This window comes from Equus asinus, chromosome 3 (assembly GCF_041296235.1).
Source record: "Equus asinus isolate D_3611 breed Donkey chromosome 3, EquAss-T2T_v2, whole genome shotgun sequence".
Classification (NCBI taxonomy): domain Eukaryota; kingdom Metazoa; phylum Chordata; class Mammalia; order Perissodactyla; family Equidae; genus Equus; species Equus asinus.
The window spans coordinates 32,411,021-32,692,797 of NC_091792.1; the positions used below are offsets into that span (position 1 = coordinate 32,411,021).

Genomic DNA, 281,777 nt, shown 5'->3' on the forward strand with positions numbered 1-281,777 from the left:
GGTATCCATTGTGATTTCTCCTCTTTCACTTCTGATTTTATTTATTTGAGCCTTTTCTCTTTTTTTTTTTAGTGAGTCTGGCTAAGGACTTGTCAATTTTGTTTATCTTTTCAAAGAACCAGTTCTTAGTTTCATTGATCTTTTCTACTGTCTTTTTAGTCTCTGTTTCATTTATTTCCACTCTGATTTTATTATTTCCTTTCTTCCACTGATTTTGGGCTGTTTGTTCTTATTTTTCTAGTTGTTTTAGGTGTAAGATTAGATTATTTATTTGAGATTGTTCTTGTTTCTTGAATTAGGCCTGTATTGCTATAAAATTCCGTCTTAGTACCACTTTTGCTGCATTCCAAAGATTTTGTTATGTCATATTTTCATTTTCATTTGTCTCCAGGCGTATTTTTACTTTTCCTTTGATTTATTCATTGACCTAATAGTTATTCAGTAGAACACTAAGTCTCCACATATTTGTGGTTTTTCTCTCTTTCTTCTATTTAATTTCTAGTTTTATACCATTGTGGTTGGAAAAGATGCTTGATATGATTTCAATCTTCTTAAATTTATTGAAACTCATTTTGTGTCCTAACATAAGCTCTATTCTTGAGAATGTTCCATGTGCACTTGAGAAGAATGTGTATCCTGCTGCTTTGGGGTGGAATGTTCTGTATATATCTGTTAAGTCCATCTGGTCTAATGTTTCACTTAAGGCCAATGTTTCCTTGTTGACCTTCTGTCTGGATGATCTATCCAGTGATGTAAGTGGGATGTTAAAGTCCACTACTATTAGTGTGTTGCTGTCAATTTCTTGCTTTAGGTCTGCTAATAATTGCTTTATATATTTTGGTGTTGCTATGTTAGGTGCGCATATATTAATCAAAGTTATGTCTTCTTGATGGATTGTCCCCTTTATTATTATATAATGTCTGTCTTTGTCTCTTGTTACTTTTTTTGACTTGAAGTCTATTTTATCTAATATAAGCACAGCTACACTCACTTTCTTTTGGCTGCCATTTGCTTGGAGTATCATCTTCCATCCCTTCACTTTGAGCCTATGTTTGTCTTCAGAGCTGAGATGAGTCTCCTGGATGCAGCATATAGTTGGGTCTTGTTTTTTAATCAATCCAGCCACTCTGTGTCTTTTGATTGGTGAGTTCAATCCAGTTACATTTACGGTGATTATTGATATATGAAGTCTTAGTATTGTCATTTTACCTTTGTTTTTTGGTTGTTCTATATTTTCATTATTTCTTTTTCCTTGTGTTTTTGTCTGTCATTTTAGTTTTGTGGTTTCCTATGAAGTTTTTCTGTTTCCTCTTTTTTACGTTTCTTGTGTCTGCTCTAGCTTTTTGTTTTGTGGTTACATGAAGTTTATATAAAACATCTCATAGATAAAATAGTCCTTTTTCTGCTGATAGCATCTTGTCTTCATTTGCCTATATAGGTTCTGTCCTTTTCCTCTCCCCCTTTTATGTTTTTGTTGCCACAAATTATCACTTTTTGTATTGTGACTTTGTTACTAAATTGAAGTGACTATAGTTACATTTAATGGTTTTTCCCCCTTTAATCTTTATGCTATAATTAAAGGTTTAACAACCTATTCTGACATAGAGTTGCATTTTTCTGATTCTGTTTGTCTAGTTATCCCCTTACTCAAAGTTTTGTGTACTTTTGCCTTTTTGTTTCAGGCAGAAGAGCTCCTTTCAATGTGTTGTGTAAGGCAGGCCTAGTGGCAATGAGCTCCCTCAGCATTTGTTCGTTTGGGAAAGCCTTCATTTCTCCTTCACATCTGAAGGATTGCTTTGCCAGATAGAGTATCATGGGCTGACAGTTTTTATCTTTTAATATTTTGAATACGTCATTCCACTCTCTCCTGGCCTCTAGCGCTTCTGCTGAGAAATCTACTGATACCCTAATGGTAGTTCCTTTGTAGGTTACTGTCTTTTTTCCCCTGGCTGTCTTTAAAATTCTTTCTTTATCATTGACTTTTGACATTTTTAATATGATGTGTCTTGGAGAAAGGCTTTTTTTTTTTTTATTAAGGTTATGAAAGTTACCATCCTTGTGAAATTCCAGTTGTACATCATTATTAGTCATGTTGTAGGTACACCACTTCACCTCTAGTGCCCTCCCCCCACCCCCCTTTCCCCTGGCAACCACTGATCAGTTCTCTTTGTCCATATGTTAACTACCACCTATGAATGGAGTCATACAGAGTTCATCTTTCTCTGTCTGGATTGGAGAAAGGCTTTTTATGTTGAGATAATTAGGTGTTCTAATTGCTTTGTGGACTTGTATATCCAGTTCTTTCCTCATGCTTGGCAAGTTCTCAGCTATAATTTCTTTAAGCAGGTTCTCTGCTACCCTCTCACTCTTTTCTCCTTCTGTATGGATAGCCATTATCCTCATGTTGCCTTTTCTAATTGAGTTGGATAATTCTTGTAGAATTTCTTCATTTAAAAAAAAATCTTAGTTCTCTCTCCTCTTCTACCTGAATCATTTCTAGATTTCTATCTTTCAGCTCACTAATTCTCTCTTCTATCTGGTTTGCTCTATTTCCAATGCTTTCTAATGCGTTCTTCATCTCATTTATTAAGGTCTTCAGCTCCAGAATTTCTGCTTGGTTCTTTTTTAGAGATTCAGTCTCTTTGGTAAAGTATTCTTTCTGTTCATTAATTTTATGACTGAGCTCATTGAACTGCCTAAGTTTTCTTGTAGCTCATAGAGTTTATTCATGACAGCTATTTTGAATTCTGTAACAGATCACAATCTTCTGTGACTTTAAGTTTGGTTTCTGGAGAACTGTCATCTTCTTGTGATATTGTATTACATGATTTTTCATGGTGCTTGCTGAGTTGTTCCTCTGCCTATGCACTTGAAATAGCAAACAACTTCCTTAGGGAGGTATAGCTTTGTTTGTTTTGATTCAAACTTTTCAATTGCTTGGAGATTGGAAGCCTTTATTTTGTTTTTCAGTAGGTGGCGCTGTAGTGCTAATTTTTGGTTTCTCTTACCTGAGCTGGCTCTGTCTGTATTTGAGAATCAGCACTTTCTATCCTCCATCATCTCTCCCAGAGGTGTTGCTGGTGTCCTCCTTGTCACTGCTTCTGCCTCTAGGATTGCTGCTGCCTTGCTCCTGCCAGTGTTTGATAGGTAAGATTTCTTTCTAACTTTTCAAGTTTTTCTTCCTAATGTGTTTTTCATTTAATTTGTGTATTTTCTTTTCATGTATTATTGTATCTTAATGTGCTCTTTTGCTGTCTTTGTATCTCATAATATAGTACATGAATTTTTTAAACGTTAATATCTCTTTTCTCTTGGTTCTAATGTATCTTGGGTTTTTTTTACTCTTTTTCTTTTAGTCCTACTTCATTTTTGCTTTTTGACTGTCTACTTCATTCAAACAGACAGTTTTTCTCCTAATTTTCTTTAGTAATGAATAGTTTCAGGGGCTGGCCCAGTGGTGTAGTGGTTAAGTTTGCATGCTCCAGTTTGGTGGCCTGGAGTTAGCTGGTTTGGATTCTGGATGCGGCCCTAGCACCACTTGTCAAGCCATGCTGAGGTGGCATCCCACATAGAAGGACTAGAAGGACCTACAACTAGGATATACAACTATGCACTGGGGCTTTGGGGTGAAAAAAAAAAGAGGAAAATCTTCCTTACACACACGCTCACACACACAAATGAGTAGTTTTAAATGTATCCTTAAATAAGTGTTCTACAACCATCGATTCTGCACAAACTTCTTCTCTGGATAGGATGACTCTACCTCCTGGCTTGTACCTATAATTTTTGAAAACTTTCCCTTCCTCATAAGCCTCCTGATTTAGATGATAAATTACCTGGTCACTCTAATAATATTATAGGGAAGCTCTGTGTGTTATAGGCGATCTGACAGATCATATAAGAGTGAAAATCAGTGACCAAAACAAAACCATTTTTCAATTCTACAAATGGTTTTGGATGACAAGGATTACATTTATGTCTGCTATCAATGTATTTTGAGACCTTTAATGATTGCACTAATAAACACAAAAGTGAAACTGCCGCGCAAGTTCAGGTATTGTTCCTATCCTAGTCAGTTGGTTTTATGATATTGAAAATGACTAACAACTTCCCTAGAAGGTGGTTGCGTTCAGGTGAAATGTTAAAAACCAAGGTTGCCTATTTATTAACGCAGTATGAAAGAGGGGGTACCCTTCATGTTCTTAGCTAGCCTTTTTCCTCACCTTCAATTTAATGTAATAGATCAAACTTAAGAAATAGGAAAAGTAGAATTTATGGAACTCATTTAAAAGTACTCTTTAAATATTATTTAAGCAATGCATGTTTAATAATGGGATAGACTTTTTTTTTTTTTTGAGGAAGATTAGCCCTGAGCTAACATCTGCTGCCAATCCTCCTCTTTTTGCTGAGGAAGACTGGCCCTGAGCTAACATCTATGCCCATCTTCCTCTACTTTATACGTGGGATGCCTACCACAGCATGGTGTTTGCCAAGCAGTGCCATGTCCACACCCGGGATCCGAACTGGTGAACCCAGGGCCGCCGAGAAGCAGAACATGTGAACTTAACCACTGCACCACCGGGCCAGCCCCTGGGATAGACTTATTTTATAGATAGAGAAACAATGGTTTAAAACAAGTGAAAAATTTTAACTCTTCTCACTGTAACTTACATCTTTTTAAAATGTATAACCTACTTAATAAGATTTTAGATATCAGTGTGGTTGTTTTATCATACCAATAACTTTGATTTGGATAAAAGATTGAGAGGCTTTAATGAGTCTGGTGGTGCTAATTCTGAGAAACTGTCAAGTGGAGAAAAGGGAAAAAAAGACCTGGGTGGAAGAGTGCCTAGGAAATGCAAAGAAAACTACAGAACGCTGTGTGGTAAGATACTCGATGAAACTCAGCTGTGGAGTGCTTCTTTCCTTGCGTCTTTCCCTTCTCTCTCCCTCTCTTCCTCCTTTATTGCCTTCTTCCTTTCCTCTCTTCTTCCTTCCCTCTCTTCCCCTTTTCCCCTCCCCCTCTTTTTCTCTCTTCTCTTTCTTTTCCTTCTCTGCTCCTATCTTGCCTACCTGCCATCCTACCACAACCTAATGGAACTAGGAGGTGATTTTTAACTCAAATTTGAACTTACTTGGAGCCATTTTTTCTCACAATTAGTTTTCATGTGATTTAATTATAACCCACTGGATTCTACTTCTTTTTTTTTTTTTTTTTTGAGGAAGATTGGCCCTGAGCTAATATCTGTGCCCATCTTCCTCTACTTTATATGTGGGACACCTGCCACAGCAGGGCTTGACAAGCGGTGCATAGGTCCACACTCGGGATCTGAACAGGTGAACTCCGGGGCTTGCCAAGCCGAATGTGAGAACTTAACTGCTACACCACTGGGCCAGCCCCAGATTCTACTTTTTTTAAACATTGGTGAAAGGCTGACAGTCATCAAAATGCTGTTCCCTGACCTCTGAACTTTGGGTTATGACCTCTGAGCTTCAGGTTACCTGTAAGCTCATTTCCAAAGACCCAAAGTACTTGCCTATTTCCCTCCCCTCCTCTATTTTTAGTACTAGTTCCATTATTCTCGTCCTCTTCTTCAATACTTTTAATTATAATCCTAAAATAGGATTCTTACTCTTGTGCTCCCTCTTTTTTGCTTTTTGGCTATGAATTATGTTTCTAGGTACGTCTATAATAGATTCTTGAGTTCAATTTTAGTCATGTGTTAAGACCTTAAATTAATAATTTTATAAATCCAATTTATTTACTTAGTTTCCTATTGAAGTTGTGCAAGGTTGTAAATTGGAACTTTGTGTTGAATTCGTTAAGAAATGTCTTAATATATATACTTTAAAGCTTTCTTATGTTTTAAAAGCTCTGTTTACTCAGGTTGCTTACTGAATTTGATCCCCTGCTCTTCAAATCTTCCTCTCTTGATGTTCTTCAATATGGGCAGAAGTTGAGATGGTCCCAAGGTTCCCATCACCTGAGGCACACACCCTGTGTGATTCTCTCCTCTTCAGTGTGAACAGGATTGAGAATATGATGTGTTTTCCACCTGTGATTAGGTCACTATCAGTTGACTTTGAGTTAATCAAAAAGGAGATTTTCCTGGGTGGATCTGACCTAATCAGGTGAGGCTTTAAAAGAAGGTGAAGCATCAGAGAGATGCTCATCTTCTGGCCTCAGAGGAGGAGTAAATTGCAGTGAGTTCTAAAGTGAATTCTACTGTATGAGCCTAGAGGAGGACCCGCAGCTCCAGAAGAGAACCTGAGCCCTGACTGACGTTTTGATTGCAGCCTTATAAGAACTGAGCAGAGGATCCAGTTAAGCTGTGGTCAGAATCTTGACCCATGGAAATTGTGAGATAATAATTGCAAGTTGTTTAAAGCCACTATGTCTGTGGTAATTTTTTTAATATAGCTATAGAAAATGAATATATTCATTCTCTGCCCTCGTTCTCTTTTATGTCTCTGAATGCTCTTCCCCTTTTCTCTTCCTTTAATACAGCCCTATGAGTCTCTGACTTTTCTGCCCCTCCAGGGCTCTTAGCTCTTTCCCGGGATAAACTTCCAGGCTGTGCCTGTCCTAGGAAGATGTGCCCATCCAAACTCTGGCCTAAACGTTGAGATTTAGCTGACGTGGAGGAAGATAGAAGACACATCCAACTATGCATTCCAAGGCAGCCAGAGCATTCCAGGATAAAATCCTCATTTAAAAAACACAAGGAAGTAATCCCCAAGGGACTAGAGCACATGACAGTCAGTATACCACTTCGGTATAACACTTCATGCCATGGCTACTGCGAATGAGCAGACTTTCTGGCCAGCCTGGGTGTTCGGTAATTATTATGTATGTGACAGCCCTTAAAAATATGAGATGATTACGTCAAAGTAAAGCTATACTTTCTAAAATTTATAACTGTGCAAATGTATATGGAAAAGCATAGTTGTCACTAAGGGGGTTCCACTGTTGTTGGACATCATCCCTACTGAAGGGATCTCTCTTTAGTCCAAACAGCTTTTCAACACTGATGTTCAGAGTTAGGTGGAGCAGAAATAACAAGTGGTATCGTTAAATCACTGTTGTGTGATTCCTTAAAGTGTGACACCACTCGATAAATGTCATTGTTCCTACAATGTCACAAATATTTAGGAAGGTTCTCAGCAATAAACAGAAACAAATTATTGGTACACATAACAACCTGGATGAATCTCCAGAGAATTATGCTGAGTGAAATAAGCCAATCTCAAAATGTTACATACTGTATGATTCCATTTATGTAATATTCTTAAAATAACAAAACTAGAGAAATGGAGAACAGATTACGGTTGCCAGGGCATGAGGAAGGGTTGGGGTGGGAAGGAGTGGGTGTGGATATAAAAAGGCATGAGATGATCCTGTGGTGATGGGAACTTCTACATCTTGACTGTATCAATGTCAATATCCTGGTTGTGATATAGTACTATAGTCACCATTGTTCCATAGTTACCCAGTAAGGTTTTCTTTGTAATCCAAACCCCATAAAGTCATAGCAAACATGATGCTTACTATAATATGCATCACTTAGACTATAATAAACATCATAAACCAAGCACAAATCATCTTGTTAACACTACAGGAGGATTTCAGTGATTCATCAATCAAGTTTAGAATTTAAAAATCTGTGTTAACCAAGTCCAGGAGGGAAATAATAATTTAAAAAGTGAGAAGAGCAATACACTTAGAGTCCAAAGGGTTGAGTGGACCACTAACTGCCCATACAACTTTAGAAAGTTAATCTAAATTTGCACTAGATCAGAGAGGTTTTATAACTTAGAGCTCAAAAAGTGCAAACTGGAAAATAAAAGACTGAAAAACAAAATTCTTAACTTGTAGTCCATTAAAATTAGGAACACTGTTTATCAAAACATACCGTTAAGAGAACAAAAAGACATCCCAAGAGTGGGAGAAGATATTTGCAATACACCTAATTGATAGGGACTCATATCCAAACTTTAAAACGAAGTCCCACAAATCAATAAGAAAAGGCAAATGACTCAGAAAAATAGACAAAAGACTTGAATTGGCACTTAAGAGACGCAGCAACATATCTAAATTGTTCCCAGCTTCACTAGTTTTCAAGTAAAACAAATTAAAATCACATGATTTACTGCACATCTATTAGAATAAGCAAAATTAGAAAGATTGACAATATCAAGTATTGGCAAGGAGTGGAATTACTGGAATTCTCATATAATGAATGAGCTCATAAGTTAGTCCAACCATTTTGGAAAGCTGTTTGGTAGTATTTGCTAATGCTCAGCAGTCATTCCTTAAAACCCAGCAATTTTACTCCTTAGACATATACATAATAGAAATGCATACATATGTGGATCAAAAACATGGACAAAATGTTTATAACAGCATTATTCACAAGAGCCAAAAACTGGGAATAATCCAAATGTTCATACACAGTAGAATGGATTAAGAAAATCACAGTATATTAATTCAATGGAATACTATACAGAAACAAAAATGAGTGAACTGCTGCTGCATGGAATGGGATGTAGGAATCTCATAAACAATATTTTTTCCAGCTTTATTGAGATGTAACTGACATATAGCATTGTGTAAGTTCAATGTGTACAGTGTGATGGTTTTATATATGTATAGGAAATGATTATCACATTAAGGTTAGTTAGCACATCCACCACTTCACACAACTAACATTTGTGTGTGTGAGGTGAGAGCTTTCAACTATATTGTTAAGTGTATTCACCACGCTGTACATTACATCCCCTGAACTTACTCATCTTCTAACCACAAGTTTGTATCCTTTTACCACCTTGGCACCTATCCCCACCCCTGGCAAATGGGTGAGCAAGACTGACCCATGGGACCTGTGAGATAATAAATGTGTGAGGGCTGCTAGTTTTGTGGTAATTTGTTATGCAGAAATCAATAACTGATACAATCAACTTGAGAATTGTAGCGATGTAGAATGAATAAGGTAGAGAGTGGTATGAGATTATGTCCAAAGGGTAAGCAAGGCTAATCAGAACATACAGGAATTTATTCTAAATTTAAAGAAGCCATTGAAGAGGTTTAAGTAAGGAAACGACATGATCTAAGTTTTTACTTTTTTTTTTTGAGGAAGATTAGCCCTGAGCTAACATCTGCTGCCAATCCTCCCCTTTTTGCTGAGGAAGACTGGTCCTGAGCAAATATCCATGCCCATCTTCCTCTATTTTATATGTGGGATGCCTGCCACAGCATGGCTTGCCAAGTGGTGCCATGTCCGCACCCAGGATCTGAACTGGTGAACCCTGGGCCGCCAAAGTGGAACGTGCTCACTTAACCGTTGTGCCACTGGGCTGGCCCCGATGATCTAGATTTTAAATGATTGCTCTGGATATTATATGGAGAATGATTTTAAGGAGTAAGAGCAAAAGTAGGAAGACGAGTTAGGAGTTTCAGTAATCAAGGCAAGAGATGATGTTGTCTTGGCCTAGTGGAGAGATGGAGAGAAATGAATGGATTCAGGATATATTTAGGATAGCTTCGACAGAAGGTCCTGGCTGATTATACGTCAGGTGTGACTAACTGGATGGATTGTGGGGCCATTTACGAGGTGGGATATGCTTGTGGTTTGGGGACAAAGTTCTGTTTTGCCAGGTTAAGTTTGAGATACAGTTTAAACTTTCCCATAGAAAAGATAATAAGCTGTTGAATGTGATGGAGTTTGAGGGAGAGAGCAAGGATCAAGATACAGATTTGGGAGTCCTCACAATATAGGTGTATATAAAGTCCTGGCAATGGATGAGGGCTCCTCCAGAGAATGTGTAGATAGAAAAGAGAATTGGTTGCATAACCAAGTCCAACATGTAAAAATCAACCACAGGGCAAGGAGTTAGCAAATGAGACCTAGAAAGAACAGGAAGTAAAGTAGAAAGAAAACCAGGAGAGTGTGGTCTCAAGGACAAAGAGTATTTCAGGAAGAAGGGAGTAGTCAAAAGTGTGAAATCCCACTAATGTTAAAGTAAGATAAGAACATAGAAGCAGCCATTTGATTTGGCCCATGAAAATTGTTGATAGACAAGAGTACTTTTAGTACAACGCTGGAGGCAGAAGTAGTAAAGTGGTCCAGATGGTGCAGGAGGCAGGAGTAGAGACGTCAGTATAACAGCCCTTTCGAGGAGTTTTTCTAAGAAAACGTTCAGAAATATTGAGGGGGGCGTGTGATACAAGAAATGTGTGTGTCTCTTTCGTTTTTAGAGTTTTAGACACTAGACCATGTTTACGTGCTAATAGGTATGATCCAGCAGGGAAGGAAAGAATATCTATGATATAGGGAAAAGCAGAAATAACTGTAGGAGTAAACTCCTTGAAATGGCCGCAGATGGAATTCAGAGCCCAAGCAGACTTTGATAGGAGCAGGGATACCTCATGTAGACATAAAACTAGTCAAAATTTCTACTTTTGTTTCTCCTTTTGTCAATTTAGGATTTCATATTTTTCTGGGAATTTATCCATCTCAAAATTTTCAAATTTACTGGCAAAATATTCATAATATGCTTTTATCCTCTTTTTAATGCCTGTTGGTTCTGCAGTGATTTTCTTTTTTTCATTCCAGATATTTTATTTTTTTCTCTTTTCTTTTCTTGATTGGCCTTTCTAGGGATTTATCAATTTTATTAGTCTTTTCAAAGAACCAACTTCTGGCATTGCTGATATCTCTTTTTCCTTTCATTAGTTTCTAATATTACCTTCATAATATCCTTCCTTTTGGTTTATTTGGGTTTAATTTTTTGCTCTTTTTATAATTTATGGGGATGAATACATACTCGGATTATTGACTTTAGCTATAGCTGTATTCTACAATTTTGAAATGTCATATTTTTATGACCATTTAGTTCAAAATATTTTCTAATTTCCATTTTGATTTCTTCAGAATTGATTAATTTCCAAACATGACGTATTTATAGTAATATTTTACTTACTGATTTCTAGCTCTTTTCCTCCATGGTCAGAGAATATACTCTGATTTTAATAATTTGAAATTTGTTAGTGCTTGCTTTATGACTTAACATAGCATCAAATTTGGTGTTCCACGTGTTCTTGAAAAGAATGAGTAACTGCTGTTGATAGGTGCAATTTTATACATTAATTAGGTCAAGTTTGTTAATCATATCAATCTTCCATACTCATACTGATATTTCTTCCCTGCTTGTTCTATCAGTTTCTGAGAGTAATAAGAAATTTCCCATTTGATTGTAAATGTCTCTATTTCTCCTTATAACTCTGTACAGTTTTGCTCTGTGTATTTTGAGGCTTTGTCAGTAGATGCATACGAACTTAGAATTTTTGTATTTTCCTGATAAATTGAACTTATTGTCATTATGAAGCATCCTTTTTTTTATTTCTAGTCATGTTTCTTGCCATTATAACTATACCAGTTTTTTGGGGTTTTTTGCTTAGTATTTCCAAGAACTATCTTTATCTAGCTCTTTATTTTCAACCTTTGAGTACTCTTACATTTAAGGTGTGACTCTTATAAGCAGCATATAGACTAATTTTGTTATTTTATCCAGTCTGACAATGTTTTTATTGTGATTGGACTATTTAGTCTCTTTCTTGATATCTGCCTTGGCACAGAGTTGAAACGCTCCTGGCGATGTTCTTGGTTTTGAGCAATTTCTCTTCCGAGCCTGTATTTTTCCTTTCATCATTCTTGTGCTTGAATTTTTCTCTCATCAAAGAGCTGGGAACACAGCTTCTGTTTCATCAGCCCTTCCTAATTATGTGGTGTGGAGCTGGGACCATGGACCCTACAGGCTGCTTGGAGCTCTGCTTCTCAATGGGGCGGCTCAAGCTTGCTTCAGAGGACCATTCCTCTCCCAGGTTCCTGGAGGCAGATCTCCTAGTACCTTGTTAACAAACTGAAAAGAGGTTTCTTCTTTAATACTGGTCATTTAACATCCTCCCATCTTTCACTGAAGAAGTGGCTAGGGATAGTCTCAAATTCCAGCCCCCTTTTTTTGCCTCATCTCTAAACCACACAAGCCACAGGTAAACTTGAAAGCTAATATAAGCTGTTATTCTTTTTTTTTTTTTTTTTTGGTCTCCTCCAAGGCTTAAAAAATTAGTGGGTCCCAGCCATGTGCTTAGTTTCTCCCACTTATCTTAGCCTAGGAAAGTAATCCTTACTTAAACAAAATTATATATGAAAAGGAAAATAATTTGATATTTTAATACAATGTCTTAAAATTGTATTTCAGTATACTTAAGAATTACGGCTTAGCCTGGGAATGGATGAAACTTCTAATTACAAATGTATTTTAACCAAAAATGTACCTTTTTATCTGGACACGTGACATGCACATATTTATACAAAAAGCAGAAATTTTAAAAAGAAATTGATTTTCTGGGACACTTGAGAATACCAATTTTGTGTCTCGATGTCCTTTTGTTCTCCTTTGAAGGGAAGCTGCTCCATGTAGAAAACCATTTTTAAGTCTCTGTCTCTAAACTTTTTTCCCCTCGGTCTCCATTAGTTTCAAAAGAAACTATCACAGTCTGAAGACCAGAATTGTGAGCAGAAGAAAAATTAAACACTGTATTATTGAACATAGTTTCATAGCATGTAGCAGGGGCTTAAAATAACAGTGGTTTGCACAAGATAAAGTTTATTTCTCTCTTACATAAGAGAAGGATGAGTCATGTGGCTACACCTGGCTGCAAGGGAGGATGGGAAATTCTGTCTTTATTCAGCATGGCCACATGCCCAGCTAAAATGAGAGAGCTGTTAGAGAATGACTCTCAGCCTGTCATCATCACACATTTCAAAACAGACTGTCTCAGGTAAAAATAATATAGGAACTAGTAGAGGCACTAACGTTTTGGGTTTTTTTAGAATTAACCTTCTTTCACAATTTTATTTACGTATACATGTGTATATACACATATATATGTCTATCTTGTACTATTTATTTAACTTTTTACTATAGAGAACTTCATTGCATGCATATGTAGTAAGATAACCTAAATAGCATTTTATCAGCATTACCATTAAATAGAAGCAAATTATTATTAGCAGAATCAAGCTAAATTGGGTGATTTCTTTTTCCTCTTGAGAGACTGAATACACACACTGGTCATGTATGACAATGGAACTCTGACCCACAACCTCCGTATCAACTAGCATGAGAAGCAAAACCACAACCTCTACAGAAATTTTCCCAGAATGATCAGGACTCCGTAAGTGACTACCAACTTCCCTATATTTTGCCTCAAACTCAGGACCAAGCCAAATATGCTCCCCAAACCAATCATGTAAGATGCTCTGATTCTAGTTAGTTAATCCACCTCCAGCTCTTCCATGCTGACAATCTTGAATCAGAGTGTACCAATGTGAGCTTTCCCACTCCTCGACTGTGCCACTTTCCCACCCTGCCAAGAGCAAGCGATGGTGGTTAACTCCCTTGGTGTAGTAAGCTCTGAATAAATAGCCTCTGTTCTCATTCGGGCAGTCTTCATTTATTTCCACACTAATAATAAGCTACCAGCCCTGACCTATAGGTTTCATCTTTTACTCTTAAGCAATTTGGTCTAATTAATCTGTCATATCACACATTGGCTGTACAATGCTGTGCAGTCTACTCTAACTTCTGTGTCTGTTTCTGTCTCTGCAAAATGGGGACAAGTATTATCCACTTCACAAAGGCTAATGTGAGGGCCAAACAAGTCAACACACGTAAAACACCTGGACCAGTGCTTGGCACAATACGTGCAACTAACAAATAGATGTTTAGTTATTATCTAATGATAATATCATCACCATCATCATCGGCGAAGTCCAAGTCCTCTTTCATCTAAATTTTATCTTATTCTGAGTACCTGGGATCTTTGTGAGTCCAAAATAAGGGTTCAATGATAAGTTTAAGTTTTATTTTTCTACCTTGAGGATTGTGTAGTGTGTGTATGTCTGTGTGTATAAAATATTTTTAAATTAGTTATTTAAAATTAGAAGACAAATTTATTTAAAAATACATTTTTTTCTCTTTCTAAAACATGCCGTGTATGTTTGTGGCAACTGTAGGGAAGGAAAAAATTCCTTTTCCTTCTACTCTCCTAGGTTCTCCAGCTGGGGCCCTGCAAAAATAGACTGACAAAAGACAGATTAACAAGAGAAAAACCAAACAGTTTATCAACATGTGCAGCACCCATCATGCAGGAGAAACCTCACTGAAGAGTAATTCAAAGGGGTGGTTAGAATTTGGGCTTATATTAGCATCTTAACAAAGGAACAATAAATTTGTAGAGAAGTGACAGGACAAAGGAAAAAGGTTTTAGGTTTTCAAGGGCGGTGAACTGTGGGAAGGTAAACATACAGGGGAAACTAATGGAATAAGGTTTGTTTGTTCAGCTCCATCTGGGTGGTGACTTTTGGTCTTCATCACCATAAAACTTCCCTGGGAGAGGGAATTTATGGCACTCCTCATTTTTCAGAAATTTCTGCTTTTAGTCGGATAGGTGATGCTCTGCGAAGGTTTCTTTCTGCATCTGATGATTCTCATTTGACTCCAGCTCAAAATAATTCTCATACCAAAGGGACATATTTTGGAGTGGCATGTTCTAGTCTCCTACACCACCATGAAACTGTGATGCTCAGCTCAACTGTGGTAGCCCCAGCTGCTGCCTCTCTGGATCCACCTTACCAACCCCCCATCCCTTCATTACCCACCTCTCACCCCCGGGGTTCTGCTTAGGGCACACTTCTTCGAGGGTGTGCCAGCAGGCAGTGGTACTAAAACAGAAACATTACCATGGACATGGGACTCGTCTAATAGGAGACTAAGGCTTGAGGACTCCCCACCAGCCTGGGCAAACTTTCTCAGAGCTCTGCTGTCGGCTGGAAGTCTCCCTTCCCACTCCTGCATCTTTCCCCTCTTCTTTACAAGTGTTAGTTAGGCCTGCATCTTCATCTGAAGGTACTCCCTGCCTGCTCCTGCACCCTCCCTTTATCCTTAACAGGTATTTCCCCTCAGTAGATCTCTTGCATGTCTGACCCCGTCTTGGTGTCCGTTTTTGAGAGGACATGAACATATTATGTAAATAAAATGCAAACCAGCTGGAAGATACTATTACAATCACAATTTCCACTTTACGGTTCCAGTCAGAAATCAAAGCATTTAAGATTTACTAGTTTTGCAAAGGGAATTACAACATCATAAATAACTACTTCATTGTGAGTTTAACTTTAAATCCAGAATTAAAACTCAGTCTATTTCCAAATATCATGGTTGTGTTACCGAAATCAAAGTGGGCTCATCTCCTTGCTAGTTAAATCAGACTCTCCACCAGAATTAAGTTGTCTCACAAAGCAAAGTATATTTGGGGCGGGCCCAGTGGCTGAGTGGTTAAGTTCGAGCCCTCCGCTTTGGCAGCCCAGGGTTTCAACGGTTTGAATCCCGGGCGCGGCCACAGCACCGCTCATCAGACCATGCTGAGGCAGCGTCCCACATAGCACAACCAGAGGCACTGACAGCTAGAATACACAACTACGTACTGGGGGCTTTGGGGAGAAAAAGAAGTGAAAAAAAAGTAAAGCATATTTGCAGCAAATAGGAGACCAAGAGGAATCGTTTCCAGAGTCATGGCATGCCTGAACAAAGGGAAGCAGGGACCTTTTATTTCAGATGGGGAATGAATATTCAAAAGAGAGCTGTGGGTATTCGCTTGCGCAGGCTCAGTTGGAAAACATGCTTCCATATACACTGCAGGTCATGGTAATAAGGCCTAAGCTCCTCCCGGAGAGATTTTAGGATTAAAAATAAGGTGAAAGTCGGGGCTGGCCCCATGGCCAAGTGGTTAAGTTCGAGCATTTCGCTGCAGGCGGCCCAGTGTTTCGTTGGTTCGAATCCTGGGTGCGGTCGGCACTGCTCATCAAACCACACTGAGGCAGCGTCCCACAGGCCACAACTAGAGGGACCCACAACGAAGAATATACAACTATGTACTGGGGAGCTTTGGGGAGAAAAAGGAAAAAAATAAAATCTTTACAAAAAAAAAAAAAAGGCAAAAATCCTAGGCGTAGCTCCTGTGGTGAGGCTTGGTCTGGTTCAGGGTGGTTGGTGATTGCATCTGTTTAACATAACAAAAGGAGAAAAAACAATTTGAAAAAACTGTTAAATGCTTCCAATCCTAACCTGAGCTCCTCAGGGTGGTTAGTCAGGGACAGTTCATCAATTCAGGGTACTGAAAGAACTGTAGAAGAAGAAAAATCCCCTGGTAAAAGAATTTGGATTTTAAGTGTTCACCAGAAGGAGTGACGAAAATAGCAAGCAGGAGCGGCCTCAAAAGTTACAAATTCTTACAAAGTTCTTATTGTCAAGGTCCCTGTTTTACAGTTTCTGATTCTCTTACAACATAGTGAATGGAAGCCTCCTTTGACTTTCCTCCTTCTTTTTTATGTCTGACTGTGAGACTTAAAAATCTCCACTTCCTTCCACCAGCTAGGCTCTGAAGGTGCCCATCTTCCTGGGACAGAACCAAATGTTGTGCTCTTTTCTTAAGAATGCCGCTCAGTGTGTCTCCTGACTGGTAACAGAGAGTCAGAGGATTTTCCCCCTTACCTTCCCTCTGAGGCATTTACTGTAGACAAAAGATTAAGTTCAGCATTAGTGAAGAGTGTCTATTTTGAGATAAGTCCAAAACTGTAAAGAACTGTTTTATTTATTTATTTTTTGAGGAAGATTAGCCCTGAGCTAACATCTACCTCCAATCCTCCTCTTTTTTGCTGAGGAAGATTGGCCCTGAGCTAACATCAGTACCCATCTTCCTCTACTTTATATGTGAGATGTCATGGCTTGATAAGTGGTGCATAGGTCTGCACCTGGGATCTGAACTGGCAAACCCCAGGCCGCCAAAGTGGAGCACACAAACTTAACCACTACACCACTGGGCCAGCCCCTGTAAAGAATTGCTCAGAATTTGTAAGATACTAAGTTCATATTTTCTTTCATGATGAGTTATCATAGAATAACAACTACATACCTAAAAAGATAAGAATCAAATTTTCAAATGGGTGAAGTTAATCTTTAGCTCTCACAAAAACATATTTCAGATACAATTTAGCTGAATGTATTTCAAGTGCAATTGAGCTTAGAACTGACGCCTTTGAGGAAATTTAAATCATGAATGAAGTTAAAAGGATCATAGTGCTTGAACAGGAACATTAACAGATTTTTCTAGAAAAAATAGTTTACTTTCTGTGACAAACAGATTGTAGACTATGCTGGAGATGCCAGTCAAAGCTTTGCATTCATCACTCTTCTTTTTAACCTGCCTCCCATCCTGGCTTCCGCTCAGGAAGTAGACCCAGGTTACTATGTTTGTCTCCAGGGGTCCTACCCCTATTAACACCTAATGAATCTGGCTTGGGCCCCTGATCTAAACTGGGCTAATCTGTGTCCTAACAAGAAGAATTTAGAATCGAAATACTGATAGTAATCTATGAGGTACTACGATGCATAGCCAATTAGAATTGGGACAGACCAAACACAATGCACTGAATCAGGAGCAGAGAAACCAAGAGAAAGTAGAGAAAGCCATTCTAGAGGGACATACAGGAGAATGACAAGAAAACATATACTATAGTGCTTACCAGCATGGACTGGAATTGAATTTCAGTTCTTCCACAGCGTAGAATAAAGAAAAATTAACAAGTCAGAAGGCTACTTAATAGTCCAAACAAGAATTATTTACGATAATCTAGGGCAACTATGTGTAGAGAAAAATGTGCTTCAGTGAGAACTATGAACTGTCCAGAGTCTAGCAGACAATGTCTGGGCTTTCTGATTCTGTGGGAACTATTTTACAGTTCTAAATTACAAATAATTGATAGAAATGTAAAATAATTCTTGTCTATAGCAATGCAAACACTGACCTGTTCAGTAGAGAGTAAACTGACTTCCTTCTCCACTGTGGAAGAAGCTAATTTTAGCTCCGTTTGTGCGTGCTTTTCAACAATTCTTTTACTCGATAGAAATTTGTGTTTTTTTGAGTTCTCCTTTGAACTGAGTATAACACTTCATTAATTTCTTCATCAATGAGTAAAATAAAATATGCATTTAACATGCATTCTTTTTCCCGTATGTTTGAGAGTCATTTACTTTTTTGAAAATTTTCTTGAAACGGTTTCGGAAGTCCTCCACCAAGATGCCCAGTGGATTCCCCTAACAGGACCAGGTAAGTTTTGTCACTAGAGAAGAGCACCTCACGGGTAGTTTAAGCCCACGTTTGTCTTTTCTTGGCTCCCAGAGGTGAATCCAAAGCAGCAAATTTGCTCAGGCTATTTTCACAGTTTTAATTTTCCTCTCTACTAATTTCATGTTTTGTTTCTGGTTCTTTTGCATCTGATACATTATTTTCTGCTGGTGGCAGCAATGATTGGTGATTTGGTTTTATGGTCTGACTATTTGGTGATTTCTGTAAAAGAATAAGTATTTTAGAGAGACCTATTCTCTGCTGGGTTTGTTATCTTTTCTTTGTTTGCCTATTTATCTATTTGAGCTCAAATCAATTAAGAATTTCCCGCCCACCAGGAAAAATAACTCTTTCCTACCGGGACCCGAGGCTTATTGTGATGTGTTTTTACTATTGCTTGACTTGTGGCTGAAATTTCAGACTTGAAACTGTAAGTGCTTTCCACCTATGTCTGTAATTCAGAAAGAACTTTACTTCTCATTGTGTGACTGTGTAATGTTTTTCCATCGCAGGATGTTATTGATTGACTAGATTATAAACTCTTAAAGAGTCTTGATCTGATTGACTGATAGAGGTAAATAAGCACTTACATGGATTGAATATTCCCAAAATTCCCAGAAAATAATGATTTTCTAATACTTTAAATGTGTTAGAACCTAAAAGGAAAGAAAAGTATTCCTAGCGAAACTAACAAGTAATTTTTAAGGGGCTAAGTTCAGAAAATTTAGGTGAATCTTTGGCAAACAAGATTAGTTTAAAATTTTTGGTTTAGGGGCCAGCCCAGTGGTGCAGCAGTTAAGTGCGCACGTTCCGCTTCAGTGGCCCAGGGTTCGCTGGTTCGGACCCTGGGTGCGGACATGGCACAGCTTGGCAAGCCATGCTGTGGTAGGCATCCCACATATAAAGTAGAGGAAGATGTACACGGATGTTAGCTCAGGGCCAGTCTTCCTCAGCAAGAAGAGGAGGATTGGCAGCAGATGTTAGCTCAGGGCTAATCTTCCTCAAAAAAAAAAGTTGCTATTAATACAAATGATTGAGACTATACTTAGGAACAACAGTTTCAGAGAAATACAACTGTGCGCATGCTTTTGTTTTTCAGGGAAAATAGTATTTTTCTCCCTAAAGCAGCCATCATCAAGTTTTTTGGTCTACAAACTCCTTTGCACCACCTTTCTACCAGGAATGTATGAGTGATTCTGTTTCTCTGTATCCTCACCAGCATTTAGTGTTATTTTTTATTTTAGCTATTCTGTTAGGTGCGAAATGATATCTCATTGTGGTTTTAATTTGCATTTCTCTAATGGCTAATGATGTTGATCATCTTTTCATGCTCTAATTTTTCATCTGCATATCTTTTTCACGAAATGTCTCTTCATTTCTTTTCTCCATGTTCTAAAAAGACCGCTTTTTTTTTTCCTGTTGAATTTTATTTTTTTTAAAGATTGGCACCTGAGCTAACATCTGTTTGTTGCCAATCTTCTTTTTTCCTTCTTCTCCTCCTCCTTCTCCTCCTCCTCCTTCTTCTACTTCTCCCCAAAAACCCCAGCACATGGGCGTAGATTCTGATTGTAGGTCCTTCTGGTTGTGCTATGTGGGATGCCGCCTCAGCACGGTTTGGTGAGTGGTGCCACGTCCACACCAAGGATCCAAACTGGCGAAACCCTGGGCCACCGAAGCAGAGCGTGAGAACTTAACCCCTTGGCCATGGGGCAGCCCCTTCCTGTTGAATTTGGAGAGTTCTTTATATATTCTAGATACTCATCCTTTGTCTGATATATGTTTGAAAATTTTTTTCTCCCACTCTGTAACTTGTCTTCTCAGCTTCTTGGCAGTCTTTCACAGAGAAAAAGTTTTTAATTTTGTGATTCAGTTTATCAATTTTTCCTTTCATTTATCATACATTGGTGTCAAAGGTTAGGAACTCTATGCCTAGCCCTAGGGCCTTAGCGTTTTCTCTGATTTTTTTTTATAGTGTTCTGCTTTACATTAAATCTATTATCCATTTTGAGTTAATTTTGTACAAAGTGTGAGACTTGGGTCAAATTTCAATTTTTTTTGCCTATGGATATTTCTCCAGGACCATTTGTTAAAATGCCTATTTGCATTGTATTCATGTGTTCATTGTTAGTTTATAGAAATAGTTGATTCTTTTTAAGGTGAGTTTCTTTTTCAAAGATTGTCACCTGAGCTAACATCTGTTGTCAATTTTTTCTTCTTCTTCTTCTTCTCCCCAAAGGCCCCCAGCACATAGTTGTATATTCTAGTTGTAGGTCCTTCTGATTGTGCTATGTGGGACGCTGCCTCAGCATGGCCTGACAAGTGGTGCTAGGTCCATGCCCAGGATCCGAACCGGCGAAACCCTGGGCCACAGAAGGGGAGCACATGAACACAACCACTCGGCCATGGGGCTAGCCCTGAAATAGTTGATTTTTGAATGTTTATCTTGTATCCTAAAACCTTGCAGAACTCACTTATTAGGCCTTAGGATATTTTTTTGTAGATTTCCTGGGATTTTCTGTGTAGATAATCATGTTATCTGCAAATAGGGACAGTTTTATTTTTCCTTTCCAGCACTGTATTGAATATCAATGGTATGAGCAGAACCCTTGCCTGTTTCTGATCTTAAAGGGAAACCATTCAGTCTCATTAAGCATAATATTACCTGTAGGTATTGTAGCTGCTCTTTATCCACAATAGTAGAGAGTCTCCCTCTTTTTTTTTTCTGAGAGTTTTTATCACGAATGAGTGTTGGAATTTTGTCAAATGCTTTTTCTGCATCGATTGATATAGTCATGTGAGTTTTCTTCTATAACCTGTGAATATTGCAGATTTTCAAATACTGAACCAATCTTGCCTCTCTGGAGTAAATCTTATTTGGTCAGGGTATGCAATTCTTTTTTTTTTTTTTTTTTTTGAGGAAGATTAGCCCTGAGCTAACTGCTGCCAGTCCTCCTCTTTTTACTGAGGAAGACTGGCCCTGAGCTAACATCCATGCCCATCTTCCTCTATTTTATATGTGGGACGCCTGCCACAGCATGGCGTGCCAAGCTGTGCCATGTCTGCACCTGGGATCCAAACCAGCAAACCTGGGGCCGCCGAAGCAGAGTGTGCACATGCTGCGCCACTGAGCTAGCCCCGCAATTCTTTTTATATATTGCACAACTGCATTTGCTAATGTTTTTGTTAAGGATTTTTGCTTCTATATTTATCAGGGATATTGGTCTGCCATTTTCTTTTTTATACTGGCTTTGTTTGGTTTAGTATCAGGGTTATAGTAGCTTCATAAATAACTTGGGAAGTGTACTCTCTTCTGTTTCTGGAGGAGATTATGGAGAATTCATGTAGAATTGTGTGGAAATATTTGATAGAATTTGCCATTGAAACCATCTGGGCCTGCAGATTTCTTTTGGGGAGTTTTTAAGTTATCACTTTAATTTCCTAAATAATTATAGTGCTATTCAAATTATGTGTTTCATATTGTCTGAATTATTTTAGCTTCTATTTCTCAAGGAAGTGATCTATTTCATTTAAGTTGTCAAATTTATGCTTGTAGTATTTCCTTATTGTCCTTTTGATGTTTCCAGGGTCTGTAGCGATAGGTCCTGTTTCATTCCTAATATCGCTCATTTGTGTCTTCTTTCTTTCTTTGTCAGTTTTCCTAAAAGTTTATCAATTTTATCTTTTCAAAGAAACAGTTTTTTGTTTTATTTTTTCTAAGTTTTTCTGATTTTAATTTCATTGACTTATGCTCGTGCCTGAATTATTTCCTTCCTTCTGATTACTTTGGGTTTATTTTGCTCTTCCTTTTTTTGGTTTCTGAGATGGAAGCTTGGATTTAAGTCTATTCCTTTTTTTAAATGTAAGCATTTAGTGCTATAATTTCCCTTTCAGCACCGCTTTAGCTGTGTTCCACAAATTTTGATATATTGTATTTTCATTCAGTTCAATGTACTTTTTCTCTGGAGACGTCTTCTTTGACCTGTGGATTATTTAGAAATGTGTTATTTAGTTTGGAGATATTCCCTGCAACTTTTGGTTATTGACTTCTAGTTCGATTCCACTGTGGTTGAAGAATACAATCTGTATGATTTCAATTCTTTTAAATTTGTTGAGGTTTGTTTTATGGTCTCTCTTTGTACATTTTCTGTGGGTTCTTGAAAAAAGTGTGTATTCTCCTATTGTTGTGTGGAGTATTCTATAAATGTCAATTACAGTCTGTTAGTTGATGGTGTTGTTGAGTTCTTCTATATCTTTGCTGGTTTTCTGCCTAGTTGTTCTATCAATTATTGAAAGAGGCTGTAGTCTTCATCCATAATTGTGGATTTGTTATCATTTCAATTCTGTCAGTTTGTGCTTCACATATTTTGCAGCTCTGTTGTTTGATGCATACACATTTAGAATTGTTATGTCTTCTTGGTGGATTGACACTTTCATCATCATATAATGTCCCTCTTTGTAATTTTTTTGCTTGAAGTCTACTTTACCTGATAGTGATATAACCACTCCTGCTTTCTTTTGAATAATATTTGAAGTATATCTTTTTCCATCTTCTTAATTTCAATCTTTTGAGCAAAGGAACCCCAAATTTCTTGACCATAGCTTTGGCTACAGTTAATTCTTTTGAAAATATCTCAGGAGTGGTGGCAGTTAAAATTTAACTTTGGATTATAATATTTGGGTTCCCAGGAGTATTCCGCCCAGAACCAATTCAATAAAGAAGAAAACATTTTTGACAAGCAGGAAGGAAATGCACAGAGAACTTGAATTTTTAACTTGTAACTAGTAAGGAAAAGGCAACTTTAAATGATTATTTAAATATATGTATAAACACCCAACAGATAGTCATTTACTGATGTGAGTTGGTGACCTAATATAAGGGAAATGTATTTAAACATAACTTATCTTTTTTTTAAGAGCATAGTAATTGCTTTTGTTTAAGTGAAATCCTTTACATGGCAAATGACCTATGTAGGAGAATTCTGAGAAAGATACATACAATATGTGATCATTGATATCTAGTGTTGGAAATTCCCATTCTTAGTTACTCACAAACTCAATACTGTTTTACTGTTGTTACATAGTAACCAGACTTTTTCCTAGGCTTTCACGAAATAAAAAGATGAAGAGGCTCAGCATTCCTACTTTGTCCTTGATAAACTTAACTCCTTTTGTTACCACTCAAGGTCAATTGCTGAGAGAGTCCTGCCTCTTTGACATCTTTTTTCCTCTGGTAATATCTCTTTGTTCCACTCTATTCAGCACAGCACATGCTGTTCTGGCACACTAAATCTAACAGAGGGAATTTGAGGTGTAAACAATACGTATTTGTATATTTGAGATAGAACACTGACATGGTTTTATAGTTTAGCATTTTATTCCTGGGAAAATGGTTAAAGCAGTAGTTTCTTCTAGTGTTTTCTTGACACTATTTCCCTTATCTTCCTCTTTTTTAAAAAGCCATTAGATTACTCTTCCTCCAACTAGATTCTGACCCTTAGTCTTATGATTCTTCAAGATTAAATACCTAAGACCTGAACACAGAGCTCACTGTATGTCAGACACTGTATTAAATACCCTACATGCACTATCTCATTTAATTCTTATGACATCATTATAAGATTATCCAAATATAAACTTGGGATAATATACTAATAATAAGATGAAAAAATTGATTTCAAAGAAGTTAGATAACTTGCCTACATTCACACAGTTACTAAGTTGTTGAACCTGCAATGGAATCTAGTCTTGACTGACTTCCAGCCTCCTCTCTTTCCACTACACTAGTCCTATATTACGCCATCACTTCCAGAGCTAGCTGTCAGTTTTAGCCTATTAGTCTTTAAGGAAAACAGGTCTTTGTGATTTGCCCACCAGATAAGTACTATTATCTGCCTGACTAACTCAGCTAATGTTCCTATACCTCAGTTTCCAGGCATTCTGTCTTTTCTGTAGCTTCTCTCTCCTCTCCATCTCTGCTTCTAGACTCTGCTCAAAATCTGTTTCTTTGTTCCTAATGTTAGATTTGTGGATTCAAACATTCTGTCTCCCCTTTCTCCTTAGTATCTTTCATCTATAATTTTCCCCAGCAAGATTCTTACATAGCTTTCATATGCTTATATGAGAAACTCACAGTATAAATGCACATGTTAAAATACAATTACCATTTTGGAGGCAATTTTATTTATTGCTTTTCTTGCTATTTATTGCTTTCCTTAAATAGTTGTCAGAACTAAAATCGTTCCATTTATATACTTAAGTATATTTTTAGGGTTTCCAAACCAGGACCCAAGATATTTACCTATCACTATAGAATGAAGAAATATTCTGAACACCAAATGACTTATATTCTTTCTATTTAACCATGTCAATATTAAATATTTATTCAATAAGTATTTATTGAGTGTCTACATGCCAGGTACCACCCTAGATACTACCTTTTTATCCTTCCACACAATTTTTTTTGGTGGAAGAACATTTTCTAATGTTAAAAATGTCTTCTCAATATAATAATATACAAATTTATTTTAGTAAAATAAATACAGATAAGCAAAAAAGAATTAGGAAATACACACCAACAATCACTTTCAAAACTTTTATTAATATTTTTCCAAACTTTTATCTATATTTTTGAACTGTTAACATTTTTTTCAGTTAAACTTTTAACTGAAACTTTAACATTCAGTTAAAGTTTTTTTCAGAATAAAGATTCTTCTACATTAATTGTTGTTAAAGGTTAATGATAGTTCGTTTTATGGGTGTACAATAGTTTTAAAATCATACTTTTCAATGTTGGACTCTTAGCCTATTGCTGGATTTTTGCAATTACTGGCAGAGACTATAATGAACATTACTGTAGGTTTTTTTCTTTTCATATATCCTTAGGTGGTTCCTTATAGTCTCAGAAATAGCATTTCTAATGGGCTGGGGGACATTTTTCCAGATCTCAAAGAATTATTATTCCATTAGTTAAAAGTTTGCAGGCTATATATTCAAGGGAGATCTCTTCTGTCTGAAATTCAACATAATCAACCAGTGAGCTCAAACTTTAACTCTCGAAAAGCATGTCTTCTTTATTCAATTAATACTAACAGAGTAGTGGACATGGGGATACAGAGATAAATAAGAGCCTGTACAGGGCAGATAATAATTTACTGTAGTATGGAGATTTGCTATTAAATAGAATACATGAACATTAATAAAAGAAACCTCAACTAAAGTTGGAGTCAGGAAGGCCTGTAGAATGAGCTCCTATGCCCTACCACTCATCCTTAATTACCCCAAACAGGAAGAGACTACCTTGCATCTTCAACAGAAAGTTGCCCACTACTTTACTTCTCTAGCAGGAGAAAGGAAGATTTTCTTCTTGGCCAGCAACAAGCCCCACCAATGGAAACGGCTGCAGCTCAGCCTACGGTGAGCCCTTGCCACAGTGCACTCTTCCTCTCCTCCAAAGAACTTTAGTTTAGAGACAGCCTCTCCAAACTCCTTTTTCTGTATAAAAACAAGCTCCCTTCCTTTGTTCTCCAGACTTGCCTGTGGTGCACCATAGTTTGCATGTCCAAATTGTAATTCTTTTGCTATTCCCAAATAAACTCATTTTGCTGGTAAATTAATTGGCAATTTCAAAGTTGGCAGATACAATGCGCTTAAATTCTGTAGTAGATGGATGCACAAGACCCTTGGGCTATGGTGAAGAGAGCCTAACGCAGTGTACAAAATAACTGGTGGTGATTAAGGAGGAAAATGTACATTTTTACTTAATATTTGGTGGTTGAGGAAAAGATGCAACTCATCGCCAGTCTTCCTTATCTATTACCTATTATCTATTATTTATTATCTATCTCATGTTTCTCACATGGTAGAGTGCACATAATTTGCTTACTTCTAGCACGTAAATTTAGAGGAACTATCATCCCTGTGCCTAAGGGAAGTAAAAGAAATTTAGAAATGATTGATATAGCTAACTTGAGGCTCAAAAAAAAAAAACAACACACTAACGGACACTTTCCCTTAGACAACAAAAAAGTGAGACGTCACTTGGAATAACTATAATGTCAGCGCTGTGGCGTCACGCCTACAAGCGCAGGCGGTAGAAGCGCTAACGCCAGCACAAGCCTCCATGTTTCAGCAGGCGTTGCAACACCTGAGAAAGCGTTTAGAGGGCCCCGTCAACTGAGCCACACCAAGAAAACACAGCAGCCGAGGACACCGATCCGTTATCAACGAGTCTAAGGCTGCGCTCCCGTCACGCCAGGGAGTCGACGCACAGACTGACGTCTTCGAGCTCTTTCCCGAGGCCCCGCCCATTCATCGCCTTGGAGCCCGCTGGGGACCCCGGCGGGGGCGTGGTCAAGGGCGAGGAGTGGAGAATGCGCATGCGCACTCGGTACCCAGTCAATTAGCCAACTATCATTCTCGCGAGGGTTGAAAGTCGGTGGCGTAGGTAGTTGTCTGGGATGCTGGCGAGATAGACGCTATCTACCAGAGGAAGAAGCGGAGGAGGCGAAGCTAGTTCCTCGCCTCGGTCTCTCTTTCGCTTTCCTTTCCCCTTCCCCCAACCCTCCGCCCTCCGGTAATTTAGCCCGCCTTCCCTGACCTCAGTGACCCGGGTGGCCCCGCCCACTCTCGTCGACGTGATTCCCGCCGTGAGGTAAGCACCGGTCGAACCCCGAGCCCCGCGGAAGAGGAGGACGGCGTGAGGGGGAGGCTCCTGGGCTCGGCTGAGGCTCGTCGCGGAGCCGCGGCGCAGGGAGCGTTAGGGTGGTCCTCTCGGTCCTCTATCCGCTCATTGCGACGTCGCCACCCAGGCCTAGGCCTCCTCCTCATCCCTGCCGGGCCCGGCCTCTGGCAGCATCGGGTGACGCAAAGGGAACATCATGTCGTCCGCGGCCGAACCTCCACCACCCCCGCCTCCCGAGAGCGCGCCTTCCAAGCCCGCAGCCTCGGCCGCCAGCGGCGGGAGCAACAGCAGCAACAAAGGCGGCCCCGAGGGCGTCGCGGCCCAGGCGGCCTCCTTTGCGGCCGGCGCCGGCCCCGCGGACTCCGAGATGGAGGTGAGGGCGGCTTGTGGCGTGGGGAGAGGGCGCCGTGGGGAGGAGGAGCTGGGTCCCTCGCCTGGATTTCAGTGATCGGACGCAGAGCTGTGATTAACCCGCTTGCACCCAAACTCGGCCTCAGACCTTTTGGATCCGAAGTGATGCTCTCACTCTTGCGCCCTTGTGCTTAACCTCCCCAAGCGGACTGGAGTGGATTTCTGCACTTCCCATTTACATTGTCTGTTTAGCGAATCTTGCCAAATCCTTGAACGGTCTTATTAAACAGATGTTTTTGATTACTGAGGCCAAGAGGGACTTAGCCGGGGTTTTTTTCTCTCTAGACTCCCATAATTCTCTCATCTCTGAATCTAGGTTTTAGTTTCCACTAAACTTGGGGGAAGGGCGAGGGAGTTGCCCCTTAGGAGTAAGAGAGAGAGACGGGCGGGGTGGGGAAGGCATTTAAAAGCAGCGCATCCGAGGTCTTGGGCCTCCTTTTCTTCGTCCGGGTCCTGGCGGGGGCGGTATCTGTTCTGGGCAGAAACAATGGTGAGAGCTGGATGGCCGAGTGCGCAGTGGGGATAAGCGGGGCGCAGCTGCTCCCGTGAAGGGAGAGGAGGCCCCTCCCAGGCACTGTTCCTTAGGGAGGGAAGCGACCAAGGCAGCAGCAGCTGTCTTGGACCCCCACTTCATTTAGGGGGGAGGGAATGGATGGATGGATGAATGAATTAGTGTGCCAAGGGCGGTTAGTTGGCTTTCAGTCCAGACCAATTCCTCTTTTTGGGCCTTGGCCTTTTTTTGAAAATTGGTACCGCTCGCTGCCGACCCTGCCTTCTGGCTGGGGTTGGCTGGGGAATGGTGACAGTCCTGCGGGGGTGGAAAGATTGGGGAGCTGCCAGGCGGGTCTCTTGGGTATGCTCCAAGGCTTTGCGATGTCTGGGAACAAAGTGATTGCTTGCTCCTTCCAAATTTCATTCTTGGCCTTCGATCTGTTTTGAGATATTTTATAGTCGCGGCCCAAAGATTTCTGGGATTTTTCCATCCTTGGATAGACGGAATGAAGGTAATACTGCTCTAAAAATGAACGTTAATGCAGAATTAACGCAATAAGGAAATGGAAGCGCAGGTTACCATTGAAATACTTGGTTCAGTAGTTTTACTTGGGCACCAAAGGTCTCATCTAGGTTGAAGTAACATTATATTAGTTTTTGAAAGAACTTGTAGTGTGAGGGTAGGTTTTAGTGAAGTAGGACATCTGATATTCTGTAATTTTCAGTGATTTGAAGTTTGTTCCATCTCTTATCTAGTGTTGCCTGTTTGTTCCCCTCAAGGTTCTAAATCGCTCTTTTGGATTACCAGGGCTCTTTAACTTGGTCCTACTCCATGGCTTAAGGGGGTTTCAAAATCTGTGACACTGAAAGCGATTGTGTGTAAAAGCACAATTGTCTGCAAAGTGATGTCCAGAGTTTTCATCAGCTTCTCAAAAGGATCTGTCATTTCAATTTTAGAATAATAATGAGTGTCGCACTGGAGATGTTAAATATCGGAAAGCTGAGTAATTTAAAGCCTAAACCAAATATTTTGGCTTTCTGTTGGTGTATTTAAGTTAAAGTGGAATTAAAGTGTAAGTATGACTATTGATATGACAAGTATCAAATGAAGTCAGTGGTATTTTTAGTATTTACCAGATGAGGAAATTGAGTCTTCTGGTAAATAGAACCTGTAATAGAACCCAGATTTGGCTCCGAAACTGACCCTTTTCCCACGTCTTGCCTTGTCATATTCTTATATAAAAGAAATTTGACAATGTCATTTGTCAAAGAATGACTTAGTTATTTTTACCTTCTCAGAATAGGAGTATCAGTAATTTTTTTATCCATCTCTTTTCACTGACTAATTTTAGTTTTGATTTGTTTCTCTTCGCATTATAGTGTAATTTTTCTTTTGGTCTTTTAAAATAAATGTGACTTAAGTCTACTTTTTTTTTTTTACTTAACTGAATTCAGGAATCATTGCGTAAAATCAACAGTAAAAACTAGGTTTGAGCATACGTACATGATGTATCTGACACTGCTTCATGGTTTAAAAAAATATTTTAAAATGCCTTTTTCTTTTTGAAAGTAGAGTTTAAGGTGAATTTTTCCAAAATCAGAAAATAACTAAAATCTTGCATTCGTCATTTTTTCCTTCACAAAGCTGACCTTCCCAGAAGTATTCAGTTAATTTTTCCTTTTTGCTTGGTGCTCATACGTCAGGGGAGCATCTCATTTTTTGTTTATTAGGATCTTTTCGGCAGTGTGGATGGAGCCTGTCTTCGTTCATTCTCATCTCTCACTACTGACTAGACTGATGGATAGGCATTCTGTATGCCGGTAATCATATGACCTCAAGAGTCCTGGAATCCAAATCTTTCGTTCTTTTTCCCAACTATGGAAGGAATGATGATGACTGCTGGAAAGCACATTTTATTTCTTTAGAGGGTATTTGACCTTTCATGGTCTTCTAATAGGCTAGGTAGGTAGCTTTGTCATTTTTACTTGTGGAGACCAGAGATTTGTGATGAATTTAAGCTTCCACAGGTGCCTAAAGTTCTTAACAATGAAGTTAGACTTGAATTTAGGTTCTTTGACCTCTTATTTCTAGTATTATACCAGCCGCCACCCCCAACTTTTTAATCACAGATAGCTTTATTAAAGTATATATTGTCAAACATAGATTTGTACATCATTAGTGAAAATTACACTTTACCAGCTGTTCTTTTGTTGTTTTTTAATGGATGAGTGGAACTTTGCATTGTAGAAGTTGTTGCTGTTTTTTTGTTATTTGTGGCATTTTGAATGTCAGGGTGAATAAATTTGCAAGGGTAGCACATTTATTGCCAATTGCAGAATCAGACTAGTTAAAGAGTATTCAGTTTAGGCTACATGATAAATTGTTTGTAATATTCCAGAAAATGGAAATCAGGGTGACTAATAATGCTGCTTTTCATGTTTACTTTTGTGTAATAGCATAGTAAGCACTGCAATTAAAAAAATTTTTTTTTTTTTGAGAAAGATTAGCCGTGAGTTAACTACTGCCAATCCTCCTCTTTTTGCTGAGGAAGACTGGCCCTGAGCTAACATCCATGCCCATCTTCCTCTACTTTATACGTGGGGCGCCTACCATAGTATGGCTTTTGCCAAGCGGTTCCATGTCTGCACCCAGGATCCAAACCAGTGAACCCCGGGCTGCCGAGAAGTGGACCCTGTGAACTTAACTGTGCCACCGGGCAGGCCCCAGCACTGCAATTTTATGATTAAAAGGGAACATATTTTCTTCACATTTTATGCAGTTTAGTTTCATAATTTTTATTGATTAAAAAAAGAGATTTGTTGAAAGTAGTGAGGATGATGTAGATAATAATCTTGTGTTTTAATCTTGGCAGTAGCTGTGGAGTTTACATATGTGGGTTAAATAGATTGTTATCATGTTACTGAATTTCTTCAAGGTTTTCTATCAGGTTAGATGACAGCCATTTAAGTATCTAGGAAGTTTGGGACAGGATTGTATTGCTTAGAAGGTGTTTTGGGCAGAAATCAGTCTGATAATGGTGTATTGACTTCTCTTGAAGAACAATCTGTGATTTTTCCCTTTTACCAGGAAGTCTTTGATGATGCGTCTCCTGGAAAGCAAAAAGAAATCCAAGAACCAGATCCTACTTATGAAGAAAAAATGGTATGTTCTAGGTATATGAATACTGTCTATGCTAACTTTTTGTTGAGTGATTAAATGTACCAAACTTCTACATTTAATTTTTGTAATTGAGGCACAGATATCCAATTGAAATATGTGTAACATGGGTTACTGTAACTTTTGTATCTTGTTTGCCTATCTGTGTAAAGCAAATAGAAGTAGCATTACATGAATTCACATAACATTATGTAAATATATGGCTTATGTTAACACCCCTTTTATTTTAAGGTTATTATTGGTAGTGAGGTGAGTTAAAGACCAGAGAAGTAGTTATTTAAGATGTGTTTATTATGCATCTGTCTAGCGATGTACTCTGCTGGTTGCGAAGAGAATAATACATACTCCTTGCCCACAGCGTTAGAATATGGATGGGAACTTTACAAAAGAGAACATGATGTTATACAGGAATCCTTAAAGACCCAGCTCACATTTCATATCTTAGAAGACTTTTTTTTTAACCATGACTTAACCAATACCTACAAAGAGCTTTAAATTTAAATTCAGATTCAGTAATAATAATGACTAACAATGAATGCTTCCTGTGTACCAGGCCCTGTTCTCAGTGCTTTATATGGATTGAACTCATTTACTTGTATTGAAATCTTAAAAAGTTAAAACAGCATATATTAAATAATAACACCCACTACACAACACAGCATAACATATAGAATGCTTCTTAAGAGTAGGAAGAGTGTCTTTTTTTTTTTTGAGGAAGATTAGCCCTGAGCTTACTGCTGCCAATCCTCTTTTTGCTGAGGAAGACCGTCCCTGAGCTAACACCCATGCCCATCTTCCTCTACTTTATATATGGAACGCCTACCACAGTATGGCTTGCCAAGCGGTGCCATGTCCGCACCTGGGATCCGAACTGGCGAACCCTGGGCCGCCGAAGCGGAACGTGTGAACTTAACCGCTGTGCCACCGGGCGGGCCCCAGGAACAGTGTCTTAAACTTCCTGTCTTTAGCACCCAGAACAATATCTGGCACATAGTAAGATTTTAACAAGTATTGTTTGAAATTTACTTTCTTCTTGTCCTTTGACTTTCTCTTCAAGATCAGTAAATATTTTGAATCTCTTAAATAGCTTTAAAATCCTAAAAATATATGATGTGTATTTTATGTACACACATACATGTATACACATGTAATATGCATAATTCATATGACCATGTAAAATGGATATTATTATATATGATTTCTGTTAATTTTATATATGTGTATATATCTGTCCCATCTCCTTTCTTTGCTGTCAAACTTACTTAAACAAAAAGGTAAATTTTCCAAGTCTCTTTTTCTCATTCATTCCTTTAACCCTTCACAGTTTATATTCTGTCATTAACACCGTACTGGTGAATCTAATTGCCAGTCTGTGCCTTCATTTGAGTTTCATTCTCCTTGACTCACTTGTGTTTGACATTGTTAACCACTCCTCAAAATTTTTGCTTGCCTTGAGAGACTTTTTTTCCCTTTATGATACCGTATTTACTTGACTGTCTCTTTATCTGTTTTCATTACATTTCTTCTTGGATAGCTTGATCCTTATCATTGGTTTTCATCTGCCATCCTTAAACTGAACACTTGTGAATATTTATCTCTAGCCCGGATGCCTCCAACCATTGTATTTTCATTTGCTTGTTGGACATTTAAGTCCCTTTGGTACCTCACACCTGGGAATATCCAAAACTCTACTCCACTCTACTTAGTGTTGTCTCAATGATTGAAAGTTCTTCTTAATATATACCTTAAGCTGTCCATAACAATGCCTGATAATTTTAATAGTCTTGCAACCTCATAAATAGTTCTCTTATCTTTTCCCTGTCAACTTAGTTTAGCGTTCTTCTATTGCATGGATTATTTTGTTGCCTTCTTCATTTGCTTCCTTTCTTATGATCCGGCCTTTTGCAGATCTCGTCATGTTTTTGCAAAGTATATTTATGACACAAATCTGATTATATCGTGGAGATTTTCAGTGGTTTGTTTTTTCCCCCCCCGAGGAAGATTAGCCCTGAGCTCACTACTGCCAGTCCTCTTATTTTTCTGCTGAGGAAGCCTGGTCCTGAGCTAACATCCGTGCCCATCTTCCTCTGCTTTATATGTGGGATGCCTACCACAGCATGGTGTGCCAAGCAGTGCCATGTCCGCACCTGGGATCTGAACTGGTGAACCCCGGGCTGCCGAGAAGCAGAACGTGCGAAGTTAACCGCTGTGCCACTGGGCTGGCCCCTCAGTGCGTCTTTATAATGCTTTTCATCTTTATGGTGGCCTTTATTGTAAATCTTTTCTCATTTCTTCCAAGTTTTTCATTCTCCTAGTTTCATTTCCGTTTTCAACATCATGCTCTTGACTAACAGTTTTCTTGTAAGCAAGCTCCCTTATCATCTGCTAGTTCCTAACCACTGGTAAGTCTTGAAATCTGCTCTTCATTTTTGAAGCCAGGACCTGAATTTTATTTGAGAAAACTAAATAATAGTACTGATTGGTACCAGAATAAATTTATGGTTTTTTCTCTCTTGGGCTTTCAGTATTTTGCTCAACAATCCCATTTAGCCATTCTAAAACTTTACCACTCTGTTTAAGCTTTCCACTCCATTTCTGTCACACCCTCATTTTTAGTCTTCCTCCACAAAGAATTGTAGGCCTATCTTCAGTTTATTTCCTCTGTATTTCCAAATATGTATGTCCTCTACTGTTGTGTGTCATTTTTTCCTGTCTCAGAGAAAGGGGCTTATCCAAGGCTATTGATTTTAATCTTCCATTTAATTTTATGATCCATTTCTTTCAGCTTCCTGATCTTAATCTATTGTTTCTCTGTTTTAGGATCTGTTAGTTTTTCTCCTTTTCTCTCTTTTCTTTAAGATCTCAAGTCATTTTAATTTTAACCTTCTTATTCTCTCAAGCAACAAGGTCTTTGCTGGTTTCCCCCCCAATCTTCGCCACAATTCTGCTGAAAGCTTCTTCTGTAAATATTGTTCTGAACTCCTTGGTTCTTTGTAACTGGTTTGTAACCCTACCACTACTTGAATGAATAGGTAGTGGGAGAGAATTTTGAAATCATTGACTGTTGTGTAGAAGCCTGGTGAATTTATACTTAATTCTTTAAGACAGTAGTTCTCAAACTTGACCATGTAGAAGATAACAAGAATCTTGGATATTTTTGATCTGAAGAGTCATAAACCATACTTTGAAAAAATACTTTAAGATATCTAGAGCCATTAAAGGTTTTTGAACATTAGAGAAATGTGATAAGACCTAAGAATTGTGGGGGGCTTCCCCCTTCTCTGCTGAAACATCACTTCTGTTAGGATTTTCCTTATCCTAGTGGTTAAAATTTCAGTGCCATTCCCACTTCTCATCTCCCTTTACCCTGCTTTATTTTACTTCTGAGCATTTATCACCTGCTGACAGTCTTATGTAATTTACCTATTAGGTTTATTTTCAATATTGGACTGTAATGAAAACTTCATGAAGAACCGAAGTGCGTTTTCTGGTAGACACAGAAAAGTGTTTCTTCAGTTGAACAGCTATTTTAGAAGATAATGTTGATTTGAAATGTTTTGAGAGAAGTGAAGAGTGCTTAGTGATTTGAATAGTGTAGAATAGCTCTTACCTTAAAATGTCTAGGCTCTGGCATATTTGAGTTTATTTCTAGAGCTTATTTATATTGATTCCAAACAAAATAACGATAATTGAGTAGTCTTTTTTCAGCCCCAACATCTTCTAGTTCCATATTCTTGGCTCTTCTTTTATTATATATGAATTAAGAAATGCGATTGTGCAAAACACACACAGATATTTTTATCTCAGTTCAGTACTGTGTAATATTCAAAACCAAACTGAAGCTTGTCATCTATAGGACATTACTAGGGAGGAGCAGGTTGACAGCCTGTTGGTAATTGTACAGATTGGGCTACTTTGATGACTGTCATTTGTGACCCAGTGAAACGCTATCACCACGTGCCTTCCTGAGAGCAAATTGGTCTTCAGTTTTTATGTTGGTGTGATTTTAGAGTTATATGTTCCTTTAAAAAACACGTAGCTTTTACAACATTGTGATGTTTGGATACCTCTGGTGTTTGCTTTACTAAGTAAAATGCATTTTTGTAATTCATTCTAAAGCTGGCATTTTAAACATTTCTAGGCAAAGATGTTGAGTAACTGGTTTCTCTGTTTATTGAGTTCTTGTCTTCTTGTTTCTCCTTTTTAAACCAAGCTATGTTAGTGTGTCTGTAAAAAGACTGTTTCCTAAAGGCTTCAGATTTTATTTATTTTTTTGAAAAACTTGATTTCAAAGATCTTAAGTTTTTTGTTCAAATTCTTCCGTTCTCTTGGTGTGATAATAGGGAACATTCAAAGCAGTAGATGTTAGATATGAAAGGAAGAAATAGCTTTAAGAACTGCATTGGTTAATGAATAGTTCATAAACTTAATAGATTTTTTTTAAGCCTGATAGCTTTTTAAAATTTGGCACATCCTAACTGATGAATGACCAATGCATTTTCCCACTACTGAATAAATTCACTTGTATTGCACAATCTCCTTTAATTTTTTATTTGCTATTTTTTGATCAGCTATATTGAGGTAAAATTGACACACGACTGTTTTAAATTTGTAATTCACTGATTTTGGCAGATAAATGCAGTCGTTTAACCACCTTACAATCATGATGTAGAGCAGTTCTATTATCCCCGAAAAGTTTGCTCCTGCCCCTCATTCCTTTACCACTTCAGATCTGCTTTCCGTCATTAGTTAAAATTTCATATAAATGGAATCATACAGTATGTGGCCTTTTATGTTTGGCTTCTGTCACTTAGTATAATGCTCTGAAACTCATGTTTTATATATCAATAGTTTGTTTTTACTGCTGAATTCATTGTATGAAAGCATGTTGAAACTTTGATTTCCGAAAGTGCGTTAATATTCTAATAAAATGTCTTAAATTTTTTGCAGCAAACTGATCGAGCAAATAGGTTTGAGTATTTATTAAAGCAGACAGAGCTGTTTGCACATTTCATTCAGCCTGCTGCTCAGAAGACTCCAACCTCACCTTTGAAAATGAAACCAGGGCGCCCACGAATAAAAAAGGATGAAAAACAGAACTTACTGTCAGTTGGCGAGTGAGTAATCACTTGTATTTAGTAGTTAAACCATATTTGTTTTTGCTAGTTTTCATTAGAAGCATAAAATCACTTCATTGAAAAAGTTGTTTTAGTGCTGTTAATTTATTTGGCCCCAGTTGTTTTGGCAGGACGTAGCCATGCCTGTGTAAGTAAATAAAAATAATGCATTATGGCTTATTTTTTATCACATTGTATAATTTATGGATTGTGACAACCACATGGTGTAGGCAATTTGGATGTTACCCATTCCTCGGGGAGGAAGCAAAAGCAGAGGTTAAGTTACCTGTTTAACATCACGTAGAGGTAACTAGAATAATCCACGCTTGAATTTAGATCTGATTTTGAGGTATGCTCTAGTCTTCTAAACCACATACATGCATTGAGGGTATTGCATTTATATGAAGTCTGTGCTGGTGTGAGGAATGTTGTGATTATGCCACAGCAGTTTGTTTACGATTTTTATTACGGAGTTGCCTTTATTAAATTGAGGTATCAAGTTGTATGCCACCTTTAAGTTTTTGTTCAAAATATGTAACATAACTCTTACATGTTGAATTTATAAATTCTTTTTAAAAACTTTTTTGCTGGTTGGATAATTAAGATGTTTAATTAGTATTAATTAATACATTTAGGGCAATCTCAGCTCCTTCTGTAATTCCCAAAGTGAAAAATGAAATGTGATCAGAAATTAAAATATGCAGTTATCTAAAAGAGGAAATTACAAACTGATATCAATAATGTTAAATTTACTACAGTTTACAGAAGCATGGAAGTATGAGCTCTATCTCGAAGGGATTATCATCAAACATGAGCATATAATACTTTAATTTTATTTGAAGTATTCTATTCATCCAGTATATCTTACTCTTTCTCCATTGTGTCACCAAAGTGCTTTTGTTTTAATACTTATGAAACTTTATAAGAGAGAACTTTGTACTTCATGTGTATTTAAATTGTTCAGACTTGAAAAGTTTGTAGCTGTTTAAATAGCATCACTCATGCTCTGGAAATGGATATTGTTATGGGGTAGTCAATATGAAGTCATGAAAAGAAATACTGCTGAGGTCCTATAAGATAAAGATATTCTGTAGTAAATATATAAATTGTTGTTCAACTTGATCTTATTAGTATTGGGGGAAAGGAATCTTGGTTAACAGATTTCTTCTCTGCTCTTCCAACCATCTTAGTGGAAAGTTAGCTTCTGCAAAGTAATGAGGGTGATGGTACTGTCCTTGGGTGTGAGGACATACATACTTTTTTTCCTTCTATCAGCCACAATTATATTCAGTGATGCCTCAGTTTGAAGTAAAGCACATTCCAGCCTGTATCTTCAGTTTTATGACCATAATGATCAACCATCTTGATAATATATTGTGAAGGAGATTTTATTAAAAAACAAAAACAAAGTTCACTCCTAGTTTATGGAGAATAAATTGGGGTTAGGGGTAGATCTTTGCACTAAGTTTTATAGGGTTAGAATGCAGAAAAGTATAAGAACACTTACGCTAAGACATTCTACTTAGAAGCATATAAAACAAACAAGAAGATCCTTGCGTATTTATTGCCTTGGCCTGAATTTCTGAGGAATGCTCTCTCTGGGAAAGGTGATTATCCTCTTCCACCAAGCATGTAGTTTTGGTAGAAATCAAGCAATAAATTAGATTTAGAGGTCACGAGTGTCATAATCTACTGTTGTTTTCTAATTTAAATGAAAATATTGGTTCAAAGTATAAAGGTATAAAACTGGAAGCTCCAGAATTGGGGAGTAAGTAGTTTTACTCACCTGAGTCCTTTAGAGATTAAGAAATCTGGCAATATTACTAACTTCAGAAAATTAGTTTTTAAGGGGATGTATTTCACTCTTGTGATGTAGAATCTGGGCATGTGTATTTAAAGAGCTTTGAGTAACTGATGAATCTCTGGTTAAGAGTCCGTTGCTTAAGCCCTAAGTCTCTTCTACATATTCTCCAGCTTTGGGTGAAAGTTGTAGTTTTTAAAGTGTGATTTCTGAAACTAATTTTTTTTCCTAACAAAAATACTTAAAAGGGTGATGTAAAAATACAAATTATGAGATTTTTCTGACAGTATATTTCCTTGAAGTTAGATTATCTCATTTAAGTTTATCAAGTTCTGGTTAACCTAATGTATTACTCTATTTTAACAATCATTGTATGTTTTAGAAAACCCGTTTCAGGTATGTATTTAGTAATAATTTCTACTGTTCACTTTTTTAATCTTAATTCAGATGTTTGTTAAAAAATTACTATTGTAGAGTCTTGGTCAGCCAGTTGACTAGTAAGTGGAAATAGTAGCTGGTAGTTAAAATTAAAGCCAAAACTCAAGTCAGTTGGTTTTATTTTAAACTTGACAGCTACCGGCACCGTAGAACAGAACAAGAGGAGGATGAAGAACTATTAACAGAAAGCTCCAAAGCAACCAATGTTTGCACTCGATTTGAAGACTCTCCATCATGTATGTTACATTTATTTAATTACTTGATTTTTTTAAAAATCCCTTTTCTAGACATCCTTTGGTTAATGTTTTGGATGTCGTGGCTATAATTTATGAAGGAAATTTTCAGGAATCTTTGGAAATTTATTGACTGTGAAATATACTTCTGATTTTTTTTGATGGAAATGATAGTATACTAGTATGATAGTGGTGTTGTATTTCAAAGGGACCTAAAATGTGAGTGTGTTTGTTGGGTTTTTTAAATATGATTTTTTAAATTTTGTGCTCAGAAAGATTCACCCTGAGCTAACATCTGCTGCCAGTCTTCCTCTTTTTTTGTTTTTTTTTTTTTGTATGTGAGCCACTGCCACAGCATGGCCACTGACAGACAGCATGTAGGTCTGTGCCCAGGAACTGAACCCAGGCTGCCAAAGCATAGTGCACCAAACTTAACCACCAGGCCATAGGGGCTGGCCCTACTAGTGTGTTTGTTGTTGCCCAAATGTATATGTAAAACTAGGGATGGTTTTTGCCTTATTGTTTACTGCAACTATAAAAACTAGTGTGTAAAAAAAAAAAAAAGGCACTTCATGAAGACTTGTTTCTTATCTCCTGATTTTGTATTAATTTATTTTTATTTTTTTTCTGAAATATATTTATTACTAATGGTTGTCTGAAAGAAAACATGGTTAACCAGGTTTAAGTTTTACTTATATATAATCTTCATTGTCTGGTGGCACATTTGTCTTTACTGAAGCCTAGCATTTTTTTCCCAACCTTTTTCTGTCTCACTTGATGACTAGTTTGTGTGATCATGGTGGTTGCGAACAAAAAAAAAAATTATAAAGGTCAACATAGGACGTACAATTTGGATTTGTTATTTAATTATCTGTAATCTTTAACTCTTAGCAAATTGAACTTCAGGCAAGACAGGATCTGGTTAGAATTTTAGCAGTGTGTTTAAAGTGTGTACCTTCAGATTTTTTTTGGCTACAGAGTACCCAGTTTCCATTTCTTTTCTTGAAGCTACAGGCCAGAGTCAGATGTATGGTAGAAAGGGAAGAGGAAATTTAAATTATTTGGGTTCTCTCTTTTCCACATTCCTATAGTGTAGCTAGTTTTCCCAGCATTGATTAACTTTTCATCTTAAAGCAATGTTTTTGAAAAGGGGGTAGGGTACAGAATGTACATATTTAAAAAAAAATCTGGTGATTGTAATGCATATACTTAGTAATTATTCTCAGGTGGGAAATATGTAGTAACCTCTGAAAGAGATGTTGTCTCTCTTTATAGGACCTATTGGAAGAGTAACTTACATGGGTAAAGGAAAATACAATCTTTTTATTTCCCTTTGTGAGGAAGAAAACAAAATCCCCAGAGAGCCTCTGTTTGGGTCATGATAGAAGGTGAAAACACTTGGTTAGAAACACTTGTGATAACATTAAAAGGGAATAAAGAGGCTAAAGAGTGTCTAGGACCAGTAGATGGGTAACATAGGAACTGAGTGACTGGGGTGGTACTCTGATGCCCGTAGTCATGTTTCCTGCCCTTGGCTATTATCTTCCGTATGTATTTCCTCCTTCTCCCCTCTAGACCACAGCAGCTATCTCTGCTGACTTAGAACTTGCAAAATTCTCATTCTTAAAACCTAGTAAGAAAGTAAAGTCAGAGTAAATACATGTGGGCCCAGGTGAAACTCACTCTCAGTAGCAGATGAAAGGGATTGCCTCCCTGTATTTCTTGTCTTTAAAATGTGCATTGTTTTTTCTTTTGTTTTTAGATGTAAAATGGGGTAAACTGAGAGATTATCAGGTCCGAGGATTAAATTGGCTTATTTCTTTGTATGAGAATGGCATCAATGGTATCCTTGCAGATGAAATGGTATGTGTTTGGTAGTTTTTTAGAAAACCATATTTTAATGTAAAATATTTTATACCATTACATTTATAGAAGTTAAGATAGTATAACAAAGTTTTTGTCGATTACAGTCTAGAACTGTTGGCAAACTAACCGTCTGTCAAACTGGTAAAAGCAGCTTGCTTTAGTTGCATAAGCGGCATCTATACTTCAATTGTGAGGAATTATCATCCATGAAAGTGTAATAATTTTAAAAATAATACATTTTGAGAAGCATACTTTTGGTTGACTTTTGTAATATAATGATTTGGCCATTTCCCCCCAGCTCTATAAAACACAGAGCGATCAATTGAATGTCTCATTTATTATTAGTATTTTTTTCAGGGTGGCAGCTTGTATAGTTATGTCTCATGAAACATTTTATCTCTTGTTTAGTACTTACTAATTATGTAGTGATGTTTAAGAAAGTTTCCATATAGCTATAGTGTTAAGCACTTAACTAGCTTGGAGAAAGTATGGAGTCAAAAGAAATGGGTCTCAGTTCTAGCTCTGCTGGGTAACCTTGGGAAAGTCACTTAAACTTCTGGACCTTATGGGGATGGTCATAGTACTTCCGTCATAGACTTGTGACTTAAATAGTGTAACACTCACACTTGGCACTATCAGTTTCTTGCCATTATAGCTATTATAAACACATAGCTTTTCTTTCAGATATTCCTATATATGTCAGAAAGTATAAATATGGAAGTCTGTTTTTTGTGTGTGTTTTATTGCTTTGTGATTATTCTTTCAGGGCCTGGGAAAGACTCTTCAAACAATTTCTCTTCTTGGGTACATGAAACACTATAGAAACATTCCTGGTCCCCATATGGTTTTGGTTCCTAAGTCTACATTACACAACTGGATGAGTGAATTCAAGAGATGGGTACCAACACTTAGATCTGTTTGTTTGATAGGAGATAAAGAACAAAGAGTAAGTTTCTCATATTTTATTAGATTTTTGATATTAAAAGAATTTAAATTTAGGTTACAGGGAGGGGGAACAGTTGGAGGAAGGATAAAAGAGGAGTCCAACAATAAACTTGGTCTTCATAAATATTAGGAATTTACAAATGTAATTTTGTCTTGGTGGTTAACTATTGTATTAAGGAAAAGAAGTTGTAGACTGTAGAAAGCTATAAGAAATCTGTGGAAAACTCTAAAGAATATAGTCTTGTTCTCCTGCTTTTTGGGAGTGGTTGTATAAAATCAAAGGCTGTGTTCTCATTCTAGAAGCATTTTCTTGGTTTTTTTCTTTTCCTGAGGAAGATTTGCCCTGAACTAACATCTGTCACCACCACTCCTGTTTTTTTGCTTGAGGAACGTTAGCCCTGAGCTAACATCCATGCCAGTGTTCCTCTATTTTGTATGTGGGTCACCGCCACAGCATGGCTGATGAGTGGTGTAGGTCCGCACCCATGAACCTGGGCTGCTAAACTGGAGGATGCCAAATTTAACCAGTAGGCCATGGGGCTGGCCCTGCATTTTCTTGTTTTTAAAAGAAGTCTTTTTTCTTTTTTCCCCTTGAGGAAGATTAGCCCTGAGCTAACTACTGCCAATCCTCCTCTTTTTGCTGAGGAAGACTGGCCCTGAGTTAACATCCCTGCCCATCTTCCTCTACTTTACACGTGGGACGCCTGGCACAGCATGGCTTTTGCCAAGTGGTGCCATGTCCGCACCCGGGATCCGAACCGGTGAACCCTGGGCCGCTGAGAAGTGGAACGTGCGAATTTAACCGCTGTGCTACTGGGCTGGCCCCTAAAAGAAGTCTTGAGTGACAGGTGCTTGGAAATTTGAGGAGTCATATTTTTAGATTGATGGTAATAGTGATAAAAGAGTAGTTTTTGAAGATGGACTGAGTGAATTATAGTAATTGGTGAGTTGGTGTGATATCTATGGAAATAAGTTAAAATGTTGATCAATTGACCCATCTGTTTTGGAAGAAGAAATGGAGATAATGACACTATTAAGAATATAAAGTTCAGGTTTAAAAATTCACTCATACTAGATTGAAAGACTATGTACTTAATTTTGCTTTCCCTTCATTTGGCTATCAGTAATGATTTTAGATTTCTTTTCTCCCTTTATAGATACTTTGGGTATTTTAAGTCCCCAAATTGCTTTTTATGTTTTGGAGCCGAATTATTTAATCACTTTTTGCTTTAGTCCCTCACCCTGTAAAATGAGAATAACAATAGCAACATCTTAATAGATCTATAAAGATGAAAGGAATGAAAGTGCTCACTGCAAACTATCCTTCAGTTCTCTATCTTTATGTCAGAAACCCCCTCTCCTTTGCCTAAACTTGTTGCCTAAGAATTTTAGCACTTAGTGGAATTGAAGAAAGAAGACGTTTTAAGGAGTTAGTCTGTTGAATTTTGCACTGATAATTTTGTCAATTATTTTTTGCTAAATGGCTCTGACACTTAATGATTATGAAGTTATTTTGGGCTTTTTATAGATGCTTGCATACTGTAGATAACTCTATCCCTTTTTAATAGTCCCACCCCTTTTACATCCCATAGTGTCCCCCTTATCTCTGATTTCACTTTTAGAGGTTTCAGTTAACCCGAGGTCAACCACCGTCTCGAAGCATATGACCCTCCTTCTGACTTATCGTCAGAAGGTCAGTAGTAGCCTAAAGCTACATCACAATCAATGCCTATGTCATTCACCTCACTTCATAGGCATTTTGTCATCTTTTATCATAACAACAAAGGTGTATAGAGTGTTAGAATAAGATATTTTGAGAGAGACCACGTTCACATAACTTTTATTACAGTATATTATTGTAATTGTTCTATTTTATTATTATTGTTGTTAATCTTACTGTGCCTAATTTATAAACTTGGTCATAGATAGTTATGTATAGGAAAACACTTAGTATATATAGGATTCAGTACTATCTGTGGTTTCAGGCATCCATTGGTAGTCTTGGTATGTATCCCCTGCAATTAAGGGGGGACTACTGCTTTAGATCACTTGTCGTCAGTAAATTTAATATGTAGTTTATTTCTGCATGAGGTAATTTTTTTTTCTTTTACAGGCTGCTTTTGTCAGAGATGTTTTGTTACCAGGAGAGTGGGATGTTTGTGTAACATCTTATGAAATGCTTATTAAAGAGAAGTCTGTTTTCAAAAAATTTAATTGGAGGTACTTAGTCATAGATGAAGCTCACAGGATCAAAAACGAAAAATCCAAGGTAATTTGTTATTTAGATGTGAAAATCATTTGTGCCTTCCTTTAGAATTTGGTCAATATACAGAATATTCTAATGATGAATTTGGTCTTTCAGTTGTCAGAAATAGTGAGGGAATTCAAGACTACAAATCGACTATTGTTAACTGGAACACCTCTTCAAAACAACTTGCATGAGCTCTGGTCACTTCTTAATTTTTTGTTGCCAGATGTCTTTAATTCAGCTGATGTAAGTATTTCTTATTGTTTTCTGGTTGGAATAATAATAGCGTTTTTGTTTCATGCTGTGTATTTTTGTAATAGAGTTGGCCTACTTTTCAGTACTGCTTGAGATAATCATTAGTTTTTCATGCTTTTAGGTAGTTAGCCTGGTGTAACCTACTGTGTTTTTTATGCATCCCGAGAGTTTACTTTTGTGGCTTTTGATTTCAATCTCATTTTATAAATCATTGTTTTCTCTCTGGAATGTCATAGATTCACATTCCTATTTCGTAATCATGTTGGCCTGACATCGTGTCAGTGGCTCTCGGTGGACTGCCCATGTTTTTAGGGTACTGCTCAGGGTATTCTCCAGCTGAATTTATGTACTTCGCATTCCCTGTGTTTGAAGTCCCCAAGATGGCCTTCAATTTTCGTGAAATCTGTCTAGCCACTTTTTTTATGGTCTAACAAACATAGAACCCAATCTTTACCCTTAATAGATTATTTGCAGTGTTAGAAATGGTTAATTAGCTATTTGAGCTATTCATTGTACGTAGGAATATAATATATGAATATTAGTAACTTTAGTTTCTTGCTGGACCAGGGTTCACTTTTGAATCTTTGTTCCCATGTCTGGGGGCGGGGGGCCGGGTAAGGTAGAGTGTGTGTGGTTTTGAAGAGCTCTACATGATATGTTTATTTAGATAAGTTCTAAAAAGATGTTTATTTTGGTTTGTTGTGTTAAGGATCATTTTGAAAGAAAAGAGAAATTTGTGTTCTTGAAAGACAGTCAGTCAGTCTTAGAAAGCTACTTTAGTTCTGCGTTTATGTATTTTGATGTTTTTGTTTTTGAGATAATTTCTTTTTCTTACTGCATTGTCACTTCATTTGTTTAATCATCTCTATTAAAGTTTTGTTTTAGTTAACACAGTGAATTCTAAGATCATGTTTACTAACAACGCAAGTATATAATAAATATGCTCAAGAGATAAGGATAGGGAACTATCCTTATGCACATCCTAGCTAAATACTAATGAAATGCTGGTAATCTCAATTTCACTTTTAGTTAAGTCCAATTAAAATTGACACGGCTCTGGAAACTTTGTATTTGAGTAGCCTGAGTGGCCTAGAGGACGAATTTCAAAGTGATTTTAATCGTTAAGCGTTTCTGAAACTGAGGAAGGATTTCTTCAAGAATATTAATTTTATAATTCTATAAAACTCAATTTCCAACTATTTTCTTTTCACTCTGTAACTTGTTACCTTGACGTTTTTGGGAAAAGTGTTTGGGGAGTAGTATGATTCTCAAGCTTGTTCTAAAATTAGTTGTTAATAACGACACACACGAAAAATAGGGGACTGAACTAAATGAGTTTTGCAGTTCACAACTCAAATATTAAACTAACTCTAGAAATCGTTATCATATCTAGCATAGCGGTATTTGTAGTTAATATTATCTCTCGTTTTAATATGTTTTTTATTTGTTAATCTAGGACTTTGATTCCTGGTTTGATACAAATAATTGCCTTGGGGATCAAAAGCTAGTTGAGAGGCTTCATATGGTAAGTAGTTTGGAATAGGGTTAAAGCATTTCTAATGGGAAAAATGATAGAGATTTAAATTAGTGGATTATTTTTCTGTTAAAAAAGCATAGTGGCTTTAGAATCAGATCTGTTTGAATCCTGCTACTTAACTGTGTAATCTTATAATGGCGGTAGGGGGTGATTTACGGTGGTTTTAGTGTTAGGACCTCTGATGGAATCCTAAATTAATGAAGGAATAAAGTTATCCCGTAGGGTTAAAAAAAGAACAATAGGGGAAATAAGAGCTGCATAAGGACTAGTATAGATGAGTATTCAAAGCTTAGTTCCATTCATAGTCCATAGAAGAATCTAGCAGATTCAGTTCTGAAAGGCTAAAGGTTCATCTGTTCTTAAATCCAGTGACTAAGCAACTGCTAGTAGTGCATTGTGAGCAGAGTTGGTATGTTTTTGCTATGATGTATAGCTTTGTTCCTTTCAGTGAAGATTCGCAAGTGAAAGTTGGTTGGTAGAGAAATTTCTCTTAACAGATGGCCAGGTTAAGATACCCTGGCCAGCAGGATAAAGCCAGACCTTAGAAGCATGGCATATAAGGCCTTTCATGACCTAACTCAGGGTTTCTCAACTTCTATTGACTTTTCCATCTGGATACTTTTGAGGAGGACAGGGAACGTGTTTTTCCTATTTAACAGCATCCCTGACATTCTACCCACTAGGGGCCAGTGGTATGTCCCCGTTTGTGACAACCAAAAATATTTCCCAGCATTACAGATGTTCCTCTGGGAGGCCAAATTGCCCTCCTCTCCAACAATTTAGCCTAACATTCTCCAACTTCTGTTTTTACCTCTTATATCAACCTCTAATTTGTTACAATTGCAGACCCCACTGTCAATTTTCTATAAACACTGTGCTAATTCTAATTTGTTTTTTCTTGGTTAGCTTTTCTGCCACATCTAGTATCTTCTGTCCTGTACTCTTTTCTGATACTTAGTCCAACACTCACTGGTGACGTTACTTTCTCCACTAAATGTCCAGGCTGAGGCCAGCCTAAAGACTCTGTATCCCTTCTTTAATAATCCTGGCATTCTAATACTAGAGGACTTTGCACAGGGTATTGAAATGATTAATTTATGAGTGTTTTTCCTGCTGCGTTGTAAACACAAAGTCAGGAAACATGTCTTATATCTGTCCTTGTATCTCTAGCACAGTGCTTGGCTCATAGCGGATATTTGAACAGAGGCAAAATAATAAGTTTGTGAAATTTCAAATATTGTAAAGTACTTTAAAATTCTTATATACTGAAATTTTGTTAAAACTTTGAAGGTAACAATCTCCTAGACAATTTTGTTTCAATTTAGTGGCATTTGAGCATATAAGCACTCAATTTAGATTTACTTATTTGAATGATTTTGGAGGGTATATGTAGACTTCCTTTTAATAAATAGATACACGTAGGTAAAGCAAACTAAAACAACTCACATGACAGAATCAGCCAGTTTTGGCATCTGTTTATTTTGTTCAGAGAGTAGTATGAAGGTACTTAGCAAATCAGGGAGAAGAGATCTGGTAGCTACCTTCCTATACTCTGTCTTGAAATTCCCACTGCAGCTCCTGTTGTGTAATTAAAGAGGATATTCAGAATCAGCATGGGTGTATTTAGGAATGAGAATTCTTTCTTGATGTATCAGTTATCTATTGTTGGCGACCCTCCTACCACCCCCTCAACCCCCCCTCAAAAACCTTAATAGTATATATTTTAATAATTTCCAGAATGTATGGGTCGACTGAGTGATTTCTTTGCTAGTTTTACCTGGATTCATACAGCTGCATTTATCTCGATGGTTCTGAAAGAGGCCCAGTGGGGCTGAAGCTCTTCACTCACGTGTCTGGCAGTTGGTGCTGGCTGCCAGTTAGGGCTGTACTAGCTTCCTTACATGATGATACTAGAGAAATGTTGCTCATTGTTTTTCTCAGGAACTTTTGATTTGTTTTGTGATGATCATATTTTTATAGCTCGTATAAATAGAACAAAGGAAGATACAAATAAAGGCTTATCTTTAGTGTTATAAATATTTTACGATTTATTTTATGAAAATGAACTACATATAACATGGGTACGTCTCACAAACATACTGTTGAATAAAAAACTAGAGATACATGGGCGTATACTGTATGAGTCTATGTATAGGAAGTTAAAAATAACAGGTAAAACTAATTTATGATCTTAAAAAGTAAGACTATTGCTTACCCTTGGGAAGGAAAAGGAATAGTGACTGGGAAGGTTATGAGAAGGATTTCTAGGGGTGTTGTATTTATCTAGGTAATGGGTACATGAGTATGGCTACTTGATTAAAATTTATTGAACTGTATACTCATGATTTGTATACATATGGTCTATTTTCCTAAGAAAAAGATAGTAAATTTAAAAACTGTAACTTAAAAACGTGTTAATGTGGACCTAGCCGTTTCTTAAGTAATGTTAGATAATCTACGTGCATGTAACTAGTTTTAAACCTGGAAGGCAGTGAATGTTAAGAACATCTTTAAAATTTACTAATATTTGTACTATTTTACGAGAGTATAGCAAGTATATACTCATTATATGTATTGAATAAATAATGATCTAGTATTATTATCCTTCAGAAACTCAGTAATATAATAAATTTGAAAGGGAGAAGTCCTAAAAATCACTTGGTATTCAAGCAGGTAAATTTCTTTCTTATGTATTTAATGGACAGTTTTGAGATCCTGAAATAATACCTACTTTAGAGATAAGGTTATCTTCATTTCTTTGTGCTCTTTTAAGGTTTTGCGTCCATTCCTCCTTCGTCGAATTAAAGCTGATGTTGAAAAGAGTTTGCCTCCAAAGAAGGAAGTAAAAATCTATGTGGGTCTCAGCAAAATGCAAAGGGAATGGTAAGTGTTCTGAGACGTTTTTGAAATCGCTGTTGATTCTTCGCTCCTTTCATTTGTGGTTTGTTTTCCTAATTTCAAGTGTCTTCAAGGAATTCCTGTTTGCTGGGTTGAACTCAGCCTGAAGAGTTTTCTGGTCATAAAACATAGGACTTGGTAATGAAATTTATGATACAACATTTGAAATTATTAGATGACAGAATCAGGATAGGAGGTTTATGAATCCAAAAATTAAACTTGGCATTTAATTAAACAGGGATACGTATAAAGCCCTCTACTTGGGTTTTTAAAAAAGAAGTTGTGGTGGCATAGCCACGAGACATATGGTTAACTTGGTGCTTCATAAATACTGAATCATGGATTAGTGTTGGTCTCTGATGTAATTGGAGATTGTTTATAGAGAGAGTAGAAAACTTACGTTCGTTCTTTTACCCCATAAAGCTACATTTATTTAATTTAAAAGACTCCATTCTGAGTTTTATTTTAGGCAGGATGAAATGTCCTTTTGTGAAATTATGGTGATGATATATCATAGCTGTTTTTAAACTCCTATGTAGAGGGAAATAGAAAAGTTGAAAACCTTTTAAGTTTCTTTTATCTTTTTCATTTTTCTTTTTTTAAGTTCTATGGATGTATGAAATCCAAAAGGCTAGAAACTACTGATTTAGTATTAAATTTTTTTTTTTGTAGATAGCTCAACATGAATCAACAATGTAAAGTGGCTGCAGAAAAAGATTGTTACCTTAGCATATATTAATATAAATGTAGTGTTCAAAGGAGGGAAATAAATAGCCACCCTATTCCTTACTGATTACACCACTTCTCAAGTATATTTGATTCCATACTTAATATGGATAAGTATTTGCAAGGGCTTGGTGTTGGTAAAAGGACAGAAAGAATACAATGTAAAGAAATAGGCATGTATCTGGAAATAGAGGACCACTGTAGAAGATAGGCCATCCTAAATGTCCTTAAAACTTTTGAAAGACTTAATAGGCTTCTTTTGTATGGCTCTAAAATAGAGAACTCAGATGTGAGTCACTGCTAAGGGAAGACAAATATTTTTAGTTACACATATTGGTGAACTTTATATCAGTCAGACTTGTGGTGGAGAGGTCTGCTTTGACTAATATTTTGTGCCCTATAATTGGAGTTGTTAAACATAGATTCCTTACATTATTTAAGTTATTTTGTTCAGAGGATTCAAGGTCATAAAACTTTGGTATTTGGACAGGTTAGTCTTTCCTGCAGGATAATGTCTAAGTTCTTAGTCTACATGCAAGGCTTGTTACACAGGTCAGCCTTAGCCTATGGCTGTAGCTTCACTGCCCTCATATCTTCCCCTACCCCCATGTACTTTTACTTATAGTTAAATCACATTGTATTCATCTTAATTGTCATCGTCATGCCTTACCCTCTTATGATTCTTCCTCCCTTTTTGGATCTTAATGTTCTTACCCAAATGGTACACTAGCTACAGTGAATGGTTGTTGGATAGTGGCACTCTTCTGTTGGATAAAAGACTGTAAATTAAAATTGTGTTTAAAACTTACGTTCCAAGTTTTGCTTAATTACTTAAAAATGGTTGTATCGATATTGCTTTGTTTGAATTCATCCCAGGGAGATGATTTTGTACTGTTTTGAGCCTCAAGGCCCAAAGCATAACTGTGAATATTAGAACACTGAGGGCAATAAAGAGAGAAGAAAAAAGGAAGGTTATAGATAGACTCCTCACCACATCTTAGAAGTTGATGGGTTGTTTTTTACAGGTATTTTTGGGTTGAGATGAGGAAGGGGATTAAGTATGTACAGTGGCAGGGACTGGTCAGGGAACCTTTGAGCCCTCTTAAAATATTTTTCTTCTCAATAGGTATACTCGGATATTAATGAAGGATATAGATATACTAAACTCTGCAGGGAAGATGGACAAAATGAGGTTGTTGAACATCCTGATGCAGTTGAGGAAATGCTGTAATCATCCGTATCTATTTGATGGAGCTGAACCTGGTCCACCTTATACAACAGATATGCACCTAGTTACCAACAGTGGCAAAATGGTGGTGTTAGACAAGCTGCTCCCTAAATTAAAAGAACAAGGTATTTGTGTTACTGATATTCAATTGATAAGTAATGGAACTGTTTTAAAATTCCTTTGTTAAAATGAGGGGGCACTACATTTTGAAATGAGTACTCTGGCACTTTCTAAAGTTGAAGTGTGGGACATTTAAAAACTTCTGTCCATGTCCTGTTGGCGTAGTGGTTAAAGTTCGCGTGGTCTGCTTTGGCAGCCTGGGTTTTGCTGGTTTGGATCCTGGGTGTGGACCTCCATACTGCTCATCAAGCCATGCTGTGGCGGCATCCCACATAGAAGAACTAGATGGACTTAGAACAAGGATGTACAACTATGTACTGGGGCTTTGGGGAGAAAAAACCCAAAAAAACAAAAAACTTCTATCCATTATCTGAGCTCTATATCACACCCCCCATTTAGACCTTAAATCTTTTAGAAGGTGATCAGTAGTTAGGGCAACCACACTCCCTCGATTTTGGGGGAGAGTTCTCATTTTATGTTTCCCTAGAAATATGTATCAGGGTTTTTTAAATAAAAATGCCAAGAATGATCTTCCTACCCGTACACAGTTCCCAGATCCTTTGTAGATAGCGGTGGTGGTGTGTTCATGGTGGTGTTTTTCAGTTATTTATGTGGATTTTTTAATTTAATTAAACATAATAGGCGTGTACCCAAAGCAGTTTTATTTATGACATGCTGACTTTATATGAAAATGAGTATGTCTGTGGTAGGTATACAGATGTATTTAAATTCCATGAATGTAGAGAACTTAGTATGAAGCCAGCTTCAACAATTACAAACTCATGGCAAAACTTAGTTTCACCTATACCATACCTGCTTTCCTTCTCCCAGATTGTTTTGAAGCAAATCCCAGACATCAAGGGATTTTATACACAAATTATTCATTCTGTAATATGAAGTATACAGTCAGATTTCAGATTTCTCCATTTGTGTTTTTCTGTATTTTTTTAATAAGAATGACAGTTATACCGGTAGATGAATCTCCTCTAGGATGTTGACTATTAAAAATATTGTAAGAGTTGTCAGTGAATTGGTTTATTTTTTCTTTTTCCTTTTTATACCTTTTTGTGGAAATATATTTTTTAAAATGCTTTCCTTCAAAGCTAAGTAATTAAAGGAATTGAATTGGTGGGGAAGAGTGGCAAGAACTTGGTAGAAATACTCAGATATTAATGAATGCTGTATGAAACTCTGCAGGGAAAATGGAGACTATTGAACATGCTTATGCACTTGGGGTATGGAAAGGTGGGACAACAGCAGATTATCAGCCTCAGCTTCTAAGACAAGATAATTTGATAATCATTTTTCACAATGATTCCTTTGTCTTCACACATTCCACTGAAGCCATTGTGCAGCTGGCTGAAGAAATGGAAGGCAGTTGAATAATTTGAATCATGTCGTAAGTGAAGGGTAGTCAGTGTAGATGTGAGGCACACATTTATGGTCTTTTGGTCTGGAATGGGTCTTCAGAATAAGACCCAGGGTATTGGGCGAGTGTTGGAGGATGTGCAGGGCCGTGTACATGGAAGAGTTGTGGTGGTGGTGGAAGGTTAGTTTTAAATGTATGTGGGATAAAAAGATGATGATTTTCTCAGCCTTTGGGATGGCAAGACCTTCCAGGCCAGAGGCAAATACCCTTTTCTGTTTACCTTAGTTTGTTGTACAAATATTACCCTTTTCTATTTGTACCATGATGGGAAAAATGTGGGGAATAACTGACTTGGATAATAAGTAATGTACAGTTTTTTTCTTGTAACCAACTAGGTAACTTATAATTAAGGGGTGATTTGTTAGTCTTAGTTTTGGTTAGCCTTAAATTTTTAAGTAAATTATTTTTACTTTGAAGCTTCTGATAATGAGCTATTGTATTCACCGATAGGTTCACGAGTACTAATCTTCAGTCAGATGACAAGGGTATTGGACATTTTGGAAGATTATTGCATGTGGAGAAATTATGAGTACTGCAGATTGGATGGACAGACACCCCATGATGAGAGACAGGTGAGTAAAATGTGAGGAGGGAAGGTAAAAAAATCATCAGATAAAAATAGTTTCTGACATTTGTTTTATTTGATGTCTCTAGGAGTCCATCAATGCATACAATGAACCAAACAGCACAAAGTTTGTTTTCATGTTAAGCACACGTGCTGGTGGTCTTGGCATCAATCTTGCTACTGCTGATGTAGTAATTTTGTATGATTCAGATTGGAATCCCCAAGTAGATCTCCAGGCTATGGTAAGAGAAAACAAATAAATATATTCTGTGCTTAATGGATGTATTAGACTAAGCTAATAAACAAAATATCAGTGACTTAACCTAGTAGAATTTTATTTTTCTCTGACCCTAATAGGTCAGTGAGGGTATTTTGCACGTGATCTTTAAATGATAGTTTAGTTGTATCCTAAGCTGAAAGGGAGGTGGGTTTGGTGAGCTACTAACCTGCCTGCCACAGTAAATGCTTAAAATGTGTGTCCATGTGTTGGGAATACCTTGGCCAGATCAGGAAGATCAGTCTTAGATTGAGGAAATTTATGGTATGTAGATTAATAGGAAAATGTACAAATTCTTAAGTTTAATACTTTTAATGACTTGACCCATGGTATTGGTGACCATAAACCCAACTGTTAGATCTCTGATACTCTTTGTAAGGGTGGCTTTAATCCTGTACTTTTTGTAAGGGTGGCTAGGGAAAATTGATGTGTTAGAAGTAGGGATGTTTTGTAGGAATATGTTTTGTGAACTTACCCAAAGTTAAACAAAAAATAGAATTCAGATTAGTTTGACTACTTGTATGTAGTTAGTTGAGTGATATTTAAGACTAGGATTTTTATATTGTTTGTGGAGCTCGTTTGTTTGTTGCTTGTTTCCCTAATAGCAATCAAAATTTAGATTTGATTTAGGCAAAAAACATTGTGAACTTAAACCTAGGAAAGAAAGATTTAACAAAGATCTTTATCGGGGCCGCCTGGTGCTGCATTGGTTAAGTGTGCACGTTATACTTTGCCGGCCCAGGGTTCATTGGTTCGGATCCTGGGTGTGGACGTGACACCACTTGGCAAGCCATGCTGTGCAGGCATCCCACATATAAAGTAGAGGAAGGTGAGCATGGATGTTAGCTCAGAGCCAGTCTTCCTCAGCAAAAAGAGGAGGGTTGGCAGCAGATGTTAGCCCAGGGCTAATCTTTCAAAAAAAAAAAAAAAAGATCTTTATCATCAAACTTAAAAATCACAAATTTCTCTTGTCTGGAGACATTGTGTGTATTTTATCTCAGTATAACCTAGTAAAATTAATCTGATAGTTCCTCACAGATTCTGCAACTGTGATATGTTCTGTACCTCCTAAGTTTTCCTTGCGAGATAGCCAGTTAATTTGATTGAAATAGAAACTTTTGAGAATTTAAGAAAAATTAATGTACTGTGAATCTGTTTTAGTATAGTTGCTTTGTTGTGTATTTTAAAAAGCATTTTATACTTGAAAATATTTTAATTTTGTTTCTCATTATACACATTCAGATGTTATTTATGTGACTTTTTAACTGTATTCAAAATAGCATGGTATTTTGCCTAGGACCGAGCACATAGGATTGGACAAACCAAGACTGTCAGAGTGTTCCGCTTTATAACTGATAACACTGTAGAAGAAAGAATAGTGGAACGTGCTGAGATGAAACTCAGACTGGATTCAATAGTCATTCAACAAGGTGAGTCTTAAAACTAAAAATTACCAAGTTGGATTGATGTATGTTTTTTTCCCTGGATTTTTAAGGAGAGTCTCACTATTAAGCATCTGTTGAATCAAGCTGTTGAATCAAGCTAGCAGCCGACAGTGTTTATATTCCAGAGATGGTAAGCTTTAGTTTTGTTGTTAAGACGATGGGTTTGGGTTCATGAAGGTTGAAGTTTTACTACTGACTCTGTAAATTAGCATTTCTTTGACACTGTCTAAGCCTGTTTCCTCATCTGTTAAATAGGGATACAGGGAACTGCTGTTTAGGATTTCTAAGGATTAAAGGGGATAATGTGTAGAGTATCCAGTATTAGTGTGGTACATATTAAACAGAGCTGTGGTGAATGTGATTCACATGTACTGAGTATTTTATTGATTCCTCTGGGAATACTGAAGAAATAAAAAGGGAGCTCAATCTAATTTTATTCTTTTTTCTAGTGTGCACTTAGTTATTGAGCAGCCACCGCCAGAGGCCAGACACTGTTCTTAGTGCTAAGAATACAATAGTGAATGAAACTGACAAGTCTTCTTACTTTTGAGGCGTTTATAATTTAGTGAGAGAGAGACACACAATAAACGTTGATGTAAATAGGACTAAAGAGTGAGAGTGGGATTTTATTTTGGATTCATTGAAGGAAACTAAGTTCTCATGTCAGATTAGCTTTTAGGGAAGACATGTTTTCATGAAGCTCAGAATAAAGTTGGTGATGGGACATGTAAAATGGAAAAATGAAAGAGAACCCCTCAGTAACCTCAAGCCCACATTGATTTCTTTCCTTCTCAAATTGCCTCACAAATGTATACTTTTTATCTGTCGTTGAGAGGTATACTATTAGACTGTTCACTGATTATTCCATGATGTGTCTTGTTTTTGTCAACCAGTCTCTTAATTTCCATGTATGTAAGGGAATGTTACATTTATTTGCTATCTCATAATGGCAACCATAGTTTTAGCCATAGGTCTGAATAGACGAAGACAGTTAACAGATGTTTTTATTATTAGTTGTTTTTGTTAATGTGTAACATTCAGTGCTTACTTTGTGCTAAGCAATGTGCTAAGTACTTTACATCTCTTATCTCCTTTAGTCTTCATGCCAGCTTGAGGTTGCATCAGAGGTAGAGGTTTGTCCATTGTTTGTGCAGCTAGGAAGTGACTCAACCAGGGGATCAAGAACTCTATTAAGTGGTAGAGTGAAGTGTTTAATTAGGAAATTTCCTGGGACTTCTGGGGACTGCCACACAGTGAAGTTTCTTGTGAGTGATGTAATGGTTGGTTTTTTTCCCCTCATACTCACCCATGCTTTTAGAAAAACACCTGCCTTGTGGCTCTTGCTCTCAATTATTTTAATCTCTGAAACGTTTTTTTCTTAAAGATTAAAAAAAATATTCCTTTACAATCAACTTAGAAAAGCCGTTTGTCTTTTGACTTGTTTTTTTGTTTAATATTTACTGGGGCAAATTTTGGAGCAAAATGTTGTGCTGGTAGTTTTGTTAACCTCATTTATAGACATAGTAGTTGAACAGCAAGTGCATACCTCATGTGCATCCCTCTGTGTTACTCTCTTGTGGACTAAGGGGCATAATTAAAAATAAGAGAATACACAGAAGCACTTATATGTCTGAAAAGCTCCCTCCCTGTGCAAGAGGGAAGTAGTTTCTGTATACCTAGGGACATTTTGATAGCAGTGAGAGAACTTTCAGTCCAAAGAAGCACGTTCTGTGGGTGTAGCCTGACTTTGAACATCACAGCTGTTTGTTTGTTGTATTAGGGATCCAAAACCATGATAAAGTAGTTAATGAAGTTGTAGAAAATAACTTGAATCATTATTCACTCACTACAAGTTGGTTGAAATACGAAAATTGAAGCGTTATATAAGTATATGTGAATGGCCTTTGAGGATGAAAACAGTTCTTTGTGGTATTTTGTTTTTGTTTGTTTTGATACCTCTCTTTTTGGAAACACAGATCATAGGGTTGGCCAAATCCCTCCCAGTTGAAGATCTTAGTTTCCTGATGTTGGACTTTTTCTGTGATCAAGATAAGCCTTCAATAGTTTCAATTCTTAAGATTATAAAGTTTTCAGAAATCGATGTTGTATATGTTAGTCCTTAACATAAAACTTGGCAACATGAAGAGTTTTTTGTACTTCAGTTTTCTAAGTAGAACAAGTTGTTTTGGGAGTATTGGTATGAACATCTTTCTGCTTATCAGAAACTGTGCGTTTATAATGCTCTCATCTGTTAATACTTAAAAAAAAACTCTTGCTAGTAATTTCAGTTTTCACATACACCAGATGACTGTTATTCACCCCATACGAGAATATATTTTATTTCACCTAACAGAATTATTGAGACACTATACAGCAAGCTTCATTACATAATACGTAATAAACTTTAGAAACATTTCAAAGCCTCCAACTGAAAATTTGGTCTTAAATTTTATGTAAAAATGAAAATTATGTGAATAAACAGAGGTGATTGATGTTTGAGGGAAAATGACATGGTATTACATCTGACATTTAAAATTCCAAGTTTCCAGTAAAATAAAGTTTGATTAACATTATACAATATAATCTTTTCTCAGGAAGACTTGTGGATCAGAATCTGAACAAAATTGGGAAAGATGAAATGCTTCAGATGATTAGACATGGGGCAACACATGTCTTTGCTTCAAAGGAAAGTGAGATTACTGATGAGGATATCGATGGTATTTTGGAAAGAGGTGCAAAGAAGGTGAGATGTGGATTAAATGATGTTTTTAATATATAAAATATTTTAAAACTGAGGAAATATGTGAATTATAGATATCCTTATTTCTACAAAAGATGCTTTTGTGTACTGTGAAGCCTAATTCATTTTGACTACTCTTGTCATGCTTTTTTGGTTCTCAGTCTAAAAATGTGTTCCTTTTGTTCGCCAGACTGCAGAGATGAATGAAAAGCTCTCCAAGATGGGTGAAAGCTCACTTAGAAACTTTACAATGGATACAGAATCGAGTGTTTATAACTTTGAAGGAGAAGATTATAGAGAAAAACAAAAGGTAATTTAGAAAGAGTTTTTGGTTACTTGAAGGCTTTATTTTACTTGAAACTTGGAATTTTAAGTGTTAGGTATAATGCCTTGTAAATTTTTCTCCAACAGCAGTCATTTCTGTTTATTCACATTAAATTATTTTCATTTTTATGTTAAATTTAATGCTAAAATTTTCAGTTGGTAAACTCTGAAATGTTTTAAAAGTTTATGTGATGAAGCTTACTATATACTAAGTATAATGTGAAATATAGTGAAATATATTGTGTGGGGTGAATGTAGTAATTTGAAATATTTGAAAGTGAAAGTTGGACAAAATTGTCACCTTATTAGATTTTTTTTAAACAGCGGAATTGGCTAGTAGTAAATTAAATGGGAAAATTTCCTAATTTCGGAAGTAATATTTGGAATTGTATAGAGAAATTAGGAAACATCTACAGTGTAGAAGAAGAAATAATTCTACTAGTGTTTTTTCTTGTTAACATTTAGACATGTATATCCTGCAAATTTTTTCTAGGCTAAATCTGTACATCTACATTTTTCTCCTGATTTGGATTATAGCGTACATTGTGTAGTATTTTTTTTTTCACCTAACAGAATTATTAATTTGGTCAAAAAAATACTTACTGAATGACTATGCTATTCACTAGGCACCATCTTATATGTTACAGTGTTGAGCAAGATATTACAGTCCCTATCCTCATGGGGCTTATAGTTCAGTATTTTATGAGTATCTTTCCATTTACAGTTGTAATGAAGTACATAGTATGCACTGTATTCATGTAAGACTCGTGACTATATATAATAAAAGTTGGTGATTTGAATTGTTTCCCATTTGCTAGATTGCATTCACAGAGTGGATTGAACCACCTAAACGAGAAAGAAAAGCCAACTATGCTGTGGATGCCTATTTCAGGGAAGCTCTTCGTGTTAGTGAACCTAAAGCACCCAAGGTGAGTTGATGGAGCACAGAAATTTCTAAAAGTACTAGACATGCAAATTACTTTTCTTCTTCTTGCAATAAAAAGAGATTGAGAATTATGTTTTGTCTGATTTCTAACAGTGTACCTCCTTCAGATTTTAGTTATTAAAAGTTTTCTAGGGGGCTGGCCCAGTGGCATAGCAGCTAAGTCTATGTGCTATGCTTGAGTGGCTCAGGGTTGGTGGGTTTGGATCCTGGGTGTGGACCTACACACCACTTGTCAAACCATGCTGTGGTGGTGTCCCCCACAAAATAGAGGACGATTGGCACACGTTAACTCAAGGACAGTCTTTCTTACCAAAAAAAAAAGTTTTCTAAAAATTAATTTTGTGAGCCAGCCCTGATGGCCTAGTGGTTAAAGTTTGCTGTACTCTGTTTCAGCAGCCCAGGTTCAATTCCTGGGTGCAGAACCATCCCACTCATGTCAGTAGTCATGCTGTGGTGGTGGCTCACATAGAAGTAGAAGGACTTGCAACCAGAATATACAACTATGTACTGGGGTTTTGGGGAGGGGGAAAAAAGAGGAGGATTTGCTATAGATGTTAGCTCAGGACAGATCTTTCCCAGCAAAAAAAAAAAAATTGCATTTATTTAAAAAAAAAGCTATTTGAATCTGTACATTTAAAGTTTGGTTAATGTTCAGTTTTATGAAAGGTGCATTCAGTTGCTGGGAGAATTGGCTGTCATGGTTTATGGAATGAAGAAGACCAGGGATAGATTTAAAGCAAAACAGTTGCTTCTTTATGGACAATACTATTTTTATTTTTGTTTAGGCTCCTCGACCTCCAAAACAACCCAATGTTCAGGATTTCCAGTTCTTTCCTCCACGCTTATTTGAATTATTGGAAAAAGAAATTCTATATTACAGAAAAACTATTGGATACAAGGTAATAGAAATAACACTTTGTTCATAATTAATCTGGTTTGTGTTTAACTTAATAAATAAATGTAGGATATTGGTATGTTTTCTTTTATGGTTGGATTAAAATTTTTGAAATATTTAATTGGTTAGGAATTTAGTCTGTCACATACTTTCTAAATTTAGTGATTGATGACATAGAAAAATATTTGTTTTAGGTACCTCGAAATCCTGACCTACCAAATGCAGCACAGGCGCAAAAAGAAGAACAGCTTAAAATTGATGAAGCTGAACCCCTTAATGATGAAGAGTTAGAGGAAAAAGAGAAGCTTCTAACACAGGTATAGCCTTCAGTCAACCAAAAATTTAGTTACTCTTAGTTATTTTGTAAGGTACTGTGTTAGGTTGTGTTGAGGTATATAAAGAAGTACACGTTCTTGCTTTCAAAAATGGAATAATTGGAGACGGTAAAGCATGGGCATATCGGTAGATGCTACCTTTTGATTGTCACTAGCTGTTAAGATAGTTGAGAAGATTATAGATTTGCACTGGTCTTGATAGAGTGGTTATCCTTTTGATTACTTTTCTTCCGTTGTTCTCGTCTTTATTTTCCTGTCCATTTCCCACATTGCTACTAAGTTACAATTCTCAGTTACATACCTTTGCCTGGTACTTTTTTATTTAACGTCCTTTAGGGTTCACTAAAGGCCTTTCAGGATCTGGCCTTTACCTTTAAATAAGCTTCATTTTCCTTCCATTTTCCCACTTGCTTATGTCTCTGCTCTTTAGCCTGTGTTCATTCTTCCTGGTAAACTCCTACTAATCCTTCAAAGCTTAGCAAAAGTGTCACCTTTTCATGCAGCATTCCTTAATCTCTTCTACTCAGATTTAATTGCTTGCGTATGTGAGTGATATAATGCTAAAAGTCCGTATCTATGTACATGAAAAGTTACTGCTTTAAAAGAACTTAATTTAAAAAAGATAAACCAGGGGGTCCAGCCCTGTGGCCAAGTGGTTACATTCGGCACTTCACTTCGGTGGCCCAGGGTTTCGCCGGTTCGAATCCTGGGTGCCGACATGGCATCGCTCATCAAGCCATGCTGAGTCAGCATCCCACATGCCACAACTAGAAGGATCCACAACTGAAAATATACAACTATGTCCCGGGGGTGCTTTGGGGAGAAAAAAGAAAAATAAAATCTTAAAAAAAAAAAAACCAAGAGCAAGTGAAAACTATTGTCTGTGATACTTAGAAGCATTGGTAAAGTATAATAGCATCTTTTCCAAGTTCAGTGTGCTGTGGTTAAATATTGTCTCTATTGCTTTGAAGGGATTTACCAATTGGAATAAGAGAGATTTTAACCAGTTTATCAAAGCTAATGAGAAGTGGGGTCGTGATGATATTGAAAACATAGCAAGAGAAGTAGAAGGAAAGACGCCAGAAGAGGTCATTGAGTACTCAGGTAATTTTGTTATTTTAACAGGTATAAGAATGTTCTCAAGCGTTTGGAGAGCTGTTGGAAAGTTCGTATTTTCTTGCTCTGAATTATGTTTTGATAAACTAAATTTTGCCACAACTTAGTGCCTTGTTTTGTTCTGTTTCTTAAAAATTGAGTTTAGTGTCTCTTCTTTAAAATAGCGTATTTAAAAAATTTTTCTACTCTGGTGTACTACCTGTTGCCAGGAATAGGTCACTGAATAATGGTGCTTTCATTTTTATTTCATTTCTCTCTGTAACTTCTCAATAACTATGTGCTATTTCCTGAAGTCCATTGGATTGTCAAGTGTATATGTGTAGTTGTACTGTGATAGATCTGCTTAGAATTTCAGAAAGCAGAAATTGAAGAGTTGGAAGATACTTAAATCATCTAGTTCAGCTCATTCTTTTTACAGTTAAGGAAATTGAGAAATTTTAAGTAACTTACTTTGTAGTATTAGATGTAGAAGAAATGGAAACATTTCTTAATCCTCAGCAAATAAAATAAGAGCATTTATGATGTTATTTATATTTCTCCCCTTTCCTCCACTCATCCTATCTGTCTGACATTTACTCTTTTACAGCTGTGTTCTGGGAAAGATGCAATGAGCTCCAGGACATAGAGAAGATAATGGCTCAGATTGAAAGGGGAGAGGCAAGAATTCAAAGAAGAATTAGTATCAAAAAAGCACTTGACACGAAGGTACTTTGTGTATTAATAAATATAGTAGTTAATAGAATAACTCCTGTCTGTGAATATGAGAGTTAACTTTTATTTTTTTATGTATTTATTTTTTTGAGGAAGATTAGCCCAGAGCTAACGTCTGCTGCCAATCCTCCTCTTTTTGCTGAGGAAGACTGGCCCTGAGCTAACATCCGTGCCCATCTTCCTCTACTTTATATGTGGGATGCCTGCCACAGCATGGCGTGCCAAGTGGTGCCATGTCCACATCCGGGATCCGAACCGGTGAACTCCAGGCCGCCAAAGCGGAATGTGCGCATTTGACCACTGTGCTGCCAGGCCGGCCCCGAGAGTTAACTTTTAAAAAGGATAAGAATGATGGCTTAAAGTTTTCTTCAGAGAAAAACATTAAAAAGTTATAGGCATTCTCAACAGAATTTACCTCAGTATTTAAGTTGATATATTTGGGTCAGAGGCACTAGGATTAGTCTTTTCCTATATAGTATCAGAAAGGCAGAGTCTAGATTTCTCTTTTTTTTTTTTTGAGGAAGATTAGCCCTGAGCTCACATTTGCTGCCAGTCCTCTTTTTGCTGAGGAAGACTGGCCCTGAGCTCACATCTGTGCCCATCTTCCTCTACTTTATATATGTGAGACGCCTGTCACAGCATGGCTTGCTAAGTGGTGCACAGGTCCACACCCTGGATCTGAACTGGTGAACCCCAGGCCACCGAAGCAGAACAGTCAAACTTGCCCCCTGTGCCACTGGGCTGGCCCCTCTGTATTTCTCTTTAGAATAATAAGGAGTATAAAATTGTTTCAGGACAAAGATTATATAATGTAATCGAGGTGTGTTTGGTAGGAAATTCTGATTTCAAATACAACATTTATAGCTAATTTTACTAAAGGTGAATTTGAAATACAGATTATATAGGACTTATGTTTAATATAAAATTTGACTTTGATAGATTGGACGGTACAAAGCACCTTTTCATCAGCTGAGAATATCATATGGTACTAACAAAGGAAAAAACTATACTGAAGAAGAGGATCGTTTTCTAATCTGTATGCTTCATAAGCTTGGGTTCGACAAAGAAAATGTTTATGATGAATTGCGACAGTGTATTCGAAACTCTCCTCAGTTCAGATTTGACTGGTTTCTTAAGTCCAGAACTGCAATGGTAAGTGCTTGTGGCCTTTTTGTAGCACACAGTTCAGAGTAAGTATATTCTTTAACTAAGGTAACTCTTCAAATTTTATTAAGAGAAGATTGTGGTTTCATTCTATCTTTGAAGTTAACTTTTTTGTTTGTTTTGGTGAAGAAGATTGGCCCTGAGCTAACATCTGCTTTTTATATTTGGGATGCCGCCACAGCATGGCTTGATGAGCGGTGTGTAGGTCCACACCCAGCATCTGAACCCATGAACTCTGGACCACCAAAGTGGAGTGCAGGAACTTAACCACTAAGCCACCAGGCTGGCGCCCCGAAGTTAATTTTTGTTAGTATCGTAGGTTGAATTAGTTCCTTAGAAAACAGTTAAAGAAAATAGTTAAAACAGTAAAAAAAGTCCACAGTTAAAGACCTAATATCATAGGTAACTTCGGAAGTTTGTTGGTCCCATCCTCTAAATATTACATGTCTTTTAACATCACTATGTATGATAGAACTATTTTTTTTTTTTCCTTAAAGATTTTTTTATTTTTTTCCTTTTGCTCCCCAAAGCCCCCAGTACATAGTTGCATATTCTTCGTTGTGGGTCCTTCTAGTTGTGGCATGTGGGATGCTGCCTCAGCGTGGTTTGATGAGCAGTGCCATGTCCGCGCCCAGGATTCGAACCAACGAAACACTGGGCTGCCTGCAGCGGAGCACGCAAACTTAACCACCTGGCCACGGGGCTAGCCCCCGATAGAACTAGTTTTTGATACTAATTTTAATCAGTTTTCCAAGGAGGAAATGTCACCCTCAGTTTCAATTTCTGAACGAGATGATTACAATTTAAAATTTGCACTGTTTCGGACTTTTGGTTTTGTAAATGAGCACATTTCTATGAAGACAGGACTTACTGCACCCAGACAGCTGCCCATAAGAATGCTGAGTCTGGGTTATTTTAAAGTAGCTTAATGTGAAACACTCTTTTTGTACCACTGTAATGGTAGGTTTTGTTTTTATTCCCAGTATCTGGCTGTTTCTGATCAGGAAGTTCTGTGTCTAATGGCCTAAAATTAGAATTCAGAAAAGTTTGGCTTTGATGAATTGCTTCATCTTGTGTTCTTTAGGATGGTGATAATGCAAAAAAAGTTCTGTAGTCCTTAAGTCTGGGATCTACTGGGATAAACAAAGTTTAAACATTTTATATTTGTAAGATTTCCCTCAGTGTATTTACAGTATATTGTCACTCTGTAAGAGGCAGGACAGTGTGTAGTCTTCATATTTGACCACTGAAGGATTTTTTTTTCAGTAAACATCAAAGGAGGGGTGCTACTCTTTTCTGAAACCCTCGTTTGGGAAATGTTGCACTACGCACGCACTCCAAATACGTAGTTAGAGGAAAACAGAATCAATTGCTGTGAACTCTACCTTGTGTCTAAGTAGGAACAACTTATGTAGTTAATAAGGAAGAATGAATTTGTACTGAGTGAAACAAGATGCAGTGTCACATTGGTTTACCAATACAATACCTTGTTTTAGCGTTACTTCCTAACATGTTTCATAGAAAGGCATGCACAAAAAATGTTAATATATGTATGGCCCCGTGATAATAATTGAGGCGTAATTCTCACCTAAGAGCCAAGAGGATTCATAGCTTAGCACGTCTCTAACATCCTGACGTGTGTGCCTCAGTACAACTGTTGAGGGAAAGACAGAACTTGGAGGTGGTGTGCTGCCTTCAGTCTCTATATGCTCTTGCAAATATTTCTAAACCTTGTATGGTATAGTCTATAAAATAGAATTTAAATGATTTTGTTGTGATTGTTTAGTAGTATCACTTAGAACAGGAAACATATAAAACAGTTTTGCTCAGTAAGTAAGGGAGCTGCTAGCCAGCAGTGATTCAAATGGACTTCTTTTTTCTTCAGGGTTATCTCCTACTTCTACACTATACTTGAAAATTTCTTCTGGAGGCTGCATAGATTGCTAGAGAGAGAGAAGGTAGAACTCATCCTAGACTTCCTTGGCTATTTTTCCAAAATTGGGAAAGGTGGCATGTGATACGTTGACTACCATAATTCTACTGATAATGCTTTTAAAGGAAGGATTGTGTACATCTCTTATTAAAGTTAGTTCTAGGGGATTTTGACCTACAAATATACACACTTTTTTTAAGTTTGCATATAAATGATTGTTCCCAGGCATAGCCACTAAGTAGCAGTGTTGCCTTTGTTATGAGATGTTCATTTTCACTATTTTAATTAAGTGAAGGAAATATTTATGAAGAATACACAGCAGTATGGCTTTAAATAATGAAGTAGAAACATTTACAAATACCTTTTTTATCCTCATAGCATGGATTGTATATGGAAATCACTTCCTTTTGCTTTTTAAAATTTTATCTGTTGGGAGCATGTAAGTGATTTTATATTACTGTATTAAAACATAACCTTTGTTTTAAAATTGTAATCATGAACACTTGTAGATGGAAAATACAACTTTACCATGTAAATTTATATTTACAACTTAGGAGCTCCAGAGGAGGTGTAACACCTTAATTACCTTGATCGAAAGAGAAAACATGGAACTAGAAGAAAAGGAGAAGGCAGAGAAAAAGAAAAGAGGACCAAAGCCTTCAGTAAGTATTCACGAATATGTAAATATTTTCATGGAGGACTTAATTTTTTCTTTTTAAGAATTTGAACATAACTTGGTTATCATTGTATGTTAGTCGTTTTTTTGTTTTCGTAAATAGGATAGCCTTGGGTCACTTAAAGTATAAATTAAACTTGATTGCATTGTGTGGGGAAGATCATGTTATGATGGTAGTCCATAATATGGGGATTTGTGAAAATCTAGGAAGGTATGTCATGTGAATGATGAGGGCCTACACTTGACCTTGGGAATACAAGTTATAATTTTAGAATATTTAAAGAAATACTGGGAAAGCAGTGGCTTTACAACCTTTGCTCTTGACTTCTAGCCTTCATATATTGTCTTAGTGCTATCCTAGCGATGTGAAAGTAAAAATTTTAAGAGAAAAAAGCCATCTTGTATTTTAATAATAGTTACTTTGTAAAATCATGAATAAATGAATGTCTCTGGATAATATCTAGTTATTTATGTAACCTCATAATATACTTATAACTGCTTTCTTTTGGTAAGAGGGCATGTTATACATTTGTTTGGTGTATTGATTTACTACTGCTAATTGTGAATGATTTCATTATGTCATTAGTAGCATTAAAAGTTTTTGTTGTGTTTGTAAAATGAGTAGATAAGATTGTTTGGAGAATTAAGATTATCCTGGGTAAGAAAAGTCTAATACTTATTACTATGTAGCAGTTATTAGTAAAGTATTGTCATGTCTCTGCCAGTATATTTCATGTTAATATTATCCTTGTGATGAAAAGTAATCCTTCTGTTTGTTTGTAGACACAGAAACGTAAAATGGATGGAGCACCTGACGGTCGAGGAAGAAAAAAGAAGCTGAAACTATGAATACATATTTGTTTCATAATCACTAACTTTAAACCAGTAGTTCTTTAATTTACGGGTCTTCATAAGATGTACTGTACAATGCTCAATTGTTATGTCATTCAAAGACATCAGGTTCATCTGTTTACCGAGCTAGAAACATAGTATGTAGTTTCACTTTTTTAAATGCGACAGCTGTGCTGAAATTTTTTTTATCATTAACACTTGAATAATAAAATAGGCTTCATTTATTAATAAATGTTTCATTTGATTTATTTTTCTATTATAGTTCCATTTGTGAAGATTGTGACTTTTTGTTTATCAGCTATAATTTCTACACTCGTGAGGCTTAAAAACAAGCAACCAAGTTAAAAAAAAAAAAATTGCAAATAACATTTGTCCCTTCCGTTTTCACTTAGTTGTGTAATTGTTTTAATTCACTTTGCCTTTTGCAGAAATTTGGGTATCTTCTTTGTAGTGCTGTTGAGTCTCATCTGGGAAGATTATGTAAATTGCATTCTCCTTGCTTATTATATGAGTAGGATGGGAAAAAAAGGCAAGACAAATTATCATTAAATTCTATGCATATTTCCTTTGTGCTTTCTGTTTCCGTAGTTGGTTCTGAGGTGAATATGCCCTATTCTGTTGGAAGAATGGCCTTTTAGTTGTATAGCCAAAGACATTTAGTATTTTTTGGTTCCTTAAGGTGTACCATTTTGTAAAAGGAATATTATTATTATTTTTTTTAATTGTTTGGTAAATATTTTGACAAATTACCTTCTGAATCAGCTACAACTTAGAAAGATAATGTCAAAACTGAGGTGATTTTTTTGTGTTTTTGAAAAGACCCAGCCAAAATAAGGTGTGAGTTTGTCATGCTGTTAAATTGAAATTGGTAACAAAATGTATCCCCTTCCAGAGTACCGTTTTTGAGTTTCAGAGTAATTGAAAGTTTTATTTTATTATATTTTAAAATAATTTCTAAATGTGAGTAGCAAGACTGACTATAATTCCAGTTTTTATTTTCTATGGACAAATTTGATAAACTGGAGACCCTGAGCAGGATTACCCAAATTGTAGTGTCAGGATTTTAGCTGTACCAGAGGCCTTTATGTGCTACACATAATTTGTATAAAGTTTTATATGTGCAAATTGGATACATAAAAAGTTCTCCATTTTTCTAAGGGAATGCAATAAATGTAGCATCGTGAATAAATATAACTTTTATAATCCTTAAGTGGTCTTTTCTTTCCATTTCTTTTATTTCTTATTTGATTTTTACTCACTTTTTTCCTTAGGACATTATCTTTTTGTCTTAATTAGATTTCTTCCGCTAAAATATCTGTCAGTTGTCCTTTTCGTTTACCCACAGATAATTGAGATTTTTATTTATAATGCTGATTTCTTTTGTAAAACCCTTACTGCTTACTTTTCCAAAATGTGGGATTGCTGCAATCAGTGTCGAGCAGAACGCAGTGTTTATATAAAGCACGTTGTAGAGTAATTTGAATTTAGTTTGTGCTCCCCTAAGTTGACTTCTCTGTAACCTTGGATTCTTAAAATAACAGTTATGGGTCTAATATATGCAAAATTTGAGGAATGGTTACTTTTCTTCCTGAAAGGTAACCACTCTATCATTCTTAAGAGTGGTGACTGCATTTTGGAAGAAATAATTGGAAAAATATAAAACTACAGAACACTTTTACAGAGGTCCCAAAAGAAGTGATAATTTCTTAGAGGAAGAGAAACAGCTTAATCCTGGGGCAGGGGGCTGGGAAGGAGTGGGAGGAGGTAGAGTATGGAAATGGAATCAAGCATAGTGCCAGCCCTTGAGAGCTGGGGGACTCATATAAGAGAAACTTTTGTAAATGCTTGAAAAACACGTGAAAGAAGGAGTACCAAATTTGGCCAATGTATGAGACAGTAGTGTTTCACAGTTCAATTAGGCTGTCACTACTGCTTATGTTTATCTAGAGTAAAGCCAGATTTTTATTTATACTGTTAATTAAAGGAAGGAAAAATGATCAACTGTTTTAAAGTGAAGTTGATGGTGAAGAAGATAGACTCAAAATTAGAACTCAATTTCCAATTGATTTCCTCAATTTCCAGTTGAGGAAGAGGAAGCCTTAAACTAGAATATAGTTTAGAATGGTGCCTAAAGCCAATGCAGAGGAGGCTGGGTGTTCACATAGGTGTTGGGGTTACAGTGATCTGCTATGGTAAGATTTCATTTAATAAATGAGTAAGGCTGTCTATGTTATTTTTGTTAGGAAAATTATATTCTATTGGGAAGATAGCAAGGTAAAACTAATAAAATGTTTTTATTACTTTCAACTAAAATATTTTAAGAATGTTAAAAACCTTGGAGAAGAAAAGATAATCCTAGAAGGTGACATGAAATGTTTGGTATTAACTTTTGAACTCTAGTATTAAAAAGTGAATGGTCCATCAGTTCCTCCCTGACTAAAGTATAAACTTTTGATTTCAAGAATTGCCATTGAATAACTTTCATGAAACTGGCCTCAACAGATCTCATTGACCAGCCACATTGTCCACTGGTAGCAATAATATTCCCTGTTCGTCATTTTCTTTCTCCCTATGGTAGTATGCTTCTGACCATAGAGCAGATGGTTAACACAAGAACAAAAATCACATTACAGGATTTTGAACCTGTAGAGTGGGGAGGGTGATCAGCCAAGCAGCCATATTCCTTATGTTCTGGACTGTATTTGGGAACATATCCGTCTGCTCCTGTGCATGGGAACACCTTCTCAATGAAAGAGTCACTTGAATTTTGAACTGGGTCCACTATTACATGACCGTAGATCGTTGAACCTGAAAGAAAATATATGTCTGATGTCATGTTGATGATGAAGTCAGATCAGATGAGAGTTGTATGCTAAAGTGTGTTCATGAGTTTGGCATCTATGTTTTCTTTTTTAGATGCAAATCCAGTGATTGAAATGTTTCTGAAGAGTGAAAACATCATAAAGACCTAAAGGAGACATTTTCCAGATTTTGTCAAAAGCAGCCAATACATGAGATGCCAAATGTAGGGTTTTCCTAGAATTTCCTAATTGCGAAATGCTATACAGTCATGCGTCACTTAATGACGGATAATACATCGTTAGGCCATTTTGTTGTGCAAACATCATAGAGTGTACTTAGACCTAGAAGGTATAACCTACTACACACCTAGGCTATATGGTACTAATCATATGGGCCCACTCTTGGCTAATGTGGTCTGTTGTAGACTGAAATGTCATGTGGTGCATGACTGTACAAATTATTGAGATAGATGATGGCATCACTCTCCAGATCTTTTTTTTTTTTTTAATAAATAGGTTACTTATCCTGAAAAAATGAGAGACTTTCAAAGTCTTATTACTACAGACTTGGAGATTTTGAGGGTTCAGCAGAAGGGAGAACATGGTTAACATGTTTGTCTTTAAGTTTAGAAAGAATGATGTCACACTCTAATGGGCCATTTATTTGCCAGCCCTAGGCTAGAGATTGTGGACTGAAATGTGTACAAACTACGAATATAACTAAATAGTTCCTTAGATAGAGAAGGGCCTTTACCTTCAGAAAAGACCAAATCAGTTCCTTCCTCAAAGCCCACAGACCCATCAGCTATCTAGAGCTCCTTTATGGAGAAGAGAAACGTCTGGGTATTGAGACTGAATTCAGCTGCAACTGGATCACTGATCTAAATGTAAGAGGAACAGAGACAGATATATAAGGAAAACCAGAGCATTCAAAATAGATTTATGACTTATAAATCTAAAATGAATTAGTAAGCAACATAGATGTTATACTCTCATACTTAAAGGTAGATGATCCAAAGTTCTCAGCAACACTATGATGGTGATAGATCAAATGATATTGTGGTTTAAAGACATGATTAATATCACCATGTTAAATATTCTGAGAATTCCTAGTACAAGTTATAAAGAATAAATATGTATTTTTTTAAATAAATATATATTGGAGACCATAACTTCTTGAAGAAAAGACCTTCCCTGAAGGGTGAGTGCCAGCGTTCCCATGCTGATCCAGGATTTGCTGAATATCTAATAAGGTCAAAGGTACTTTTCTAGTCATTGAGAACAGAAAGGAAGACTACACAAATGTCTGGTATCACATTTTGGAAAACAGTGTGGATCCAAACGCCTTTTAATATATATGCATAAAAAGCTAAGCTTTGAGAATAAGTGAGCAAGACAGACACAGTGCCCTCTGTGGAGTTTATATTAATCTTGGGGAGACAAATGATTAATATATAGGAGTTTCTCAACCTCAGTTCTATTGACATTTTGGACCGTGGAGATGATTATTTATTGCGGGGACCTGTCTTGTGCTCTGTAGGATGTTTAGCAGCCACTCTGGCCTCTACCCACCAGATGCCAGTAATACTCCTCCTATTGTGACAACCAAAAATGTCTCCAGACATTGCTAAATGTCTCCTGGGAGGCAAAGTCACCTCTGACTGGGAACCGCTGATAAATCACTCTTGCATGAAGTGATAAATGCTGTGAAGAAAAACAAAGCAGGGTTTAAAGGACTGGAGAATACTGAGGAAGAGACGAAGGCTAATCTAGACAGCATGTTCTCTGAGAGGGTCCATTTAAGCAGAGACTTGAAGTGAGGGGTGAGCTTTGTGCAAATAACTGGGTAAAGTTTTCATGTAAAGAAAAGAGGAAGTGCAAAGACTGTGAGGTCAGAGGAAGATAGAATTATCCAGAAACAGCAAGCTAGACCTTTGTGGCTAAAAAGGAATGAACTAGGGGAAGAGTGGGTTGAGGCTGCAAAGAGACAGGGCCCAGTGGTAGAGGGTCTTGCAGGCTATGGTGGGAGTTCATGTTTTCATTCTGAGTGATATGAAAAACAACGGAAGGATTTTGAGTAAAAGAGTGATATCTGTAGTTGCTCAAATCAAATGTTTTTTTTAGATAGTCTTCAAAACTAACTTATTCCAAAATAAGTAGAGAAAACTAGCTATAAATTATTTCTATTTTTCTCAAAACCATATATCATTATTTACACATTCTTGAATTACTAAGATTACTGCAAAGCCATAAATATTACAAAGGTAATTAAGCACACCTTTAATGTTGCTTAATTGTACATCTGACAAAATAAAGTGCTGGCAGCTGTTATAAACTATAAAATATTATTTTGGAAACCATTTGACATACTCAAACTGAATGTGTCCTGGATTATATACTTTTAAAAGCAACCAAAACACACCAAAAAGCAACACCATATTTCAGGGTCATTCATAAAGTTGAGAGAAGCAGCTCCTAGGCGTAGAATACTTGGACTATTAATTTAATATGGGCCGATCATTTGAACTGATCTGCATTTAATGATAGAAGCTATCTTTGGCTTAGGTACATTTCTGAATCTCAACTTTTAAAAGTATTTATAAAATACCACTCTGGCTTTCCAGAAAAACTCTGAGTGAAAAGAAGCTTAATTTCTTTTTCTATCCCTTTTTAGTCTAAAAAAATCTGTTTGGGATGATGTGCTATATTTCAAGGCAATTGTTTGCGGGTAGAAAGGCGTGTGGCTAGACACTCCTAAAATATAGGGATCAAAGGGGGAGATTTAAACAAGTAAAGTGAATTGATAACTCAATATGAATTGATAAATCCAAACTAAGAGAATGCTAGAAGGCATGTATTAACTGAGTAGAAACCTTGAAATACACAGCTGTTATCAAAAACTATCCTTACCTGTTGGAACCTGATGTCAAGGTCAAAGGTGACGGGATCCTTCGGGTGACAGATAATGGGTAAAATGCATTCTAGGTGTGGAGCAGTGATGCATGGAATTGACTTCACTGTGTACATCCCAGAATAGTCTCAGATCTGCTAAGGTTTTTATTAAAATAATTAAACAAGGTTTTTGCGGCATTAACTTGACAGTGATTTTCAGAAGAGATGGTGATACAAGAACCAATATTAAAGTGAGAAAAAAAGACTGAAATGATGTGATTCTAAATAGGAAAATAAGGTAGCGGAATAGTTTACTGGAAGGTGTGGTGGGCAGAGCATTGTTTCTGAGCATTCAGAGCAAGTAGCCCTTATTTCTGTACCTTAAACTGTTGTGAACTCCCAATTTGTCTAATTCACGTGACTATCCGCAAGTTTTCTTTATTACTCTTCCTCCATCACTGAAGAACCCAGGATTTGAATGCCATACTCAATAACTACAGAATCTCCCTTTTCATCCCAAACGAAATCCTGTCCTGAAAACTTCCTGGAAAATCTGAGATGAAACTCTAGTGCTGTGCTGGCTGGTGGAAGGTGGGGTCACTCCTCAAGAGGCTCAGCGTGAAGGTGACATTTACATGGTCTGCAGACATCACCCAAGAGGACAGAGAGGTACCTGGGTGTTTGGGAAAAGGAGTGATCAGAGACAACAGCAGCATCTTTCCAGAGCTCGGTGACAGTGAACGGCGGCATTACTCATCTGACACTCTCTTGTTTCAAAAAGCCTGGAGAAATCCAGCAAGGAATAAGCACCACTTCTACAGGCCACTGGTGTGTGTCTGCAGCCGATGTTTGAACTTTTGTCAAAGCTTCTGTGATCTCATGCAGATTGGTGACTTCTTTGCATGAGGCGGTGCTGTTGCTCAGAAGCAAGGCTTACCTGGGGGCGACATTACCAGCTGCCCTCCTGAAGCTTACCACCAACCGGCCTTCCTCGTTGATGCACATGCTGGTTGGGAGTAGGGAGCCTCAGCAGAGGGAAGAAGAATATAGACGACACGGGTTTACTGCGGAGAGGTAGAGTTCTTCCTGGCTCTCCTTCTCAAAGAGGTTGGTGGTTATCTGACTTGCTGACTCTTTTCTAGGAGGTGGCTAGGGGCCACCCGCTCATCTGGCTTTGCAAGGAGTAACTTAGCTCTTTTTCCCATAATCCTAGACCATGAATATGTTTGCTTTCTTAGTATGTTTTTCGGTTGTAAAGCCTTTTTCTCTGGGTACTGTTTTTTGTTTGGTTTGTGTTTTTCCTATTTCTTGCCCCTCTCTTTTCCTGGGAGCCAGTTGGAGGAAATGAATGGCCCACGTCCTGCAGGAGGCTCCTGCCAGTCTCTTTCTAAGTGTGGCAGACACTGCAGCACTTCTCACTCTTCATCGTCATCAGACAAGTTAGAGGGAGTGCCTTCAAAAGTAGACTGACCCTAGTTTCTCCACAGCAGGAGGAACCTTTTAAAAAATTAGCATTTGAATCCTCGTTGCCCCTGGATAGGAGTGGGACCCAGTGCTTGAAAAGTGCAGGAATCGTTTTAGTAGTTAAGTGAAATTGCGGGTCCCTATAGAGGTCTCCCCAAGGCTCACCTTGAAGCTCTGACTCTGGGGGGCTGCAGACCCCCTCTCTCCACAGGATGGCAGTCATACACGAGGGTGAGCCACTGCTCCCATGGCAGGTCAACATGCTGCCAGCCGCCCCCGTGGCTGGGCTATGAAAGATGTTGGAGATGAAGAGTGGCATGCACGGGGTCACGGAGGACTGGACCAGGTGTAACACTTGAAAAGGTGAGGAAGGTCAGAACCCTCCTAAGTATGTGTTGGGAACACTTTTGATTTTCTAGCACCAAGACTTGTAAATACGGGGACAAACTATCCCTTTGATTGTAACTCTTCCTCAGTTCAAATCTCTTGATGCTTTTTTCTTTATTTTTAACTCTTGCTTTTTTCATTGCTTCAGTCTCACCTCATGGGTTGAGGTTGGCACCCACTGACAGCACACACAAGCATATTTTTCTCTGGAGTGGTAGCCTCCGGTTTCTGACTTGTTGCACACCTCAGTCCTGCATAGTTCTCTATCAGACAAACCTCTAGGAGCAGAAGGCATCTCTCGACATTTTAGAGGCCAGGAAACCAACAAAGAAAGGTGTTAAGAAATCTGATTCTTGGTTACACTATAAATAAGTAGTAGAAGGCAATTTTCCAAGTTCTTCATATCAGGATGTATGTCTGTTGTCCCTCCTGCAGCCGTTTGACCTCCTTCTGCTTGGCCCCAGAGGAAGCCTTGGGCATGTGGTCACGCACAGAGGTGCATCTCAGCAGTGGAAATTCTGGATCCGGTGAGGCTTCCTGTTTGACTCTTACACTGAGCCCAGCAGAACACTGCACTTTCAGCACTAAGTTGTTTTGAAGAAGCTACCCAAGAAGTCTGAGACTTTGCTTTAAATCTAAAAGAAGAAGATAAGTCTAGAAAGGCTCTAAGGATGATCTTTCAGGGGCTGGCCCTGTGGCATTTTGGTTAAGTTCAGTGCATTCCACTTCGGCGGCCTGGGTTTGTGGGCTCAGATCCTGGGTGCAGACCTACACTGCCTCTCAGCCACGCTGTAGTGGTGACCTACACATAAAATAGAGGAAGATTGGCATAGATGTTAGCTCAGGGTTAATCTTCCTCAAGCAAAAAACAGGGAAGGTTGGCAACAGATGTTAGCTCAGGGGTAATCCTCCTCAGCAAAAAAAACCCTTTCAAATTCCTTTCTGTTAGAAGCAGTGAACACTGAACTAGCAGCCTGGAGAACAGAGTCCTAGTCTCGGCTCTATTGCAGCCAATGTGATGCTGGGGAAACTAATTTGCTTAAACTGAACGTGAATTCACCATTTTAAAGCACTTTTGTCTGTATATTTCAGCTGAATAAACCCAACCCTCGGTTTGCTCAGCTTCCATGGTTCTTTGTATTAGCTCCCAACCTATCAGCTCTGTGTTTATGTTCACAGACAGATCACAGGCACTTCAATGCACGCTCTACTTTTTACGGCATGACGTGGAAGAGGTGTAGAATTGAAAACCAGGTGATAAGAGTGCAAGTCTTAATTCTGCCCCTATAATCTGAGTGACTCAGGGGTGTTTTTATTTTTATCATGGTGGTGTTTGTAAACACTTCACATGAGACTAAGGAGGATTAAATGAAAAAATGACAAGAAAGCATTTTGTTAACTTCAGATAAGCCAGCCAGTGATAGTGATGATGATGGTGTCTAAAGTCCCATGTGGAAGGACAGTTCTGGGGCCCCCTCTCCCATGAACCAGTTTAGCCGGAGATCACCCACACTTAGGGTTGCTCCTAGCCTTTCGTGGGCTGTTCTGTCCTCATTACAGAGTCTGGATTGCTGCTCTGCTTCAAACCTTCCGCCTGTCCCCTCCCAGCGGTCTCCCCTCAGAAGCGACCTGGCCATCAGTGCCCAGGGAGCCACGCCTAGGGAGTCAGCAGTTCCGACGTGTCAGAGGAACAGACGAATTCCCAGAGCGGCGCCTCCAGCGTGAGGTTCTGGTAACGCGGAGGGTGCGGCCGGATCTCAGGGAGGCGCTGTACCGCTAGGGGGCGCTCTGGCCAAGAACTTCCCGACACCTGGCGTGGGTCCCGGCGAAGGCCCGCTTGGTGTGGAGCTTGCTGTGGTCCAGGAGACTGGAGCACTTGTGGTTACCCACATGGGTGCCATCAAGGCTGAGGGTGAGCTCAGTGTTGTCCAGAGGCCACGTAGGCATGATGGTCAGCATTCCGGGAACAGAGAGAGGCAGCCTGCATAGGGCAGATGTTGGGGACAGGGGCACCTGGGTGCCACCTGTATCTTCAGCTCTTCCCGTGGCTTGAGGCATGGCCCTGAGGTTCCCTTCTCCTCCCAGTGACTGCACGATTGTGCCTTTGGTTTTATGGTAACACCTACCATCTGTGTGCGCGTCATCAGTTACTTTGATCAGATTGCGGTAATCAGGGTCATGAGGCCCTGTATATTGAATCTTGGCGGAGAAAGATTCGGGCCCCACTGTGCCAAGCAGACGAGGCTGATGGAGACCTGGGGAGACAGACGCTAAGGAAAACGTACGGACCGTCCAGTCCAGGGTTAATAACAAAAAGAAAAAAAATAGTAGTTACAGTTTGTTGATGCCTAGTAAGTACTAATGTACATGTATCGTCACATTTATTCCCCACAATCCTACAGAGGAGATATTCTCATTTTGCAGATGAGAAAACTGAGTCATTGACATGAGAGTCTTTGTAAATTATTGACATCTATATTATAAAGGGGAAAGGCTTAGAATAAATTAAGAATAATTATCTGATGTATTTCTCTCAAAAAATTCCTTGTCCAGAGGAGGCCTGATTTCCTGTTACTTCAAGAAGATGCAAACATGTGGGGCACTTCCCCTAGTGGCCGGCTCAGCTGACCCTGTGACTGGGGTCTCTTCTAGTCCTCGGAAGATACAACTGTCGACATAGAAAATCATAAACATGTACATATGCTCACAAACACATATTTAATGAAATTAGTTCATATTTGTTGATTGTTATGTAAAAACCCCACACGTAATAGATCTGTATTTATTTGGAATGGCTTGAGAAAGAAAGAGGGGGAAGCTCAAGCATACTTAGGGCTTATGATGACCAGCCAGCTGGGGAGAGCTGAGCAGGATATCTGGACCCAGGGAAAAAACATTAGGGCTAAACATTGTTACATGAGGTTTGCATTGGTATGAGTTCCAAGGGGAGCCCCAGCCCACCCAGCCCTGACCTGGGCCCTTTACACATATATCTCATGAATGGGGTTTTTTTTATCTTAGATAAAGTTGCTGTCCACCTCACACGCTGACCCTAGGCGTGCATTCTGATGCCTGGAAGTGGCTATCCCTTTGATTTAACATTCCCTTTAATGGGTACAAGAATTGTGAATTTCAAGGTTCCTGCTCCTTGTAGCGTTGTATCTAATTGTAGATACCTTACAATTCAAAAAAATACCTCATATTTACATATTATACATGATATATACAATGCAATCTGTTAAAATAGACATTAGGAATATGTTGATCCTTATATCATATGAGCAATATTGATAATTGTTAAAAATTACTGTCTAAGGGATGCTTACAGATCTTACAGCACTTGGGGGTCATCATTACATTTGGTTTTTATTACTGCGCGATGCCGTATGAGGCACAGAGTGAACTTGCTTTAGAATTCGGCCGAGGGGCAGCCTTGACTCTGAATGATCTTGGACAAATTGTCTAACCTCTCGGAACCTCAGTTTCATTACCTATAAAATAGTTCATTCTCCTGAAGACCAAATAGAAATGTTGTGAAAATTAAATGAAAAAATGTGTGTAAAGCACTTAACACAGTTGCTGGTTGATGGTCAACTCAAAATAAACGAGAGAACTTCATATCATATGGTCCTGCTAACATGGACGTGGGGACTGGACTTCAAATTTACAAAACTTATAACATCTTGGAAAGTTAAAAAAAAATCTATCTTCCATTTGTCTCTTTAAAAATAATATTATTAATTATTAATGATATAATAAAATGCAAAATATACGTAAAAAAATCCCTACTCCCAGCTCTGGTTTAATATACTCTTAAATGTTTTACATAAATATTTTACATAAATGATGATGTGTTATTTTAGTGGTGAAAAATGAATGTCACGTGGAGCAAGTTCCATAATTTTCTCTTTTCATTATGGAGCCCTTGTGGCAAGGGATTTCCTTTTAGGCCACCCCTGCTTACTATCCTCTTTGTTTACAATGACTATTGGACTCAGAAGCTCAGGCCCCACGTGATGACCAGCACTAACAGCGCAATCTGCATGCTACAGCCTTGACCTGGTTTGGAAATAGATGGAGTGCGATAGCCTTCATGTCAGTGAAGAAAGTGTTGAAGTCCACTTCCTACATTGGGCTGGTGACCCGGTCACTTTTGTTGGGAGCCCCGACCAGCCAGTGGCACAGGATCAGGGTGTCATTAATGCTCTCAGCCGAGCAGAGACTCCTGTCTTCTCATAAATGGAAGATTTGTGATTAGAGACCTAAAATGGGGCAAAAAAATGGAGAAAAAGATGCATTCTTTTAGTTTATGTCTGTATAGATCAAATGTTTGTACTGATGGCAGCTCTGGCTGCAAACAGACTGAATATGTGTCACCCTGGGGATGTGAGCAAGAAGCAGAAATGGCAAAGTGTTTTTAAAGTTTGTGGCTTGTCTTAGTAAGGCAAATTTTCTGTTTTAGTGCATAGTATTATTTGTTTTCATTAAAATGTTTCAGATGCATCTCACTAATGCTTGAGGGAGCGTTATGCACCTACGGCTCCTGCTTCTCTCTCCCTGGGGCTCCAGTTCTTGTTCTTTCCAGTTCTGGTCACACTGCTCTGTCCTTGTCTCTTCAAGCCTTGCAGTGGTAGTGGCTCCTCATTGCCGCTGGATCCTCGGTGCTTCTGCACCCCTTTGGGCTCCCTCAATCCTGCCCGCACCTCTGCAGCATGCCCCTCATTGAACACGCTTCAGTTTGAGTGTGCCATGGTTTTCCTGCTAGGACCCTAAAAACCCCTTTAGGAGGAATAGCACTTCAATCATACACTTGGAGTCATCAATTTAATTGCTCATTTATTCATAATCTTGGAACACTTCCTATGTGTGGTGTTAGGTGCCGGACATAAGAAGAGTAATACGACATCAACTCATCCTTTCTCTTACTGAAGATGTTTTAGGAATTTAGAATGCAGCATCTGCCTTAAGGCATTCATGGAGGTGCTTTGTAATATTCACAATAAAGGAATAAGGCATAAAGCAGAACATTCCAACCTCATCTTCTTACAGAACAGTCTCATATCCACAGTGTTCATTGTTGACATCCATAAAATATTTTTTTCATGCATTTTAACATTTACAGAACAAGTAGATCGTATAATAGTTAAGAACAATAAGTAAACTACTGAATCTCTAGAAAGATGAGTTAAGAGTAGTTCTAGTTAATTAAACTTTTGGTTAGTAGAGAGTTACCACCTGAATCACCAATTTTTAAAGAAATAAAATATAATAAGATATTCTTAGCACAAAATTATGGTTAGACATTTCTTTTGGTTATAATTTTGAATTCAAATTCCTAGTTTAATGTTACAAATGCAGTTTCTGAAAACTAGGGGATGCTCACTCCCATGGTTTTTTCCATTAACAAGGTACAAGGTGTCACTTAATGATAGCGGATTTGGGAGTTGGAAATGCCCTCAGAAGTTAATGTCTATTGAACATATATGATTACCAACATAACCATAAAAGTTAAAAGGCTATATGCATGACAGTCCCTCAAAAGGATAGTTATAGAGTTACCACATAGTCTCCCAATTCCTTTCCAAGTATCTACCCAAGAAAAATGAAAACATGCATCTACACAGAAACTTGTACATGAATGTACATAGTAGCATTATTCATAATACCCCAAAGTAGAAGCAACCCAAACGTCACTCAACTGCTGAATGGGTAAGTAAAATGTGGTACATCCATAAAATGGAATCTTTTTTAGCCATAAGAAGGAAGAAAAGAACTACTGATACATGCTACCATGTGGATAAGCCTTGAAAATATCATGCTAAATGAAAGAAGTCAGTCACAAAAGAATCTTATATTTTATGATTCCATTTACAAGAAATGTCCAGAATATGCAAATCTATAGAGACACAAAGTAGATTAGTGGTTGTTTAAATCTTAGGGGGAGGGAGTTTGGGAAGAAATGAGGAGTAACTGCTAAATGGGAATGGAGTGATAAAAATGTTCTAAAATTGATTGTGGCGAGGATTGCACAACTCTGTGAATATACTAAAAACTAACCTGTATACTTGAAATGGATGAATTGTTAATCCAAGGGCATATATAGGTGAGTTTTACTATATTTTAAACTTTAAAATGTATAAAATTTAATGGGAGTAAGGTGGGGAAGGCCAGCTCTTGTGGTCATTCCTGACTGCCTATCATTTTCTTTCTTATTGATGTTCCATTGTAGAGTCAAAGAACAAGGTTTTACAAAAAGTCCAGTGTATTTGTGTTTGCTCTCAATTGAATTCAGTTGACACATTGTGTTGTCAAGATATGCCACGAGACCAAGAATGGAGGAGTCTGAAGCACTGGTCTTTCAAATGACAATATAAACTTCAGGTCAAGAAGTGAGATTGGTTAACTAGTCTTATTGTGGTGATCATTTCACAGTACATACAAATATTGAGTCATTATGTTGTATACCTGAAACTAATATAATGTTATATGTCAATTATATTTCAATAGAAAAATTGAAAAAAAAGTAAGATTGGTGAATGAGTCAAGAAAAAAAAAATGGAGATAGAGCTGCACAAAGGCCCCTGCTCTGAAAATATTCTTTCAAGGATATGAGGATCAACTCATTACTTGCCCTTCATCTGATCATTATGAATTTGATTTATAGAGGGATATATAGAGGGGGGTAATATATCCACTATAGAGAGAAATATATATGTATTTTTTTCTCCAGTCACGCTCCAAATTTGGAGTCTTATTCTACAGTCTTGAGATCACCAGATTTCTTAATACTTAGATTGCTAGTATTCTTGATACTGGACAGCATACAGCTTCTTTCTAAACACAGCTTTACTGAAGCTGCAGGTTGGAATTTACATTGCTTTCACGACACGGCGTATCTGTTGGTGCTGCTTGCCAAGGATTCCCTCTGGAAGACGAACTGAGTTGTGCCTTCAGATTAGAGTCTTGAATCTGTACAAAGTTTACCTCCTAGCAGAACACTGAGTGCCAGACTCTGTCTGGAGTCTCTGAGTGTGTTTGCTAGTTTTCTTCATTTTACTTCTCAACCAACATCAGCAAACTCTGCTGATCTGTAATTACCTGTGGTACTGGTTTCCTGTAGCTGCTGTAACAAATTACCATAAACCTGATGGCTTAAAACAACAGAAATGTGCTCTTTCACAGTTCTGAGGGCCAGAAATCCGAAACCAGTATCACTGGGACAAAATCTAGGTGTCAGCAGGGCTGTGCTCCCTCCAGAGGCTCTAGAGGAGATCCATTTCTTGCCTCTGCCAGATTCTGGTGGCTGCCAGCCTTTCTTAACATGTCACTCCAAACTCTGCTTGCCTGGTCACATCTCCTTGTCCTCTTCTATGTGTGATCTCCATCAGCTTCTTCTTATAAGGACACTTGTGAATACAGTTGGGGCCTACCTGAGGTGATCATCTCCCCTCAAGATCCTCAGCTTAATCCTATCTGCAAAGATGCTTTTTCCATATAAGGTTAAACTCACAAGTTCCGGGGGTTAGGATCTGAATTCTTTGGGGGCCATTATTCATCCTATTACACGTGTCAAATTCCGTGTCTTGTTTCCACCTTATCATATTTGGAGACACACTTGGTGACATGTAGTTTTTGAACTCTATTTACCTTTTATTTTTGTTTTCACTTCTATTGCACTTAATTTTGGTGACATGCTTACATCTCTTGGTATCTGACCCATTTTTCTAAAGTCAGGGCTAATGTCCCCAAAGGGACCCCATGAAACTCTGTCACAAGTTGTGATAAGATAACAGAATAAGGTCATTATAACCTGTTTAATTTCCTTAATTTCATAAATAGCAACAACTTGCTATTGAACACATGTATTTACCGATATAACAGTGGAATGAGTTTGGGAAAAAATGACTAATGATCTCATTACCCTAACACAAAGTTGTTATCTTTTCTAAACATATCCTTTCAGTCTTCTTTATATTTTTAAGAGTTGCAATAGCAACATGATCACTGATAATCTAGAATTCATATTATTTTATCAAGTGGATATCCCATAAATCAATTAACAATTTCCCCAGTATTGGGCATTTAGGTTGCTTTTAATTATTCATTATTATAAATAGGTTAGGAGGAGCAACTCTGTGGTGCCTAGTGTCAAAAAATTTTTAGAATGCTTACTTGGTAGAAACTTAATTGTGGAGTCATCAGTGTTGGGCCGTTCCTCATAGTCCGTTGTCACCTGGGCTGAGCCCTGGTGGGTATAGCAGTGCACTGAGGACCTACGGCTGGTGTCTTCACTCTGGTAAATGACTGAACTTAGCTGCCTACCTTTTTCTTTCATCCTGTAAGTGGGCTCCTTAAATTGGGCCCTGGGTACTGGAATAAAATATACAACACCTTTCCCTTTAAAGTTTACACAGTAGCAGCAACATCTTGGGGCACCTTGTACATCTGCATTATGCTTTCCAAATCCCTAAGAAAAGCATTAAATGAGAAAAAAATGTATATACCTTTTTTCCATGAAAAATGTTAACATAGGGTAAGAATATGTGAGAAATTAAAATGAGCCCAATTTTTCATAGAGTGTGATTCCATTCTTGGTAGGAAATCAGGCATTTTTCACTCTTTTAGGTCACTAGAACTCTTTCCCTATCCAACTATAGAATATACTATCGGTTGTATCTAGAATACACTAGGTTTTATCCTAGAAGCCTAAAACCATGTAGTTTTGCTCCCCTGGCATGTCTGACTGGGAGGAAACTAGGAATGGAACAGACTGACTTCATGGAAAGCACTGTCGGCAATGTCATGCCCGCAAAAGATGTATGCATAAATACTGCATTCATCTCGATGTAGTTTCTTAACAAAAGACAGAACAAGAAAGAGAAAGAGTGATTTTCTGCAAAACACTGAAAGACTGGGATTAATTTCATGTTCAAAACCGAATCCTCCATGGCTCTCTCTACAAGCCTGACAATGTGAATTTTTCCTGGGCACGGAGGTACTCAGTGGGAAGTTCAAGATGTTTGCTTTATTTGGGGTCTGAATCAGGGCTTCTGTGGGGCCTGTTGGGTGTATCTGAGAGTTATCCTGGCCAATAGGTAGTTTTTCTCATTTTAACATTTATGAAGGGTTCATGTCTCTCTGATGTGTTAGAGAAGCCCAATAAATGTTTGTTGAATTAATTGAGTTTACAAGATTTTTGATCCTGGTAGCTGGGCAAATTGCAAGACGAGGGAGTGTGATTTTCTCTTGGTAGATATGTACTCAGACAGCAATTAGCCAGAACTGGAAGGGACTTAGCAAATGGAGTCCAAGCTTCTCACTTTACAAAGGGAGAGTGAGGGCAAGAGTTACAAAGTAGTTTGGAAAAATCTCCTCTCCGGTTGGGGAAGCTGATGTTGTCTAGCAAGGAAGCAAAATCCGGGCTGGTAGTAGATAAGGACATCTCTACCCACATAGGCAGACCACGTGGCAGTCAAGAGCCTTCTTGGCCCTTCCTCAATATTTGCGAGGAAGGCTTCTTGAAATGGTTTCGATCATGTGCCATGTTGGTTTGAGAATAGGTTAAGTCATGTCTGAAACACAAATTTAAAAAAGGGTTGCACGAGAAGTATCTAAAAGATAATGATGGGGCACAGAGATGTGGTTTTCAAAACAATTTGTAAACTCCAATTTGTGTAGCATTAGCTGAAGCATACTAATGGTTATTTGTATTGTCCCATGAAAATTAGTTAAGACCTAATTGGGCAGTTTGGGGATTATACAACTCTTCGACTCTTCTTTCTTCTCCATTCTGCTACTTGTATTTTTTTTTATCACTTTCTTTTGTACTATCCTTTTTTATAAAGTAGTTTGCAAAAGAAGGGAGAGTTGATGAAAGGATTTCCCTACCCAAGTGCCTCTGATAAAGACTTGTTGTGGAGGAAAATTGAGCATTTGGTAAGAAGGAGCTTTAGGCTTATCTGCAAATTTCAGTTAGGGCACTCTTATCCCAGTAACCTGAAAAACTGAAGGAGGATGATGATACATAAATATATATATATATATATAGTTGAAAAAGATTCAAGTCCACCATCCATTGGTAAAGGAGGTTAACTGTTGATTTAATTGATGGCAATGGGTTTCACTGGCCTTAGAAACAAAGTAAAATAAAACAGGAAAACAAGAGCACGGTCTAATCCTTTGTGGGCTCAGTCTTTTCTCTGTATCTCTCTCTCTATATATATCCATACAGTAACATAAACTATATTTGCACATATCACCAGACTATATATAACACAAATGACAGTATAATGTCATTGACATCCCAGAGTTGCTAACGTCTAGAAACAGAGTTTCATTCTGTTGTTCAGAGACGTCTTTTGGCTGTTTCCTTCCCCTGAAAAGTCTTTCAATCAAAGGAACTCCAAGCACTCTGCTCACAGTCAGTGATGGTGTCATTGATGAAAATGGTGGTTTTATTGGGTTCTCCAAGCACTGCACCCATAGGCATCTGGAGAAATAATTCAAACCTCTCTGGACCCTCCAAGATGGGCTTTTCCGGGTCATCAAGGATCGTCACTTGGAATATCTGCATGTGCACTCCTGGAGCAAAGTCCAGATTTCAGCTGACACCAATATAATCTATTCCAGCTAGCGGGAAAGGAAAAGTCAAGAGTTAGACTGTAGAAGTCACTGTCATGAGTTTTCCTTTAGAGAAGAATGAGAAGTCTGTAGCATTCTTTTTTTGTGCCCAGCACTCTCAGAATCATATTTTGTGGGCTCGATCCCTAGAAAGAGGAAATCTCCATATTCTACCAAGTGCCATCATAGTCACTCATCCATGACCAAGTGCCATCCTCATCAGCGCTCTCCCTGTTGAGACCAGGGACATCACCTTCCAAGCACTTCCACAAAAATCCCCCTGATCCACTGAAGGCTCTCTGAAGGCAACTTCAATTTGTAAGGAAAGAATTTACCTTTTTAATTTTTAACTATTAAGATAACTGTCAGGAATTTTATTTTGATTAGGTTTTACTCATTCATCTTTGTCAGACATCCGGGTTATCTTACAACATTCTGCTCAGTTTTACTCAGCCATCAAGTTTTCTGCCATTTTCTGGGTTATTGATAATTTTGCAAGCTGGCTCACCTGATCATATAGATTGTTTGCCACTTATTTAAAAAGTCATTAAATGTAATGATAGCAACAAATTACAACTAATGGAATAAAATAGGAAACCCTGAGTGATAATAAATATATAAATAAATCAAGGTACAGAATATTTACATTGTCTCAAGGTATCTCTCCACAAAATACTTATTAATTGCAAAGCAAGACAAGTAACTTTATAGTGGAGAAACTTGCAGATACCACCTTAACCAGGTGATCAAAGATAACACTACCACTAATGGAATAAACGGAAATTGTATACCATTTGATAGACTGCACTGAGAACACAGTATCATCTCTGCGATATTCCTGCTGAAGATACATAGCCTGAATCTAATGATGAGGAAACATCAGACGATACCAAACTGGGAGACATTTTACACGCTACCAAAACTGATCAAAAATATCAAGGTCATGAAAGTTAAAGAAAGAAAATGAACTTTCTAGACTGAAAGAAACTAAACAGACATGATGACTAACTACAACGTGTGACTCTGAACAGGATTCTTTTGCTATAAAGAATGATTTGGGGGACAATTGGTGGAACTTGAGTGAAGTTTGAGGATTAGATTGTAGTAACATATCCAGTTAATTTCCTAATTTTGTGCTTGTATTGTGGTTATAGAGGAATATGTCTTTGTAGGAACTGCATTCTAAGTTTTGAGAGAGATACTTCTTAATTTACTGACAACCTACTCTCAATGGTTCAGGGGAAAAAAGTGTTTTACAATACTTCTCACTTTTCTGTAAGTTTGAGATTGTTTAAAAAATGTTTAAAAAGACATTAAATAATTACATTAAGAAAAAACAAAACAAGATTATGGTGAAAAGTACTAAGGCAGGAGAGTAAGAGAAAGGTTTTTGGATTTTTTGTACTTTGGTTCAAATCTTGATTCCGTTGCTTACTTGTACAAACTATTTAACCTCTTTGAGTCTCAGTTTCTTTAACTGCAAAGTGGGGGTGATTATTGCTATTTTACAAGGTTATTGTGAAGATTAGAGATAATACAGCAAAGATGCTAGCACAGTCTCTGGCAAATAGTAGTCATTTAGTATATAGAAGTTTTAATTATTACTCATGTAACAAATTATAATGATATTTTATAAATATATATGCATAATTATTATTGTTAAGTAACCAACCTGAGCAGATGTCAAATATTTACTGGATTCTGTAGATTCTCAAGTCTAAACTGTTAGCTCAGCTTTCTCCTGTTCAAACCCATGGAGCCCACCCAAGCATAGACGTTACTTCTGTTAGTCTATCCTACCTGAGAGCTAGCAGTAGGGTCATTATGTGTATGCAAGGGGGTTTATCTCAATGAATTTGAATTCCTGTTCCCAACCACAAGCAAAAAAGTCCAATGAGCCAACTGGTCTATTCACTTTTTGTTCCACTAATACACAAAGAGTGAGAAATGACCCTCTCTGAAAATTAAGAAAAAGAAAGGAAGAAAGAAAAGAAAACAAAAGAACTTGTAAGGATCATCACTGGTTTCATGTGCAATATGCTGTGATATATTCGCTGAAATGTTGTAATATGTCAAGAGCAAGCACTGGGCTCTAAACCTAACCAGCTGTCTTATTTTCCTTAACTGTTTCTGGGTTCACATTTTCATTGATAAATTTTCCCTTTAGGCCTTGGCAGTTAGTGTAGGCTTTTAGATTGCTGAATTTTATTTGCAGGATTTGTGTTTTCACTTTGCTTTTATCTCAAAATATTCTTGTGTGTCTTCGCTGTATAGGATGCTAATCCTGACCTATGCTGATCATCCATACGCCAGGAGACTGAAAATCCCAGGTGGTAAATGAGAAAATGTGTATATCACTGTAGATGGAGATGTCCCTCTATTTTCCTGTTGAATCCTACTGTTTTTTTTTCTGGTAAAGCATCTGACAGGCTCACCAGAGAAAGTGGATTCAGAACTGTCTGGCCCCACCACCAGCCAGACCTTTGTTGTCCATATCAAGAAAGGCAAAGTGAGTGGGACATGAGGACACACTGCTTGAAGCCAAGGAAAATGCCTAAGAGTCAGAAGTGAAAATCTCCTACCCTTCCAGGGCCTGATAGGTGTCTGGATTCTCCCAGAGTTGGGATTTGCTCAGCTATTATAGGCACACCTTGGTCTGAAATACTGTTTATGAGCAGCTTACAGTATCTACAAATATTCTGACCTTTGGAAAATTAATTTGGACCCATGACAAGCAAGTGGGTAATAAATGAATCATAAAGGCTGCTGTTTGCATATTCTATTTATTTTGTAAACAGCAGAAGTCATTGATATGCTCAGGTAGGAAAAAGTAAATCAGAGAACGCCAACCAAGACTGGGCATGCCACACTTGACAGACTAGACCGTGCCCTATATGCACGTCATGTTATGATTCATGTCTAAAATGGCACTCTCACCTTCTGCTGACGCTGTCTCTGTCCTCCTGGAGCGCACGGTGACGGAGGATGCTTGGGAAAGGTCAGTGCCTGTCCTCCAGACGCAAACCTCCACGGAGCCAGCGCTTTCCTCCACGTGATACTCAGCGTCCCCAAAGTGCAGGGCAGGCTCTAGGGAGGAACAAAAGGACAGACTGAGAATGCTTCAGTCTCCCAGGCCTGCTGTCCCCATGGGCCCTGTGTGAGCCTGGGTGTTTGTCACCATCATCAGACTTGACGGATCCCAAAGGCTGGAGGAGAAAAAACCAAAACACACAAAAACCACATCAAAGAGTCACAGGCCACACTTTGACTCCAGGAAGTGCAGGGAGATAAAATCAGTTGGAATTCTATTCATTTTTTTGTTTTAAGAGGTTTCTGTAGCACATAGAAATTTCCTTATTGGGGAAAATTGGCCAACTAACTGTAACTCAGGCAAGTCAGCTATTGTTTGGGAAAAGGTGGTGGGAAATTTAGGAGGCTTTTTCTAGGGAGAAAATTGCTCTTTGTGTTGAGGGTCAGTCCAGCCAGCGTTCTGAATTTGGGGACTGCTACTGTGCTGTTTCTCACGGCATTTGCTGACCACAGGAATAGACAGCAGTCCTGGGGGGAGGCGGGATCCTATGAGCTGAGATGCCAGAAACACCACCCTCAGAGGCAGAGAAGGAGCTTCCTAGAAACAGAAGACTGAGAGAAGCCAGGTTGGGCAACAGGCTTTGGGGGCGAGTGGAAGAGAAGTGTACATCTTCTAAAAAGAGGAAAAGTTTGCCAATGAGAAACTTAAGATTGGCCGAGTAGATATACCTATCCAGATCCAGTTCTCTCCGTTTTCAACAGCAGTCCACGAACTTAGCTGGCTATTTAAAGCTGACATAGGCTTAACTGTTACTCTAGATAGACTGTCATGAAAAAGGTTTGGAAATGAATGTTTTTGTTTGGACTGTGAAATCTGGAGGCAAAACAATGTAAACACCGGAAAGCAGCTTTGCTATGGAGGAACGGTCCCTGAGATATAAAAGAAAAACCAACGTTAGAGAGATGACGCTTTTGCAAGCATAAGGCAAGTAAGAAGTGTATCTGAGTTAAATTTAAAAATTGGGGAGGTAGAAATCAAATCTAGTAAGTATTATTTGCTCAGGATATATTTTGGTAGATCTCTTAATCTTCAGGGAAGTTTTACTAAAAGTTTCACCATGGCATACAAGACCTCTCATAATCCGACTTGAGTCAATTTTTTCCAGAATCATCGGGTACCATCCCCAACCCCGTGTCCGAGTTGCACCAAACAGCTGACTGTGCGCCCAACACAGTATGTGTTTATGGGCCTCCATCTTTGCTGGTGATGTTCTCTGGGCTGAATTCCCTTCCCAGCTTACCAGTTTCACACACTTCTACTCACTCTTTAGGACCTTGATTAAGAGTTACTTGCTTTCTGAAGTCATATATAATTCCCTCAAGAAATTAGTCATTTTTTACCCTGTGTTTCCCTAACTTTTTGAATAGTTCTATAACTTCAGTGATGGGTCACGCCTGCTATCAGCTCACCTCAGGTGGACTGCAGGTGGGACGCAAGCACACAGAGAAAGGTGGGTGGGGGGGTCATTCCCTCTTTTCTTCTTACCTAGAAGTTCCATTCCACCTCCCCATTGTTGCTAATGGATGTTTCTGATGCTTCCAAGTTTGGGACAGGAAAGAGGGAGGAGAGGCAAGAGGAGCAGGAAAGGCCTTTCATTATTTGTGGTGATGAAGATTGGCCCTGAGCTAACATCTGTGCCAGTCTTCCTCTATTTTGTATGTGGGACGCTGCCACTCACGGTGGTGGAAAGTCTGTGTCCTGGATCTGAAACTGTGAACCTGGGCGCCGAAGGGGAGCACGCCAAACTTAACCTGTACACCACTGGGCAGGCCCCAGCGAAGGCCTTTCATGATGGGTAGTTTCATGGTGATCACACTCTCTGGTCTTGGAAGATGGAAGAAAATGGATTCTCTTTATCAGGGGCACTTTTGTGTGCTCTTTGGGGACCTCTCATTCCCATAGCTGGGTATTTCTCATCTGCAGTTCCTTTGATAAGGATGATGCATCTTTATTCTGGCTGGTCACTTAATCCTTCTTCAACCCATTAGCATTTGGCAATGCTTCTGCTGAGGATTGTTCAGCCCTCTAGATGGCGCTTTTGGACAAGACCTAAGACAAGAGTATTCCGGCTCTCTTGCACGCATGGCTCACATCTTGTCCACAGCAACCTTCTTGCATCCTTTGCCTTGATAAACCCTGGGAACACTGCCAATTACCCCTTTCGCCCTCCTGCCACCCTCCGCCCCCTCTGGTAGCCACCAATCTAATCTCTGTATTTATGTGTTTGTTGTTGTTGGTATTGTATTATAATGTATTCAGCAACTCATTTTCCTTCATAAATGGATGTAAAACTAAAAAAAAAAAAATACTACCTAACTCTAATACAGTCTCTCTCTTTTGCTCATCCATCAAAGCAGCCAACCAGCTTGTCTCCTACATTGAGATTTTCCAGGTAGAGCCAGACGTCAGTTCACTGTGTCTTCCACATTATAGGTGACACACATTATACTTTCCAGTCTCCTTAGAAGCCCCCTGCTTGATTTAGCACCTTTTTGAAAAGTTAAAATGTTAAAGCTACTATTCCAACACACTCTTCTGTGTTTTTATCAGAGCCTTACCAACTTCTCAAGGTCAGGGACCATATTCCCACATGTCTTTGTGCCCTTAGTGACACAGAGGCTGGTGTGTTATCGGTACTCAAGAATTTGTCGAAAGGATAATTTTAACTCACTTCTGATATATTTTGAACTTATTACAAAGGTTCTTTTTTAAAGTTGGGACAAAGTGATCTAATTTTTTAGCAGAGAAATTATTTTGTGTGGTATTGGGGAAGGGAGAGAGGTGATAAAGATAAAAAATATTTGGGTCAGTTATGCCACTGTTCAGAGAAAAAAGGTAAGAATCAAGCCTCTCTGAATACAGTAAGACGTAAGATGTAAGAGGAGGACAATGACACTCAGAAGAAAAATCATGAAATTCTTCTGAGATGCTCTGTGTATTGAGCATCAAGAGGTTTGTTGAAATAGAGAAAACAGCTCCTCTGTGCAGCACAGCGGTATCTCCTAGCCGTCTTTAGTCTAGCTCTGTCTAAAAAACGGAGATATTGGCAATGATTCTGAAGGGTGGGCAATTCTGACAGTATGATGTTCTGACCACATTATACTTACGTTAAATGGATTCCACCAACCATAGATGTGTTTTTATCTCCTTTAAAAGAAAATGTTCTTTAAGTGTAAATCAGGAAAAGAAATATAACAAGGTGGGAAGTGAAGCTCTCAAGAGATATGACCATCACTTACAATGAGTTCAGGGGCTCGCCTGGTGGCACAGCGGTTAAGTGCGCATGTTCTGCTTCGGCAGCCCAAGGTTCGCAGGTTCGGATCCTGGGTGCGGACATGGCACCACATGGTATGCCATGCTGTGGTAGGCAGCCCATATATAAAGTAGAGGAAGGCGGGCACGGATGTTAGCTCAGAGCCAGTCTTCCTCAGCAAAAAGAGGAGGACTGGCAGTAGTTAGCTCAGGGCTAATCTTGCTCGAAAAAAAAATGAGTTCAATGTCTAGATTCAAAGACATCTCATACCAAGATCCAAAAAGGACTTGCAGGTGAAGTAACAGAAACACTGTTGGTAAACTTGAGAAACCACCCAGAACAGGATAGATGCCAAAAGATGGAAGATAGGAAAATGTTTTTTCAGTTGCCTCAAAAGAGAAAATAGGTTCTAGAAACAAACCAGTAAGCTTAATCTCTACAAAAATTCTAGAACAGCTGTTTTAACAGTTTCTGAATTCTTAGAAAAGAAAGAGGTAATAAATGCCTGAATCAATATTAGTTCTTTAATATCAGGTTTTTGAAGTCAAATTCAGTTTCTTTTTAGTTCAGTCAAACAAACATCGACTGAGCATCCTCTGTGCACTGAGCACTGTGCTAGTCACTGGGGATGTAAAGAGATGTGCATTCTTGTCATTGAGGTGTTTTGGTATAACAGGGCTGCCACACCAATTTCAATTAGTAAACCCTGAGTGATACGACAAAAGAAGGAACCAACCTCAAGGCTCAGAAGGAGTTCTGCGAGAAATACTGCTGTGCTAGATCTGAGGGAATGAATGAGAATTGACCAACGAGAAAGGTGGGAAGAATGTTCCAAGCAGATGGGCTAGTATGAAAAAAAGCCACTTAAGCATGAAAAAGCCTAGTGTTTGGGAAGGAATAGAAGCATTTCTTTCTTAGTAATGTGTAAGGAGAGAGTAGGAGAATGTTGGGAGTGAGTTTAGAGAGGAAGGTAGAAGCCAGATACTGCAGAAACTTAGATCCATTTTAAATGGAGAGGACTATACTTTTTGACTCTGTAGAATGTGGGGACTGATTTTTAAGCAGTGGAAAGGTGGTTGGTTTTTTGTTTTCTGTACATCTGTCCAACTTCAGTCTAAGCCACAGATTTAAGGAAGAGTTGGGGCTACCAATTAGAAAGCTATTGCAGTTATATCCAGGTGAGACATGAGGATGGTTTGAACTATGCACTAGTATTAGGGATGGAGAAGAGGTGAATGTGCTAAGTATCCTGAGCAGCATCCAGTGATTGGATGGAGGTGGCTTCTAAGATGCCCTGCAGGTGTGGCAGTGGGACTGTCATTAACTCAGTTAGGAGCACAGGAGGAGAAATAGTCTTGACTGGAGGTAAGAGAGGGAAAGATGTGAGTTTGGTTATAAATATGTTGAATTTGAGTTGCTTGTGGGACACCCCAGTAGATAGGTCTAGAAAGGCTTTAATGTATGAATCTGGAGTTCAAGAATCAGGTCAGTGCTGGAGATAAGATTTGGGCGTCCTAGGCACACAAGTGAGGTTGATCCCATTTTGGATGGTACGCTCATACAACCTGAATGAATAAAGAGAATTGCAGCAAGGGGTGTCAAACCTTAGGGAGACTGGCAGAGGGGAAGGAGCCCAGAAAAGAGACACACACGCACACATGCACACACAAAAGGAATGATGGAGAGAGACGAGTGGAACCAGAAAAATCAAGAAAGTAGAGAATATTGAGAAGAACAAGTGATCACAATGTCACATGCAGCAAGCATATCCAGAAAGATATGTGTGAGAAATAGTGGCAATCAGTGGCAAAACAATCAAAATACATCCTATGAAACTTTAAGCTGCATAAAATGAACTCTAGCACCCAAGTTTAAAAAAAGAACTGAAATGAAAATTTTTCTACTTTTAAAGCCTGTAGCAGTTGTACGATAATACAACTAGCCCTACAAAGCATAGTGATACTCTTTGTTCTGAACGCTTTCCTGGATTTTATGGCAGAGCAATACATCTTTCAAGTTTTAAAAACATTTGCATGTTGAAGTTTATCTTGGTCCATATCCACAGTATAACCACGTTTTTAAGAAAGCTGGATGTGCTGATTCCAGCAAAATGACACGTCGTGTGCAATTTTTCTTTACAACGTTTTTAAAATCTGTCATCATTCTGTCAGATGCCCATTTAATTACAAAGATACTAATTTAGCTGGCAATCTTTCTAGATGAATTTCATGCATGTTATGCAAATCCTATTGCCTCAGGACAAAACGAACAGCCCTCTGTGAGACTGGACATCAATTCTTTTTTGTGGGAGATTTCAAGAGTTTTCAGAGCACATACTAAAAACCGAAAGAAATTTGTTCAGTAGGTAAGCAGGGATCTGCTATAAAGTGTTTATGCATAGAACAGACACATTTTGCTAAGTAACAAGTGTCCTCAGCTTCATTTTGCCCCTGGTACAGGGCCAGCGGAAGCTATGGTCCAAAGACCGGTGAATGCACATGAAGTCTGCCAGGCGTCCATCCGGCTGACGTTTAGTGGCCGCATTCTGTGCCTCTGCCCTCACGGAGATGATGTTTTTTATAATGGTTTCTGTGGCAGTGTGGGGCCAGGGTCTTGGGTTGTGGGGTTGCCTCTGCGCCTGTACAATTTCTTTCCTCAGCATTACTCTATGGTAGTGGCCTTTCCAAAGATATTCCTGCAGGTGATTCATTTGACAATGGGATAGTCAATCTCTGTGTAAGGAAGCAGAACACTTCCCAGAGTCCAGCTAAACAGAACAAAACATTTCATCCCAGTTCTAACCGGAAAAGAAAAGTTTTCTCTTGAGCTGCTTGGGTACATCTTTAGGTTTCTGGAAATTGTGTCACCCCTTGGCCTAAATGAAAACATGCTTTAGCTACAAGATGATGGACTTGACATTTCTGAACAAAGGAAGCATCACTAATATTTAACAAGTGCCCAGACTGTGGCAAATCACACACAAAATCCTAACCCTGGAAAATGAGTGTGCACTTTCCCCAATATTTTCTCAAATAGTCAATTCGAAAGACATGTGTTTTTATTCCTGACTGAAATACAACTAAACTACTGTCCAAGATACACTGCACACTAGAAGTTGTTAGATGATTAGTGCTTCAAGACTGAATTAGGGGAATAATTGTTTCACATCAGTATTTTAAAATATTATAATCATGTGGTAGGTGCGCTGGTAATCCTGATGGTTGTTTCCTCAAGGTCAAAATAAAATGGTACCATTTAAAGGAACCATTAGCATCATGAACGGCAAAATCTGTGAATATCTTTAGAGACTAAAGCAGAAGTAGTACCCAAAGAAGTCATTCAAGGACAGCTGCTCAATGAGCGCCCCTGCCGGGTGCTTGAAAGGGCAGGAGGTGGTACTGTAGTATTTTCCAGAAGTAACACCCAGTCTATAATATCATTAATTCTGACCACGAGGATGGAGATCTTTTAGGGCATCACTCAGGAAAGTCAAACTAGGGCTTAATGGAATGTGACCATGCAGCTTCAGGAGGGTGGGGCTAGGTTAGTGTGGTCACATTGCTAGTACAACCAACTGTCTTAGCTGAAGTTCACACTGCATGGAAGCTAGAAAGATAAAACAGCAAAAAGAAAAAAAAATGGGCTGCCTGTTTTCAGCCATGTGAAGAGAAAGGATATTCTGGCCATGGACCTTGAGGATCCAGGACCCATGGCCATTATTTGCCCAAGATAGAGGTGGTTCTGTTGGCCTCATGGCGTTGTTAGAATCCCATGCTCATCAAACGACTTCCTGCTGATAAAGTTGCAGCCCATGTAGAGAGGACATATTAACCAGAACATGCTGGTATTCTTTCTTTATTTATTTAATTGTTTTTATTGAGGTCATATTGGCTTATAACATTGTGTAATTTCAAGTATACGTTATTACATATCATTTTCTGTATAGATTGCATCATGCTCACCACCAATAGTCTATGTTTTTATCCGTCACCATATATATATATGTTCTCTGTTACCTCTTTTGCCCTCCCCCACCCCCCTTCCCCTCTGATAACCGCTAATCTGTTCTCCAATCCATGGGTTTCTTTATCTTCCACATACGAGTGAAATCATACGTTGTTTGTCTTTCAGAGGATGCTGGTATTTATAAGCTTAGCAAAGTGCTCGATCCTCTATAAATGTTATAGAATCTGAATGAAAGTTCCTTGGATACACAATTATTAACAGTGGCTTGCTCAGAAATTTATGCAGCAATTAAGATTCTTTACACCAAACTAAGAATCTTCCTCTGTTACTTCGGTACATGCTTTTTTTTACCATTAAAAAGCCACCATGAGTTTGAGAATAGTCTAATTAAAGATCAAGTCAGGTGCCGGCCCGGTGGTATAGTGGTTAAGTCCACGTGCTTCACTTCAGTGGCCCAGGGTTCACAGGTTCAGATCCCAGGCATGGACATAGCATGGCTTCTCAAGCCATGCTCTGGCAGCGTCCCCAATAAAATAGAGGAAGATTGGCATAGATGTTAGCTCAGCAACAATCTTCCTCAAGCAAAAAAAGGAAGATTGGCCACAGTTGTTAGCTCAGGGCCAATCTTCCTCACACACACACAAAATATCAAGTCAGATGTGATAGAAGGCAGGAGAAAGACCCTACTTGACTTTGTGATTCTGAGCTAAGTGCACAGTAGGCCACCATGAATGTTTCTTGAATGAATTAATTACTTGTTAAGAATCTACTAAAACCATTTCAAACAATATTGGAAGTTAACAACTGGATCATATACTGAATTTTGTGTTAATTTTCTTCCCTCCTTTGCTCTATTTTTAAAGAAATTTTTTTAACTTTTGGCATTGGAGATTTTTGAAATTTCCCTGTTCTGAACATGGGAAGTTTTAAAACTACTAAGGTTTTAAAGTAAATAGTAAGTGGGATATGGCAGGAGCTCAAGGAGAAAAGATTTCTTCAAGAAATAGGTATTAGGACTTCTATTTATTTTTGTATATTCCTGCATATAGCTCCTCTGACAGGTTAGCCCAGTTCATCTTATCTTCCTACCTTTGTTGTTCACATAATGACTTGCTTGTTCATAGAATGCTGTGGCACCATCAAAATTCATTTCTGGTGTTTCTGGCTTTCACAACTGGAATTTGATGAGTCATTCTATTGTCTCAGTGGCTGCCATGATTTTCAGATGTAAGTTTATTACTTGAAGTATAAACAACAGAGTCAAATAGGGAGAAATACGTAGCCAAAGTGGATTACCAGGATACGCACAGGACTAATGAAGAAAGCAGTGGTGGCCAAGGAAGCCGTTTACATTCTTTATCCTCTTTCTGTCTTTTATGTGCAGCCACATGAACTATCATTTCAATTTCCTACCACTTAACTCCAATTCTGAGAAGCAAGCAATTTGCTACTTTATAAGTAAGCAAAAAATTTTCCTTTCACTGTTTTATAATATTTATTTACTATTCTGACTATTTCATAAACAAAAAATACTATAAAAACTCACTATTTCATAAAACAACTGTTAATTTAATTCCATTTTAATTTTTCTGAAAATTCAAGCATTCTTAAAGTGTTTTCTTGGGTAGGCTACTTATATTGGCACATGGTTCTCCCTTTCATTATGGGCGGTTTTCATTTCCTCATGGAAGTTTGTTCAGTCTATGAAATGACTGGCAAAATGCACAAGCCCCCTTTATTTTGGATATTTGTTCACTTGTAAAGTAGAGAGTTGTTTGCATCTCTTTCTTCAAAGTCCGCTGATGAGCAGCTGGATTCTTTGTTCAGCTATGTGCACTTAGTCGGCAGGTACGCACATAAAATGAGACAATGATACAGAGCCTATAGAATTTAAAGGGGATCAGGGCCCACGACAAAACTCTGTAGTTCACCTCTGTGGAGAGAGCCACCATTAAAGGTCTGGCAACTTCTCCAGACTTCTTTTTGGCTGCTGTGTATATATAAACATGTTCTTGAAAAGGTTTGCTTGCCAAATGGTACCTGTGGAGTTACTGCATCATGGAATAGCACAGCTTTACACACACTTGAAAAGGCTGCAACCCTTTTATCTAATGATGGGGTCAAACTGGGGTGACTGGTGGTTTCCTGTGGTTTTCAACATGACAGTAGCTTCCTGTTAACAAAAACACTAGACAACCACCACATGCCAGTGTATAGAGTGACCTTAAAAGAAAGAGAAGATTTCTCTGTGAAGGCTTGGCTATTTCTTGCTGGTAAATACATCCCAGAACCATCCCACCAAAGTGGCATAGTGGAGTGCAAAGAGCCGAGGAGTCAGGGGCAGGAATCTGAGCTTTAATCGGCTGGGTGACTTTGGAAAAGCCACTTAGTGTGTTTGGCCTCAACAATGAGGAGGCTGAACCACATGATCTCTAGGTCCCCTTCTGTTTCTAAGAGTTCATGCTTCTGTGAATCTAGAAGGAGTTTTGTCTATTACCTGTCCTTAGGCAAGGCTTATATGAGAACAATTTTAGTAATATTATATTGCATATTCTCTTCTTAAAAGTGTTTCAAAAAAAATCATATAATCTCTCTCTGTAGTATATTTTGATACCTAGAATTTTACCAAAAAGTTCTTCCTAAAGTTAAACCTGAGCTGCAATTGCTGAAAATTTACTTGTATCCTTATACAGTCTCTAGGAAAACTCCAGAACAGTGGTTCCCCCTTAGTAATATGATAGTTCTGTATTTTTTGCTGCTGTCTACCCACTGCCTAGCACAGTTCCTGGCATGTGGTAGGGGCTCAGTAAATACTTCGGAATGAATAAATTAATGAACAAGTGATTCTTCATAAACATGAAGCATGAAGCTAGTTCTCAGTCTTATTGAGTAAAGGAGTTGACCCACGGCGTTTCTGCACAATTTCTATCCGTGCCCTTTGCATCTCTTCATTTATAACTTTTCCCAAGTTGTTCCCTCCATCTGAAATGCTGTTGCCCTTCATTTCTCCATCTTCGAGTTCCACATACCCAACCAGACAGCACATATGGTACTTTCTTCTTTGAGCTCCTCTAGCTGGAAGCAGTCTCTGCTCTTCTAGATTCCCTTAATCTTTCATCTGGCATCTCTTGCCGTGGTCACTTTTTACTTTGCGCTAAAATTAGTTCACAGTATTACTAAAATTGGGATTGAAGAATTAGGAAAAGGACATGCAGCTGGAAAAGAGGAGCCCATGGATGAAGGGTTAGGTTGAGCATCTTTGGCCTCGCCTCCGCTAGGCAGTGCTCTTGTAGAGATTGTGAGTGTAGCAGAGAAGGCTGTATGTGCTTTCTGACACTGGGACGTCATCTTTTTGTTCAGATTCCACACTTTTCTCTCAAGCTTCTAATTATAAATTGGCTTCTTATACAGATTTCCCCACCTGGTAACAATACTTATTGTATCCGTTTTCTATTATTGCTATAACAAATTACCATAAATTTGGTGGCTTAAAACAACACAAATTTGTTCTCTTACAGTTCTAGAAGTCAGAAGTCTAAACTCAAGGTGCTGGGAGATCTCGGTTCCTTCTGGAAGCTTCAGGAGAGAATGCATTTCCTTGCTTTTTCTAGCTTCTAGAGGCTGCCTGCAGTCCTTGCCCCATGGTCCCTTACTCTATCTTTAAAATGCATCACTCCATCCTCTGGTTCCATCATCACATTTTCTTTTTCTCACTGATCCTGCTGCCTCTCTCTTATAAGGATCTTTGTGATTACATCGGGCCCAATCGGGGTAATCCAGGATAATCTCTCCACCTCAAGATCCTTTATTTAATCCCATCTGCAAGGTCCTTTTTCCATGTAAAGTAACATACTAACAAATTCTTGGGATTAGGACATGGACTTCTTCGGGGGCCATTGTTCAGCCTAACACATTGACCAGTGGACTTGAATGTCCACCCCTTTGACAGCCATCCATTTCTTATTGTACATACAAACACTGAAATTTGGGTTAAGAAGCTCTGTCCATGTTCTTTTGTGAGGTGGTCCTGAGTCAACTCACTTCTGAGCACACCAATAAAGTCATAGTCCAGTGTGAGCCCCGTTGAACTGCTTGCTTAGCTCTGATATCTGTTGGATCACTTATAGACATCGCTGGTGTTTGCAGCTTTTGGCTATGCTCCGGTTTGCAGACAAATTCTTAAACAGTGTTGGGTAAAGAGGTAGCAGGAAACATACTTCTCATTGGAAAAAAAGAGAATCATTGAAGCTCAGATAATTTTATTCTTAACTTTTGTTTTAATTTTTCAGTATGTTTTTAAGCTAAATTTCTTCCTAAGTGTGTAGGTAACATTATAATGCACCTCCTTATCAAAGGGTAACTCAGTATATGCTTGGAAAACATTTAAGCACGAAAGACGATACAGTGCGTAGACATATTGTTCATGGGGTCTCCTAGCACCCAAGTGGGAAAGAATAGCATGGTCAAACAATAGAAATTCATTGATTAGTAGGTGGCCTTGAAGAAACAGAAGACAAAATGGATAGCCTAAAACACAAGACCATTTGAGTTCAGTGATTAGCGCTCTTCTCCACTTGACTTGTTCAGAGTAAAATTTTGATGCAGATTCCTAAATTTATCACATAATTTTAATGAAAAAACTCAAATATTCTACTGGATACGTCATTTTCTGGATATAGGTGGTGGTTAACTGAAGCCTTCTTCTTAAGATGACTTCAAGAATCATTGCATTCCAGTGTTGGAAGTGTCCCTAGAGACAATTCATTTAGACTTTATTTTACAGACTGGAAAACTGAGCCCCGGAGAACTCAACCCTGCCCATGGGTACTGGAAAGGTAGTGGTGCCCCAGGCTCAGAATTCAAGTCTCCAGGCCTCCAGTCCAAGCTTTTCTCACTCTACCAGCTTTTCTCCCTCTATGATTCCACTTCCTGATTCTCTTCCATGTCTTTCCTTGTATACTTTGATTGATATCTGGGTCCAGCAGAAAAGGTGAACTGAGGTTATACTGACATCACTCTTTCTGTCCATAGAAAAGGATATAGTGGTGAAGGGAAAAGGAATTTGAAGTTATATGTTTACAGATTTCAACCTTTTCATTTTAATTCCTCATCACCACAGAAAACTAAGAATTGGTTATAAAAAGAAAGAGCTCTCATAAAGAGGAGTATGTAGAATAATGTAAAAAAGTCCCTACCTCTGTAACTTTGTTTCTCTCTCTTCTCACTTTGCCTGGTTAAGAACTTCTCAGTATCTGGGACTCAGTTCAGCCAAAACTTTTCTGACCTCTCAGTAAGAAATAGGTGTTCTAGCTGTAATCCTAATTATAATGCTGATATTGAAAAACAGGCTAATCTTTCAATTAGGCTTCAAAAACCACGTAGCTTCATATTGTCATTCTTTTCTGTCAGTGTTCCTGTTCCTCCATTTGTTCTCCATAGTTATCAGACAAACCTGACCAACGCAGAGATTTTACAGAATCTCAAACAATTCAATTTACTCAGATTTTCCTTCTTCTCTGTTAGGAAAACAACAGACAATCTGTATATAAGACAGTGTGAGCAATATTTCTCTTTCCAAAAAATTTCTTCCCAATAAAACTAGGTAATACAGATTAATATTCTTAGCAGACACTCCATAATATTTCTGTAGTTTAACAGAGAATACAGTACAAATTCTAAATTTCCATAAAGGAATATATTAAAGATTCATACTCATTATTTTAGGAAAAACAATCACTGTCAATTCTAATGGGGAAATTTTTGAAAAGAAAACTACACAATGAAGAAAGCATAGACTCCAGGGTCTGTACTTATTCTTAGCCCTTGATACTTGTGAAAATATGTTTTGGAACTGAACTTAGTCCCTGAAAACATTTTTGTAATGGTGTAAAACAAGATCTGGTCCACAGGGCACAATGTCAACAAGCAAACCCATTTAGGAGACCCAACGAGGAAACAAACAAACAACAAACCAGCTTTAATCTCACTCATAGTTTTCCCTGTTCTATGGTTGTTCTAAAGACATCATTTCACACAGAACAATATAGTACATGAAAAATATGTCATACCCAACTAGAGAGTATATACACTCTTCAACCTCTACTCCATCTGTGTTTATCTCTCGGCACAGCTCTCAGTTTCGTGGAAGCTGTGCTGTATCTGTAAAGCAGTCACACTAATTTTGGGTCTGTAATAGCAGCCCAGTCTGATCCTGCCTAGATCTGACCACAACAACTCACAGCCACTCAAGTCCCGACGGAAGTGTGGTTGAGAGGTGAAGTGGTCAATCTAATCTGAGACTAGTAATAAAATAGTCTGATCGCAGCGCTGTCTTTATCACATTTTCTCTTAAAAGTGCCTCTTGTAAAAAGGCAATTGAGATCGAGGAAAATAATACTGGGCTTGATATTTTTTATCATGTCTGGCAGGGGGAGGTTGGTGTTGAGGAGTAAGGAGGCCCCTCCTCTGGCTGAATGTCAGCTGGACTCCCCAGAGCCTGAAGCCAAACTCCCTGCTGGGTAGGGCTAGGAAGAGAAGTCTGGATGCCTACACATGGGAGCTCCATGGTACCATTGTACCATTTGAAGACTCATATACTTAATGTTGTGAGGGGGCCCCTTGTGCTGCTAAGTCTCTGTGGGGTGGTCCTGGTTGGGTATTCAGATACTTAACTTAGGTCTTCTTCTTGGCTTCCTTCTAAGTTTTAGGTCAACTCCCTATGCTGTGCATTTCTTTTTGATAAAGTTATACACAAATATTTAATCTTCCTGCATTGCCGCTTTGTCCTTGGTGTTGTTAATATCTACATATTTGAAAAGCTGATCACAGCCTTTGGAGAAACAAGAACATCAAATATACCTTTAGTAGATAATTTAAGCTAGATTTGTCTTTCAACTATTGAGAGAAAATGTGAGAAGAAGGCAGCTATCACCAAGAGTTGATGGCAGGACATGGACTTACCATCATCACGATCGGCCTGGATAATCACCTTGGTGCTGGGGAACTTGGCTCCCAGTTGCCCTCCTATGGGCAGGCTCAGCGAAACACTGAAGGATTCCTCTTCTTCATAAAGGGAGTCATCGATGATCAGGACCTGGCAGGTCTTCTCAGTCTCATCCTTGTCAAAGCGAAGGGTGCTGGTGTGGTCTTTTGGACGTGAGACATAGTCAGAGAGAGACAACATGGTGGAAGAAATGGTGCCTGTGGCAGAACCTATGGGAATATGAGATGGAGTAGAGAAGGGGAGAAGAAATGGAATTCCAAACAGGAAGCTTCTTCCCCACTGGTTCTTTAAACTGTTTTTAGATAGTAGCTCTCTGAGTTATAAGGCACACTTATCTCTTATAGTCACAAATATTAACATTGTAATTACAAGGCTTTCAGAACAAACCCTGGTAGGTTGACATGATCCACAGTTAGCGGTCTTCAAATACGGTGTACACCTAATGAGTGTGGTTTAGATTAGAGGCTAAATAAACTGAAGGATCATAGGATGCGAGGCCTGTTTTAGCTTAATTTGTTCATGTTATAGATGGGAGAATTGAGGTGCAGGGAAATTAGGACCAGAGAATCCATACCATGATGATGGTACGGATTTTTCCTTGCCCTGCCCTTCCCATAGTGGCAGAGCTGTAGGTAGCATCTACATAATCTGACCTTCACACCCTGACTAGAGTTCTTTGCATGACACAAAAATATAGCCACAAAATTACTCGTTACTTTACAACGAGTGCAGGATTGATTGGAAGATTTCAGTTTAGATGCAGTGCATTTTAAATTTTATTACAATAATTTACATACATTAAGATTTACCAATTTAAATGCATGCACTATTTAATGAGTTTTGATAAATACATGCAGTCATGTAATCATTACCATAAGCACAATATAGAACATTCTTATCCACCCACAAAAGTTGACGTGTACCATTTGTAATCCATCTCCTTCCCTGTCTTCCAGTCCTGGAAACCACCAATCCATTTTCTGTTACTATGATTTATTTGCCTTTATGAGAATTTCATGTAAATGAAATCATCCAGCACTCAGTGTTTGGTTTCTTTCACTTCGCACAACGCTTTTGAGATTCATCCGTGTATCAGGATTTTATTCCTTTTTGTTGTTGAGTAGTGTTCCCCGTTGTATGGGTATACCACAATTTGTTTTTCCACTTACCAGTCGATAATTTGTTTTTTTTTTTTCCAGTTTTTAGCTATTCTGAGTAATGCTGCTGTGCAGGGATTTCTGGGATTTATTGCACTTTTTTTATTGTGTTAAAATAAACCTAACATTTACCATCTTGACCATTTTTAAGTGTATAGTTCGGTAGTATTGTCTGTTCATGTTACTGTGAGACAGATCTCCAGAACTTTTTCATCTTGCAAAACTGAAACAAGGGTTAACAATAATTAAACAGCAACTCTCCATTTCCTCCTTCCTCCAGTCTCTGGCACCCACCATTTTACTTTCTGTGTCTATGAATTTGTCTACTATAGGTGCCTCATGTAAGTGGAATCATATAGCATTTGTCTTTTTGTTACTGGTTTATTTCACTTGGCATAATGTCCTCAAGGTTCATCCATGTTGTAGCATGTGAGATGATTTCCTTCTTTTTTAAGGCTTAATAATATTCCACTGTATGTATATACCACATTTTGTTTATCCATTCACCCGTCTATGGGTACTTGTGTTGCTTCACTTCTTGGCTATTGTGAATAATGTTGCTACAAACATGGGTATGCAATGTCTCCTTGAGACCTTGCTTTCCACTCTTTTGGATATATACTCATAAGTGAGATTGCTGGACCATATGGTGGTTCTATTTGTAATTTTTTGAGGAATCTCTATACTGTTTTCCATAGCAGTTGTACCATCTTACAATCCCACCAACAGCGCAATTCAGAGCACTTTTTGTAGCATAAAACACATAGCAACACACAGGTTTAGTGCTAATAAAGTGAAAAGTATTCACAGCAACTTAAATAATTTAGACAGAACAAAGACTGTAAAAAATAACTCAATACATATACTAAATAAGCAATTTTTGAAAAGCATAATATTTCCTACCACACTTTTCCTTAGTAAGAAGCGATGGGGATATGACAGTGAGCTTCTGGACTGGTGCTCTAGTCTTGCAAGTTCTCTCTTGCTTATAGCTATGGTATATGCATATGTGCATGCTAACACCAATGTCCACCAGCTTCTTGCTAGTATGAATCAACATAAATACAAGTTTATGTCTATAAGTATGTGTTACATGTATACATATAGCTTGCTAAAAAGTGAAAATGGTTTCCAAATTGACTTCAGAGGCTTTGCTCAGAAGAGCACTGACTCACAAAATGTTTCAGGATGATTTTTCAATAGAATAAACTTTAGAATTATTAGGAAGTATCAAATTGACTGTTTTGCTATTCTTGGAACCTAAAAAAAAGGTTAGAGCTGGAGAGACTGATAAGAATAAAACATGTTTACAAGGGCAGAAGGCAGAAACTGCTAGAAATGGATAGCTACAAGGTGGGGATTATCACTTGGCAGGGAAGCTAACCAAGTTCCCAGGCCAACCTGTGCGTTGAAATCTTATTCTTTCAGGATATTTCCTCCCCATTCTGTCCTGGGAAATCTGTGAATGAAAGAGCTCTCTGAACTTGAGTCAGGAAGAGAGGCTGGCTCTTAGGATGTCCGAGACAAGAGCTAGCAACAGGTGCTAGAGTCAGGCAGCCCCCAACTAAATGAGGAAGTAAGTGGCTAGCAATATAGAAAGCCCACAGAACAAGATGAGACCCTCTGTTTGTTGGGGAGACTTTTTATGCCCCAGGATACACACACAAAAAGGAAAAAAGTTCGTAAGCTCTTACAACAATCTGATTAAATAACAAACAACTGTTGGAATGCTTTTTGAAAGAGCTCACAGTTTAAAAAGGATTAAACATTGGAGAATACACTTTTTTATTTTCCCTGGTCATCTAGCATGCAGAATGTTGGTATGGCAGATGGTGTAAAAAAGATTCTTGTCAAAAACTGCACATTTAGCTCCTCAGGATAAATACCAAGAGCAGATACACACTAGACTTGCATAGTAAGTATCTAATACTGTCTTTATTAAATAGTAAGTATCTTTATCAAATCTCTTTCTCAATATATTTAATCTAATGCATAGTAAGATAATGATTTCTCATAGTTCATGAAACAAAAGTGATTGGGATTTTCCCCTTTTCTGTTTAATTTTTTTCAGCTGACTGATCTGCGGGTTGAAATAGACATGCATTTAAGTAGACAGATTTCTGGGTTAAATGAAAGGCTGAAATATAATTCTTACTGAAAATCATTCAGCTGTGGAACTCTACTAAAATAGAAAGCAAAACAATCCATTTACAAACTTCTTTTTTTTTTTTGTGAGGAAGTTTGGCCCTGAGCTGACATCTGTTGCCAATCTTCCTCTTTTTGTTTGAGCAAGATTGTTGCTGAGCTAACATCTGTGCCAATCTTCCTATGCTTTATGTGGGACACCACCACAGCATGGCTTGATGAGTGGTGCTAGGTCTGTGCCCAGGATCCGAACCTGTGAACCCTGAGCCGCTGAAGTGGAGTGTGCAAACTTAACCACTATGCCATGGGGCCAGCCTCTAACAAGCTTTTACTAACAATGAGAGTTGATGCAAAAAAAAGATAGTCTAATTACATCTCATTTAAATCCTCTATGGAGAAAACATCTTCAAGTAAAGCCCCCAGATCTTTCACAGATTTGGATCAAATAAATGTGAGAAGATCTTAAATGCATAGAAAAGATAAACCACGACAAAGACGGCTTTTAGACTAATAGCAGACTTCCTAACAACAACAATGGAAACTGGAAGTCAGTGGAACAACAACTTCAAAATGCTGGAAGAAAATAACTGTCAACCCAGAATTTCAAGACTGAAGTTGAAATAAAAGCACATTCTCATATTAAAGAACTGAGAGAGTTTACCCCCAGCAGACTCATAGTCAGGGAACTTCTAAAAGTTCCAAAGCACCCCTCTGAGATGCAAGATATAACTTCTGTGACCTATAAACATGCCTATAACCAAAATAAATAAACACAGAATATTTTTTTAAAAAGGAAAGAAAGGAGAAAGCCTTTTGCCTGGATGTGCTTGGAACACTCTCAGAATAATCTGCTTTCTACTTCCTCCTTAACACGACCCAGAGAAACAGCCCAATCAGAAAAGGGGGCTGGCCCATGGCAGTGGTTTACCACACAGCCCCTTTCAACTGGAGAAAGTTGATAATTAAAAAACCTCAACATATTTGACTTGGGGCTGACCAAAACCACAAGATAATTCAATACTGCTTCTGTTCTATAGGTTTTAGGTTCTGTAGTTTGCTCTTCATTGGCTGTTTTTTTCAATAAGAGCAGTTTCCTAATAAGAAAGTGACTAATGAGAAGAAAAAGATGGATGACATCTATCTTTAGAATAAGACACGGCCAAGAGATGTCTAATTTGCACATCCTTTCCCAACGTATCCTTGAGCTTAAAACATTTCACCATAGAGCGGTAGTTCTCAGTCAATGAGGGAGTTTATTCCTCCACCCCTTCTTCCTCTTCCAAACAATGATTTTGTTTGCTTGTTTGTTTCATTTTGTTTTTTAATACAATACCCCCACAGCATTGTCTGAGAATACTGATGACAGACATTTAGGGCAGGCAACACCACGGCAGACTGAAGCTTTAATGGTGGGACCTTGAGATCCCCAGAAAAGCACAGCATAAAACTAGTCACCTCTTTCACCTACCTGTAAATGTAATACAGATTTATCTATGAATTATTATTAATGTACAGAGCATGAGTTTGCTTTCCTTTCAACTAATTTATGCATAAGCTCATGTTTACTTTATTCATGGAAATAAGTAATTGGTAAACATTTATGTTAACAAGAATTCCAGAAGGGTTTAAATAACCAAGTTGAACTTTCGTCCTCTGAGATATTTAAGTATTTGTGGGGAGGAGGTGAGGACAAATACCACAATGATACTTAAATGTGCATAAAAAATTTACATGTTCTCCCTCCTTTATAATTCCATAGAGGGGTGCAAGAATCAGGGTGCGACTATGCACACTAGGCTTCATGCTCCAGGGAAGAACCTTGACCTTGTTAGACTCTCTCTCTCTCTTTTCTCTTTCCTGTAAGCATGAGAACAGTCTTCTATGTGGGGAATCAAGGGTCAAAGGTTCAGATGACAGCAGTCTGAGTAGTGTGTCAGTCTGCAGGGAGTTTTCTGGGAACACCAGCTCTTGAACCTGGAGACTTTATGGGAAGTTGGGTCCCATGGGCGAATCCTCTGGGAAGCTAAATTTGGGTGTAGCTTCCCCCACTTGGGGAGGAGGCATCCCCTTATCCTAGCTGGCTCACTGCCAGACAGTCTGAGCTTCCTGGTTCATTCTGCTTGTCCTCCCACAGCATAGGTCTTTCCAGAAGCAAAGAGATGGGCAAACCCTTGGTGGTCCCTTTCAGCTTAGCAATGGCATATCATCTTCCAGGTTTGGCTATTACCACCTCATTTCTCCCATTTACATCTGGGAGACCGGAAAATCATTGTCTTCCAGACACTCTGCTTATGGACAGGGAATATGCCACTGGTACCAGAAGAAGCCCTGCTGGAGAGCTAGAGCAGGGAATGAGTGCACCTCCTCCAACAGCTGCTCCGCTCAGCTGCAGCCATTCCCCTCAACGCCCAGGCTCTCACTCATTGTAAGACTCGAACTGGAGCCCAGTGTGGACTTGGAAGAGAAAGCTAGGCACGTTCTCCCAGGGATCAACTGGCAAAGAAGACCTCAAGGATGCCTCATCTTGCTGTTTCTTCTCATTGCTTTTCACTTCCCAAGTGAGGCAACACTAGGTTAGAACTTAAGAGTTGCTGAAATTACATGAGGCCGCAGTATCTGGTGCCTTCAAGAGGGGAGTCTTAGTAAAGAAGAGGCTATAGGACTGTCCATTTCTAGACATACAGACAAACACAACTTCAAGATCTTGAAGATGTGCTACAAGGCTTGTCCTTGTAGTTGGTTTTAAATATCTCAAAATAAATTATTGGCTTACTGCCAAATCCCCTGTGCTCTGGGGCAGAGGAGAATTTATTCTTATTCCTCTTCTCAACCTTGGCACTATTGATATTTTGGATAGATAATTCTTTACGCGGGGCTGTGCTCTGGATTGTTGGATGTTTAGCAAGTGTGAGCATAGATTTTGACAGACTGGATATGTGAACAGAGAGTGGCCAGACCATATATGAAAACAGAACTCTGACCCACGATCGGCAGTCCAGGAAGTCAAACCACAACTTCTGTTAACAGTCGGTCCCAAATGGTCAGGACTCAATCAATAACTGCCAGCTTCTCTAATTTTTGCCCTGGCTTCCAATTTAGGACCAATTGGAGAAAGCCAAATATGCTCCCCTAATCAATCACATAGGCTTCCCGTCAGCCCACCTCCAGCTTCCCCAGACCAACACCTCCTGTCGGAGCACACCTGGAGCCTTCCCTTTTTTCCACTATAGGCCTTTCCACTCTTCTGCCTGCTTTTGAGTCTCTGCCAAATGTAAGGGATGGTGGCTGATCCCCTTGCTAGAGTGAGCTCTGAACAAATTAGCCTGTGATATAGTAATAAATACATATTTGGTTTGTGTCCTGTTTCCTGGCACACAGCTTCTAAAACCCTTGGAACCTTTGATGTGATGTGTCTTTTTGTATGCTAATGAAATAACCAGTGGCTGGGGGTGGCTGGGGCCTCCTGGATAGCCTCAGCATGGGGGCTGGCTGCCAGGGGAATCAACCAGGCGATTAGAAGATTGAAAGTTTCTGCCCCAGCCCCCTGACCTCCACATAGGAGAGAGGTGCTGGAGGTTGAGTTAATCCCCAGTGGCCAGTGATTTAATTACTCATGCCTATGTAATGAAGGCTCCATAAAAACCCTAACCAAAGGGGTTCAGGGAGCATCCAGGTTGCTGGACACATCTAGGTGCTGGGAGGGTGACACCCCAGAGAGGGCATGGAAGCTCCATGCCCTTTCCCACACAGCTACCCTATACATCTCTTCTATCTGGCTGTTCCTGAGTTGTATCCTTTATAATAAACCTGTAATCTAGTAAGTAAACTGTTTTTCCAAGTTCTGTAGGCTGTTCTGGAAAACTATCAAACCCAAAGGTGGGAACCTTCAATTTATACCTGTTTGGATGGGTCAGAGGCACAGGTGACAACCTGGACTTGCGATTGGCATCTGAAGTGGAAGCAGCCTTGTGGGACACAGCTTGTAACCTGTAGAGTCTGTGTTTTCTCCAGGTAGATAGTGTCAGAATTGAATTGAATTATGGGACATTCAGTTGGTGTCTGCTGAAATGGGAGAATTGCTTAGTGTGAGAAAAACCTGCACATATTTAGTGTCAGAAGTAAAATATTGGTGTGAATGTAGAAAAATGTAGTTTATTTTGTAGCCTATTCTTGTTCTCATTTGGGTGGTCTTCAAGTAGTTCCATTATTTTTGTCTGTTACATAGTTCTAATGAGTTAGAAAATATGACCTTGTGGGAGTGGACACAGGACAGCTAAATTTTGACTGTATAGAAGTGGTAAGATCAGAGAGAATGAGGCGTTGTTTTGAGGTGTGAGGACAGCCGGGCCCATGCTTGGGGGGCACTTTTAGTTGTGGGGAGGGAGGAGGGAAGAGAAGAGAGACTGAGTAGTATACACAGGCAATTTTACAATTCCTAGGCACAATGCTGACTGTTAAAATTAAGAAGCCTTATTTATATTTTCCACCAGCATATAGAAACTATTTTCACATAAAATGTCTCATTGGACCTTCACAAAACTTTGTGAGGTAATCACAGTGAATGTTTTTATCCCAGTTTTGAGTAAAATTTTATCCCTGGTTGAGGAGCCCAGCTGACAGGAGTTAGGCCACCTGCACAGGGTTGCCAGGGAGTTAAGCAGTGGGACATGGACCATGAAAGGCCCAGGCTTCTTAGTTCTCCCCAAGGACTTGGCTCACCACCAAGCTACTCCCAGCATCCTCACAGTCCTGTGCTAAGAGTCTTATTTCTGAGTGTAAGTACCCGCAAAAGCCTCCTACCTTGATGTGTAGAGCAAACGACCGTTAGTTCCTGGCTTGCATCTCCAGATCGTCTTACAGGAATCAAAAGCTCCCCAACATCCTCTTCTATTTTGTATTCTGCTTCTGGAATATAAACTGTTGATTCTAGAAAAGACAGTAGAAGGCCCTTCAGCAAGACTGAAATTTGATTGATGATATAGGTAATATTTTAACCAGAGTAGAAATATACATAGTCTTTGACTCCCATATTTTTGAACACGATCGACTGTATTAAATATAGTGAGAATAGGAAATATTTTATTAAGTGGAGCTGGAGAGGCTGCAGAATTGGATTCAGGGGATCTCTTTTGAAAGGTTAGAAAGGATGTATAGCCCTAAAATGGGAAGGAAAGTCTTGCAGCAATTGTCTGTCATTTTTTTTTGAGGTTCCATTTTGTCTTCTAAACAGAGATCACATATTTCTGCCTTTGCTTTACTTTTACTGTTTATTTTTTTAATGCTTTTTAACAATCAAGTCATCTAATTCATTAATGCAGGAACATCTTTTCTTGCTTTATTCAACAAACATTTTATTCAACATTTATGAGCAGATACTATATTTAAGACATAGTGTTGGCCTCTCAAAACGCTGAGAAAAATCAGCTGATGGTCCTGCCCCTGTTATTTTTAAAATAATAGTCACACTGAAATTTACTGAGCTGTGTTTGTGGGTGTGTGCACATGCACACATATATGTGCGAATATTTATGTATATGTAACTATACATATATATACATCAGCAGAATATTCATTGAAATATGAATATGAATATTGATCATCTTGTTAATGGAATTGTATGTCCTAGTTTTCCTTAGGGTTTTCAGTGTTTTCCAAGGCTTTTCATTAAGCATGAATGTATAGTTAAAATATATGTTTGTTTAGAAAAAATAAAATTTCAAAGTGCATTGTTCTTGCTTACAGAGTCAAGTGGAGAACCAAAGCAACTACCTGGATCAAACCACATTTAATTGACTCAGTTTCCCCCCCATATCATATATACACATAGCTTCTTCCTCTTGGTGATGGAAACAAGAAGGAAAAATATTGTAGTAGACCATTCTTTCTTCTTTTGGAACTAAGTGATAACCCAGAATTCAAGGTTGAATTATCTGGTTACCATATTAAAATTTTTTCTTCTTTATTTTCCTGCCTAAATTAGTTTCAACAGACACTGATATTGACCTCTAGGAAAGCATTGGTCCTGAGTGACAGAGGAAAAAGACCAGTGATAATTTTCTGCCAATTTATCCACCTATGGTCTATTATCTTGACATGTCTCGATTCAAAAGGTTGGCAGCATGGGAAAAGCTAAAAGTAAATTAAAGTTATTAATGTTAAGTGAAAAAATTGATAGAATAGGACTGAGTTATTCAGTCACGTTCTCTATTTTTCCATTCTGGAAAGCCTGCTCCTGTCCATTTATGAATCCGGATCTCATTTACACTTCAAGACTCAGCTCAAACACTGCCTCCTCCATAAGTCTTCATTGCTTGCAACTATGCTGATCTCTCCACTCTCTTACCTCAGGACTCTTACTGGTTTTGCCATGTATCCCCACGTTTGGCTTTCCTAATTGATCCATGTGTCTAAGTGTCGTTACCAGCCAAACTGAGTGGATACCTTGCTCATCGGGTGTGTTTTCTACTTTGTCTGCCAAGGTGCAGAGCATATAGAACAGTATTTCTCAAATTATGTTTCAGAAAAACTAGAACTCAGAGATTTTAAAGGATATTCCTTGGGGACAACAAATTAAAAAAAATCTGCCGCCTAGTTTGGGAAAACCAGTCAAAGTTAAACAGGCTTCCTTACAAGAGTTTCTCAGAAATCTTAATATGCTTAATATGTGAATTATGATGCTTCAAAGAAGGGAAGATATTTGAAATGGTTCCTAGGCTTCTGTGTTCCAGGGAAAGCTTTCTGACCCTGTTGTGGGAACTCTATTGTACTACTGTTCTCTGTTAGGCAGTTTGGGACATGCTAACCCAGAGGGACTCTTCACAGATTTCTGTGGAATTTAACTAAGACTTATTCCTTGGTGGTAAGTCACTCAAGTCTAGGCGATACTTGAATTCTTTCAATTATTGTAATAATCCACGTGTCTAATTAAAATTCAAAGATGAATATTAAGCCTTTTAGAGAATATTGTTTTGCTTTCACCAAAAGGGGCAGCAAATAAAGCAAAAAGTTTTCTTTTTTTTCCTTTTTAATTTCTCCCAGGAGATATTTGCTGAATGAGTGAACAAGGAAATGAATAAAATGATGAATCTGTGGATTCAAGACTATGATACACAGGGGCCGCCCAGTGGCACAGTGGTTGAGTGCGCACATTCTTGCTTCAGTGGCTCAGGGTTTGCCGGTTCAGATCCCGGGTGGGGACATGGCACCGTTCATCAGGCCATGCTGTGGTAGGCGTCCCACATATAAAGTGGAGGAAGATGGGCATGGGTGTTAGCTCAGGTCCAGTCTTCCTCAGCAAAAAGAAGAGGATTGGCAGCAGATGTTAGCTCAGGGCTAATCTTCATCAAAAAAAAAAAAAAAAAGACTATGATACACAATTGGAACAGAACTTTGTGGAACACACGCCAAAACCAATGAATTGACTGGTTCCCAGCAGCCAAATCTAGGACAAGGGATATCTGCAGTCCCCACCTAATCTCGTGGGGAACTCCCAGAAAACTGTGAGAAGATAGTGGGCCTGAAGTGAGCCCCGAGGATTAAGCATCTGGGGGCAAAGCTGTGCCATACTGACTGTGCAATAAGCTAACAATGAGTGTCTATTTAAAGGAATGCTGGTAAAGAGTCTTTTGATCTCTTATATTCCTTTTCAAAAATCCTAAAAGCGAAGAAAAAATTACTGCCTTAAAGTGATTTACTGAACTTTAAATCCTAAACGGTATGAACATGTCCTGTGGCTTATGGAGCCTGAGGGAGATATCAATGCCTGAAATGGACCCAGGAATCTGTACTGGTTACTAGGTCATATCAATAAGTACCACATACCATCTCCAGGGTCTACGATTTCAACAGTTGCCATTTCTGGAAACTCCAGTGCAGCCATGACAGGGTCCAACAGAATGATCTGGAAGGTCTCTGAAACCTCATATTCATTGTCAGATATAATTCTCATTCTCCATGTGGCTGTAGTCTGTCCAGGATTGAACTGGATCTGTTTCTGGGCCTTTCCTTTAAAATCTTTATCTTTTTTTGCAGTTTCATCTTTGGTTACAATGCCTAAATAAAAATCAGGAAACTATAAATATACAGCCAGGTGACTGAAGGAATGTTGTCCTTTCAAAGTGGATTCTATTGTTGATGAAAAACAGATAACATAGAATTGTTTCTTTTAATGCTCCCACAAGATGCTTGTAAACTATACTTATTGGCTGAGAGAGTGTATATAAGCAGAAATGTGCAGAAGTGAGAGGAAAGCAGGGAAGGAGGAGTGACAGAAAAGAGAACAGAGGACAGTCATTAACTTATTTATTTTGGCAAATATTTTTTTTCCCTTTCTGCTTTTTCTTCCCAAATCTCCCCAGTACATAGTTGTGTATTTTAGTTGTGGGTCCTTCTAGTTGTGACACTATTTTAGTGAATATTTACTGAGGGATCTGATGTGCCAAACTCTGTTGGGTGCTCAGGATTCAGAGATGAGTAAGAGACTGTTCCAGCCCCCGGAAAGCTCAGAATCTAAAAAAGAAGACACCAGAATGTGAAACCTACGGCAGTGAAGATCTTTGGCTGTGTTGTTCACTGATGCTCTCCTCATGACTACAACAGTTCCTGGCACAGAGTAGGTATTCAACAAATATATATATATTTTTTTGCTGAGGAAGATTCTCCCTGAGCTAACATCTGTGCCAATCTTCCTCTATTTTGTATGTGAGTCGCCACCACAGCATGGCCGCCAACAAGTGGTGTAGGTCTGCACCCAGGAACTGAACCTGGGCTGCTGAAGCAGAGTGTGCCAAACTTAACCACTAGACCACAGGGCTGGCCCCCAACAAATATTTTTTGAGTGACTATTTTACCTGATAATTTCAATTTCTGCAGTCTCTGGGAGCAGAACTCTAGGCTATTTTCTCATGCAGATCTTTACTCATGGTGGCACAGTGCCTTATGTGTTTGGTGATTTTTGATTGTGAGATAATTGTTAGTAATTTTCCAGACCATTAGGACACTGTGTAGAAATGGATAGGTAGGATATATTTGAGCTCTGTTAAGAAATAGGAATTAGTGATTCATCGAAGAAACTGAACAACAAAACAGTGTTAAAAATACCCAGTGTGAACTACAAGGATGAAGGGTGCTACCCCATCAAGACTGACTAGATCCTCCTCTCACCACAAAATGTTCAAGCACCAAGCCAGTTTTGTTTGGTTTTGATTTTAAGAAACCAATGAAGGCCTCATGAAGCAAGAATACCTATGCCTCCTCACTAGGTCTCATTATAAGGTTTAGACGCTGCAATTGTTGGAATGTGCCAAATCAAATAATCTGATCTGACACCAGCTGCTGTGAAAAGCTTCACATAAAATGAAACTAATAGTCCCTTGTGCCATTTCCTCTGTCTCCCTTCTCAGAGAATCCGATATCTTGTAAAAGACACCCAAAGCTATAAAGGGTGAAAATAATTTCCAAGATATAATTTCAAATAAATAATATTTCAAATATAATTTCAAATTTGAAAAATAATTTCAAAACTGCTGAAGAAAGCCTGCATTAATACTAGTTTGGTGACTGAGAATGAATGCCCAATATTTAGGAAGAGCCTCCTTTGGCCACATGTTGAAGTGGAGAATATAAGGAGGAGAGAGTGGTGTCCTCAGCCACGGTTTAGATAGAGCTGGGTGGCACTGCTATATAAATGGAGTGGACATGTGGCTATTCACTTAATTTTTGGCGAGCATTGGCTCTGTGCTAGGTGCTGAGGATGTGATGCTGAATTAGGTACAGCCACCACTACCCTTGAGGGGTTTACGAGTCTATGGGGGAGATAAACAGGTGATTTCCATTCTGTTTCATGTGTGCCATGGAATAATAATGGTAGTTAACATTTATTGAATATTTAATGTGTGCCAGGGACTGTGCCAGATTGGTTTATAATCATTATCACGTTTAATCCACAAATAAATCTTGAGATAGATTCTTTCCAGATAAGGAAATTGAAAGTCATTAGAACATCACAAGAAAAGAGTAGGTACCAGAGCAGGAATTCAAACCCCACAGTTGTTTTGACTTGTTTTCTTCTAGATCCTTTGACTAATCCTAGCAGGGAGTTGGGGCGGGGAGATTAGGAGGGCTTCCTGGAGCTCTGGGTATGGTGTTTTGTAGGTTCTCTTCTGTGGTGTTGATGTGGTTTTAAGTAGTGTTTTATAAAACAGAAGAACTGACTGCATTTCACTTAACAAATACGGAATGACTACTATACGCCCCATGCTATTTTGGGGTTGGGCATAACCCAGGATATAGTTTCTGCCCCTATGGAGCTGGAAATCTACTGAGAAAGACAGGCAGTGGACAGATGGACATATGATGCATGTCAGGGATGGGTAGCGCTGTGAAGAACAATAAAGTGGGGCACAGGGATAGAGCAAATGGAGGTGCTGGTTCAGATAGGGAGGCCAGGGGACATCTCCCTGAGGAATTTAGTTACTTGACAAACATCCAAATGGTTCTGAACAGATAGAAGCGTTTTTTCCCTGAGCCAGGCAGGGTATGAAAATGTTTCCTGACATAACCCAAATCTTGTGCCCATGAGAAATCTCAGAGATAAAGAATTGTGGAGACAGAATCCTGAAAGAGAAAAGAGGCATAGTTCTGCTAAAGTTCCTAGCAGCAAGTTCCACTGTGAGTTGACTAAGTAGCCTGCAGTGTAGACCGAGGCTGAGGGTCACCTGGAAATCAGGGTGGTCTTTGGCTGACCTCTTCTCCCAGGAGAACAGCCTTATCCCAGAAGCCTCGAGTCTGGAGAGGAGACTAGGTAATGCTTGCCTTTTCTTGATTGCATGTTCTCAGGCATCTCCTTCCTGGCTTCTCTTCAGCAGTTTTGATATGTAGACAGGACTCTGATTGGGAAACTCAGAATGCTTATTTGTAAAATGAAGATAACACCCCCGATCTGTCTCCTCAACAGGTTAAGAAAATAAAGACAAAATGATCTCTGAAAGTTCTGGCAGCTAAAGATGTTATAAAAATGTAATGCATTATTAGGACAATTATTGTTAATTATTAGTGATGATAATGAGATCTATTATGTAGGCATTACATATCTGTTTACCCCAAGGAGGCAAAGGTCTTTATAGAATTAGAATAATTTTGACACTGTACATGCCTTAGCGGAATTTATAACCTAATAGCAGGGTGATGACAATTATACATAATAAAAAAATAGCTACAACTAAACACAAGAATGGATCATGAACTCATAAATAAATTTTCAAAAGAAATAGCTTTTGTGTTTTTAAGCATACAGTGTATTGTATACTTAAAAACAATTTTGAAAGAAACTGAGTGATCTGGGGATTGTGGTATATGGCTGTGAAATGTTTTAATTTTCCTGGAATTCTTTGGATTGAAAAAGAGAAAGAATGTAACCCTTCAGAAAGGGGAAATCAGAAGAAGAAGGATAAAAAATTGGTGTGTATATATAAGTCCACAACTCACATGGAATAAAAACCAGGCCACAATGCCACACATATTTTTTTAAAGCTTCCCCCAAACCCGTTACTGATTCTTTTCCAATCTATTCTCTTATAATTATTTTTAAGCCTGGATTCTTATTGCCATTACCTTTCACCAATAACCAATCCAAAGTTACTTACTGATGAAGGATGTTTCTCCAAGGTATCCTCTGCGTGTGAGGGTCACTTCTAAGAACATGGAGTCTTCATCTACAATGTAGTACTCTTTCTCCAAAGAAATCCAAGCCCAGTTTAGAAGAAAAGGTTGATTTGTTAGCTTATTTCCTCCTGCAATTGGAAGGGGCAAAGGAGAAGTTAGATGGAGTATTTCAGGGAAAAACTGGTGATTGGGGTTTGCATTTTGCTTCTGAAGCCAAGGGTTTTAAAATAAGTGCTCCTTTTCTTATATAGAGAAGAAAAGCACTTTGCTTTTCTAGAGAATGTCATGAGCACCATCTAAAGCCCTGTTCCCCTGCTGGAGGGGGACAGTGCCCCCCCTGCCATCAAGGCCTTACACGCTAGGTTCCAAAGAGTCAGAGCTTGGTAGTTTTAAATTTAACTCAAATTCAACACCTCCATCCTTTCCTCACTGCCTCCCTTGTTTGCTTCCTTTCTCCCTACCTCTTGCTGTCACTTACTGGAACTTGGCTCTAAACACCTTACCTTCTGCTAAGTTTCATGTGGTCATTTATACACTAAGCTAATCTAAAACTTTCTGGGGTCACAGATTTCTTTAGGCACACGATAGGAAACTTCTTCCCTCAAAGTGCACATATTCACCAAATGTTACATGCAGGGGATTTTACATTCCAGGGGATTCAAGGAAGCCCATCAGCCCACTTATGGACTCCTTAAAGATCATGCTAGGCAAAGAAACTGATTATGTACATAAATCGGCTATAGGTTTCCAGAGTAAGGGATATATTAAATGTTTCCTTGTGACATTAACCATAAAGACTTAGTTAGTACAATCATCATGTACTTGAGGAAAGGAAAGGAAATTCTTAATGTCAACCTATGGCTCATGAATAGTGGAGAATTAAGACACATTATTGGGTATATTTCATAGATCAAATACATGAAATATAATCCTATCCCTATATATCATAGTCATATATTGTATTTTCAATCACGCACAAAAATCATATCTATCTACAAGTGGAAGCTTTTCTGATTGCCAAAATACCTAAATACACTTACCACAAACTGAGTATCTTGATAACCTGAAAATGTTCCAGGTGGCCAGTTTCTCAGGTTTGATAATTCTAATAAAAAAATGTAGTAATGCACTCTGGAATTCTCTTGTAGATGGAAGTTATATTCTAGGCTCCTTAAGGCTGCTTGATGAAAAATTACAACTAATCAATTAAATCATCCATCCAATTATTCCACAAATATTTGTTGAGCATCAATTAAGTGCTGGCCACTCTTCTAAGTGTTGAGGATGGAGCAATGAGAAACAGAGTCTCTGTTCTCACAGAGCATACTTTCCATTGGAGGCAAATAAATAATGTGTAATATGCTTGGTGGCGATATGTGCTACAAAGAAAAATAGTCAGGCTACGTGAATAAAGAGCCACAGGGAGAATCAGAAGGGACTATTTTATACAGAATGGTTGAGTTTAGCTTTTCTAAAGGGATGATATTTGATTAGAGATTAGGAGTGAGAATATTCTAGGCAGAGGGAAGAACAAGAACAAAATAATTACGTACACATTCTAAAGGTAACAAATATTCTGTCATAGTCAACTGTTTACTTGGGCTCTAGTCCCTTCTGACGGCTATTTCATTCATTGCATATGAATCAGTATTTAAGAAGGTGGGCTAGCTTTTTCAGGCCATTAATATTCTCTACGGCCATTTAGTTATCACGATTTTGTTTTCTGACTATCCAGCAGCTTTGAACTCACTTTCTCTGCTTGGAGAATTTAACATTTGGTGAGTCCCACCTCCTCTAGAAAGAAGCCAGAAAACATCATTTTGCAGCCTCCCTTACAGCGAGGGCATGAGCATGTCAGCTAGACTCTGCCAATAGTGTGAAACTGATTCAGAAGTGTGCAATGTGAGGGTGCAGGTGTTGTATGGAGTCCATATTGTGGTGAGGGTTGCCACGGAGGCATCTGGCTTTCATGAGTATTGGTGGCAGAGGTCCAGTGTCCAGGGTCAACTGTGGCGTCTGTGCCTAGTGGTAATGGCAGTCCATGGAGTGCTGATGGCATCCTTTCTAGCTGCATAGACGATCATTCTGTCTCTCTGGCCTCCTACAGATACTACCAGAGCTTACTACTATCCCATAATGAATGTCTTTTTTTACTTAAGTAGCTAGAGTAGGTTTGCAATTAGACACTTGACTGATACACCAATGAATTCATTTTTGTCTTAGCTGAGGTTGTAAATTAATAAGAATGCACCCAAACCGGTTTGAAAAATAGAGGATTGTTTCTTTTGGAGGGCAGAGGGGGTAGTTCACATAACCCAATGGCAGGGAGTACAGCTGGATTCTCAAGAAGCTGGGCCTAGGAACTGAAAATCTTTAGGACTTAATAGCCACCCTGAGTCTCTGCTTCCTAGAGCACCTAGGCTTCTCTCTGGGCTTTTGCTTCATTCTATATTCTCTGAAGACCAGACAGCCTTCTCTGCTTCTCCATGTATGAGTTTGATTATCTTCAGTTCAAGAGACCAGCAGAGATGGATTAACATCTCGGCATTTCAATGGCCAAGCTTGGGTCTGGTTAGCTGGGGTGCGATTAGCTGTGGCTTTGGCTGCAGTGTGAGGTGGGGGAGGAAGGCAGTTCTTAGAGATGGGGGCTCAGAGATTGAGAAATAATCTAAATGGTATTTCATAATCTAATGAAATAATTAGATAATAATCTAATGGTATTTCAGGCGCACATTATTATATACCAGGTTCTGTATAGACTGCATTGTGCTCACCTCCAATAGTCTAGTTTTTATCCATCACCATACGTATGTGCCCCTTTACCCCTTTCACCCTGCCCCCAACCTCCCTCTATTGCCTCCTTGTCTCCAATAATTTTTCTGTACACAGACTCCAAAAACAAAATGTATAGTAATACATGGAAGCAAATAGGTGGGATAGAAATAGAACAAACTTTGGATATAAGGTCAAATGGTTGCTCTGCCACTAATTAGCTATATGAACTTGAGAAACTACCCAGTCCCTTTGAATTTTAGATTCCTTAACTATTAAATGGGGATGCTAACAATAACAATGACTGGGCCCTGAGGAAGCTGATTCAGGCATTGCCTTTCCACCCTCTCAGACCAGTCAGGCCCTGGACTCTGAAACTCCAAGCCAGAGCAAAGTTGAAGGAAGGCTCTTGGTCTCCCCCAGTCACCTGCCTCCTCATGGCTCTGACTGAGGCTCCCCTGCTGGCTATGCAGCATGACTGGCTGGGGAATGGGAGGGAGTGGAGGAGAGAAGGGAATGCAATATTAGAAACGGAGAGGCAGTGGGCTGGGGCAGTGGGAACCCCTGATAAGATGGAGGCTCCGTGTGTGAGGGTCAGTCACAGGCTCCTTGGTTTCTGAAGTCAGGGAGTTCCGAGGGGTTGGGGGATGGGAGATGTGACTGTGATCCCTCCAGGTGGGAGCCAGGAAGATGGCTGCCTAGGTCTAGGTTGTGTCTCCACAAGCTTCAGTTGGGAGCACTCAGGCATAGTTTCTTGCCCTGGACCCAGCAGCAGGCAGCCAGCCAGCTGATGCACTAACAATTACATTCCACGTATGAGAGGCCGTTTAATGCATAAGAGTGAAGATTCTGGATTGCATGAAAGTACAAAGGATGTAAATCAAGGACTTTGTGTAGCTGATGCTACGTACTTCAACAAGGGAGTAACTGTTGAAAAAGAAGACCAAGAACCAAAGTTTGGGAACATTCGCATTTGGGAGCCAGTGAAAGAAATACACGTAACAGAATGGAATGGAAAATAAGAAGTATTTGAATTAGTTTTATCAAAATGTGGAGGTCTGGTATAAAACTATCATCTAGAAGTAAAAAAGAACAATTTCAAGCATAAGTATAATCTTCTCATCAAAGGATGACACTTTGTTATTTGCTAAGCCAAGCTGTCCTATCTACATATCTAGTTGTACTCTAGGGCAGCATTTTTCAACCTCAGCGCTATTGACATTTGGGCTGGATAATTCTCTGTTGCGAGGGGCTGCCCTGTGCATGGTAGGATGTTCAGCAGCATCCTTGGCCTCTGCCTGCTAGATACCAATAACAGTCCCCCATTACCCCTATCTTCCAGCGTGACAATCAAAAATATCTCCAGACATTGCCAAGTGTCCCCTAGGGAGAAAAATCATCTCAGATTGAGAACCACTGGTGTAGGGGAAATTAAGGGATTTTATTGTGTCCCTGATAAAAGTCTTCATGTGTTTCATACTTCTGTGTTTTAGGACACTGACCAACAAAACATTTTGGATTTGAATTTGGCATTGATAATCAAACACCCTTATTGAATTTAGAAGGCTGTCTGAGCCTAAGTTAATCTGAGGGAAATCAGAAGGATACAATATTAAGTACATTAAAACTATTTGTGTGTGTGTGTGTGTGAAAATCAGAGCTCACAAGCTGGAGAAAAGAGCTATTTAGTGGGGTCTGATTTACCATCAACTTTTTCCAGGCAGCATTTTGAAGTGAAAGCATCAGGTTGTCAGGTTTAGATAGGAAGACCTGAGGCTTTGTCCACTCACACAGGATCTCTGTGCCTTAGGCAAGTCCCTTAGTCTCTGATCCTTCATCTGTAAAATGGGGGTAAAGATAGATATAAATGAGGCATTGTGTTTATTATTATTTTTTCTTTTGCTGAGGAAGATTAGTCCTGAGCTAACATCTCTTTCCAATCTTCCTCTTTTTTTTTGATTGAGGACAACTAGCCCTGAGCTAACATGTGTGCCAATCTTCCTCCACTTTATATGTGGGTCGCCATCATAGCATGGCTGATGAGTGGCGTAAGTCCACACCCAGGATGTGAACCTGTGAACCTGGATAACTGAAGCAGAGTGGGCCAAACTGAACCACTAAGCCATGGGGCTGGCCTCTAGGCACTGCATTTGAGAGGCCTTGTATGTAGAGAAGTGTGGGCAAGCGTCACTTTCATAGTTTAAACATTACAAAGTTTCTCTTTTTCCTGCACGAGACAGGAGAATGAATTGTTTTAAAATAAAACTGTGTAGAATAAAATTGATGTCCTAATGTTCCAAAAAGAACACATAAGTTTATAATGGGGGATGAGGGTAAAGAGGGACCAACACGCACCATGTGCCTGTTACGTTTCAGGTGTGAGCTAGGCAGTGCACCATCTGCCAACAAAAAAGAGAAAGAAAACAGGAGGCAAACAAGGTGAAGGAAACAGGAGTCAGTGAACAGGCACTGACAGGACCAGCCAGGATGAGGAAAGGATCCGAGTGCACAGGGAGATGGAAGAGAAGTAGAAAGGTGAATTTTGGAATAGAAATGGCTTAGGAACCAACTATTAAAGTAATGATGCATAAAAACACCCAATTGCAGAATTTCTGACTTATTGAATTTGAAGGGCATAATGCATTTACTTTTTCATAATTATCTCCCACTAGGTTAAAAAAAAATGGGAAAAAGTATTTTATCCAAATACTGTATTCAGGGAGATTTAATTTTGATGGAATTTATTTACTAATTCTAGTTTTGATATAATATCTTATTTTGTAAATGTAATAATTTTAAAATTAAAATTAAATAAAATTTAAAATGAAAAAGAAGAGATCACATATTGCTAAAGATAATTTTGAAAATACATCTAATAAATGCTGACTCTCAAATAGGCAAAAGAAAATACTCAATGATAAGGTAGCCAGCTACTGTCAAATGTTAATGGTTTATAGCCTTGAACTTTGAAAAATATTTAATTGAATAGGATATTCAATATTACATGTTTAATAATTACCCAATGAAAATCTAATATTATATAAACTTATGTTTTCTAATACTCTGTGATGTTTTCAAATAACTTCATTATCTTAAGCATTTAGCTTCTACAGCTACCAGCAAAATATAACTTTAAAATGTATTTGAATTCCATAAACACTTACTCATGCATTTGGAAATAATAGTTATAACTAACAATTGTCACAGTGTCAGTTAATATCATTAGTCATTTGAAAAATGCTCCACAGTGCCTCAGTGTGAGGAAAAGTGCTCTTCTGAATTGTGGCTTGACATGCATAGTTCTGTTGCATGTCTACAGATTATAAATATAACAGTTTTTTTCAACAGAGTTATAAATTCAGGAAAAGGATAGTAACTTGAGATAGGAGAATTAGAAAATTAGGTAAGACAAAAGGCCAAATTACATATCAGACAGACCTCCATTTTCTCCCCATCTCCCATGTTTCTGGAGCTATGGGTGGCAATTTAAAAAATGTGCTTTTGGGGCTGGCCCTGTGGCGTAGTGGTTAAGTTTGGTATGCTCTGCTTTGGCAGCTCTGGTTCGCAGGTTCAGATCCTGGGCATGGACCTACACCACTCATCATCCATGCTGTGGTTGCAATCCACATATAAAGTGGAGGAGATTGGCACAGATGTTAGCTCAAGGCTAAGCTTCTTCAAGCAAAAAAAAAAAAAAAGAAAAAATGAGGAAGATTGGTAACAGATGTTAGTTCAGGGCTAATCTTCCTCAGGAGAAGAAAAAGTGCTTTCTTTGGTGAAATACGCCATATCCGCTTCCTGCACAGGGATATTATTCCACTCCCATTTCTTTTGCATAATTCTAGTCAGCGATTCCTTGGGTCTGCCTGATTCTCCCCTTTTAGTGCTTCAGGGTGCAGCCACCTGCTTTCAGAGCTGGGAAGGAGACATTTCCAGCACCACAGGTTCATTACCATTCTCTTCTTGAGGAAAAAATAGGCCGTTTTGTGTGACGACACATCCGGTTTTTCAGAAAAGGGGGTAATCCCCAAGAGCAAACAGATGAGAGATCTGCGGTCGTTTCTCCTGTCGTGATCTCCTAAACCACAGCAGTGCTACCTCGCAGACAATGCTTCCGAATCCACCTCTGCAGTCTTGATAAATGTGGGGGCGGGCAGCCAAGGGAGAGATCTGTGTGCTCCCACGGTGGGTGGATGGGGGCAGTAGGGGATGGCAGGTGTAATGCGGTTTAAAAAGAAGTATTTGACATATTCTTTTTGGAGATGTCCCCGAACTGTCTTGATAACATATTTGGCTTTCCGTTTTGGAGACTAAAAACCCAACATGTTGCTGCTATGTATAACAATACAAGTTTTCTGGCCCTTTTTCTCCTTCTTAAAATAGAGTTCTTTAATTGTAAGTACAGTGGAAGCAGCATGAAAAAATAAGGACCATAAGCTTTTCTTAGATTCTTCTGCATGACTTGGTAGGGGCACCACATACTGCTTTTGACACAAAATAAAACTACACAAAGACCTTTCAAAGCAAGACCTTAGAGAATGATAATAATAAAGAGGTTGTATTAGTAGGAGTCTCCAAGTAGTAGGAAAGTAGAAATACGCTGATGGCGTGACCACAGGCAATGGGCATTTCTGTTTGGGAGGTGGGGCTCCACATGGCTTCACTGGAAGGGAGAAAACCTTGTGCCTTCTTCCTTCTCAAGAGTGTATAGGATTCAAGGAGGCTGTGAAACAGACTCTTCCTTTCAAAGAATGTAATGGAGTATATATAGCAACTTCCTGTTTGGAGATCAGAATAATCATTCTTATTTTGGGATACACTCTAGACGAATTCAGAGAAAGTGACTGTGTAATTTCATGTACTGGACTAGAGAAACTTTTCCTCCATTTTTATCTCACTCTATTTTATTTTCCCTCGACCTTGGAAGTGAAGACTATGTTTGAATACTAAGCTCTAGGACCAGGGACGCCAGGGCTCTCTGTCTCCTAAATATTCTAGGAATTTAAATAAGTTGCCCATGACAGAGTCCCGATTTATTGTTAATGAGAAGACACAGATGCAACGTATTCCACCTTCACCCACCAGACTCCTTGGGGAGCTGAGACCACCAGAAGGGTCGTGGCACTTGGTACGATGGAGAACCAGTGGTAAGTGCCACATCCAGGTGCGTTATCTGCTCTTTGTATTGCTTATTTCACATTTAGTCTTCCGATTAGTGACTGTGTGAAACAATTTACACTCACTTCCAAAATATTAATTTGGTGATATTTTGGTACATTTTTTCTTTCAGAGATTCTTCCCTTCTATGTTGAGATTGTTTCAAGGATCAAAGTGATAATGGATGTGGAAGTTTTGGAAAAGTCAGAATTTCCCTGAACCTAAGTTTGCCAGAATCTGAATGGGAAGAGAACCTTCTCCACCAGGAGAGTTAATGGAAGGAGAGCAGGATTTGGCTAACAGGCTGGCCAGCTGGGGGAGTCCTTCTATTAGATGGAATCATGGGAAATCGTTGTTTTCTTCAGGTCAGAAGTGGTTGGCTGTCAGCAGTTTCGCAGAGTTCAGCTCCATATATAGAGAGGTACCAGGATGTAGTGGGAAGAGAACTGGACTCACGGTGAGGAGACCCATGCTGCAGTCTTAGAGACACCACTGACTGGAGATGCGGCCCTGGATGGATAATTTACTTCTCAGGACCTCATTTCTTCTTCTCTCAAATGAGGGAGTGGAATTAGAACCTTTCTGAGTCCCTTTTCAGGATTATCATTCTATGATTCTTTCTGCCCCCCTTAATATGTGGCACCGTCACAGCAATAGAGAAAACATGTGAACTTAGTACGTCCTACCCAGCATAAGTTGGTGTAACTTGATAAATTAAATGTGAGCTTTAAGCTCTCCGGAGACCTAAGTGTGCCTGAGGAGGATGAGTTCTTGGGAAGGCACACGAACTATCTGGCTACAGAGTGCACTGGCACATCGAGAGGTGTGATCTTGTATTATAAACTGCATATTATAATCAAGTCCTTTCATACCCATTATCTCATGTGAAACTCCAATCTTTACTACAGCCTTGAAGAGTGGGAGCAGGCATCCTTGACATTAGACAAATGAAGTACCTGCTTGACAAATGAAGTACCCACGGTTCAGTAACTGTGCCTCACTCGAGGTCACAGAGCTAGTCAATAAATTAAAAAATATGCAAAGCCCTCTGCAATCTGGATCCTTTCCACCTCTCCATCATCTCCCACCTCTCTTGCTGCCTTTGGAGTCTATGAGCTAGCTCTGCTAAACTATGTGCAGTTGGTCGAGCTCACCGTGCTGTTTCAAAGCTCTAAAAACTCTTAGTCATCCTTCAAGGCCCAATTTGAGTACTGCTCCTTGACCAAACTTCCTGGGCGATGGCTTATCTCTGCCACTCATGCACATACCTCCTTGGGAGTGCCTCTCACAAGTAACTGCAGTTAATCATCTCCATGTCTGGCTCTCTTTCTATATTTGAAGCTGATTACTTGTGTCTTTTCATCATGGAGTCTCCAGCTCTTAGCACAGTTCCTGGCAATTAACAGGAGCTTGATAAATACTCACTGAATAACTGAAAGCTTCCTGGAGAAAAACTGACCTAAATGTACATTGAAAGAATAGAATAACCCATGAACAGTTGGTAAATGTATTACTTCTATTACCTTGCTTCCTAAGAATGTAGATAATGGTTCTTAAAAAAATCTGGTAATATCATAGTTTTATTCTCGTTAGAAACAGAGCCAGGACCTCCACACCAGGCTTTTAGATTCTTAGCTTAGAGTTTTTTCTTCTACAAACTACTGTGTACAGGCTGTGAACAATCTTTAAGTCTGAGGGTCTTGTTCTAGAGAAAGCTTTTTAAAAATGATAAAAATAATGCTTTACATTTCCATAGCACATATTATTTAACTTTTTTTCACAGTCCAGCATTCTTCTCATGTTCTAGAAATTGATCATCTAACACTGGCCTATACATTCCTGCTTGATTGGCATTAGAAATGAGATACTTTAATAAAATTATATATATAATGAAAAGGAATATTTCCTGAAAAGCCATAATGCACTGTGGACCTTAGGAAGATGTGATCCCTTACCAAACCAAGCCCCTACGGTTCCGTATAGGCATCTAACACTGGACGCAGCCCCCAGTGTGTTCGTGCTAATGTCAGTGACTAGCAGCTCTGAAATAGTGAATGTGAAAGCCAGAATCACTTATTCTTCTAAGGAGAAGAGATAGCTGTCATACCCCCATCCCAGCTTATGTACATGGTATGCTTGAAGGAGATTTAAGATGGTTCCAAGAGCAATTTGATTTGTAAATGTTAGGAAAGGAGGAACCCATGAAAAAGGTCCACATGAAAAAAAGGAGATCAATAAATAGATAAAAATAGAGTTCTACTGATCACAGGCAAGATTTTAGAACAAAGCATAGACACACACTATTGTAAGTGGGTTTGGCCGAACCTTGGAACCATCCAACAAACCTCTGAATAATGAGGGATGACCTCTGGTTGAGAATTCTTCTTGATGGCTGAGAAAATGATAATTAGGGAGCAAAGGTTGAAAGTTAAAGTAAACCACAGCCCAGCTCTGTAGTAATCATCTCCATTGTTAGTCCATGCATTACAAAAATGGTCAAGCTGGAGAGCCAGTAGATGTCATTAGCCTAGGTCTTGGCAGGCACTTATCAGGCGAAGAACGTAAGCTGAGCTTTTCTTTCCAGGAGAAGCTTTCCATTTGTCAGCAATTTCTTTCTGCCAGACCACAAATCAACAATCACTAGATAAATGAAAAGCTTCTACTCATCTTACAAACTCTTGGGTAAAATTCCTTTTCTAGAAATAAAAATGCTTTTTTTACAGCACAAGCTAAAAATGGTCCCAGTGAGGGGGCTGGCCCTGTGGCCGAGTGGTTAAGCTCACGCGCTCCACTGCAGGCGGCCCAGTGTTTCGTTGGTTCGAATCCTGGGCGCGGTCATGGCACTGCTCATCAAACCATGCAGAGGTAGCGTCCCACATACCACAACTAGAAGGACTCACAATGAAGAATATACAACTATGTACCGGGGGGCTTTGGGGAGAAAAAGGAAAAAAATAAAACTAAAAAAAATAATAATAATTCCCTTTAAAAAAAAAATAATGGTCCCAGTGGGTTCCACCAAAGTGATCAAACGTCAAGTCCATAAATCTTATAAACCCTTAAGGAAAATGGAAGTGAATCTGTTAGGCATCATGTTGAATGATGCTATAGATTGGCAAGAATACAAAATGGTGGAATAGGTCATAGCTAATAGGTCAGTGACAGGCTAAACCCTAGGTACTGCCTGTAGTAATGATTAGGGAAATTCAGTTAAAAAATCACTTAAGACATATTTTATTAAAACAAAATTTGTTTTAAAGACTTAGGACTATGTTTGTTATTTTATGAATTATACTGCTGCATAATTTGACATAAGGTATTATTATATAATGATCAGAGGACATTCAAACATGAAAGGACATGTGACCAGGGCCAAACACACACAGAATAGTCTAGGCTTTCTGTCTCTCTGTGTCTTTCCTTCACATTTATTCCCTTTGTGCTGTGTGTGTGTGTGTGTGTGTGTGTGTTTCCTTTGTCAAAGCTCTTTTCCCTCTATTTCTTTTATCTTGTCTCTCTCCCACATTGCTTCCTCTCTTTCTGTATTTCTACTTCTTTGTCTTTGTGTATACGTGAGCTCTTTCCAGCTTCCAGAAGACTAGTTAGTATTAGTATACACTATCTTTTAAAATTTAAAACATAAAGAATGGTTATTTAATAAGCAGCATCTCCAAAGAGGTTTTGCAATTTGTTCTTTTCCTTTACCCTACTGGTGGAATCAAATCTAGTGGTTCCCCTGAAATTTGTGATAAAATCTCAAGGTCACGCTTCACTCTCACATCTTTCACTGAACAAAGATATAGAAATGGGCATGATCTCTGAGGTCACTTCCAGCCTTCAGGTCTATGACTCTGAGTATAATAATAATGATAATAGTTTCTACACTTTTGCTCTTTTTTAAATAACAAGATGAAGGCTCAATCTAAAAAGCATAAATTTCTTTTAAAAAGTGTTTCTTGGATTTTGTAAGGAAAAGGAATACCTTCCCACTAAAACTTTATGGTACAAGCTATAGAACGAAAATATGACTGCCCCTTAAGCCAAGGTCCTTTGCCCAGCATTAGGTTTCCATATTTATATTAGTGTAGGTGGCCTTTTGGTTTCTTGAGGCAGGCCCAGGCAGAAGTCATGAATCAAGGATTAAAACAGCTATTTCTGTCAAGACTACCCTTTCCACAATTATTATTTTCATAATTTCCCACATTCTAGCCCTCTCTCTGCCTATTAATAATGAGTGACACAACAAACTTGGAGTAAATATCACCAGGAAAAAGAGGAGAAACACCTCATAAGACCTATGAGGATGCTTTTGTCATGCGGCCTGTATGCATGAGCTTCAGTAGGGCTGGCCGTGGGTCTGTAGTCTGCCTCAAGAGGACAGAAGCTCACCGCTCTGGGAGGACGGTGAGATGATCGGTGAGAGCAGAGGGGTTTTGCTAGGGGTTAATGAAGAGACTAGTGGTCTCTGAAACTGCTTATCAGCTCTTCTAAATCCCGCTAGTAGTTAAGCCTGAGGAAAACACGCTGATTGACCCTGATTGTCTTTCATCAAGTGAGAGTACTTCTACTCGCTTCAGGAATGGTTAAAACTTTTCCACATAACTGTCACTGTGATCAGTAATATTATGTGTCAACTTGGCTAGGCTAGGGTGCCCAGTCGTTTGGTCAAACACTAGTCTAGATGTTGCTGTGAAGGTGTTTTGTAGACGTGATTGACATTTATGATCAGTCAACTTTAAGTAAAGCATAATGTGGGTGGACCTCATTCAATCATTTAAAGGTCTTAGAAGCAAAGCCTGAAGCTTCCCCAAGAAGAAGCAATTCCGCCTCAAGATGGCAACATAGAAACTCTGCCTGTATTTCCCACCTGTTGGCCTGCCCTGCAGATTTCAGAAACAAGACTGTAGCACCATCTCTTACCTGAATTTCCAGCCTACTGGCCTGCCCTGCAGATTCAGATTTGCCAGCCCACACCATTGTGTGAGCCAATAAATCTTTGTTTCTCTCATACACACACACACACACCCACCCACTACTCTTCTGTTTCTCTGGAGAACCCTAACTAATATAGTCACCATAATATTTCTTTCCTCTTTTCTCTGATACATTAAGCTCTGACCTAGTTATGTTTAATCATATTTACATGTTTGAAACCTGTTTTGTTTGCTTGTTTTAATCCAGTCAGAAGCATTTAGCACATATCTTTTGCAACAGGAACTTTATGTAGGGGGAATTCTGCCTCTTCCTCAGTGAGAGAGATGAGCCATTTTAATGCTATCTAATTCGCCCAAAGAGCTTACCTGAAGCTTTAAACCCAGATCCTTCAAAAAAGAAAACATAACGGATGAAAAGGAAAAATAAGTCTGTGTTTATAAAACTCACTGAACATTTAGAACTGCTTGAAAATGCTGGGAAGGATTAGAAATATAACACAAAGGTTTAAGAGTGTTTTTATGTAAAATATACCTAATATCCATTCAAAAATCCTCCAGAGGAAAACTTGAGATGTAAAAGTGATGTAGCAAGTGTCACTTAAAGTGCTAGGATATATCCTGATGCATTTTCTGGAGCTAAGGATTAGCTTTTTTAACAAATTCTGTGGCTTACACAACTTATTTTTACAAAGTAGAGCCAATTTTACATTTTAATAAGAATATTAAAACAATAGAATGTCACTTATCAAAAAAATTTGTAAGAATGAGATTCCATATTTGTTAAATTTCACAAGAAATTTCCAAATGGATTCGATCACAGTTGTAGATTCTGTCTCACCAGTATGAAAATTTTAACAGCCAGATCTGAGCTCCAGGGGCAACTTTCAACCCCCATGGTAACTGCCTTCCCTTTCGTCACACCCATGTTCCACACCCTGTGTTCTTCCATCTTCCTCTGCTCCTCGTGTTCATCAGGCAACCTTCTCATGAGCACTTCAGCTTTCTGGAAACCTCTGCATTCCTCCTGACACCATACATGAGTGTAGAGACTCTTGTTTATTTTTCCTTTGTGAAAATTAAATATATTAATGCTAATCCAGGGATAGAGAAATGTCAACCGGGGAATGTTAATAAGACCCTTCACAAGATTTAAATTTTCCATTGTCTTGAGGCATTCATGATACCTACTGACCAGACTTTTGATGTGGCAGGTAGGCCTTCCTGGAAGAGTTGAAGACACTCATCACTTTCCATGAAGCTTTCTTGCCTGCCTTGGAGTACTCGCATTATAAAGCTGTATGTAAATCCTTCTCACACCTTGCCTGTCATTGCAAATAAAACCATGTCTGCAGTGCAGGCTTAACAAAAGAGCCTCCACACGCTTGCTACAATGGTACTTGATAGCAGAATTGCTCCAGATTATTTACTGGCAAGTCAAGGTTCTTTTTTCACACTGGTTAACACCTTCTGTTGCTTCTGGATGAACGTTTCAGGACTGGTTCAGGGAGCTTTACATAAACCTTAAGAACAAGTCAATTGCTTCAAATTGTGCAACTACTTTCAATTTTTCATGGCATCTACTTTTATGGCTTGGGTTTGGTGAAACAGGAAGCTAGTTGCGGGTATTCTGTACGCATTAGTTATGCTGTTTCTATCCATCATGGCTATTGTGATGTCAATTGTTAGCAAAATCATATTGCACAGTTAGCATTCCATCAGTTCATAATCTGATTCTAGAACAAATGGAGTCTGAAGTGACTCTGACAAAGACAATGATATTGTGTGAAATTAGCCCCTCTCACCAAAATAGTGGTACAAACCTGAGAATCTGATAGTTTGCCTATCCTTCTGTAATTGTCTTGTTTTGTCTGGTTGTATGAAAACTAAGAGGAGGGACTGTGAAAAAACTTTCCACTAGCAGTAGCTTTTGCCTAGGAGATATCGAAATAGAATGCTGTACCTCGTACAGTTGGTTCTAAGCAGCCATAGCTGATAAAGTGCTATGAAGTTAAAGCACCCACCAGCCAAAGATCAATGACTTAATATCCTAGATTTCCACCAGATCCAATTGAAGAGGCTTCTGTGGTCAATGAACAATGAGACTTGTTTTAATCAATTATGTCAGCTATGGAATCATTCCACCCTCTCTTATGTGCAGGTTTTGGTCCTTAATTAGCATAATCCCAATGAACTTTCCCCTTCTGGGATACACAGGTCCCTGACTCCTCCTGTTCAGTGAACCACTCTGAATTTCTTTATTTTATTTTACTTTATTTTATTTTTTATTTTTTATTGAGTTAATGATAGGTTACAATCTTGTGAAATTTCAGTTTTATATTAATGTTTGTCGTTCGTGTTGTAGGTACACCCCTTCACCCTTTGTGCCCACCCCCACCCCACCTTTCTCCTGGTATCCACTAAACTGTTCTTAGTCCATATTTTTAAATTCCTCATATGAGTGGAGTCATACAAAGATTATCCTTCTCTAGTTGGCTTATTTCACTTAACATAATTCCCTCAAGGTCCATCCATGTTATTGCAAATGGAATGATTTCGTTCTGTTTTGCAGCTGAGTAGTATTCCATTGTATATATGTACCACATCTTCTTTATCCATTTGTCAGTTGATGGGCACTTAGGTTGCTTCCGTGTCTTGGCTATTGTAAATAATGCTGCAATGAACATTGGGGTACATAGGACTTTTGGGATCACTGACTTCAAGCTCTTTGGATAAATACCCAGTAGTGGGATGGCTGGATCGTATGGTAGTTCTATTTTTAATTTTTTTTAAAAAGATTTTATTATTTCCTTTTTCTCCCCAAAGCCCCCCGGTACATAGTTATATATTCTTCGTTGTGGGTTCTTCTAGTTGTGGCATGTGGGACGCTGCCTCAGCATGGTCTGATGAGCAGTGCCATGTCCGCCCCCAGGATTCGAACCAACGAAACACTGGGCTGCCTGCAGCGGAGCGCACGAACTTAACCACTCGGCCACGGGGCCAGCCCCTCTATTTTTAATTTTTTGAGGAATCTCCATACTGTTTTCCATAGTGGCTGCACCAGTTTGCATTCCCACCAGCAGTGTATGAGGCTTCCTTTTTCTCCACAACCTCTCCAACATTTGTTACTATTAGTTTTAGATATTTTTGTCATTCTAATGGGTGTAAGGTGATGTCTTAGTGTAGTTTTGATTTGTATTTCCCTGATGATCAGCGATGATGAGCATCTTTTCATGTGGCTATTGGCCATCCGTATATCTTCTTTGGAGAAATGTCTGTTCATGTCTCCAGCCCATTTTTTGATTGGGTTGTTTGATTTTTTGTTGTTGAGTTGTGAGAGTTCTTTATATATTATGGATATTAAGCCTTTGTCAGATATATGACTTGCAAATATTTTTTCCCAGTTAGTGGGTTGTTTTTTTGTTTCAATCCTGTTTTCATTTGCCTTGAAGAAGCTCTTTAGTCTGATGAAGTCCCATTTGTTTATTCTTTCTATTGTTTCCCTTCTCTGAGAAGGCATGGTGTCCGAAAAGATCCTTTTAATACTGATGTCAAAGAGTGTACTGCCTACGTTTTCTTCCAGAAGCCTTATGGTTTCAGGTCTCACCTTTAGGTCTTTGATCCATTTTGAGTTTATTTTGGTGAATGGTGAAAAGGAATGGTCAATTTTCATTCTTTTACATGTGGTTTTCCAGTTTTCCCAGCACCATTTGTTGAAAAGACTTTCTTTTCTCCATTGTATGCCCTCAGCTCCTTTGTCAAAGATAAGCTGTCCATAGATGTGTGGTTTTATTTCTGGGCTTTCAATTCTGTTCCATTGATCTGTGCACCTGTTTTTGTACCAGTACCATGCTGTTTTGATTACTGTAGCTTTGTAGTATGTTTTGAAGTCAGGGATTGTGATGCCTCCTGTTTTGTTCTTCTTTCTCAGGATTGCTTTAGAAATTCGGGGTCTTTTGTTGCCCCATATGAATTTTAGGATTCTTTGTTCTAATTCTGTAAAGAATGTCATTGGGATTCTGATTGGGATGGCGTTGAATCTGTAGATTGCTTTAGGTAGAACGGACATTTTAACTATGTTTATTCTTCCAATCCATGTACATGGAATGTCCTTCCATCTCCTTATGTTATCATCTAATTCTCTCGGAAAGGCCTTGTAATTTTCATTATATAGGTCCTTCACCTCCTTAGTTAAATTTATCTCAAGGTATTTTATTCTTTTTGTTGCGATTGTTAATGGTATTGTGTTCTTGAGTTCTTTTTCTGTTAGTTCGTTATTGGAGTATAGAAATGCTACTGATTTATGCAGATCGATTTTGTACCCTGCAACTTTGCTGTAGTTGTTGATTACTTCTAAGAGTTTTCCAATGGATTCTTTGGGGTTTTCTAAATATAAGATCATGTCGGCTGCAAACAGCGAGAGTTTCACTTCTTCCCTCCCTATTTGGATTCCTTTTATTCCTTTCTCTTGCGTGATTGCTCTGGCCAGGACCTCCAGTACTATGTTAAATAAGAGTGGTGATAGAGGGCATCCTTGTCTCGTTCCTGTTTTCAGGGGGATGGCGTTCAGTTTTTGCCCATTGAGTATGATGTTGGCTATGTGTTTGTCATATATGGCCTTTATTATGTTGAGGTAGTTTCCTTCTATGCCCATTTTGTTCAGAGTTTTTATCATAAATGGCTGTTGGATCTTGTCAAATGCCTTCTCTGCATCTATTGAGATGATCATGTGGTTTGTTGATGTGGTGTATCACGTTGATTGATTTGAGGATGTTGAACCATCCCTGTGTCCCTGGTATGAATCCCACCTGATCATGATGTATGATTCTTTTGATGAATTGTGGAATTCTGGTTGCCAAAATTTTGTTTAGAATTTTTGCATCTATGTTCATCAGTGATATTGGCCTGTAGTTCTCTTTTTTCATGGTGTCCTTGTCAGGTTTTGGTATCAGCATGATATTGGCCTCATAGAATGTGTTAGGAAGTGTTCCATCTTCCCTAATTTTTTGGAATAGCTTGAAAAGGATAGGTATTAAATCCTCTCTGAAAGTTTGGTAGAATTCCCCAGGAAAGCCATCTGGTCCTGGGGTTTTATTCTTTGGGATGTTTTTGATTGCTGTTTCAATCTCTTTCCTTGTGATTGGTCTGTTCAAATAGTCTGCCTCTTCTTGAGTGAGCTCTGGGAGATTGTAGGAGTTCAAGAATTTATCCATTTCCTCTAGGTTATCCATTCTGTTGGCATATAGTTTTTCGTAGTATTCTCTTATAATCCATTGTATTTCTGCAGAGTCTGTTGTTATTTCTCCTCGCTCATTTCTGATTTTGTTTATTTGAGCTTTCTCCCTTTTTTTTCTTTGTAAGTCTGGCTAGCGGTTTGTCAATTTTATTTATCTTCTCAAAAAACCAGCTCTTTGTTTCATTGATCCTTTCTACTGCCTTTTTCGTTTCAATAGTATTTATTTCTGCTCTGATTTTTATTATTTCTCTCCTTCTGTTGACTTTGGGCTTTATTTATTCTTTTTTCTCTAGTTCAGTTAGGTGTAGTTTAAGATTGCTTATTTGGGATTTTTCTTGTTTGTTAAGATGTGCCTGTATTGTGATGAATTTTCCTCTTAATACAGCTTTTGCTGCATCCCATATGAGTAGGTATGGCATGCTATCATTTTCATTTGTTTCCAGGTATTTTTTGATTTCTTCTTTAATTTCTTCAATGATCCATTGCTTGTTCAGTAGTGTGTTGTTTAGTCTCCACATCTTTGTGCCTTTCTCAGCTTTTTTCTTGTAATTAATTTCTAGCCTTATAGCACTATGATTGGAGAAAATGCTTGTTATTATTTCATTTTTTTAAAATTTGTGGAGGCTTGCCTTGTTTCCCAACATATGGTCTATCCTTGAGAATGCTCCAAGTGCACTTGAGAAGAATGTGTATTCAGCTCTTTTAGGGTGAAGTGATCTATATATGTCTATTAAGTCCAATTGTTTTAGTTTTTCATTTAGCTCCACTATTTCCTTGTTGATTTTCTGTCTGGATGATCTGTCAATTGATGTGAGTGGGGTGTTGAGGTCCCCTACTATTACTGTGTTTTTTTTTTAAATTTAAAAAAAAATTTTTTCCTTTTTCTCCCCAAAGCCCCCCGGTACATAGTTGTATATTCTTCGTTGTGGGTCCTTCTGGTTGTGGCATGTGGGACGCTGCCTCAGCATGGTTTGATGAGCAGTGCCATGTCTGCGCCCAGGATTCGAACCAACGAAACACTGGGTCGCCTGCAGTGGAGCGCGTGAGCTTAACCACTCGGCCACGGGGCCAGCCCCTATTATTGTGTTGTTTTTAACATCTTCCTTTAGGTCTGTTAATAGTTGCTTTATGAATTTTGGTGCTCCTGTGTTGGGTGCATAGATATTTATAAGCGTTATTTCTTCTTGATGAAGTGTCCCTTTGACCATTATATATTGTCCCTCTGTGTCTCTCTTTACCTGTCTTATTTTGAAATCCACTTTGTCTGATATAAGAATTGCAACACCTGCCTTTTTTTCCTTGCTATTAGCTTGAAGTATTGTCCTCCACCCCTTCACCCTGAGCCTGTGTTTGTCCTTGGGCCTGAAGTGTGTTTCTTGGAGGCAGCAAATTGTTGGATCTTGTTCTTTAATCCATTTGCCACTCTGTGTCTTTTTATTGGAGAGTTCAATCCGTTTACATTGAGAGTGATTATTGATGCATGTGGACTTAATGCTGTCAATCTGTTGTTCATTATCTTGTTTTCCTGTGTTTCTTTTCCTGTGTGCTTTAGCCTACCCATTTAATACTACAATTTCTTATGCTGGGTTTCTTAGATTTTTCCTTATTTATGATTTGTGATTCTGTTCTGTATTTTATTTTAGTGTCTACCCTGAAGTTTGTATTTAGAATCTCGTGTATAATATAGTCTATTCTGTGGTGGTCTCTTACTTATTGACCAATACTGATTTAGACGCTTTGCTCTTCCCCTCCTAAATAATTATTTTCATTTCTTATTCCAACTCATGTTATGAATTTGTAATTAGAGTGATAAGATCGTCCTTGCTTTGGTAGTTTCCTTACCTTTACCCTAATGCTATAGTTGAATATTTGCTATCCTGTTCTGGTTCTATCCATTGGTCTCCCTAGTCTGTGGATTGTGACCCCTTTCTCCTTTTTTTTTTCAGGTATGAGAGCCTTCTTGAGGATTTCTTGTAGTGGAGGGCTTTTAGTTACAAATTCCCTTAACTTTTGTTTGTCTGGAAAAGATTTAATTTCTCCCTCATATCTGAAGGAAATTCTTGCTGGATAGAGTATTCTTGGCTGAAGATTTTAATCTTTTAAAGCTTTGAATATGTCACTCCATTCTCTCCTAGCTTGTAAGGTTTCTGTAGAGAAATCTGCTGACAGTCTGATAGGGGCTCCTTTATAGGTTATTCTCTTCTTTTTTCTTACTTCCCTGAGTATTCTTTCCTTATCTTTCCTTCTTGCCAATTTTACTACTATGTGCCTTGCAGTAGGTCTTTTTACATTGACAAATCTAGGAGATATGAAAGCTTCCTCTACACACATTTCTCCATCAATCCCTAGATTTGGGAATTTCTCTTCAATAATTTCGTTAAGCACACTTTCTGCTCCATTTTCCTTTTCCATGTTCTCGGGAATTCCTATGATCCTTAAGTTCTTACTCCTCCTTGAATCCACTATCTCTCAGAGATTTTCCTCAGTTTTTAAAATTCTTAGTTCTCTTTCTTCCTCTGTCTGGAGCCATTCAGCCTGTCTATCTTCAATTATGTTAATTTTCTCTTCTATGGTGTCTACATGGGCATTCAGGGAATCCGTATTCTGTTTTATCTGGTCCATTGTGTTTTTCATCTCTAGTAATTCTGTTTGAGTCTTCTTTATGATTTCAATCTCTTTTGTGAAGTAACTCCAGAACTCGGCTTGTTTCTCTATCTTTCTCTCTACCTCATTGAGTTTTTTGATTATAGCTGCTCTGAACTCATTATCACTTAGTTTACCTAATTCCAAGTCCTCAGGACTTAATTCTCTGCTTTTATTGTTTTCCTTCTGGTCTGGGACTTTTATAAATTGCTGGATGGTAGAGGAGCGGTTTTTTCACATGGTGGTAGAATTCGGTTGCAGTTACAGCCTGACACCACTAGATGGGGGTCGAGAGCCACGGGTTATGAGCTCTCCGCCTTCGGGCAAGATGGCTGCGCCCAGTGGCTTTGCCGGGAGGGAGGGGCTGCTATTCTCACGTGCCAATCTAGATTCAGATCAGTTCTGTTCTCCAGTCTCCCGAGGCCCTGGGGGGGGGGGCCCACGCACAGAAGATTTTCCCTTGTCAGCAGGTTTCCACTGAATCAGCGGCAGAAGTCCTGGATGATCACCCGGTCGCGTGGCCCCTACCCTGCTCCTTCCTGACCTGCGCAGCAGCGATGGCAGACTCTAGGGGAGGGAGCGACGTTCTCTCCTACCGTTCCAGCACCTCCAAGGCTGTAAGCAAGATTTATGATCTCCACCTTCTTGGTATTGTAGGTCTCTAATGTGTTGGCATTAGATTTATTCTCTGAAATTCAGTTTTTCCAATCCTTTGTTGTATTTTGGAGGGGAGAGAATCCCGGGTCAGCTCACCCTGCCATTTTGCTCTGCCCCTCTGAATTTCTTTACTGCTGTGTATTTCCTTGCCTGGCAAGTCAATAAACTTCAGCCTTATTTGATCACTGCAGAGGTCTCAGTATTTCTTGTAATAATGTTCATGTATGTTTCTATATTACTCACTATTTAAATAGGAGAGAATCCTATTTGGCTTTTGCCAGAAGCACAGGCAAGTAATACACCTCCATAGTGTTAAACCATCACTTAAGAAATAACAGATTCCTCAAGTGGTTTTTAAAACACATCCCACTCCTACTCCCTTTTAAATTGTTGCTAGTTTTACTCTAATCATCACAGACTCTTGAAGCAAATAGTTAATGTTCATCTATTAGATGGTTTCTCTAATTATTGTTTGCTAAATCTCTTCAAGCATTCGGCTTACTGTATATGAATCAAGCAAGAGAGAGACTTTTGATTTCCTATGAATTCAACAGGAGCTCAGAGGATGGTTGGAAACACATTACAAAAGACCAACATCCTAATTCTCAAATACTCAGACTTCAGATAAGATGGTCCAGAGTTTCACTGGTAAGCACCCCAGTGACCTTGATGGGGAAATACAGAGGCAGAGAACAGGATGCTGGAGCCTGGAGGGCCTTAGAATTCATTTGCTAACGGAAGGTAACTTGGCTTTCATTTCAGTGGGTACTGAATAGTAACGTGGTCAACTAAAATGCTCTAAATATTTTTCTTTTACTAATGAGTTGATAGGACCCTCAAAAAGACCTGGCTTCTACATTAATTAGAATTATGTGCACCCAAAGAGGACATCAGAAAATAATAAAAGCCACTTAAAACCAAATGTATTTATTTCTATACCTCTTAGAAGATGAAAGAGGAGAGGAGATAAAGATGGCATAGGTTGCTTTCACATAAAAGAATCAGTTAAGTATTGAATGGAATTGTGCACTTTAATTCAATATTATTAATATTTTCATTTCAATAGACCAGTTTTTAGAGCTACATTTTTTTTTAGTCTCTGAAGAACTAACCATTTAAAAATGTTTTCTGTTTTGTATTTCCGCAAAAGTCCCCAGCTCTGTATGGCATCTAACCATTTTGTGCTTAATATTAAATGTCGCCAGGTTCTTCCCCTGTTTATTTGGTTTTCCTGGTATGCTCTAAAGACATAATTTTAAAAATAACAAAGCTATTCATTCAAATGGGCTTTTTTTCTGTCTTTCAAAGAAAAGAATAACACGTGAGAGTCTTGAAAACCACAGTAAATAGAAACAATAGAAAATGAAGCTGGCGAATGAAATGAAATATAGAAATAAAGCCCATTGTGTCCCTTTGGGTCTTGTGAGTCGAACAGATTGGGGTGAAGACCGTGCATGCTTGCCTGCTTTCTTTTAATCATGACACGAAGAACTTGGAGCAAAAAGCTATACAGTTGAACCTAGAGTCCCGCAAATCAGAGGGCTTAACTCTCTTCTTGTATATTCTGGGCTAACCTTATATGGTATAAAGAGTAAAACTGAAGCACAAATGCCTCTGATATCATTATTAGAGACTGGTTCCTGTATTAGTTTTCTACTGCCATGTGAAAATTGCCACAAATTTAGGAGCTGAATAAAACACACATGTATTATCTCCTATCTTCAGTGGCTCAGGAGAGCAGGCACGGCTTACCTGGGTCCCCTGCCCAGCATCTCACAAAACAGCAATCAAGGTGTTACCTGGACTGCATTCTCTCCAAAGTCTCCGCTAGGGAGAATCTTCTTCTAAGCTCATCCAGATTAGGGGTAGAATTCATTTTCTTGATACTGTATGGCTGAGAGGTCCAGCTTCTTACTGGCTATTGCCTGGAGGCTGCCGCCGGCTCCTGGAGGTCTCCCAAAGTTCCCTGCCAGGTAGATCTTCCAACAGGTAGTTTACAACATGGCTGTGCTTCCTCAAGGCCAGCAGAGAATCTCTCTAGTATGTGCTGGCAAAATATATGCATACATGTATATGTGATATGTGTAAACCTAATCACAGGGCTGATATCCTATCATCACTTTTGACATATCTATTGGTTAAAAGCAAGTCCCAAGTCCCACCTACACTCAAGGAGGAGAGGTTTTACAGAAAGTGTACATGACGGCTATTTTAGAATTTTGCCTACCACAGTTTCCAATCTCACCGCACGGTAGAATTGCCTAGGGAGTTGCTAAAAGTACTAATATCCAGGATTTACCCCAGATGAATTAAATTAGAGCATTTGGAGGGTTGGGAACAGATTTGTGCTTCTGTAAAATTTTGCAGATAATTTAATTATATCACAAATATTGTCACAAGCATCATGTGTGCCTATTAAGTAATTCTTGATTACCAGAATGATTGAAACATCAAAAAATTTTTTAAAAAAAATTAAGCTCTTTTCAGTAGTAAGGTACATAAAGTATGAAGTTTTGAACAAGCAAAAACAAAAATATCTAGCAGCTGAGCTATTATCTTTAGGAGGACTACTGGTTAAAATAGAGATTTAGTACAACAAACCGTTGTCTACAAATTAACATTAGTAACATGGGGTGTAATGGAAAAAGTAATAAAATGTCTGTCGCTAAGAATAAAAAGAAGAGATAAATTAGAGTGAATCCAATTCCTTCCTATTTTCTAGCTATACTTGCTTCCCGTTAAATGTGGTTTATAGATTTTGCCATATGATCTGTGTAACAGCTTCTTCCTAAACAACTGTGAACAAAGCAGTGACATCCCCTAATCTGGAGTGGCCCCATTTTCCTTGGCATTTGGAATTCCTGCTCAAAGAAAAGACTCCACTTTCCTGAACTTGCCATGCAATGATTCTTGAAACAGTCTTTCCAAACCTGTGTTCTTTCTCTTGTGTCGTGCTACTTTGCAGTGAACTGGGCAGAGAGTACGTTGGGCATAATAAGGAAAAGTTAGAGCTAAAGAAAGTTGCAAGTGAAGGAAATGGTGCAAATGGAGAGGTACAAACAGCTGGTGGACATGGTCACAGTGGAGCTGTTCCCTCTATTTCCACATTAGGTGGTCCAGCAGGTGAGTCCTGGGGGGTGTCAGACTGTGGCTAGGACCCACAGTCTCTGTGGAAATCTGACTGTCAGGGACTCCTACCAAATATCCCCGTTATACTGTGCACCAGCAGTCTCCTACTTAGAGCTCTTTTTCCTAACAAATGCATTCACAGGAGAGAAAAATTGGAGCTGCAAAGGAACATCAATTTAAAGCATGAAAGGTGAAATTATGTAGAAAAATATCACCCTTTCATGCTTAATGAATCACAGAAAATGTGTTGGCCAGTATGAAGCTATTTTATCAGAAAACAGCCCAGGTGAAACGGTTAAGGAAAGGGCATTACGAAACCCAACACTGTCACACATGACAAAGTGAGAGAAGGGAAACTTTGCAGGCAAACAAAATCGTAGTCAGTGGTTCATAAAATTGGAGTGTTTTACATCTAGAGAGACTCTTTCATGAATCTCTTCTCGGTGCTCTCAAATTAACATTTGAGCTGATTTCTAATTAATTATTTTAGTCAATTTAACTTTTTAAATAAAAAGCAAGGGTGTGACTTTGTCAAAATGCTCAACAGGCTTAAGGCCACCAGTGGAGCTCACAGTTTAAGGTTGCAGCAAGTGCTTCTAGACATTTCATTTTGAGCAAGAGATAAAAGAACTCCCTGGAACCTGACAAGTTTTAAATTAAAGAAACTATAAATTTGTTAAACCCATTATTTCTTAAACTTATTTAAACACAGGATTTCTTTTTTTCTTTTAATGCAACACCTTTTAACAACTAGTTTCACAGGACTCCATTCAGGAAATACCATTTAAAATATTTTGAAGTCATGTCAAAACCATATGAAAAAAATAAATTCATTCCATTAGTGCTTCTCAAATCTTACCCCAGAATAACCCTAAAGGCATATGAGAGAGAACCTGTCCTGAGAAGGAGCAAGGACCAAAGACCTGGGCACAGCTACAGACTATGACCTTCAAAGTCTCAGAGATAGCTTTACAAATTTCCTGTGAATTTTGTATTCTGCTTCATAATATAAGAACATGTATTAATCGAAAAGCAAAACTCTGTTCAGATTTGTGCCAGATTTACTGAGACTTCCCACATCCCCCAGCTCATGGACACAACCCCTATATTAATGACCAGTATTACTTACAATAAGTGCCATTGGAAGTTATAAAGTCTCTTAAGAAAACAGGTCACAATCTTAGGAGACTGAACTTCTCTAATGCATTGCACCACAAATTTATCACCCCATCATAACTGTAAACTTGGAAACAAGTCATTTGCACATACTTAGAAAGTGCCCTGGCCTAGACATGTTTTCAAAGAAAGCCAATTGCTTTCCTATCAGTTAACACTCATTATTACTCTTCCTACTGAAGTAAAAGATTCCCAAAGGCATCAATGAGGGCAGATATCAAGAAGCTCTGGGCTCTCAAAACTGAGCAAGGTTTCTATTCTTGGGTATCTACCCAAGAGAAATGGAAACAAGCATCTACAAAAAACTTGTTCCTGAATATTCCTAACAGTATTATTCATATTAGCCCCAAAGTAGAAACAATCCAGATGTCCATCAACTGATGGATAGATGAATAAAAAGTGGTATATCCATACAATGGAATATTATTTGACCATAAAAGGAATGAAGTACTGATATATGCTACAATGTGAATGAACCTTGAAAACATTATGTTAAGTAACGGAAGCTAGACAAAAGACCACATATTACATGATTCCATTTATATGAAAGGTCTAAAACAGGCAAATCCATAGAGATAGAAAGTAGCTTAGTGGTTGCCAGTGCCTAGGATGGAAGGTAGAGTGTGTGGAAATGAGAGTGACTGCTAATAGGTACAAGTTTCTTTCTGGGGAGATGAAACTGTACTAAAACCAGATTGTGGTGATGGTTACATACACTGTGAATATACTAAAAACCATTGAATTGTATACTTTAAATGGGTGAATTGTATGGCATATGAGTTATATCTCAACAAAGCTATTAAAAATATTGTATAGTGGCTGGCCCTGTGGCCGAGTGGTTAAGCTTGTGCTCTTGGCTTTGGCGGCCCAGGTTTCACCACTTTGGATCCTGGGCACTAACACAGCACTGCTCATCAAGCCATGCTGAGGTGGCGTCCCACATGCCACAACTAGAAGGACCCGCAACTAGAATATACAACTAAGTATTGGGGGGTTTGGGGGAGAAAAGGAAGAAGGAAAAAGAAGACTGGCAACAGATGTTAGCTCAGGTGCCAATCTTTAAGAGAAAAAATTTTATAGGATACTTTCATGGAAATAAACAGATTTTGTAAATAACACAACAAAACAAAAACTAAGGGGAAAGCAAAGCCCATGAGTGGCTGAGTATTTATATTCAACAATATGGAACATAAAACAATTTAGAAAAGAATTGTTTAGGGCTTTACAAACTTTCTGCTGTTTGCAACTAAAGGCACAAGGGAGAAACCAAGCTTTATGTATTTGCATCCACAGAATAAAATTCAACAAGAGATGCGAGATTTATTTTATACTTTTCTTGACTGTTCGTTGTAGTAAATGAATCACATTTTACCCTTCATTAGTCATACTCAATTACACTGTTTCTGCAACACATTCGCATTTATCAAGCAACATATTACTCACATACGTACTTATTTGTATAATAATGGTTTCTGGGAAAGCACAAACCTTCTTTTCTCTGTAAAGTAGGTTAATGATGACTGAAAATTCTTCTTGAAATGTTTTCCATGAGAATAATCTACTTACACCTACTGGGATCACGCTGAATATTCAATAGAATTCAATAGAACAGTCAACAGCATTCTTAGAATTTTAGGTCTGGAAGGGCCTTTGCTGACGGTCTGTTCAATTTCTTCATATTTCAAGGGAGAACCAGCCCTAGATCATAGAGAACTGGACTGACACTCAGGTCTCCTGATTCCCAGGCCTGTGCTTTCCCACTAAGCCTGTCTCTGAACGATAATTCGTGATATCAGTGATGATACTGAATAAGGGTTGAATCAATTGCAGAAGCACCAATCTCAGTCACAGTACTTTTCAGTTGTATAGTAGTTAACTGTTTACAAAGGGTTTCCGTATACATAATTTTATTAGGGACTCATCATACCCTATGAACCAGGCAGGAATTAGCATCTCTGTTTTAGAAAGAGGTTCAAAATGCTTATAGGATTTTCCCAAAGCCATAGAGCTTGTAGGTACCGGATCTGGAATGAGAACTTCACACTCAACATTTGCCTAGCAGATTATTCCTTGCCACCATGTCACCCAGGTGCCCACGCCAGAAACATGGGTGTCACACTTGACTTTTCCTTGTTACTCTCTCAAATTCAAGAACTGTCAATTCTAGCTCCTACAAACTAAAAAAAATCCATGCATTTCTCTCTACCTTTATTGCCACTGCTTAAGTTTATACAACATGATTTCTCACTTCTTTTACTGCAATCTCTCCTTTTCTAATTTCGTCTCTACCTGCAATCTGTTCTCTACACTGCAAACAAAGTTATGTGTGCAGAGCCCGTGGTGGTCATGCCACCACCCTGTCTACACCTTCAGTGCTTCTTCCTTGCCCTCAGGATGGAGTCCATCGACACACTTAGAACATCCTGAGAGCTCTGGATCCTGCTCACTGCTTCAGCTCCTGCCACAGCCTCTGCACTCTAGTCTACGCAGTCAGAGGGAACTCAGCAGTTTCCCAAATTTCCTCTGCTCTTTCTTCCCTTATGCTTCTCCGCTGTTCTTTTTCTTTCTCCTTCACCTGGCTAACTCCTACTCATGCAGGACTCAGTTTAGATGTCACTTTCTTGGGAAGCCTTCACTGAGTCCTCAAAGACTGGATAAGATGCCTCGTCCAATTGTTCTCATAACAAACTAGGCTGACTCTTAGTATAGCATTTACCTTGCCTTTTAATTTATCCCCTATTAGACTGTAAGTTCCCTGAGAGAAGAGACCATGTCTTTTTTCTTGTCATATCTCTTGTGCCTGGCATATAGCAGGTACTCAATAAATATCGTTAATTTAATAAATAATTCTACAGTAAAAGTAGTATGCCATTTCTGAAATTTGAGTCCAAGATCCAGCTGTTTCTTTTTATACTTGATGACAATCATATTCTGAATCCTGAACATTTAATTTAAGTGGTTAAAGTATTTTTCTCATTATAAAAAAAGAATTTAAGTGAAAATTTGTATAAATGACACAGTAATGCTAACAGTAATATACTATTTAGTGGTTACAAGGTTTCTGTTTGTGTTGACGAAAAGTTTTGAAAATAGATAGCAGTGATGCTTGCACGATATTGTGAATGAATGTGTTTCATGATGTTTTAAATTGACTACAGTTCTGTGCAAGAGATGCAAATTGTTGAAGCATTTCATATTTTTCAAAACTCCAAATGAACTGATTGAGTAAATCAACTGCATTTCAGGAACTCTCTGGCTTTTCAAAGTGTACTCATCTAACCAACCTTTATGCTCTGGCATATTAAAGGCCTGAATTTACACTTACTCATTGAATTGTATTTTATGTTGTCTCAATATATGTTTTTGGTAAAGATGCTTATTATGTTATCAACCCAGAAAATTTGGTTCTGAAAGCACTTTTTAACTTTAGTCATTAGTCTAGCTCATCTGCACTAAACTTCCAAGATAATACAAAATCACTATTTTTATAATGATTGCTTGTTTTAGTTCTAGACACCAAACACCTGCCAGAATTTTACAGATTTAAATTATTTTGCCTTATGCAAAACAAAAGCCAGTGTGCAGAGGTTCCTGACCTTTTTTGTGCCGTGGAAGCCCTTTGGCAGTCTGGGGAAGTTTCTGAGAACAATGTTCCTAAATGTATACAGGAAAATGCGTAGGATTATGTAAAAAACAATTATATTGTAATACAATTATCAGAATATTAAAGAAGAAATTTCTGCAGCTGCTATAAAAAGTTTGGCAGTTACTAAAAAAGCTAAACATGGAATAAGCACTTGAGGCCCAGCAATTCCATTCTTAGGTAAACACCCAAGCGAATTGAAAGCAGGGACTCGAACAGACACTTATACACCAGTGTTCACTACAGGATTGTTCACAATAGCTGAAAGGCAGAAACAATCCAAGTACCCATCGACAGGTGAATGGATAAACAAAATGTGGTATAAAGACAATGGAATATTATTCAGCCAAAACAGGAAGCACTGATACATCTACAGCATGGGTGAAGCTTGAAGACATTAAGTGAAATAAGCTGGACCCAAAAGGATACATATTGCATGATTCCACTTACATGAAATATATAGAAAGGCAAAGTCATAGAGACAGAAAGTAGATTTGAGATGACCAGGGGCTGGGGGGAAAAGGCACTGGCGATTTGCTGTTTAATGCTTACAGAGTTTCGTTTGGGGTGATGAAAAGTTTTGAAAATAGATAGTGGTGATGGTTGCATGACATTGGGAATGTAAGTAATGCCACTGAATTGTACACTTAAAACTGGCTAAAATGGCAGATTTTAGGCTATATATATCTCTACAATTTTAAAAGTTTAATGATATCATATACCCAAACCACTGAATTGTACGCTTTAAGTGAGTGAATGTGAATTATTATGGTACGTGAATTATCCCAATAAAGCTATTAAAAAAGAAATTTCTGACAGTAATTACTCCCAAAATTTCAAAGTAATGATGAATGCAAAGGGTATTTTGCCATCTCCACAATGCTTGTAATTTGATATTAAAATATCTGTTATTTCTACTGGTTGCAAGGCCACAAGCACTGTTAGCAGCATTGTCATTTGTTTCCTGATTTTATAATTGGGGGGAAATGCTATATTTTAGGTGGAGGTTAGTAAAGATATGATCTTTTTTCTCCATTCAAGGTCACTGACTCTCTGACTGCTGTCTACAGATCTCAGGGTTAAGGTCTGTGGATTTAGTCTACTGAAAATCTACTACATACAGGAAAACATTGCTTTGCCTTAATCTCTTTAATTCATCTACATACATAATTTTGGCCACTGAGTCTCGAATACTGGGCAGCATTTATTAGCTCAACATTGCATACTGAATCAAACTACCTTATTAAGGACAGGAAATGGGAAATCCGTTATGTGATTCCACAAATAACCATTTAACTTCAGCAGTTATATCCAGTCACTTAAAAAGACTAGAAAGTCATTGTCTCAAGAAACCCATTTTCCTTTCTCACAGTTCCTTGCCAACTGGTGCATATCCCACTTTTCTTTCATCACAGGAAGCAGAGACCACAGGCCGTTTTCAGTCTATCATAACTTTTTCAGCTGAGTAACTCAATTGGCTCCCCCGAGCAAAGATGCTGCCAGCTGTAATACCGCCAGCTCTGCAAAATGCCTGCCCCTAGGATGGCTTAGTGCCTTCCCTGAGTGCTAAGCAGAGGATGTCTAGCTTTTTGAAGCTCATTGTGGGAGTGAAACTGTTTATGCAGCCGATCTCAAAGGGAATTTAATTTCCCTCTCGTTAGTAGGACTTTATTTTCTAGTTGAGTGTTTTAATGTTCTTGGCATATTTTGGTAAACATTGTAACAACTCATACTGTTTCAGAGAATTTTTACTTCTAAAAATAACAAATCGCACACCTTCCTCAGCACATTTATTAGACATGAATAAAGTCTGATATAACGAAAGTTCTTTATTATAAAACGTAAGGATTATTTTAGTAATAGAGTTGTTACCTTTATACAAATACTTTTTAAAAAGTACATGAAAGGATGTATTATATGTATATATATTTTTGAGGAATATTAGCCCTGAGCTAACTACTGCCAATCCTCCTCTTTTTGCTTCGGAAGACTGGCCCTGAGCTAACATCCATGCCCATCTTCCTCCACTTTATACGTGGGACGCCTACCACAGCATGGCTCTTTTTTTTTGCCAAGCAGTGTCATGTCTTCACCGGGGATCTGAACCGGCGAACCCCAGGCTGCTGAGAAGCGGAACCTGCGAACTTAACCACTGTACCACTGGGCTGGCCCCGTGGATGTTATATTTTCTAAAAGCTATTTTGCAGAATAAAAAATAAGACATAAGCAAGATCAAGCAGTGTGAACAAAGTCACAGGTGGAGGGCCTGCCCTATTTCCTATAACAAACCTAATTAATAAAACATTGTGATCCTTGATCACTTAGTCAGTTATCCCTAACATTTAACATTGGCTTGAGATTTCCTCAAGGGGCTGAAATCACATCGCTACTGACTTTCCAGTTTTGCCCTATTTCTAGGTCGTGGGCTTCTGGAAACCTGACTAGGTTAAGCACCAGATATGTTTGCATATTTTGCTATATGGTCTCTTGCTAAAGGGGCCAGGGTTTGATATCCATTCCATGATTCTTACATATATGTTGTTTTTCTGCCAGTTTCTCATAAGTTTAGGCTGAGAGAAAGTGTGCAGAGGGACATGTGCATATTTACTCCTACTTTTTGTAAATTAGTTTTAAAAAGCTTGAATCATTATCATACATGGAAACAACAGATGTGTGTCTGTGTCCTGATAAATGATAAACAAAATGCCCAGCAGCCCAACTTATTTGAAGCTCAGTCAGAATGTGATTTCTAGATAATTTTTCTATTAAAATTTTGTCTTTAGTGACTCCAGTCAATCAAGACTATAGATGAGTCGACTGACTTGAGTTGAAACAGCGATCCCTGGTTTCTAAAAGCGACAGTGGCATCATTCAGTCATTTGTGCTGCTCGCCTTCCTCTCACTAAAGGATCTCTCTTTATGCACATGCTGGATATAAACATCAGCTCCCAGATGTTTGCCTATAATTTTGCTTTAAACTAAACGTCTTCTGCATTCTCGAGAAACATGTAATTTTTGAACTAAGAGTAGGTCAATACATTTAAGGATAATTTTAATATTGACCTAATTTCAGAAGAGTTGGGATTTTGTGATTTTTTTTAGACTTTTACATGACTCCCTAGAATGTTCAAGTGGTAATAACATTAATAGTAATAACCATTTCACTCAACAGCATCAAGATTTAGCTTCTTTATCTATAAAATGAGGGATAATGTCTCTCTCATGATGGTACTGTGGAGATTGAATGAGAGGAGAGCTATTTAAATGTCTAGCACAACACCTGGGACAAGATCAATGTTCAATAAATGCTGAACTTGAATTTGAAGTGGAAATATTTTGCCTCATTATCAAGAAGATAGATACGTGTTAACTAGTCACTCCAAATGAATCAAAATATTTTTCTCTTTTTAGAGAGCTGTGTGTGTACATATATACCTCATATACCAAGATACACATATATGTGTGTACACACATATGCATTTGTTTATTTATAATTATCTATTTATTCAGTACATGTGTATGTACATGGAATTTGGGACTTAATCCTGAGGTCATAACATTTTATTTTAAATTTATCCCTGAAGTGATTATTTAAGAGTCTGCTTACATAAACAAGACAAGAACAGCTTTGACTTTTTCAAGCAATAAAATGTTTCTTAAATTGAAGTATGTGGTAATCAGGACATTGAGCAACTGGAAAATGAAAAGCAAGAGCTACACAATAACGAGCTATAAATCCCATTCTCCCAAGTACACTAGGTATTGATTGGCTAGTAGAGGATATTAAAAGAACAACATTCATAATATTTCTTTTCTTTCAAAACTGTTTTCTCCTTCATTAATCATTTTTGTGAAGTGTGATTATTTTCTTGTTCCAGAGCTTTCATAGGTTGTTGCATGCTCAAGCTGCCTTTCTATTTTCATACATGGAATTGCATGGTTTAAAAAAATAAATTATGGTTAAAAAATAAGTCCATGTTTTATTTGATGGGGAGAAAAATATAAACAAAAATGCTTTCATGCAAATACTCAAAGATGAAGAGACCAAAGCCATTTTGCTTTGAGGCTATTTGTTGTGGATCATAAACTCTACAATGCATTTCTTTCTTTCTTATTTTCAATAGGTCTCCTTCTGAATCATCTCCAATTATGATCAATACGATTTTTTAGATCACAGCTACAACTAAACATTCAGTCTCTACAAATCACAAAGTGAATTTGAGATTTGGCAATTTTTTCATGAATTTGTGTTTATCCTTTTATTCAACCAGTATGTTTGGGCATGTATTATATATCAGGTACTGTCAGGGAGGCATTTCAATTCTAACACAGATTATGATCAGGATTATATGATTTGATTGTCCATATCAATTTATAAACCAGATTATCTCCTCTTCCTTTTTATCTAGTATACACAGTCCAAGCTGAAATTCTAAATGGCTTCCTCTTACATAAAGATTAAAACTTAGACAATAAATAAATAAAATCTAAGTTTATCTGCTATCTCCCAGACTCCTAGGACTTTAAAAATTAGTGGAAGGCAAAAATCACAGCTAGACCTATGTCTTGCTTGAAGCTTGTCCAAGGTCTGACAACTAATTTTTGGTCACCATTTACAAAGGAATAAAAGATACAAGCAAGAAGGACCCACAAGGGAAAGAGTCAGCAATAAGTATAATTGTTGATTCCTTCCTGCCTGAGAAGAATTCGCCCTGATTCTCCTTTCGTTGGATTTTTGAATCCATTACCTTATTTAGAGGGGCATTTTTGAATTAGTTATAAGCCAGACTAACATAGTTAGTCATTTAAATCAATATTATTGAACCAAGTTGGTTGTGATGTAGTCAAGTGTTCTTTTTTCTTAAATAGAAACTGTTTTTTTCTGATAATAATAGTGGTCATTGTAATTTACACAAGAAAATGTAAAGAAAAGTGAAAAGAAATAAAAACAACATAATCCATCCTTGCCATTACAAACCATTTTTAACATCTTGCTATATATACTTTAGACCTTTTCCTATGCATGTATAAATATACATATATATGAAAATGTAACCATCCGTTACATCTTCACATAGTTTTCTACTTGGTTTTTTTTTTTTTTTTTTTTTTTAAAGATTTTATTTTTTCCTTTTTCTCCCCCAAAGCTCCCTGGTACATAGTTGTGTATTCTTCGTTGTGGGTTCTTCTAGTTGTGGCATGTGGGACGCTGCCTCAGCGTGGTCTGATGAGCAGTGCCATGTCTGCGCCCAGGATTCGAACCAACGAAACACTGGGCCGCCTACAGCGGAGCGCGCGAACTTAACCACTCAGCCACGGGGCCAGCCCCAGTCTACTTGGTTTTCTTCATCAAGCAAAACATTGTGAACCTCTTTCCATATTTATAAATATAGATTTATTATGACATCATCTGAAGGCCTACAAAATGTTTTATAGTCTTACTATAGTTATGCATTCTGCTATATAATAAGTAGATATAGAAAACCGTTAAGAATTTTGGCCCATCACTACATTGCCTCTTGGTTCTCATGAATTTGAATTATCTGCTCATTTTTATCTATTTCTTCTGCATTCTATAATTCTCTTTGCTTTTAACTCACTCTCTTATTCCCATTGTTTTTATTTAAAATAAAACTAGAATTTTTTGGGAAATAAGAGTAAATAGACTCCAAGTAAAGCTTTCTTTGAGGCAGGTGTGAAAATGTTGTGTCACAGATTTTGATGATTTGACTACTCAGAGACATTCCTGCCTTGCTTTTGAATTCTTTGATGGATTCTAGAGAGTTTAAAATTCTAAATAAGTGTGATATTACTGTAACTGAATGTTAAGGCAGACTCATTGAATTTATGGTTAGCTCTATCACTGTCTTGGAAGCAACCTTTTTATCTCCTATTACTTTATTTTCATACCTTGCTTGAAAAAGACAGCTCACCAAAAGAGAAAATTGCTATCTATATGGATCACAAGGCAAGTATCAAGTCAAATTCAAACATTAAAATGCACAGTGTTAATCAAATTAAACACTGAATAATTTAAAAGAAAATGAAACCGTCTGATTCTGGTCTTAAGAAGAAAGTTAAATATCCACATTACATCCAGAAACTAAAAGTCTCACTCCCATATAGCTATTTAGTGTGGTTTACTGAAAAGAATTGACTTGGTTCCTCTTATGGTTCCTTTCTATGGATCATTTAATTCCACAAGCCCATTTCCTCATTTTAAAATTTGAGATAATGGAGAGTGACATCAGCATTGTAGTGGAGTGAGTTGTTCCCTTTGTCTCTCCCCTTTAAGTTACAACTGAATGGACATTCATTAACCAACAAAAGATTCCCTACACAGCACAACAGGAAGCCTGAGAGATCCATGCAGCCATATATCAGAAGTTGGGTGGACTGGATCCCCAGGAAGCAGTGGAACTGGGTGAATGGACCCAGTGGCAGCGATCTAGGTCATGGGTCCTTACACAGTGGCCAGCACAACTGTAAGAGGAGGTGGGATCAGCCTGATCTGTGCGCCAATGCTTGCAGGAATGCCCACTGTGCCATGGTGATTCCATCTTTGGGAATGCTCCCTGCTGAGTGGTGGTGGCTCAGCCCCCATGACAGAGCCCTGCCCAGCAAGCACGGTGGCTCAGCCAAGGCACCCATGAGGGCAGAGCCAGCCTGCACATGAAATAAAGCACCCATCACCTCCTGCCTAGCATGGCAGTCAGTTGGTCCCCTGCCAAATATAGCAGTCCCACTTGCATGAGAGCAACCCACCAGTGGAGCACAGAGGCCCTACCTGTGCATGCATGCATGAGCTGCCAGGCAGCTGCAGCCAGCCCAAGTAAACACTGAGCAACCCTACTGGCACAACTTCCAGCAGATGGTGAGGGATCAGAAAACACAGTTCCTGCCAACCCCACCCAGGGGTGGCAGGTGGAATCTGTGACCTGATAGTACCACAAATGCACCAGCAAAGGATCAGTTCATCAAACAACATGAAGAACTACATAAAACTTCAGAGCAGAAGGGAAATGACAAATTTCCAGAAACCAATCCTGAAGTCACAGAAATTTACAGCCTAAAAGACAGAGAATTCAAAGTAGTTGTCATAAAGAAACTCAGTGAGTTACAAGAAAACTCAGAAAGACAGTTCAATGAGCTCAGGAGTAAAATTAATGAGCAGAAGGAATACTTCACCAAAGAGATTGAAGCTCTAAAGTAAAAAAAATGTGAGCCAGAAATTCAGGAGATGAAGAACATAATAAATGAGATAAAAAATAATCGAGAAACTGTAAAAAACAGAGCTGACACTAAGGAGGACTGAATTAGTGATTTAGAGGATAGAAACATAGACTTGCTTCAGGTGTAGGAGAAGAGGGAACCAAGATTTAAAGAAAACGAAGAAATTCTTCAAGAAATATCTGACTTGGGGCCAAGAAACATCTCACCCAGTGGTGCAGTGGTTAAGTTTGCACATTCTGCTTCAGTGGCCTGGGATTCACTGATTTGGATCGCAGGTGTGGACCTACCCACTGCTTGTCAAGCCATGCTGTGGCAAGCATCCCACATATAAAGTAGAGGAAGATGGGGACAGATGTTAGCTGAGGGCCAGTCTTCCTCAGCAAAAAGAGGGGGATTGGCAGCAGATGTTAGCTCAGGGTTAGTCTTCCTCAAAAAAAAAAAAAAGAAAGAAAGAAATATCTGGCTCAATTAGGAAAAGCAACATAAGGATTATAGGAATTCCAGAGGGAGAAGAGAAAGAGAAAGGAGCAGAGAGCTTGTTCACAGAAATAATAGGTGAGAATTTCCCAAACCTGGGGAAAGAATGGGATTTACAAGTACATGAAGCCAATAGAACTCCTAATTACATCAATGCAAAAAAATCCTTCTCCAAGGCATATAATATTAAAACTGTCAAAAGACAATGACAAAGAAAAAATATTAAGGGCAGCAAGGCAGAAGAAAATAACCTAGAAAGGAACCCCTATGAGCTTTCAGTGGGTTTCTCAGCAGAAACCTTACAGGCTAGGAGAGAATGGAATGATATATTCAAAATACTGAAAGACAAAAATTTTCAGCCAAGAATACTCTATCCAGCAAAACTATCCCTCAGATGCAACAGAGAAATAAGAGCTTTCCCACATAAACAAAAGCTGAGGTTGTTCATTGCCACTAGGGCTACCTTATAAGAAATGTTGAAAGGAGGCCTCCCATTTGAAACTAAAAAGTAAAGCTTTGCAAGCTGGGACATGGCGGAGGAGGGTAGTGGCAGATGAGATTGAGGAGGCAGCAGGCAGCCACATCCATCAGGGCTTTATTGGCAATTGCAAGATCTTTGACTTTAGCTTGAATGAGCCATTGGAGGGTTGTCAATACAAGAATGACAATGATCTGACTTAACTTGTGGAAAAGATATCTCTGTGTGAAGAATAAACTAGGGGAACAAGAATGAAGCAGACTCCAGCTAGAAGCTTATTTCAACAGTCAAGACAAAAAGAGCAGAGCCTTGGACTAGGATGGAAATGATGGCAGCACTGGGAAGTGATCAAATGCTGCATGTATTTCAAAGTTCCTATATCTTGTATAAAACACAAAATCTACTCTAGATTATATTTAATGAGAAGACTGTAATGTATTCCAATGATGTGGGATTAAAATTTCACTACAAAAATACCTCTATCTCAGATATTGGCTTCTTACGATTACTTTTTTCATCTGATAGGTCCAGGAAAAAACTGTCTTTCTTTCCACCTGGCGTTTTGTCAATAAACCATCCTCTGTCAGAAAAAAAAAAAAATGTAAAGCTTTGCAAAACCTTGAGCAAGAAGATAAATAGACAGAATCAGAAAATTACAGCTATATATCAGAATAGATTAGTAAACACTTAATTATAACATATGAGATAAAGGGAAGGAAAGCATAAAAAATAACTATAACCATTTCAATTTAGTCACAAACTCACAACACAAAAAAGAATAATTTGTGACAACAATAACTCAGAAGGGGAAGAGAAAAGGGATGAAACTTGCTTAGGCTAATGGAGATAAGTGGCTATCAGAAAATGGACTATCTTGGGGCCGGCCCAGTTCCCGAGTGGTTAAGTTCATGTGCTCTGCTTCAGCTGCCCAGGGTTTTGCTGGTTTGGATCCTGGGTGGGGACATGGCACCACTCATCAGGCCATGTTGAGGCGGCATCCCACATGCCACAACTACAAGGACCTACAACTAAAATATACAACTATGTACTGGGGGAGGGGAGGATTTGGGGAGAGAAAGCAATTAAAAAAGAGAGAGAGAGAGAAAGAAGATTGGCAATGGTTGTTAGCTCAGGTGCCAATCTTTAAAAGAAATTTAAAAAAATAAAGAAAATGGACTATCTCATTTATGAGATCTTTTATACAAACCTCATGGTAACCAATAAAAAAAAATCAGAGCAGAGCCACAAATCATAAATAAAGAGAAAGCTGAGAAAATCATCACAAAAACCACCAAAATGAAATGGCTGTCAGAAATACAAGGAAAGAGAAACAATGGAAATATAAAACAACTGGAAAACAAGAGATAAAATGGCAGTATTAAGCTCTCATATATCAATAACCAATCTAAATGTAAATGGATTGAATTCTCCAATCAAAAGACACATAGGGACTTGGTGGATTAAAAAATAAGAGCCAAAAATAAGCTGCCTCTGGCAAACACATCTCAGCTCTAAAGACAAACACAGGCTCAGAGTGAAGGGATGGAAGATGGTACTCCAAGCTAATGGCAAACAAAAGAAAGCAGGTGTTGCCATACTTAAATCGGACAAAGTAGACTTCAAGATAAAACACCCTATGAGAGACAAAGAGGGGCAGTATATAATTATAAAAGGGATATTCCACCAAGAGGACATAACAATTATAAATATATAAGCATCTAACACAGGAGTACTAAAGTATATAAAGCAACTATTAAAAGACCTAAAGGAAGAAATTGACAGCAACACAACAATAGTATGGGACCTCAACACCCCACTAACATCAATGGATAGACCCTCCAGACAGAAAGTCAATGAGGGAACAGTGGCCTTAAATGAAACACTAGACCAGATGGACTCAATCAATATATAAAGAACATTCCATCCCAAAACAGCAGACTATACATTCTTCTCAAGTGCACATGGAACATTCTTAAAGATAGACCATATCTTGGGAAACAAGGTAAGCCTCAATAAATCCAAGAAGGTTCAAATAATATCAAGCATCTTTTCAGACCACAATGCTATGAAACTAGAAATCAACTACAAGAAAAAAGCTGGGAAAGGCACAAATATGTGGAGATTAAACAACATGCTACTGAACAACCATTGGATCAATGAAGAAATCAAAGGAGAAATAAAAAAATACCTGGAGACAAATGAAAATGAAAATACACCATACCAATTCTTATGGGATGCAGCAACAGCAGTGCTAAGAGAAAAATTTATAGCAATACAGGCCTACCTCAACAAAGAAGAAAAATCTCAAATAAGTAACCTTGAATTACACCTAACAGAACCAGAAAAAGAAGAACAGACAAAGCCCAAAGTCAGCATAAGGAGAGAAATAATAAAAATTAGAGCAGAAATAAACGAAACAGAGACTAAAAAAACAATAGAAAGGATCAATGAAACTAAAGGTTGTTTGTTTGAGAAGGTAAACAAAATCGACAAACCCTTATCCAGACTCACTAAGAAAAGAAGAGAGAAGGTGCAAATAAAATTAAAAATGAAAGAGGAGAAATTAAATGGATACCACAGAAATACTAAAGATTATAAGAGAATACTATGAAAAACTGTATACTCACCAATTGGATAACCTAGAAGAAATGGGTATTCTTAGACTCATACAACCTCCCCAAATTGAATCAAGAAGAATTAGAGAATTTGAATAGACCAATCACAAGTAAAGAGAGAGAAACAGCAATCAAAAACCTCCCAAAAAACAAAAGTTGAGGACCAGATAGCTTCTCTGGAGAATTCTACCAAACATTCAAAGGAGACTTAATACCCATCCTTCTCAAACGATTCCCAAAAATTGAAGAAGATGGAATACTTCCTAACTCATTCTATGAGGCCAACATAACACTGATACCAAAACCAGGCAAGGACAACACAAAGAAGGAAAATTACAGGCCAATATCTCTGATGAACATAGATACAAAAATCCTCAACAAAATATTGGCAAATTGAATATAGCAATACATTAAAAGGATCACACACCATGACCAAGTGGGATTTATACCAGGAATGCAGGGATGGTTCAACATCAGCAAATCAATCGACGTGATACACCATATTAACAAAATGAAGAATGAAAATCATCTGACCAACTCAATAGATGCAGAGAAAGCATTTGACAAGATCCAACATCCATTTATGAGAAAAACCCTCAATAAAATGGGTATAGAAGGAAAGTATCTCAACATAATAAAGGCCATATAGACAAACTCACAGCCAACATCACTCTTAATGGTGAAAAACTGAAAGCCATCCCTCTGAGAATAGCAACAAGACAAGGGTGCCCATTCTCACCACTCCTATTCAACATAGTATTGGAAGTTTTGGTCAGAGCAATGAGGGAAGAAACAGAAATAAAAGGTATACAAATTGGAAAGGAAGAAGTAAGTCTTTTGTTGTTTGTGGACAACATGATTCTATATATAGCAAACCCTGCAGAATCCAACAGAAAACTATTAGAAGTAATCAACAACTACAGCAAAATTGCAGGGTACAAAATCAACCTACAAAAATCTGCCGCATTTCTATACACTAAAAATGAACTAGCAGAAAGAGAAGTCCAGAGTACAATTCCATTTACAATTGTAATAAAAAGAATAAAATATCTATGAATGAATTTAACCAAGGAAGTGAAAGACCTATACACTGAAAACTATAAGAAATTATTGAAAGAAATTGAAGAAGACATAAAGAAATGGAAAGATATTCCATGCTCATGGACTGGAAGAATAACCGTAGTTAAAATGTCCATATTAGCTAAAGCAATCTACAGATTCAATGCAATCCCAATCAGAATCCCAATGACATTCTTTATGGAAATAGAACAAATAATCCTAACATTTACATGGAACAACATAAGACCCTGAATAGCCAAAGCAATCCTGAGAAAAAAGAACAAAGATAGAGGCATCACAGTACCTGACTTCAAAATATACTACAAAGCTGTAGTAATCAAAACAGCATGGTACTGGCACCAAAACAGACACACAGATCAATGGAACACAATTGAAAGGCCAGAAATAAAACCACACATCTATGGATAGCTAATCTTTGACAAAGGAGCCAAGAGCATACAATGGAGAAAGGAAAGTCTCTTCATAAATGGTGTTGAGAAAACTGGACAGCCACATGCAAAAGAATGAAAGTAGATCATTATCTTACATCATACACACAAATTAACTCAAAATGGTTTAAAGACTTGAAGATAAGACCTGAAACCATAAAACTTCTAGAAGAAAATATAGGCAATACACTCTTTGACATCAGTCTTAGCAGCATGTTTTCAATACCATGTCTACTCAGGCAAGGGAAACAGAAGAAAACATAAACAAATGGGACTACCTCAGACTAGAAAGCTTCTGCAAGGCAAAAGAAACCATGAAAAAGATGAAAACCCACCAAATGGGAAAAAATATTTGCAAATCATTTATCCAACAAGGGGTTAATTTCCAAAATACATAAAGAACTCATACAACTCAACAACAATAAACAAACCACTTGATCAAAAAATGAGCAGAGGATGTGAGCAGACATTTTTCCAAAGAAGATATACAGATGGCCAACAGGCACATGAAAACATGTTCAACATCACTAATTATTAGGGAAATGCAAATCAAACCTACAATGAGCTATCACCTTACACCTGTCAGAATGGCTATAATTAACAAAACAAAAAATAACAAATGTTGGAGAAGATGTGGAGGAAAGGGAACCCTCATACACAGCTGGTGGCAAAGCAAACTGGTGCAGCTACTGTGGAAGAGAGTATGGAGATTTCTCAAAAAATTAAAAATAGAAATACTGTACCATCCAGCTATCCCACTACTGGGTACTTATTCAAAGAACATAAAATCAAAATACAAAGAGGTTTATACACTCCTGTGTTCATTGCAGCATTATTCACAATAGCCAAGACATGGAAGCAACCCAAGTGCCCATCAACTGATGAATGGATAAAGAAGATGTGATACCAAAACCAGGCAAGGACAACACAAAGAAGGAAAATTACAGGCCAATATCTCTGATGAACATAGATACAAAAATCCTCAACAAAATATTGGCAAATTGAATGTAGCAATACATATATATATATATATATATATATACACACACACAATGGAATACTACTCAGCTATAAAAAAGACAAAATTGTCCCATTTGCAACAACATGGATGGAACTTGAGGGTATGATGTTAAGTGAAATAAGTCAGACAGAGAAAGACAAATACTACATCATTTCATTTGTATGTGAAAGATAAACACGTGGATAGAGATAACAGATTAGTGATTACCAGAGGGGAAGAGGGTGGACAAAAGGGGAAAAGGGGCACATATGTATGGTGACAGATAAAAATTAGACTGTTGGTAGTGAGCACGATGCAGTCTATATTAACTGTTATATAATAATGTACACCTGAAATTACACAATGTTGTAACCCAACATAGCCTCAATAAAATAATTAAAAAAAATAATTTCTACCTCACAGGTTGTGGTAAAGATCAAATGGAATAACATCTACAGAACTTTTTGTAAGAATATTAAGTGCCATATAAATTTAAGGTAATATGATTACATGCTAAGTGGAAAAGACCCATTCATTGTTATATGCAGTAGAGTTAGGTAAAATTTCAAGACAAATCTATGAGTATAGTGATTTAGTGAGAGGAGGATTAATGAACTTGACAGTATGCTAATTGACACAGTTTAGAGCTTTAGAAATCTAAAATTTATTCCCTATCTTACTAGTGGCTTTCAGGACATAATGAACATAATGAAATTTACCACCAATGTTATAAAATAGACTGAGATGTTATACTGATTTAGCCTTAATCAGGATTGCAGAAATTGATGGAATATTCAAGCCAGATACAGTGTCAAAAATTTCCATCTGAAATCTCAGTTAAGCTGTGTACACAAGTATAATTATGTTCGTAAGTATGTGAGAGGAAAGAAGAGAAGGAAATTCATATTTATTGGGGAATTGATATACACTAGGCATCATATTACATTTTTGGTATATGTTACTTCATTTAACTGTAGCAGAGCAAAAAGAAAAAGCCACAATTGACATAGAAAACAAAATGTGGATAGGCAAGATATTCCCGTGTGTAGGAGCTTAATGTGTAGCTGCAAAGGCTAGACCCGTGGATGTAAGTTACTTCCTCTTCCACCTTTGCCTCTTTAGTGAACTTCTAGTAAAGAAGAAACCAGTTTTTAAGCAGGCAGAGAAAAAGAGAAAAGAAACTAAGGTTTCCAGGCAGTACTCCAATAAGATAATTCACCATAACAGTTTAAAAGTTGACCTTCATAATCAACTATTCTAATTATAGATTTCCAGGAAAAAATTATTAAGCTTCTTTTCACCTAGAAGAAGAAAAATAAAAAATTTGGTATCCTAGCTGATAATTCTAATGATAATCACATTTACTGAGTGCTGCCACGTGCCAGCACTCTTCAAAGTGCCTTATGTGTGTTGATTCCTTTAACACTTGTGGTAGGCAGACTAATGGCCTGCTAACGTCCATGTCTGAATTCCCAGAACCTGAGAATATGTTAAATTACTTGGCAAAACAGAATTTGCAGATGTGATTAAGGATTTTGAGATGAGAGAGAGTAGCCTGGACTCCCCAGGTGAGTCCAATGTAATCACAGGGTTCTTTTAAGTGAAAGGGGAAGGCAGGAAAGGGAGCTTCAGGGTGAAGCAGCATGAGAAGGACTCAGCCACTTCTGGCTTTGAAGATGGAGGAACGGGACAGCCTCTAGAAGCTGGAGAGGACGAGGAAATTGTAACCCTCATTAAACATTCCATTTGGGAAGTATTTTAAAAGTAGGGATATTTTAAAAGAAAAAAACATTAAGTTGACTATTGTAAAGAAATAGATTCATAGAACTTGAAAAGGTCAGATACAAAATGTTTAAAGTGAGTCTTTCATCAACGGTTGTAGACTATTCCAAGAAGTCTCATCATGGGCGGACATGAAGCTTAGCTCTGTGCACGGCACTCACAAGGCAATAAAAAAAAAATCCACTGAACAAATGAATGCATAAACATTTAATTAGCTTGTGGATATGCATATGAGCAAATGCGGCCTCAAATGTTTTGGAGCGGGGCTGGCCGGTGGCGCAGCGGTTAAGTTCGCACCTTCAGCTTCTCGGTGTCCTGGGGCTCGCCGGTTCGGATCCTGGTGCAGACATGGTACCGGTTGGCACGCTATGCTGTGGTAGGAGTCCCACGTATAAAGTAAAGGAAGATGGGCACGATGTTAGCTCAGGGCCAGGCTTCCTCAGCAAAAAGAGGAGGACTGGCAGTAGTTAGCTCAGGGCTAATCTTCCTCAAAAAAAAAAAAAAAAGTTTCGGAGTCTGTTTGATCATTCTCATCACTTTAAATTACAAGGCGCTTCTTTGTCTGGTTAGGAAGAAGCTGTCTTTGCCCTGTTCTCGGATCTCCGTCCATGGTTTTGGCTTCCCAAAACAGAGGTAGCATAGCATTAGCGGGTAAGAGTTCTGGTTTGGAATCGGCAAGACCTGGATTTGATTCCAGCTCACCTGTTTATCACCTGTCTGAATTCAGGCAAGTCATTCAACCTGGTGTCTTCATTTTAAAATGGGCATCATAACATTTACCTCCTGTTTTGCAGTGAAGATCAAAATTATGTAATCACTGCCTGGCCCACAGAAAGCACTCACAAAAGGTAGCTGTGTAAAGCTCACGTTATTTATCAGCACAGACTGACTCTTGTTTCTGATGTTGCCCAGAAAGCAGTGTCCCTGATGGATGTATTTCTTTTTGGGGTGTCATCCTTCTCAAAAACAGAAAGGAAAATAGTTGCTATGAACTATTTGAGCCTTACATGTGCTTTACTTGAGTGAATCAGTTTAGAAGGCTCAAATTCATCCTCACTTTTTTAGTAACTTTGATTCTTGAGAATTTGGGGAAGGAAGGAAAGATCTGTTCTTAAACTTTAAGTGAGAAGATGGACAGGAGTGATCAGTGGTTGGCAGTGTAGTTAGAAGAGAGAAAGCAGCTATTAATGGCACTTACCTTGTGCCAAATGCTTTACATATATTATCTCACTTAATCCTCTAGGCAACCCTTTTATAGACCACCATTTTATACACGGGGAAATGAACCACAGAGAGGACAAGGTCACACGGGGCAAGTTGGGATTCCAACTCAGTATACCATGTGGCCTTTCAGCCAGGACTGCTTTCCAATAAATACAGTCCTGACTGATTACACATAATTTAGGAAGAAAATGCATGCTGCTTAAAGGGAATGAGTAATGATTTATACTAAAAGAGGTTATTGAGCGGCAAGCAGCACATGGACATAATTTCTGCAATTATCCTGTCATACTGCAAAATGAGTTTTCTTTGACCACATAATGCACATATTCCTAGCTGTGTAAAGAAAGTGCCTTCTGTTAACTAGTTGCTGACCATTATGTTACTCTGAAGACACTAAACAGACATAGATGAAACATAAATAGGCAATTTTTAAAGCGAGTTTTCCTCTATGCCAATAAATATATTTTTCACCCCATCCAGGAAGATTACACACCTGAGATCAAGGAACCACTAAGATTCAGTTCTAGAGCTGAAAATTCTAACGAAATCTAAAGGTGGATTTTCCAGTTTGTTTCAGAATGATAGAAACCACCTGCAGGATTCTCAGAAGCCCCTGAAGAGAAATGTACTTGCCTATAGGAAGTCACACAGAATCCAAGTCAGGTAAAATGCTTCATATCTAATTATTGAACGTCCTCATTCTTTGCCCTTCCTAAAAAGCAATTGTCAAGACTCATTTGGCATAGGACCGGAAATAAAACAAAAATCACACATTTATTGATATTATGACATTATTGATTGTGATTACTATATAAACGATTTAATTTTATTTCAATTTCATATTGATTTTAATGAACTAAGACTCACTTTCAAGGTTTCAATATTGGCTTACCATTGTCTTCAACAGAGAGGTAGAAGACGTCTTCTGTTGCCTTGCTGCCTTCGTTCAAGATGTAGCGGATCCTCATCTCATCAATGTCAGCTAATAAAAGAGTGAGCATCTTACAGGTCATAAAGGCACAGTAGAAAATGAGTATGTTAAGAATTTCAGTGTTTTAATAGGTCATAAAAATACTACAACAAATAAAACTTAAAATGATTAAATGAAGACGAATCTAAATTTTCAAAAATGATTAAATGAACACTAATCTAACTTTTTCTGAAAGTTACAATGGCAAAAATAGAACTTTAGTTTAAAACTTTGTTACTGTGCTCCTATGTGCTCAATCTCTGTGATCATGCCCAACAAGAAGGCCATTCTACCTATGTGTGGTTCACAACATCCTTGCCTCTATGGAGAGCTGAGTCTACCCGGTTTTTGGTCATCTGTACAAGTATGGAGCTTGGCATAATGGTGGAGACTCATTAATTACTTGTTGAAATGAATTAAACAAGAATAACTACTGTATTCTAAGATACAAGAAAATGAGAATAAAATCATGATATTTTTCTATTGCCTATTCTCCTGGATTTTCAAGAATTTATCAATTGGGTCTATAATTGTGTTTTTGTATTGGTAATTATTAGTATTTTAAAGACAATTTACATTTTGGGGATATTTATTTGTAAGAACAATTCTTATGGAAGCACATACGATTTCAATTGCTTTAGAAGCAATTCTGAAAATGTGGCTAACCTATTTTTTAAATATCCTTCATAAGTTTTACTCTAAGATTGCATCTAGGTTTGTATGTATGTTTTGTGGGAAATTGCCCGCATCTCTTGACATCTCATATATAGAGCTACATAAAAAAAGTTTGAAGACAATGTAAAGAGCAGCTAAAAGACCCCAGGTGTCACATCACCTAGGAGAGCTCAGGGACCTGCCTCTAGTTCACCATTAGTATGAACAACAAATATCAAAGAAAAATGGTCTTTAAAACGTGGGAAACTTAGTTCTATGCTTTTTATTTAGAGGCAGAAAGTACATTTGAATAGTATAATAACGTGCAGCATAATACTAATATTCAAAATGTAAATACCAAATATCATCTTTAGAAGTCTAGACTTACTGAAAAACTATGCACATAATGCCTAGATAGGTCATTCTTTACTTAAAATTAAAAATTAAGCTGATATGATCAAAATTAATGCAACCTTATCCTACAATATTTCAGGAGCAGAAGCTGTCTTCCTGCATTTTGCAGTTTTAAGGCATAACTACCACCCTTGTTAAATGTCTGAGGGTTCCTTTTTTATTTTTGAGGAAGATTAGCCCTGAGCTAACTACTGCCAGTCCTCCTCTTTTTGCTGAGGAAGACTGGCCCTGAGCTAACATCTGTGCCCATCTTCCTCTACTTTATATGTGGACGTCTATCGCAGCATGGCGTGCCAAGCGGTGCCATGTCTGCACCTGGGATCCGAACCAATGAACCCCGGGCCGCTGAGAAGCAGAAGGTGCGAACTTAACCGCTGCGCCACGGGGCCGGCCCTGAGGGTTCCTTTTAAATGGGGATTCTGATGAAACAATTGAAAAAGGTCTTGTTGCCATTTTCATTACAAGAATAATTTCACATTCCATTGTATTTCCCTAGAATCAGAATCTTTCTGCAAATGGGCTGAGGTCAGGACAATTTTACACAGAGCTGAGAGATCTGATCCACTCAAGGAGAGGGACAGAGGGGACATTGTACACTAACCTTGTGTAAACACTCGCGTGCTCTCGTTTCCAAGGCCAGTGTTGATAATGAAGCCATGCTCTGGTCCTCTGGTCACTTTATACTTCAGGAGCCTGTGGGGGCCATCCTGATGCTCTCCCTTCAGAGACTTGTTGGTAATCAGGAAGTCCACGTGTCCAGTGTGAAGGTGCTTCAAGGCTGGGGCTCCCCTGTTAACGGCAATCTGAGGGAGCCTGTTGTCTAGAGGGCATATGTGGATCTTCATTACCTGAGGTTTGTGTGTCTCCAGGGCAGTGTCTGGGAAGACATAGAAATCAGCATGAGTGCCATCTGTCACAGTCAAGGAGAAGCTGTCTTCAGTCGTCTCACTGCCATTGTGCCAATAGCTAATCAAGTTCTCGTTCAGGTCCCGTTTGGTGAAGGTGGTCACAGGATGGCTGCCATTATACAAAATCTTGCTGTGGAAGGGGACCTGGGTGATGCTAAAGAGGAGAAGATCATCTGGGGTATCCTTGTCTTCCACTGTCAACTCAAAGGGAGTGATCAGCTTGCTTTCCCCTTCCTGCAATATTAGTTTATGGATGGTCAAGATAGGTTTCTTATTGTCCACATCTGTGATGAAGATCCTGATGGTTCGGAACACAGGGTTGTGTCCATCAGTCACTTGAAACGCAAAGCTGTCCATCTTTATCTCATCATTTGAAGTGTGGACATAGAATAGTTTGTTGCCAGCCAACTGAAGCTGAGTGAAAGAGGCAATGGGTTCCCCAGGGTGGTCAGAACTTTCTAAGTGCCCCAGGCTAGGAGCCTGTGTGATGCTAAAGTGAAGCTGTTCATCAGAGCTGTTGATGTCACTGGTGCTAAGTAGATCAGTGGTGAGGGCCACTCTGCCACCTTCTGTCAAAGTGACCCCTTTGCTGATGACCTTAAGGAAGACCCTGTCCAAGCTGCCAATGGTGACATAGAAGTAGCGGTCTATCAAATGGTTAACACCATCAGTCACATCAAACTTGATAAGGTCAAGAACTCCTTCTTGGCCTGTGTGGGTGTAACAGATGAGGCCTCTGTCAATCTCATCCTGGGTAAAGTTCATTCCCAGGGTGAGGTTGTTCCTCACTTCCCCTTTGGGTTGTCTCAGTCTCTGTAGAAGCCCTGTTGAGGCCCAGAACGGAGGACAAAACTGAGGCGTTTATCATCTGAGTCAAGATCTGTGGCCTTGAGGACCTGATTTGTGATGACTGCAGTGTGTCCAGTCTCTAATTCCAGCCCACCATTGATGGTGAGCCGAGGGGTCTCATCATCTACCAGGATCACCACAATGGGTACCTTCCTGTGGGTAGTATGCTTGCCATCACTCAGCCAGACCTCAAAACTGTCCTCTGAGGTCTCAGAGTCATCATGCTCATACACAATGGTGGAGGCCTCCTGGATCTCCTGTAAGGTAAAGCTGTGGATGGGCTGGCTGCCTGTGGCCAGCTGCCGTATGATTCGTCCATGCCGAGGGAGGGCTGTGAGTTGAAAGTGAAGCTCATTTGGTGGCAAGTCAGCATCTGCCCCATTGAGCAGTGGGGTGTCTATGACCAGGCTCATCCCCTCTAATACCACAAACTTACGGGCAAAAAGTTCAGGCTGCTCATCATTGGTGGGTAAGATGATTATAGGGAAGAAGATATTTGGGGAGAAGTTAATGCCATCAGAGCAATAAAAGATAAATTGATCTTCTTGTGGCTCTACCCCCTTGTGGATACTTTGTATGTAATTGATATGCATCATCTGGACATCTCTGATGGAGAAAGCACTGATGGGGCTACCAGCCTGTGACACATCTGAGCCAGGAGCTGGTGCAATATTTTCCAGGTAGCCAGAGGCTGGCTGACCAGTCACTGTGCATAGGATTTCATCTTGGGGAGTGTCCACATCTTCAATATTGAGATGTTCTAAGGTCAAGGGGCTCTTCCCACCTTCATAAACAACATATGCCTCTCTCACCAAGACCTTGGGGACCACGTTGTCCACAGGCAGCACTATCACTTGCACCTGCACTCTCTCCACTATGCTGTCCCCAACCACCCATTGATAAGAACCCTTGGAGACAGCAAAGCTGAAGGTATCATGTTGCTTCTGGAAACCAACTTCACCTCCAGTGTGGACGTAGACTACTGCCCCACTAATGAGGTCCTCTTGAGTGAATTGTTCTGTGGGTAATCCATTCACCAGAATAGTGCCCAATTGGGGACTGTTTTCCATGATGAAAGACAGCATCAAGTCTCTTGTGCCCTTCCTTTTGCCATGGATGATACCCATGGTAATCTCAGTGGCTCTGTTTTCCAGTACATCTATGGAAACATCTAATAATGAACTACCCGTAAAAGAGATCCTGGGACTTCTGTCAGCTGCAGTGGGATGCACAGAAATCTTGACAGTGATGGGTACGTGGTGTACCCTGTCACTTACCTCCAGATGGAAGGTGTCACTGGTACTCTGGTCTCTGCTGTGCTGGTAAGAGACACTCCCATTAATAATATCAGCTTGCCTAAAAGATTCCCCCAGGACCATACATTTTTTTAAGTACTGCAAGTGTCCATGTTGGGGACCCCAGACTAACATGAAGACAATCTGGTCAATGTCTGTGTCAGGGTCTGTAACATCCAGCTCACTACTGCTGAGGATAAAGCTTTCTCCCTCTAAGACAGTAAAGCCTCTGTTGGTAACTACTGGAGGCTGATTGTCCACAGGCTTCAGGAATAATGTGAATGTGCCTGTTATACTGTTGCCTGCAGCATCCTTCACCTGGTAGGTGAACTGCACAACCCGTGGTACAATACCCAGCTTCCTCTGTGGAGGCTGGTAGGCGACTTTGTGGTGATTCACCTGGGCCTGGGTAAAGTGCACGATGGGTGTGTCTGGTGAATCAGTAAGCACAATGTCTCCAGCCTGGACTGGGTGGTTGCCATCTGTGTCAGTTGGAGGTGTCAATAGGGTGTACCATAGGTTCTGGTCATCTGAGTCCTGGTCAATGTATTGGAGGAATTTCTTCTGGAAGTGAGTGAGTTGATATTCTTGCACAGTCATTTCAAGGGTAGTTCCTAGAAAAAGCTCGGGACTCTGCAGATCCACTGGTTGAACCTTGATGGTGAAGAAGTGCTGCTTGGATAGATTGGGAGGGTCATGGTCATCCTGCACATGGAAAGTCAGCTGGGTCATAACAGATTGAGGGCTATGGGGTCCAAGATGGTGGTAGAAGACTTTCCCTTCCATTATGTCTCGCTGAAGCCACTCAGTCACTACCGTCTCATAAAGTCCTTCCTTTCCCACATAATGCCAGTCTTCCTCTTCGGAGGACAGAGGTGGTTCAACCTGCCGCAGCAGCATCTCCCCCAGGAGCTGACTTGAGTGGGAGGAACCAGCAGCCAGATCCCACCCTCTTTCTTCCTCTTTTTCTTCCAGAGGCTGGTCCTCCAGCACAAAGCAGATGGTTGAGTCCTCAGAGTCAATATCTGTAGCACTCAGGACAAAGGGGGAGATCTGGACCACCTGCCCTTCAGTCACTGAGAGCCCAGTGTTAGCACTGACCATTGGTGGTTCATCATCAACAGGTATAATGGTGACCGGGAAGAGGAATTCCACCTGGTTGTGCCCATCCTTCATCTGGAAGATGATATTGTCACTGTAGGTGTCACTGCCATCATGCTGGTACACCACTCGCCCTGCTGCCAGGTCCACTGGTGTGAAATGCTTGCACCCAGCAGGTGCCCCAAGCACCACTAGCTGCCCATGTCTCAAGCCCCTGACTGCAGCTACTTTCACCTCCTCCAGGTTAGAATTATCACTGATTTGAAGGTTGTGGGCACTGGATAGGGGCCTTGACTGACCTTCAAAAAGCAGTAGTCCCTGGTTATAGCTAGCCACTGGGGCCAAGATGTTCATGGACTTCACTAGCACCATGAAGGCAAAGGGGTCTGAGGTGGCGCCATCTCTGTCCATCACCTCCAGCTCCAGCTGGAAGAGGTGCTCCCCATCCAATTTCTCTGTCGGCGGCTGGTAGGCAATTGTTAGTTCCCGCAGCTCCCTCTGGGTGAAGAAGGAGACTGGAAGGCCCAGGGGGTCGTCAGTGCTGACCAAATAGCCCTGCTGCCCTGAAGTAGTTGTGGGGGCATTGAGAACGTTGAAGACCAGGTCATCAGGGTCAGACTCCATATCCTCCGCAGCTAGTGCATCAGGCGTCAGAGCCGTCAGCAGAAACTGATCGACCTCCATCACCATCAGGGCCTCGAAGCTGGGCTTGGGCGTGGTGTTCTCGGCTCCCTCGAGGATCCTCACCAGAAGCTGGAAGTGCTCACGGAGCAGCACCTCCACCGACCCAGCTCCTCGGTCCTCTCGCCCTAGCAGCTCCACCACCATGGGCACATAGTCCCGGTTGGGCGAGGGGGTGGTGGCGGTGTGCTGGTAGCGCACGCCGGCCCGGACAAAAGCTTCACAGTCTATGCCCTTGCCTCTGGTGAGAGGGACCCCCACGGCGTCCACCAAACGCCCGTACCTGGGCAGTGGGCCGCCCTCGGGTGGAAGAGGGATGAGCCGGCACCTGCGGGCGCTCGCGGCTCCGGACTCCAGGGAGGCGAAGTCCAGCACTCTCCTGTCGATGGCCGGGCTCCAGCCCCGCAGCTTCTCCACCGCCAAAGGCCCGTTGCGCGTTACCAGCTCCAAGTGGGAGAAGACCACGACCACCGCCACCGTGAACCGCAGCGCCAGCGTGTAAGTCGGGGTTTCGCAGAGCAGCTGCAGCCGCACCCGGGCGCGTCCGGAGCTGCGGGAACCGAAGTGAGTGTACCGGACCTGGCGGGGCCCGAAGGCGCAGGGGAAGCGGCGCGGGCAGAGCGCTCCGTGGTGCAGAGGCAGGGCGTCCAGCACCGTCACCTCGCACCGGTCCCCCGGCTGCACTCGAATCACCAGGTCCCGGAGCGGGTCGAGCCAAAGCGAGCGCCCTACGGGCACCCGGAGCACAGGGTTGGTGATCAGGACGCTGGGACCGTCGCGGCTGCTGCAACCAAGTGCGCCCCAGGTGGGCAGGTGGAGCACCGGGTGAGGTTCAGTCCCAGGCGAGAGTACCTGTCCCCGTAGCACGGGGCAGTTCAGGAGCAGGTAGGCTAACGCCGCGACAAGCTGGCGAGGCGTAGCAGCAGGACGCCGAGATGTCCCAGCCATGGGACCTTGGAGCTGGGATGCCCGGAGGGTAGCCTGTCCAAAGAGGGGCCCCGCTCAGCTGCAGGTGCAGGCGGTGGAGGTGGTGGCTGCTGTCCAGTCCGGAACCGATGCAAGGACGCAGCAGGAGACAGCGGCTAAGCTTCAGCTGCAGCAGGTAAAAGCAGCTGGCGGGAAGGGGCTCTGCCCACCTTCTGCCCCGCCCCCGTCCCAGGTCTCTCCTCTGCTGGCGCCAGGGGCCCCCAGATACGCCCCAGCTCCCCGACACGTAGCGAGGGTGCAGGAGTTCTTCCCTTTGCTTCTTGGCGATTTTACCCGCGCTGCCTTCCTGACCTTCGCAGCCAGGGTGTGGCCGCCACCGTGCAGCCCGGGCTGCCTGCCTAGGACCAGGTGGTCTGGATACTGTCCTCCCCGGGCGCCTCAAAGGGATCGTCCCTTAGTGCTGGGAGACCGACTGTGACTGTTCCCCGCATCAGTTCTGCGCGTTTGAGCCGCTGCGCGCCCGCGGTCCATTCATCCAGGCGGTGGTGTTTCTGATAGGAGGGAGAGACACCGTTTCTCTTCCTTACCGCTGACGGGAGTGCATTTTCTAGACAAAATTGAGTCTCAGTCAGGACATAGAAGAAGCTAGTGGGAGCTATTTTGCAAATAGGATTTTCTAGCTGTCTGTCTGATGAAGCAGCTTATTCCGGATCTTGTAATTCAGTGCTTTCTAAACAACCTTGGCATTTTTCTTCTGCTCAGTTTTTTTGGGAAAAGGATTAGTATCCACGCTGGTGAACTTCAATAGCTTAAAAAAATCTATTTCTCGTCAGTGGGGCTCACATACCACAATCAGGTGTGCAGGTCAGCTTCCTTCCATTCTCTCAGAATGTGGTTTCCATATCTAATCAACACTGACCCGCCTCTGAGTTTATTAGACATGCTGTTTCCTAATTACTTTCTTTGTAGAAAAATATATAGTAGCCAGAGGGGAGGATGTCAAGAGAAACGGTCGCAGAGAAAATACCACAGATACTTGGATCTATTTCTGTGAATTAATCTATTTAACACTTGGAATCAGTCTCTTCATGGCTTTCCCGGAGGATGCCTGCCCTCCGTGGGTGTAGCGTTAGGTACTTAGTCTCGGATTCATTTTTTAATTATGAAAGGTGTCCATTTAGCCACAGTGCAGAGTTGATGTGCTTTCTTAGGCAATTAATGTGAATGCAACAGTGACTTTTTGATGACAATGAAAATAGACACATCCAAAATTGTGTTGATAAAAATGGCTTCAAGGGGAATATAAATCTGTAGAATGTCATCCTCAATTTATTCTTTTGACTTTTTACAGGGTTTCAGACGTCTGTTTTATTCACTTCAGCAGCAACAGCAGCAGCAGCAGTAACTGACTCTCAGAGCACGAATAATCTGCTAGTGGCCTGAAAGAGTTAATTTTCTGTCTAGCTATTTAATCAGTCAGTGAAATGCTGTGGGTCTATATAATCCACTGAAGCAGAATGCTTGTACACCTCATTAGCACACAGATTTGTTCATAAAACAGAATATTAAGACATAGTAAATTTGTAACAATGTATGTTTAACCTAATTATGCTAGTCCAGTGTGTCTGGAAAATATTATTTAAAGAATATTTTTAATTGAAACACAGGTAAAATTCCATTATAAAGGAAAGCGGCATTATGTTTCAGAAGGCTACTGCCTTGTCCAAAGGATGGTTGTTTATAGTAGAACTTTTATTGGTCTGTATATATTACATTTTACCAAGTGCATATTCTTGTATGAGTGCAATTTTGGTTCCTGTCCAAGCCCGGGTCGCCCTGGGCAACTAGCCTCTCCATGTGCTAGTTCATTATAGGCGGAGATGGGGGTGGGCAGCGGAGAAACTGCTATGTTTATATTTTTGTCCTGTGGCCCTCTGCTTCCAGCTAACGTTCTCTCTCCTCTTTGTCACTACCAAACTTCTTGAAAGTGGTTTTTAAAAAATCTTTTACTTTACTACCTGCATTTCTTAACCGCCCACTCACTCTCTCTTAGGACAGTCCTGTCTGGCTTCCTTCTGGCTTTTAGACACATCAACAAAACTCTTGCTAAGGTCATCAGTAACCTCCATGTGGCAAAATCCCATGATTGTTTCTCATATTGTCCATTTGCCACACCCTCCAGTTTTCCTCGTTCCTCTCAGTTCAAGTCCTACTTCTTCAGGAAGCCTTTTTCCTATGTTGCCCAAGCCATATGACATCTCTGTTTGCGATTATACATTCATGGACAACTTGATTAAGGTCTGTCTTCTCCACTAGACTTTAAACTCCACAAAAGCAGGGAGTATGGGATGTGCACCCCTGATACTGAGTGCTTATGTCAAGGATTGACGCATAGCAGGTACGTAATAACTATTTGTTGATTGAATGGGTAAAGGAACGAAGGAGTATGAGAAGTAATCATTGACATACTATGAAGTCTAGGTGCCAGGTGGAAGAAACCAGTGAAAATGCAGGAGATTTTCTTTCTTCCTTCCTCAGACTATGCCAATTCATTAGAGCTGGTGACAGCTCTGTTTACAGAATGCAAATTTGATTTCTAGTCAAATATTTATTTTATCAGAGTTTTCCTTCCGCAGGGCAATTTCACTCATTCATGTCATATTTCTTTTATCTCTGGTCATCCCAAATTTATCCTTTAAAGCTGAGCGGCATTTTAAGTCTGTCATTAAGTGGCAAAGAAAAGAACTACAAACTGTGTGCTATGCTCAAGGTTTTCATATGCCCCGTGTCATTCGATCCGTGCAAAACCCTGCAAGGTGGTTATGTGTCTTGTTTCTAATTTGTATGTAATAATAGATCCTGCCTCATATAGCTAGTACAAGAATTAAATGGATTACTACATAAAGAGGCTTTGAACAGTGTCTGGCACACAGTAAGCATTCAATAAATGTAAGTTATAATTATAGATGAGAAATTGAGATTTATGGAAGTTAAGTAGAAAAATTTTGCCCTGTAAATTAATTCAACTATCACTAAAATTGTGTCCTACAGGGAACGACTCTCACATGCCCTTGTCACTCCAGGGGACTTTCCGTCATGTCCCACTCCATAAATAATTGGCTCTGCCCAGAAGTACATAAATTGTATTTAATAGTTCATAGAACTAGGAGACTATGTGTCCAAATATCCTGCTTGTACCTTGGCAGAGAGACAGTCCCTTTTCAGAAAAGTCGCATCCAGTCGTGAGAAGAGTGATGGAGAACAGGTAGGGAAAGGTCCTGCCTCACGAACTAGGAAGTTCTATCACAGTATGTCTGCTCCTTGTCAAGGCTCATGGAGCCAAGACCAGGTAGCTAGTCAACCTGATCTTTGCTGAAGCTATTTTTCTCTCTACCAGCTGGAGAAATAAAAGGTCCTAAACCCTAAATATCACAAGGTGAATGCCTTGAATGAGGTTGCTTGCAAATGCTTAACATTAATATACTCCAGTAAAGCCTACCTGGAGGCCTTACTGTAATTAACCTTGGGCCAGCAGTGGACCCTTAGACGTTGAAGAACATGTTCCTGGGAGGCTACAGGTTAAAACAAACAAACAAACTGCCTCTCCTAAAAAGCCTTAAAATAGCACTCATTGGCTGTGTAAGTCATTTGTCATCTGTCAGGACTGCAGCTTCAAGAGATATTAACTAAGTTAAGCATACGGCCTTTCAGTGGCCAAGCTGGCTTTGCCCCCATTACACAAGGAGTCAGTGAGGCATCTATGTTTCTTATCAGCCCCTCGTAGCCTGAAGAATGTGGTGGCTGCAGCTCCATCTCAATGACTGTATCCCAGGGCCATGTCTGCCTTTGTGTAGATCTGGACAGGGATCTCCATGCTCTGCAGGATGAGCACCATTGTTCTCTGTGCCTGCACACACTACAGAATGTTGTCAAAGGCAGGCTCCACCCACCAGGGCAAGGAGAAGATCATTATGCCCAATGGGAGTAACCACATAGCTTGTATCAAAGATATGATGCTGCATTCATTGACTTCTAAAACTTTCCCAACAAATACTTCTAGTCATCCTATTAATGTCAAGGACACTGTGACTGTCAGTGCATTTGGGAACTGGGTGGTGTTGGGAAGGAGAGGGTGAAAGGGAATCAGAATATTTTGCCTGCTTTTCTGAGAATTCAACTGGCATCAGAGCCAGTGGCATCAGAGCAGGTGGCTCTGGCTCTCTCATGCCCGAGAGAGCCATCCTTCAGGCTGTTGCGTGCATGATCCCTGACTCCCAGGGCTCCTGTGCAGGCTGTTGCTGCTCAGGGAAAATGATGGGTTGCAGGGAGTCAAGAGCAGGGAGCAAGTGAGAGGTAGGGGAAGAAGGCTCTCTTCTGCTCTGTGCCAGTACAAAGGGCAGATTCAAGCTCCCTCATTCCTGGTTGAACGTAATACCCTGGGAGAACAAAAGGGATTATTCAGCACTAATTTGTGAGATGATAATTGATTATCTTACTTTAAATCATACAACATATAAAAGAAGTAACTATTTTTTACTTCAAAGGAAGGCATTGGCAACATGTGCAAAAAAAAAAAAAGAATCAAAGCTAAAAGATTGAATGTTTTTCTAATCTACGTGGTATTCTTTGTTCATTTATAGTATATGTAAGTATAACGTCTATTTAAGCAGAGATTTCCTTTTAAGTAGTTTCAAATTCTAGAAGCAAAAGCTCTCATGATGAAGAATAGTGATATTATTTAATTGGCAGTGTTCTTTGGAGAAATCTTAGTGCAATGTGACCTCAGAATAACTTAAAGATGACACTATTTTGCCCTTTATTTGGGTTTTCCATTAATCCAATTTGAATGAGTTAATAGGATGTCTGGCTTTTAGGCATAGTCCTATTTATTTGTCTACAAGTTTTACCTGATGGGGAATTATGTATTTTTAATAAATCAGCTTTTTTCTCTCTTAAGAATTGATCTCTTGCATATTACAATCAGGGTTTCAGCTCTGAAATTTAAAGCTCAGCCAAATTCAGAAAATGATTTGTTAGTATGTTTATCAATTAACTATAATTACCATTACTTCTCAGTTATTTTTTCTTTTGCATATGCTTTCAGAGCATTTTCTTTTGACTTTTTTCCTTTAATCAATAGTGCCAGTGCAGAATGTGTGTAAGAAATACAGGACTATTAAGATATGATTGTAACTTTATTAAATATGTTTTATAAAGAAGTTAAAGCTTTAGAAATATCTTACCGCAAAATATGATCAAAAGCTGTTGAATAGATGTTAAAATATCATGTAAGCATTTTTATTTAAATATTAATATGTTTCTATGTTAAATTGTTAGTATTAGTGGTGTTGTATGAGTTTGCTAGGACTGCTACAGCAAAGTACCTCAAACTGGGTGGTTTAAACAACAGAAATTTATTGTCTCACAGTTCTGGAGGCTGCAAGTCCAAAATCAGGGTGTCAGCAGGCTCAGTTCCAGGGCTGTGTGGGAGCGATCCGTTCCAGGCCTCTCTCCTTGGCTTGTCTCCTCCCTGTGTCTCTTCCTATTATCCTCCCTCTATCTGGATCTCTGCACCCAAATTTTCCTTTTTTCTAAGGACACAGTCGTATTGGGTTAGGGCCCGTTCTAATAACCTCATTTTAACTTGATTACCTCTGTGAAGATCCTGTCTCCAAATAAGGTCATATTCTGAGGTTATGGGCGTCAGGACTTCAACATATGTACTTTGGGGAGACGCAATTTAACCCATAGCACTCTTGCTTTGGCCTCCCCAAATTCATATCCTTTTCACATGCAAAATACATTCACCCCATTCCAACATCTGCAAAAGTTTTAAACCATTCCAGCATCAACTCTAAGTCCAAAATACCCAAACTCATTTAAATCAATTATGAGTGAGATTTGGGGTATGGTTCATCCTGGGGCAAAATTCCTTTCTATCTGCTTCCAAAGTACAGTGGTGGGAAAGGCATGGGGCAGACGTTTCCATTCCAAAAGGGGAAAATCAGAAAGGGAAAGAATTATGGATCCCAAGCAAGTCTGACACTTGGCAGGACAAATTCCGTCAGATTTTAAGGCCTGAGAATAATCCTCTTGGGCTGGTTGCTCTGTCTGCTCTGTCCTTTGGACCCAGCTGAGTATCAGCCCCACCCCCTCAGTTTAGGGTGGGTATGTAACAATATTCTGGACTAGTTGTGACCTATAAAAAATGCTAACATGGGAGGAAAAAGTTCCCCAGGCAAGTTGAAGGAGGAAAAAAAAATCTAAAATCTAATTTGAATTTTACCTGATTAATAAGGGGCTGATTTACTCATCTTTAGAGTTAAGGCAATGCTCAATGTAAATTCACATGTGAGTGGTTAGGTGGGAAATCAACTCTGGAAGCCCTTTGATATCAGAGAAAATTATCACCTTATTATTAGATTCTTTCCAGAAATAATGATAATAAAAATTATCAATTATATAACATGTAGCCACACATTCTCACGATTTTTTTTCTGCAGAGCCAAATTGTTAAGTAACACCTAACGGGCATATGGAAAATCCTCAGGTTATAGTCGTACATATTTTCCTCAGATTGGGCTAAAAATGAGCGCAACTTTCCCATTTACACCAATCCAGGGTTGAAGATGGAGAGGGTGTCCTCTAAATAATAAATGTTGCTTCACTACTTGACCTGTTGGTTTCGAAATATCATTCAGAATAACTGCAAAGAACTTTTAGTTATGACATTTAGAATATTTTTAAGGCAGTAACTTGTTTACTTAATTTTGACTTTCAAGGGCATTTGCAACACATAGGTAAACTTGAACGAGGTTTATTACACGGTTTCTATTAGAGATCCCAAAGGAAATTGACTTAATCATTTGTTAAAGACTAATTTATAATTGGCATATCAAAACTATTTTTAGAAGAAGATGCTAAGAGTAGCCGGATGATGAAATGAGATTAAGTTTGCATGTGTGGATGTGTGTGCTCTCCTTTTCAACGAAGGAGAAGCTCCTTGACTTGCTGAAGGCAGCCTTCCTTAGACCCGTAGACAGGGCTTCCTGAAGTCACAGAAGGTGGCACAACTTTGCATTCTTCCCCTCCCCACTAAGGACAGGTGTGGACACTTTGGAGTCACTTCAAAAATTTTGCTTAGAAGAAAAACTCCTAAGCATTTTTGAATCATTAAAATTTTTGAAATTTTGAATCATTAAAGCCAAATGTTATTATTTTGGAGGGTTGACAAGGTTAACAGATTGATCAGGCTATGTTTGGAGAATGTGAGGGAACTCTAAATTCAAATATTTAAAGGGTTAGACAGATGACATGAATTAATTAAGCCATAGGATATAAGAAAATAAAGGAGAAAGACTAGATTTCAGTCTCTGCTGGGAACACATAAAGTGCGTGCTTTCCGCTCAAGCATGGTTTTCATCTACAAAGGACGCAATGCTGTTTCACAACGTATCTTTTGCCCTCTAGGATGTAAGATTTTTGGAAGATGTCCGCCTTTTAGGCAGTGTGGGAATATTTTGCACACCAAGGTGTACGGTGTAGCATGAGCTAGGAAGAAAGGACCTTCATATAAGTCCAGTTTTATTTTAATTAGGGATCATGAGAAATGACCATTGGCATAGATCTGTGTCTGTTGACCCCACAGCAGGGATGGCAAGGAAGCTACCCAGGCACCCACTTATTGACCTTGGTGGGCTGTGATGCAGCAGGGATGTTAGAGCTAAGAGTGGGCTCCGCAGTGGTGGTACACTGTGGATTGATCTTAAATTTTGTATGCATGTCACCTTCTTGGATCAATATCCACTCAGTGCCTCATTCTATTCCAGAGGATATATAAGTAAAAAAATCAGGATGTTTTAGGGGAGGAAAAGGAGAGAGGAAAGGGAAACAGAGATGGAGAATTGTAGGGGAAGATACAACAGAAGGGTAAAGACTCCCAGGGAGAAAGACAATGAAGGCACTTGGACAAACCACCCAGGGTGAGATTAAGTGAAATGACATATGGCAAGTGCCTAGCATCTAGGCCTCCGGGTCTCCCAACGTCTGTGGGTCCCTTGCTCATTCCTTCCATTTGGGGTTAAGAACTGGCTTTCCATTTATGGGTGTTCCCTAGGACCCAAAGTGGGTCCAATAAGACTTTTTACATTTAATCATTCCAAAGTTTATGTTCAGCTGTTTATTTCACATAATTATATGGTATTTTATCTATAGATCTTTCTAAGCTTAACCTTATTCTCTATATAATATACAGAGGAATAAACACAGTTTGTGTTTTGAAGATTATGTTTATTTTCCTCTTCAGGACTTCTTGAAACAAAAGTCTTGTAAATTGATGAAAATATGTAGTAGATGAAGTTTATTAAGCTTTTGATCACATTCATTTCATATATTTGAACATGCAGACATTGCAATATGAACATTGCAATATAAAGATTAAAATTTATGTTTTTAAGTTGAAAAAGTTATAGTTTCGAGTTATGAGAGAAATTTTAAGGCAGTCCAAATCAATATAGCATTTTAAAAAGTCTAGGTTTCTTTTGTGTCACTTGCAAAGTGTAGAATTTTAATAATACAAAACAGCTGCAGTGGGAGAGGAATGCACCATACCAGCTGCTTTCTTTTCTTTTGTTACCATTCTTGAATGAGTTTATTTTTAGTAATGTAGCATGTTTATTATTCACTTAAAGTGATTGTAAAAGCAAATTTTGAATAGATGCTTTAAGCATACATATAAATTCTCTATGAGTTTTCTTATTGCACACATTATCTTGAGTGATATTTTTACTGGCTTATTTGTTATCAAGACATTTATGGTGTTCAACACTATTACTTTTTCTTGTGTGCTTTGTAATGTCAGATGCTCTAAATTAAAGATGTGCTTGGTAATTATTCAGTTATTTGAATTTGCAAGCTAAGTTTGCAAACTATGATGTTTATGAGAAAGAATTGGATAACATTTCCAGACTTGGCAGAAATAAAGAATGCCCTTTTATACAAAAAGGTCCACTAAAGCACTAATAAAAAATGATGAACAATTGAGAGAATAATTCCAACTAAATAATCTGCTTTTGGAATAAAAATATTTTTTTTCTGATCTTAAAATAGCTAAATCCATGAGTATTAATCATTGGGTAACAGTTTAACCACTTTTCTGTACCTGTGATAGAGTCCGAGGCAGGCCAGCTATATTTCATGTTTGGCATAATTGCAGGTCCTTGAAATCTGAGGTCTGTAGACCCATTGCCAGGGTTTTCCTTCATCCCCCTGGATGTTCAGCATGACCACGTGGCACTCCCTTCTATTGGGCCTCTTTGGTGCTGCAGACTCAGGCAAAGCACCATCTGTACTGTTTTTTCTTTGCTCTCTTAATTACTTCATAGAGTCACCGAAGTTTTTGGCAGGTGCTAGGAACTCAGGAAAGAAGACAGTCATCCCGAGGAAAGGAATGACTCATATTGTTGTAGATATGCCAGAAGAACTAAAAATAATTTTGTAGGTCAGTTACAGATTATGTGTGCTAAAGAGGAGTAGGGTAATAGAAATATTCCAGTTCAATTTCATCACCAGATTTTATTATAGTTATTTTTAAAATCAGAATTTTCTCACCACTGATTTTCCCTTTCTTTTCTTTTTTTGAGGAAGATCAGCCCTGAGCTAACATCTGCTGCCAATCCTCCTCTTTTTGCTGAGGAAGACTGGCCCTGAGCTAACATCAGTGCCCATCTTCTTCTACTTTATATGTGGGATGCCTGCCACAGCATGGCTTGACAAGCAGTGCATTGGTCCCCACCTAGGATCCAAACTGGTGAACCCCGGGCCTCCGAAGCGGAACATGTGAGCTTAACCGATGCGCCACTGGACTGGCCCCTGATTTTCCCATTTTAATGAACAGTATTGTCTTTCTTCTAGTTGCCCAAGTTCAAAAGCATAATCATTAAAATCCTTCCCCTCCATTGCCTTCTGTATTTATTCTCTCTGCAACTATCAAGAGCTTGCTAAGTGTCAGGCACTGTGATGAATACAGCATGATCTCCATCCTCTAAAAGGTGTGGAGTCAGTTTAGAGCCCGTGGCTAGTTAGTACTGAATTTTTCTCATATCTTCACTTCCCTGTCCTTTTCTGTTGTGACTATTTTCTTTCAGACTTTCGTCACTTTATACTGGACTATTACATTACTCTTCAAGTCTCTAATCATCTTGTACACTGTCACTTTGATCCTGCTTCTCCCTCCCCTCAGAGCTTCCTGTGGCTCCCTCTTACCTCTCAGATCAAGTTCACACTCTGTAGTCTGTCAGGTAAGGCCTCCCACAGAAGGCTCCAGCCTGCCTTTATTTACTCTGAAGTGATTGTGATATCTCCTTTGCCTGAAGTGCCCTTCTTCCATTTTTTCTGTGAATCCAGTTTCAACTGTCTGTCGAGGACCAACTGAACTCCACTACAACAGAGCTTTTCCTGAGCTCAGGATGGGAGTGATTTCTCCTTCCCAACCCCTTGACTACTTATTGTTGAGACTACTGTCATGGTACTGATTGTTCACTTCCCTGTACAGCTGGTTATCACTTCCTGTTCGTACTCCATTGTTAACTTCTATTTAGACTGTCTTTATATCACCTAGAGTTGATAACAAGTGCTTTTTGCAAGCAGAAGTCACTCAGTAAACAGTTATGGATTGATAGTTTCAAATAAACATGAATTAACTCACTGGTTTATTCATTCACTTCTATAAGCAAAGACACAGGAATATAATTATCGAAGACCAATTCTACAGCATTGTAAGCTTCTGTCATAGCCTTCTTGTACATCCAATTAATTCTTATTGATAAAGTCATTTAGTTATTCCCCCTATTGTATCTTCAAAGACTGAGAGCAAACTTTGGTGGTATATGTAAAAAGTAATACCTTTTTTCCAAATATTTGATTCTAACCTCAATTCATTATATACGCATATGTATCTATATATGTCTCTATTTATATATGTATCTCTATATATGTATGTACATACATATGTGTGTACACAAAGAGACACTATTTAAGCTGTGTTACAAAAACAAGTACGTTGAATTGAATTCAGTATCTTCATATTGGAGACAATCAACGCTATAATTTGTGCTGCCAGCTTAACTCATTTTTGTGCAGTTATTGGAAAAATGCTTTTCCTACTATTTTTGTTTAATTGAAGTTTCCTGAGATTGCAAGGGGAGCTAATAAAAAACTGTTATCATTTACAACTGTGTATCAGTTTGAGTCACATTTCCTACATACTGCAATCAAAGCAGAATAAAGAAACACATTGGATCCTACACTGATGAAACATGCTGAAATTGATGTGGTAAGTAAGAGAAGTTGTCGTAGTTGCCGACAGTAAAGCTGGTGCCTCAGGTTATGACAGTGGAGTCCAGATGTGAGGTGCTGGGAAGAACGCTGGGCTTGTGGTAGGAAGATCTGGACTCTGCTTATTAGTTATGCTGCCTTAGGCAAGTGCCACAGCTCATGGTCTCCTTCTGAGTCTCTGCTCTCCTGTCTCAATATGTATTTAATAATACCTGCCTCCGCACAATGAGGTCTGAACAGTGTAATGTACGTGAAAGCTCTTTGCAGTACATGAAATCCTCTATAATGTAAATAACAACCAGATCTGGAGCCCTGTTTTTTGCCTCCCTTCCCAGAGGTATCGTTCCACGCCCTTCCCTGTATTCCATATTTCACACTGACCTCTAGCCTCTGGGACTGTCCTCCGTCCTCTGTCTTGAGCTGGAATTTCTGTTACTCTTGGTGCACTTGGTTTCTCTCAACAAACTAACTTCTCCTTACAGCCTTCCCCCGATCCCCAATCCTTTCCCCAACAGATAATATCTGTTGTGGGTTTTTAATGTTGAACTGTGGATTTTTAGCATAAGATGTGTTATATTCCTGTAAGAGACATTTGGTAAAGGGCTATGAAATTAGATGCTGCCCTCACATGTGCCTTCTTTATCCTTTCACAGATAACAAAAGATCCAGTTAAAACATAAGCATTGAAACACTGAATGCAAGGAGAATTTATTTGTCTCTGGGTCACTGATGTCTGGGACTAAAATTTTACCCAGCTCCACGAAGTCTGCTGGCAGCCGTCCATCCTTTCTGATTTTTAAATTCAGAAACACTTGATTTCAAGCAGTTCAAAACTTCAGGGTCTTCAGTGGAGCTGAAAAATTTCAGTTCATCCAAAGGTAATGACACTGATAATAATTAGGAAGGAATGTGGTCTTTGCCTCAGTTTCTATGTTTGAAAAAGTAGAAATGAGTTAAAATGTTCACTGTATGTTGAAAGACTTGTACTTATTGCTTAAACAGAACAAAAATTAAGTTTTCCACAATGTAAAGCAAGTAGAAGTGATTATATAATATTGAATGTCTGCTCAGGAGAAACTGCATCCTTATTATCTCTCCAGTTGTTATTGCAAAATAACCTAAATCTTTGGGAACAGACAGAAAGATGTTTGATCTTTTTTCAAGAGGACATGAGACTATGAAATACAATTAAGATATTTGTAGTGGAGAGTAGACCCTTTATGTGGTATTTGATTATTTGTGTTACAGTTTGGGAGTAATGTTATCTCCAGTGGATTTGTGAAGCGCTATGTAGCATGATGTAGGTTTATTGATAAGGATGGAATAGTTTCACTCGGATTATACCAGTTAATTTGGCAAACATCTCAAACAAAATGTGCTGGAGAAAATAGCTACCTTTCACTGCCTTTTGGCTTACACATTAGTTAAACTTCCATTTGTCTACTGGTGGAAAAGGGTCTATGGTTTCTTTATCTTTTAAAGCATTTCCCCTTGCCTGTAATACACTTTGCAAAAAACATGCAACTTTCCATTTCTTACCAACCATGTTTGATTTCCTGTTGTTATTTGCCTTGAAAATACCACAAAGAAATGATCATCTCTGTATTTTACAATTCCAAGAGGTCCCTTGTTTCTTATTCTTCTCTTTTAAAGAGGAGAATTTGCAACACTTTGCCACACCAGTAATAGTTTAATTAGTTAGCTGCAGGTCCGGTTTAATCTTTATCCTTTCTGAGGAACTGTAAGCTCAAAAAGGGCAGGGACCTGCTGTGCTTTGTGTGCACAGGGCTTCTGGTGTCTAGCACAGTGTCTGTCTAAACACTGCACATGGTGAGTGCACAACAGAATTTTATTCACTGACTGAAATGGTGTATAAAACTCTGGCTTTAACACTTCACTGAGATAACTAATGAATAAATCCCACTTTCTAAGGTGCTGGCAAGTCTGCTTAAATGGGCTTCTTCAGCCTGAGAGGAAAAATGATTTAGATTATAGAACGTTCATATTGATGCTTAAATTGTTACAAGATGAAGATGTTAAGCGTTCAGCAAATCAGAAAGATCACCGCTCAATATTTTGGGAATTCTGTGACTTCATGTGCTAAGCCCCTGGAAATTTACTTAAGGTAATTAAAGTGCAGTAATAAGTAGAATCTGTGCCTCAAAAGTCTCAAAATTTGTAGAAAGAGGTAATTTGTGGAAAGAAAGATAACTTATCTGATTGATTCAATCTGGCCAAAAAACCATATTCCATTTTTTTCTTCAGCTTTATTGAGATAGAAATGACAAAATCATAAGACATTTAAAGTGCACAATGTGATGATTTGATATATGTATACATTGTAAAAAGATTCCCACTATTGAGTTAATTAACTATCGAGTTAATTAACACATCCGTCACCTCACATCACCTTTTTTTTTGGTGAGAACATTTAATTCTACTTTCTTAGCAAATTTCAATTATACAGTCCAGTGTTATCAACTCTAGTCACCTTGTTAAGCATTAGATCCTCAGACCCTTTTCATCTTGTAACTGAAAGTTTGTACCCTTTTACCAGCCTGTTTTTAAACTATAGTTAAATGGAGTCATTTTGAATACATTCCTTTGTAACTGATGTTCTTTTCTTTCCTCATGTTTCCAACATACAGTCATATTTTTGCATGTAGCTATAGTTCTGTCATTTTCAATTCCTTATAGTATTTTGTTATATGAATACACCACATTGAATTTATCCATTTTACTGTTGATGGACATTGGCTCATTCCATTTGGGGTGTTATTAGAATACTACTATGCACATATTTGAATAAGTATCCCAGTGCAGGCAAAAAAAGTTATTTTATAACTCTTAATCCTTACGTACATTTCTCTCACAATAAAAGCATTTAGAGGAAATCTAAGATTCTTTTCTTTGATCACTGTCTTAGTCTATTCAGGCTGCTCTAACAAACTACCATGGGCTTATAAATGGTTTATAAACAACAGACATTTAACTGTCAAAGTTCTGGAAGTTGGGAAATCCAAAATCAAGGCAGATTTCATGTCTGATGAAGATCTGCTTCTTGGTTCATAGGTGGTGCCCTCTTCCTGTGTCCTCACATGGCAGAAGAGGCAAGCTAGCTCTCTGGGATCTCTTTTATAAGGGATGAATTTCATTCACCCGCCAAAGGCCCCACCTCTAATACCATCAGCTTGGGAGTTAGCATTACAGCATGAATTTCAGGAGACACAAACATTCAGACCATAGCAACCATAATCTTCTGCACGTTCAACTTTTTCATCCCCTTCCCCAGTGTCTGATTCCTCAGTCCTTTGATTCCTTTGCTTTTTTCAAAGCCATCAACCCCGTCCTGACTGGTTCCTTCTCCATGGAGACCCCCTGGTATATCACATTCATCCATGTTATGTGGCACTTTTAGCACCTTTGGTCCCTTGCCGCCTTCTACATTTGCTCAGGAACTGCCAACAATGGATTATTCAATCATCTATCTTCTCATAGGCCCTGGACTCTGAGGTGATGCAGGGGTAATCAAATATTGAACAGATTTATAACGACTCATTTATGTTATTTAGTCTTAGTTAGGCTGTTAATCTGCTTGTAAATCCTTTTTATGGTCCTACTTTGCTGTTTATTCCATTCTCGCAAGTGACTGTTCTGTAACTTTATCACTTACCTGGGGTTCCTTATCATGGTTTCACTGAGTTTCATACCCTTTTTGTAAATGTCCCACTGGACAGTTCCACCTGAAAATCCTAGAGACACCTCCCACTCAATATAGACACCTCACACTCAACATAGACATGTGGAGGTCATCATATCCCCTCCTCTCCTCTGAAAAAGGAATATCTGCTCCCTCTATTATGTTCCCTCAGTACCTAGGAATCTAAGCCAGACCCCCAGGACTCAGCATAGAAGTCCTCTTTCTTAATACTTATCACCAATTCTTTACCATGTCTCATACTCTCCATACTCAGTATATCTCATGTTTCTTCCTCCTCTTTAGCCTCTCTGCCACTGCCTTAATGCAATTCACCATGCTCTCTCAATTAGACAGTTGAAGAACTGTCTGTATAGTCCTCCTGTCTTCAGTCTCAGACTGTCCAGCCCAGCCACTGCATGCCAACTGTTTAGGCAATTATGCAGCTTAATATCCTTTAAGAGCACCCTTAAGTACAGGGCAAAAAACAACTCTGTAGCCTATGTATACAGTTTTCATAATCTGAACATAGCCTCCTGACTCTCTCTTCTTCGTTTACCCTTTGGTCCAGCCAAACTGCCCTGCCTGCTATGATCTGATTGTGCTTCCATGCCTTCATACATTCTTTCTCTCTTTCCTAGTGAGCTACATTCATCCTTTGAAACTTAGCTAAAGCGCTTTCCTCATCTGTGAATTCTTCTCGTCTCTCTGTGTCTGATTTAGAAGTTCCTTCTTCCACCTTATTGTTTCACCTTGCACATGATTCCACTGTGGCATTGATCACATCACACAGGCTGTTTACATGCCTACCTCATGCCCTGCACAGGAACTAGGTGTTTTAAACTTCCTGGAATTATCATGAAATCTGGTAACCTTAATACAATGGCTTCATGGATAGTGCTATATGTTTAAATTTTGAGGGCTGTGAAACGTGGTTTGGGCTGACTGGTGATGTGGGATAGAAAAGGACTTGGGTTGGGGGGAATACATAGCAAAATGATCACAACATTTTTATAAAGATGTTATAAGAATTTTTAAAGCTTGATAAAATAAAAACAAGTCTTCTCATCTGCTTTTTTAATGCCTGTCATTAAAGGGGATGGAGGATACAGAACATTCATGCTGCAATAGTGAATGAAAGGTCTAGATTCAAGAGATAGATACAAACCTACAGGGTTTCAATCAGCTTCCTTTATTTTATGCTCAATTTGTTGAAGAGATTGCTAGCTGGTTGCCAAGCTTGTCCTCTTCCCCCTGGGCACTTCGAATGACCAGTTTCCAGCTTCCCTTGCAGTTATCTATGGCCATATGACTCAGCTCTGCCAATGGAATGTGAATGGAAATGTTATGCTCTGTGGCCTGGCTGAATCACGGGAACCTCTCCAACACAATCTTCCATGCTTCTTTTGCACTTCCAGGTGTCAGGAACGGAAATGATCCCCATAGTAACTTTGAAAACTAGGTGTTGAAGAAGAGAACGCAAGATGAAAAAGACTCCGTGTCCCTGACGGAGAGAAAAGCTACCTGACCAGGAACACCCAGAGATCAGGCTGTTATGTGAACAAGAAATAAACTTTCATTGTGTGAAGTGTTGAGTGTTGGAGTCTGTTTGTTATAGCAGTAAGTAGAACCCTAACCTATACAGAAAAATATTTCCTTTTTTAGCTATTTGTTCATGAGTTCTGTTCCTTTGAGTTATTTAAAATGTCCAAGTAGGATTGGATCACGTCTTCTGTCTACATCCATCTTAGTAAGTAAAACAAACAAAAAAAGAGTTTCATCCACTGTCAACCTCTGTGAATACAATATTTTACCTTCTTGCTTTGCCACCCACTATAATTTGTCCTTGTCTGGCTGGTTTAGGCTGGTCCACCTCCCTCTACATTCTCCTGATCTTTGGAGGGGGAAAGAGACAGTCTAGGGCAGGCAGCTTTTTAGTTAATGCGATGCCTCAGAAGTTGCACACAGCACTCTCTCTCATATCTCATTGATTGGAACCTGATTATATGGAGAGAGAAGCAGAAATGTCTCTAGATGGTAGGCCTGTTACCAGCTTCTATTACTAAAAGGAAGAGGCAGAACATGGGTACTGGAGGATATGGAGTTCTTCTGATTAAGTATCTAAATGTACGCTTATTTTCACTCCTAGAACACCTTTGTCCTCTCCCCAAGGGAGACAATCCAGAGTCCCATCAAGTTTTCACATCCAGCTCAGAATCCAGAACTCTAAGTGGTACACACACTCTTTTCCATCAGTTTCAAATATGGTTCTTTGTGCTCTAATGAGTATACATAAGGCTGAGCAATCCACTTTCAAGATGGCACACTCATTTGGCTCTTGGCAGGAGGCCTGAGTCATTTGCCACAGGGGCATCTCCACAAGGCTGCTTGAACGTCTTCATAACATGGCAGCTGTTTTCCCTCATAATGAGGGATCCAAGAGAAAGCAAGGAGGAAGCCAAACCCTGTTTATGACCTAAACTTCTACATTGCACACTTTCACATCCATCATATTATATTCATTAGAAGCAAGCTACTAGTCCAGCCCACACTAAAGGCGAGGGAAATTGAGCTCCACCTTTTGAAGAGGAGATTGTCAACAAACCTATGATCATATTTTAAAATGACCAGTCTGCTCTCTGGCCATATGTGTGCATGTATATGTGTTTTTAATATTTCTCTATTGCAGTAAAAAATATATAGCATAAAATTTACCATTTTAACCATTTTTGAGTGTACAATGCAGTGACGTTAGTACATTCACATTTTTGTGTGGCCATATATTTTTTACATTCCTCCCACATTCAAAATACATTCACCTCCTCCCAAGTCCCCACAGAAGTCTCACCATGTATCTGTCAGCTCTGGGATTTGATTTTACTCTTCTTAAAAGTCTATAAGTTAGCCTATTGTTGTTTTATTGATGCTGGGTGGGAAACAAAGAGTTCTATTACGCACAGCATAGCAAGCAGCAGGAGCATCCTGTCTGCACTGGTTCCCTTGCTCTCTAAATCCCGTAGAGGTGACAGAGGGGTCAGGTGGGCCCCTAGGGTGTCAGAAGGTGAATGCAGTGGACTTCTGTCATAGTTGAAGAATGCTGGGCTTGGGGAATCCACCTCTTTTGTAGCAAGCCAGCTCTTTGTCCCAGAGGGAGAAATTACTTTATCCCTTCAGGTTGCTTGCTGAAAATACAACCCCAGGAAATGGCCTGGGAGGAACAATCAGGACTTTGCATTCCTGGCATATCTGGCCAGAACATGCAAGGATGCTTTGGATCATCATTTTCAACATCCCTCTTCCCCAATATAGAGCAAAGCTATAGTAGAAACTACCCATTTAGGAAAAGCAAGAAGAGAAAACACACGGCGGTTAATGATCCACAGCAACGATGGAATCATTATGAAGATTGCCTGACCTGAGGAGTAAGTTTCCTGGTTAGATTGGTTCTTCTCTTTGGGTAGACTCCAGTATCTATTGCCTCCATACCCCAGCTTTCTGCTCTGTGTGTTTCTTCCTTTCCTATTGCCCTCTCTGCACATATCTGATGAAGGTGCCGGAGAATGTGCCTGTAAAAGGGCTGCCTAGCTTTGCAGCCTGTTTCCTTCTGGTGCAGGTTTGGGGGTTTAGGTAGCTTTAATGTTTAATGCTCCCTCAGTACTGTTCCCCCCATCCTACCAGCAAAGATTTTCCAGTCTCTTTTATATTAAAACTTATCTCAATTCTGCATCTCTCTTGAACTAAGTTGTATCTTTAGCCTTCTTTTCCTATAGAAGATTCTTGCACCAACCAGTGCATCTCACTTCTCCTCTGTGATTCTTTCCTCAATCCACTGAAATCCTAGTTTCTACTTTGCCTCTGAAAGCTCTCTAGCTCCACATTGACAATTTTAGTGACTTTAAAAATCTTTATCTTACTTATTTGACACCGTGAATCATTCTGGAGAAGCTTTGCTCCTGTAGCCTGAAGGACATCACTTTTTAACCTCCCCTCTTCTTACCCTGTTGACTACCCATTATTAGCTATTTTCACAGTTTTGTCTTTATTTGCATATCATTAAAAGTTGGTGTCTTCTATGTCTATTCTTAGTTTTCTTTTCTTCTCATTTTGTATCTTCTCTCTAGTCTACTTCATTCTATTCTATGGATTCAGTTCTCAGCTATATGCTAATGATTCCCAAATCTATATTTCTATCCTAACCCCTATCCTGAGCCCAATTCATCTAACTGCCTTGTGGACATCTCCTCTTAGAAGTTCCATAAGCACAACAAAGTCAATAAGGGCATTGTGCTTCTCCTTTCATGTCCTTTCTCTCTCAGTAAATGGCACCACCATCCATCCACTGTCTTAACCAAGCAGAAAATTTGGACTCATCAGTAAGTCCTCCCGGCTTTTCTTCATTCTCATATCCAGTCAATCATAAACTCCTATTGACTCAATCCTCTAAATATCTCTTAATTCTTTAAACTTGTCTATTTATTTCTAGCCCTATAGCTACCACGCTAGTTCGGGCCACCATGATATCTCATGTAAACTGTATATATATACACTATATATAATGTATCTTTTTGGGCAGAACAGTCCAACAAAGAGCACACCCATGATTTCCTTTTCTCAATACTCATCACCCTGTATTGTAATTATTTGATGTTCACCTTCCCGGACAGACCATTCTTCCCTCTTTCATTGGATCCTCATTTGAGATAATACAGAACTTGTTGAAAGAATGACGGTGAACAAGAGGCAAAGTTGTGGGCTGAAGATTGGAGAAGTAGGTCACACAGGAAATCGATGCTGGAAAGATTCAGGCTAAAATAAACAGCAAGATCTAATCACAAGCTGGGGTTAGACAGAGAGTGAAAAGAGATGTGTGGGAGGTATGGAGTCAGGTCAACTCAAGAACAAATTTTATGAAAACAGAGTTCCATTTTGCTGCCTCTCTTTTGCATGAGGTTTGACAGCCTCGTGGGCAAAGGACAGAGGCTTAAATTTTTGGGCTTTTTCCCCAGAGCTACTGAAATGCTTTTCCGTGTCCTCACACTTCTCTTAGTCTAAGGAGTGTGATTATGTTGACACAGTCCGTGTTCCTCCAAACAGATTTTATGATCCACAGGAAAGAGAACAGAACACAGAGAACATGCACAATATTTATGGATGTATTGTTATGTTTCCCTAACTTTTATTTATTACCTTTTCTTGGAAAGAGAAGTTTGTATGTATGAGTCAGTGGCTAACTATTCATGCCCTTGGCTCCCCACTCCCCAGCTCACATGTAGTCTAGCTTTCGGTTCACCACCACTTCAAACAAATCACTATCAAGGTTTCATAGTACATGATACGAAAATCTTTTAACTTAGCAATTTTATTTTATTTATTTTATTTTAATTTTTTTGAGGAAGACTGGCCCTGAGCTAACATCCATGCCCATTTTCCTCTACTTTATAGTGGGAGGTCTACCACAGCATGGCTTGCCAAGCAATGCCCTGTCCGCACCCGGGATCCGAACTGGTGAACCCTGGGGCGCCGAAGTGGAACATGCGTACTTAACCGCTGCGCCATCGGGCCAGCCCCCAATTTAGTAATTTTAAAAACGCTTTTATTAAGGTGCTGGTAGAAGTTGATGTCATTGACTAAAATCAGTTAAAATATTTTGTATGCTTACTTTATGCATAATTTCTTTTACTTTCATATTAGAATTGATCAAAACAAGAGTCATGGTGAGAGTCCAGCTGTTTATTGCTTGTAATGGACTTTCTTTTTGTTATTTATCTTGGGACACAGGGATTTGGGGATCTAACTGTGGAAGGGAAAGATGGAAATTAAAATTTGAGGAAAAAGTTTGAGATCTACTGTTTCGTTAATTAAGATCTACTGGCCTAATATTCTTTGAGATAATTCTAATACATACATTTGATTATGTTTAAATTATTTATAATTTATTTAAAAGTGCTATAATGGTAAGTTTAAAGCAGTGGTTCGAAAGTGGAGACAATTTTCCTCCAATGGGACATCTGGCAATGTCTGGAGACATTTTTGGTTGTCACGTGGATGGGGAGGAGGGGAGGAGGGAGGGATGCTGGCATCTAGTGTAAAGGCCCAAGATGCTGCTAAACATCCTACAATGCAGAGGACGGCTCCCTACAACAAAGGATTACAGAGCTCAAAATGTCAACAGTGCTGAGGATGAGAAACCCTGGTTCAGAGGATAAATATTTAGCTGATATAAAAAGAAATTTTCTATTTACTTTTCTCAATTTTCCCCTTTTTCCTTTTAATTCTGCCACACTCCACAATCTCTCTATTAAAATTCTTAAGTATTAATTTGCAAAATAGAAAAATAAAACGGGAGAGAAGGTGAGTTTTAATCTCCTTGAGACTAAATCACTTCTTTCCCAAATGGCTCTTTCAGCCAGTAGGGAGCCCTGGATCCTGACTGGGTCAGCGTGATGGCAACAGCACCTACTTACTTCCGGGAGCTGGAGATACTCGATCTGTCAGCATTTGTTGAACTTGAGACTACTGGTGGGTGTTACTGTGTAGGAAAGAAGTCTATTTCTAGTATTTATTCAGAAACAAAAGGAGTCTAGAATGATAGGAAAAAATATGTATTTTTCTCAAGAGCTCTAAAGAACATAACACCTCAAAAATGAAGCCATGGGTTTGGTTCCCTGACAGCCAGTATGTAATTATGGTAATGTAACATCTCTGGCATTTATGGAACAGAAGTATATGGCTGCATTTATACCTGACCTTTAAGACAATACAAATCTGAGAACAGATGTTGGAGTGATTGTTTCTAGAGTTTTCAAATTAATGTCTATATTTAGATCTTGGGCAAAGCATCATAATGAATATTTCTCCTATAATGATATATTCTACCACATAAAAATAAGACTGAGAGCATGACTAATAATGACATTCAAAGAATGGATATTATAAATGTTTAAGGGTCATTGTTCTTAACCTCCACATGGCTCACTCTTTCGCTTTATTCATCTCTTATCTTGTCAGAGAGGCCTCTTCTGTCCACTCCACCAAAAAAAGCAATCCTAGGCCCACTCTATCACTCTCCTTCTCCCCACTTTATTATATTTATCTTCATCTGACAAATTGTATATTTCTTCGCTTAATCATTTATTGTCTTTCTCTGCCGTCTCATCCCCACTATGATGTAAGCTACATGATAGCAGAGATTTGATTTTTAACATTCTATTTAATAAGCTTGTATATAGTACATACTATTTGCCAGGTACTCTTCCAAGGACTCTGTAGAGATGAGCTCACTTAAACTTCATTACAATTCTAAGAGGTCAATTCTATTTTTATTCCCATTTTTCAGATGAGCAAACTGAGGTATAGAGAACTTAATTAACTTGTCCCAGGATACACAGCTAGTTAATGACAGAGCCAAGGTTAGAATCAGACATTACTTTCCCAGAGTCTGTGCCCTTAACCCTTCTGCCGACTACTAATTATGCGACTCCTAGAACAGTACCTGACTCAGATCAGGCTCAATAAATATTTGTTGGTTGAAAGAAATAGTACTGCAAACACATATGAAAGTAATCAAGCAGTGTTTTATCAAGTTATTTATTCCAAGAATTTAACTTGTGAACACTCAAGTATGTAAATCACAATTACATTACTCAACATCAGACATAAATCCAATTATTCATTTTATGTATAAAGAGCAGTAAGCTTTAAAATTTTTCATGAGCAAAGGGGTTCCACTCAATAGGAAAGTATTTCAAATGTTTGGGAAATGGTGTTTGTTCAAGATGAATCAAGAAGTATTAACCCACTTCCACATCAACATTTGTTAACTTAGCAAATATTTATTGAGTGCTTACTCTGTGGTTCTATGTGTTTGAGATAGATCAGTGAGAAAAGAGATCCTCTCAACATCCTGGACTGCAGAGTTCAACAGAAACTTTGAGAACACTTAATAATCGAGTCTAGCTCTCTATTAGAAGGAAAAACATTATGGACAAGGAATAAATATATTATATAAAAATAATAATTGGGAATGCTTAACTTTATCCATTTGTCATTAACGCATCTCCATAAAAGGAACAAATATAACCTAGTGCTGTGACTGAGGGGTGACCAAGGTAATGTGGGAGCCTATAAGAGGGGTTGCCTGGGACCAGGAGGAAAAGTTACAAAGCACCTGTAGACATTTGCCTGGAGAGGAGAGGAAGCACAGTTCAAGAAAAAGAACAGTTTGTGTAAAGGCACATACAAATTTCATAAATTAGTCAATTCAATGTAAACATATTTAATGCCTAAATATTAAATTAAAAATTTTTATCCCAGAAATAATGCCAAAAAAGCATATTATGCATATAATTGCATAAAGGAATATATGTGTGTGTGTGTTATGGTATTTTTTTCCCTTGCTTTCTAACTGGAGAATCTACCTATATACAATGCTCAATCAATAAAAACTGGACTCTGACAAGGGCCTGCGGCTGAAATCACAGGAGAAAATGTACTTTCTCTGAGCTTATCTAGAATGTTTTCTTCCATAAAATGAGGCCATAATGGTGATCCCATCTACCCAACAAGGGCATTTCTGAGGATCAGATGAGATCATTTGGTGTGTTACCTGCATCTATGAATATCTTGCCTTTTGGAATATTAATAGTACATAGGAGGTGGCTCATAGTAATGACTCAAGGATATATGATAGTGAAATACAAATAGAAAATTGGGACAGACAAAAAATAGTATGAATCATAATAATAAAATACAGTATTGTTGAGTTGGGCTTCAGATCTAACCAGGAGCTTCAAAGTAACCAAAAGAAAAAGTGACACATAATTGATGTTTCTTATGTGGAAAGAATTATGCACAAGTTCCTCAGGGGAAGCAGAGCTTTTCCTGGAAGGAAAAATCTAGAAGGAAATTTCTCATGTGGGGATACAGTGAGGATGTAGCAGACAGTCTCCATCACAATATTTTACAGCAACAATATCAGCATTAATATAGACTCCGCGAGGGACTAAGCAACTGGCTCCAAGTATGTAACAAGACATCTGCTGATACAATTTGATCTAAAGATTGAATTTAAAGTACATATGGGAGTGGATGGATTCTATTGTCTTTAAATGATGCTCAATAAATATCATTTTCTCTCAGTGTGCTTTGACAGACTTCCGTAACACTGATTTTCTGATTAGGGTCTGCAGCCTTTCTTTTTCTTTTTAAATTATGAACTATCTCAAATATAAAAAAAAGTAGAGAAATTAGCATGTCCTCATGTACCTACCACTCAGAATTAAGAATATTAACATTTGCTTTAGATTAAAAAAATTATAGATGAATTGGAAGACCTCTTTAGTTTTGTGCTCAGCTCCTTTCCTGCTTTCTCTGTATGGAGGCAACTCTGTTCTGGAGATCGTTTGGGTCCTTTCTGCACCCATTTTTGAAATATTCACCACATATGCATGTATTCATGAACAATAGCATCATTTTGTGTCCTCAACATAACTCTGTACATATCATTTCAAAATTTGGTTTCTTTTCATTAAGTATTTTTTCTTATCTTTTAAAAATTAATTTCGCTTATTGTTTGAATACTTGCTATGTATGTATGGTACAAAGTACAAGAAACACAATAGGATATTCTATGAAAACTGCATATTTTTAAAACGTCAGCACTGAATTTATACATGCCCTTTCCCAGAGGCAACCACTATTTCTTGTGTACATTCCAGAAATATGCTCTATATGTATTTCAATGTAGTTTAAATTTTATTTTTTCTTATTATAAGTGAAATTAAACATCTTTTTACATACTTAATGGTCCTTGTAATTCTCTTTCTGTAAACTATTTTCCAATATATTTTGACCATTTTCTCTATCGGATGTTGGCTTTTTTTCTTCGATTTGTATGAGCTCTTAGAATGACCATCTATAAATTTGTTTTCTAAGCTTGTCCTTCCAGTTTGTTGTTTATCTTTTTGCTGTTTTGTCTTTTTTCCCCTATGCAGAAATCACTGGTTTTCATGTCCTTGAAATGAGTGATTTTTTTTTATGGCTTCTGGGGCTTTGTGGTATATCTAGAAAAGCCTTCCCCACTCTGAGGCTAAAAAGATTCTCCCACTTGTTTCTTCTGTTTTTATGGTTTTATATTTCATTCATTTAAATCTTTCATCAGCCTGGTAATTATTTTGGTGATGCATGTGAAATTGCAATCCAAGTTAATATTTTATTTTAGATGGACCCTCAATTGTCCAAACACCATTTGCTGAATAGCTCACTGATTTAGGAGGCCAGTTTAGCATTTGCTAAACTTCTCTATACATTTGGATCTATATCTGGACTGTTAGTTCTCCTCCATTGTTCCGTCTATGCCTGCATCACCAGCTTACATCACTGCTCCATTTTAATTGTAGCACCTTACAGTGTATTTTAATATCTGTTAGGGTCATAATGTAGTTCAATATTTGGCTATTTTTGCTTGTTTGTTTTTATATGAGCATCATAATCACCTTGCACACTTTCCATAAGAATCATGTTGGCATTTCTTATTGAGAGCATGTTAAGTTATTAAGTTAGAAGCCTTCATATTATTACATGATATTTGGCCTTCTGAGTCAAGAATGTGATTTGACTTTTCATGAGTTCTCATTTTCATTTTCTTTTGTCCTTTATATTATGAAGTTTTCTTCATATAGATTTTCTGTTTTTCTTGCTAATTATTTTCCTAGGTATTTTTTTGTGCTGTTATTTAATATGGGGTATTTTAATCTACTTTATATCTTTCAATTGGAGGTTGTTTATGTACGTACAGGCAGTTTTCCCTCCACCACTGTACCAAATTGTCTCTTCATCTGGAAAAGTTTTCTTAGGAGAATCTTTGTAATTTTCTAGGTGTGTAATTGTATTATCTACAGAAATGATAATTTTATCAGTTTCCCCCCAAATATTTATGCTGATTATATCTTTCCTTGTTTCTTGCCTTGTCGTGTACTATAGTGATAGTGGAGATCTTTGTCTTGTTCCTAACTTTAATTGGATAGTTTTTCTATTGAGCAAGATACTGGCCAACATTATCATATTTAGGAAAGTATCCATTTGTTCCTATTAAAACCTGTGTATTTTTTTTTTTTAACAAGAATGGGTATTGAATTTATCAAACCCTTTTTCAGCATCTGTGGAGCTGATAATATGATTTTCTCTTTTAATCAACTACTGTGATGAGCTATAAGATTTTTTTATAGTGAATCATTCTTGAATTCCTGATGGGATATATTTGCTAATATTTTATTTAGAATTTTCCTTCAATAGTTATAAGTGAGTGTCATTAAGAATTTTCTTATGTGATCATGATGGCTATTCATTTATTTATTTTTTTGGTGAGGAAGATTGGCCCTGAGCTAACATCTGTTGCCAATCTTCCTCTTTTTGCTTGAGGAAGATTGTCACTGAGCTAACATCTGTGTCAGTCTTCCTCTATTTTGTATGTGGGATGCCACCACAGCATGGCTTAATGAGCAATGTGTAGGTCTATGCCAGCAATCCAAACCAGTGAACCAGTGAGCTGCTGAAGTGTGACTGCACAAAGTTAACCCCTACCCCACTGGGCTGGCTCCCATGATGGTGTTTAGAATCACATCAGATTATAAGATTAATCTAAAAAATATCCCTCTTCTATGCTCTGGAATACTGCAAGAACATCAGGATTTTAATTTTTTAAATATTTGGTAAAATTCCACTGTGAAATTATTTAATTATATTGCTCTATTTGGAAGAATGTTTGCTGTTTAACAGTTTTCTCTAGTTTTGTTTTTGTTTTTTTTTTTGAGGAAGATTAGCCCTGAGCTAACATCTGTGCTCATCTCCCTCTACTTTATCTCTGGGAAGCCAGCCTCAGCATGGCTTGACAAGCGGTGCCATGTCCGCACCCAGGATCAAAACCAGCAAACCCTGAGCCACTGAAGCGGAATGTGCAAACTTAACTGCTGCACCACCAGGCTGGCCCAGTTTTCTCTATTTTTAATGGTAACTCATCTGTTTAGATTTTTTATCTTTCTGGAATTAATCTTGGTAATTTATATTTTTCCAGAAAATTAATCTTGCAGGCAGGTTTTCAAATTTATTTTCTTAGAATTGAGAAAATAATTTTTCAATGATTTTGTAATTTTGTTTATATCTGTGGTTTTTGATATCTTTGTCTTTTTAATTTGTGCCTTATGTGCCCTCTTTTCTTGATTAGATTATTTAATAGTTTATTTTATTAAATTTTCTCCCCTAAGAAATCAGTTCTTAGAAATATGCATTAGCTGTTTTTCTCGATTTGGTTTTCTAATTCCTGTCCTTTTCTTGTTTATTTTATTCTTTTTCTAACCTTTTGACTTTTTTATTTTTTAAGATTGGCACCTGAGCTAACAACTGTTGCCAATCTCATTATTTTTTTCTGCTTTCTTCTCCCCAAATCCCCCCAGTACATAGTTGTATATTTTAGTTGTGTGTCCTTCTAGCTGTGGTATGTGGGACGCCACCTCAGCATGGCCTGATGAGGGGTGCCATGTCAGCGCCCAGGATCCGAATGAGCAAACCCCGGGCCGCCAAAGCGGAGCACGTGAACTTAATCACTGGGCCAAGGGGTCAGCCCTCTAACCTTTTGAGTTTAATTTGTTTATTTTCTATTCTTTGTTGCTTATTAAGGTAAGTATTTAAGGTTATGGATTTTTCTTTTTTAGTACTGCTTTATCTGTGGCGAAGATAATAATTTTGACACATCACAACCACCCATAGAACATAGTTTATGTTAGTTATTAATTTTTAAAACATTTCATCAGTGTTTTATCAAAGCGGTTAATAGTATTCATAACACCGTTAATAGGTAAGATGTAAACAAAAAGATGACCACATCTAATAGGGATTAGAAGAATATTTTAGCGAGCAATTTTTTCGTAACTAGAAAAGCTATCGGATTCATAACGAACACAAGTATAGTGATATTTTAACCCTGCTGTTTCATAATATCAATGGTATAATAAGGCCATTGAGAATAGGAAAGAAAAGAAAGCAGATTTCAGGACAGAAACCTGCTAACAATTTGAATTCTGAATGTCTCTAACATAAAAAGTTATTTTCTACATCCACTCTCATTTTTTCCATCCAAACAGTACAAATCTTTCATCCTTTTCAAATTATGAACCAGAAACAAAAATTTTTAGTGTAAAAAAATATGTTCATAAAAATCTACGTCATCTTATAATGTATGTTATTAATTTCAGTTTTCAAGTAATGCATACCCAAGTAATTTCTTTTTTAGTAACACATTTATAGACTGAACTTCAAAGACACAGCAAAATTAATTTAAAATAATGGATATACTTTTCTGTCCAAAGATATCAAACACAAGACATAACACTATAATCACAGAAGTAGTATGAAACAGAAAATGAAAAAAGTGGTTCAACATAACTGACTTTAAAAAAAAGAAATAAAAACAAAACAAATAAAATATATTACCTTAATATGTCCCCAGTGAGAACATTCTAAATTCTAGAGGACTAAAGAAGAAAAATTAGAGCAAATCCATTTGGATACAGAGGTAAAGCTGCTTTACCACATATTTGTAATTCTTTTTTCCTCTCTGCATAATAATTACCAGCACTTGCCTTCTTTGCTGTGAAGTAGTGCAAGTCACTGCCAATAACAAAATTCTCATCCCAGCATAAAACTTTGTTAACTTTCTCTATGACTGACTAATATTAAAAGCTTAAGTCTATATCACTTTGGAATGCAGTATATAATGCTTATTAAAAGTAATTTAAAGCAGAAAATCAAACTATTAGATAGTATTCTTATTTATATTACAAAGTAAGGAATTCATAAAATGGTACTGAAGCCTTGCATGTAATTTAAGAAAAAAGTCTGTAAGAATAAAACCTCTTTTAAAGTAGAGGTTTCTAACTTTAAATTGAAAGTATTTGGGGAAACTTTCTTTTCTTTAAATCTGGAAGATTTATTAACATATATTTATGAAGTTAATATAAATATTTTAATTCAACAAAAATGGAAATAGCTGTAGTTAAAAGATTACTTATGTCTTCTCTGTCTCATACAATCTCATAATGATCTTTATTTAGAGAAGCCAACTGAGATATGCTTAAGCTGAACTAAGAGCTACTATTTATCATATCTGTTGTATACATGGGGTTTAGATTCACAGTGAGATATGTATAATTTCAAGGCTTTTTTTTTTTGGATAGAAAAAGGTTAATAACTCTGAAAGTAGGCAAGAGTAATAGTTCAGTTTGTAATCATTGTTATATTTTTAAATTGCTTTAGCTTAGAATCATGACTCAAAGAATGGAACTCTTGGGGCCGGCCTGGTGGCGTAGTAGTTAAGTTCCAGTTCCCCTTTGGTGGCCTGAGTTCACGGGTTTGGATCCCAGGCACAGACCTAGCACTGCTTGTCTAGCCATGCTGTGGAGGCATCCCACATAAAATAGAAGAAGATTGGCACAGATGTTAGCTCAGTGACAATCTTCCTCAAAAAACAAACAACAATAAAAGAATGGAGCTCTATTAACATAACAGCGTATTAATCGACTGCTTCCAGGACTCTAACCTCACAAAAACGAATGGCCAACTGAAGAGGCAAAGCCATTTTAGGCACTGAAAGCCTATATAAACAAGCACCGACATTAACTTAAAAATGTTAACCTGTATGTCTAGTTCCTCTGTGTAGTTCCACCGTGCAGTCAGAGCTGTTGGCTATTTTCATTCTAAAACTAAAGAGCTGGATCATTTCCTGACAGAAGAATTTCTACAAACGGAAAGAGAATATGATACAGCACACACTCTCGTATGCAAGATGAAATTCACACTAATTTACAAATTTTTATTTACACTGTTTTACATCCTTTCAAGGCAGATCTAGCTGATTAGTTTTGTGCTCATAATGATCTCAGATGATCATGTTCCACATCTCTTTGATTTCTAGAAAATGGTGAAAGTATGGGATTAGAAGGGGGAAAAAATCAAGTATCATACAAGTATGTAAGTTAAAAAGAGAAAAAAAATTGTTGAATTTTGCTTATAAAAGCATCCAGGCCACTATGGTCTATTGACTAACATTGATTATACAAGAAAACTACGTCTAACAACCATTTTCATATTTACAAATTGGGCTTAGGTAAAGTATTCAAGTTCCTTAGCTTAACATAAAAAGGCAACAGACATCTCAGCAAGCCACAAGACAAATTAGAGGGATATTTTTAAGACACTCTTGAGATTTACCTTCTTTTAGAATCTCTTAAAGGGTAAATATAAAGAGAAACAATTCTGAACCCTATTACTAACCTGTCCCATGATCCCAAACCTGTCAGGAAGTAAGAGCATCTCAGCGTAGGAAACACCCAGAATCTCACCAAAGAGTGAGGCAGTATCTTAAACATCGCACTTGTTCCTAGTATCCACTGCATACTCCCAGTGCTAGAGTGAGAGCCCTTTTTCCCTGTTATTCACTTCTACACAAATCTCTCTGAAAAAGCCTACAGTAGCATCACAGCTGGCGCCTGTGCACAGTCCACCAGCAATGGCCCAGTGAATCTCTGTTCAAAATGATTTGAAGTAAGAATATGGAATAAAGTAGAGAAATGATCTTCTCTCGTCCCACAGTTTTCCAAGATATATACTGTTGTACTTTAAGAGGTTGTTAAGCAAAAAAATCAAGAATATTACATATTCTTCACATTCTATAAAAACGTTCCAATCATAGATGAAAATTCCACCAAAAACACTTTTCCAAGTCCACCTTAACACTATAAAAATTAATTGTTTGATTTCATTCGCTTAATGAACTAGGTGAAATTCTATTGATGCTGTACTAATACAGTCTAAGGAAACAAAAGCGAACATTCATAACACCGAGGAAGTAGAAAACAAATCTTGGTCTAACACTGTTATAGATACAAACAGATTTTAAGATTCTATTTACCTAGCTAGAATTTACCATTTAAAGCGGACTTTAATTGTTTCTACTTAAATTATTAGCTTTAAACATCTTGAAATAATACAAGTATTTTAAAGCACTTCTCTGAGAATATAAGTCATTTGGAATAATACATCAAACTCCCCAGAAGATTTCTCAGGGAATAAATTTGTGGCTGCATATTCTGAATATGCAGATCCATTAAGCCAGCTTTGTGCATAGCACTTACGTAACCAAAGTGCAAAGCTAGTCAGACTAATTTTCAAACTAACATTAACTATGACTACTAAACTTTAGGGAGCAATTTTAGAAACTTGATGTCTATTTTTCTACCCCAAAGGTCTGACTTCCTTCGGTATAATAATTGCTCCCTTCTCATCCCAAACAAAATAAAAAATACTCTTAAGAACAAACAAAACAGAAGCTCTTCTATCATGAGTATTTCTGTTTAATTCACATTTTGTTATATTAGATTTTAAGTATACAAGATCAATGTACTAAATGTTCCTCATTTAATTCTTTTAACCACCTCAATATGTTTCTCTGACCTTACATGTATCAAGTAATCACTGACTATCACTCTAAAGATATGGAATCAAACTAAAGCATGAAACCAAAATGTAAGGAATGAAATCGGAGAAGCGAAAAAGAATTAATCTAAATGATATTTATTTGTGCCCAGGCATGATAAACTTGCTACATTTGTTTCAAAAATTAGCAATAAAACTTATCATTTAATAACAAACAAGATCTAGAGTAGATCAATGTGCAAAAAGATTTTTGAATAGAAAGAGTTTGACATAGTAAAATTTTAAAAACTGAAATTTGTAACTTAAATGACCATATTTAGTACACAAAGACGTTAATACAGATTTTGAAATCAGTAAATAACCATATCTATTCTAGGATTATGTAGTAAATATTGATATTTCCACTGCTAGACTCTGCAGGGAAAGGGGAATTTAATTCTAAGATATATTCCCTTAAAATAAATCCTGTCCAATATTCAGTTCAAAAAGATGTACCACCAACATAGAATGTAAACGTATTTCACCCTCCCAAACAGATATTTTTATTTGAACATACTACGTTATCTGTGTAAGAGACTGACAGTTCAAGAGTAAATGATTCATTTTTCTTACAGAGCATTTAGATTAAAATATTTACACTGAACACCTAGAACGTTTACTAAAATTAATCTATTAAAGCTTAAAAAATTGCTTTGGAACATTCTCATTGTTTACACTCAACAAACAGATAAAACAGATGAAAGCAGTCATAAAATCACATTGAGTTTATAATAATTCACACAAAACAGATTAAATTCAAAGATATCAAAGAAAGGATTAAACTGACATCTTTATAACTTTTTGTAGATTTAATAAATTTCTATTCCTTCCTGTACTAATAGTAGCATGTGTATTCCTTGACGTCATTCAACATACTTGAAAGAAATAGATTGATTGTTTAGAGGCATAATTGGTAAAGTAAGGTAACCAAACTAAATAGTAGAATACCAACTGATACTGGCTTTTTAGAATTTCTTAAGAAAAGATATACTAGGAATGCTCACCTACCTGAGAATAATTAAATCTCCTCCTTACTTCAGCACTTTTAATGCAGTAACAGCAGGCTTCATTTTGAAGTACTAGTTAAAATGAACAGTTTCATATCCAAGGAAATCAAACTCACTAGTGGAGTAGTGGAGTATTTGGCTTGATTTAGAGCCCACAATCCCCAAAGAGATGGGAAGCCAATGCAAACTGACTGACTTGGATGAAGAGTATATGTCTACCTCCTTTTCAGTACCTTCTGTCTCAAAGCCCTTATGTTCTTTGCAGTCTTGAAGGTAAGAATGCAGCCACTGGCCTGAGACTTCTCTATCTGGATAGAGACTACAGCCTACATCATTCACATCTACAAATTCATTGAAATGGTTTCTAATATCACATAGCAGGTAGTTGCATTCAGAATATTACAATCAATGACCTGTATGCCACTCTGTTTCTCATTGAAGATTCTATTCTCACCCAGTAGGTCATTATGGCAAAGCACAACTGTTGCTCTCAGGTTGGAAAGAATCTCCTTGAAACAAGTCATCTCCTCCTGAAGAACCTGAAGGTTTGGTATATTACTTAGGAACTTTATTTTAGAGATTTTATTTTTCCTTTTTCTCCCCATAGCTGTATATTTTTCTTTTAGTTGTGGGTCCTTCTAGTTGCAGCATGTGGGACCCTGCCTCAGCATGGCTTGATGAGCAGTGCCACATCCGTGCCCAGGATCTGAACCGGCGAAACCCTGGGCCACCGAAGTGGAGCATGAGAACTTAACCACTCAGCCACGGGGTCGGCCCCAGGAACATTTTGTTAATGTCTTTATCTGTAAATTCTGTGGGAATTAGATTTGGGAACCCATTGTATGCATGGATGGAATGGATTTTAACAAACTGATGAGCAATTAGCCTGAAAATGGCTGAGTTGTAGACACATTTTTGAGCCAATGCTTTTTCCTGTATAAATTTATAACATAGTCCATTACAGAAGGTACAATAGAGCTGTGGTGCACAGTCATGAACTTGCAACACTCAAAAACTCTTCACTTCCTCATCTCATCGACTAACAACTCAGTTTTATTGCCATCAATTTTTACCAGGACTACATCTTCCATTAAATTATCCACATAGCAGCCAGTAAGTTTGTATTTCATCTTTGAAGAGTTGCTACATTTGTTTCAAAAATTAGCAATAAAACTTACCATTTAATAACAAACATGGTTCCTGATCCTGAACCATGATGTTTAACTTGGGCACATCTGGGGGACGAATTGATGAAGTTGGCCATGGCCCAGTTGACAGCAGAGAGTACTATAAAGATGATGTCAGCCACAATAGGCACCGACTAGCTGGTGGATCCTTCTGTCCCATGGTTTCTTGAGAAGCTCATACATGTGATGTCTTCTCTTTAGTTCCCTATAGTTTATTACTTCACTTTAGTTGACTCCAAACCACTAGTCCAAAGCTGATTAATTTTCTCCTTCTTTCCTCTCTATAGGATCAGTCAGGATTTTCTTGTCCTCAAATTCTGGGCTTTGGATTTATGGCTTTTCCCTGGTTTCATTGATAATAGGTTATCTTCTTTGTTTTCCATTGTTCAGGTTGTTTCTTTATTGATCCTAAGACATCCATTACCACATGGATTATTCTAGACTACTCCCCTCACCTATCTGTAAATTTTCACTCCAACGGTGAGAAACCTAGCTCCTGCCATCCACTAACCGTTTATTTAATTGTTAAATTCCAGGATGTATAAAGAGTAGTATCAGAATTGCTAACCTTTATTCCTGCAGGAAACAACTTTATCAAATAGATTACAGTGCTTACGTGAAATCCTTTTTGCCTTTAGTCTTACAGATTATACTCATTTCCAAAGTTACTTAGGTGGGCATCTTTCTCCCCTACCTTTTTCAAAGAGGTTGTTTCATTCATGTGTAATGTAGTTAGATTCTCTTGTCACAGTCTGCATTCCATCCTGGGATCCCCTGACATCTGAACTAATGTTTAAAATGTGCATACATTAAGGTTTGCTCTTTGTGCTGTAAAGTTCTATATGTCTTGACAAATGCATAATATAACGTCCCCACCATTACAGTACCATAGAGAATAGTTCCACTGTCCTAAAACCTTCTGTGATTCAGCTATGCAACCCTCTTACACATCAAAACCCTGGCAACCACTTGTCATGTTTTTCTCTATATAGTTTTGTCCTTTCCAGAATATTAAATAGTCATATAATTGAAATCATACAGTATGTATCCTCTGCAGATTGGCTTCTCTCACTTAGGCAGTATGCACTTAAAGTTCCTCCAGGTTTTTTGAGGCTTGATAGTTCATTTCTTTTTATTGATGAATAACATTCCGTTGTAAGAAAGTACCATAGTGTGTTTATCTCTCTATCAAAAGACATCTGGACTGCTTCCAGATTTTGGTGAATATAAATAGAGCTGCTATAACAGTCATGTGCAGGTTTTTCTCTAGACATAAAATCAGTTGAGTAAATACCTAGGAGTGTGATTGCTAGAAAGTATGGTAAGATTATATTTACTTTTGTATGCAACTCCCACACTGTCTTCTAAAGTGGCTATACCATTTTGCATCCCACCAGCAATGAAGGGGAGCTCCTGTTTCTCTGTATCCTCACCAGAAGGTTTTTATAGAGGCATAATTTGCAATGATATGGGCAGCATTTAGGGAAACAAGAAAGAGATGGTGTAATACTCTGGAACTCGCAATAACGCATGTGGAGGGAAAGAACACTGGGGAGAGCAGCTGCATGAGTGAGTTGCCTATCTGGAGTTAAGGCCTTGGGTAGAGGGGCACAGAAAACCAGTCAATCCTTGGAGATCTGAAAAGCAGAGATTCATGACAGTAAATACTCAGCTTTACTCTTGTCCCACTTCCTGACTCTTCCCCTGCCTGTGAGTCCCAAGGGCTGGACACAAATGGAAACCCGAGTAGAAGGGGTCCATTGATGCAGTCTAAACAGGTTAGCCTCTCATTGCATGAAGCAGGCTGGAAAAAAGCAGGAATTATCTTGTGGATCAAATGAAAAAATCCAGGATATTTGTGTTTCTGCAAATTTTTACTATTTTTTCGGGCAAAAATTTACTTTTGGCATTTCAGATTATTTTCTCTTGGGTATATTTCCAATAGTGGTATTACTAAACCAAAGTGAAAAATTTGAAGGCTGCTGAAGGGCTTGTACATGCCACATAAATAATATCTAGAATTTTGCCTATCACGGTTCTAGGATCTTATGATTTCTTTGTTTTAGCATCATTGTTGATATATATAAAAGTAAATATATGACATAATTAATTTTATACGTTTCTGTAGGTATTAAGTTTTTCTTTCATTTGTGGTTGCTATTGTTGGCACATGGAAATTTCTATTTAATTTTGGAACAAGACTTTATATAATGCAAGGGGTCAGGTACACATTAGAAACAAGTATTAACATACTTTTCCTTTCAAAAAATGAGTAAATTAAACATCTCTATCTACCTATATATTGATATAACCAGATTTTTTTCAAAGATAGTGGATAAAATCTGTTCTTAGAGACATTCGGTAAATCTCATTTTAAAGACATGATAGTCATGATTTCAAATGTGTATTCAAATTGTTTACCTGTGTCTATAATACTTGCTGCTTCCTCATTGTAAGTGCATTGCTCATGAAAATTAGAAGTTTGTAAACTGTTTTTCTCTCTACTCATTTTAGTTTTTTTCCAATAATAGTGACTTCCTAGTGTTACTGTGGGCTTTCTTGACTGTGCATTCAGGGAATGCTGAGAATTCCTAAGATTGCTGAAAGAAGTCATTGAAGAGGCAACACAATTTTCTAATCCTTCATCTTTTCTCTTTTAACTGACATGTATACCTTTTCATTTCACTGAAAATGCCAGGGTCACCAATGACTCAATTTTTGCTAAATCCAGTGAACGCTTATGACTTTTATTTAATTATTTGACCTTTAAGCAGCATTTGGCACTAGTGACGACTACTCTTTTCTGGAAGCACTGTCATCCCTTGGCATCCAAGACACTGCCCTCTCCCTGTTTCTCAGGTCTCTGGAGCCAGACTGTCTGGACTCAACTCTTGGCTCTGACACTAATCAGCTGCATGACCTTGGGCAAGCCACTCAATATCTTTGGGATTCAGTTTCCTTGTAGTTAAAATGGGAATAACGATGGTACCAGTCTCTTAAGGTGGGTGTGAGGATTCAATGAGTGAATGTATATAGAATGATTTAAACAATGTTTGGCACTTCAGCACCACCTAAGTAATAGCCAGTGATTTGCCTGTAAACTGGCTTTCTGAAAAATAAAGACCCGATTTGCAGCTTTGCCAATTTTTTTGGTGTAAATATTTTCACCATGGCCTTAAATACTCACACTGTTCTTGAGTATTTAACAATTGGCCTTCCCAGGAACTGGCTTCAGCACACCACTGACAGCTACTTTTCCCTTTGGCCCTTTAACCTACTCTGCTTAGTCTCCATCGTGGGCTCCTCTTCTTTCCATTTCTTAAACATCATTGCTCTTCAGTGGTCTGTCCTAAGCTTTCCCATTGTTTCCACTTTGTACATTGTCTATGAGCAATTTCATCCACTTTTAAAAAAATTGATATATAATTCACAGATTATACAATTCATCCACTTAAAGTGTCTAGTCCAGTAGTTTTCAGTATATTCACAGCATGGTGCAACCATCACCATAATCCATTTCAAAACATTTTCATCACTTCCAAAAGAAACTCTGTACCCATTAGCAGCCGCTCTTCATTTCCTCTCTCCTCATCTCTATAACCAGCTATCAACCTACTTTCTGTTCCTATAAATTTGCCTATTCTGGACATTTCATATAAATGGAATCACGTAATATGTGGTCCTTTGTGACTGTCTCTTTTCACTTAGCATAATGTTTTCAAGGTTCATCTATGTTGTAGTATGTATCAGTACTTCATCCCTTTTTATTGCTGAATAATATTCCATTGCAATGATGTACCACATTTTATTTATCCATTCATCAGTTGATGGACATTAAGTTGTTTCCACTTTTTGTCTATTATGAATAATGCTGCTAGGAACATTTGTGTACAAGTTTTCATGTGGACATATTTTTGTATTTCTCTTCAATGTATATCCAGAGTGGAATTGCTAGGCCATATGGCAAATCTGTGTTTAACTTTTTGAGGAACTGCCAAACTTAGAGAGGCTACACGATTTTCCCCGCAGTGTTTGAGGGCTCCAATTTCTCCACATTCTTACCAACACTTGTTATTAGCCATTCTTTTTGGTTATAACCATGCTAATGAGTGTGAAGTGGTATCTTGTTGTTGTTTTGATTTGCATTTCCCTGATGGTTAATGATGTTGAACGACTTTTCATGTTCCTATTGGTCAGTTGCATTTTATCTTTGAAGATATGTTTATTCACATCCTTTGGCCATTTTTAAATTGGGTTATTTGTCTTTTTACTAGTAAGGTGTAATCTCATCCACTTTTATGACTTTAATTACATTTTTATTCTTGTGATTCTGAAAATACACATCTTGAGTCCGAATTTCTTGTCTGAGTTCCTTGGATGCTCCAAAGCCACCAGAAATTCAGCATAATCCTGCAAATCTGCTTATCTTTCCAAGTTCTTATCTCATTGAAAGGTCCCACTATCCACTCTGAAACCCGAGTGTTGTTTTTACCTCTCTTTCCCTCTAAACCCAACCAAGCACTAAATACTGTTTTTTCTGCCTCCCGAAAAACTAAAATTTCTATTTCCATGCCAATCTTCTTCAGACTACCATCATTTTTTCCCCCTAAGTATCTGTAACAGCCTCTTAACTGATTTTTTTAAAGCTCTATTTCATTCTCTACACTTCAGAGTACATATTTCAAAATATAAATCTGGCTATGTTATTTTCCTGATTAAAACCTTTTAATGGTTTCCTTTCATTCTTAGGATAAAATTCAAATTTCTTAACACGGATTCTATAAAGGAAACAACCTCCTAATAATAGGAACTATCAACAATGTATTGAATCAACTTAAAATGTAGAGAGTTCCTTGTCACTGGAAACATCGAGATGGAGGTTGAAAATTGCTCATCTCTCAAGGATGATGTGAAGATGCTTCATGCTTTGGATGGATGGTAGAAACCAATGTCTACTAAGACTCCTTACCATTGTAAACTGCTATGATTTTAATACATATGTATTGTACATGGTAATAACCAAAAGTTTCAATTAATTAGAAAGTCTTATGTAAATACAGATAAATATATGTAAACAGTTATAGTTGTAAAGAAAGAGTCATAAAAGCACTGCCATTTTATCCAAAAGACTATCATAGATTATAAGATACTACTGAGTACACAATCAATTTGCCCTTGTATTAAGAATAAAAGAATTTAGCAAAATTCTAGAAATGGTCCACATTACAATTCTGGGGAGTCTGAAAAATGTTACTATAGAACAAATCAAAATAAAGCCCACTTCTTTGGTGAAAAAGTTATCTCCATGTTTTGGGGTCACTAATATTTTTATAATCTGATGAAAATTAGGGACTTTTTTGTTGAAACATATGCTTATTGCTTCAAATTTTCAGAGTGTTCATGAACCCTCTGAGGTCTATCCATGAAACCATACTAAAAGATCACAGATCTACAGCCTGGAGAGACAGGATTTGAAGAGAAATGCTATAGAATGTGTGTATTGAAGAGTTTTTCTAATGGATAGCCTTGCTTACTATAAGGAGGATTTTTAAAAATTAAAAATGGATAATAAATATATGGAGACAAGGACTTTAATAAAAAATCTATTCAACGCTCATGTAAATCTATCCTTGTTTCAGAAAGATGCATTACAAAGAGTAAGAAGATAGCTCTATATGAGAAGTTACCGTATAGCTCAATATCTAAATGATAATCATTTGAAATATGGAAAAGATTTGAAATGAGCTAATAGACCAAAAAAAATCCACTAAAGCCTTTCTCATGGCATATTTTTAAAGATACTTACAAAAATTAATCTAGAGAAATACACACCCATGCCTTGAAATTTGATCTCAAGTTTTTAGAGAAATATCTCATAGTTGGTTCCTTTCATTTGTTTCTTGAATATTGTTTTTAAAATACAATTGATCACTATTACAATGGCAAGATATACTTTTATGGAGCTTCTCACAGATTTTCTAAATTGAATCATAGGCTGATTTACTTTCAAAGGGCAGAATTATATAGGTCATGGTATGCCCTGGCAGACTAAGCATCGTGGATAAAAGACGTCATTGAACACCAGCAAGGCATCACTCATTAGCTTTGCCACAGCGGGTCAAAGTTACATCCTTAAGTACTGCCAACTGCATTAAGTTTGGTGTCACTAAGGACACGTCATTACTTTGTTAAACTGCTCTGTCTGAAGGGAATGAAAGATGATTATATTATTTTCTTGATCTGAAAGGGAAATTGGAGGAGTTGGAATAACAAACGTCTCTTTTACTCACACTAATTCAGATATCTAAATGAAGATGAATTCTAAAGGAATGTAGAATAACATACATTGAGTTGAAGAAGAAAATTTTATTGAACTTAGAATATATTTAGTGCATTTTGCCCCTGTAATCCTTTTAAACTGATTGTATCCTTCAAAATATAGGACGGTGAGCTTCATTTTTTTCATGAAGAATTTACATTTTGGTGTTTTCCAATCATGGGGGAGATTTTCTAAAAAAAAAAATTACTCTTAATTTTCAACCTATAGGTGGAATTCAATATTTATGTACTAACAGTTGTTCTGTCCCAGAATACTCATCAAACATATACTTCTAATGAATACTTCTTTAACTCTTAACATTTTGATTCTTAGAACTTGAGTGAAACATTAAAAATTTAAATTCTAAATGTGTACACAAAGGTGTTCTTACTCCTGGGTTCTGACTCCCCACAAGCCCCTTTGGAGCATTAATGAGGGTGTTCCCAGGTGCCTGTGTATCTTTTTTTTGGTTTTGGTTTAATTTTACATTCTATGGTTATAACCAACACTTCTCTTCCATTAGTTGCTGAGCAATGCGAGGCTCAGGAACTCACACTTTCCCACATGTGGAGAAAGCCAGTCTGCAGGAAGTGAGTTGCTTGGAAACAACCTAAGTGCCCACTGATGGATGAGTGGGTAAGGAAGATGTGGTATATATACACAATGGAACACTACTCAACCATAAAAAAGACAAAGTTGTACCAATTGTGACAACATGGATGGACCTTGAGGGTAATATGCTAAGTGAAATAAATCAGATGGGGAAAGCCAAGTACTGTATAATTTCATTCACATCTGGAAGATAAAACAAGAACAACAATCAAACACATAGATACAGAGAATAGATTGGCAGTTACCACAGTGGAAGAGGGTAGGAGGAGGGCAAAAGTGGTAAACGGGCACATTTCAACGTGATGAATGGCAACTAGACTTTTGGTGGTGAACAAAATGTAGGCTATACAGAAGAAACATAATGATGTACACCTGAAATTTACACAGTGTTATAAACCAATGTTGTCTCAATAAAAAGAAAAATCATTGATAATGAGGGACAAGCAGAGAGGAGAACGGAGCAGAGAGTAAGTCCTGGGAGCATCTCAATTTCTAATTCAGTTTTTTCTGGGGCCCAGTGCACCCCCGTTTTTAAGAAGTCACATGAGATAGCCTAGTGTTATTAAAAAATCCCTCTTTTTGCTTAATCATCCAAGAGCTCTGACAAATATATTCACGACTTCTAGAAACCATTATTAATGCTTGGTGGAAAGATATATTTTTACCTTGCCTTTTAAAACCTAGCATTATATCCTAAACATTTTAAGTCTTTGAACACTCTTCAACAGCATAGTTTTACTGAAGGAATAATACTCCATCATATGGGTATGCCACATTTTATTTGACCATTTTCTTATTGAGGAAAATTTAGTTTATTTTAATCATAATACTTTAGTTTCATGTATTTAAGTCTTTATGTCTCGAGTATTTATATACAAATGTATATAATAGATATTTATTTGCAAAATAAATTGAATTCAGTAAAATAATTTTATTTTTGTTTGTTTTGGAGAACTTCCTATGGCCAAACCGCCATTTATCTAACATAGAAAAAGTTATATGAGTTTATATGACATCCATTGTCCTCAAGATATTTACATTATAACTGGGGAAATACTGATGCATAAAATACTTAAAGAATGATATTTAAGTTTAAATATATGATAATCAGAGGAAACCAGAGAACTATACTGAGTATGGACTGATGAGCTGCTTCACAAGAAATACATAAATCCTTAAAATATATCAATATGAGCCAACAGTATGACATGGTTGCTACTAGAATACAAATATTACCTTAGACAAAATTATAGAAACAGGGCTTAGTACAATTTTGACGCCACATTTGAGCTGGACGTTTGCAGATTAGCAACTACTCAAAGATGAAGGATCTGGGAACCAAGGCATGCAATGAATGATGAAGAAAGCTTATTCTGGAAGGTAGGATGCTTAATCTGGAGCAGAGGAATCAGTACGGAAGAACAAGCTGGGTCCCTCCCGCAGTTTCAATGATCAGCTATTCATAGTGATGCCTGGGTACTTTGTTAACAAACTTCCTAGTATCATCTGCTTGTCTTACAATCACAGAATCTGGCTTGAAAGTGACAATTTTCAGTACTTTCACACTTGGCATTTAAGCTGAAGCCCCACAATAATTCATTAAATAATGAGTAAGCTTGGTGGAGTCATCTTGTTTTTATTTATTGACATCTTTACAGAAAGTAGGCTCAGAGAAGCTGCAATAAAATGATTTATCATACACCGTGCTTTGCTATTCATATGTCTATGTCACTTCTCACATTGAAATATAATGCCCTTTAGAGCGAAGGCTGGAAACCAGAATCCTGGAGTTTGATGAGACATATAATTCAGTGAATCTGGAAATACTAACAACCAGGTCAGGTGAAGATTGTTTGATGTTTATGCTATAGTGACAACCAAGAAAAGAAAAAATAATATATCAAATGGAAGAATTCTATTTTAGAATTCATAGGAGTTAAATGGAGAGATTTTGAGAAGCAGCAGTTGCTTTGGGGGGAAAATGAATAACAACGGAAATGTGATCTGAAGGATTGAAATTTTGGTTATCATAGAATCAAAAAGATAATTGGACTTAAGAAAGAAGGATTTATCATTATTTAACATCTTCCAGGATAGTCTCTGGAATTTGACATGTTCTTTTGCACTGTGGATAAATGAGTAATTTATTTTGCCTGGATTTCCAGAAAGTTTAGAAGGAATCTGTTTTCATGATAGTGAGAAGGAGAAAAGACGAACTGTGTGTGAGTTATAGGTGAAGTATACTAAGGTGGAATACAGAATGGCTGGTAGAAATTCTGAGCTCAGGATTCAGCATTTTTTTTTTTTTTTTTGAGGGAGATTTGCCCTGAGCTAACATCTGCCACTAATCCTCCTCTTTTTGCTGAGGAAGATTGGCCCTGAGGTAACATCCATGCCCATCTTCCTCCATTTCATAGGTGGGACTCCTGCCACAGCATGGCTTGATAAGTGGTACATAGGTCTGTGCCTGAGATCCAAATTGGCTAACCCCGGGCCACCAAAGTGGAGCACGGGAACTTGACTGCTGCACTACCAGGCCAGCCCCAGGATTCAGCTTTTTATGTCTTTAAGAGATTATTGGGTAAAACTGAGAAAGTTATATAAGTTTATTTACATTTAATTAATTTTTAACTATAAATAGCTGATATTATTTTCCTTACCTCCTTATTCATTTCTATATTACTGACAGGTTAAGAGGTTATCTATTTGCAGTCTAGAAATAAATTTAATAAAGTCATTCCTCTGATGTGTTTGTATTGAATGCTACGTCCCAGAATCTAAGCTTTGTATAGAATTTGGGGACTTGCCTCTTCTGGATGGAGCGGTCAGGAAGTTGGCATCAGCTACCAAACTTGCAAGTCTGCCAACAACTGGCTGTATTTCAAATGAACACCTCATTTAAAAGAACAGAGAAATCAACGAATGTTATATATTCTGTAACAGTGGAAGCATAGTAACCTAATATCTTATTATAGTCACAAAGATCAGAGCTTTCTGTACTGTGACTCACCAGTTCTCTATGAGTTTTCTATAATTTCACTCTCCACCCCCCATATCCCTTTCTGCTTAGTGTCACTTGGGGTGGTAAACCATTATGCTATTCTTGTGTGACCCAGTGTTTTCTGGTCCCTTGTATGCAAAGTGTATTCTGTGGACTAGCAAAATGAGCATCATCTGAGATTATGTAAAAAATGCAAAATCTCAGGCCTCACCCTAGCCCAACTAAATCAGAATCTTCATTTTGGAAGGATGCCTGCATGATTCATACACACCCATTAAGGTTTGAAAAACACCATTCCAGCTAGTGTCGGTTCTTAGGCAATCTCCCTGGCAATCAGTCAGTAGACAATGGCCACCTTAATTTCCTTTCTGATCTGGTCTCAGAGGCGAAATGGAATGAAGGAATCCAGCGTTTATTCAAAAAAATCAACATTTATTAATTATTTATTCTGTGATAAGTGCTACTCGGGGGCTGGAAATATAGAGATAGGGATATAATTCCTGCCCAAGAAGCCCACAGCCTAATGGAGAGACAGTGAGCTGGAGGTTGCTCCACAAATCTTCCATCCTTTTGGAATCATCATTTCCTTTAATGTTCAAAGTGAATGATGTGTGCTTCACTTTATGTTATTATACGTAAACCAATACATTCCTTAATATTTCAGAGGATTTCTGGGAGTACTACATGGCCTTCGTCCAAAGTTACTGAGGGTCTCTCCTCAATCATCTCTTATATTAGAGCCCTGCCAGCTGCTGTCCAGTGCCCACCCACTTTTCCTACGTGGAGTTCATGGGCAGAACCTCTTCTCATTCCTCCCCAAGGACCACTAACAAAAGGTCTTTGCATATGAAATATTTTTACTAAAGTTTTGGGGATCCTAGAGAGCAATTACATCACAGACTAAAAAGCAATGTCATACCTAAAATCTCTAGGTCATCCTCACCACAGGGAACCCTCTCCTGGCCATCTCTCTCCTTGCTACTGGACATAGGCAAGCTGGATATAGGTGTCCAGGGAAGGCTTTCCAGATGATGTAATATGAGTTTTGAAGGATGCGTAAGAGTTAACAAGTATAAGGAGAAGAGAATAAAGGATATAACATATATGATGATTAAGTTTTGAGGATGCTGGGTTTGAGGGACTGTGGGATGTTCAAGTGGAGTGAACATTCAAATACCAATATAGTTGAAGCCAAGGGAAAGAATGAGTTCATCCAGAGTGAGAGGGAAATAGGGCTGAGGTTCACCCTGGGAAGCTGAACAAAGTGTAGGAAAAAGACAGGCCATGAAGGAGAGAGAGTAGAAATGGGGCTAGAAGTGGGAGGAGTACTAGAGAATTGCGGTGTCCCTAAAAATGAAGGACAGAGAAGGAGAAGTTCAAAAATAGGGAGGCTGACAGTCTCAAATCCTGCAGATCAACCAAGTAAGAAACATTAGGTGTAGTGCATGGGATCTAGCAACTGAGAAGACATCTGGGCTTTTACACAGTGAAGTGCTTCCAAGATAGGTCAGAACCCTGGCAACCAGGTGCTCAAGGTGAGAATTTTCTTCTCTTGAGACTCATATTTCTTGCTTACAATATTGTACACTCAGGCACCCATTCTGAAGTTGGGTGGTTGTATCTGTTCATAGAAGGATAATATATTTCTGTTTGGAGTTTCTTTCTTGAGCTGTGGGGCATCTATTGCGCTGACTTAGAAGAGCATCTCCTACTGTCCTTGCTGTCTCTCAACCAAGAGTATCTCTTCACCTGAGAACTCCTTCCTCCTAGTCTAGATGCTCCCCAATTGTTTTTCCATTTACTTTCACTAGGCACTTAATGGGAATAAGCAAGTTATAAATGAAAATGAGTGTCCATTCCAGACCTGTTAAAATAAGTCAAGTTATAATAGTTCTTTCCTCGGAACCCTCTAATTGTTACCCTTCTTACTAAGAAAACCAACCAAAGAGGGCTGACATGATCAGTGCTTCTTACCTTTTTGACCTTGTTTCCTTCAACTCTCCCCTTCACTCATTCTAGCTTTTCTGCTGTTCCTTAAACAAGCTAGACCTCAGGATCTTTGCACCTTGACGCTCCTTCTGCCTAGAATGCTCTTTCTCTACATAACTTCTTGGCTTATGTCTCTTTTAAGATTCTTAGTCAAATGTCACTCCTTCTGTGACATTGTTTCTGCTGCACTCATGACCATGAATATACACACATGAGTATATGTGTGTATATATATATGTGTGTGTTTATGCCTATATGTATCATATATATATCTAACATAGTATGTACAATCTATCTCACTAAGTGTAAACTCTATGGGAGGAGGATTTTTGACTTTTTCATTTCTGGATCCCCAGAATCTAAATTGCTGACTGGCATAAACCAGACACTTGAAAAATATTTGTTGAATAAATGAATGGTAAGCACTAGTCACTCTTTTCCGCCTATATAGGGGCCTCTGTGGCCCTGGGAGCCTACAATTAATTTTTTTGAGACCACCTGACCCACAGAGGTGGGAGAGTGGGAGGTGTGGGGTATGGAAGGTGAGGGTGTAAGGAGTGACAAGGAGGGGTTAGAAATGGGGGAGCTGGGCAGAGCTCAGAAGCCTTGTTCTAGTACAGCCAAAGTTCCCAGGACTGATATGGCAGGTTCTAGAGCTGTGAAGTTGGAGTTTAAAGCAACTTAACAAATATTTAATCATAGTGTAAACACTTCTTTCAGGAAGGGGCTAGAATTTGAAGGGTACTGAGGGCTCAGGTCCAGGATAGTCGATGTTGCAACTTTTCCCTCAATTCCTCTGACTTTGTCTTTATCTTTCACATAACTTATTTTTTCCCACAAATTGCAAACTTCCCTTAAAGACGTTATTGTATTCCATTGCTTCTTTCTGCTTTCAGCCTGGTTGGTGAAGTGGGACACGCAGAGAAACCACAGGCAGGTTTTGTGTGCAAGTCAGAAGCTGAGATGAGTTTCTTTATCTGCAGGTTTACACATGACAGATCTTCAGGAAAGGCTTTCTTTCTGGGAGCAAATGCAGTCTTTTGGGCAGTTTTGCGGAATTGAGTTGCAAGGGCAACTGTTCCTAAAACAACATTTCAATCCAACTGAACTATGTCTTTTTATCTCTTATAGAGAGGCCCCTTTACTCTTTTTTCTCTGAAAGCAGACATTGAGAATACACACAGACTCAGTCTCCCACGATACATACCAAAAAATGTGATCTGACTATTAAAATGAAAGTGACAATTCTTCAGGCCAGGTATTTCAAGGTTGAGTGTTTCCCCCGAGGCTGAGTGTTTGATTTAAAACAACAAAACAAGCTGGCAGCTGCAGACACGACTTGACACATTCTCAATGTAAATGATGACGTGCATTGCAGGTCCTGGGGTTCACCTCCTGTTAGGCCTCCAAGAAGCAGTGGGGTGTCCAGGTCACGTGAACAGAACAGCAGCCTGCGGAAGAGCCAGCATTTACTGTCTTTTCACAGTTGTGGTCATTGAATTAAATTAAGTGAGCTCCAACTACCTCTTCTTAACGAGACCAAGTGCTACTCCATCAATACCAAGTTGCTCGACTGGCATACACTTAATTTCCTATTTTCACCAGAAGAAAGATGAGAAAAACAAAGTAGAATTACTTCTCGATACCTGAGCTTCACTTTGCATTAAGCAAAAAAGCAAAACCTAATTCTTTCTCATAGCCACTGGCAGTCAAATCTGGGTTTATGTTCTATTGAAAGACATTTATTTCAGAATTCAACAGAAGATAAAGGAAGACAATGGGAAAAAAAACACACAAAAACTAGTGTCCTACAGTGGAGGGAGAGATTTATGTCTTTTAACATTGCGCGTAAGATTGTTTCATAAACATTTGTGAAAGATTAAAAACTACGGAGCATGTTAAGACACTTGTCTGTTCATAAGGCATTATCAGATTATGATTTAGAACTCTGGGCCCTAATCAGAGAAGTGATATTGATAGTAGATGTGATACTTACGGAAAAATTTAACCTTGGGTCTATTGTATCTGCATGTGTGTGTGTGTGCACCTGTGTGCATATGTGTGTGAACCAGCCAAATAATTATAATCATTTACTACATAGTTAGATTCCTATTCAACTAAGATGCAATTCTTATTCAATTAAAATTACGCATCATACTTTCATATTCATGGCCTAATGAAGCCTCACAATAAGCCTGCGAGATGGGTATTCTTATTTCCCTTTTGGAGATGAAGGAGCTGAGTTTATGAGAGGCTGAGGGTGACACAACCAGGAGGGTAGGACTGGGGCACCTGAATGCCATGACCTTTTACTGCTCCATAAGCTGCCATTTACTCATCCACCTACCATTCATTCAGTACTTCCTCCATGTCGCGGGTTTTTATATATTGCATGTCATATAATTATTACAATTCTGCAAGGTGTGTGTTTTTATCACCATCCCCACTTTACAGAAGAAACTGAGATGGAAGCCATTTGAGGAACTTGTCGTAGGTTTCTCAGCTAGTCAGTGGCCATGCTATATTGTCTCTGAGGATTTCTGATGCCAAAGCAGCCACTCTTTCTACTACAGCATGCTGCCTGAGCACATTTCTTAAAAGATTTCTGTCCTTTAAAAACAAGCCCAAAAAGAACAGGGAAAGAAAAACAAACCAACCAATAAAAAACTTGAAGTTTCAGACAAACAATCATAAATAAAGGTATTTTAAGCCAGGTTTATAGTAGGACATAAGAATAAAGCTTATGGAAGAATACGAGTGTGTTGCATGATGAGTAGAAGGTGGTTTTTGCCTTGCTCATGTGCTGTCTTTTATGTCTCATAAGATCCTGGTTCAACGAGCTTCCTGTGAGTCTTTAGTCTTTGCTGCAGTTTCCACAAATATTTTCCTTGGCTAAGGGGTAGAGCGTTCCTTACTTGCTGGAACACCCATGAGCAGTCACAGCGGCACAGCTCACATTCCCAGGGAGCAAAGTCAAGAGAAAGCAGCATGAGTCAAGTCTGGAGAACAGACTTTATCTGATCCTTCAGAGTAAAAATAAAATGCTATTGAATGGCACGAAATCAATTTTCTATCCGTTTAAAAGATGCGAAACAACAAAAGACCAAGTCTAATTACTTGGATACCTAAAATCCCAAAATTTTGACTTAATTTATTTTGTAAAGATAAATATTTCCATGGAACAAATTTCTCCCCAGAAAATGCCAGTTTCCTGAAAGAGTAAAGTGACTCTGAAAGCACAGGGAGGACAAAAAGAGATAAAAAGAACTTTAAAGATGCTAGGTCCCAGACCTAAACTGCATCTCCTAGACAATCCTCAGATTTCCTCTCCAGCTCCTTGGCCCTTTCTTAGAGATTCTGTTAGCACCACCAAAATAGCTAATATAAACACAGCAAGTGGTTAACATAGGTTAGATAACGGAAGCCATCTTATAGAGGGAACTATGTGGGGCTGCAACAAGACACCCCATTTTCCTTATCAGCAATGCTCTAATGTGCACATAGCTTGGAGAAGTATACATCTGCTTGCTCTGCTATTTTTGTAGCCTTGGCTCATACATAGACCTCCCTATTCCAATAAGGCAATAACTTTGTTCTTTCAGCTTTTCCAGGGATGTAACGACTTTTGGGAAAAACCTCTGCTGGGATCTGTCGCTGGTGAAGAGAGAAAGAGATACTCTGTAGTTTCAAGGACTACAACTCCAGATGGTCAGCATCCCAAGACCCCCCACTTCTTTCAGCCCATTTGCCCTATAAAATGGCTTCAAAATTCTGTAGTTTTAAGATGGCTCTTTAGGACACAAGTCCAGCATCTTCCTCCTTCCTGGCAAGCTGTAATAAAAAGACCCTTTCTCTCCTCCCACCTTGCCTCCTGACTGTTGGCTTGTCTTGTGGTGAGCAGGAGACCCCCTTTGGCAGCTACAATTCCACTCTGCTCCCATAGTTTTTGCTAAGAGTCCCAGGGATCCCATCTCCTGGGATTCAAAGTAGATGCTCACTAAATATATGTTGACTGTATTAGTTTTCTGTCATTGCTGTACCAAATTACCACAAACAGTGCTTTAAAACAGCCAGAACTTACTCTCTTACTTTTCTGGAGGCTAGAAGTCCAAAATGGATCTCACTGGGCTAAATCAAGGTGTTGGCAGGGCTGGGTTCCTTTTTGAGGCTCTAGGACAGATTAGTTACTTTGCCTTTTCCAGCTTCTAGAGGCTACACACGTTACTTGGCTTGTGGCCCCTTCCCCCATCTTCACAGCCAGTGATGTCAGGCCAAGTCCATTTCATGCTTCCATCTCATGAGTTCTCTCTCCTCTGGCTCCCTCTTCCACTCTTAAGGAGCTTTGTGATTATTTTGGGACCACCCACATAATCCAGGATAATCTCCCTATCTCAGAGTCAGTTTATTAGCAACCTTAATTCCATCTGCAACCTTATTTCACCTTTGTCATGTCACATAACATATTCACAGATCCTGGGGATCAGGACATAGACATCCTTAACGGAGAGGATGAATGGAGGTGCATTTTGCCCATATTGATGGATTGAACGAACAAAGTAGAAAAAAATAAGCTTTGCCTAGTCATCTGCTTTTTAATTCAAACCATGGCTTTTAACTGACAGTGTAGAAAGACCTAAAATTTGAAAACAACCCGAAGGACTAGAACCTTGCATTCATCACTTTGAAAAGTTTGTGGACTAGCTCACAACTTTAAAAACAATTAACTACAATGATAGGGGAAGATCAAATGATTGATGTCATAGAGTAGTTAAATCTCTATGCTGTAGGAATAAAATCAAGCACTTTCACCAGAAAAACAAACTATGCAAAGCCTCAAAATCGTGTCTATTTTATATCTGACCTCCCAATCATGGTAAAATAATTAATACGGACTGAAGGAATGCCGAAAATCCGAGGCACATAATTTTTTACAATCCTTGGATATGATCCTCATTAGAGCAAAGCCAAAGAACTACAGTGTTTTATTACTATCCTGCTGGGAATAGACAACACATTTAGAAAAAATTCCTGTGACATACAACAGCAAACTTTGTTCTTCCCACCAATAACCTCATTCACTGGCACTTTAATAGAGAGTAGAAAACTAGTTTAAGCACTTAATTGACTATTGCCATCTGCAGTCACCTGCTATGAGTTTCACATCACGAAGTAACCCAGTTTTCATACCTTTTTCCCATTGGAGAAATAAAACCCTACAGAAATACAACTCTCCCTATCCCGATTTGAAGGGCATGTAAAACTGGACATTGAGACTCCAAAAGACATTTAAGGTCACTATTATCATTTAGTATTTGGCATCCTTTCATATCAAAACACATTGTGCACCCAATATTCTCAAACCACATCAACAGGATGGTGTTGCGTCCTGCTGCCTGCTCCTCCATGTGACAAAATTGACCAGATCAGAAGTCAGCATCTCATTTAGACTTTAGAATCTCACATGTCCACTTTAATATTATCTTGGTTTTGGGAGTCCTTTATCAGATTTCCTTTTGGGATCTCCCTGTTGAAGATGCCACCATGTTTTAAGACACAGTTGAAAGTAACTCCCCAACGGTGGATTACGGTTGAATTTCTAATCAGCATCGTGTTGCTGCACTTGTGGACACTTGTCACCTGTCATTCATGCAAGTGTGCATCTGAAAGCTATCAGTTCCAGCCAGTAATTTTCTGTTTCCCAGTTGCTCTTTTTTCTTAATACAGTCCACATGCGTTATTTTACTTACTTTAATTCTAAGAAAACTATCCCTATTTACAGATAATGAAAATGAAACTAAGCAAAATTAGTATACTTAAAATCTTAATGCTGGAAATGGTGGAGAGGAGATTCTAACCCAGGTTATCTGAGGTCAGTGTTCATGATTTTGAACCAGGAAAATTAAACTGACCATTCCTAGGAGCTAGTATGATTTTGTTTTATTCTTTTACAAAGAAATCCAATAATTATTGAATGTTTAATATGCTCTGGGGAAAAATAAGATATTCTCAAAAGCTACCCAAAAAATTGTCATGCATCATTACCATCATACTACTACTTTGTTAGTAGTAGTGTATTTTAATATATGTACTATTTTAATATTTAAATATATAGTAGCACAGAATCTGAATTTAATATGTAGCAGCATAAAATCTGAAATAAACAATGTAAGGAAATTCAAGGAAAACTTGAGTTCCTGGATCTTTTAAAATGATAGAATTTTCTATTGATTCCTTACTGTATCTTCTACATTTTACCCTACCACTTCAAAAATCGCACATTGAGGCATTATGGTAATAAGTATTGTTTTGATCTTTTAAAAGTAACTTTGAGCAGCTATGATATACAATTGTGTTTATATATATATATAATTTTAATTGTAGTAAAAAACACATAATGTGAAATTTGCCATCTTAACCCTTTTTCAGTGTACCGTCCAGTGGTGTTAGGTTTATTCACGATGCTGTGCAGCAGATCTCTGGAACTTTTTCATCTTTATTTTCATCAAAAACTAAAACTCTATACCCGTTAAACAAAAAGTGCCCATTTACCCCTCCCCACTGCAGCCTCTGACAGCCACCACTTTACTTTCTATCTCTATTAATTTGACTCCTTTAGATAACTCATATAGGTGGGATCATACAGTATTTGTCTTTTTGTAACTGACTTATTTCACTCAGTATAATTTCCTCAAGACTATCCATAGTGTAGCATATGTTAGGATTTCCTTTCTTTTTTAAGGCTGAATATAACCCATTGTAAGTATACAGCATATTTTATTTATCCATTTATACATCAATGGACATTTGCGTTGCTTCTACTTCTTAGCTATTGTGAATAATGCTGTTGTGAACATGGATGTACAAATATCTCTCTGAGACCCTGCTTTCAATTCTTTTGGATATAAACCTAGAAGTGGAATTCTGGATCATTTGATAATTCTATTTTTTATTTTTTGAGGAACCTCCATGCTGTTTTCCATAGTGGCTGCACCAATTTACATTCCCACAAGCAGCGCACGGGGTTCCAATTTCTTCACATCCTTGCCAACACTTGCTATATACATGCGAAAGAATGAAACTGGACTGTTACCTGACACCATATGCCTCAAAATGGATTAATACCTAAATGTAAGGCCTAAAACTATAAAATTCTTAGAAGAAAACAAGGGAAAAGTTTCTTTAGATATTGGATTCAACAGTGATTTCTTGGATATGACACCAAAAGCACAGAAAACAAAACAAGAATAGGTAAATGGGACTACATCAAATTTAAAAACTTCTGAGCATCAAAAAACACAATAAACAGAGCAAGAAGGCAACCTACAGAATGGGAGAAAATAGTTTCAAATCGTACATCTGATATGATTTAATATCCAGAATTTATAAAGAATTCATACAACTCAACAACAAAAAAATAAATAACCTGATAAAAAAAATGGGCAAAGGACTTGAATAGACATTTCTCCAAAGATGATATACAAATGGCCAACAAACACATGAAAAGGTGTTCAGCATCACTAATCATTAGGAAAATGCAAATCAAGACCACAAAGAGTTATCACCTCATACAGATTAGGATGGCTACTTTTAAAGAAATAAACCAGAAAATAACAAATATTTCTATAGATTTTAACATTTATTAGCTTTTCATTGGTTTGATACATTAAAATAAGTTTATAATGTCATGGAAATAAAGGTGTGTTCTAGCTATTGTTTGATTATTCAAGTTGTGACTTCTCATTCACTGGGAAAAGGAAGCCCAACACCATGACAGAAGCTCAACATAGTCCCACGGCATGTTCGTGAACTCCACAGTCAGCACATTTATCTTATTCCTTTTCTGGTCTTTGTGTTGGAGCCACAAAGTAACCTTGTCCCTGGACTCTCTCTGTCTTTAAAGGAGTTAAGGCATACGTTGTTTTCCATTTTGGATTAGCATTTTAGTTCATGGAATCTGTTAGCCTTGTGAGATTGCTTGCTTAGTTTACCATAAACAAGATCCAACTAGCTCATTTTGTTCTTCGTGCAAATTAGAAAAAGGTGACCCGTTTGGGTAGACTGGGCCTCATGGCTCATGTCTTAGCAAGTAGAACATGGGGGTGGACTCAGTACTCACATACCCCTTCACTCAGGTGTCTTTGTGCAGTGGTCCAGGAGAATAATTTTAGGTATTAATTCCTCTTAGAGGATTTTAACAATATAGTTTTTAATAACATAGCATATTTGGCTCTCAAAACAAGACTTTTTATGACAATTTTCACAGGGTCTTTAATCCCTCAACTTCTCCTAAGGCCAGACTCCCTACACGAAGGGGTCTGGGCTACTCTTGTGCTGTGAGGCCAGGGGAAGGATTTCTCAGGAGAACCTGGCATCTCTGATTCAAAGAGCAACATGAGTGAGGATTCCCAATGGGCCAATTATGTAGTATGATATTTTGGCCGGTAGGGACAATTGTCCATTTGCTATGGAGGACTACCTTCTTTGGCAATCCTCTACCTGTTCGGAAAGCTTCGCTTGTATTAACTTTTGAGTGCGTCTGAGGTCTTGCTATCATTTATTTATTTATTACACATTTCTTTTCTTCCCGTTTCCTTGGAGGTCATGATGTATAATCCTTCTCAGCCCAGAGAATTAAATACTTGAAAGAGCAAGTTAATGAACACATTCTTACATTGTGCTCAAGATGGTACATGTAATGCAGGCCAAATAGATCTTGCTGAGTATCTGACATAATTTTACAAATGAGACAAGCTGTGACTTTTGATATGAATGGAATTGAATGGATGGAATTGAATCTTTACGCTTTGATTATTTTTAATCAATGTTTTACTATAAAAAAAAAATTTCAGGCCGTTTAAATGGATAAAAAAACTGAAAGATTAAGACTTTCACTTCCTCAGAATAAACTGTCAAATACATTATAATCTATCAAGCATTGAATGTATCTGATATTAATCTGAGGATTCTAGAGGGTCACTCAAAGAAAATTAAAATAGCAATTTAAAATAAAAATTTTTGAAGCAGCAAAATTTATCTATTTTCCTCTTTATTTATAACATTTTAATTCTTATAAGATTTTGCTTATATCTGAAGACTTCTTTATTTAAGCAATAATGTCAGATTTAAGGAAAAAAATACCAAAAAATAAAGCTCATTCTTTAAATAATTATATTGATTGCTCTGCCACATACTTTCAGTTCTCATAGGGTTTTTTCGTCCTATCAAATCACTTAATATCTCGAGAGAGTGAGTTAAAGAAGTTTCGAGGTTTCTCTAAAGTGATTCATGATCGGCTCCATATAAATCAAACAATTGTAGTTTCTCACTATAAATCTGTTTCCTTAGAGTAGGAGATGGTGTTAAAGTTAAGACAGTCTAGGAAATAGACTCACAGTTAGAGATGCAAATAGAAATTCCTAATCTCACCTAAGAATCATAAGATCTCATCACTTCAAACAAAAAATAAGTATCATTTTTATGCACATTTTCCTCTCCGTATGCTAATTATCTTCTTACCCAACCAAGGATTTTACTTCATATGAATGTCAAATATGATTTTCCAGTATTACTGACCACAGACTATAAGTTAGATCTTATTGTGAGGATTTTGGTCTTACATCTTTGACAGGAAATAAAATTTAACTCCAGTTTTGCCTGCTGGCAGGCGCTTGTACACCTATTGCTTGAAGAACATTTAGAAATACCGGCTGGTTGATCATTGACCACAGTTAGCAAACTGCTGGTCTGGAACACAGCTAAATCAATCTTTGTGCTTTCCTGCTTTAACTGATTACCAATTCTATAACAAATAGACTTATTTACAAAGGAAATGAGCTGTCTTGATTTAAGATTTTAGATTAACTTCGGAATAGTTGTTTTACTGTGTTAGAGCCCAGTTGTTTTAAAAGATTATGAAATGACTACGGTGTGTGCTTTGAGAACCAAGCATTCAGACTGGGTACTGTGTGCTGATTTGTGGGAGGAGAAATATATTTCTAAAAAGGCATAATGACATTATACATTCAGTGTAGGCATGACTTTCTCATAATTGATATGGGCAGAGAAGGGATTAATAAAAGGATAAAGCCTCCTAGAAATTTAACAGGGTTTGAATAAGATTTAAAACATTAAATCATTTTGATTTATAGCTAATTCATAAATGCTACCCTTCGGGCATAGTATTTTAAAGCAGAAAGAGACTACATAGTCTAGTTTCCTTATTTTAAAGACAAGGCAACTAAAGATCAGAAAATGAATTAATCAACGGTCAAGACAGTACTGGAACAAGGGAACTAGATACTTTTATTTCAACCATCAAATTCAAAGCAGCAATTTGGTATTGGTATTGCTGTAAGGTCTTTTCTGAAAACGTTCTGTAAAATAGAAGGGCCCTTATCATCATATATCACATGTGTTTGTCACTGCATGAGAACAACCCAGCTTATGAATACTCCAGCCTCTCAGTTCTGTTGTCTAGTAATCTACATGAAACTCTAAGGATGAGGCAAGGAAGACTAGTTCTTTGGATTTTTTGAAGAGGTTTTGAATGCAAGGTAAATGAGGGTCTTATCATGGAGAGTTGGTAGCAGATGACAAAATGAGAGAGGGATTAGGAAAGTAGATGATGGAGAAATTATATAAAGAAAACCAAAGGCAGTGGGGTTGAATAGGGGAATGAGGTTAATTAGAGGGCCTGAAGAAATGATAGGATTCAGTGGTGAGTTACTTTTTTAATTAGGCAATCAAGTGACATTGGCGTGAAGAGTGAAATGAACTCTCTTGTTTGGAATCTCTTTTTAGAACCATCACAGTCAGTTGGCTCATTGTTGAAGCTAAGCTGAGTCAACTCTTGCATGCCTTGACTATTGATAAGGCTGCTCTAAATGCACAAGTTCAGATAATTTATTCCCTAATAATATTGGATAATTATTGTGAAGTGTTGTAATTATTGTGTGTGTTGAGTTAAAGAACATTTTGTAGCATGAATAATGGCAAAAGATTGAATATAATACTAGTCAATTAATATGTAAATTATTCTAAGCAGCAAAATAGTTTAATTGCCATTTTAATTAAAATGTATTTATTTTTTATAGAATAAGGTAAACTCTTTGATTATCTGAAAGTTCACTTCATTAACAGAATGGTAATTTTAAGAGAATGTCTAGAAGTTTGAAATCCAGGTTAGGAGAAAAAAGAAAGAAAAATTCTAGTTACTTATCTTGAACTTTTATTAGTGACCCTGTAACCCTTTTTTCATAATCACTCTGATCATTTCAACACTGTTCTCCTGAAGCTTTGGAAATTCAGTATTTTGTGTGAAGAACCTCTAGAGTATTATAAACCAAATGGTAATGTGACAAAGGACATACTAATTGTCAAGGTACTAAGGAGTCAATGAAAATAAATTCTATAGCATGAGAACTGTGGTCTCTGGGGGAAGTAGTTTTCAATTCTTTGAACATTTATTTTAATGAACTATCGGAGATAAATAGGTGTAATTGCCAATTTCTTTCTGGCCTTAAAATGTAAACAGTGTGAGCATTGCCCACATGACAGAAAAAAAATCCGTCCCAATCTGAGCCTCATTAATTGTAATAAGAGCTAATATACAAATTGAATATCTTGTATACTTTATGTTCAGTGCTTTTCAGGCATTATTTCCTTTAATTCTCAAGCTCTATGAAATATTTAATATTATCCCCATTCTGTAGAGAAGAAAACTGAAGCCTAGGGAGGTTAAGCAGTTCTTGCAAGGCCACATGAGCCGGGTTTCATGTGTAAATATGCTAGTAATAAGCTCTTTATTACCAGGATGTTATCATGAACTTCAATAGACAAAATACACAGAAAATTTGAAATAATTGGGGAAGACCTCTGCCTTTAGCCCAGGTGCAGTGACAGAGCAAGCTTAGGTTCAAGAGCAAATTCAGACACACAGCCTTCAAAGAGTAAAGCGATGAGTGGGGCCCACAGTGAAAATTCAACCATCTTTACTAGTGCAGCTTTTCTGAATTTCTTATAAAGAGACAATGACCCCTTTCTTTCTCCCCCAGACCCTGAAGGGATTACAGTCCTTAGAGTAGTGATTCTTGAAGCTTTGTGCAAAATTAAAGGCTATTTTGATGGGAGACTCAAGGAAGAGGTCAAAGAGGGTTTTCTTCTATTTGTGTCACAGAGAAGACCATGTTTATGCTCTCTCAACTTTCCTCCGTTATAACAGTGGAAGGAGTTGAATTCATCATATTTTTCTAACATAGAATTGACTTGTGTTGACAAAAAATTCTGAAAATTGGCTTGGTAATCACGTTCAACAACCCAACTGAAAAGGCCATACATCATCATGTATTTTGGCTCCATGGGACTCCTGTGACTGAGGTTGTGTTTAAAAAATATGCCAAGAAACCCCTAGTGAAGCAGAAAACTAATAGATTTCATTTATAGACAGGATGGAAATACATTTACTATGCCTTTAGTTGTTTTTATTGTGCTTGATTTTGCAATTGCTAAACAAATAATAGAAAAATAAACATTACAAACTGTCTACCTTAAAAATAAATTCAGAGCCAAAGTAGGTCTAGAATAAAACTGAGAAGACATGATTGTTTTTGTGGGATATTGTTCCACAAAGAATTCACCCATGTTTGTTCTAGGAAATAATTTAAAACTTACTCAGTTTCTCCACTCCAACTTAAAAAATATTCTTAAACATTCAGCAAGTTTATCCACAGTGTCTTTCTAACTTTTTTTTAAAAAATCTCACTTTCTGGGTACTTGTCTTTTCAAAAGTCTATATATTTCTGTAGCACATTCCTTTAACAGAGTGTAATTACCATTAACAACTATCATTGCAATGGCAGCATCTTCTTGTCAGCACCAGAGAACAAGAGAAGGCATTTCTTGACAAATTCCACCCACGCAGAATGAAAAAACAACAGGGAATATGCGTGAGTCAAATCGTGCCCTCACTGCACAAAGAAATACTAGAACAATTTGTTGGCTGATGTGTCCCTCTTCTTCTACTGTAATTCCACAGTCCTATTTTCCTGGGGAGAGCAAAGAAGCAATGAAACCATGCCGTAGTGAACTATAAAACCACAACTCAGTCAATTCAACATTTCCAGTTCATGTTAGGAAACTCTCAAAAAGTGGATAAAGTGTCGAGTACAGCTTAGTCACCTGATTTTTTAAAGACTTCATTCCTTCTGCGCAAGTCATTTCTTCTTTTCTACTAACATTTTTTATTGCAGTATAACATACATGCAGAAAAGTGCAAAACTTCTATGCCTAAGGGTACAAATTGTTGCATTAGCACAAAATGAACACACCTACGTAACTACCGCTCAGGACAGAAACAAACATTCACAGCTCCCCAGGAACCTCCTCGTGCCTCCTGCCAGGTACTGCTCCTTCCTCCACCCAAAGAAACCCCTCTCTTGAGGTTATCTTTATAGATTAGTTTTGACTCTGTTTGTACATTCTATAAATAGAATCTTACAGTACATATTCTTTTGTGTCTGGCTTCTTTCACTCAATATTATTGAGTGATTCGTCCATATTGTGTGAAACAGTAACTCATTCATTTTCATTGCCATGTAGTATTTCATTGAATAATTACAACACAATTTATGTATTCTACTATTGATAGATGATTGGATCGTCTCCAATTTGGAGCTATTAAGAAAATACTGTTGTAAGAACTCTTGCAAATGTCTTTCGGTTAACATTTGTACACATTTTTGTTAAGTGTATCTAGAAATGGAATTGCTGGGTGGTAAGGTATGCATATGCACAGTTTCATAGACACTGGCAAACAGTTTTTTGAAGTGATTGTACCAGTTTCCATTCCCATAGCAGCGAATGAGAATTCCACTTGCTCCACATCTTTTACAATAATTGGTATAACAGTCTATTCCTATTTTAGCTGTTCTGTTGGGTATGCAGGGGTATCTTACTGTGGTTTTAATTTGTATCTCCCTGATAATTATCAAAGTTAAATTTTCCCATCGTAAAATCAGGTTTTCTGTCTTTTTTCAAAAAAATGGATTTTTATAAGTCCTTACATATTTTCAGTATGAGTTCTTTGTCGGTTATATTTATTGCAAGTATTTTGTCCCACTCTGTGACTTGCCTTTCACTTTTTTAATGATGTCTTCTGATAAACAGAGGTTCCTAATTTTAATGCAGTCTAATTTTTCAGTTTTTTCTTTAAGGCTAGTGCTTTTTGTGTCTTTCTTAAGAAAATCTTGCCTGCCTGAAAGTCATGACAATATTTTCTAATATTATTTTCTAGAAACTCTTTTTCCTCTTCAACTGGAGTAGAGTATGGTGTGAGGGAAGCGTTATGGATAATATTTTTCACTATGGATATTTAATTGACAGCATAATTTCTTTAAAAAGACCATTATTTTTCCATTGCTTACAGTAGCACCATTGTCATAAATCAAGAGTCTGTGTATGTATGTGTCTGTTTCTGAATTCTTTCCCGATACTTTGGTCTACTTGTCCATCTTTACTCTAGTTCCACACTGTCTGAATTGCTGTATCTTTATGATATGTACTAATATCTGGTAATACAGGTGCTCTTTCTTTTTCTTCTTCAATATTGTTTAGGTTGTTTTGGCTATTTGCATTTTCACTTAAATTTTATAATCATCTTGTTAATTTCTATGAAAAATCCTGCTTTGGATTATAATTGGATTGCATGGATTTTATGGAATAATTGGAGGATCATAGATAACCTTATGATATTGAATGCCTCCCATTTGTTTAGGTCCTTTAAGATTTCTCTAAATAATGTTTCACAGTTTTCTGTGTAGAGGTTTGCATGTGTATTTTAATTTATTTTTAAGTATGTGGTCCTTTTGATGCAAATGTAAATGGCGTAATTTAAAAATATAATTTTTAATTGTTTATTGTTGGCATATAGACACCCACTAGATTTTTACTTATCAACCTTAAACTCTGTGGCTTTTCTAAATTCACTTATTCATTCCAATACATTGCCTACAGATTTATTTGCATTTTTAATAGTACAATCTATGAATGATGACTGTTTTCCTTTCTAATCCTTATATATTTTATTTTTCTTTCCTTATTATACTTGCTAGGATCTACTTCCTGTTAATGCCAAATAAAAGTGTTGATAAGGGGCATCGATCTCTTTTCCAATGTCAGGGAGAAAGTTTTCAATATTTCACCATTAAATATGATGGTTTTTATAGTTTTTTGTAAATATCTTTACCATATTAATGAAATTCCTTTCTATGACCAGTTAGTAGTTTTTACCAAAAATGGATGTTGAATTTTTTCAAAAAATTTTTCTGTATCTTTTGAGATAATGATAAGATATTTTCTCCTTTACTTTTTTAATTTAATGAATTATATTGGTTGAAATTTGAAATTTTATTCCTAGAATAAATCCTACTTGGCTGTGACAGATTATTCTTTTTATATATCCCTAGATTAGGTTGCTAACACTTGTTTACAATATTTGAGTTACAAGTTTCCTTTTCATGAATGTACTCAACAGAGCGTCTTGGATTCATAAAATGAGTTAGACATTATTCCTCCTTCTATTCTTTGGAATAGACCGTGTAAATTTGTGCTATTTCTTTCTTAAAAGTTTATAAAAATTCACTGGTGAACATATGTGTCTGGAGTTCTCTTTGTGGCTTTTAATTACAGATTCAAAATCATTAATAGCATAGGATTATTCTAATTGTCAAGTTTTTGGTTGTGTCGTTTTGATGAGATGTATTTTCCTAGGAATTAATCCATTTCATCTAAATTTTCAAAGTTATTGGCATAAAGTTGTTCACAAACTTTACTTTTTAAATACATGCCAGATTTATGATGATGTACCTTTCTATTCCTTATATAGGTAATTTGTAAATTTCCTATTTTTTTAAATTAGTTTTGCCAAGGGTTATACATTTTTTTTTTGAAGATTTTATTTGTTTTTCCTTTTTCTCCCCAAAGCCCCCCAGTACATAGTTGTATATTCTTCGTTGTGGGTCCTTCTAGTTGTGGCATGTGGGACGCTGCCTCAGAGTGGTTTGATGAGCAGTGCCATGTTCGCGCCCAGGATTCAAACTGACGAAACACTGGGCTGCCTGCAGTGGAGCGCAGGAACTTAACCACTCGGCCACGGGGTCAGCCCCAAGGGTTATACATTTTATTGTCTTTTCAAGGAAGAACTTTGGGTTTTATTGATTTTTGTTGCATATTTTTTCCAGCTCATTTCTCTTTGCACCTTGTTATTCTTTCTTTCTAATTTGTTAGGGTTTAATTTACTATTGTTTTTCTACTGTCTTTAGGTAGGTACTTAAATCATTTCCAGACTTCTGTTCTCTTGTATAGATACATTAAGGTTACTATTTTCCCTCAAAGCACATCTTTAGCATTTCTTTTGGTGCAGACCTGCTGGTAACATATTCTTTTAGTTTTTGCTTATGTGAAATGTTTTTATTTAACTTTCATTTTGGAGAATATTTTTGTCAGATACAGAATTATCAGCTTCCAGTTATTTCCTTTTAGCAGTTTGAGAATGTCACTTGTTGTCATCTTGCTTATAATATTTCCATCGTGAAGTCAACTGTCAATCTGATTATTTTTCCTTTAAAAGTAGTATTTTCCCCCAAGTGTCTGTTTTAAGATTTTCTCTTTGTCTTTTTTAGCATATGTTCTTTCATGTGTCCAGGTGTGGTTTTCTTTGATGTTATTCTGAATGGGCACTGTAGTACCTTGTGAATCTGTGACTTGGTGCCTTTGGAAAATTTTCATCGGTTATTTCTTCAAATACTGCATCTGCTCCACTTATTACCTCTCCTTCTGGGACTCCAGTTACATGTACCTTAGACCTTTTCACAATGTCCCACACATGCCTTATGCTCTTTTCTGTGATTTTTAATCTTTTTTTCTTCCTATACCTCATTCAAGAATTTTTTTTCTGATTTATCATCTCATCTTCTCTTCTGTTGTTAATATCATCTATTGATGCCTTAGTTACAGTTATTACAGAATTTTCAGTTCTAAAATTTCCATTTAATTCTTTTCTAAATTTTCAGTTCTCTTGAAATTATTCTCACTATCAGGAAATTCCTTGAACATATTAATCACAGTAATTAAAAAGTTCATGCCTGATTCTTTCAAGATCTAGACCTCCTGTACATTATGCTTCTTTTGTTTGATTTTGGCTTTTTGGTATGCCTGATCATCTTTTACTGAATTCAGGATATTGTTTGTGAAAAATTTTAGAGGTGCTTTTAGGCTCTAGATGGTGTTTCTTTCAGAGGATTTATTTTTCTTCCTGTTGAAAGGGTTGGGGCAGATGATGTAACCCAATCTGGGATTGAGTTGATTGGATTCATTAGCTTGGACTGAGATTCAGTAGCTTGAATCTTCATTAGAGTCATTTTGTTCCTACTTTGCTCTTACTCCTAAGATGAAACCCATTCGGGATTCCAACTGACATCCTGGGTTATTTTGTCTGCTTCTTGTTGGGCCTGACTCTAATTTTATCCCTCAGTCCCATAACACTCCTAGAATATTTGCTCAGTTTCGTCATCTTTATGTTGTTGTTTAGTAGTTGATAAACAGCTCAAGGAAAGGTGGCGCTAAATGTTGGTTCATCTCTCTGCATGCTCCTTGTTTCCAGTATCTTAGTCCCTTGGTCCTGCCACCCTATTAGCTCTCTGATGCCTTCAAACAGATATTTCTAATGGATTATCCAGTTTTATAATTGTTTTCCGTGAGAGGATTGCTCTGCACGAAGCTATTCCAGGTATGGAAAAGTGCAGGTCATTGCCAATCCTGCTTTGTTGAATTTCTTATTTAACTCTTCAGGTTGAAAATGGTGTCTCCTTATTTTTTCCTAGAACCAGAAACATCTCAGGAAGAAAAACAGAAATGAAGGAAAGAAAGAACATTGTCAATCTCTATTATGTGTTGAGTGGTATGCTGAAAACATTTTATATTTGAAGTAAGAATTTTTTACGTATTTCACATTTTATTATTTACTTTGTGAAATTGTATATAACTGAAATGTACTTCCATGTAATCTATGTTGAGATGTTTACCTACAGGACAGACTCAAGGATCCTTAGTCTATTTCCATGATGGATAAAATAGGATGTTTAAATGTTAGGAAATGTAAAGATCCCTGGTTCTTATCAGAATCCATCCTTTAACCCTAAGTTAAAAAGTCTGGTTTTGTGTTATCTGAGAAATTTTAGCAGGTACAGCTTTTCAGAAATCACAATAACCATTTTGTGAACCATCAGGGATAGTGGTTCTGCCCCATTTCTATACAATAATATTCAATCTGAAGACTAAAAGAAAAATAATGATTTACTCCAACCCCAGTGTATTAAGCAAAATTACCTTTAACAGTATAAAATGAGTCATGCATGTTTGGTTTGATGCCATGAGGCTTTTTGTGGGTTTCTTTTATAATCTCTTACTTTCAAAACTAACAAGTGAAGACTACCTGTAGCAATAGGAAGCAGTTTTCATTTCTTTCACTAGGTTGTTGAAATGTGGTCTGGTTCCAGCTACTGATGACACATATTCCCAAGACAATCTCACAGACTACATTCTTCACTGGGTAAAAGTCACCCATCAAGAAAAAAATAATCTCCCTGGTATTTTCTTGACACCGTTGACTAAGTCCTTTTAGCTTTTCAGCAACTTTAATCTTACATCAAATACTCATTGGTAACAAAGCAAACAAAAAAGAAATTCAACTTTCCGTTCTCAGAAAGGCTGCTTTCAGAGGTTTAATACAAAATCACTAACGGAAGGGCTGCACTGCCCAGACCTCATGTTAAACCTGCAGCCACAGGAAGGGCTATCTAGGTGAGCAATGAGAGAGGAAGGAGGTGATGTGGGCTGCACGGTGGTGAGAACCTCAAGAGAACTCACCTCTTTGTGAGCATCTTATCTCTCTACATCTTAGATAAGGGACACATGGCATTGAGCCCAGGCTCCTCTGCTTTTTTTGTTACCCGCAGAATAGTTCAGTAAGTGGGAACTAGGGAGAGGTTGGAATTAACTGAATGGTTCTTCAGACTTTCCTAGACACCTTGCCCGGGAGAAGTAGGCAGAGCTAACGCAGACCGTGCAGGTTCTTATACTGTCAGTCTTTAGGTATAAGGTTGAGGTTGGGGAGCTGTGGCTTTACAGTGATTGACTGGGAGACTTAGGGAAAAGTTTTTCTGGAAATGGTTAATGCAGGGGAGGAGGAGGAATGTCTGGGGTGGTAACAGGGTGGAAATAGTCGAGGGAGACCTTAGCAAGCTCAGAACAATCTTTCTTCTCTGTGAAAAGTAAGACGCAGGAATTCTGTGCTTTTTCTCACTTCCTGCTGGGTCATAAATGCAAATGGCTGGAGCCACCAACCCTTACCAGGACCCAGAACAGGTCCTCATTCCTGGGAGTACTTGAGTATAAACTTTGCAACAAAAAGAGTCGAGAAAAATGTGGAACAGTAATTATAGGGAAGTATTGGTTGAATGTAAAAGGTGTGGTCTCAGCTTGGGCTGAACTGTGCTCAGCTCAGGATACAGGCATATCTGGAGCAGGTGGCCGACTGTCTTCACAAAAGATTGAGAACTCTCCTGGGAAAGGGTTTATTTTAAAGGAAATTAAAGGCACCTATTCTTTTCTGAAAACAAGGCTTCAGTTGGAAGGAGGGGACGGTGTCACCTAGAGCTAGCTGTGGTGGCTAGACCAGCACAAACTGGTCTGCCAGCCACAGTCACCATAGGTTGTTTGCCCTGTCTTTGCTTCTGCCCTTTGTTGACACTCTGTCTTTGAAACTTCATGATGCCTCATTACTGCCACTGCTTCCTGTGCTCACGTTAGAAAAACCATGTCAAAGCTATGGGCATTATTATGTAATGTTCGCACAGCCATCAGCCCTCAAGATGCATGACATACTTGTTTCACCCTCCCTCGTGCGATTTGCGCTTTATTCCTTAGGAATCTAACAAAAGGCATATATCCTGACTCTCATATAGTCCTTCCATACAGACCCAACAGCATCTCCTCTCTATTTTCCCTTTTTGCTCTTTAGGTCCTGTTTTAAAACCTTCATCTTCTTCTTTTATCCAAAAGCAAAGTCCTTATACAAATTGGCTTATGTAAATTTTCTTGTTTCAAACAGCTGACTGTCTCTCAAGTTTGCTCTATGTGACTAAAGATAATCTTGAAGGCCAACAGTGAACACAGCCCTGTGTCACTAGCAGATATCATCGTCCAATTTCGGACTGGGGTTCCTGTAACATAAGCCATTGTCAGAACAGTAATCCCTAATCTTCTTAACCAGATCCCTATTAAACTCATTACAATAGCATGAGTGCATCTGTTGCCCCTAAATCTGTAGGACCTGTGTTAAGATACACGGCTATTACTAGTTGTGCTTTGCCTTCAAAGAAGTCAATGTACTCACTCAGGATAAAGGTTAACATTTTGTCATGGCTAAAATCCGCACAAATTACATGAAATTAGAATGTTTTATGATGCTTGACTTAACTTGGTGGTGACAAAATGGGAACACATAGGTTTTCTTTTATGATAAAACTAGACCAAAAAATGAAGCATTTCCATGAGAAGTAGATAGATTAAAGCCTCCAATCGTGCTTATGTATTTACAGCTGAAAGGCTAAAATATTTGTTTAATAAAAAATAGCATGGTAGAGTGGCAAGGAAATCTGCCATGAGCCAGGAAAGGGGAGGAGCAGTACATGCATCCAGCTGCTCTGATGAGCAGCTCAGGGGCCTTGATTAACTCTCTGAGGCTTGCATTCCTCAGACATCAAGTGGAGATAAACATCTAAAGGCACTTTGTGAGGATCAGATTGAGGTAATACTTATAGCATCTCTGGCACTTGGTAGGACAATTGTGGGACAGTTATAATTTCCCTCCATCTTGGGAGTTTTGAATTGGAATTGTGTGACAAGTGTTTCAAAGCATCTGGCTCTGCTATCGTCCTCTTTATTGGTTTTGCAGAGTTTACATTTTAGCAAGCTTCTAGAGGCATGATTTTTTCCAGAATCACTTTGAGGAACTCGCGAATAATTTTCTAAGTTTTTTTTGTATTGTAAGATACAAAAGTCTTGGTCCAGGAGAAAAGCCAATGAGCTTCTATCACTTTAGTTTTGGTAGGTGAGAGAAGGAGAGAGAAACGTCTGAGATATAAAATGGCAGATAAGCGATCCTTCTCTTCTTCCTCTTCACGTAGAAATGTTGTTGAGAGTCTATAAAATTGAAGCTCTGAGCAATGGGCTGAATGAGGGGACACAAAATGGTCCCATACCTGCTGAAAACATTTAAAAATGCTAGATAAAATAACAAACACCACCACCAAAAATAACCATGGACAAGCTTGACCAAAAGGAAGAGAAGTCCTTGGATGTCATAAACAAAGAAGGAGCTCAAAGTCAGGCTGGGTTCCAGGAGAGACCTTCTTAGGAAAACGTCCACATCTCAGGACAAACTGGATCCCTGAAGAACAATATAAACCCACTGAAAATGAACTCATGATGAAACACTGTAAACCAGAGAGAGAGAAAAGCACCATGAGGAAGAATCAGCAAGTCCACAAACCTTTCCTCTGAAAAAAAGCACACTAGGAATTGCAGACAGAGTAATCTGAAAGAGGCTATAAATTAAGTATGCTGGAAAAACAGATGAAAGAAGAATAGAAAATATAAGGAAAGAAAGGAACATTAGGAAAAAATGCTTTTGTGACAGCTTTCTATACTTCATTCTTTAGAAACTTTTACCCCTGGATTTCTAGGCCCTTTGCGTCAATAGAGATCTTTGCCCCCTCACAGCTGTATTAGTTTCTACAGCTGCTGTAACAAAATACCACAGACTAAGTGGCTTAAACAGCAGAAATTTACTGTCTCATAGTTCTAGAGGCCAGAAGTCTGAGATCGAGGTTCCTTACACTGAGGCATATGAGGGAGAATCTGTTCCACGCCTCTCTCCTGGTTTCTAGTGGTTTGTTGGCAATCTTTGATGTTCCTTGGCGTCTGCTGCGTCACCTCAACCTCTACTTTCATTTTCACATGGCGTTCTTCCTGCGTGTATGTGTCTGTGTCCAAATCTTATAAAGACGCCAGTTCTGTCGGATTAGGGGCCCACCCTACTCCAGTATGACTTCATTTTAACTAATTACAACTGCAATGACCCTATTTCCAAGTAAGGTCACATTCTAAGATCCTGGGGGTTAGGACTTCAACATATCGATTTTGGGAGACACAATTCAATCCATAACAACACCCAAAAATAAAGTGGTTATTTTTATAGTTTTCAGGCTTATTAGAATGGAAGAACCACAGAAATCCTCCAAACGCCTCATTCTATACCAAAATTGATTGCTTTTGTGTAGATAGGAAAGAGATTTTTCAGATAACATTTAGGCTTGCACATTAGGCATCCAAAGGACACCATGAAGATGAAGGCCCTGCCCCACAGTAGCCAGAAAGGCAGGAAGCGTCTCTAGTACAAGCTCCTAGGACTTATAAGGTAGCTTCCAGAAAACTACTTCAAGTCTCTAACTATTTTCACAATTCTTCTGTCTCATGTAGATCTGAACAGACAATAACAGAATTAGTATATTTAGTGTCTTAAAAACAATGAAATTGGACATTTTAAATGTGCTAAACTTTGCTTTCAGGTCTTCAAATTTAGCCAATGATTGAATGAAAATATGAATAATAATTATGTATATTTTGGATATAATGCCAATGTTATTGACCTGACATCAGCACTTTGTAGCACTTTCCCCCAAGAGTTATGGTTGTTCATCACTAAATAATCTTTAAATAACAGTATTAGTAGAATTTTCCTGAAAGAGCTATGTGTGTGTGTGTGGGGGGGGGGGGTGTCAAATGAGATAATGAATGTAAAGCATTTACTAGACTAACTGGAACATAGTGACTGCTCAACTAATGTCAGCTATTATTATTTTAGTCTAGCAGGTCTCATATAAAAAAACTTCTTGATGATGTAATTTATTCAGTAATGTTCCTATGCCATTTTTTCCTCAAGAAACAGAAGAGTCAATGCCACCCAGGAAGAGAAGAGCTCATAGTACAGTGAAGAAGTCAGAAGTGTGAACATGTGATTAAATCATGTTTATACTCTAGGAAGTGGGGGAGCCACTTTGTCCTTAAGAGAAATGGTAATGAGTCTGTATTTGTCAAATCTAGAGGAGAAAGAAAGAGAAGTTGGAGAAGGTCTGTTTTGACCATCTCTCTCTTCTGTGGGAAGTGTGAGACAAGATCATTGGTGGGAAATTAAAAGTGGGATGGAGTAGAGAATTTGAGAGCGGCAGAGGGTTGGAACTGTTACACCAAAAGATACAAATATCAGCCCAATGGAGAGAGTTGTGAGTGCTATTAGACCAAGAGGCCAATTGAAGCCATCATTTTGTAGCTGAGGTCAGTAAAAATGGAGCTATTTTACATTACGTCATTTTGTTTTATCTTATCTTATCCTATCTTATTTTATCTTATTTGATTTAATTGCTAGAAGCAAATTTGAGTGTCTTGTGGCACAAACTAAGAGTGACTGATTGTATTCATCCAGGACTGGATTGACTGGATGGGACAGAGAGAGGAGAGGGGGAGTGAGCTGATGGTGTGGTTGAAGCTACTGACTAGCCAGGCAGGAGGGAAGGAGTAGAAACGAGGATGGGCTGATAGTGGAAAATCAAATATCTCCATGGTGGAAGAACAAATATGGTGGCAGGAAGGGGATGAGAGAAGGGGAATGCCAGAAGGTGTTGTTAAGAAAGTAGGATTTTTGAATCTGAGACACAGGAGCTGGAGCACTTCCAGATAGTTGATCCAGGGTCTGGAGCGCAGAAAATGGTGCCAGGAGATGGGGTAAGCGAGGGTGTGATATCTTCACTTCCGGATTGCCTTAAGAAGAGGTGAAGGTGTTCACAAAGGCAAACCCCATCTGTTTCGCAGGCTGATAGTCCCCGTCTGTGCTCCTGTCATAGCTTTGATTTCAAACTAGATCGCTTTCCTTCCTTTGCTCTCTCTCCTCACCATCCCCTTTCTGGCATCTTGTCTCTTTCCAAGGTCATATAACAAATCACTTTCCCAATCAGGAGCAGCACAGGGACATAAATCAATGTAATTCGAGCATGTTGCTTTCTTTCTCAAAGACTTGTCTAAATGAAACGTTGCAATATATTTTAGTTACACAAATTAAATACCGGCTTTTAAAAACTTCGTACTTGTACTTTTTAACCTTCAAAGAACTTTACAGATATTAAGGTTATTAATCTTTTTAACACCCCTCGAGGTAGCATAATTCAGTCTTTGAGTTGAACTTGCTCAAAAGATGAATACAGAGGGTGAGGAACTATTTGGCTACCAGATGCAATTTTCAGCTACAATATCTGGTCTTTGACATAATATTGCTTTGGCCACTTCTGACACTCAGTAAAGAATTATTTTTGTCCCTCTCTCCATCAGTAGGAAGCTGTTACTCCTTCAATGTGAACCCGCTTAAGATTTCACAAAAACAAAAATTGTAAATAATGATTAATAATCAGAGAAGAATTTCAAAGGGCAAAAATAATAGATGACAATTTCCTCTGAAGCCCATAAACAAACTAAAGCAATTCTGAGCTCACTAGCCCCCTTCTCTCCTCTGCTTCTCATTTATTTTCATCCCTCCATTTCTTCTTTTTGGATTTCTCTCTTTCTGAATATTTCTCTGTATGTGGGGATCTTTAATTCCCTCTGGATCTTTTAGTGGGTGTTTCTCTCCTTATGTGTCTGTCTCTTTCTTCTTTGCCTTCTGATTCTCTTCCCTTTGTTTCTACAGCTTGTCCTTATCATTCCACCCTTTATTTCTATGGCATCTACATCTTCTTATCTTGTTTTTTGGCCACATGGAGGCCATCTATGTGCCAGGCAAGTAGATGATTTTCCACTGTGCTGTCGCCATCAAAAAGGCAACAGCTCAGGCAAGAGACAATGATCCGTACCTGCTCTGAATCTCCAAGCGGGGAAAAAAAGAAAAAGGATTGTCAGCTGTGGTTCAGAATAAAATTCCTTGTCATCAGCATTTGCTTGGTAATTGATAAAATGAAACATCATGTCCCATTGTGAGAGGGAGGGGAAAAAACGGAGACATTGATTGAACTCACAGCAGTGAAACTACACAATAGGTATCGACCCAGCGTTGCTCCCACTCAATAGAAACAGACTGAGATGAATTTTCTTTGTGCAGTAGTCAATCACTCAGGTGGCTGAGTTACACACAGGATTTAATCTCTGATTGCCGCACAAAAATGTCTATAAAAAGACGCTGCTGCAGAAGACATTTTTCTCAGCAATGCAAGGTTGCGGAGGGGGTTCTGACTGTGATTTGTGAAGCATGTCAGTGTGTGAAGGGTATACAGTAGAGGATAAGGTAAGGACGCTTGCTGTGCATTTGTAGGAACCACATCCTAAGGAACAATCAAGACCCCACAGCTGAGACAGGGATTAGTGTCCAAAAGTTCTCATTAAAACAGGTGAAGTGTTGGCAAATCCCAGATGGAATAGGAGCCTAATGATGAATGGCTGAGAAGTGTAGAATTGCCTCCGTTCCTTGCTGAGGTTGGGAGACACATTAGCTGCTGGGATGGAATTGCTCATGGGGAGAAAAGGGGTTCCTGAAAACTTCAGGAACTTTGGTGCAAACTTACATAGACATGTGCTGACTACAGCACATGTATCTCTGTCCACACTGGGTGGGGATAACCTCGAGTGGAAGGAAGTAGCTCTTTAATTTTCCATAATTCATCATCTTAAGTCTTATTTTGGGCCTCTGTATCTTCAGAAAGGCAGGAAACATTACCTTTAGTCTTTTCAAGCGTTCTCCTATCTCCCTGGAATTTGTGGCATAGTTGTAAAAATTTACCCAGAGCTAAGAATTCAGGGCATGGCATCTGGTCATTGAGGCACTTGCCAACACAGGTGAGCAATAAGACACCCAGTCTATCAGCGTAGCCCTTCAGGCCTGGTGGCTCTTTAGTACGCCCACACCGTGGTCTCAGTTTCCAAGGAGCACACAGAGCCATTTCTCCTCTGTGATCTTGCCCCCTCCTTGTCTGCACAGCACAGAAGGCAGCAGAGGCCCTCCACCCTCTCACTTCCTGCCCTGGCGAACCTTCCTGGTGGGACTTCTGGCTCTCTCCCTCTTGCTTCTTAAAAATATTTTTTGACACTTTGTAGTCTTCCTTCTCTGGAACTGGTATGTTTGGAATCCAAAAGCCCAAGAAACTTAGAATAAGTTCTGCTTCTTTTTTAAATTTTCCCCTCTTAGGTTATTTCCAACCTTGAATCGAAGGGAGAAAAAGAAACATAGGTTGAATCTCAAAAACATTATCTCTGTCAAGTTCTCAGAATTTAAAATGTTTTGGCCAGCTTTCTGGAGCTGTGGCCAACTGTCCAGGACAGATATATGCCATGACGATGACAAAAGACAGTGTAGTTCTTCAAAATTTCAAGGGATGGGATCAGAATAGCCAACTGCTGCTCACCATTTCACTCACTGGCTAAATTCTTGGCTTTGTTACTCCTGTGACTTCTTTTTAGTGAGGCAGGCATTTAAATATACACATCTTTTTTAAGAATTCCTGGCACATAGAAGTGCTTAAGAAATCTTGCTTGACGTTAGTTGTTAATTCTTTCTTTTCTTTTTTCTTTTATAACTTTTAATTTTTTAAAAAGATTTTATTTCATTTAATTTTTATTTTTTGGATACTGGGTTCCCACTGGGAGCAGAAGCAAAAAGAGCAGAGAATTAAAGTAACAAAAGGGGTGAAATGGAAATTTCAGTTTTGGAAACATTTCTGTATACAATGAAGCAAGAACTGGGAGATGGTGACAAATGAAACACATGCAGTCCCTGGCCTCTGAGATCAGTTTCTAAAAGAAAACCTTTAGTGCTGCCTTGAGCACAGAACTCCAGCTTCGGATATTGAAAGGATGCTAGACTGGGTGGAATTTCTTTTGTGTGTTACTTTTCCTAGAGAGGACAGAAACTACGGAACAGAGTCATAGGCAGAAAGTGAGAGCAGCTTATCCTAGTGGAGAATCAGAACCAAGTGCTCTTTACTGGTGGATGGTTTGGCTCAACAGAACTGCGTTCTCCTTGTACTTTCCTGCTCTTCCTCCTCCTGTATCTATTTAGGATGAATAACGTGGTCAAGAGGAACAGGACAGAAGTGAAATTCTTCTAATCCTGTGTACGTATAAACCCTACTCAAAACATATTATAATTTAAACTAATTTTAAATAATCACGAGCCCATTTGCAATGGAAAAATAGATGGCATAGAAGCACAGCAGCAACAAGCTTTGAGCTGCGGGAGAATACTTATTTAAAATGATTCAGTATCCAGAAGAAAGCCCTGCAGAGCGTTAGATATAATCTACCAAGGGGGAAAAATACGGCTTGGAGACTGATATTTTTGAACTCCTTCAAGTCATCAGTATTGAGAAACAAGTGATACAATCAAAAGATATTTTTTCAGATTACCATGTGCAACTTCTTCCAGAGGCCCTGAGAGAGGTGCTCAAATTTACCCTCCACTTTGAGAAGGAGAGTTCTCTCGTGTGGGTGGCCAGGGAAGATTACTTAGGGACAGTATATTCCCAGGGCGCCTACCAGGCTAATCCACTTATAACTGGCTGGCAAAATTGTTGCAGAGTTCAGTGAACATTGTGCTGTGTTAACCACAATATATTGTAACTGCTGTTAGAATGACAATGAAATGAGCCATACAATTTCAAAACATACTTAGCTATTTCCAGAAGGGGTGCAAATGAGAGTTATTATGCACCAAAGATTCTAGGAAAGCTGATTAACAGAACTAAGAGTGGAGAATGGATTAACGACTATATTTCTTTATGCGATGTGACCGTTAGTGAACTTTCCTTTCTGATTTCATGATTTTAAATAATTTTAAACCAATTTTACCAGTTTTAACATTCCATTAGACTCTGTACATCATTGGGTATTTTGGAAAAGACATTGAGGTAATTTATTGATATTTTATGATTAGGTGTAGTGAGAAGAGACTTCCCTCTATCTGAATTTCTAAAGTGAAGGCTCCAGAAAGCTCATTAAACCTCCTCCCTCCACCCCTTCCCTGCCAAAGTCCAGACTGAGAACTGGCACAGATTCTCCCACTTAGGACATGTGGCATGTTGGCCAGTGAAGGGTAAGCTATGCAAGAATCTGAATTACTATTACCATGTCTCTTACCCTGTATGCTCCCCAGATCTGTCTATCCTCCTGCATTTCCACTTCTGGATTGTCCTCTGATAGGGTTGCCGCCGCAGAACAGGAGCTGGCATGCTATATATAGCATGTGTACCAGAGAGAGCACGAGAGCCATTTATCTTTAGCTTGTAGGCTGGTTGCTATATTGTAACCTTCCCCCTGAGCTTCAGAAACCTCAACTTGACCCATGCCTGCTTCTTTTAGATGCTTGGAGGATCATCAAGGGAGGATCCTGACTCCCAGTTCCATAGTTATGAATTTCAAGATGGCGCTTGGTTACATCTTTTCCATGCAGTGGCCAGAATGTTGAAGTTTGCTAAATCTTTATATACAGTCAGTTCCTCTGAATTTGGCAAGAGGAAGAGGCTTGAATAGATGCAGAAAAATGATATGAATCCATGGTTCTTGCCATAGTTATGTTGTATTTATTTAGCCTTTCCCAATTTTCCTTGAAATGAGGCATATGGGCAACTTATGAACTAATTTTTTCCTGGAAGAGAGTTCTATCCTGGAACTTGTTTCATACCATAAAAAATAACAAAAGTGATCACCCAGAGTAACGAAAATAATACCACATAAGCTACTTTACATTATTCTTTTAGGATTGGTCTCTTTTTCTCCTGCATGGCTTTTTCCCACCTCTCCTGGATCTGGGTCTCATAAAGTCTGGATGGGAGAGGTAAGGATCTTCATAGGGGGGCCGACTTGGTGGCGCAGCAGTTAAGTGCACACATTCTGCTTCTAGGCGGTCTGGGGTTCACTGGTTGGGATCCCGGGTGCATACATGGCACTGCTTGGCAAAAGCCATTCTGTGGTAGGCCTCCCACGTATAAAATAGAGGAAGATGGGCATGGATGTTAGCTCAGGGCCAGTCTTCCTCAGCAAAAAAAGAGGAAGATTGGCAGTAGTTAGCTCAGGGCTGATTTTCCTCAAAAAAAAAAAAAAAAAAAAAAGAATCTTCATAGGAATTCTTAATTTTACCAGGAACTTTAGACCTGAACTTAAAGTCAGAATCTCTTAAAAAATGTTATTACCTAGTTAATGTGCAAGGGTATCTCTGTAGGACTTGGAGTGGCAAATGCTTTGTGACTGGTATTTCCTGGGTGATAGCATTTACCCACTGATTCTCGTGAGGAATTGGTGGGTAGTAGTTGTGAATATTATTGAGTTTTTCCTAAACCAAGGAGGTTTTACTTACTCTAGTTAAGACTGTTAAAACTGATGAGATGGGTAATTGGGAGGTGGGTATGGTTGGCCAAAAGGAATGAGAGAGAAACTGTGTTATTATAAAAAAAAGCCAGTGGTTGTCAATATTTTGATTCATTAAATCTTATAATAGAAAGGTTAGTGGTATTGAGTATCTTTGAATTCACAAAATTCACGTAATTGAAGTGTTAGAGACTTGAACAGTTTTTATAATACTCTGATCTGGAAAATAAATTGTCCAGTCTATGTTTGAACAGTTTCAGTGATGGGAAATTCATCACTTTCTTGGCATAATCTTCTTTAATTCTGAGCATTAAAAGTTGTCCCTTGTAGTAATCAAAATTTGATTCTCTAATATATGTGAATCCTTGTTCCATTTCTTGGACCTTTGCAGAAAAAAATCTAACTACAATCCTACAATTACTTCCAGATCGCTCTATATACCCAGAGATTTTTCACTTCCACACAAAACATCTCCAGATTCATGTGAAAAGGTTATGTGGTTCTTGGTGATTCTGGTTTCTTTCTAGTTTGCAACCTAAGATCAGTGAGGACTTTGAATGGGGAATCATCGATGGGTTTTATGTAGAGTAGTGCTGTGGAGTGATTTTTATTTTAAATAATCAATTTGGTGACCTTCTGGGGATGGATTTAAAGGGAACAGATTGGAGGGCAAGGTTAGAAAGCTGTTGTAGTAGGAAGATTTGCTTCAGAGAAGCAGTAATGAGGATGAGGAAAATAGACTGGATTTAGACATGGTAGAGTATCAAATGTGGGTGAAGGAGGAGAAAAAAGAATCGAGATGATGCCAAAATTTCTGTCTTGGATATCTAGTGGTGAATTATAGTGCCACAAGCTAAGAAAATGCTGGAGAAAGAGCCAGTTTTAAGGAAACAATAAAATCCTTCTAACTGATTTAATTTGGTCCATATTCCTCAATCACTCTGCAAGAATACAATGGAAAAGCTTATATAAAGACCTATTATTTATAGATAACAATATATAGCCACATTCTCATAATCTACCAACCTAGAGATCATACTGGAAAAGGAAATGAGTTTTATTTGACATGACTAAATATCGACTGGACTGTGCATCTCTCTTTTGTACATTCTTTGATCAATATTAATCAACTGTTATTAAGCACTTGGAGTCGGAAGTGTTTTATGCTCTCATTGTCCAGCAAAATAGGTAGGATTATAGTACAAGGATCTTACAAATGTGTGTTTCTGAGTCACAAAAAGATTCAAAGCACACTAATTGGCTTGTGTCTCTTACACTTAGCTAAACTAAGGACTTTACTAGCAAAATAAAACAAGCCTGAACTGTCTTTTGAAATTTTAGGAGACATGAAATTGTTCATCTGAAATCCAATTTCTACTGCAATTTAGGGGCACTCTGTTTGGAATAATAACTCCTTGTAAAGGGGCATTGTGACAAATTGTAGGAAAATGACACAGGAAACACTATTGTTTCTGTAAAATCATAAAATATTCTCTACCCTGCTTTTTTGTAGACAATTCATGCTGTTATATTCCTTTTCAAGTCACTTATTCACCTTTGAGGCTGCTCCTACTCATGCTGACAGTTTGATTGGTTTGTGGAAGGACACACGGGGTGGAGGAGCTAAGTAGGTGACTTAAATTCATAGGAAGCTTGAGGCTGTTCTCTGCTTTTTTTCCTAACTGAATTCTATGCGGGTTCCAAGCTCACATGTCTATAGGCATGAAGCAGCTTACTTAAAGGTGTCAAACAGTCTGGCTGCAGCTGCGTGCCCGTGGAGAGCAAGCCCATTTGGAAGGGAACAGCTGCTAATTGCTGTCATGAGGGGTTGTGAGGTCATTATTCATAGATCTTTGATATTTCAAGAGAAGCCAAAACATTTTATGTGAGGTCTACTTATTACAAAATATTGTCCATTAATTCACATTAAACAAATGTTGAGCAGGCCAAGCAAAGCTTGCCTTCAGACCAAAAATGCTCCACTGGTTTCCAGCATCAATATTAAAACATCTCTCAATATGACCAGTTAAAGAGTGTGCACCCGTAACTTTTCAAGCATTTATATTAAGGGTTTAGAGGAAAAAAGATAGGATGTGGCTCCTTATTGCTTAAATCATTTTACTAATTTTACCTAAAACCAGGGCTGATATTTAGCTGGCCTGTGCTCTTAGCCAGAATTCATTCTGATTGATCGGTACTGTGTGGTCAAAGTGGTTAAATGTTTTGAATATCAACCCTGCCCCAGATTAATAAGCAACACTTACCACTAGTTACGTTTAAAGATGGTTTTGCCTGAACATTGAAAGTCCTTTCAAAACCTGTTCATTGCAAGCATTCTAGGACTTCTCAGTTCCTTGTAGAGCTGCTTTGGAAATAAAGGTTTTACTAACTTAAATAATAATTTGTCAGGCCATAATCCCATGCATTCAATTTCATAATATTATTTGGTAATTCCTACTCAGTAGCCCCTTTAAATTACCAGCTGGACATGGTTTGATTTAAAACATTTGTTGAAAAAGCAATTATTTCCCTTCATCTGTATTCTTCAAAGATAATCATGAAATATTGGCTTTCCTTCTGTTTAGATTTAATTTTGTTTTCAGCCAATTAATTGGTGAAATGCCTTTAACTTAATAGGAATGTAATTGGGTCAACTGTCAACTATATTAGACTTTTTAAAAAAAATGTATTCCAAATATGAGACTATATTACATACTGTTTGTAACATACCTTTTTTCCAAAATGTTTTTATTTTAAATAATAATTTAAAGGATCTCAATATCGAAGAAAATTACTTTGAAATTATTTAGGATAGAAATGTCTTTCTAGTATCTAAAACATCCAGTCAAATGAGACAGAAATAGAAGGAGCACTGGATTGGGAGTCAGAAGACACTGGCCTGGTCTCTTTTGCCAGCCAATATGATGTTTGGTTTTTATTATTAATTATTATTATCGTTATTAAGTTTTTAAAAAATATTCTTGACCAGAAATATAACTATTTCCATGGCATGATTTTTATACTTATTTTTATCTCATACTTGCTTTTCCAAATAAGAAAGAGAAAAACTAGCGTCTCTGGAGTTGTAGCGTTTGAAATTTATTGACTCTGTTGCTTCTGGCTATAGAGATCAAAAAGGAGATTTTCAAGTCGAGTTCAGGAAAGCAGCTTGTCTTTCTGACCTGTCGTATTGCCACTAATTGTAAACCAGGGATTTCTCTTGAGAAATAATATATTTGATTATTAAAAAAGAGTAAGGTATGGAGGGCCAACAGCAAGGCTCGAAGCTGTTTACATGCATGTGGGATAACGTCTCAAGTCAGCAGTGACGAACAAATCAAACTTTTCAGACTCCACCCTTCAGTCTCTCAAGATGCATTTCTGAAAAGCTCATTGTTCCTGGGTTTTCTTTCAATGACTCCCACCGCTGAATTTGGAATATCTTGACTATTTCAATCTCCTTTCTTAGATTGTATTCCCTGGGCAGCTGGCCCTTGCCATTGTTGGTTTGTTAACTGCTAGAGGTTGATTTATATTAATTTGAAAGGATATAAAGAACCAGAAATGAAGCCTCCAACTAACCATATGACCAGGGTGATCCTTGGTTTGGCTCCAAGAGGGTGCAATGGCAGTGTTATAGAAGATATGAAACTCCGAATTCCTACCTGGGTCTGACTCTAGCCATGACTTGGGGATATTTACAAACCCTAGAGAGAGGAAAACTTAGAGGTATAGACAGAGGGAGAGAGAGAAAGAGAGAGAGAGAGGGAGAGAGAGAGAAAGTGTGAGCACAACGTTGATTCGTGGGTGGTGGTCTCCCATAGTCAGGCTGCAATCACGCCTTTCTTAACCATTGATGCTTTTGCACACATTGGGCTATTGAGGCACAGCATCCTAAATTTTCTTAAAAGTTCTTTTGTCAAGCTCAGAACTTCTACTGGACACTGGCTTAATTCTTTAAAAGGTGTTAAGAAAAAAAATGTTATGGCCACACCCTTGATTTTATGTTTACTTTGAGGCCAAGTCTCAATTGAGAATCTTTTTCTGGTTTTTGGTTTCCATCTTAGCAAGTTCTGGCCTCTCAGTATTTCCACAAAATTCTCTTGTAAATTGTGTGTGTGTTCTCTTCTAAATTTGTCGCTTTCTTGCAGTAGCTTATATGCAACTAATGAGTCAGCTGATATTTTCAACATTTTTCTTAGAAGTCAAGTTCAAAAATTTATGAGGTACATTTTATATCTTCAGGTTACTTCACATGACAGTTCTACCAAATGTTTTGTGACTATGTAACATGGGTGCCATTTTCCCAGTCTGTTCTAGCAATTTCCTTGCCATCTCCCCAGTCTCTTTGAATAGTTCCTTGCCATTTTTCCAGCTTCTATCTGCCACCTTGTCCAAAATCAGTTCTCCATGTTATGCTATGGCAGTACACTCCTTCTAGGTACTAATTATCTGTTGCTGTAATAATCGTGCAAACAAACAACCACAAAACTCAGTTGCTTAAAACAATAAGAATTTATTTAATGCATGAATCTGTGGGCCAGCTATTTAGTTTGTCTGGTCTTACATGCTTAGAGTTTGGTGGCAAGTCAACTGATCTAGTATGACCTCATCTGGGATGATTGGGATGACCTGGCTCTGCTTTACCTTGTCTTATCCTTCAGTAGGCTAGCTCAGGTAGGTCTCATGGCAAAGGCAGAGGAGCAAGAGAAATAGTGGAAGTGCAAAAGTGCTTTGCTCAAGTCTACATGCATCTGCTGCCATCCCATTGGCCAAAGCAGGTGATAAGGCCAAACTCGGAATCAGGAGCAGGGGAGTGGACTCCTCTTTATGAGAGGAACTGCAAAGTCACATAGCAAAAGGCATAGATCCAGGAAGAGGTGAAGACTTGGGCCATTAGTGCAGTCAACCTACCACATTATCTCACCAGTGTTCAATCCCTGTCTGGAGCAGATGCTGACAGTGCCCCACGCTTATTCCTTGAGCCTTGCCACTGCAGTCTGTCTAGTGAGTTTTAGTGACTTCCAATTGGCAGCATGTTCATATTTTTGCTGAGTGCTTTCTCCTAAGGAGCACACTGTCTGCACATGCAAATTCCAGGCAAGAAGTTCTGGGGAATTAACTCTTTGCCCTCATGAGCAACCCTCACGCAATGAGTGCTAGGAGTCAGTATACGAACACCTCAGCTCCCTCACTGCTTTAGTAGGATAACTGGTAGGCGTATATTTGATGTAATTTAGAGCTCTAAGATGTTAAGGACTCACAGTGGTAGCTGACTTGATAGTGTATCTTTTATCCTTCCGCAGTTTCAGTGATGTCCTCCCTTACTGCTTGTTTTCCTGGAAATAAATTGCTTATACTTGAAATCCTGACTTAGGATCTGGTGGGAACCTAAATTAATACACTATATGATTTAACTCTTATTTTCTTTCCAATCTTTAGTAAAACGATTACTCCCTTTGGTTTACTTTGTATATTTGCACTATGCACCAAAATCAATAACTTTCAGCGGTTTTAACTATAAGATCTTTATGGTGCTCATCCTCCTTATCTCAATTAGTAAGAGTCTTTTAATTACCATAAGCTTTATAATTATCATAACCTAATTATTAGCTTTATTATGATCTAAGTTTCAATTTTACTTTGGTTTTCCAGCTTGAGGAAGAAACCATCGTACAAAAAAATAAATCTTCTGAAAAAGAAAGCACAGTCATATAGTGAACTTCTCATTGCTAATATGAACGCATTTAAATGGGTCCTGCTCAGAGGACTATTTCTTCCCCACTGACTGTCTTTTGTTCTTTGTCTCATTTTTTCATTTGAGTAAAACTCATTTGGACTTTTCCTTTCTCCCACCAATAAAGAACATTACTGATTGTAATATAAAATAAAATTTACAGTTAATTACAGTAACAAAATACCTCCTACATCTGTCTAAATTTCCACTTTTATACTTCATGAATCCTTTATCCTGCAATATGCAGTCTGTTGTCAAATCCATATATTGATTTCTTAATTTCTGTTACTGTATTTTTCAGTTCTAGAATTTCTCTATGACTCTTATTAAAAGATTCCAGTTCTTTGGTGAAATTTCCCACCTTTCCCTCTATTTTCTTAAACATATTAAGCATAGTTACATTAAGTCTGTGACTGCTGATTCCATCATCTGGGTCATCTCTGAGTTTTTTCCCATCGTCTACTTTCTCTCTTGGTCTTATATGTTGTTGTTTTGTTTTGTATACTTTGTAGATTTTTGTTGACTATCAGACAGGGCATTTGAAGAATTGGAGATGATCTGGATTGTGTTCTCTCTTTTTGGAGAGAGTTTACTCTCTGCTTGGTGGCTCTAATGGAGATGAATCACCATAATCGCTGAGATGACCAAAAGCTGGATTTCAGTCTTCCTAAGATTTAAGCTCCTTCTTGAGTGGTATACCATCCCAAAGGTTTTGAATGAGAGCACAAAGTGTTCACTAGAGCGCCTTTCCCTTGGAGGGTCATGGCCTCCAAATTTATCTTCTCAACACTAAAAGATGTTTAAAAATCTGCTTTGACTTTCAAAGGCTTTGTGCTGGTCTTCTTACCGTCTTGGCCTAAAGAGTTTAATTCAGAAAATGCCTTGAGGGGAAAACCAGGTGAGTATCTGTTTACTTTTTTGCATCTCTTTTGCCTCCAGGCTTAAACTCTCAAATCCGGCTGCCTTGGCATCACCAAACGCTAATTTTTGTTTACCAGCCTTGTGAGATTAGATTATCTAACCTAGTTTAAATTATCTACTTTTTATAGTTACTAAGGAGTCTTAACCTCTCAGCTGACATTTAAAATTGTCAAATGCCCTATGGAGTAAGTGGCATTCAGAATTGCTATCACATTTCTGCATTTCCCTTATCACTGGGATCTTGATACCTCAAGTTCTGACTGCTTCAGAAGCTCTCCAATGCCTTCAAACAATTTTTCCTTTCTTTTTAAATTTTAGTTGGCTTTTCTTATGTTCTTGGCATGAGGAATGGTCTGTGACATGTAAATTCATCACAGGTAAAAGTGGAAATCCCTGATTTCCAATTTAAAATTGAACATATTCATTCAACTGATAATTTATTTGCTATTGAAAGAAATATTTATTGAATATTTGCTATGTTCTAAGTATTACAATAATTGTCAGAGTTATAAACATAAAGAAAATATAATTTTTGACCTCAATGTGTTCTTATTTTATTAGCGGAGATGAGAAGTGTAATTAGAATGTTTTAGCTTGAATACTCCCCTAGCTCCTAAATTTAGAGCACTGAACAGGTATTTGGGTACAGGTAGATTATTTAGGGGTGTGGGGGACTGAAATTGGCCACCCCAAGATATGTCTCTTTGGCATGAGGATTATTTGGGGCTGGTTACTTTTAATAAACTGCAGACAGGAAAGCAACTCTGAAAAGTGGAATTTACTTACGCTTTGTGGAGAGACATTTACATTGTAAAGGAAATCTCCATCTGTAAAGGTGTCTCCCTCTCTGTACCAGGAAGAAGGGGGGATGACCTTATTTCTAGAAACTCTTATCAATGCCAAAGGCAAGGACTTAAATCTGCATCTTGTTTACTATACTTGTGTGGTAATCTCTCATGATCAACTCCGCCCCCCAACATCCTCCTTTGCCTTTAGCTGAAGATGATATTTAAGGTGGTGGTTTCAGCCGTTTTGGCGAGTTGCTCAGCTTGCCTGAGCCTCTCCCATGTATACATGTTATAAAGCTGTGTTTAATTTTCTCCTGTTATTCTGTCTCATGTGAATTTCATTCATTCACTGGCCAGAAGAACCCAGAGAGGGTAGAGGAAATGTCTTCCTCCCCTACAGGGGGTAATCCTAGGAGACCGGAGAGAGGACACTGAGAAGAGTTAACTAGCGAGAGAAGGAAGGGAAATTCAAGGGTATGTTACTAAACTGGGGTACTGGTGTGGGCAACTGGTGTTCAATTCCACTGGGGTCCCTCTGAGAAACCATGCAAAATGCCCCTCAGAGCTGCCTGCCCAAAGCATGCAGGAGGGGGAAATTTATCCACTGGCTCTTGCCCTAATGGGTCAAGAGTTGACCAAAAGGGGATTCAATTCTCAACCTTCACATAGGCCAGAATGGCTGAGCGTGTTCCTACAGTCATCCTACAATGAGGAGTACAGAAGCACTGGGGAAGAAAGCAAGAGAAATGGGGTCGAGATGAGGCAAGGGATTGTCAAACTACACCTGTTTGCAACTGGTTAGCACAGCAATTGCTAGAGAAGAGGGATAGGCCTAGAGATTGTAAGACAGGGAATAAAAGATGCCCAACATAAAGGGTAAAGACGAAAGAGAAAATTTTAACATAATCAAATTCAAATTCTATTTTAGAAATAAGTAGACTTATGATAGGTTATGTCTCTGAGGTTGTTAAAGCTATTTTGTTAAATTTGCACAGTGCTTTATAGTTTTCAAGTCACTTTGGAATCTCTTATCTCATTTAATCCTCATAAGAACTGTATGCAGTAGGTGGGATGGGTGTCTCACTAACCATTAACCAATGAGGGTAGCAAGGTACAGACAGGTTAAGATAATTAACTAAGGAGACCTAGCAGATAATTTGTATCACAGAGCAAGAACCCAAATTTCCTAATCCAATGTTTTTCCCATACATCATCCAGCTTTCCTATCCTAGTAATCGTAGTTAATTATAATCAGTGATGAAATTATAGACAGTGATCAAGTTACGAACAGGTGACATTCCCAAAATAGCATCACATTTTCTTTAACACATTACAAAATATATTTAATCCTGTCAGAACTATTCTAAAAGAATACTAAACAGAGCAATCTTGGATGATTGGCTTAGCCAGAGCTCTGATGTCAACATGACTGCTCACTGTAGGTCACATTCACAGTCCAACGCCTCAAATACCCTCTGGAATTATGAGGGGGAGAGAGGTGGAAATGAGAGAGGATTCTGGCTCAGAGGGGTGGGTCCTATAAATTGGGAAATGTCACTCTAGATGGGCAAACATTGTTTGCTAGAGAAGTAATTCTGATACTCTCCTATCTTCTAGTTCCCAGGAAATGCAGGTTGTTTCAACTCTCATTGAGAGAAGCAGAGAGGGACCTCAGGGAAGGAGATAAGGGCCAGTTGCCTGCTAAATTGATGATATGAGTCAGCCTCACAGTCAGTTGCGGAAACAGGAGTTATATATACGAAGTTTTGGCTAGAGGAAAAAACATGGATAGATTAAGTACATTGATAAAGAACGATGTATTGGGCCACTAGGCAAAGCTCATCACTTGGTCCACATAACAAAAACACCAGCATCAGTGGAACTCATCTTCCCCAATAGCCACACTCAATTTTCAAGTGCTAACCAAATGAGGCTCAATTTCAAGTAATGCTGAATAGTTTTATGCCATTTCTGATTTTATTTTCTCTGTGGGAATGTAGGAAATGTTGAGACTAATGCAAAGACTTTTGGACACAGAAAGGCCTTGCTTTGTAAAATTATGTGGTTTGATACTCTGTTGCTTTAGTAAAACCATTGTTTATACTATGTGGCTTCAGAGCCAGAATATAACGTTGAATTTCATCCAAGTCATGTAGTTAAGCCTAAGCTTCCAAATGAAACTAATGGTCTGGCTCTAATTAAGTGTATTGATTCTGGATTCATAAGTTTGTGTCAAAATGTGATTATACATCCTCCAATTTCTGCATAACCTCTCTACCCTTATCCCAGCAAAGAAATCTTTGGTGTATTGATTATTCATTTCATCTTAAACAGTACTTAGGTAAGAAATATGATCATGGCTCTTTTTTCCCTCCTGAGAAAAAAGCAAACAATAAATCTGATAAATCAATGTTATTCTAAACAAAAACAAAAAAACAAATTCTAGAAATATATCTGTTATCTAGGAAGAGGAAACCAATGTTAGATTTGTACTAGACTTTCTGGAACTTAAGATGACTGAAATCTGTCTAGTATCTAAGATATCTTCTTGAATTCTTGGAGGAGGAGATGGTAGAAATGGGGAGAGGACTCTGGCTTCAAAGGGGGAAGGTCCTATAAAACGGGAAGTGTTACTCTACGTAGTTTTGAACATAGAGAAAGGCCTTGCTTTGTAAAATTCTGTGGTATGATATTCTGTTGCTTTGTGAAACTGTTGTTTATAGTTGTGAGATAATAGAAAATGTATATATAGTTGTTAGTTAGTAAAAAATAGAAACTGTTCTTGGTTCCTGGCACAGAGCTCCTAAAACCCTCGTGATTCCTTGGGTGATAAGAGCACTATGAGCATCTTTTGTTCTAACATGTGGTCTTTGACCCCAGTTCCTGACACAGGGCTCCAGAAACCCTTGTAATTTCCTAGGTGATAGGAATGTCTTTTGTTCTAGTGAGGTCTCTGGGTGGGCTCCTGCATGACTCCTGATGAAGACTGGTCACCAGAAAGACCAAAGCCATAATTAGAAGCTTGGAAATTGCAGACCCACCCTCCTTTCTTTTGAGAAGGAAGAAGGAGTGAAAATGGAGCTAATGATGGATCATGCCTACGTGATGAAACCTCCATAAAAATCCTAATAACTGGGGCTTCAGAGAGCTTCCAGTTTGGCAAACACATCCACATCAGGAGGGTGACACACCCCAACCCCATGGAGACAGGAACTCCTGAGCTTGGGACCCTCCCAGATCTCACAGTACGTATCTCTTCATTTGGACATTCATCCGTATCCTTTATCATACCCTTTAATAAACTGGTAAATGTAAGTAAGTGTTTCCCTGAGTTCTGTGAGCTGCTCTAGCAAATTAATTGAACTCAAAGAGGGGGTCATGGGAACCTCTGATTTTTAGCCAAATCAGACAGAAGTTGTGGGTAACCTGGAGACCCACTACTTGTGATTGGCATCTAAAGTGTGATGGGGAGCAGTCTTGTGGGACTGAACCCTTCACCCGTGGGATCTGACACTATATTCAGATGGATAGTGTTAGAAGTGAGTTAAATTGCAGGACACCCAGCTGGTGTCACAAGGAATTGCTTGGTGTGGGGAAAAACTTCCACACACTCCATGTCTGAAGTATTGTGAGTGTGGTAGTAGTGTGAGAGTAAAGGAGACACATAGGAAAGAAAGACACAGGAGGGAAAAACTGGGTGGTTTTTCCTAATTCAATACTATTTATATTATATGTAGTATTATATATTGTATTATGGGGGTCAGAAAAAGAATTGCTTTCTTGTCACCAACTCTCTTACATAATTCTGCCTTCCCTCATTCACCTGAAATTGGGTGTTTGAGGGACAGTATGGAAAGATGAAGCAGCTGGGAAAGGTAGAGGTGGGGGACAAGAAGAGGAAGACGAAAGCAGATGGTACTCTTCAGACTAGATGGCATCTGCTCAGAAGCAAAGGCATTGAGATTGCCAAGAAGATGGGAGTTCGTGCTCTCTCCTGTCAATTTAAAAAGTAAAATGTTCTTGTCTTATGTAAAGTAGAGCAGTCCTGAAAATATATTTGGTGTCCAGGTACTATACGCACAGTGCTGCAGTGGTTATTTGTAACTTTAGGAAGATATCTACAAGAGACCCCCACTGAAAGGCTGATAATAGCGGCTATCGATTTTGCTGTAGTCCTTGGTATTTCTTATTTTATTGCAATATTTTATATGTATGTATCTTTTTATTGTTGGTATTGTCCACTCAATGACACATTTTACACGTCATACATCTATATGAATAAATCTACTTTATTTCTCTTAATTGCACATAGGATTCTATTATAAAAATGTACTACGTTATATTGTTCCATTCCCCTATTGTTGGACATTTCCAAGTATTGAAATTACAAAAAAAAAAGTTGAAATGAAGTGTTTTTTTGTTTTGTTTTGTTTTTTGAGGAAGATTAGCCCTGAGCTAATTGCTGCCAATCCTCCTCTTTTTGCTGAGGAAGGCTGGCCCTGAGCTAACATCCATGCCCATCTTTCTCTACTTTATATGTGGCACGTCTACCACACCATGGCTTGCCACGTGGTGCCATGTCCGCACCTGGGATCCAAACCAGTGAACTCCGGGCCGCCAAAGCGGAACGTGTGAACTGAACCACTGCACCACTGGGCCGGCCCCTAAATGAAGTTTTTTGTATAAAAAACCCTGAGTGTTTGGGATTCTTTTTCAAAAAGCATAGATACCTATGTGAGTGTTTTGGGGCTTTTTAAAAGCATAGACACCTAAAACTTAAATTGTTGGTTCATAAGGTAGAATATTTTCAACTTTACTAAATACTACCTAAGTGATTTTCCTAACTTATACTTTCATCATCCATTTGTAGTCCTTGAGGGTCTTTAATTCCCCACAATCTCACCAACACTTGATATTTTCAAACAATGTAAGTTTTGCAAATTAAGTCAAATAGATGCAAAATGTTATCTATTTTACACACACATCTATTTTGATGCTATGGGCATTTAAAAATCTCATGTACTTTGTTATTTAATCTTCATTTTGGCAGACTCCATTACTCTAGCTCCCAGACTTACCTCCGCCCACACCTCCCCTACTCCAGAGACTCAAGATGGGGGAGTGCTAGGGAGGAGGTGAAGTTTCTCTTGCGTTTGTGACTCTGATTCTTTTTACAAAGATGAAATGAACATAAATTTGTTTTGGGCCATGAAATGCCCCCCAAATCAAAATGGTCATACCCAAAATGACCACATGAAACAACTGTGTCACATTTTCTACTTTAATCTTGAATGTCTTTCTTTTGCAATAAATATACTTCTCTGAGATAGTTTTTAATTGTTGCAGAGTATTTCACTTTATAGATGTTCCAGAACTTAATAAGTTCCTATTTGTTTGTTTGTTTATTTTTCAGACAATTGGGTAGACTCTACTTCTAGCAAAATTTCAGGGCACATTCTTAAATTTCAACACTGGAATGACTGGTCAAGTGAGACTTGAGATACATTGCTATATGCCCCTCAAGAAAGTTTGGAGGCAAAAAGAAGTTGAACATTTTTTCCGTGTGTTTAGTGCCCAGTTGTATTTCTTCTTTTGTGATGTTTTTGTCAAGATTCTCAGCTTTCTTTGCATTTTTACTGTTAGGACAATTCTTTGGATTTACTACAAAAACTGAGCAATTTTATGATGAGGTGAATGGATTTTGAGAAAGATATTTTCAGTTTCATCTTTACAGAATTTCTTACCTAGAGTGTAGGGTTAACTGGACTAATTTACAATTTACTTTAGCTTTGTCCCATTTAGGATAATACAACCCACTTTCCTTAACCTCAACTCGGCATATTCAATTTCTATCGCCTTTATTTCACTCTTTTTCTAGGATATCACTAACTTTTCCAATTAGTTGCTTGCTTTAAAAATAACATTTTTCAACATCATGATAGTAAAATAGAGGAATATGTTTTTCTCATTCTTGCTGTAGTCTGTTAACAACAACTTGAGGTGATCCCTGGTTTAGCTGGAAAATACACTTTTATTGCTCTCTGTAGAAAACTGCTTTCTAAGTGAAGCAAGCAATGAAATACATTGAGTGCCTGACAAAGTGACGTGTCTAAATGGGAAAATATCAGGGCTTGTAAGTTTCAGACCCTGGCATAGAAATTTCTTGCAGATGAGGGCATTTTTTTCTGTGAACAATAAAAGGGTAAGAAAGGAGAAGATGGATTTCTGCAGTTTAGTTTCATCACTTTGAGAGGGACTAAACCCTTGTTTTATATTTCTAGGCTAGGGGACATAGACATAGACATAGTAATCGTCTAATATTTTTTTATCACTTGATCTGATCTATGATCTGTTGGAACTTGCTTATCTATTTTTATAAGCAAAGTTTTGTTGCTACATTTCTGAATGTCAAAATTAGAAAAATCATATCCTGAAGCTTCTAATACTTAGAATTGTGCAAACTCCATATTTTGTTCTCACATACAATTCTGCATAAATTTTTACACCTTTTATTTAGAAGACAAAGTAAAATTAAAAGAAAAAAGTATCCCATTATACACAATACCTCTTGATGAGCTATCCTTTTATGAGATGGGGGTAGGTGGGAGGATGAGAGAGTAGGAGACCCATTAGAATAAAAAGTGTGAGTAATTATTATTTTTAATTGGGGCCACTTGGACGCCAAGATATTATTGCCTTTTTAAAGGATGTGTGCTCTGTAGAGCTGCTTTCTTTAAAGAACTCATTTCTATTTCCGTGTTCCCACCCACAAAAGTACTAAAAGTCCTAAAGGATATGAAGGGCATAAAAACAGAGTGTAGTCAATCACTATTCTTTTATAAACCGAGCCCTTATTCTTCTATTTTTTTATCCCCATCACAACATATTTCACAATTTCTGTTTAGAATATTGATAGATAATAGAGTCTTTGGAGTCTGATTTTCCATTTGAGTCCTTATCAATCAAATATTTAAGGTAATTCTACAAGGTAGGAAACTGTAGCATTTTATATTATCTATGTATCTCTGGAGGACAAAAAAAAATTTTGAATATTGACAGACTACACACGTAAAAGTAAGAGTATCTGCCCTCTGGCTGGCTTAATCTTAGGAAAAAACAGTAAAAAAGATCAGAGTGCTTCGAATTGGTAGTAGAAGACATATAAAGTAAATACATGATCATCAAGAGGGTAGAAATCAATTTACTATCCTTGTGTGCTAAACCTGTGTGCTAGACCCCACACAGCAGCCTGACGGAATTCTATTACCATGCTTAATTACTTGGCACTTGCATGGCCTTTTTATTTTTCTGTTACTATTATTCCTGGCAAATGAATAAATTCACTCAGCAGAAATAAATTAGACAGCTTGTCACTCAAACTAAGCACTCAGGTGCTCTGCTTCCTCTGTTCAGAAGATAAGTTGACAGCTACGGGGTATTTATTTAGCCATTTCTTGATAACAGAGCATCTATTTACACATGGGTGTGAGGAGAGTTATAAAGATTTTAAAAGTAATTATCTTTGCATCTCCTTAAGATTTGAATGTCTAATTAAAGAAAGTTTAAGACACTGGAAGTCTTAAACAATTAGGTTATAGCATGCAATCCAATCAGATCTTGGGATTAAATTGGGAACTGGGTATGTTGAAGACGAGTGCATAAACATTGATCTTAGCCAGGATTTAGTTGTTCACACACTGAAATTTTAATAAAATAGGTGGAAAGTGGTAGGTAGAGTGAGTCAGGTCTGTAACAATGCTGAGAGCTAAGCCCAGATCCTTTTTTCCGGTCGGCATTGGGAATATGTCCCGGAACACACTTGTGTCAATGATGGCTCTTGCCTCATTGAGTTACACTAAGTGTAAGATGGCCATCAGACACAGTTGGAAGCAGGACATGGGTTTGCTACATCTACTCCTGTAGATGACAGCTATACCTATGCAAAAAATTTACCCTGTCCTGTTTATTCTTATATCCTTGCTTTGCTTTGTTTCTTTTAGACTATACGTTTTCTTTAAATATGTGAATAAACCTACTGGTTTAATGTACCCATCAACCTAAGATGTAAAGGATATTAAAATGGACCTGAAGAACATAAGATAGAAGCCCAGAAAAAAAATTCAATAAATTTTTATCTTCAAAAATTTCCATCTTTAATGTCATTTTCTTGGAAGGTGTGCCTTTGACATAGCTGAATATATTTCCTTCAGGCAGATGCCTTATGACTTCTTGAGTAAAAAAGCCTGTAGAAATTTGTGAGAATCACCAGAAGGGGAAAGGGTGTCATCCATGAATGTGGCTGAGCCCCGGGTAGGTAAGCAGATCCATTTTAAATTCTAGCGGCAGAGAAGTATTTGGAAACCACTTATGAAGTTATCTTATCTGTTTTTCCAAACAATGTTCTTCAGGTTCTACCACCTTGGGAAAGCTTTATGGAAAAGAATGAGCAGTAAATAGGTTCCACATCAGAGTGGATGATCTTGCTACTAGTACTACATTAATTTACCTGTATCACTAATATTTCAGGATAGGATTTATTTTTAGACATTTACACATTAACAACAACAAAAAAGTAGTTTTCCTTTACCCATTTCTCTTAATCAATTATTTCTCACTCTAAAACTTTTACATGCCTTAGAGAAACACATGGGCTAGCTTCCCCATGCAGCAAATTCTGCCTTCTTTTCAAGTTCAAGATTCAAGTTTGACCCAGACCACACCAGAGGAGATGAGCTTTATCATCATACATCCTTTCAGCAGCACTAAGGGTATAGCAAAAGTCACAGGTACAATAGAAGCCCTGTAGAAATTACTTTGATATCTTTGAAACACGCAAAAATGCTCACCAGTCAGGAGGAAAGAGTCCACAGGAGAATTACGATTTCCACCTCACAGGTAGTTTTTCAGCATCACAGCAATACACAGCTGCCATAGTGTGACAATCCACAAATGGGTGGTGTGGTTCCCTGACCAGAAATGAAGCCAGGTGTGGTGGTGGGAGCACCAAATCTTAACTGCTAGATCACCAGAGCTGGCTATGATTCCTTACCCAATATAAATAAATGTGTAATATCAGTTCCGTCTCTAGGTGAAAATAAGTAGCTCTGAAAAGTCAATTATTCTCATTTTCTTTCACACTTGGCCTATAATCATTGTTTTATGTCATTCCTGTCAGAAGTCTGATACGAAGTTTTAGTACTATGCTATATTCCAGTTCCAAGTCTTTACTGAAAGTAGATGAAAGAAGATATAGTTGCCATTTATTCAGAATTCTAAATTGCCAGTCTTTCTTGATTTTAGGTTGCCCGTAATAGACCAGCCTTTGGTAGATTCATGCGTTGACTTTGGAGTTAGACAGATTGGGGTTGAAATTTTACTCAGCCATATATATATATATATATATATATATATATATACACACACACACACACACATACCTAATCTTTTTGGTGAGGAAGATTGGCCCTGACCTAACACCTGTTGCCAATCTTCCTCTTTTTGCTTGAGGAAGACTATTGCTGAGCTAACATCTGTGTCAATCTTCCTCTATTTTGTATATGGGATGCCACCATGCCATGGCTTGATGAGCAATGTGTAGGTTCCGAACCCATGAACCCCAGGCCACTGAAGCAGAGAGCACAAACTTAACCACTATGCCACTAGGCTGGCCCTCAGCCCCTTATATTTTTATTTGGTCAGATCACTTTTGGAGCCACACATTTTTTTTTCATTGGTAAAATGGGAATAATGAATATACTAACTTCATGCAGCTGTGAGACTTAAATGAGATAACATAACTGATGAACCTATCTCAGGGTCTGTTTCCTGGGGTGGTGCTCCATGGAAAGGCACTATTTTCTGTGACGTTGCTGTTGGCGTGACAAAGCGGTATTTCAAGTCTCATTGCAATTGCCATAGCTCTTCTTCCTTGGGTGTGAAGAACCAGCCAGAGGACTCTGAAAGCCAATGAGCCCTAGTACTGAGATGTGCTGAGTGTGAGATGTACTGAGGAGGTGTGGTCAATGTTGTTGGGATAATAACCATGAAAGAGAGGGATTCACTTCTTAGAACACGTGACTTGCAGCTCCAAGGCCCTAAAAGACAAACTGTTACCAGTAGACAGTGCCCTCTAATGAGTTTGTCTAATTATGTTTTAGCTATAATTAAACACTTTCAATCTGACGATTTCTTCCTAAGAATGTACATTACCTAGGCTAAAATGCTATAGAAAACCTATACCTGTACCTAGCACAGAGCCTGACATAGAGTAAGCAGGTGTTCAGTATGTTCATGGCTTACGGAGTACATCCAGAGCTTTCCTTGGTGCTAGGTTAGAACCCTGGGAGCATACCTCAAAGGACCTTAGCTAATCTAGAAGCAACTGGATATTCTTTGAGGTGATCTGAAACAGTTTGTCATTCCTTCATTTCTACTAACATTTATCGAGTGTATGTGTAAGCTCTATAGTTGGCAGTAATATTCAAAATTTGGTTTAATCCTCACTCTAGTCCTTGAAGTAAATATTATTCCTATTTTTCAGATAGGAAAATTGAGTCTTAAGAGATAAAATGACTTACTAACATCAGCTAAGTTTACTATGATGTATGGACTTGTGTCACACCTTAGCTGCTATCTAGTTAAAGGCATGCCTTGTTTAGAGCGGATTTGGGGTACTCAATGCTGCATGTTCAGGTGCCCCCAAGATCCTTCCTTGAGAACATATTATTTAGATCCATTCTTCTTTTCAAGTTTGGGCACTTTATGGACTGAATGTTTGTGTTCCTCCCAAATTCATATGTTGAAGTCCTGAACTCCAATGTGACTATATTTGGAGAGAGCCTTTGTAGAGGAATTAAAGTTAAATGAAGTTATAAGGATCGGGCCCTGATCCAATAGGACTAATGTCCTTATTGCAAGAGATACCAAAGAACTTGCTTTGTCTCTCCATCATATGAGGACACAGCGAGAAGGCAGCCATATGCAAGGAAGGAAGTGAGCTCTCGCCAGAAGACGAACACTGTTGGACCTTGATCTTGGACTTCCCAGCCTCTAAAAGTGTGATAAAATAAATTTTTGTTGTTTAAGCCATGCAGTCTGTGATATTTCATTATGGCAGGATGAGAAGACTAAGACAGGCCATCACAAGGTACACATGCTTGGATGTTCTCTTGTAAGCTCAGCTGGTATACTGGTAAACAGAAATCAGGTGTGTAAGAAAAGTAAAAACACATTTTCCTTATTTATGTGTTTGTTTGTTTATTTTGAAAGACAATTTTTTAGAGCTCTTTGAGATTCACAGCAAAATTACAAGGAAAGTACAGAGATTTCCCCTGCCCCAACACATGCATAGCCTTGTCTTTATCAACATCCCCTTATCACACTGGTACCTTTGTTATAATTGATGAACCTACATTCACACATCATAATCACCCAAAGTCCTGCGTTTACGTTAGAGTTCACTCTTGATGTTGTACATTGAATGGGTTTGGACAAGTGCATAATGACATGTATCTATCATTACAGTATCATACAGAGTATTTTCATTGCCCTAAAAATCCTGTGCTTTATCTATTCGTCCCTCCCCCTTCCCAGCCCCTGACAACCACTGATCTTTTTACTGCCTCTGTATTTTGCTTTTTTCAGAATATCATATAGGTGGAAGCATACAGTATGTAGCTTTTTCAAATTAGCTTGTTTTACTTAATAATATGCATTTAAGTTTCCTCTATGTCTTTTCATGGCTTGATTGCTCATTTCTTTTTAGTGCTGAATAATATTCCATTGTGTGATGTATCACAGTTTATCCATTCACTTACTGAAGGATGTCTTGGCTGTTTCCAAGTTTTGGCAATTACAGGTAAAGTTGCTATAAACATACGTGTGCAGGTTTTTGTGTGGACAAAAGTTTTCAGCTCCTTTGGGTAAATACCAAGGAGCGTGATTGTCTGCTGGATTGTGTGGTAAGAGTGTGTTTAGCTTTACTGTCCTTCAAAGTGGCTGTGCCATTTTGCATTCCCACCAGCAATGAATGAGAGTTCCCATTGCTCCACATCCTCTCCAGCATTTGATGTTGTAAGTATTCTGGATTTTAGCCACTCTAATAGGTGTGTAGTGGTATCTCATTACTGTTTTAATTTGCATTTCCCTGATGAAATATCATATGGGGCATCTTTACATACGCTTATTTGCCATCTGTATGTTTCCTTTGGTGGGGTTTCTGTTAAGATCTTTGGCCCATTTCTTGGTCAGGGTGTTTGTTTTCTTATTGTTGAGTTTTAAGAGTTCTTTGTATATTTTGTGTAACAGTCCTTTACCAGATGTGTCTTTTGCAAATATTTTCTTGCAGTCCATGCCTTGTCTTCTCATTCTCCTGACATTGTCTTTCACAAAAGTTTTTAATTTTAATGAAGTCCAGCTTATCAATTATTTCTTTCATGGATCTTGCCTCTGGTGCATCTAAAAAGTCATAGCTATCCCCAAGGTCATCTAGGCTTTCTCCCAGACGTTATCTTCTAGGAGTTTTATAGTTTTGCATCTTACATTTAGGTCTATAGTGCACTTTGTTAAGGTGTAAGATCTGTGTCTAGATTCATTTTTCTTCATGTATATGTCTAGTTGTTTGAGCATCATTTGTTGAAAAGATGATCTTTGCTCCATTGTATTGCCTTTGCTCTTTTGTCAGAGATCAGTTGAATATATTTATGTGAGTCTATTTCTGGGTATTTCTGAATAGATCTATGTGTCTGTTCTTTCACCAGCACCGTATTATTTTGGTTACTGTGGCTTTATAGTAAACCTTAACATTGGGTATTGTCAGCCCTCCAGTTTGTTCTTCTCCTTCAAACATTGTGTTGGCTATTCTGGATCTTTTGCCTCTCCACGTAAAGTTTAGAATCAGTTTGTCAATAGCCACAATATAACTTGCCAGGATTTTTATTGGGACTGCATTGATTCTAAAGAACAAGTCAGGGGGCTGGCCCGGCAATGCAGTGGTTAAGTTCATGCGCTCTGCTTCGGCAGTCTGGGGTTCACCGATTTGGATTCCAGGAGAGGACCTATGCGCTGCTGATCAGACCATACTGTGGCAGGCATCCCACATATAAAGTAGGAGAAGCTGGGCACGGATGTTAGCCCAGGGCCAATCTTCCTCAGCATAAAGAGGAGGATTGGCGGTGGATGTTAGCTCAGGGCTAATCTTCCTCAAAACACACACACGCACACAAACAAACAAACAAACAAACAAGCAAAAAAAGAACAAGTAGGAAAGAACTGACATTTTGACAATATTGAGTCTTCCTATCCACAAATGTGGAACATCTCACCATTTATTTAGTTATTTTATTTCATTCTTCATAGTTTTGTAGTTTTCCTCATATAGGTCTTGTACATATTTCGTTGGATTTACACGTAAGTATTTAATTTTCTTAGGTGCTAATGTAAATGGTATTGTGTTTTAAATTTCAAGTTCTGCTTGTGCATTGCTGGAAAGCAATTGACTTTTATATATTAAACTTTTATCCTGCAGCCTTGTTATAATTGCTTGTTAGTTCCAGGAGTGTTTTGGTTAACTGTTTTGGATTTTCTACATAGATGTTTTCTTTTTAGTTTTAATGTGTATGTTTCAGATTATTATTTACCTGCGTGCTGTGGACAATCACATTAATCATGTATATTATTATTGGTAAGAATTTATCTACAAATTTAAGATATTTTTAAATTCTTGATTGATTTCTAAATGTTAAAATGACAAGACAACATTTCTGTATCATCAGAATAAAAAATAATTCAGAAAAATAAATTTATAAAATAATATGTATTTCATATATATAGTATTGGAAGGAAAAACACAAAAATATTAATGTAATAATATGATCTCTTTGTGTAGATGCAATATGTAATTTTCTTTGTTTTTGCTTATATGAAATTTTTATATTTCTACATTTATGTAAAAGAGCATAAAAGTCACTAACAATCAAAAGCAAATTCATTCTGTAGATGGGTGAAGTATGTATCTTCTTTCATAGAAAGGCAAAGAGTTGTAAATGAATGTTTAGAGATATAAGAAGTAATGGCTAGGATGTGGCCTTTGTCCAGAAGATCTATGGTATTAATTCACAACTGCAGATATAAAACACGAAACAAACAAAACCCTCAGAATTTCCACAAATGCTAAGTAACCATACTATTTGGAATAAATTTAAATAAGCTGTATATATAAGATGTCTTGTAGGTGGATGACTGAGGAGCCCATATTTTGCTATTCTGACAGATGTTACAGTATAACATGAGTTTTGTAGAGTCATGCTCCAGAGAATTATTGGGTTGGTATCCTGAGAGAATAAACAGTGGATTTGGGGTCAGCAGACCTGGGTTTAACTCAGGTACCAGCTGTCACTGAAAAAGTCATTTAAGCTCTCAGAGATTTAGTCTCCTCATTAGTAAAACTAAGATAACAATTCTACATGGTTTCTGTCAGCATCAAACCAAATGAAATAATACGTGCAATGTTTTGTGACCTGTAGCGCTCTATGCAAATGCTGGCTATCATTATTCTAAAGACAACTCTTATAATCAAAGTTATACAAATTATAGAAATATAACAGAAATTGTCCCCCTGAAAATGTTAACTCTTGATGCTGTAGTCCTAATTATGCTAGGGCACAGCCTTTGCATATTAATTTCTGCTGTGATCGTAATTAATATATACCAGTAGAGCTACTTTGAATTTCTGGCAGACAGTAAAATCTGGAGTTTAGGAAGACTTTTGAGCAATAGCAGTCAAAACAGGATGTAGTTTTGCAAGTTCCTGCTCTCATTTATTCAATATTTATCATAAAAATCTATTTAGTTCTTAGGGTGTTCCAAGTCCTGTGGCTACATCAGCAAACTAAACAAAGTTCCTGCCCCAAATGGAGCTTACAACTTAATGGGGGGGGGGGGGGGCGGGAATGTCCAATAATACAATGTAGAGTGAATATATAATGGGTCAGTAATGAATATATTTGAGCAATAAGTGTAAGATGTGCTATGCAGAAAAATCAAGCAGAAGAAGGGAGGAGAGCTGCAGGTCAGGTGTCCAGGAAGCAGAGCCTGAGATGGAGATTCACGTGCAGGGAGTTTACTGAAAGTGCTCTTAGCACCAATACTTGTCAGAGAGGGAAGGAAGCAGGATTGGGTAGAGGGAGAAATAGGGTACTTCTTTCAGAGCAGACACAACTAGGACTCTGCAGACCCCATGGGGAGCTGGGAAGCTGAGATGGGCCTTCAGAGTTGTATTGAGTTAGGGAAAGGGGCCCAGGTCTTTATACTCCTGCAATGACCAGAACGTAGATGTAAGCTGTCCTCTGGGAAGCAAGTGTGACCTTGTCGAGATGACTTTCTTTTGCCCAGGTCAATTCCAGAGAGGGCTGATAGCATGAGCTGTCAGTTAGTAGCCCTGTATTCATTACAGTGTGTACGTGTTGTGGGGGAGGAAAAGGATTGCTTATTTTAAAGGGTGGTCAGGGAAGCTTCCCTCAAAACTTTTTTGAGAGTACATTTGAAGGACACGAAGAGAAACCAAGTAGACATTGGAGGGAAGAGTATTTCTGGGGAAGAAAATTTTGACCTTAATTTTTAGATTTTTCTCAATGTAATTCTATGCTCATCTGTTACATTTCTATTCACATTTAGCATGGTTAGTAGTAATAATACCAATTACAACAATAATATCATTTTTCATCATGTAATTGCAAGAAACTGATGTAAAGTCTTTCATAGAGTATTAATCAGTTAATTCATTTATTCATTCAATCACACAGTGAGTATTTATAAATGCCTGTTATTATGTGAGGCACTATGTGTACAATAGTGAAAAGGTGACTCACTCCCTGATCTCAAAGCTATTGCGTTGGGGAGACTGACCACTAAGATATTCTATTAAAATACGGTGTAAAGAGTGGTCTGGCGTGGTTAAGCATATGGGAGGAAAGAGGAAAGAAAAATCACTAAACCAAACAATGATGAAACTAATGTATGAATAGATGGGGAAGTGTGGATAAGTGACGCCAAGTCAAAATGGAGCTTTCTGTGAGTTGGGGCAGAATGGTAGTGTGTTTAGAACCAAGTGGGTCAAACAGTTGAGATCAGTGACTCTGCAAAGGAAAGCCACATTTTGTTCAGCGACCTTTTACGTTGTAAGATGGGTTAAATCCACAAGGGCCTACAAAAATCAGCCTCCTATGCAGAAAACACATATTTCTATGGCAAATCCATTGTGGGAAATATTGTCATTGCTAAAGATGGGCTCCGAGCATAAAAGGGATTCAGGCAAAACCTACCTCAGGGAGTAAGCAGAATCTCTGATCAGAGTGGCTACAAGCTTGAGAGATGACAACAGGGAAATCTCCCAAAGAGCTGACTCTTCACACCTTGGAGAGAACAACTCCTTCCTCCATCATCACAGATCCTGAGCTAAGGAACCACTTCAGTTCCCACAATCCATCTCCTTCTTTCTCTCCTGGTCCATTCATGCTGTGGAGATATCAGAACTGTTCCCTTAAAAATCTGTATCCTTATGTTCATTGCAGCACTATTTACAATAGCCAAGACATGGAAACAATCCAAGTGCCCATTGACCAATGATTGGATAAAGAAGATGTGGTATAGATATACAATGGAATACTACTTAGCCATAAAAAAAGACGAAATCATCCCATTTACAAAAACATGGATGGACCTGGAGGGTATTACGCTAAGCGAAATAAACCAGACTGAGAAAGACAAACACCATATGATTTCACTCATAGGTGGAATATAAACAAACACAAGCACAAAGAAAACAGTTCAGTGGTTACTGGGATAAGGGGGGTGAGCGGTGGGCACAAGGGGTGAAGGGGAGCACTTGTGTGGTGACAGACAAGAAATAATGCACAACTGAAATTTCACAATGATGTAAACTATTATGAATCTCAATAAAAAAAAATCTGCCTCTAAAGCAGATTTAATTCTACATATTCTTTAAATGCAATTCCATTCTTTTTTGTAACATCGCTCCAAGAACACTCAGATACGTCAGCATGAGCAGGAAAATGGAAATTCCACTGGCTTCCCTATTTCCATTTCCACCCCTTGATTCAGGCGTGATATTTAAAATATGAAATCTAATTGTGCACTTAAAAAGTCAGCTTTCTTAAGAGATCCCTCTGAAATTTTGTTTGTTCTCCATATTCACAGCAATTTTTCTGATTTTAATCTATAAAAATACTGTATCAACATGTGCAACTTTTCTTTTTCTTTCATAGAGTTGCTTCTAGAACAGGTTGGAAATCAGAGTGAGGAAAATGAAATAAAACTCTGCATTGTTGTTCATCCATACTCTCATGTATACTTGAGATTTTCACATTTGTCACCAGTGATGGTGACAAAATCAGACAAAATGAATTGATATCTTATCATCTAAAATTTCTCTCCTTTCCCTGCATTTTCTTACATTTCTGAAAAACGTGACTTAGAAGAAAGTCTGCATTGCGACCTCAGGGCTTATTGTACTGAGTGAAAAACAGGGTGGAAGAAAAGTTATTAAATTGCTGAAAATGGTATCTACATGACTATGCTCTTTGCTTTATACTTTCTCTTCTTGACTTTAAATACTTTTGATTCCAGGAGGAGCAAAGCTTTGCTGGTGCTCTGCCGGGGCTCACCTTTCTCTCATGACTGGAAGTGTTTGATGGCATCCAGAATTACCCACAGAAGGTGGAAGAGCTGCAGCACTACAATGAAAGGCATCTCGGGAGAGGCTGGGTTCCCTTTTCTATCACCCAAGTTAGGGTCAAAACATATTCATGCATTTGCCCTCAAAAAGGCCAAAAAGGGATCCATTTAAAGAAAAAGCTTACACAAGGTGAGAGCATTTTGGTGCTAAATGACAAACTGACTTTTGGATAAGTCTGCAGCCTCCGACCCCCCAGCCTCCCTGACTTTATATTCTAAATGAGAAAATTAAGACCCAGAATTGGATCAAGCCTTTTACATTGGTCATTATGACGCTAGAAAAGTTTCGACACATGTGGATGGTGTCCTCCTATGCATGTGGAAGTCAGCACTGGGCTGAAGACTTCAGAGGAACCTCTGCACGTTTCTAGAGCTCTGTGTGTGGGGGTTTTTCCTCTGGGATCCTCTGCCTTCTAGACTCCAGCTGCCTCAGCTTTCCCTGGGCTCAGCTCTGTCTCCTCATCTTGGGAGATGCTGCAGTGGGGCCTGGACATTCCTCAGCCTGTAAGCTGGGCAATGCAGCTCACCTCCTTTGTCTCTCTTCTCTCAGGCATCACTGACCTGCGCCACCTGATATCGAGTGTCTGAAAGTTGTGTCATATATTTTGTTTGTTTGTTTGTTTGTTTAGTTGTTTCAATTTCCCCTGTTTCTCCATCTTCCTTCCAGCTGTGTGATCCCAGCTATTCACTCCACCTTCCATTTTATTGACTTCCATTCTTTATTATTTTCTTTTACATCCTTCTACTTTCCTTCTGTCTACTTTCTTTTGGTTATTCTCTTGTTCTTTTCCTAACTTCTTGAGTTCATATTTACTTAACTTTTACTCTTTCTAAATGAAGAATTGAATGTTTTAAAGTTTTCTCTATTTGTGGCTTCATAGTTTTATAAGCTACTTATGAAATTCTTCCAAGTTCTGAATTGTTATGACTTCCTAGAGAATTATTTATTTTATCAGCATTTGGTGGTCCTCGTTATCTCTGAAAATGTTTTATGTAAAAGGCTATTTGTCTGATATTAATACAGCTGTTCCAGCTCTCTATATTTTTTGCAGCTTCTTTACCTTTTTATTGAGTGTAACACTCATATAGTAAAGAGCAAGGAGGGCACTAATCTTAAGGGATGAGCTTGATGAAATTTTTCTTATGTACACAGCCATGTACCCACCACCTGGGTCAAGAGAGAGAACATTTCCAGCATCCCAGAAAGTCACCAGTATGTTTTCCATTGGTATTTTCTGTGTGCATCTTTTGTCTTACTTTAATTTCAACTTCTCTGTGTCCTTAAATTTGAAAGGTTTCTTTTTAAACAGTATGTGTCTTTTACTAAAATTACGGTAAATATATACTTATATTACACAAATGTTTATTTATTTATATAAAGTTACATTAAAATCCAAGTCACTTGATATCAAGAACATCCTCCATCCCCAGGCTCCCCCCAGTAAAAGTAGGGTTGTTCTATTTATTGAGAATTTCTGTGTCTGTAGAAGGGTGTCTTTAATTTCTCATACTGAAAGACTCAGTTCGTATTTTCTTTTAGTACTTCTCCAGTTTTATTTTTACATCTTAACCTTAATCATGTTAAATTTATTATGTTGTAAAGAATAACTAATAGAGATCCATTGTTTGTTCCTGAGGATCAACAGGTTTTCTAAATACAATAAACAATCTTTTTTATTAATTTGAAAAGCCATTTTTCTTATGCACTAAATTATTATATATGTTTGGGTCTATATGTGAGTTACATTCTCTGTTACATTCCATTTATCTGAATATCTATTTCTTTACCTATACCGTGTGTTTTAATTAACATAGTTTTATATTATGTTATACTATCTGGCTGAAGAAGTTCCTACTCATTATTCTTCATTTTCAGGATTTTCCTGGCTATTAGCACACATCTATTCTTCTAGACTAGGGTTTCTCACTCTCAGTTCTATTGACATTTTGGGCTGGATAATTCTTTGTTGGGGGGTCCATTCTGTGCATTGTAGACGTTTAGCAGCACCCCTGACTTCTACCTACTAGAGGCCAGTAGCACCACCCCCACCAGGTAACAACAAAGAGTTGTCTCCCAACACCGCCAAATGTCTTCAAGGGGGAAAATTGGCCTGTTTGAGCACCATTGTTTTACTAATCTTTATAATAATTTTGTCAGAGAGACAGTAGAGCACAGTGGCCATTCATGCAGGTTGTAGGGTCAGACTATCTGGGCTTGAACTCTGACTCTGCCACATACTGACACTCTTGGAAAACTCCTTAGCCTCTCTGTGCCTCTGTTTCTCTATCTGCAAGATGGGGATTAATGTACCTGACAGGGTTATTGTGAGGATTAACTAAACTGTTTTGGTAAAATGCATAGAATAGTGCCTGGCATCCAGTAAGTTTTCAGTAAATGTCAACACTTATTGTGCTTCACTTTCCAAAATATTTAATCGGCATTTTATTTGCATTAAACTTATAGGTTTATCTGGGGGAGATGTGGTCCGTTATGACATGGTAGCCTCCTTTCAAAGAACCAGGCCTTGTCCTGCAGTTTTTCAGGTTCTCTTCTATATTCTCCAGTGGCTTCCCAGCTTTCTTTAGAGGGTCATTCCCCTTTCAAAATCAGCCAAGTAGATGAAAAATAATAGTATGGCTCTTCCAATGTCCTCTACTTCTTGCAGCCCTGCTCTGTGCCCTATGGAGGAATGTTATGGAAGCTCCAAGGTCCTCTTTCTACTTGGTCCTAAGCAGATATTCTACAGAGTTTCTAGTATGAGGTTGGGGTTATTTCCTAATTTCAGATGAGATTAACTTTTTTTTTTTGAGGAAGACCAGCCCCGAGCTAACATCAGCTGCCAGTCCTCCTCTTTTTTTTTCACTGAGGAAGACTGGCCCTGAGCTAACATCCGTGCCCATCTTCCTCTACTTTGTATGTGGGATGCCTGCCACAGCATAGCTTGCCAAGCGGTGCCATGTCGTCACCCGGGATCAGAACTGGTGAACCCCGGGCCGCTGAAGCCGAACGTGCGAACTTAACTGCTGTGCCACCAGGCCGGCCCCAGAGATTAACTTTTATTTTATACTTTCCTTCATTCTTTTGGCTCATTTAAGCACGTTTCAAATAGATGGAATTTGTGGATGTTTTCTTTAACTACCATCTTCTAGACATATTCAGCTTGTTTTTAAAGAACATTTTACAGTTATTATTTTTATTCATCTGTTTTTTTGTTTGTTTGTTTTAAAGATTGGCACCCGAGCTAACAGCTGTTGCCAATCTTTTTTTTTCCTGCTTTTTCTCCCCAAATCCCCCCAGTGTATGGTTGTATATTTTAGTTGTGGTCCTTCTAGTTGTGGCATGTGGGACGCCGCCTCAACATGGCCTGGTGAGCAGTGCCATGTCTGCGCCCAGGATCCGAACCCTGGGCCACCGAAGCTGAGCGTGCGAACTTAACCACTCAGCCATGAGGCCGGCGCCTATTCATCTATTTTTTATTACTCTGTTATTGTTTGGCTTTTCCAAATGATTTATTATTTTATCTTTTTTTTATTAGGTAGGAGATGTTAATAGTGAGTTTGGGATTGGGAGCCACTATTTCGTTGAAAATAAATAAGAGGTGCAAAAATGGGCTGTGCTTTTTACCTTTTATGCAATTGTTTTGGCTTCTAACAGGTTCATGGCACTTTCCTTAGTATTTACCACAGACAATAAAAATAGTATAATAACTGCCGCTCCTCTCCTTGCACTTAAATTGCAAATAGATCCTTCTTAAAGAACGTTAGCTACCTCTAGCAAGCTGTACCAAGTACTTGATATATAAACACACTTACTGCCCTTTTTTTCACCCCTGAAGGTGGTAGATTAAATCACTAAAGCATTTCAGAGTATCTGCAGAGGATGGATCTGTTGGGATAATGTTTTCTTGCCTGGGGCCAATATGTACACCATGGAGTCACGTCTCTCTGCCATAATACTCCATCTCCCGTACTTTACTTTAACCAGTGTTCATAAGGAAGGGTGACACAGGCACAAGCTGAGGTCTTGCTCTCATCTCTTCAGAAATTGTCTTTCAATGTCATTTTATTCTTAGTCATTTTTCTTTATATTTTCAGTGATCATTTATTTCCCTTCCCTTCTATTTGGCCTAACCAAATGTTTTCATTGTTTTTTCACCTGTAACTTAATTTCCAGCTTGTCTACAGTTGTCTTACAGTTGCTAGTATAAATAATAGAGGAAATGTATCCATCTTATATAAAAATGTTCATATGGGTGTGTGTTAGGGTGTGAGATAGAAAGAAGCAATCAGCGTATAACCACACATACCTGTCCTCTACAGATTTATTGCTTATTAGAGTTTATAGAGGGAAAAATGAATGGGCATTTTGGAGGTGCTGCAAGATTTGTCTCAATTTCTTTCTGAAAGATTGCTCCAAATTGCATTATCATAACAAGCAATGATAGCCTCAGCAGACTGGGTTTATATTAAAAAATAACACTTTGTAAGTTTCATAGATAATCAAGCAGTTTCCTATTGTTTTAATTTGCATTTTAGTACATTTTGAAAATAATACAATTTTGAAATGCATGTGCATAAAAAGTTGAATAGAAGTTTGTTGGACAGAAAGTAGAACAAGTTTTGAACAAGTTAGGTGTTTTAAAACACAACATTGAATGTGCTAAATATTTTTATAAGATATGATCTGCTAATTGCTCTGGCAAATTTTATATGTCCTAAGAAAATGTTTGAAACTTTCCAGTCAGTGTATCAATCATTCCACAAATATTTTTTGAGTGATATCTCTCTTCTATGCACTATTCTAGGCACATAGAGGGCCCCATAGTCATTGCCTTCAAGAAACTTACGTCTTGCTGTCTGTGAGGACGTAGGTGGCACAAAATAAACATGTGAATCAATGTTACAGGACACTGTGAGACTATTCCTATTCTCTCATAATTGGCCACTAGGATCCACAAGAGAAAACAAGAAAGACTGAGTACTACTTCATTCTAAAGAGAACCACTGAATTATTGCTCACTGCTGGGGCCTGAGTTCCTCACAGGGCTCTCTTAGACTTTGCAGACCAAGACCTCCTACTGGCCCAGGCCATACAAGATAAGGAATGTGGAGAGAAGAGATTCACCGAGGGTTCCTTGTCAGTGACCTGGTAGAGAATGTATAAAGGAGGGAAGAAGGGTACCCTCTATTCCTAGATAGGAATAATATTCTAAATAGGAAAAGAGAAAGGGAAGTTCTGAAAGAAAAGCTTATAAAGATTGGAGATGCCTGCAAGAAAGTGAGAGACTGAAATTTTGTTTACTATTGAACAGCTATTGGGCAGCATTTTGCCGATATGCCCTGCTCCTACATGAGTCGGGGGAAGAAAATTGGGCTGGACAGCAATGCTCAGAAAAAGGGAAGTGGTGGAGCAGCTGCACTTCATCCATTTGGTGTGTAGGGATGCCAGAATACCCAAAGGATCAAGTGGGAGGTGGCTGAAGAATTATCTTGCTGGTATCTCACACAAGGGGCCTGCCCCCTAAGCCAGGAGACACCAACAGTAAGACCCTCTGGATAAGAATTTGGTGATGGCGGTTTATCACAAATGGAAGAGGCAGAGCTGGCGTGAATCCCCATGTTATGGCAAAGTCCTTTGAGATTCCTTCTGTGACTTTGAGAGATCCAGCATTGGACTCTGACTCCCAGAGTCCATCAGTGGGCAGTCTGTATAAACCAGGTCAGCAGCTACACCCATTTAGCAGAGGACCACCACAACAAATAGTTCAGTAAAAAGATGTCCTTTCCCTGCTTTTTGTTCCCTTCTTCCAACCCGTGAGAAGCTGGAGCCTAGAAGGAAGAGGATAGCCTAGAGCTTTGAATGAGAAATGATATTAGCATTTTGCAATTAGAATAATCTTAATAACAAAAGAGACTGGAAAATCTATTATCTCTCCAGGATGTCTATAAGGAATAGGAAAGGTAGGTTCCATATAGCATAAGTGAATGAAAGATTAAATGTTTTTTACCCCACTGAATTGAGACTTATCAATAGCCAGTTATACAGATAAAGAGGATAGTCATAGAAACTGAGTGCTGTGATGAAAAGAAAGGAAAGAAATGAGATAGCATTTAATGGAGGAAGGAGAGAGGAAGCTGCTTTACCTCGGGCAGGGGAGATCTATTTCATTCAACACAACTTTGAGTTTTTCTGTCTTCGACTCACCATTCCCAGCTTTGGTGTATGGTAGTAGACAAAGAAGGCAAAAAATAAAATCACCAGAAGTCTTCTTTGAAGGTGTGAGATAGATATGATATGAAGGAGGCAGCCAAGCAAAGCTATGAGATAAAAAGGAGAAAAAATTAGAACAAAGTCCTGAGAAAGGAGCAAACTGTCTTTGAAGTTTCAAGAAAAAGGTCTAGGGGCTGGCCTGGTGGTGCAGTGGTTAAGTGCACACGTTCCACTTCGGCAGCTTGGGGTTCCCCAGTTCGGATTCCCGGTAGGGACATGGCACTGCTTGGCACACCATGCCATGCTGTGGCAGGCATCCCACATATAAAGTAGAGGAAGATGGGCACAAATGTTAGCTCAGGGCCAGTCTTCCTCAGCAAAAAGAGGAGGATTGGCAGCAGATGTTAGCTCAGGGCTAATCTTCCTCAAAAAGAAAAAAAAGAAAAAGGTCTGGCTGGGGCCTAGTGAACAAGGAGAGAGTTGGAGAAGGTGGGGGAGGCGAGATAAGGTCAGGCATGCAACAAGTCAGATCCTTGAAGAGCATGCTAAGGAGCGGGGATTTTACTCTGGTGCAAAGGGAAGCCCATTGGAGATTTCCAGTAGGGGAAGCACATGACCTAATTTATGGTTTAGAAACATTCCTCTGATTGCTTTGTGATGGAGGGAATGTAGAAAATATGAGCAGAGGCAGGGGACCAAGACGTGGGGCTGTTACAGACAATCTCACCTATTCTTTTCAGTAGGGATAAATGATGTTGGTTACTTTTCAGTTCTCTCTTTTCTTGATTTCAAAATTAGGGATGGGGGTACTTTGCTCTGAGGAAGTTAAAATATTCAGCACTTTTCTGCTTTAGTAGACCTAGAAAGAATTTAATTGGTTTAGGTTAAGTAAGACTTACATTAAACTGATTGCTTTCCAGTTTAAGGTAATATCTTTCAGCTGAGAATGGAAATAATTTTCACATAGTTGGCAATATTTGAAATAATTATTCACCTTTAGATGAAAACGGTCTAAAAATTACTTTATTAGCTTTCCTCAGAGCACATCTTATTACAAATAACACCACCCTCAAGAGAGATGAGACAGGAGAAGGGTCAAGGACATTCTATGAGTCACTTCAGTAGAGGCTGAAAAAACGTATTCTCCTAATATATGATGCACTGATAGCATTTGGCCAAACCATTTGGAAGAGACCCAAACTGAGACAACAATCCTAGTTAATAAGCTCCGCTGAGGGCTATTCATCGACTGATAATGTGAACTCAGGTTGAACTCTAGTCATAAAACTTGGAAAGGAGGAAGTTTGAGAAATTGTGTATTCTTCATTGTGAAATGATTGACCTGAGCATGAAATCTAAGGGGCAGATAAGTTCAAGGCCAAGCTCAAAAACATGGGAACCACTCAACACATGTTCATCATCTCAAGTTCTATTCCTAAACCCATCTGTACTGAAGAACTTGTTGGATATCCACTGCAGGACTGAAATTCTTGTCTCTAAGTTGAACTGACAGCCACAGTTCTCTGTAAACCACAATTAAACAGTTGCTGGAACATGTTCATGCAACAGAGTCAAAGAACTCATAGATTTGGATGGCGGTTATCAATTATCAGTAAAGCACCATGTAGACTAATGCAGTGTATCCGTTAGGGAAACATGCATTAGCAACTGTCTTGTCATGATTTTTTCTTTAACTTTGAACAAGCTAATGACTTTTCTTGTGCTTTTCTCTTTAAAAATGTAATACAGGTTTGTTATAGAAGATTTGGAAGCCAGAAAAGTGTGAAAAGAAAAAAGCTAAAATGAGCTATAATAGCATCACCTAAACACACGTGCCCCCACAGTGACTTCTCACTGTAGGACCCAACTGCAATCTTTTAAATACGTAAGAAACGCCATTCCTTGTCGTTAAACCTAACAGATTTCAGCATAATGTGACTGTTAAGCCATCTCTTGAGGATTCTGAAATACCCTAAAATTTACGCATTCAAAACAGGCACTTTGGGAGGTCATGGTATGCATTTATTCAAATGCTGATCCTGAACAACACAGATTTGTGACAGTCTTCTCACTGTTTATCAAGGAAAGGCCTGTGGTGTATGGCCAGGGCCCTGGCATACCCTGTCTTTTAGGACAGGAGACAAGGAACCACAGACATCCCTCAGCCCCACCCCCTGGGTAGGGCAGCCATAGTGTGTGTGTGTAAAGGGACAGCAAGTACTACACATCATGACACTAATTCCTTTGATTTTAACTTTCCTTCATGGACATGTGGGCCTCAACAGTTCCTTGGAGATTTTTGACCCAGCATCCTCAGCAGGACCCACCCTGTCTTTGGGGTGACAGGTTCCTAACAGAGTTCATTTGGAAGTCAGGCTCTTCTCTGTTGGGTCTTACCCCTGTGCTTGTCATTCTCTTTACTCTTGAGGGAAGACTCTCAACTCCAGGCAGGTAGATTATAATTGAGGTCAATCGATGCCAATGGAAGCCTATCAAGAACTCTGCCTTGGAGACAAAGATTTAAATAGAACAGTCCCTGCCCTCAAGGATCTCACAGTGTAATAAACTTGGCCTTTTGCTTGTTTTCAATCACAATGCAGTTTCAGCAGCCAGGCACCGGGGGTACTTGACTGAATCTTAATTTTTCTGTAACATTCCTTTCCCATCCTCTCACATGTTATTTCATTTGCGTCTAGACAGCCACTCAGTGAGAGTCCAGGCTGAAGTCTTCATTCCCCTCCTGCATGTTCTCTGCTCTTGGATTTGTTCAGACCCTCATCCTTTCTCACCTATCCTACGGCAATGGGTTTTGAATTTAAAAAATAGATTGAAAATAACAAATCATCAAGGTAATACATGAAAATTTAAAAAAATCAAATGTTTTTTCATGAGATTATAGTAAAAATCATGACAGCCAACATCAATTGATGGCTAACATTGCCCAGGCATCCTTCTAAATGTTTCATATGTATTAACTCACTCAATCCTCATTATAGCCCTGTGAGAAGTTACTAATATTATTATCATCCTGTTTTTGCAAATAAGATCAACTGAGTCACAGAGAAGTTAAAGAACTTGTCCAAGGACTCACAATTAGTAAGTGGCAGAATTTGGATTCAAACCCATGTGCCCTAGCCATAAGATCTGTGTTTTTAACCACTATGCTTTTCTGCAACAAGTCTTGGTTCCAACCTCTCCCCGCTGTTCCTCCCATGACTTGGAAACCGAAGTTCACACAGGCAGTCTTGGTGTTCTTCAGCTAGCTCGTTCCATTTTAGGGGGGATATCCTATTGCACAAATCACGTTTCCTCCTCTTTTCTACTGCATCAGTCAATACTCTTTCATTTGCTTTCAGTTTTCCAGATCTTTATTGAAATATTCATCTGTTGTTGTTATTCTTTCATCTGTTCTTTTAATTTTGTTTTTTATCCTTTAATATTATTAGATGGAGAAAATATAAACTTAATGTCCATTGTGCCATCTTGAACTAAAAGACTACTTTTGTTCTAGACCTGGAAAGTGTGATTTGCATTAAGTGCATCAAGTCGTACCTGTGACCTGCCCCCAGATTGCCTTCCTAACCTTGACTCTTACTTTTGAGCTCCACATGTTTTAACTTATGTTTCTTAGGTGTGCCTCCTGTTTCCCGACTCTGGGCATCTACCTCTCGTTTCTAACCCTTTGAGTCTTTCTTGAAACCCACCTGAGCATGACCTCTCTCCCTCATCTCAATTCCCGGAACACTTGTGGTACTGCCCGATGGTATGCATCATGCTTTCTCTTTTATTATCATAATTCCTATTTGTGTTTTTATTTCCATGTTGCACAGAAGCTTCTTATGAATAGTCAGCAGATCCTTCTGTAGTAGAGAAAACTTTGGCTTTGAAATCTGGTACAGTTGTGTTGAAATAATAATAATAAGGCAAAGGAGGATTTAAATTTACAAATTCTCAATAGCTGCAGGAATAAAAAGCACTTTATAGGGTTCAATAACTACTTATGATAAAAATAGTATCCCCTTGCAACTAGGAAAGTGCTTTCTTAAATAATAATGGTTATAGACTAAAAATTTACAGAAAACGTTCTTAATGGAGAAACTTTAGTTCACATACATTTCCTTTAAGATAAGGGACATAAAGAATGCCAATGATCATTGCCATTATTTAATGTATTACTGGAGATAGTGGTTAAAACAACAAGTCTTAGCCTCCTTGGCATTTAGATGTGGTTATGCCACTAAGTCTGGCCAATGGTAGGTGAGTGAAGGCTACCACTTGTACCACTTGCCAGTCTGGCCCAGGAAACTTCGTGTGAGCATCTCTCCATTCTGTTTCCCTGCCACTAGGCAGTTGGGAAGATGACTTTGCAGACGAAGAGGCACTATAAGCCTAGATTTCTGAATGACTGTATGGAGCAGAAGTCTTTTCTCCTCTCCCGGGTTCACACTGGACAGTTACATGAGCAAAATTACTAACTTTAATTGTGCTGAACCCTTACATTTTGGGCGTATTTATTATAGCATTTAGCCTATTTAATACAGAAATAAAGATGTTACCATAGCCAAACCCTGAAATACATGGCATTGGGTTACTATTTGGGTATCAGGAGATAAATAATTAGACATCACTTACTAGAAAGTAGTGGACTATTCATGCTATGCTGAAGTGAGTTATTTGGTGAATGTCGTCTAGAATAATTTGGAAGGAGTACTACGTGCCTTCTGCATCTGTAGTTTGGGAGAGTGGTTTAAAAGAGCCTAAGTTCTAACATTCGTTGTTACTGCTTTTAGCAATATTATGAGAAAAAAATGAGCTCAGGAAAGGATTTGCTGATTTTCAAAAGAAATTGAGGATCTCAGAGTGTTGGAGAAACCAAATGCTTTTAGACCTAAAACAATAGGAGATAAGGATAAATAAGGCTTAGAGGAAAAAGATATATCAATGCTTCTCGTCAACCAAAAGAACTCAGCCCTCTAGCTAAGATTACATCAAGAATCATGCTTTTCATCTTAGCTCATTATTTGAGATGCCTCAAAGGAAGTGTCATTAAGTTAGAGGCAAAGATGAATGCAAATAGACAAAGAAATAAAGAGATTTAGAGCTGTGTCTCAGAAATAACTTTGGGTGTAGTTACAGGCAAATGGAGCTGACTGAAAGCAAATTGACCAGGAGACACTTAAGTTTCTAAGGGATTTGTGTTGCCAAAGTAACTATGAACCTGGCTCACAAAGTCTTTGCCTATTTCCTCTGTAAAACAACCTAGCACCATTAGAAAATGTGTCACAAAACCTGTATAGCTCTCAAGGACGGCACATTGCTCAATGCTCACTTCAAATGTGGCCACAGAATTTAATGACCAAGGAAGAAGCTTTCAAAGTGCAAAGCCAAGCGCAGTAGGGAACAATGGACACTTCTACATCCTGAGCAGGAGTCTTCACGGTGCTTGCCCATCAGATT

The 281,777-nt window shown here is 38.3% G+C and overlaps 2 protein-coding genes and 3 pseudogenes across 3 annotated transcripts; 1 reads left to right on the forward strand and 4 right to left on the reverse strand.

Annotated features, from left to right (window-relative positions):
• The first annotated feature begins 26,640 nt into the window (after positions 1–26,640).
• Positions 26,641–67,038, forward strand: SMARCA5 (SNF2 related chromatin remodeling ATPase 5). Of its 2 annotated transcripts, XM_014838110.3 has the most exons (25): positions 26,641–26,897; positions 27,055–27,300; positions 30,919–30,993; positions 35,959–36,125; positions 38,500–38,600; positions 40,360–40,460; positions 41,230–41,409; positions 43,522–43,677; positions 43,771–43,902; positions 45,368–45,436; positions 48,222–48,331; positions 50,199–50,425; positions 52,300–52,421; positions 52,504–52,656; positions 53,989–54,121; positions 56,731–56,879; positions 57,067–57,186; positions 58,019–58,129; positions 58,932–59,045; positions 59,236–59,358; positions 60,348–60,480; positions 61,079–61,197; positions 62,143–62,355; positions 64,855–64,962; positions 65,760–67,038. In XM_014838110.3, exons 2-25 carry the CDS (start codon positions 27,124–27,126, stop codon positions 65,823–65,825), a joined length of 3,159 nt encoding a protein of 1,052 aa, XP_014693596.1. In that variant the 5' UTR covers positions 26,641–26,897; positions 27,055–27,123; the 3' UTR covers positions 65,826–67,038. The 2 variants fall into 2 exon arrangements, with proteins under 2 accessions (XP_014693596.1, XP_070360936.1); XM_070504835.1 differs by lacking the exon at positions 26,641–26,897 and having other exon boundaries at positions 26,904–27,300.
• Positions 67,039–68,455: 1,417 nt separating this feature from the next.
• Positions 68,456–75,009, reverse strand: LOC139044933 (FRAS1-related extracellular matrix protein 2-like; annotated as a pseudogene).
• A 20-nt stretch (positions 75,010–75,029) lies between these two features.
• LOC139044934 (FRAS1-related extracellular matrix protein 2-like) lies at positions 75,030–81,707 on the reverse strand (annotated as a pseudogene).
• Positions 81,708–83,759: 2,052 nt separating this feature from the next.
• On the reverse strand, positions 83,760–169,925 carry FREM3 (FRAS1 related extracellular matrix 3). Its single transcript, XM_014838322.3, is given in 9 exon segments — positions 83,760–84,001; positions 86,930–87,079; positions 101,263–101,514; positions 109,408–109,533; positions 112,429–112,659; positions 116,250–116,396; positions 162,822–162,911; positions 164,569–165,696; positions 165,699–169,925. Coding segments are annotated over 9 exon segments (6,417 nt in total). The 5' UTR covers positions 169,750–169,925.
• Positions 169,926–202,314: 32,389 nt separating this feature from the next.
• LOC106829141 (ethanolamine kinase 1-like) lies at positions 202,315–204,198 on the reverse strand (annotated as a pseudogene).
• Positions 204,199–281,777: the final 77,579 nt, after the last annotated feature.

Coding starts and splice junctions, on each gene's coding strand:
- SMARCA5 (XM_014838110.3), top strand. CDS start 27,124: ATGTCGTCCGCGGCCGAACCTCCACCACCCCCGCCTCCCGAGAGCGCG. Junction 41,410..43,521: donor TAGGAGATAAAGAACAAAGA/GTAAGTTTCTCA, acceptor TTTCTTTTACAG/GCTGCTTTTGTCAGAGATGT. Junction 60,481..61,078: donor AGAGGTCATTGAGTACTCAG/GTAATTTTGTTA, acceptor ACTCTTTTACAG/CTGTGTTCTGGGAAAGATGC.